The 282,804-nt window shown below is 50.7% G+C and overlaps 8 protein-coding genes and 1 long non-coding RNA gene across 20 annotated transcripts; 6 read left to right on the top strand and 3 right to left on the bottom strand.

The window, feature by feature from the left end:
• Positions 1–68,261: 68,261 nt before the first annotated feature.
• Positions 68,262–110,303, bottom strand: CCDC12 (coiled-coil domain containing 12). 4 transcript variants are annotated; one of them, XM_055708058.1, is made up of 8 exons: positions 85,370–85,693; positions 84,563–84,709; positions 82,784–82,854; positions 71,884–71,963; positions 70,077–70,138; positions 69,942–69,976; positions 69,467–69,543; positions 68,262–69,170 (listed from the first exon to the last, which is right to left on the bottom strand). In XM_055708058.1, exons 2-8 carry the CDS (start codon positions 84,569–84,571, stop codon positions 69,091–69,093), a joined length of 414 nt encoding a protein of 137 aa, XP_055564033.1. In that variant the 5' UTR covers positions 84,572–84,709; positions 85,370–85,693; the 3' UTR covers positions 68,262–69,090. The 4 variants fall into 4 exon arrangements, with proteins under 4 accessions (XP_055564033.1, XP_055564032.1, XP_005442463.1 ...); XM_055708057.1 differs by lacking the exons at positions 84,563–84,709; positions 85,370–85,693 and adding an exon at positions 110,056–110,228; XM_005442406.4 differs by lacking the exon at positions 85,370–85,693 and having other exon boundaries at positions 84,563–84,822.
• Positions 105,858–109,293, top strand: LOC114016704 (uncharacterized). The gene is made up of 3 exons (XR_003561329.2): positions 105,858–106,360; positions 107,183–107,304; positions 108,287–109,293. It is a non-coding gene; the product is annotated as an uncharacterized LOC114016704 (long non-coding RNA).
• A 328-nt stretch (positions 110,304–110,631) lies between the features above and the next one.
• On the top strand, positions 110,632–138,054 carry NBEAL2 (neurobeachin like 2). The gene is given in 55 exon segments (XM_055708052.1): positions 110,632–110,753; positions 116,698–116,786; positions 116,974–117,144; positions 117,971–118,052; positions 118,169–118,290; positions 118,367–118,449; positions 119,481–119,566; positions 120,081–120,366; positions 120,439–120,545; positions 120,766–120,849; positions 120,970–121,053; positions 121,191–121,289; positions 121,699–122,270; positions 122,359–122,491; positions 122,570–122,689; positions 122,772–123,105; positions 123,204–123,286; positions 123,391–123,483; positions 123,967–124,138; positions 124,685–124,818; positions 124,915–125,074; positions 125,150–125,252; positions 125,793–125,946; positions 126,077–126,235; positions 126,325–126,484; positions 126,663–126,748; positions 127,044–127,712; positions 127,791–127,969; positions 128,044–128,203; positions 129,753–129,890; positions 129,978–130,283; positions 130,500–130,649; positions 131,561–131,718; positions 131,800–131,924; positions 132,130–132,250; positions 132,337–132,494; positions 132,718–132,859; positions 132,861–133,053; positions 133,493–133,588; positions 133,667–133,791; positions 133,876–134,016; positions 134,098–134,228; positions 134,322–134,431; positions 134,538–134,655; positions 134,725–134,822; positions 134,898–135,014; positions 135,109–135,198; positions 135,309–135,418; positions 135,511–135,683; positions 135,939–136,033; positions 136,128–136,244; positions 136,323–136,484; positions 136,563–136,711; positions 136,807–136,942; positions 137,553–138,054. Coding segments are annotated over 55 exon segments (8,379 nt in total). The 5' UTR covers positions 110,632–110,702; the 3' UTR covers positions 137,658–138,054.
• A 595-nt stretch (positions 138,055–138,649) lies between these two features.
• Positions 138,650–144,868, top strand: LOC102053074 (D-threo-3-hydroxyaspartate dehydratase-like). 2 transcript variants are annotated; one of them, XM_055708053.1, is made up of 8 exons: positions 138,650–139,226; positions 140,405–140,560; positions 140,951–141,231; positions 141,978–142,164; positions 143,404–143,525; positions 143,625–143,814; positions 143,883–143,988; positions 144,092–144,868. In XM_055708053.1, exons 1-8 carry the CDS (start codon positions 139,207–139,209, stop codon positions 144,179–144,181), a joined length of 1,152 nt encoding a protein of 383 aa, XP_055564028.1. In that variant the 5' UTR covers positions 138,650–139,206; the 3' UTR covers positions 144,182–144,868. The 2 variants fall into 2 exon arrangements, with proteins under 2 accessions (XP_055564028.1, XP_055564029.1); XM_055708054.1 differs by having other exon boundaries at positions 138,655–139,226; positions 141,140–141,231.
• Positions 144,869–146,252: 1,384 nt separating this feature from the next.
• LOC129735908 (death domain-containing membrane protein NRADD-like) lies at positions 146,253–148,357 on the top strand. The gene is made up of 4 exons (XM_055708055.1): positions 146,253–146,369; positions 147,051–147,219; positions 147,292–147,431; positions 147,954–148,357. The coding sequence occupies exons 1-4, from the start codon at positions 146,273–146,275 to the stop codon at positions 148,253–148,255; spliced, it is 708 nt and encodes a 235-aa protein (XP_055564030.1). The 5' UTR covers positions 146,253–146,272; the 3' UTR covers positions 148,256–148,357.
• A 1,859-nt stretch (positions 148,358–150,216) lies between these two features.
• SETD2 (SET domain containing 2, histone lysine methyltransferase) lies at positions 150,217–216,529 on the bottom strand. The gene is made up of 21 exons (XM_055710171.1): positions 216,397–216,529; positions 200,873–200,888; positions 193,068–197,506; positions 190,769–190,900; positions 189,817–189,945; positions 186,169–186,292; positions 184,828–184,905; positions 184,426–184,523; positions 182,595–182,721; positions 180,888–181,022; positions 180,210–180,338; positions 176,587–177,225; positions 166,693–166,741; positions 166,200–166,380; positions 162,299–162,974; positions 161,290–161,424; positions 160,560–160,699; positions 157,798–157,909; positions 151,636–151,716; positions 151,321–151,422; positions 150,217–150,523 (listed from the first exon to the last, which is right to left on the bottom strand). Exons 1-21 carry the CDS (start codon positions 216,432–216,434, stop codon positions 150,362–150,364), a joined length of 7,722 nt encoding a protein of 2,573 aa, XP_055566146.1. The 5' UTR covers positions 216,435–216,529; the 3' UTR covers positions 150,217–150,361.
• KIF9 (kinesin family member 9) lies at positions 216,392–249,226 on the bottom strand. 7 transcript variants are annotated; one of them, XM_055710172.1, is made up of 22 exons: positions 249,144–249,226; positions 246,214–246,358; positions 245,008–245,108; positions 244,238–244,403; positions 243,996–244,102; positions 242,979–243,200; positions 240,478–240,561; positions 240,265–240,357; positions 239,392–239,539; positions 238,489–238,553; positions 237,339–237,416; positions 235,903–235,971; positions 235,358–235,462; positions 233,766–233,821; positions 232,252–232,342; positions 231,064–231,194; positions 229,547–229,729; positions 227,516–227,724; positions 225,753–225,932; positions 223,169–223,284; positions 220,733–220,837; positions 216,392–220,113 (listed from the first exon to the last, which is right to left on the bottom strand). In XM_055710172.1, exons 2-22 carry the CDS (start codon positions 246,227–246,229, stop codon positions 220,006–220,008), a joined length of 2,433 nt encoding a protein of 810 aa, XP_055566147.1. In that variant the 5' UTR covers positions 246,230–246,358; positions 249,144–249,226; the 3' UTR covers positions 216,392–220,005. The 7 variants fall into 7 exon arrangements, 5 of the variants coding, with proteins under 5 accessions (XP_055566147.1, XP_055566148.1, XP_055566149.1 ...); XM_055710173.1 differs by lacking the exon at positions 235,903–235,971; XR_008732238.1 differs by lacking the exon at positions 223,169–223,284 and having other exon boundaries at positions 220,071–220,113.
• Positions 249,227–249,294: 68 nt separating this feature from the next.
• On the top strand, positions 249,295–278,529 carry KLHL18 (kelch like family member 18). Of its 2 annotated transcripts, none has more exons than XM_055710179.1 (10): positions 249,295–249,488; positions 263,961–264,091; positions 264,283–264,423; positions 266,686–266,884; positions 268,954–269,114; positions 269,408–269,544; positions 270,679–270,901; positions 273,148–273,252; positions 273,584–273,695; positions 275,373–278,529. In XM_055710179.1, exons 1-10 carry the CDS (start codon positions 249,348–249,350, stop codon positions 275,757–275,759), a joined length of 1,737 nt encoding a protein of 578 aa, XP_055566154.1. In that variant the 5' UTR covers positions 249,295–249,347; the 3' UTR covers positions 275,760–278,529. The 2 variants fall into 2 exon arrangements, with proteins under 2 accessions (XP_055566154.1, XP_055566153.1); XM_055710178.1 differs by having other exon boundaries at positions 270,664–270,901.
• A 1,846-nt stretch (positions 278,530–280,375) lies between these two features.
• On the top strand, positions 280,376–282,494 carry LOC102053768 (cathelicidin-2). The gene is made up of 4 exons (XM_005442412.3): positions 280,376–280,571; positions 281,405–281,512; positions 281,607–281,690; positions 282,351–282,494. The coding sequence occupies exons 1-4, from the start codon at positions 280,398–280,400 to the stop codon at positions 282,459–282,461; spliced, it is 477 nt and encodes a 158-aa protein (XP_005442469.1). The 5' UTR covers positions 280,376–280,397; the 3' UTR covers positions 282,462–282,494.
• The last annotated feature ends 310 nt before the right edge of the window (positions 282,495–282,804 follow it).

Genomic DNA, 282,804 nt, shown 5'->3' with positions numbered 1-282,804 from the left:
GTAAGGGTGCACCTCAGAGGGATATGGGTTTCGCTGTTTTTTAAGGAAAAGAACCTTATTTCATCACTGGCCATGTGTATTCCTGTCTGGGTCACCCACTTCCAGCTGCTTTCAAGAATAGGGCTGAAGCTCTCAAAGATATTGGGCTCCTGCAACTCTTCTGAAAACAGGAGGCCAGGTCAAGGAGAAAGAAAACTGCTGCCCTCCCAGGAGGGGAATCTGCAGAGGGGCTGGGCCTACAGAAACACCAGTGAACTGGGATTTTACACATGTACAGCAAGTCTAAAACAAACCAGGTAGTTTGGGGTTTGCTGTTGGTGGAGCTATTTTCTTTAAAAAGAAAAGCAAAATGACAGTAGTAAATGGCCATGCAGGAGATGTTGTTAAGAAACATCTGCTAAGATAAAATGAGATTTCCAGCTCAAAAATGGAGAACTTTTTGACTGGCATCATAGAATCATAAAATAGAATGGTTTGGGCTGGAAGGGACCTTAAAGACCATCTAGTTCCAACCCCCTGCCATGGGCAGGGACACTTTCCACTAGATTAGGAATGCCAACACAGAGTCGGGAAAGTGAAGAGGAAAGGCTGGGACAGCCTGTGCAGGATTGCACTGGAATGCCTTCACCATCCTGCTCTAGCAGATACCTGTATTTCTGGTCCTACCCTCTTTTCAGAGGAGCACATAAGCCACCCGGTGCAGCCCTTTTGCAGAAGCCACAGCACTTAACAGGGGTGGCAGTGCCAAATCCACAGCCGTGGGAGGGATGGGGAGACAGGGGAATGCCTGCATCCAGCAGGATTCCCAGCCCACCCACAAAATTCACCTCCAGTAGGTACCCAGGTATAGAGCAAACTGCCACAGGAGGAGGTCTAGAGACCAACAGCTTCACTACAGGGAACCCCACACCACAGGACCTGTCAGCATTGCCACCCCTTGCCTAGGACAACCACAGCCCCATATCTGCCATGCCTGGGATGCCCAGCCAGCGCAGCCCGCAGCCCTCGTCCCCTCCCAGCCTGCCTGCTCCCCACCTGATGCTTGGCTGCTCCCTTGCTACAGTGGGTTAATCCCTCCTCTTGCTGCCCAGAGCTTGTGAACTTGGCCATTGGACCCAGCATCCTTAATCTGGGATAAAACAGGTTTATGCATGCAACAATACATAAACCACCGACTCTGAAAAAAAACACGCAGAGGCATAAGCAAACAGCAAAGGGAGGAAATTGCTATGTAGATAACCTAATTACTTAAGAGTGTCATTGCTGCACAGAAATAACGTGGAGAGGAAAGTTAAGTCTGTGGAAGACAGAAAGGTGCCCCAGAGATTAGACTATTAAGGACAAACCACATGAAGGGCTGTAAGCAGAGTAGCAGGCTTACCAGGAAAAAGTGTATAAGAAAGCAAAACCCACTTTCATTAAAATGCCAGTGCTGGGCAGGTTGCTCACAGCAAAGCCAGCTTGTGCAGGATGGCTGTCCCCAGGACTGGCCTCACTCTTCTTAAATCTGATTGCTTCTTGCAGGTGTTCGTAGGAGAGGAAAGATGCTGGCGGGGTGGAGATGGGGGTGACACTTCACAGTCACTCACCTTCAGCAGAGCTGGGGTTGTGCACAGCGAGTGCTTCGAGAAACCAAGCAAACCCTCACACGAGGCTCTGACTCTGTCCAGCTCCCCTGGGTAAAGAGGCAGCGGTATAAACACACCGATGTTTGTGACTGATGAAAACAGAAGCTGAAATCTCCTACTAGGACGAAGCTGTCTTAGAGTGCCTGCCACATCTCAACCATCATCTGTTGTCAAAGCAGTCTAATCCAAAATATACCCAAATCACTATGAAACAGGGGGATACTGAAATCTTGCTGGCTTTTTTTTTTATTTTTCCTTTTTTTTGACATGGAAGTCAGCATCAATCACAGAGACAAGGCTGCAGTAAACAACCCTTCTCCCAGTGCAGTCATTTACAAGACATGCACTCTAAATATCAGGCAGGAGGTCTGTCAAAGCCATCTCTGCATTTTTCAGATTTCTGGGGGCACACAGCATCCTCAAACTGGTTTCTTTATACGCAAAGCATCAAAGACCATGTCTCCTGGGGGGGGGGGGGGGGGGGGGGAATCAGAGAGGTGGTGGGGGTGTTGCTTGAGAGGGAATAAGAAGGACACGTGCATTTTGTGCTTAGCAGAGGGCTAAGTGCTATATTCAGTGCTGAGCACAGTGCTGGGCTCACTGCTGGGGTATCTGCAATAACATCCACATGCTATTTTTCTGGCTCATGTTACAGATACATTCATGCCATGCCAGAAAAATTGATCTCCCTTTCCCAGTCCAGCGGGCTTAACCCTTGGAGCATCTTGGTGTGATGGTGCAGGAAAAAAAGCACACATGACCTGGCCAGAAGGGTCCAACCCTGAACCTAGCAAGGTGGAGAGGAAACTTTCCCTGAGTTTTGTTGGAGTATGGTTGAGTAGGGGGAACCCCCCACCAGCTGGGAGACTGATAGTGCATGGGAAGATCATTTTGGCAATGAGGAAGACAAGGCAAAATGTGCTGGCTGTTCCCAGACAGCAGAACTGCAGATGATGGTCAGAGCAAGCCCACAGAAAGAGGTCTCTGAAGTTGGAAGCCCTGGTATGAAAAAAGCCACAGCTTGCAATGCTCTTGTCCTTTACAGTTGTTTGCATTTCTGCAAACAGGAACTGGATTTTGCCACCCTCTCAGCTCACGGTGGCCCTAGAGTCTGTGACCACATTGGTACCCCATCATACACCAAGCAGTCTGACCTCATGGTCCCCCAGACCAGGCGCACTCCTGGCACATAACTGTGCTGTCCAAGCACACCAGGGGCAGGGACTGCAGGGCGTAGTACAAGGCTTGAAAAAAAACAACCACTCAGCAAGCAGTTTAAAGAGGTAGGTATTTAGAACAGCCTTCCTCAAACCCTTTGCCACCTCAGGCATGCGTGTAAGCCAGGCAATGGTCTGTCATGTGCACAGCCATGGTGGGGGAACAGGTAAGAGTCTCAAAAGGGATTTTCTGGGAAAAGAGCAAGCATCAGGGTGCATCCCCAAGAAGATGTCTTAGCATTATGACACAAAGTCAATTTATTACACGGCACCAAGGGGAAAGTGGATGGGAGTTGGATTCACTAAGTAATTAGTCACAAACCTCAATGAAGTCTTGAGGACGTTGCCTCCTGTCACGGCACTAACAGAGGTACCAGGCTGCAACAGGGCTTTTACTGCCCCATACCGGCCCTCTCAGTCTCACACAAGGTTTCAAAGGTTCATCTACTGTCTGGGCTGTTTCTTCAGCCTCTTCAGGCCAGTCCACCCTGCTCCTTGCCTCTGCTGCATCTGAGTTCTTCCTTCTCTGGGCTCCTCTTCCAACAAGCCTCCCCATCTCACCTACAGCCAGGGCTCTCTGCTGCCTTCACCCCTTCCATCCCCCTTAGAGCTATTTAACTACTTAGCAGGAACCAGCCACAGCTGCACCTTATCCACATCAGCCAGCCCACCACCCCTGAAGCCAGCCCACCGCCCCTGAAGCCAGCCCACCGCCCCTGAAGCCAGCCCACAGCTGTGTATTACCAATGTTAATTAACCTGCCTTCATTCCTCTATAATTCCTCTAACAGCCTCCCACTGATGTCAAGCAAGTCTGAGGTAGAATTCATCATCTTCAAGCACTACATGTCTAGAAGTTTGGAGCTGACAAGTGAGCAAGAAATGAGCTCTATAACCACTGATGTTTCTGAAGAGAAGCTGGCCTGACCAGTCTCAGATACGTACCCTGATACCACCCTCTGGAAGTCCCCATTCCTGCCCACAGCCTGTAAGGGAGTAACGAGCTCTGGCTCTCTTGTAGCTGTCCCAAAGCTATCAGTGCCTAAAGGGACCTGGGAATTCTGCTGATTCCCACTCTCAAGGTCATGGGATGCAAAGGGACCTACAGACCTAGGGCATGACTTTACCCAGCTACATGAAGATCTAAGTTTGGAGCATTTTTCCTCTCGCTGTGCACTGAGTAGAGAAAGAAAGTAATCTCCAGGTAGTAACTCAAGGTTCCCATCTCTCTTGGTCTCTCCATTGACCAGAGGCATTGGCAGTGGTGGAAATCATTCATCAGGTGCTGTAGTTTCAGCCTGTTCTATCTGAGAGAGGAGAGATTCTTGCAGGGGACCACAAGCAAATATATGTTCATTAAATTTTTTCCATCCTTTGATTCCCCAGCAATATAACATGGTAATTCATCTCTACCCACAATACCATGAGGTTTTCTGTGAGTTATGTGCCCTCTGACTAAGAGAGAAGCTCACTTTGGTCTTCTGTCAGCTGCTTTTACTCTGAAATCATAACTGGAAGCTGCAATCACATTGTATTCTCTTTCCCTTTTTCTGAAGGTGAGCCTATAAATCCAGCGAGGAACATTAAGTACTGAGTGCTGCTCGCTTGAATCATTTGTGAATCATCATGGACCACTTTGAACTACTGGGGCTTTGCAACAAGGGACAACCTTCCTTGTCCTGATGGATTCTGGACACCTGCCGAGACCCAAGCTGAGCACATTGAGGAGTTCAAATGTGGTAGAGAAGGTTAAAAGATGATCACATCCTAGCTGAGAAAGATAAACACTGGCAGAAGGTACCTGATACTTCAGAGACTCTTTCACCTGTGAGGCAGTGACAGAAGAGATCCCTAACAGTGGTGAAAACCAGAGAAGTCCAAAGCAGTAATTATGCACAGAATCATTCTTTTAATGGCAAACATAATTCAATCAATGGAACAACTTCATTAAGGAAATACAGATTCCCCACTGAGAAGATTTATCCTGGAGATGAAAGAGGATATAATAACCCCCCTCACTCCCATTCAGTTACCACCACATGGAATGACATAAGGCCTTTGTCATATGATGGAGATCAGTTATGGGCGGGTTCAGCAGCTATCTAAAGCACAGCCTTGCTTACATTCTCTAAATCAGGACCAGATGCTTTTTTTCTGCAGATATTCTGTGGCCTAGCTCCAGGTTGTGGAGTTGGATATCATAGCATTGCAGAATAATTCAGGTTGGAAGGGACTTCAGGAGGTCTCTAGTCCATCTCCTGCTCAAAGCAGGGTCAGCTCTGAGATCAGACTTGGTTATTCACAGCTTTGTACTGTTGGGTCTTGAAAACCTTCAGGGACGGAGTCTGCAGAACTTCTTTCAGCAACCTGTTCCACTGCTGGACAGATATATACAAAAATGCAAGGTGAAAACCAAGAGGGGTTTGGGGTTTTTTCTTCCACTTCCCTGAATCCCAGTTTTGCTGAAACAAGTCTTCTAAGTTTGGTAGACACCCAGCAGTCGCAGCCCCCTACACGGGAGGCCAGGCTGTGGCTCTCATCAGCCCTACCGTGTCTGCCAGCACTGCTGTCTTTATGGGTTAACAGTTGGACTTGAAGATCTCGAAGGTCTTTTCCAACCTAAATGATTCTGTGATTCTATGGTGCCTCCCTAGTGTTAAAACTAAATCCACATATGCCTCCAGCGAATGCTCGAAGATGCCAATAGATCCCACCATAGTTGACAAGACCATATGCATTTAGAGATTCAGAGATTCCAACTTTTTGGGAGAGGTAATTTCTTTATTGGACTTGATGACATAACCTCCAAGCACACAATGCCTTTATCAGGTCTGACAAAGAAGGCAGAGCCTAAATGAAAGGCAGGCGATAAAAAATAGCTCCATGTTGGACCCAATTATTTTAATCACTTGGAAAACAAGAGGGAAAATGGCAGCAAGCAGTGTGGAGTGGAAATGAACGCCAACAGGCAGGCAATTCACAGTTCCTTCACCGGGGGGTGTTGCTATTCCATCACATTCGGGACTTATTACAAAACATACCCTTCCCAGCCTGGCTCCAAAATCTTATTTGCTCCCACTTCTGCAGCAAGAGGCCAAGGAGACTGAATCATTTCAGTCAGGGCTGGTTTTGAAACCATTTGTGGCTCTGGACGACATTATTACTGCCTATATTTGTCTCTTCTCCCTGAATATGGGACATAGTACAGAGAAAAACCTTTTAAATGTTATTGCTCCTATAAAAATGCTCCACGGATTGCACTTGGGTTACTACCACGTGTTCAATGAAAAGTAATGCACTGCCACCATGCAGCTGGACGATGTGATTTCTCCAACACTCATCAAGGGAGAAGTAAGGCACCAGAAAAGATGATGGAAGTCTAGTTGTCAGACATGGACAACAGGCTTCAGAGAGATACAACTTTCGCAAGTGAGAAAATACTATTTATTGTTGCCTCTGGCTGCAGAGATGAGGTCTGACTCCTTTCTCTTTACACCTGACATCTCACCTAGAAAAGTCATCAATCTGAGACGGTCATCCCAGACCCGCTTACAGCTGAGAAGCTAGCAGGGGCATGATTCGGCTGGCTGCTCTTGGACATGCCCTGCAGGGTGACATGGGTTGTCACCCATGTGTAGCCTAACTTCCACTGCTGATGTCAACCTGGGCAGCAAAGCCCAGGGTAACTGGCTGAGGAGCTGGTGTGTATCATGTAGACACCTCTGTTTATCAATTAAATCCAGCTTGAGATCAACCAGAGATCAAAAAATCTCTTGAGGCAGGTATTCATTCTCTAACTCTAAAGCTTTAGGATACACTCCAGCGAACTGGAGGTTTCGAACACTTTTTCTGCATTAAACTTCTCAAAATCATACAGATGCTCATCTTGTCCTTTGCAGACCAGCAGCATATCTGGGAGTTTCAACATCCATTTGCCTCGTTTGGCAAGGTGCAGAAAGACTAGGACACCTCAAAGAGCTTCACTGGCAAAGCTCCTGTTGGGAATGCAAAAACACTGGCAGAAAATAACTTTTGTTGTCTATGCCTTCTCAGGAAGGTGATGTTGCATTGCTGCCAGCTGGTTTTTTATCATTATTCATGGCCCTTTGTCTCCACTGGGGCAGGAGCTGTGCAGAAATGCAGTTCATCCTACCAAACTGGGGATGCACTCCCCAAGCGCATCTCATGTCTCTCATGTGCCAATGTTTATAGGCGCCTTCTCACTTTCAAGAAGCCCTTATCTATCATACTTTCGTTTGGAAGGTGGCCAGTGCAGGAAAATACAAATACAGAAAGCGCTAAATATTCTCCCTTTCCAGGAGGACACCACCGATACCAACCAAAATTATTTTTCCCATTAATGTTGAAGCCACAGTAGGAAGATTTGCTGGTACGCAAAGCTCAATAATGAAGATTTTACTGTACTTACTAATACTAGTATCATAGCAATCTGAAGCACTAGCCATGGCCCACTGCTCCATATCTTTAACTATTATCTTTGTCCTAGCTTGACAGAAGCTGACAGACAAATGATGGCTGGCTAGGCTGCCTAGCCAGCAAATTGTGAGCCCTTTGTAGACCTGGCAGGTGGAGGAGACACTTAAACGCTTCAAAAGTGAACAATGAAGATCTGAAAATGTCAGCATGGAGGATGAATACAAGGAAGGCTAATGCAATAACATTTCTGCTCTCCTCAAAAGCAAAGAAAATGAGAGGATGGCACAAAGAGGTCCAAACTCCTGGCCAGTCTCCTCTGAATCCGTTGTCCCAAGGATAGCTCTGTCACTAGCCTTGCCTTTCTGTGTTGACTAATCCCAGCAGCACTATGCTTAAAATGCATGAAGATTTCTTTAACCGGCATCAGACCCTCTTTAAGACCCCAGGGGCTGAGGCTGAAGGATGGCACATACTCACTTGTTCCCTGCTGTCACCATGACAGATTTTAAATTACAAACTGTTGCTCATTTTTAGCAAGAAAAGGGAAAACATGCCGCATACCAATTTTGAAACAATCGGAAGCTTATTGAGATAATGAGGGACAGTAGGTTTTGTTTTGCCACTGAGAATCAGTGATGAAATGCAGAGGGGAAAAACACAACAGCTACTTCTGTTTGGGGTTGACAGATTGCAGCCTGATCCACCTGGGACTGATTTTCTTCAGTGGCAAAGGCACAGTATCCTGCATGGGAAGGATAAATTATTGTCGTCTCTGCTATAAAGGTGTTTCTGAAGCATGGGGAAGGCTTAAGCAGCTGGTTAGCTAAATAAAAGAGAGGAATGTTAAGAAACTGTGCTTGAAAGTCTATATGCCCAGCTGTCTCCATCACAGCACTTTACAACATAAACACAAAGCCTGATAGTGTCAGGATTGGGGCTCCTCACTGATGGAGAAAAAAAGAGGAAATGGGAGAAACACAGAAAAAAAAGGCTTGAAAATCAGCTTAAATAACAGTGATTTTGAGAGCAAAGCCAGCATTGCCTAGCCTTGCTCTCAACTGGTTAACCAACCCAAAGTCATAGAAAAGATGCAACCATTCGCTTGGCTTCCTGAGCAGTCAGGAGGTCCAGGTAAATCCTCCTTTCCCCCAGTCTTCACCCAGCCCCACTGGCTCCTCCAAATCCCACAAACTGCTACAAGGAAGGAGCAGCATGGAAGAAGACTCCAAAGGAAGAGCAAGAGAAAGGGCCAATGGCCAAAAGCTCGGAGTACAGCTTTCTCATCGAGGGCATACGTGGTGCTTAACCCATCTTGCTGACCGTGCTCACAAATATCCCTTTTCATCCAGGTCTGGAGAGCCATGGTAGACCCAGTCCATCTCCAGGGGGCCAGGGCGGGCAGCAAGTGTTGGTATGGAGCACGAAGTTTTGCCAAGGAGTGTGGGATTTGTGGGGAGCAGGCAGTGGAAAAGAAGATGAGATAGCCTTGCGCAAGAGGAAGAAGAATATCATTAAGAAATAAAGGGCCACCAATAGAAGTAGAGGGGAATGTTTTAAAAAAAAAAAAAGGAGGGGAAAAATAATCAAAAGGCCTAAACATCCCCGGTTTGGTTGAGAAATTCAGCATAAAGACAGCCTTTTTGGGAAAGAAAGACAAAGCGCTACCTTTTCTGGAATTCAGGGATACAGACGTCTCTTTTTGGGAATTGTTTACACCTGGACACCAGGGAGTGGACTGAACAGCCAAAAAAGACTGAGGTAACTTTGAAAAAATCTGTGTTGGGACTGTGGGTTTTGTTTTATATTATTTGTTTATTTAAATACTTTTTTTTCAAATGAAACAGCTAGTGTTTGAAGAGATTGAGCTTGGTGGGATCAAGGTACATTTTTAGGTTAGTGGTAGCACTATTTATCATTTTTAAGACAAATTTGATTACCCTGATGGGAATTCACGTCTTCAGGGAAAGCTGCCCAGTTGTCATATTAATCATTGCTTTTAGTGTTTTCATTAGAGTTTTGGGTTTTGGTTTAGTATGGGATATTCATTTTTTCCCCCCTTTTAATTTAGCTTTCAGTTGCCCCAGGGCTTTGGCCTGGTAACCTTTGCAGAGTGTTTTTCCTTCAGTCCCTTTCCAACCTACAAATTTTATGAAGGCCGCTAATTCGGAGCACTGCTGTTGCTGAAGATCGGTCACTCCTTCCACCGATGGGGAACCAGTGTTCAAGGAAATTTTTCTCACAAGAAGAAGAAATAAAGAAAAAATCAGAGTAAAAACGAGCATTTACAGTTTCAACTATGTAGCATATGATTTTGATGTTCTTCCAAAGGCTTTACGGGGCACTGTTGCTATCTTCTTCTGTTATGGTAGCATCTCAATACCTATGTCACATCACAAGACTGCTCTGTGCTTGGTGAAGAAACCCTGAGTATTTCTTACTCCAACCAGCTTGCTCAGGTTCCTCTGAGGTGCATGGAAGCAGTTATCTCTGTGAAGTTCACGGATTACTGGAAGGGGTGAAGATAGTCCAGTGTGAGCTCATGGACCACCCAGTGACTCCAGCACCAAACCCAACAGGTGAAAGCACTCTAATCCATAGGACAGTGCACGGTAGGACACTGCGTGTAAACCATCCCAAGGAGACTCTTGGTGGCTTCAGACATGCGTTTCCTACCTGTGCTGTAGTTCAGGTGGGAGGTGTTGGTCCTGCTTCAGCCTTGCTGTGTCCTGCTTCTGTTCAAAGGTTAGATTAGATAATAGTGCTGGTCTGCTCCATAAAACATGGTCATCTCCAGGTCACCTAATCCACTAACATCAGTAAGACAAGGTCACCCAGGTAAACCGAGGCACCAGTAGAAATGAAGGACCCTGTATCAGGTGATCCATCTCAGGTATCCAAACCCCATCCTGAGGTGAATCGGTTGAGGATCCTGCCTTTTTTCCATGATGACTGAAAGTGGCCAGACCATTCTTTGGGGAAATAAACCTACATTTTAGACAACAAAAGCAAGGTGAAATCCCAACTTAAATGAACCATGGGACATTCCTACAGTGTGCCACTCTCCCCCAGAAGAACGTTTGAGCTGAGCAGTAAGGAAGTTGTAGATAACCATTCTACAGCTGGAGAAGCAGTTTTACTGTTATCATAACATATTGCAGGAATGCTGGAAAATATCACTGAGAAATGCTGAAACAGATTGCTTCTATTTTTCCATTTTATTTCAACCATGTTTAAATACTCCCCTCGATAAAGAAAATGCATCTATCCCATTTATCATTGTGATTCACTCAGCTTTGACTTAAATTTTACGAGCTGCTGCTTGCTAAATCACACTACATTCCCTATATTTCACTTTATCACAAATCATATTGCTGCGACATTTTCAAAACAAAACCATTCTATATTGCCAGAGTGAAGTAATTCAACATTATCACAGCACACCAGGTCGGCATTATCAAAATGAAATACTTAGATACTCTTGGAGATGAACATTTTGTAATTTCTTTCCTGTAAGGAATGTTCCTCTTTGGAATACAAACCAGTGGTACAAATGTTTAAATACCCAATAAACACAAAATTGTCTTTCTCACTTAGGTCTATTAAATAACTAATGGCAATTTGGGGGAATATAGGGCAATTTGCAGTAGCATAGCCAAGGGAAAACAAGGAATAAGACATCTGCCATAATGGTCTCAATCTCATTAATATCTGAAATACAAGAAATAGTTGAGAATTGCTGCTGTCAATGAGAGCTGAGCCCATCCCACCCACAAGGTTTTTAAGGACCCCAGGAAGACCTATTATCACCCACCCACCCTAAAATGCCAGTTTGGAGCGTGAAGGCTGGGACATGGCTGGCTTCAGGTCTGTGCAGGGGCAGGAAAGGAGCCCCCATACCAGGCGGGATTCCTCCCCCCTTCCCTGCTTGACCCACCGTGGGTTCAGCCCCATGGGGAGGGCAGACCCAGGCCCAACACCAGGCAAAGGGCTGGAAGAAGTGGCAGTTCTCCAACTGGGCCCATCGTGGCCTCTTCCCCCCACATCCCCGACCCTGGAGCACGATACTGAAGAGTTGCAGAGAAAAACATGGTCCTGAAGTGGGAAGGCACAAACCCCAGTGCTGGGCAGGGACTGGCTCCAGGGGGGAGGAAAGCAGAAGACACCAGAGCCCCAGCCCCCTCCAGTACATCCCTCTGGTCTGTGCAGAGACACACACCCGGGGTGAGTCATATCTTACGATAAGGGGAATCACCCTGTCTAGAGGAGCTGCATCCTCTGTCACGACAAGGAGCCTGGTTTAAGGAGGTTTCTGACTTGGACATCTCCATTAAGTGGCTGCTACCGAGAGGAAACCCGGAGGTTAGCATCCAGCAGCAACAGGAGGGACCAACGGTGCCACAGCATCAGCTGGCCCCTTCCCCTGTGCTTCACCCCCGCTCCCTGAAATGAGAACAGGAAAGCAGTCAGTAAAAGTTAACTAGTGGACATATTTGAAAGAAATTAGAGGAAATGGACCCACATCCTGTGGAATTCACCCCTGCCAAACTCCGCAAAGTCGAGTCCTGTGGCCAGATTTAGAAAGGGAGTGGAGACTTTAACGGCCAATAACATAGCCAAGCGAAAATGCCAGCGCGCGCCCCACAGTCCACAATATCGAGGCTTATGTTTCTGTTTGAATAACTGAAAGCGTCTCTGTGACACAGGGCAGGAATGCACGAGGAATCCCCCTAAATGCCTCCGTTACATTTTCAGACATGCAAATATTATTAGCACCACAAGTATAGTGACAAGGGCACCCAGAAGACCCAGCGCTGGGCAATGCATCCAAGGCTTTCAAGAAGTAAAATCTGTCACCCCCCTAACTAAAGCTACCTAAAGCTTTAGGTCTAAAAAGTCTAAACTTTATCCTTAGTGAAGCCCACTTTGCAAGAAGTCACAGAGAAGCAAATTAGGAAATGTTTCTACCCCTGTGTGCTAAAACGGTGCTTTTATGCAACAGAGAGCCCGAGGGAGCACAGACTGTGAGCATAAACCCCCCCGGGTTACTGCACTTGACTAAGAAGAGTTTTGGGTGCTAGTCTCTATTTCCAAACCATTTGAGGGCCACTTAAGTGGTAATAATCTTGTCTGAGAAGAGTTTTGGGTGCTGGTTTCTATTTCTAAAATATCTGAGGGCCACTTAAGTGGTAATAACCACTCTGCAACTCTGCTCCCTTCATGGTCCAAGCGCTGGGACGTCTGATAGTTTCCATCATGAGCAAAGGTTCAAATTCAGCTCACAGCAGAGAACTGATCCTGAAAAAGTTGGTGGTTTCAGTCCAGTAGTTACAGGAATCATAGGAGCCAACAAAACCTTAAGTTGAGAAAAACAGCCTGTCCCAGCAAGTCTCTGCCTGGGACCTCAGAGACCTGGCTCCTCTTCCCAGTGCCTCTCCCAGTTTGTGGACCTGCCCATCGCCACCTCATCCCTGCATTTCCTCGCTCAAGCTGGAAAGCCTGTGCCACACATTTGCAGATATGAGTTATCTGTCAGTGAGATGCTCAAGCCATTTTTCATGACTTGCTTGAAGTCTGAAAGCAGCCTTCCCTTCTCAAGAGGTTCTTCTCAATATAGACAGAATATTTGCACCTCCGAGTGCAGCAGCAGCATCTGCCAGCCACAGCAAAATCCCTGTCAAATGGCATAACAAGGTGTGTTGGGACATAGCTGAAAAAATTCAGGGGAATTTGGATTGCTAAACCCAGAGGCATGAAAACATCCTGCACCCAGTCCTTTTCAGGGTGGCTTCAAAGACTCTAGCAAAGTTTGAACAAAAATGGTGATGCAAACAGAATTTTTTTTCTCTCCTCTGACCCCTTGGTTTGAAATCCAGGCATGGATTTAGAGGGATAACAGCAAAAAGAAAGCAAGAAGGAAGTTTTCAGCAAATCCTTCCATACAACTCCAGGCAGAAGATGCATACCCCACTGTCAGCAGTGTGGTTTTCCCTTCCCTCTCTTCTCACTGAAGCTGCGCACAGGTCGGAGACATGCTCCCTCAGCTGCAAGCATCTATTATCACCTTGCTGCTAGCTAAATCAAATTATATTCTCCAGGTTTTGCTGTGAGAACAACCAAATTTGTCCTGCTTCCACCTATTCAGCCAGTACCAAACCCCGAGTACAGAAGAGCCAGGCTCTGAAGTTCAGAGGATGGGCAGTGTGTGAAGCAGATCCCAGATGGGGAGCGACTGCATGGGCTGGCACTCTTCATCCAGTGAAAGTGACGATTTATGGGAGACATAAAGATGTCTACAAACCCAGTGGTGCAGAAAGTGTCTGCTCTTTGTTTCTTCCAGGACAATCCATCTACCCCATCAGTGCTTTGCTGATTTTAGGACAGGAAAACCCCTTTAGGATGGAGTTCTCAGGGTAGACTTGAAGTCCCTTGTTGCAAGGAAGACTGTGGCTTCCTCTTGTCATGAATGGTGACAATTTTTTTCAGATTGCTTCAAGTGGGAACAAACTAGAAAGAAACTGGTTCTCCATCTATACAGTGGGGTTTGGAAAAAGTCCAGAAATAACCAGAAATAAAACCAAAGCGGGAGCTCAGTAAAAGCACTGGGCCATAATGCCATGTGCTGCAATGTTTAGCTCCAGCAGAGTTACTGGAGTCTCATCAGTTGGCACCAGCTGGGAATTTGACCCAGCACAGAGCCAGATGTTGTTGCTCTTGCCCAAAGACCAACGTAAGATCAGGAGGTAAAAGCTGGATCACTTAGGCTATTTCAGACAGATTTCCAACCAAACCTTAGTGACTCTGCTTTCAGGATCCAGCCCACTCTGGAGCAGGGAAAGAGATTATCTAATCATGGAAAATCTTCCCATTTCCAGAATATAAGATTATATATAAGCATATAAAATTATGACATTCAGAATGAGGTCTGGCTGTTTAAAGTCTGTTCTTTCAGTGCTGGTCCAGAGGTTTCTCATAACATGTAGATACCACCTTGCTTAAGTTTTATGTGCAACTTAAATGATCTACGTGTTTCAGACAAGCAGACACGTTTCCAATATCACTTGAGAACTCATTTGCATGTGCTGGTATGTTCCGTGTCAGATATCTGGGCTATTTTTATTAGTTGCATGCTCATGAAAGTGAGATTAGAAATTGAAATGTCATCTGCTATTTGATACTGATTACCGACTTTCTTGACATATATATTCCTTTTAATATATTTCATATGGCTATGAAAAACTACAAGAAAGCATCCACAGTGTCGTTTAAGAAACTGAACAGGCTTTGTTATTTTCATTTTTCCTAAGGGCCAAGGGAGTCCTTTCAGCAATTTCTCCAGTGCTTTTTCCATGATTCCCTTCCAAATTGCCGACACTGCTGGTATCAAGATGCACAGATGCCTTTTTTCCTACCATGGATCTTCCTGGTGAGACTCCTTGCTCCGCAGTGTTGATGTGTATATGAACTCCAAGATTTCCCTGAATTTTACAGCTTACATGGTATTGTACTGTTGATCTAATAAATCATGCATCACCTCAACTGGTATTTCTGCTTTCTGAAGTGCTTCACAACTCTGGGGACCAAGAATGATGGCTCAGCAAGATCTGAAAAGATGGTAATGACACCACTCAGAGCCTGAGCCCCACAGAGGTGATTTCCAAATTGTCCAAACAAGCTCATGGAGGGCAAGGTGTCTGGGGAATCTCCTGTCCTGATAGAGATGAGATACAGCAGGAACGTGCACCTGGACTGTCCTTCCCACAGCACAGATGTAGGCTGAGAATAAGCAATTATTGCATTAATAAGGATCTAAACAGCTCAAAACCAAAAGGTGAGAGACATAGCTCCCACCTGGTGTTCAGAGGCAAGGTCTGAATACTGGGCACGGCCCATAAGCGTTACCATAGCCATCATCAGAGCTCTCCTGTCCACAGACCACGTTCTGGTGCAGAGTATTTGTGTGCAGTAGCATTCAACATGTTGCTCCAAAGCTGATTCCTGCCTCAGTGTCCTGCCCAAAGCCAGAGGTGATCACACAGTGATGCCATGCAGACCTTCCAGCCTTCACAGTACTCCCACAGGGCTGCAAGCACATCAGCTTCATGGCTGGTCCTCCACTCCTGTAGCACCCAAAGCCATTGATTGAAAGGAGTAAAGTCTGAGAAAGAGAAGCAAAGGAATCCAAGGTGATCCTGCTCCTCAGAGAATCCCAAAGGAAAAAAGAAAGTTGGAAAGAAGATGACAATAAAAAATAATAGTTATAAAAAGCATTCCTTTAGTCCCCATGTGGATGTTGTTAAAGTATAGCCAAACCTACTGTCATCGAAGATTTGTAGAGCCCTAAACGAAAAGAAAGCTAAAAGGCAAATAAATACATAAGCAGAATATTTAAAAGGTACATCCAGAGTATGCATTCAAGCCAGAAGACTATCCTAGAGCATCTATGTTTGCCAAACAACATCAACAGAAAGCTGATAAGGTATCACATGGAAACAGACTGCAGGGGGAATTTAAAGAACAGTCAAGGCATGAAGGCAACTAGCAAAAAAGAAAAGTTCATATCACAAAAGGGAAACCAACAGACTGGGAGAGGAAAAGAAGAGAAACTTCACAAAACCACCAGAACTGTAATATCCCAGTGAGTGTTTTCATTAGCAGACCAGGGTGTGCTCTGCCTGAGGGCCCATGGAAAGATGCCCAAGCGGACTGGTCCTCCAGTGGTGGTGCCGGCTGAAGCTGTCTATGATGAGGAAGAGGTTCTGAGAGGTGAGGCAGGCAATACCGTCGCTCATGGCTGAGCACAAGCCACACCATGCAAGCCAGGCTGCAAAGGCAGCTCATACTGCCTTAGTATCAGTAGGTCTCTCTCAACAGTGAAGTACTGTGGAAGGGCTCAGAGCCTGTACGGTGAGCAGCCACCTCCTCAGCCCCACACCAAAATCCTCGTATGGACAAGAGCCACCTGCAGAGCTGGGCTGCTTTGGTGGTGATCCTGTAGACAAGCAGTGATGGCAACCCAAGCCCCCATACATTGACCATCCTCCTGTCAGTCATGTAAATGCAAAGCATCCAGCTGAAGACCATCGGTTAAACACTTCTGCTTTATTGCATTTGAGGCTCCACCAATGAAATACAAGAAAAGTGACCCAAAACCTGGATCAGAATCAGAAAAAGCATTTGAAGTTCATTAAAGTCCTTGTCATCCTGAATGTATACAAGAAACAGAGATCATCTTATTTTTATTCATCTGACAGCAAGTAATTTTTTCCAAATGATTTTTAAGTAGCTGTCACAATCCCAAATTAACTCGCAACTCATGATCTATAAAATTGGCCAGATAAATCATTCAAGAATGCCAGCCATAGTCTCAATGGGAAGAGAAACGAATCCACAATATTTTTTCATCAATGAGTTCTGAGATCTGGTGAGATGAGGGGGTAGCCAAAAAAACCACTGTCCTGACAGCTAAATAAATATATCCTTCCTTTTGCTGTTACCAAAATTCAGACAGGGTTTTGTTTTCCTTTGTAACCTTTTTAATTTACCATCAAAAATCACTACCAATCACAAAAACATCACACAAATCCTGAACGCCAACGGAATTTGAAAGGATCTCAAAATCAGAGGCATTGACAATGCACTGGAATGAAGCCCACTTTGCAAAGTGAAAAAAGCCCTCACCAATGAGATTTTACTATTTTTATGAGTGTATAGCTGATGGGAGGTGTGGGAGGTGGTAATGCTGTGGATCATCACCTACTCCTTAGTTCCTTAATACAAAGGATGAGGGTGACGTGATGAAGAGCTGCTGAGAGGTTCCAGTGTGGGCTGTCCCAGCACAGACCCTGAAGGATGCAGATCCAAAGCTGCCTCCCCAGGACCACCTCCAAGTCCTCTCCCAGCCAGCAAACTGGGGCTAGGGGCAGTTGCATGGTCCCTCCCAGACTGGTCTCCCTGAGCTCTTGAGTGATGGCCATGGAAATCAGAATGGCCAAATTCAGTTTTTTATGCTGTTTTTTCCTGTCCCAGCAGGAGGAAGAGTTTGAAATATTAGAGTTTTCCATTCCTGAAGAAGTCAAAAACCTCTGCTGAGACAGCTGAGCAGTGTTGTTTCAAGGGGAAAATCGTCATTATCTGGATCAGCCTGAACTGCCAGTGTAAAGGACAGGTCTCGTACTTCACAAATCCTGGGGGCTGTCTTCTCCCCCAAGGACAAGGAAGTTCAGGTTGAGTTGGCTTCGCTTTCAGTCATTGTCACTCCAGTCATGAATTATGGTGTCTCACCCAGAGAAGAGACCACAGTACATCGCAGATGATGTAGTCTCGTCACTGCCCATCCAAGAGAACAGGGGATGAGCCATGGAAGTGACAGCTCCAAGAAGTATCGACACAGATTGACCCAAAAACGTATCACTTTGCTTCCCAGAGGCGATTTGGAAAGGGCAAGGGGTTTTGGTGAAAACAGCATTTCATCAAAATATGTTTTGATAGAAAATACCCAGTGTTTGTGTACAGTCGGCCATGTCTACGCAGACACTTGTCCCAGTGTTGGGATGAAATGCTTGTCGCTGCCTGCTGAAGGCCAATTCAAACGGACATCCAGAGCTTCAGTTCTGATGTTCCAAAAATATGGGCCAACAGTCAAAACCAGCCCTGGTCACCCTCGTTATGCTGCGGTCATGTAAAAAGGAGCCAGAAATTTAGTGGCAAGCAGGAACAACTCTTTCTCATGTATTTGGTTTTTTGGGCAAGAAAATCAACCCAGGAAACCAGACTCATGCAAAGAAAAGCCCCATGCTTTCCCCAGACACCCACCTCCTTCTTCTGTCCAACCTTTAGAGTGATCTGAATCTCCAGGTTGGTGTCTAGAAGTTTTCCAGAGCTCCACCTGGCCTGGAGCATCAGGTCAAGGAGGTGGTGGGTTCCCAGCTGCAGCCCTGCAGGAGAGCAGAGCCCCAGGCAGCGGTGAAGGCAGGTAACATGCAGGAGCAGTGACGCTGCTTCCATCCAGCCCTGGACTTCACAGAAGGAGAACACTGGGCATAAAAGCCTGGATGAGTCTGGGAATAGGATGGGGTTCCTCAGGTAAAAGGTAGATGTCTTACCTGAGCAGGCTGGTCCCTGATTTTGAAGTCCCTGGTGCAACTCATCTTACCTAAACTAAGCCCCAAGTCAGGTCAAGTGAACAGCTCTTTAAAGACACTGTTCCTCTTTCTTGAATAAAAAAGAAATGGAGCGTAAGTCATACACAGCAGAAGCTCAGGTGATGGTCACACACCGAAACCACTGAGCATAGCTAAGCAGCGGCTGCCGAGTGACTTGTCCAGTGCAGATGCATATTGATGGCACCTGAGAAGCAAAGGACTGACCTGTCTGCAGCGCGTGTCATCTGTGCATCCCTGAGCAGGCGAGAAATGGCACTGTTAATGCCATAGCACAGACCCAGGGCCAAGTTTCTTGTCTTAAGAACTACAGACTGGGGTAATCAGGTGATTTAATGGTTTAACTGGGTAGCGGCTTCTAACCATTGATCTAAAAGTGCTTTTGATAACCTTTGGATCTACGTAAAAATTTTTCAGAGTATTAAAATGGCATAGCTCCAAAAGCCTGTCGAGCTGAGCATCCTATCTTCAGTAGTTACCAGTAGCAGACAGAGACCAAAATTAAATTGGACCTAATTATATGCAACTTCACGCAGGGATCCCATCAACCAGCCAACCCGGAGCAAACCCAGGGGTCTTTCTGCAAGGGACAGGTCACAGCAATGTGACTTAAATGAACATGACGCAAGCCCAAGATCTGGGATGCTGCAGACAGTCCCTCCAGCCATGAAACCATCCTGGAATCTCCCCTGCCCCATTTGGCAAAAAATGCTTTGGACACTGAGAAACAGGCAGGAGCTTTGCTCATCTTCCACCTACTTAGGGCAGGAAGGGAGGGACCCCGTGCAGCTCCGCCTGTGAGTCCTTCGTGCAGTGAATGCGAAGGGAATCACTCCTGGCAAGGACAATTCTTGCAAAGGGACCAGCTCACCAGGGCTGCTCTTTCCTGCCCACCTGCCTACTTGAATTGCAGGGGAATAGGAGACAGGGCAAATTCCAGAGCATTAGCAGTCCAAGCATTTGGTGCCTGGCTCCGCCAGGACCTCACTGCTCGTCTGAGGCCATCAGCACTGCAGGTAGCAAGGCGGCTGGAGCCCCTGAGCCTTGCAAACAGAGCTTCTCAATCCCGACTCGGAATGAAGGGGAGGAGGGAAGCTGAATGAAAATAAATAATTTCTGGCTCCTCTGAATCAAAGCCTGTTACAACCAAAACAGCCCTCCGCTGCAGCCAGTGCTCTGGGGCCTCATTTGTCAAAAATTATATGCGTGCTAGAAGCCACAGGAAAAGTCTCTTTGACAAAGATGACCCTCCTGGTGTCAAAGGGAGCTGGGGAATGCTTTTAATCCTCTATCTCTGTCCCAGTCTGCTGGAGCTTGTGCGGAATTTGTCTGGTGTCCAACCCAGAGTGGGTTAATCCTCCAGCTCTGGCTGCAGAGCTGGTAGCAGACCCTGCCCATGGGAACGATGGGCTGCCCAAAGGGAGAGGAGCATTAGGAAATGAGGATTTGGGGGATAAATTGAAAAGGGAAGTGGACAAGAGAGCATTGAAGGAGGCTGGCTGGAGAAACCCTCCACACAAATGCAGGCAAGGAACCCTGGTATGGGGTTTTCTTAGAGTGGCGCAGCACTACTGATTTCAGGGGAATTACTCCTGATTTACAGCAATATAAATGGGATTCGAAGCAGGTCCTCTGCTTTCGGGTAGCTTACGCACTTAGTGTCGTCCGTCGGCCTCTGTCTGTGCTTGTGCATGCATGTATATACACACGAGAACACAGCAGTTAAAACGTGAAATCAGAAGTCCCAGTATGAGGCGGGGAAGATGCCTGGGATGACACCCTCAGGGGGCACTGATTTATGCTGAATAGCTGGACTAGATATTTTCTTCTTTTCAAGAGGCTTGCAGGCTCCAGCTTTCCTTGAAGTCACCCAGCAGCTGTCTGCTCAGGGTTGCTTTTATCACACAGGTATTTGTGAGTGCCTGTGTAACGCTGCCTCTTGTAACGGGGATGTCATTCTGAGTAAAAGAGCCATGTACTGGTGTTACAGGGGATCTCAAGAGCAGGTAGGTCCCTTCCCACCGTGTGCCAGGCTGTATGGCCAAGGCTGGTGGGAAATCTGTGTGGAAAGTCAGGTCACAAGCAGGTTGGAGCAGCAATTTTGCTAATGCCAGAGACACCCAGATGCAGCCTGCTCTCCAGAAACGTCAGGCAAACCTCCATGACAGGCTGGCTCTGCTGAGAGGTTGGAGAGGAGGGAATTCGTAGACCAAACTGGGCTACTTGGCGTTGCAATTCCCTTTTTCTTTCATACATTATGTTGCTCATATAAAGGCATCATTTCTTTCAGCCTGAATATAGCCAAGGTCATATCATGGTGTGTGTAGAGAGATTGTTTTGCTTCAATGGGCAAGACATATTCTGCGGTCTCTCTCCTTCTTAGCCCTCACATCACCCTGCAAAGAAACACAAATTCAGTCAGACCCCCAATTACAGTGAATACTGTAAGCAAAGAAGTGTGAGACAACGAGTAGAGAGATGGATCTACCGGTGTCCAGAGGTGCCTTCCAACCCCAGTTAGTCTGTGATTTTACATCAGTATAAAACAAAGCCACGAGTGATACCACAGCGCCCAAGAGACAGGTCGTCTGTGCAGAACCTCCTGGGAAAGAAGTGAACAAAACCCATTTTCTGTTGGATCCTCCAGCAATAAGGACATTTAAATAGACTCAATTGGATATTAATACTGTGATCTGGAAGCAAAAACGCAATAAAAAGAGAAGCTGAGAACAAGCAAGGTGGGAACTGGAGACTGAATAACCTTTAAGCCAGTTACAATAGTCCCCCTTGTCTCACAGCTGGAGTCTGGCCAGCGAGGTCATGAACAAGAAACTGCTCATTCCCTGTGTGACATATATTATTTCATTACTTGGTTTTATTTAATGTGGCAATAAATTCATGTGTTCTACATGAATGGAATGGTCTGGGGTCTTGCTTATTATTACTGCCTGACCACTGAAAAATGCTGGTGCAAACTGAAGATCCAGCTATAGCCAGATGTCTCACCATCTAGTCAATAGACAGATTCAAAAGATCACCCACCCCAATGAAGGTACGAAATTGTTACAAGGTGAACCTCCTCATGGATTAGAGAGAGACCCCAAGACTGTTCTTGGTTAAAATTATGAGTGGGACTCAAAAGAGGACAACTAGTCCTCCAGTCTGCTGCATCACCAGATTTGCCTCCAGCTTGCCCTGTGGAGTGCAGGTTGTTATGCCTTGCCCAGTCCTGGGTGCAGATAAAGTCTCATCTGAAGACAAGGAAGGAAACTTGGCTTTGCAGTTGCTAAAATTCAAAACATTTTACGTCATGCTAATAAGATTTGGGGTAGGTATGGTGGAGGATTCATGTTCATTGATACAACTGTTCAATACCCTGATTTTTCTGTGGTATCTCAATAGGTACAGGGCTCTCAAAGCCCGACATAAATTGTGTTAGGAGAGAGGCATGAAATACATACTCTTATGAGCTTCCCAATATTTAGTGTATCTCTATTCACCTATTACTCACAGTATGCATTTTATTCTGTAGTGATCCACGATGAGAGAGTTGCTCCTCCACACATATCGAACAGCATATTCCTGTCCAAATTTATACTTCTATAGGGCAGACTTCTGCATCTGCACTGTTTTGTGACTCCCTTTATAGTCACTGGAAAAAAAAAAAACAACCACACACAGATTCTGCTGTGCTATTTTTCACATGATTTATTTTAAATGCCTGCCTTAATGTGAAACAACGCTCCTTCCACAAAGCCTGTAAAGATGTCTCAGATGATGTCAAGGAGAATAGATCTGTAGGCTATCTCCACAGCCCCTAAATCAGTTTGGACCTGAAACAGACTTATCTGGAGGCATCAAAACAAAATTTCATAAGAACCAAGCAGAGAAGTTAACTCACCAATAATTCGATGGACTGACTCCAGCAACTGAAACCCTCCTGATAATACTCACAAGTGATCTCATGTGTTATAAACAACGACAAATGTCACAGAACCAAAAAAAATGCTCTCTCTATGCTGAAGCCAGTGTGTCCTACTGGTCCTGGGTTTCGGAAGGAATTGATGGGGCATAAAACCCCAGAGCATACAGACAACCCGGCCACTTGAGAATTTAATAATGTAAACCAAGAAAGAAATCTGGTCCAGAAATCAGGGTAGTGCTCTGTGAGTCCCAAGGGCTTCTAACACTTGCCTGTTGCATCCTCACCGAAGCTCAGGACAGCTCTGCACTTCGGTTCTGTTCCCTGCCTTTACTCCCTTTTTCCTGCTCAGGTCGGTTGGCGCTTTAAGCCATTGTGTTATAGCAACAACAGCCCCCGTCTCATTGGGAGACCTGTGCTGCCAGATGTAATTCTAATGAGATATATATCCTTATAATAATATCATATAACGTAATACACCATTATATATTATAACAGTATACTAAAAATAATAATATACTGCACAAGGCATGCAGCACCACGCCAAAACTCCGGCTTTTTGGGTTTCCCACAGTATTTTAATGACACATTGAGTCACACCAGTGTTGGAGCTAAAGCAAATTGCACTATCAGTGCACATTGTCTTCTTCTCACTTGCTGAGTAGAGCTGCCACAATGTTCTGAGCTCAGCACCCCTTTGTCCTGAAGCATAACTGGGTTTTAGTACAGGGAGTCATTCCTGGCACAGGCTTGTGCTCAAGCTTTGCTTTGCCTTTTCTGCTTTTCCAAGTGAAACTTAACCTATGATCTTCTTTGCTACTTGAAGGATATTATTTGGTGGATGTGGTTTCCGATGTATAGTTCGGTGCATGATTTAGGACCTGACCCAAAAGGCAGCAAAAGCCACAGAGAAACTCCTATGAAGAACTTCAACAAGCTCGGAGGGAGCCCATGGCTTGGAATGGAAAAACTCTCTGGGTGTTGCTGCCACTTCCCAGCCACCACCAGCAGCCACAGGCTTTCACTCCCCCTGACTAGATTAGAGAGAGAAAAATACCTTACGGGAGCTATTTCAGACCTCCACGTGACAGGACACAGTATTTTCTTGCATTTTCCAGCTCCAGACTCATCTGTCACAAAGACCCACTCCAAATAGAAAGAGGAGCCGCCAGCTTAATCTTGGAGTCCCCAGTCCACTGCAGGCACCAGGGAAGGTCGGGTTATTTCAGTCCCATCTCTGTCTCTGCAGTCACATACCAGCATGGGCATCCCTCGATCTGCAGATCTCTCGGTCATGTATGCAGAGACATGCTGGCAGTAGGGATGCCTGGGGCGGATTTTCAGCACCATTGTAGCACAAAGGAGATCCACCTGGCAGCTTCAGTGTGGATGAAAGTGAAGTTCTGACTTTGGAAACGAGTGCTTAAACATCTGTATTTCGCCCTTGCTTACTCCAACATAAAATACAGAATAGTTCTACCTGGACTTATGCTGACACAGGCAGAAATGGGATTCAGTAATTTAAACACACAGCAGGTTTGCACGGACTCATCATTGACAGATGAGCGGGGAAAAAGAAGTGACCTAAGCTTCATGCCCCTTGCAAAAGGGCCACTGAAATTAAATTGGTGTCAAACCATCGCTGAGGTGCCTCAAGGGTCCAGTTGCATCTGCTAACACATTTGTTAGTGCTCTAAAAACCTGAGAGGATTTCTACAGGAGCAGGATGCACATGATGGGTGAAAAAATGGACTAAACTAGTATTTGTCCCACTCTCTGGCTAAATAAAGTGTGCAGGCAAGTACCTTTGGGAGCTGCAACATTACATGGAGCATGCTCATACTGCAGACTGCAGCATTAGCAGACTTAAACCTGTCCCTTCACTCATGGCCAAGGAGGCATCTCTTGGCTCAGGGTCTCCAGAAATGTTTCACGGTGAAATCCTCCACAGTCCAGACAAAGGACAGATCCATCCACGGCTGTTGAATGCGGTGGCCTGTTGCACCTCACAGCCCCGGGACCCCTATCCCATCTCGCTGCTGTGGGGTAGTCAGAGAACCTTGTTCTCCTCCAGCATCTTATTTTTGTTCCCATTGCCAGTGGTGGGTTACTAGTTAGTGGGACACCGCAGCCTGATCTGCTAAGGCCAGCAAAGTGTTGTGCTGTGTCCTTCAGTGATGTTCTGCTCTCTTCTCATCCATCACAGGGTTGCACTCCTGTCCCCCAGAGCATGACCAGGGCATTCACACCTCTGAACTTCAAGAAGGATTTTTCTGGTGTCTAAAGAGCTCTTCAGTTAATTGTCAATAAAGGTGCCAACTGGTTGCTGTAACAGATTTCTTGTGCCACCTGAGACCCCTAGTACCCAAGCATCCTGATGAAGCTAGCTGATAGGACACAGGACACCTGCTACTTTCTGAACAGGGGGCTGGAGGTTGAGGAGACATCCAGAGGCATTTGAGACATGCTGGGGTATGAACACCAAGGCAATTGCGCTCTGTCTGAAGTCTAGCTTGAATTGCCTTACTGCAATCCAATCCATATTTGTCTAATATTTCCCATAGCCCCATATCAAGCAATATTGGTACAGAAGTTCAGGGCAGGTAGATCAGAGTCTTTGCACAAAGCAGACCAACTGAGTGGCTTTCTCATAAAAGAAAATCTTTATTTAGAACTCTATTTGGTAAATAGGTCATGCCAATGCCTTCATCCTTTGTTTTTCCAGCAATTTTGCCAAGACTCACTTGCTGTCAGGGTCCTGTTATGGCAGGATGATTGCAACACACCAGCAAAAATGAGATCTTCCTCCTGTTTCCTGCAGCAAACTTCTCACTGTGACACAGCTACACAGGGCTGCAATACCCACCAGAGGGACAGAAAACTGATAAAGACTTTGAACTCTGCACAAGCTGTCTGTACTCAGCTGCCAGCATCAGACTGCAGCAATGTTCAAGCTACACCAGGATTAGCTACATGTAGGCACAAACAAGCCAAATTCACTCTGGCATCAGTTTTGCCTTGTGAGTGGAGGGATGCCCTTAAGGCTGTCATGGGGTTCTGTCACAGCACTCTCAAAACTAGCTGGCTGCAACAAGGCTTTCACCATCCCATCCCACGTTAACTTCAATAGGTAGTTCTCACGCCTTGTCCCAGCACAGCCACCGATCCCCCACAAGGTTTCAAAGGTTCATCTACTGTCTGTGCTGTTTCTTCAGCCTCTTCAGGCCAGTCCACCCTGCTCCTTGCCTCTGCTGCATCCAGAGTCTCTCTTCATCCAGGGCTCCTCTTCCAACCAACCTCTTCTTATCTGGGCACCCTTCTTCTCCCAGGGCTCACTCACTCACTCCCCTCACTCCCTCCACTCTGCTTCTTCCAGGCCTCCCTTCACCCAGTGCTCCTCTTCCACCCCCCCTTAGAGCTATTTAACTACTTAGCAGGAACCAGCCACACCTGCACCTTATCCACATCAGCCAACCCACAACCCCTGAAGCCAGCCCACAGCTGTATATTATCAATATTAATTAACCTGCCTTCATTCCTCTGTAATTCCTCTACAGGTTCCATGTCAGTGTCCTCCTTTACAGTCCTCTGCTTCTGAGAGAGAAGGAGACCATCCACACAGGTCACCTGCCCTCACTTTGCTTCACACTAGCTGCTGTGCTGGCCCAGCCTAGGCTTATGGTGATGAACCAGGTGGGATTTAGCATGGGTAAGGCATCTCCAACATCTGTCAGTACCCTGGGCCTTCTCTACAGCCAACAGAGACATCGAGAGCAGAGCCAGCAGGATTTCTGAAATAACTCATTCCTCTCTAAACTGTTGTCTAAAATAGGTCAGATGAATCACACTTTCAAATTGCTTGTTTTTCTTTGTGGAGTATAAACAGAGCCCAGGGTGACAGCCCAGCTGGACAGATCTGGCTGTGGACATCTCCAGAGAGGTGACGTGGGTTGCGCACAAGCTGTCACACAAGATTTACACAAGCAGTTTCCTTCAGAAGAACCATTTTTTTTTTCCATACTAGACTGAGAAGCACACCAATTAATGGTGAGCATGCTGGAAGAGATATAATACTTTGCACTTCAGAGCTTGCGTCAGCCTTTGACTTTTGGAAACCAGGATGAGATTTAATCCAAGATGCAAATTAATTTGCTTTTTCTTCCAGTGCCTTGTGTCCTGTCAGAGACACAAAACTGCAAGTCAGATCCACAGTGTTTGTTCCTCTCGTATTCCAGGTAAACCAAGCTCTTCATGTTGAAAGCCCTGAGCTGATCTGGAGAATGGAAAAGCCCTGACGATGCCCAGTGCTGTAGCTGGTTTGTGTGTGCCATGAATCTGGATCCTTCTGGTTTTCCCCCTCTGCAGGACCACTTGCCATGGATGACAATATCTGAAACTTTGCAGGTCTCCAGACGCAAGACCACACACTTTTTAAGTGGCAGCACCAGAGTCAGACTCTGCATGAGGGGGTTCTCAGGTTTCCATTTTAATCAAGCTCTTCTGGCATTCCTGGAAAATACATTTCTGCTCTGGAAGGAAGACAGGATTCACTTGCCCAGTGCCCAGAGGCACAGTTCAGCACTGAGCTATTGCCCACAACATTTCAGCTCAACAAGATGCCGCAGCATTTTGAGCAGCAGAGCAAAGAGAAAGAAGAAATCCAGCCTCCAGTAATACCCCAGTTGGCTGTGGTAATCTTGTGATGCGGGATGATAAAAAGCGAGGCATCTGGGAGGCCAGAGCTTTACTGGTGGAATGATTAGAGTCAGAAGGATACACCTTTAAAAACTGTTTTCCAGCTCTGATGCAGGGTCAGCCTGAGCAGTAATGATGCTTCTCTTCTGTCCTGCACACGGTGATGTCCTCACATGTGAGCTACTCCTTTCTAGCACGTTAGGATGGACTTTTGCTGATGCTGCTTTCCACCCACACCTTGGAGATGGCAGATCCATACAGTGAGGCACAGTGTGGCAGGAGGCCATCCCACTGATGTCTGCAAAGTTATTATTAGGCTGTCTCTCCCCATGCTGCTCCTGATGTCTGCTTGATGCATCCAGCTGCAGAGCCACCTGTGGGAGTGGGACATCCAACTATCAGCCACTTCTGGAAACCTGATGGCCCCCAGCCTGGATGAGCTGTCTACATGTAACCAAGAGATGGCTGCAAAAACAGCAAAGGCTTTAACCGCTTTTCCTCGGGGTTTTCTGCACCACCACCACCCCCCGCCACCTGCCTCACTCTGCAGGGCTCACACCACCAGAGAGCAGGCTGGGTTCTGGCTGCTGTCACCCCACACACCATCCTAGCCCTGAAACTGGGAGTAACAAAAGAAACCAGCTCCTCCAGCAGCTTTGTTTGCCAGGACCCTTCTCTCCATCAGCTCCTCTCCAATGTGACGAGGGAGGCAGGGGAAAAAAACCCAGCCAGAAACACAACAGCATTATCTCCTGGGTGCCAGCCCCTGGCTGTACAAATGAACGTGATGCACCTCTCTGTCTCCTTCTCTAGGAAACATCACGCTCTCCAAACATGAAACCACTCACTGCACCCTAATCCTTCTCCCAAAGGAGGATACCTGGTTGCAAGGAGCACAGAGCCATCCTGATAAGAACCAGGAGGCTTCTCTCCTTCCCTGGCTGGGCTTGGGCAAAGAGAGGTTGCCTGCTGCCTTCTCTTGACTTCAAGTGGCTTCTATTTATCCCACAGAAAATCTCAGCTTTCTGCCTATGTGAACCTTTTCAGAAAAGGTGTAAGGAGGCAGTAGGACCATAAGGACTCAGGAAAGCATCCTGTCTCTCTCCCACACCTCCTGCAGATCCCAGGACCAGCACAGATTTCTGATGTAGGATATGAGTACAGCATGCCTGAAGAGGAGCTGGCCATGCTGGATGCAGGAGGTTTGTCCTCTAAACCAGACACAGGGAACAGATGCTTGACCTCCAAAAGAGCCAGTTCACTGCATTGGGCTACCTAGATTCTTCTGCTGGGCTACAACAGAAATCATGGGTGGAAGTCTCCCTTGGCATGGCTGCGGGGGCATTACCCCATGGATGGCAAGACCAACCTACACCAAAGTAATTGCTTCTGCAGCCTTCCACAGCTCCTTTCTCCCGTGAATTTTCAGCAGCTTTCCCAAGCATACCTGCACAGACAGGCTCTGCATCAGACCACAAGTCACAGAGCAGAGGAGGAGAACAGAGTGAAGATCTAGTGGCAAGGGGACAGGGGCATCTGGTAGACAGCAGGTGAGGAGGCACCTATTCAAGCGAAAGCAAGAACTGACCCAGGTCTGGAAGAAGAGGAGAACTGAGGGAACCACAGGGCATGTAAGGAGATGAGAGAGCTAGATGGCACAAGGAGGAGGCCATCAAAACCTTGTGAGAGTCTCAGGAGAGAGGCTACGGGTGCCCCAGCCCTGGCAGTGCCCAAGGCCAGGCTGGACAGGGCTGGGAGCCAACAGGGCTGGGGGAAGGGGGCCCTGTCCATGGCAGGGGTGGGACTGGGTGGTCTTTAAGGTCCCTTCCAACCCAAACCAGTCTATGATTCTAAGAAGGCATAGCGTTTAGAAAAAAATGCATCTTCCAAGGCCTCTCACTTAGGAGCCATCTATCGCAGCCCTTTGTCAGCTCCTTTCGACACCTGTAAGGAAATAGCAGTCAGATATTTCACAAGGACAGGAGGCTTTATTCCCATTTCCACTACATGTATTTCAAACACTTCCTTTCAGTCAGAGTCAGAGCACAGTCAGGAGCCAAAGGCATTTGGATTATTATTGAAGGCACTGTATTTATATATGTGTGTGTGTATGTATGTATATATGTTACCAAGACATGAGGAAGAAGAGAAATCCCAGAGGAGCTGGTGTGTTTCAGAGACTACAGCAAGTGAGTGAACCAGAGGCCAAAAGAAGGCACCAGATATATCTGTTGCTTGCCTGGCCTCTGCTTGTAAGAATGGAGATGTCTGCTGCGCCCCAAAGTTTGCCCGACCCCAGGACACCAAAGAGCTTCATAACTCACCACTGAGATCAAATGTCATAAAAATACACCCAAACGTTGCCTTTCCCTTGGGATGGAGACATGAGGTGGGACACGTTTCCTGAACCTCATGGGCATGGCAGACTCCCTGCAGAGGGATTCAAGCAGCAAAGTGCTCACAGCGGGCTCTGAGCATAGAAAAAAACAACATTCAGCCTTTTCATTCCTTGGTGGTTTATCAGGGTCCATTATCCCTGCAGGTCCAGTCGCACCCTCACGCAGCAGATGCTCAAGTGATCCTGTGGCAGAGCCTGCTTGGGTCATCAGTGCACCAAAAAGTGACTGCAAGCAAGGTTATTTTATTGGATTTTTTTTCCTAGGGTGTCTTCATGTGGGATGAAGGGCCAAGCTGATCCTACTGCATGGTTTGATTCTCCCTTTCCTGTGCCTGGACAGGCTGTGTGACCCCAGCGGGGTGTCCCACCACCAGCAGGCACCGTGTCTGGTGGAACAGCCCTTCCCTCTCCCTCTGGGATTCTGAATGTTACAGAAATATAATTACAGGCACTTGACAGCTCCTCTCCTGACTCCTCAAGGGTCTTTTTATCAGACCAGCGCAGGGTGATGGGTTGCAACGGTACTGCCCAGCTGAGCCAGCCCCAGCCGCAGCACAGCCCAGCACAGCCCCAGCACAGCTCCAGCCCCAGCCCCAGCACAGCCCCAGCACAGCTCCAGCCCCAGCACAGCCCCAGCACAGCCCCAGCACAGCCCAGCACAGCCCCAGCACATCCCAGCACATCCCAGCCCAGCCCACTGTTTCTTGGGACAGCAGCATCGCCACACTCGCAGCAGATTGACAGGGATTTATATTTCTGCCATAAATCTTTTGTGGGTATTTTCCCCCTCCCCTCCGAACCTCCACCAACCACAGATTGAAAAGTGCAGCATTTAATATTCTCTCTGATGCTAATTCCACGGTGAAGATGGAAAATTCAATAACTTCTGCATGCTGTAAATTCAACTAAACATATTCCACATTCCAGCCGCCGGGAGGAAAACTCCCTGCCTCCCCCCTCCCCTTTCCCTTCTTGCTCTCCCTCTCACCCTCCCCTCAGCTTAGCTCCAGTCCATCCCATTCCCCCTTTGCAACCAACACCGCTTCGTCTGCAGGGATCCGACAGCCAGAACTGATCTAACATAACCTAATCAGAGGTGATTTTTATTTATTAAAAAATGAGCTGAGGGGATGAAAGAATCGCCATATCCCAGTGTGCCCCTGCATTAAATCTAAGGGCAGATCCATCCCTGCCACCAAAGGCAGTGCAGTTGGCACACCCAAGGGCTGCCCATTTCATCCTCTCTTTATAGCTGCAATAAACGTTGGAAACTGGCATTGTTTCAGGTTTCTGAACTTTTTTTCCTCCTTTTTTGCATGTTTTCAGCAGGCTTTGCCATGCACAGGGCAGACCTTCTGGGCATGGATGGCTCTGCCACCAAGCAGGATCTGCAAAATCCTTTCAAAGGCCAGAAAACATGAAAGAGAATCCCCTTTTTCTCCCCTTCTTCCTGAAAAAAAAAATCTAGATAAAAAAAAGAAATATCAAAAGCTTCATCAGATAAAAAAAAAATTAAAAATCCTGGAGTTCTAAACTCTTCCTTTTAGCTGGGCATTTGTTGCTTGCTCAGCTTTCTGTTGCTAACCTGTTCAGAGTGAAGTTCAAACATTCACCAAAAGCAGCTGGCTTCATCTTAGACAGCCGATCTTCATTCTCCTCATTGGTACCAAGGTTGCCCAGAGCTAACGGCTCACACGAAGGCTGTTGGAACCTCTGCAAGACTCGGACCAGCCTGAGCGTGCCTGCCCCTGGGTCACTGGAGAAGGGGCTGCACAGATTTCCTAATGACGTCTTTGCCACAGCAGATGCAAATGACTGATACCATATTTTCCACTAATTCCCTCAGCACTGCAAACAGGGGGACCCAATGTTTGTCCTTTTTATTGCATTTGTCCCAGGCTTTGCCTCTGTCCTCACTCTCCTCCACCTGAAGGTTTTCTGGAGCTTTATTAGAATGATTGTCATGGAAGAAATTGGTTCCCCATCACTTTTGTTGCTTCAAAAGGCAGGGGCATGTGCTCGCCCAGTACTTTAGGACTGAAGTCTGAACACATAAACAGCAAGGATGGGATCATGCTGGCAGCATCAGGGACTTTATCCCTGGTGTGGAAACCTCACACATGGATCTACAGCAAACACTATCAGCTGTCATGGTCTCTAAATGAGTGAGATGTGTCCAAAAAACACTAATGTTAAATGGCAAATTTTAAAAATTCTTACAGCAATTATTTACTAAATACATTAATATTTGTAGTTCCAGGCTCAAAACTTCTGTCTCCTGAGCTTGGCAACACCACAGCTGAAATACATGCCAAAATACAATTTGCTTTTCTTCACTTATGCCACTTATTTCCTCTTTACACTTCACATGGGTGCAAACCAGCAACACTCGCCTTGTGTTGGGATTATTTGCTCCAGGAGAGAACCATAGGAGAGAAAAAACCTCCTTCCATAGAGAAGAGGAACCAAACCAGAGCTGTTTCTCTCCACCTTAGCCTACCGCGATTACACGTGGGGCAATGACTGATGGCTGGTTTCACCAGTGGACTTGATGCGTATGGAATCACCTAACAAGACCACATAGGATTTGTGTTAAGTAGTCTTTCTCACTATAAAGGAATTAATTTTCCTCCTAGACAAATCAATTCTTCTAATAAATTTCACTGTTCTGTAGCCCTGGATATTTTTTTCCCCCAAGGCCAACTCCAAGTACTTCAATCATCTCACCCTGGGCTATCACGAGCCACAGGAACTGACCTTGCCTTCTCCCAGGCAGCTCATCATTAATGTCTGGGCCCCAGCACACCTTCCTTGACAGCTTTTAAAGCATGTTCCAATATTTAGTGCTAGTGTTTCACTTGCATATTAATGCCTTAAATTTTATTACCCCGTGATCATAAAACCCCAGCTGCTGATCGCAGCCCCAGCCTTCGTTATTTTACCCTGCTGAATTCCTGGGACTAAGTCCAGCATTGCTTAGTATAGCGAGTCAGTTGGCGTGTAGAGACAGCCCTCTACAGATTGTTGGCTAAATTCATTTATTCACATGAAATGTTTCACTCAGCTGCCAGCATGCCGTTTTTCTCCTACAGCCAGAAAGTCCAGGGCAGCCGGCAAGGAAGCATGGTCAGACACCAGGATGCAGGGATCAGATGTGCCCATAGCCAGGTCAGCCTTCAAGTACAAGTGTGCAAGCCTTGTTTTATTTGGGGCACAGGATTTCTTCTTTTTCTGGCCCTTTTACAGTTCTTGCTGAGCAGGAGAGACCTTACAAGACATGCCTTAGGAACGACACCAAGAGAAGGGACCGAGTCCAACCCTAGGGTTTCCTGAGGTTTCTCCTAATTTTGGCTTAGGATGCACGAGCGCTTGGTGGAGTTCCCTGTGCCTTCCTGCCCTTCTGTGCTCCCTGCCATGTTAATTAGCCATATCATGCCCCTGAGCTACTCCCACACCTCCAGGGTGGCCTGTCCCCATGCTCTGCCACAGGCAACCCTGCTGCACCCCAAGGACGGCCACGGTGCTGCAGCCAAGGGAGGGATCAGGCACCCAAATGGGGAAAAGCCCCTTGTGTTCGCTACATTTGCTGGTTCCATGCGCAACAGCAATCAGACCGGCGCAAGACTGGCATTTCACGGCAGCTGCAACCATGGAAGGAAAGAAACGCAGCCTTTTGCCCTCCATTGAAGTGCTAATTCTTAATAAACCCTTTATCCAGATCTACTTAAATTACTGCACCTGCTAATCAGTTAATTGCACAATTCAATTGACTGTAAATCAAGTTGTCCTGCAGCTAACGAGCAATGACAAACATGGTGTTTGTCACTGAGCTGGAGCTGGATCACTTAGCATGGGGCGGCGCAGGCTGGTGGCAAGAGGGGCTTGTGGTGGGGACCACCTGGGGACAATCAGTGCAGCAGCCAAGGGGGAAACCCAGGAAAAGGAAAGGCCTTCAGAGCCTGAAGGGAGATGTGGTGGGAACATGCTGCACCCCATCCCCAAACTGGGCTGCTGGATGACCCCACGCAGCCTGCCCCATCTCCCAGTGCTCACAGAGCTGTGGACCAAAGCCTCTAAGGGTGACCCAAGGGGTATGTGGCCTTGACAGCTCAGCCCTTCCCATAACATCAGCTAGCATTAGACGGATGGTGACAGACAAAAGTGTGGGATGGTCCCTCTCCTTGCCTGCTTGCTGGGTCACCTCCCCTGCCAAGTTACTGGAGACGTCCTCCTGCTTCTCACTCCCAGCCCTTGCCTTGTGGCTGTGTAGCTCCATGCAAACCATAACCCAAACCTTGCCCTGGAGCCCCTCTTTTTCACAGAAAGCATGGAGGAAAGGGTCTGGATTTGTCCCTGCTACCATGGAGCAGGGAGGTGATCACAAGGTGGTGATGTGAATCCATCCCTCGTCACCCAAAGAGCACTCTGGTACTGGTGATGCTCAGGGGAATCCCAGATGCAGAGCCATTCTGCTGCATGCAGCAAGCTCAGATGTCCCCACACTGATGCTTTGGTCCTCTTCCTGGGACCTGAGGGGTGTAGCACTTACCATATCAACAGAGAGTGGTTGAGCTGCATTGTACTGACTCCATGAAAGGTCTTGATGTGGTGGGAGATGCTTATGTAGCTGCCTGTGGTCCAGCAGTGTGGCTTCTTGTTCATCAGACTGAGGTCAAGCCGTTGACTTCAAACAAGCCACAGGAATGAGTGGGAGAAGATACAGCTGCAGCCAACCCAGGCAGTGGGAGGAGGTATGGCCCAGGGGAAGGATGCGCTGGTGGTCAGGATGTTAAGATGGGATTCTGGAGACTCCCTTCAGATTCACCACTCTGCCACTAACCCTCCCATGTGACAAGACAGATCCCTGGAGATAAGGGGGTGTCAGCCTCCCACTAAAGCCCACAGAAACTGAGCCGCAGGATGCCTGAGCTGGCCTAGCTCCCTCTGCCAGCTCCCCATCTCCAAAACAGTGCTCGGGCAACACCTTGACTTGTAAGAGGCACCTGGAGGTCAAAGCATTGAGGTTTGGGAGGTAATGTGGTACACAAGCTGGTGGAGAAACAACCACAGGGGTCAGCAAGCTACCCCGAGAGCAGTTTATTCTGCAGGTCAGAGCTCCCTCCTCCTGGGCAGGGGCAAATGTTGGCTGTGATTACGGGAGCTGCTGTTCCTGATCCATGTCTCTGATAGCTTGGCACGCATCTAATTAAAACACAGGGCTGATACTCAGCTTTTTCACACTGCCAGCTTCAGCGAAGGAGGGCAATTCAGGCAGACCGAAGCATGAGCCGGCCAAGAAATCCAAGCTGCACCCTGGGAAGAAAGTGTCCAGAGAACTGAAGGAGCTGTTGTCTTCAGGTTGAACCCCGAGGGGGACAGATGGAGTCATGTGAGAGCAAGAAATGGACCAGAACGTGCTGGCAGGGGCATCTCGCCCATCTGCAGGAAGTGCAGCTGAACGAGGCGTGCGCGCTTCTTCCAGCCTGGATTTCCAGGAAGGCGCCGCTTTCCCAGCACCTGCTCTTTCTGCAGGGATCTGAGCTCCCAAGGCATCCCCTGAGCCCCTCCACTGGGTGAAAGGCACGGCAGGTCCCCTCGGGACACCTGTGGGGAATGGGAATGGGAATGGGAAGAGGGGAGAGGAGAGGAGAGGAGAGGAGAGGAGAGGAGAGGAGAGGAGAGGAGAGGAGAGGAGAGGAGAGGAGAGGAGAGGAGAGGAGAGGAGAGGAGAGGAGAGGAGAGGAGAGGAGAGGAGAGGAGAGGAGAGGAGAGGAGAGGAGAGGAGAGGAGAGGAGAGGAGAGGAGAGGAGAGGAGAGGAGAGGAGAGGAGAGGAGAGGAGGAGAAGGAGGGCATTAAGGTCCCCATCACACTCTGCCTCTCAGCCTTTCCAATCCTTGGTGCTGGTGGCCTGTTGTAGTTGCTCTGAAAGCTTGGAGGACTTTTACATATTGGAGACGAGACCCCAACCAGCAGCCCCCATTCAGCAGGGAGACAATACAGATAGTGGAGCAGCTGGATGATTTCTGTATGGGGATATGGGTAATTTTGCGCTTTTTATTTGTTGCTGGGGCATGGTGAATGTATTTCTAGATGCTCCCAGTCTTCAGTAGCTTGTAGACTGGTGTTCATTGCTCATACCTGGAGTGAAGTGTGACAGAGTGGGTCTAATTTCCAAGATAGAAGCAGATCAGCAGGTGAATTCTTCCATCTCCTGACTGTTGCATTATCACTGTTTAGAAGCTTAATTGCACCGAGGGTTCAAATGAAACCCCAAACCCAGGAACGATTGAACACAGAACCGCTGTAGTAACATATTAAGGGGAGAAAGCTCTTCGAACCCCATTTCTTCTCTATACCAGCATCACTCCTGACAGCCGAGCATGGCCTGTGGGTCTCACCGCTACTAATGAGCACAGGAAAGCCAAAAGATTGTTATTTATATCAGACTGTGAAAAAGATTGCTTTCCTTCCCCCCGCCCCCCCACCCCCCACCCCGCCTTCTCAGCTGTCCCTACAGCTCTATAATAAGAGAGGAGGCTCTGAGTCTGGAAGATTTGCTAATCAGAAAGTCCAGCTGCCTGTCTTTTCTTCCCATGAAAATCTGAAAGGAAAGCAGTGAAAGTGTTTTAATTTTCATTTAATTTCTTGCTTCTGAATTTTATCAGATAAATTGATTCTAAAAACCATGTGTGAGTCGATGGATCAGACTGACTGTTCTCTGGGTTTTTCTTTTTCTTCGGATGGCTGAAAAGATTAAAAATACAAGATTCAGCTAATTTCTTTTGATTTCAGCCAGCTGAGAAAAGCACACAAACAAAAAATTTAGCCACTTGGAAAAAATGTCCCTTGTAAAGAACAAGCATGCCATGGAAATTCCCATTTTGAGGTACCAGCTTTTGTATGAATTATAGGGACTTTTAAGGTATTGGAGCCTCAAACACCTTGTATCTTGTCTCGGCTTCTTCACAAGGTTCTTCCCTGGCCCCTCTGGCACATCCCTGCCATCTGTGAGAACCTCCCCAAGCTGGGTGCCCACCTGGGCCTCTGGGACTTCATAAGGATGCTGGGAGGGAATATGGGAAGGTTGTCCCAAAAGGTTAACCCAAAAGGTTGTCCCAAGGAAGGGGAAGAAGTGGACACCAATCAGCAAGGGAAACCTTTAGACTGGAGAGGGAGAGAAGGGTTTGAGCTTTCAGAGAAGGGAAGGTCTGCAACACTTTCCCAACGGGGATGGGTTTGCAGGTGGGATGAGAGATGTTTGCTCAGGGGTTCACAGGACTTGTCACCAATGACCTCTGTTCCTGTGGGAAAGGGGAACAAGTTATCTTAGTCTGACACACTGGGAACAGTAACTAACAATTAACATGGAGCTCATTAATAGAGAAGAGTCTAGGGCCAGGTAGAAAGATTAATAGCAGAGTTCATTAAGATTATTTCCACTGATGTTAATTAAAATGACAGAAGCGGAACAAGAACTTGAGTTACTTCATTAGGTCAAACTCTCTTCGGCAGACAAGATCTTGAGTACAGGGCATGACTCTTAATTATTTAATAAATTTATGGGTGCCTGATGGGCTCTGCAGGGATTTACAAGGAATTCATTTTAAAGAAGGGACTCCATGGTTTGACCCTTGCTGGTAAAATTCTGCCCTTACTTTGTATTAATAATAAATAGAGATGAAGCTTATCTCCTGCCAAAACATTCAGCAGAGTGAAGAATGGCTGAAACTTCTGAATCCAGATAAAGCCCAGAAGAAAGAATGGGCAGAACACTCACCCTAAAATATTGCTTTCCCCCCGCAACATCCACCATTCCATAAGCTTCTGTAGCCAGCTCACTGTGCTCTCAATTCCATTAGCAACATGAAAATATAATTCTCAGCTGACTACAAGAAAAATTCAAGGATGCTTGAAAGTTTCTTTCTGTAATGCTTTATACCACCATAAAAGATGACATCACACTGCTACAGAGCAATTCACACCCAGCTAATGTGTTCCCACTGAAGGTCATTTTTAATGCACTCGTATTGATCTGATAGGAATCCCAGTGCGGCCACCCCAATTAAGAAGGGTTATCCAAAAGGCCGATGGGGAGAGCACAGGGGTTGCTTGGAACTAGAACCATTAAAGTCGGGTAGAAAAAAATAGGAAATGGATAAAATAAGCTTAGAAGCCTACATGCCTTCTACCAGGGAAGTGTCATGCCACATGGAGACTTGATGTTGCACAAAAGAACATTCACAGGGCACATCTTGCAATGGAAGAGGAAAGAAGAAAAGGGCTTGTTGGGACACAGCTCAGAGCTGCTGGCAGGAGGAGTGGGTTTCATTTCACCTGAGAAAACTGGAGATGTTCCAGCTTCTTTCCCTCCTCATGCTGCTCACAGACTTCCTTCACCTCTCCTGCACCTCAGGACCTCTTCCATGACCTTCTCCTGCCCTGGGACAGGAGAGAGCAAGGGGAGAGGAAGAGGATCCCCACCTTGTTCCTCTTTTTAGCCATCTGGCAACAAAATCAGGACACTGCCAGGTTAATTTTATCACCTTGGTAAGTGTGGGTCACCTACCAGTGGTGGGACCAGACACGCTCAGAGAGGAGCTGGGGAGCAGAGACATCCCTTCCATTGGGCAGTGGAAAATTTACCTTTCCCTAAGCAATATGCCAACATTTCTTCTCATATAACAGGGAAGAACATGTGCGAAGGGGGTAAGAAAGGCTGAATGGTGGTCACATCACAGCCCCACACCTATTTTTGTGGTGGGATGCTTTCCACCCAGTCATTGACAGGTCACATCCTGTGACAGGACAGGATACGGAAGCAAACTGTGGCCCCCAAATACATTTGGATGGTATTAAGAGGCTCCTGCTCACACTCAGTGTTGAGGTGCAGCATGCACACGCTGGTGCAAAATGTACAATAAAGTGCTTCACCCCCTGCATGGTGTATTCTGCGTCACCCATTACACCCAGCTCAGCACATGACATGTAGCACAGCACATTGCACGTAGCTCAGGGCATCACACACAGCCTGGGGCATCAAAACCAGCCCAGCACATCGAGCACAGCCCGTGGCATTGTGCATATCCCAGGGCATCACACACAGCCTGCTGCACCATGCAGAGCTCAGCACATCACACACAGCCCAGTGCACCACACATAGCTCAGCACATCACATAGAGCACGACACGCTGCAAGCACCTCAGGGCATCACGCACAGCCCGCTGGTTTCAGCTGGGATAGAGTTAATTTTCTTCTCAGTAGCCAGTATAATGCTGTGTTTTGGATTTAGTATGGGAATAACGTTGATAACACATCAATGTTTTAGCTGTTGCTAAATAGCGCTTGCTTTAAATCAAGGACTTTTTGGTTCCCTGGGCTCTGCCAGTGAGGAGGTGCACAAGGGGCCGGGAGGGAGCACAGCTAGGGCAGCTGACCCCAACTGGCCAGAGGGATGTTCCATACCATAGAGCATCATGCCCAGTATATAAACTGGGGGGAGCTGGCTGGGGGTCTCCAATTGCTGCTCGGGGGACTGCCTGGGCATCGGCCAGCAGGTGGTGAGCAACTGTGCTGTGCATCACTTGAGTTTTGTATTTTTTTATTTATTTTTTTTTTGGGGGGGGGGTTAGTCCCTCTCTCCCTCTCTCTCCTTTTCCTTAAAATTTTTGTTATTATTCTTTTCATCATCATCATCATTACTATTATTAGATTTTATTGATATTATTAGGGTTTTTTTATTGCAACCTACAAGTTTTACCTTTTTCCCAGTTCTCCTCCCCATCCTGCTGTGGGATGGAGGGGAGTGAGTGAGGGGCTGCGTGATACTTCATTGCTGCCTGGGCTTAAGCCACGACAATTGGGCACAGCCTGGCGTGGCGTGCTCAGCCTGGCACGTGGCGCCCAGCCCGGTGCATCCCGCACAGCCCGCTGCATCATCCCCGGCCCTGCACCACGTGCCCATCCTGCTGCATCGCCCCCTGCCCTGCACCACGTGCCCATCCTCGGGCATCGCACCCAGCCCAGCACCTCGTGGTGGGTCACGCCCCTCCCATTCCCCACCCATGGCCCCGCCCACAGCCCCGCCCCGCGATGCGGTCCAGGGTGCTGAAATGAGAGAGAAGGGATGGAGAGCAACCAAGTGGAGGGACCGGGGGTGCTGGTGGGCGAGAAGCTGGACATGACCCAGCCACGTGCGCTCGCAGCCCAGAAAGCCCCCTGTGCCCTGGGCTGCATCCCCAGCAGCGTGGCCGCCGGGGCGAGGGAGGGGGCTCTGCCCCTCTGCCCCGCTCTGCTGAGACCCCCCTGCAGCGCCGCCTCCAGCTCCGAGGCCCCCAGCATAAGGAGGGCACGGACCTGTTGGAGTGGGGCCAGAGGAGGCCACGGAGATGGCCAGAGGGCTGGAGCCCCTCTGCTGCGCAGCCGGGCTGGGAGCGCTGGGGCTGTTCAGCCCGGAGAAGGGAAGGCTCCTGGAGACCCTGGAGCACCTTCCAGCAGCCAAAGGGGCCGGCGAGGAAGCTGGGGAGGGGCTTTTCCCAAGGGCCTGCAGCGCCAGGACAAGGGGGAACGGCTTTGCGCTGAGAGAGGGCAGATGGAGATCAGAGCTGAGGGAGAAATCCTTCCCTGTGAGGGCGGCGAGGCGCCGGCACGGGCTGCCCAGAGCAGCTGTGGGTGCCCCAGCCCTGGCAGTGCCCAAAGCCAGGCTGGACGGGGCTGGGAGCCACCGGGGCTGGGGGAAGGGGGCCCTGCGCGTGGCAGGGGTGGGACTGGGCAGTCTTTAAGGTCTCCTCTAATGCAAACCAGTCTACAATCTTATGAAATTCCAGGGGCTCTGTAGCTCTCTGGGCAGCTCCAAGCAAACCCTCCCTGGGACAAGCTTGGCTAGGTGCTGAGGAACTCGGGGGCAGCAAGCTGCCCCACCTGGCACCCCTGTGCATGCACACACACGCACATGGCTCCTGTTTTAGGCAAATCATACAGGTTGTTAAAACAAGACACCACCTGCACCAGACTCAGGCTGTAATGTGGCTGAGAGTTTCCCAATGGAGAGAAAATGTCTCAAAGGGAAATGCAGACCTCCAATAAGCCTTTCCCCCTCCTCTTCCCATACTGTCTCTCATATTTGAAGATGCATAATGGGGACCCAGGCCCTGTTCTGTCAAATATTCCTGGTTTCCATCAGTGGAAACTCAACCAAAATAGGAGGAAGGGATTATGTACACTTCAATTTGACTAAAACCTCTTTGTGTTTTCTTTTTTTTTTTTTTTTTTGGGGGGGGGGGGCGGAGGGGCGGGGAGCCAGGCAACTTGTAGGTGTTTAAATTACTACCACTTATCTCAGCGGGTGAGATGATGTCTCTGGAGAACCTCACAGACAAATTAGTTCAAGCCTTGCTGCTGAAAAGTCAGCCTTTAAAGCCTTCAAAGAGCTGGCTCCTGGCTGGGTCGCTCCACGGGGACGCTTGGAAAGCCAGGACAGGCAGGGAACAGCCCGTTCCACGGCAGCTCCCCCCAGCCGCCCCGACCAGCCCCGTGAGGGCTCTGCTGCTGGCTCAGTGGGCGCAGGGCAGAGCCAGCAGGAACCGTGCTTCCTCGCCGCACAGCCAAGCACAGTCAAAGGGAGCTGGAGCAAGATAAATTGCCCCACTGAAATGGCTTCAGCTGGCATCCCAGAGGCCCAGCCTGAGCCCCAAGTCAAGCTGATGGCTCCAGCTGCAGACCAGGAGCTGCTGTAGACAAAGCAGAGAGAGGAGGAGCCACCACCGTGGGCAGTGGGGGGATGCTGGGGCTCCCACCTGGCAGAGAATGGCCCAACCTTGTCCCAGGTAAAAACCAGTAGGCACAAGGGCTGGATCAGGCCCTCCGGGCATCCTCTGCAGGAGGCTGCTGAGCTCTCCGCTGACAATGAAGGCGCGCTGCGGGTGAGGAGCTCGCAGTGGTCATGGCTCTGAGCTGAACAACAGGCAGATTAACAAGCATCAGGGGACACCACTCGGGAGGCAGGGAGAGAAGCCTCTGAAAGCACCTAGCACCATCGGAGATGTCTGAGGATAGCTGGGCTTGGATTAGGTGATCTAAAGAGGTTCCTTTCAATCTAAATTATTCACCAACTCAATCCCACCTGGCTTCCAAGCACCATCCAGAGGTGAGGGGGTCTTCAGAGCCTCTGGGTCCTGCGTCACCAGTGGTCTGGAAGTCTCAGATACTCTCAAGCATCTCAAAAGGTACTGAGGGTCTCTGTGTGGGCACTGTATCATGCCCCACATCTCTAGCTCAAATGTGTGTCATATAATTAGGCCACAGTGATCTGAAGACATTTCTGCAGGGGTGGTTGGCAGACCTACAACTTTCTGGAGCCACAGCTGCTGTCCCTCACGCCAACAATCTCAAGCCTTGGGGCACTCTCCAGGGACTTGCTCTGTCACTGAAATGTGCCACTGGGAGCAGGAATCCAGGACACCCCAGGGTTTGGTAAGCATGGAGTGGAAAGAAAAACCTGACAGAGGTAAGAAGGGGATCATGGAGAAGACTGGAGCAGTGAGGAGCATTTGGTGGCTGGGAGGAAAAGATACTCTAGCCACATGTTTATTGGGGTGACAGTGGCAGGAAGGAAGACACAAGGGGCAAAAAGAAGAGGCTTCCATGAGGAAAGAGCTATGTAGACATCCAGAATATTGGAAAGGGTGTTGCTAAAGTCTGGATACACCTGAGCACACTCCACCCTGTGGGATGCTGGTTTGGCTGAAAAAGCAAATCACAGAGAGTCACTGCTTCTAAAAACCTTGTCACAAATGGGAGACAGGCACCAGGCAAGGACCTAGGTAGTTCAGCTTGATTTCTACCAGTAGCACTGAACATATCCGTGACCTTGTTATTGACCAAGACCTCCCACCCACATCAGCCTTTAGGGCTCTCTGGAGTGAAGAGTCCCCAGCTCTCGTGGTGAAGCTGTTCTTAGAAAGCTTTGGGCCTGATTGTGCAGAAAAGCATCTGGGGTTGATTGGGCTGGAGTAACAGAGGACAACTCTGCAGGTGAGCGGCTACAACATTCAGCTGGCCACAGGAAGACCTGAAAACTCATCCTGTGTTTAAATTAGTGTGAGAGAAAAGCTGCAGTGATTTGGGGGCATAGAGGCCTTCCAAAGGTAGCATCTGGCTGACCAAGAGGGGATGACGAAACACTGAGGCTGACCTTGGTCTTCTACAGAGCCAGATGAGTGCCTGCAGCCAAGCGTCACCAGAAGAAGGCAGGGCAGAGGGACAGCATCTCCTGGTGGAGTGACTTCACCTGGGCGACACAGAGGAGGTTACACCAGTGACGAGACACATCACTAAATGCAAGCACACTTCCAGTTCCCCCCATAGCTCACAAACTGGCGATTTAGGTCCACAAGGGAGAAGTTCCAGCAGGGAGGTGAACTGAATCCCCATCCCCGGCACCCCTCGACAAACCACCCCTGCTCTGGACTGTGCCTCCCTGCTGTGGTTTTGCATGAAAATGTTTTGGCAGGGCAGGGCAGCTGTGCAGAACGAGGAGAGGTGTTAGGAATGTCAGTCATGCCAAGGGAATGGGGCCGCTCAGGCTGAGCAAATGCCACCACAAGGATCCTGTTCTTCATTAGAACTCACTCATGAAGGGCCAGGGTCTGGCAGGACCCAGGCAGTGCTTCAGGCTACCAAAGAGCCAGAGCTTTTCTTGCAAAACTGGAGATCAAGCGTATTCCGCCCATGTCCTCACTTCAGACACCTCAGTGTGTTGGTAGCTCTGTAGCCCAATGACTGGGGACACTGGCTGGTACGTGGCCAAGACCTTATCCACTGAATCATGGAATCCTAGAATGGTTTGGGTTGGAAGGGACCTTGAAAGACCACCTAGTCCAACCCTCCTTCAATAAGCAGGGACATCTTCAACTGGATCAGGTTGCTCAGCAGCCTTTCATTCTGCACCACCCCTGAGACTTAAAAAAGGTGACAATGAGGACGTCTCTTTCCCACCTCACCCTCAGTGATCCTCCAAGCTAAGCCTCCAAGCCTGGCAGGTTCCTTCACCTCTTCTCACCACACACTTGTCCTCCAAACCATGCCCTTCCCAGTGTTACCTCCTGACCCTGAAGGCGAGCGATGGGTTCAGAAGCACCAAGGGAGATTATTTTGGCACAGAAGAGGACTCTGTGCCTTGTGCTTGCATTGTATCCAGGACCAAGGTGCAACAGGACGTGCTCCAGGACTTCCCCAACTCTCACCCTCTTGTTGTGCAAAGGTTAAGCTACAGCAAAGAGCCGAGCACGTCTCTCCAGAGCTGCATCCCACACTGCCTTGCCACCCTTTGGGGAATCCAAGCATGAAGTCTCTGTCCATTACAGTGCAGCTAGCTCTGGAATCTTCTGCCTTTCCAGTATACACAAAGTGACTGTGGGGAGGCGGGAAATTAGGCTGAAATAAATAAATTAAAGCCAGCAGGAGGGATCGGCATGCTGCTTGAATTAGTGTGGAGGGTAATTGTAAACAACTGGGGAAATGTGCCTTAAATTAATTTTTAGGACCTAATGGGATTTTGCTTGGACTATAGTCAAGAATGAAAAGCTTTCAATGGCAAAACAAGGCACTTTGCATAAATTAGCAGTTATGACATTAGTGGAGCTGGCTCTTTTTGTCTGGCGACTGGGAGTATGTGTGCGTATGTGCACGCCTGCATGGAGGACTTGGGATTTGTTTTATTTATTATCTAGAGCTTGTTTAAAGAAGTTATAACAGGAAGGGGTGAATCTTGACGCAGACACTTAAAAGCCAGGACTCCTGGGCTCTGTTTGGCATGCCATGGAGGGGGAGCGTGGGGGAGAGAGAAGGACAAGTCACCAACCTCTTTGTATTGCCATCCCCTGAACTGGAATGAAATTTCTCTTCTGTAGAGAGTGTGTCGGGAAATGGGACTCCCCAGGACAGAATGGCTGCTCTGGAGGAAGGGATGAGGTGTTTTGGGAAGCGAAGTGATCTGAAATGATAGCCATGGAGCCTAGGAACAATGGATGTCATCTTTAGAATTAGTCTTCAGTCAAAGACCATAAAAAACTCACTCTGGAAAACACAGAGACTGTCCATAGCACTTACTGCAAGCCGCAGCCTGGAGCCAAAACCATCATAGAATCATGGATCGGTTTGGGTTGGAAGGGACATTTAAAGGCCATCTAGTCCCACCCCCTGCCATAAGAAGAGACATCTTCAACCACACCAGGTTGCTCCAAGCCCCATCCAACCTGGTCTCGAATGTTTGCAGGGCTGGGGCATCCACCACCTCTCTGGGCAGCCTGTGCCAGTGTCTCACCACCCTCAGTATAAACACTTTTTTCCTTATATCTAGTCTGCATCTCCCCTCTCGTAGTTTAAAAGCATTCCCCCTTGTCCTGTTGCTACAGACCCTACAAAAAAGGCTGTCCCCATGGTGGACACATCAGTGGCACTGCTGGGTACACACCCTGTAGCTGGGGGTCCATCCCCGTGCTGCAGGCGGTTATGCCATATGGCGGGGGGGGGTGGTGGTGTCTTTCTTAGTTCAGTATTTTAATTGCAGCACTGCAAAGGCATCAACGTTTACCAAACGCTGGCTGCAGAAGAAGACTGGCTTTTGCTTGGGAAACAAAATTTTCACTATGTTCTGTTATTTTCGTAACACTTTTCTTTTCTGCTCTGTAGTTTTTTGTTTTCCTCCTCTGCAGTCCATGATGAGGTTCAAAACACTGTTACACTTCTGCAGGATTAGACCCAAGGAAATCGCACCTGCTTTACCCAGGCCCAGCACAAATGCCATCAGCCACCAAGAAGGATTTCCCATGATCCATTAGCTGTGGTACTGATTTATTTTAAAATGGTATAAAATAAAATAAAAGGTTTTGGTTCCGCTTTCACTTTATACACTCACATAAATTGGAAATATGTCTACTGACCTCAGCATCCACCATTTCTGGAGTGTTGGAGGCCTCATCTTTCTAAAAGCAGTTCTGTTCTGTGAAGTTGGGTGGATCTCTATCTCCTGAGCAATTGTACGATCAGGTCCCCCAGAACCTTGGCTTTCATTAACGTTTATCTGGGCTGATTTTGAGGAAAAGCCCAGAAACTAAACCCCCGTGTAACAAATGTCAAAGTAACTCTCTTAAGATGGAGACTAGAACATGAACTTGGATATTGACAAGGGATGGACTTCTGCTTTCTTGTCAAGCAGAGGTTAAAGTTAGATGTGCCAGACTTAAGGTAGCTGGTTCCTTAACATCTGTGAAAGTGCCTTTAAGAGGCCATTTTCATAGAGCCATGGGCTTCATCATACTCAAAGATTACACTCAGAGTCATAAAGTAAATACCTGCACAGTCTAAAAGCATCAGACTTGTGTAACCAGAGTTTATGAAGGTTCCAGCAACTCCATTTCTCCCATTCCTGGCTGCTCAGTCATCTAAGAAAGTGATAATGCAAATTTATTAAAAATTACACTTTCCCTTTACTCATTCCATATTGATTAGGCTGTATTTTAAAGTCAGTTTGCTATTAGGTTAATTTACCTTCCACCCCAGTTCTCACTCCGCTTGGAAATGGGATCCAGATGGGCAACATTTCAGAGTTTAATTCAAACTCATTAAAGTCGGTGGAAGTTTTTTTCCACAAATTTCAAAAAGCTTTGGCTCTGGCCCCTTTATCACTTTGCAGCAAGATGCCTGGCCACCATCTGCATCTCCAAAACGCCAATAGCAATTACAAAAGCTGCAAGAAGGTTAATATTCCTTCTGCTTTTATTATTCCCACAGAATGAAAACAGAATTCTATCCTCACTGGAGGCAATAAAGCCATTCACATTTGATCATTGGGACATTTGAATGTCCAAACGCCACTTCCTGCCAAACCTGAAGGTCCTTATTCAGCCAAACTCCTACCGACTTTAGCAAGACTAAGGCAGCGTACGAACAGAGGAGAGCAGCATCTTCATGGCGTTTAAGTATGGAACTACCTTCCAGGGTGACCTCCACAGCATTCAGAGGAACCATCCAGATTACTCTGACATAAGCCTGATGCCCAAACATCTGCCCCGCTTCTGCCTGTTGTGAGCTGATGCACCCCCAGACACCCTGGGTTAGCGCAGAAAGACAAGCATTTAGTACTATTTCAGGCCTCTGAGACTTTCATGCATTTCCATTAATATACTTTCGGGACTGTCTTTTTATTTGGCACTATTCGATCACAACTCCAATGGAGACCAACTGAAAAGCTTTTCTCTTTCTTAAGGCGAAGTGTTGACAGGCATGGGAAGACCCTTATCCCTCCATCTCCAAACATTTGCCAGAAGTTTTTTGGCACTCCAGAGAGTTATGCTTCATGCAGAGAGACGGACAGGTCCTTAAGAAATTCCGCACATTAGCTGTTTTTCAGTTTTCTGAAGGACAAAGTCCCAGTAGCACCAATGCCTCAAGCAACCATTTTGCAAAACATCAAGCCATGATAACTTCTGCCAAGCACTCCCAGGACACGAACCACCCTCAGCTTTACAAACATGCCATAATTCTCCATTAAATGCAGATGAAGAGCAACTCCTTCTCTCTTCTTCTTTGTCATTATTTTAGTGAACAATAGGTCAAAAGCTGGCAGCCAGGCAGTTGCAAATGAAACACTCTCAGGAAAAACCATGTCAGACCTTTCCTGGTGGCACCTAGGTGCAATGATCTCATCTGACCTTCAGTTTTCCTCAGTCCTTCAGATACCCCAGAGGAAAAAGTCATTAATAACAGCATGGCTATGCTATTATTAGCTATGTTTACAATTTCCAAATGCCTGCAAGATGTTGTTTTATTTAATACAGCTCCATCTACCGCAGATAGAGTCTATGAAGAGCTGTGGTAGGTTAGCCTGCTGTTGAAAACTGCTTTTTACTGGACATTTTCTGCTCTCTAACAATCACGTAATAAATTCAGCAGGAGTTTTATTAGAACTCTTGGGTATTTTTCTTTCAAATAACATAATATGAAGGGGGTGGGGGTGGGGGCGGAAATCACACAAAGCTTCGAGCAGCTCTTGGCTGTCTTGTTTTAAAACAGTTTTTGGAAGGGAGAGTCAGAAATGACAGGATGAGAAGCACTGTTTGGGAGCAGTCTCACTGGCCAAGGGAAGAGAGTTGGGTTTTCTGTAGTACAGCTGCAGTCTTCTGCTGGAGAGGGGGCTCGAGGGAGGGGGCTCTGCCCCTCTGCCCCGCTCTGCTGAGACCCCCCTGCAGCGCCGCCTCCAGCTCCGGGGCCCCCAGCATAAGGAGGGCACAGACCTGTTGGAGCGGGGCCAGAGGAGGCCACGGAGATGGCCAGAGGGCTGGAGCCCCTCTGCTGCGCAGCCGGGCTGGGAGCGCTGGGGCTGTTCAGCCCGGAGAAGGGAAGGCTCCTGGAGACCCTGGAGCACCTTCCAGCAGCCAAAGGGGCCGGCGAGGAAGCTGGGGAGGGGCTTTTCCCAAGGGCCTGCAGCGCCAGGACAAGGGGGAACGGCTTTGCGCTGAGAGAGGGCAGATGGAGATCAGAGCTGAGGGAGAAATCCTTCCCTGTGAGGGCGGCGAGGCGCCGGCACGGGCTGCCCAGAGCAGCTGTGGGTGCCCCAGCCCTGGCAGTGCCCAAGGCCAGGCTGGACGGGGCTGGGAGCCACCGGGGCTGGGGGAAGGGGGCCCTGCGCGTGGCAGGGGTGGGACTGGGCAGTCTTTAAGGTCTCCTCTAATGCAAACCAGTCTGGGATTCTGTGACTTCCTTCACATGTCTGCTCCCAGGATTTTACTCTGTGCTGCCTAGGTTTGTGGGACACATTTCTAGGTAAGGATCTGAGTAACTGAAAACAGGCTTGGCAAAATACATGAGGTCTTGGAGATCTAAAGAAACTGAATGAGGAGGCAGTGTTTACTCTGTATGGCACTGAAGGATTAGTTACAGGAGGCTGATACCCATACTGTCCATACCCTGACAATATTGTCCTTGTGGACCTGGAAAGCTCACAGAAGACATGGGGCTTCCTTCTCCCTCCTTGCTGCAGCACTTGGTGGGGTGGGGGTTATTGTTAATTTTTGTACCAAGTCTTTAAAACAAAGCAGCACTGTTGTCCATCTGGTCCATAACTAGCCAAGTGACAGAAGACTGAAGAAATGGGGTCACAGGAGTATGCTGGTGAGATATGTTCATGGAGGAGACATGAACAATATCGCTAAGCACAGTAGAGGATTGCCTTGTATTTGCCCGTACTGTACTTATCCTTGATCAGCAACTTGCCATTGGTTAAAATAAGATGCTTGGCTGGAAGATCTAATTTTCTTTACTGAATGGGGACATTTTCATGTTCTTAAGTCCTCCGGATGCTTGGGAAGCTGTGAGGAACTGCTCTCAGATGTATCAGCCAGTGCTGGGAAACGTGGAAGTCACAAAAACATCACTGTCCAGTAAGCATTGCAGTCTATTATTCCTCTTTAAAAATGCCAACTCATCTGAATGGTTCACAGTGCAGCAGGAGAGTGTACAAGGGCCCCACCAAAGAGTAGCGGGATGTGGTCATATTTTGCAGTTATATTGGTGTGCAACACCCCAAGGGAGAGGGAAATCATCTCTTGGATCATTTCACCTCTGACTTCCATGGAAGCAGACACAGACAACACCCAGCTCCTGTCTCACCCTTCACCGTTTGCCCACCAGCAGTTGATCATGAGTTACCACAGGTATGAGAGAGTGGCGAAGAGCATGGAGTAACCCAGTCTCCTCCAGTCATTTGGATTTTTCCTTGCTTACCTTAAACGTCAAAGACTGAAGCAGCTGGAGACAGAGGCACAGCTGGCACGAATCGGTGCAGCATCCTTTCAGTAGACCAAGGCTGCCTGTGTGGATCTAGGTACCACGTGTGGATCTAGGGCAGAGAGCACACCAAGTAAGTCTTCTGAACTGAAGCCCCTCCAGTTGGCCCTCACTTTTCCCTAGAAAATGAGCTCAGAACTTCTATGACTGTTTGACAACCCACGTCTGTGCTTTTTGCCAAAGCCAGTGACATTTGCTGTTGGAGAACTAGAGAAAAATTTCTCTCCAGGACACACATTTACCAACACAAACATCTGCCCAGTTGATGCTTCCTGGGGCTGTTCCTGAACCCCATCTTACCTCCGAATTAGTGGGAGGGAATGTAAACAGATGCACAGATTGGCACACATAGCCATAACAAAGTGTCCTGGTTTCCTGGGATGGAATTAATTGTCTACCGGTGCAATGCTGTGTTTTGGATTTGGTAGGAAAACAATGTCAGCAACACACTGATGTTGTTAGTTGTTGCTGGGTGATGTTTATACTCAGTCGAGGACTTCTCAGTTCCTCAGGCCCTGCCAGCGAAAGGGCTGGGGGGCACAAGAAATTGGGGGGCACACAGCCAGGGCAGCTGAACCTGAACCTGCCAGAGAGGTATTCCATACCACGGGATGTCATGCTTGGTATACAAATCCTGGAGGGTCGGCTGGGGGGATTGCTGCTCAGGGACTGGCTGGGCATCAGTCAGTGGGGGGTGAGACCTTGTGCTGTGCATCACTGGGTTTCCTTTCTCCCCTTCTCTTGGGATTTTATCCTTTCCTCACTTTTCCATTATAACTGTTATTATTATTATTATTGTTCTTTCCTTTTTTTTCTGTTTAAATTATTACACTGCCTTTATCTCAACCCTCGAGTTTTACAATCTTTTCCAATTCTCCTCCCCACCCCTCCTGGTGGGGGGATTGAGCAAGCAGCTGCGTGGTGCTGGCTGGCTGGCTGGGGTTAAACCACCACACAAAGAAATAGATGTATGTACCTGGCATCCACAGAACACATGCACAATCTTCCATGCCACAGTACATTTGACTTCACAGCAAAATGGGGAAAAATCAAGATTTAAGGAGTCCTTTGGCTCTTGAAGTCTTTGCTGCTGGAAAGGCTCCATATCTGCTCCCAGCCCAAGGGATGGAAATGCAGTACGTGGAAAGGCCAAAGAGGGAAGAAAGGGAAAGACCAGGTCATTCTCACCTTCCTGCAACTCTGTGTCCTTTGGTCCAGAGCCTGGGAATGATGGACAGCCCATGGACGGCTGCATGAACGGGTGGTGGAGAAGCTTTTCATTATTTCTTGAACAAACAGGCAAGTTAAAAACCGGTGGGTCAGCCACCCTCTGGGGAGCCTGAGCCCCACCTGAAGGGGCAATGCCTTACGTTATGCTGGTCCAAGTTTCAATGTTTCACTTTTTTCTAAAAGGTCCACCCTCACAATCATGTGGTTACATAAAAAAACCTTCTGTTTTTCTTTAGGCACAGCTCCAGCTCTCAAGGTTTGGAGGGGAAGCTGAAAAAAACAGGAAGAAAATAAGAGCACGTGCATACTTATTGTTCAAAACGTGATGTGCTCACCCCATGACATTTGTATCACAAAAGGAACACAACTCAGCCCCTGCCCACTGTCACCTGGCTCACACCTTAACCTCCTTCCCAAGCATCACTTGGGGAAGCTGAGGAAATGGGAACCAAAATAAACCAGTGGATCGGGTGAGCTCCTTTTCAGCAATTTTGCTCCATGTGCTCTCTCTAGCCCTTGGGACCAGGTCAGCAGCTCCAGAGGCAGCTGGGGAAATCATGGGCAGCCCCAGGAGGAGCCTCCTGTCTCCCGGACCCCAGCACAGCTGCCAGCCACCTCCTCAAGGGGCTGAGCAGTCACCCTGCACTGGGTCTGTCGGTAACTTGGGCCACTGAGTTACCCTGCAACATAGATCTGGTCTTTTGTGGATTGCTAGGGCTGGAAAACAGCCCAAGCTGGTGGTGCTCTCTGAAGTCCTGCTGGAGTAGCGTCCCGGCCACCTTCCCCAGCCACCATTAGGAGGGCCTGAGCCACCCCCAAACACACCACAGGGCTCCTTTTCAGACTCACCATTCTGAAACCAATATGCTCTGGTTGGTTTGGCCTTTTTTTTCCCCAAGCTTTTCATCCACTTTCAGAGTTTTGGAGGTCTTCCGGATTTGCATTTGTGAGTCTCTGAACTCTCCACGTGGCATGGGTTTTTTTCCTCGCTTTTTCTGAGTGATAGCCAAGCTTGCTGCGTGACTGCAGAAAAGCTGGCTTGGAGCAAACTCCCACTTATCCCTAAGACCCCTGACAAAAAGTCATGAAGGTTGACAAGAGCAAGAACCAACGCTCGGAAATCTCCTCTGTCCTCCTTTCTCCAGGCTGCACCACCCATGGAGAGGGGTGGGACAGAGAAGGGGGGAGAAAAATTAATGCCAGCTGTAGAAAGTTAAGCTCAGTCTCAGCTAATGCACCTTGTTCCTGAGCTGTGACCTGCCCCAGCCCTGCCCTCGCAGTGACTTCCAGCACATCCCAGCCAGAGCTCTCCTGCAAAGCCCTCTGCTCCCATCACGGTCCCACTGTGCATGAAACACCTTGAATATATGGCTGGCACCTCCGCGGGGTGTGATGGAAATAAATCCAGCAGCTGCAGCAGGCTAGCAGATGCTAATGAACTTCCAGACAGGAAAATTCTCTTGGGACTTTGTAGTTCTCTTTTCTTCTCCTGCCCCATTCTTTTATTGTTCACCACTTCCAGCCAACAGTGCGGGAATTGCCTTGGGAAGTTTTCACATGCCTCTGCCAGTAGGAAATGGAAAATTGTGGTGGTGGAGCATCACGTTGCAGTCTTTGCTGTGCACAGCCAATGGGATTTGCCCCGGCACCTGCTCCAAATTCCCAGGCACAGCAACAAGCCCCAGGCAGGGGAGGACATAGTCCTGCTGAGATCAGAGGCTGGAGCATCAAAAGACGAGTCCTGGATGCAGAGCTGTTTCCCGCTGCCCATCTCGCCCTCCAGCTGCTTTTCTGCCTCTGGTCACCCCCTTAAAGTCCCAGTGAATGCAGCTGGGGCAGGTGCCCCCTTCTCTGCTTATGCCACATCTGTAATTAATGGTCAGTGAGTGTGGGGCTCGTGTCCCTTTAGCCACTGCAAGATCACAGAGTCACAGAATAGAATAAAAGCAGGGTTTGGTTTGCCAGTGTCTCACAACCCTCATCGTAAAAAAATTCCTTCCTTATGTCCAGTCTCAGTCTGCCCTCTCTCAGCGCAAAGCCATTCCCCCTTGTCCTGGCGCTGCAGGCCCTTGGGAAAAGCCCCTCCCCAGCTTCCTCGCCGGCCCCTTTGGGTGCTGGAAGGTGCTCCAGGGTCTCCAGGAGCCTTCCCTTCTCCGGGCTGAACAGCCCCAGCGCTCCCAGCCCGGCTGCGCAGCAGAGGGGCTCCAGCCCTCTGGCCATCTCCGTGGCCTCCTCTGGCCCCGCTCCAACAGGTCCGTGCCCTCCTTATGCTGGGGGCCCCGGAGCTGGAGGCGGCGCTGCAGGGGGGTCTCAGCAGAGCGGGGCAGAGGGGCAGAGCCCCCTCCCTCGCCCTGCCAGCCACAAGAGGATGGGAACCAGCTGCCAGCATCCCCTAGGACAGAGCCTTCACGCCACAGAGAAGCCATGATTCTAGCAGCAGTCATGGGAGTCTTCTTCCCATTCTTGAACGTGTTTGTGCCAAGTCCTGCCAGAAAAAAAAAAAGAACTCAAACCAAAAGGTGCATGACCCTTGATCACTTTGGTCCTGTTCCTCAAAGGCACCTGAGCCCATTTCAGCATAAGAGCATTAATGTGGGCTGAAACCTGTAGGACTGGCCATGTCCATGTTAATGCAGGCCAGCACCCATCCTTCATGTGGGGACAGAGCTGGTGGTTTTGCAAAGGTCTATAGCTTCCCTGGCTGCTGCTTATACCCACAGAAATGCAGCCAAAGGCCAGAAGTAGGTGCTGAAACTCTTCTAAAAGCATAGTCTTTAGGCATTCTTGAAAAGATCACCCCCAGCTTTGCCAGCTCATCCCTTTTGAAGGTACCAAAGAGTCAAAAGACCCCCGCTGTCATCTCAAACGTAGGTGCCATGTGTAGACACCCAATTTGGTTGCCCACACCTAAGCATCCTGTGCCATATGAAATACCTTGAGGGATCCTTCCACACCTCCACCTGCCATTGCAGAGTGTCACCTGCCATTGCCACAGGTCTCCCAGAGGTCCCAAGCCCCATCCACAAGCCATATCCTGAGCACCTCAGACAGCCCTAGGAAACAATCAAGCATTTCCTAAGCATCTCAGATGTTTAAGAAACAAAATTCTGTCCTACAGTATCTTGTCAGTTTTGTAAGGTGATATTGCAGAAGAAAATTTTTCAGAAACCTGCTTTGGAGGCTTGGAGACCTGTCAAGTCCTGATGGCAGCCCAGAAGAGGGTTTGTTTCCTTTCTTTACCAGAAGCAACAATGGTCCTAATTCTCCAGTGAGTTCAGCTCGTGGGACAAGCAGCAGAAGCTCTCAACTTGGGAAAAGTCTGGCCAGGGACATCACAAAAGCATTTTTCAGCAGCTGTCAAAAAATGGGCATTTTCTTTCATGTTTCTGCAGCTGCCGGACACTTGAAAGCCTGACCTTGTCCGTGGGTGTGGACCACTGCAAAAACGTGGCCCAAAGGGCTGAGGACTTGGGATGAAGCCTCCCCTCCATCATCCCAGCAGGTAGGACCCTGGGATCAGCTGGCTCAAGAATCCCACACTAGCACAATTGCTCCAGCACACCAGGGTCGCTCCTGCTTTGTGTCACGCAGCCGTCAGAGGCTCCTTCAAAATCTAGTCCACCCTGCTGTCTTTTATTCTGACCCAGTGCATGTTCTGCCTGGTTTCTCATAAGACAAACAGAGGGGTGTCAAGACAACTGTCTGCTAAGGCACTCTGCAGTGCCCGAGTGCAAAGAGCACAGAAGGGAACCCAATTAAAAGATGCAGGAGGTGGCATTTCTAATGAGAGGAGAAAGAAGCATCGTCATTTTTAAAAGGCCATTATATTGGCTGAGGATAAACCAGATCAAGTGACCAGGAGAGTCCTAGGGGGATGTATTTGACATTGTTGTCAATTTTCTAGCATATCAATGCTTTCTACGCTTGCCGATAAAAGGCAGTGAAGCGATCGGGCTCCAAATCAACCAAAGAAAACCAGACTGTCCTACAGATGCAAGTTATTAACGAGAAAGGTTGGAAGAGCAGCAGCAACAGCAGATGGTATTTGCAAAGAAGGAGTCAGACTTGCCCAACACAAGGCAGAGCAGGGATGAAGGACACGAAGACAGCAGGAATAGGATGAGGCATGGGCTGGTTGGGTTTTGTTTCATTTTTTAACCAGTAAATATGCAGAAACCCACCACGTGTCTGCAAAAAGCCCAGCAGCAACTCAGAGCACAAAATGGTTCATACCAAATAAACAGGCATCTACCTGCTCCTCATCTCCCCTCTGAGCAAGGAAGGATGTGGATGACCCAGCATCTGCTCAGCCCCTTACCCCACCTGCCCAGTTCTCCCAGGATTGTGCTCGCACCCCAGGAGTCTTCCCACTGTGACCTCCAGGTTGCCACCATCTCCTGCATGCAGGACAGTGTGGCCTCCAGGCATTCAACCACTTCCCACTTGATGGCCGACCTAGGAAGAACCTAGACCTGAGGTGTGGAGGAGCTCAGAACAGGACTCCCATTGGGAAGTTGTTATTCAGTGCTACACTGATGTTCCCTGTGTCTGACCTCTGTCTCTGGTCCCTCAGCACCGGGCAGCTGATATTTGAGGCTGAGGCTGGCCAACCAGTGCTGCTGCCAAGACCCATTACCACCCATGGACAGCCACAGTCTCAAGAAACTGCAAAAGCAAGACAGAGTCCAGGGTGCTGGTGGGCCATGGGGGAGGTGGTTGCCCCCAGCCTCACCTCTCCTTCCTGCACAGCACATCTCCCGTGATCCCTCCCCAGCCCAGCTTCCCCCCCTTCATGTCTGAGCTGAATCCCCTGAAACAGGGCCCGTGGTGTGGGCGACCCTTCAGGAGTCCCTTCTGTACTGGTATTTATGGTGTCACTGGACCTCAACCTCCCCCATCGTGGCTGTGATCCAGCTCCCAGCTGCCTGGGAGGTGCAGTCCTTGGGATCAACTAGGGATGAGGACTCTGAGCTTTGAGCTCACCGGAGCGGGAAAGCTCCTTAGGTACCCCTGGGTGCAAGACCCAGCCCTGCCTCAGCGCTGAGCACCCAAGGCTGGCTGTGCAGCACTGATGTGCAAAGGGCGCACGGCCATGGCCCACAGCTGAGCAGAAGCAGGTCCCAGCACATGTCTAAGTGCTGCGTTCCACAAGGAATTCCCTGTATTGGGACAGCACCATTTACTCTGCTCATTTGCACACATCACCTGGCAGTTACCCCTTCAGAGAGTTCATGTGCTGGACCCAAGGCCACGGCTGTTGTTTTTCCCTCTATTTCCAGGACAAACAGATGCGTCCCAGTCTCTGAGTAGAAAAGGATATTATACATATTAAACATATATTATATGTTATAAAGGATTTCTCTGCCTTTTCCATGGAAGATGCTTGCTGTACAAGCTAAGAAAATCATAGAATCACTAAAAAGTTTGGGTTGGAAGGGCCCTTAAAGACTGCCCAGTCCCACCCCTGCCACGCGCAGGGCCCCCTTCCCCCAGCCCCGGTGGCTCCCAGCCCCGTCCAGCCTGGCCTTGGGCACTGCCAGGGATGGGGCACCCACAGCTGCTCTGGGCAGCCCGTGCCGGCGCCTCGCCGCCCTCACAGGGAAGGATTTCTCCCTCAGCTCTGATCTCCATCTGCCCTCTCTCAGCGCAAAGCCGTTCCCCCTTGTCCTGGCGCTGCAGGCCCTTGGGAAAAGCCCCTCCCCAGCTTCCTCGCCGGCCCCTTTGGCTGCTGGAAGGTGCTCCAGGGTCTCCAGGAGCCTTCCCTTCTCTGGGCTGAACAGCCCCAGCACTCCCAGCCCGGCTGCGCAGCAGAGGGGCTCCAGCCCTCTGGCCATCTCCGTGGCCTCCTCTGGCCCTGCTCCAACAGGTCCGTGCCCTCCTTATGCTGGGGGCCCTGGAGCTGGAGGCGGCACTGCAGGGGGGTCAGAGGGGCAGAATCCAACACAAAGCCCAACACAAGGTGAGAGCCACTCCATGCTACCCAACCCAACAGCGGTACGCATCAAAGCTCACACAGCTTTTCTGAGGCACTTGACAAGACCCATGGTTTCCACAGGCTCACCCTACGAAGGGCGAGCATTCCATCATCCATGTGCTTGTTCCCTGACCCAAAGCCAGGTTGCACCTCATAGCTGGTGTCCACAGGCTTAAACCCATTCCCCCACAAAATAAATGGGTAAATTAGCCCTTGGCCTGTGCCAGCCCTTTGCCAAGAAATTGTTTGGGACTGTTCCTTCTCACAGCCCAAACTTGTGGTGGGCGCAGGCTAACCATGAAGCTCTCTGGGGCACCATCTGACTGAGCTGGTGGCCATCCCTGGTTAATTTAGTATTGGCTGTGCAGGTTCCTAAACTGGGGCCAGCAGTGATGAGAAGGGGAAGAGCCAAGGCTTTACAGCCAGGCTCTGGGTGAGACCAGAGGATGGCCCTAGAGGAGCCACTCAATCTCAGAGGACCATAACCCAAAAATACAGTGCTATTTTTATGGTTATTGGTGTTAAGAAACATCACATCAGCAAGGGCAGAGCCCCTAGGTGCCATTCTGAAACTTCCTGTCCAGCCTTGGTCTTGCTCAAGACCGAGTCTTTTTAGGATGCTTCCTTCCCCTGAGCCTGCCCAGCCCATCCTTGCTCCTCCTCTGCTCGTCACCTCTGTAGCTGCTCTCCAGGTGGTACCACTCCAGCAAAGCCCCTTCCCAGACATTCACAAGCCACCACAGCCATTTTTCTTGCCTGTCCCATAATCTCAGCCCTGATCCCTCCTTTTTCCACCTTCAAAACACCCCAATGCTCCCCTGCCATTCCCATCCCTGCCGCTCACCTCGCGAACCCAGCGCTCGTTCCTACGCAGGGCACCTCCTGCAAAGCCCTTGGCTTCCATTTTTCAAGGCAGTGCCTCCAGAAATCCATCCGACCACACCAGCAGCCAGAAGAGCTTTCCCCACTTCTCCTGGGCCCCATCCCACCTTGCATGGAGACCTTCTCAGCACAGCAAGGGTGGGTAGAAACTTGGCCTTGGGCATCCCTGCGCTCATGAGAGACAGGTGGACATCAGCTCAAGGTGTGCATCCAGGTGGTCCAGTCCAAATCACGTTAATCCCCTACTCCTGCCTATAAATCCAAAGGGCTGTAATTTGATTTACAAAATTCATGTCTAAAATGAATTAACCTAAACGAATTCAGGCCTCTCTGATTCTGAGGACTCATCTACCCAGAGACACTGGGAGAAATCAATCTGAGTTAAGGTCCGCAGTAGATTAGACAAACTGCATTAAAACCCTGCGAGGACATTCTTATTTAGAATTAAAGTGGCTTAATTTGATTTAGGTAAATTAACTTCCAAAGTCTGTAACAATTGCCCAGGTGGTAAATTAAAATGCACTTAGTTATGCATAGAGGGCTGGAGCGGCTCACTAGCAGCGCTGCGGCAGCGTGCGGGGAGGTAAGCTGGTGCGGCTCGTCGTCCAAGAAAAGGTCATTTCCCAGGTCCTCCAGGCAGCCAAGGTGTGAGATAAAATTCTGGATAATTCGGGAGCCTTGCCAGCCGGCAGTTTGAGCCCTGGCAAGCCGCAGTGCCCTCGGAGGGCTCCGCAGTTGTCTCTGCACGGCCCACAGCTCAAGGGCCTTCACCAAAACAAGATGTCCCCAAACGACCCACAGAGAGGAGGCAGAGCAAATGCATCAAACACCCCGGGAAATCAAAGAGTGGTGCCCCACCGAGCACGCAGCTGTGCTCCCCACTGCTGGACAGGAGCATCCTCCCCCCACCAGGAACAGCAGCCCATCTCCACAGGTCTTTTCTGTCCTCCTCCTCCTCCTCTCCTCTGCTCAGGGAAGTTCCTGCAGCAGCCCCTCCTTCCCCAGAGGAGACCTCACGGCTGGGGTGCCATCCTCAGGGTGGGCAGGGTGCAGCTGCCCCCCCAGAAGGCCACAGGTTGAACTCTGGCTCCTTCATGCCATAGGGAAGACAGTGCCAGCAGCCCTCCTGATGGTTCAGCCATGCTTTCCTGAGGCTTAGGGCATCCATCTCTTGGCACCCTGCATGTGATCCTGAGCTGGTCAAGGTGGCTAATGCCAACCTTGGAAAAACTCCATGGCTTCTCAAACACAGCCCCTGGCCAAGACTGCAAAGTGAGGAAGCCCTCAATACATGGTAAAGATGTTCTCCAGTGTCCTTCATCCCACAAGGTACAAACATGCAAGATTATCATCAGTTGAGCATAAGCCATGTGATCCCTCTCCTTTCCTTCATGTCCCAATTTCTAATTTCTGGACTAATTTCTCCCAGCCCCTGGGCACCACAAACACCACTCAAGTTCAAATATGGCTTTCAAAGATGGACAAGTCCCCAAATGAAACCACAGAGCAAAGCGGGGTATGGGGTATGGGGTGAGAAAATGAAATGGGAAAACTCACACACAGACAGATGCACAAAGAAACCCCTTAATAACTAACATGACTGCCTGCCGCAAACAGAGGAGCAGGCAGAGGGACACTGGTGACCACCAGACTTCATCCAAATGGCAGATCTTCCCCGATCCATAGCCCCAGTCTCATTTTAACTCCAACACAGCCCAAGAGTGGGACCTGGACATACCTCTGCATACGAGCCATGGAGAATGGGACAGCAGAGTCCATCGCCTGTTTCTTAGGACGTAGAGGAGTAAGAACTGAGTTTTCCCGGTCACAGGAAGGACCTGCAGCTATTTCGAGATGCTATTTCAGGTAGTGACTGTAAACTGGTGGGGAAAAAAAATACATGGTACCTAGCAAGTCATGACAGTGAATCAGTCAAGAGCTGCTTAATTATTTAAGAAAAAATGCCTCATTTGGGAAAGTAACACTCGATGGATCAGGTACCCTTAATCAGAGGGTTATGCAGCTCCCCAGTGATGGAGAAAACAGAAATATTACTTCCAAGATAGATAAGCAGGCTTTGAAAAACTTTACTATATTCTGTTCTGTCACTTCATGAACTGTAAAGGTGAAAAGCCTTCTGCAAGTGAAACAGAAACCAACGAGGGCAATGGGCCAGGCAACACCAGGGGAGCATCGATGCTCTTCTGCTTCTGCTGTTGTTAAAATGACCCCCCAGAAAACAAGTACCAGGCTGTCAGGTGACCTCCCCATCAACATGGACTAGGCATTTCACAACTCAGCACTCAGGACCTCCTGAACCCTCCCTGGACATCAGGGAGACAACACTGGACATCACCCTGGGCCCTCAGCCAGCTGGCCCCTCTGGCGTGGTAACCATCAGGGCTGGAGGACAGGCAGCCACGTGCCTATCGGAAGCAGCATTGGGCCCCGAAATTGCAAGTCCCCACATGCACAACCTGAAATAAAGTCTCCCTCAGCTCACCACAGAACCTGGTGGTCATCCAGGCTGAGCAGTTGGCTGATGTCCCGTGAACATCCTCCTCCAAAATGAGTTTGCCACCTTGGCTCGGGCCAGACACTGCTTAAATATAATTCATACTTGATCCTGCTGTTTGTATATTGGCTGTGCAAAGAGTGATGATTGGACTGCAACTTAAAAAAATGTCATTATCTCAAGCTTCTAATGCATAATCCTCCCTCCTCTTTGATGTCAGTGTTGGCCTCCTTGTTAGAGCACTGCTAGAGGTGTGGGGTGATGGTCACTGAGCGTTTTCCAAAGAAAAAGCAAACGAGGCACTTAAAATATTCATGAACACTGTGCTGGGTACAGACTGCTGTAAGAAACAGCCTTCATCTTCTCACGGCAAGGAGGAGGATGCCTTATGTCAACTGCTTTTAAATGACACTCTGCTTTCCTGAACCCACATCCATCCAACACTCTCGTGTTCTAACACAGGCACCAAGATGCCCAGTCCCAGTGCAACTGGGACACAGGGATTCATGCCAGTTCCTCAGGGTTTTGTCTAACCGAGCCAAAGCCAAGTTCACTTGAACCATCTGCAGAGGATGTGGGGTCTTGGACTTGCCCTCCAGTACAAGGGTGTGAAGATTGGACACTGGAGGGGACACTGGTCCAGGCTGCCCAGAGCAGCTGTGGGTGCCCCAGCCCTGGCAGTGCCCAAGGCCAGGCTGGATGGGGCTGGGAGCCACCAGGGCTGGGGGAAGGGGGCCCTGCGCGTGGCAGGGGTGGGGCTGGGGGGGCTTTAAGGGTCCTTCCAACCCAAACCGTTCTGGGATTCTGTGACTGAAGGGAGCTGAGAGCATGAGGCAGGGCTGGGTGGGCTCATTCTCCCAGGTGCATCTGCAGTACCACCCAGAGTCTTTCCAGCAGAAGCTGGTGGTGGTGACTCCACCACAGACCAGTCTTCTCTCAGAACTGAGAAAAAGGTATCACAAAAGACCCTGAGTGGCTTCTGGAAAAAAAAGCAAAAATTGAAAGAAGCATTTTAATAGAGATTACTTATGGCATTAGTGAACTGTAGAGTGTGCATCTTGGCTACAAAATGGCAGTTTGATTGGCACAACATGATTTTTTAATTTTATTTCATCCTGCAGAGAGCTTTGAATTTAGTTTGGTTTGGAAAAAAGAATCTGAAATCATGAAATCTTCCACAAAACAGAAAAAAATAAATCTGTTTCCTACCCACTTCTATTATGTAGCCATGAAAGACTGCTTTTGAAGGATCCCAGGCTCACTTGAAAATTTGCCCATAAAATATTCACAGCTAATTTGAAAACAGGCTCTTGCTGAAAGAATAGGGCAGAAATGTGACATCCAAAATGGCCTGCAAGCCACAAGCACTTTGCCGGTAAATATTGAGACCGACCCCATGGTCCTGCGCCGCGGGCACACGGTGTGCAGGCACCGTCCTCCGGAAAGGTCACCCCCTGGAAAAGGGCAGTTCCCACAGCAGGGTACATCGCCAGGGCTGCTCAAGCCACAGCGTGGCCATACTATGAAAATACTATGTTGGTATGAAAGAGTTCTGCACAGTTTGGTGTGTGCTGCTAAAGGAGGGCACAGGGTTTGGTCCCAGAGTTCGAGCCAGTCTCCAAACACAGACCACCAGCCTGCTCTCCATCGGCAACGCTCTGGAACCCAGAACACTTTAGGTTTGAAGGGCCCTTAAAGAGCCCCCAGTCCCACCCCTGCCACGTGCAGGGCCCCCTTCCCCCAGCCCCGGTGGCTCCCAGCCCCGTCCAGCCTGGCCTTGGGCACTGCCAGGGCTGGGGCACCCACAGCTGCTCTGGGCAGCCCGTGCCGGCGCCTCGCCGCCCTCACAGGGAAGGATTTCTCCCTCAGCTCTGATCTCCATCTGCCCTCTCTCAGCGCAAAGCCGTTCCCCCTTGTCCTGGCGCTGCAGGCCCTTGGGAAAAGCCCCTCCCCAGCTTCCTCGCTGGCCCCTTTGGCTGCTGGAAGGTGCTCCAGGGTCTCCAGGAGCCTTCCCTTCTCCGGGCTGAACAGCCCCAGCGCTCCCAGCCCGGCTGCGCAGCAGAGGGGCTCCATAACCCAGAACCACAGCAGGTACAAGGAGTGGAACTGGAGAGAGAAGGGCTGGATTTCCAGGGGGAAATTCATCATGTTGTTAAGAAGAGATGAGCACAAGTAAGACAAATACGAGCCTCTCCAGACCCAAGAGCTAGGTCTTGCTCTAAGACCCATGCCTGCTGCTGTAGCTAAAAAAATATCTGCAAATAATAAGATAACTTATATATACCGTATCTGTGTGCATGTATATGCATAAAAACACACACAAATACATCTATAACACAGAACACCAACAACTAGAAAACAAACACTGAGGAACATGCCAGCGTAGTGAACTTGGGTGGCCAAAAATCCATGCCAGGGAACAAACCCCAGCTCCCTGCAAGGAGTGGTAAAATGTGGGGAGGATTAGGATGCCACCAAGGTGGACACTCATGAGAGGTCTTTGCTTTGGCCTTGGGCCGGTGGAGTACAGGACCAATTCATGCTGCTGAGGCTCAGCTCAGCATCAGACTGCGAGGAATGGCCTCTGGAGAGCCCCATGCTCCAGAGCTGCCAGCGTGGAGCTCAGGATGCTTCTCCCCAACTACATCTGTATTCAGGGCTTGTTCATTTGGTTTTCATTAATATATACATAGATATATGTGGCCTATAAAACATTAAGTCATAATCAAGATAGCCTGCAAGCAGAAAGAGCCGGGGCATCTGAATTTCATTGCATCAACAGATGCGTTCAGTTCCAGATCTGGGATGCTAGGAATTTATTTTCTTTCTCTTGCAGCATCCCCAGCTCAGAAATTCAATTTTCCTCCAGGCTATTCACAGCCAGATGCCGAGACTGATGTTTGTGTGCCCGAGATACTCCAGCTGCTATTGCAAGCTTCAGGCTGACACTCTCCAGCCAACAGCAGTGGGGAAGAGGAGCACAAGATGTTCAGGCCCCACCTCTGGGAGGAGGCAGGCAGCAAGGGGTGGATGCCCAGCCCTACGGCCTGTGGAAAGGAGAGGTGAGAGCTCTTTGGAAAGCCAAGATAGCTGGGCATTCTTTGGAGACCATGTCAAGACTTTCCTCCACCAGCTAGCCCTGGTGCTCTCAGCCTCGGGGCTCTGCCCCAGTTCTGTGGCTTCAGTTGAAGCTTCCTCAAGCTCCACTTAGACCCTTTGGTCTGCGAAACACCCCCAACCTACAGGTGGGTCTTTCTGATGCCTCAGCACCCCTAAAAAAAGACATTTTTAGCAGAGGTCAGCTTCAAGGAAGCATCGCACAACTCCTGGTGTTGCCCTAACGAGCTCCATCCTCACCCCTGTCTCCTTGATCACCTCCACAGCCCTGGGATCCCGGCGAAGGATGAAGCTATGTGCCAGCTGCAGATCCCACCTGGGCTGTCCTTGGTCCCTAATGACATTTTCAGGGTGTTTTGGGGCAAACGCACAGTTCCAGCTTATTCTGCCAAAACATGGAGGTCTCCCTCTGGGTTAACTGACAGTTGAGCTTTCCTGGGTCTGGCCCCAGGAGCAGCAGCTCATTCCCCAACACTCTGCTTCCTCATCAGACACTTGTATTTATTGAAAATCCAGCTGGACACAGCCCTGGACAACCTGCACCAGCTGACCATGCCTGAGCAGGGGTTGGACTAGAGCATCTCCAGAGGTGCCTCCAACCGGACAACACATGGGACAACAGGCCATGCCACCAGACCCAACTAAGGCACTGCAGACTTCATTTTTTGCTGCATTTCCCCACACAGCCACCACATCAGCATGAGTTACGAGTCATGAACTATTACCAGCTCTGCTAGGTGTGGGTGTCCACCAGAAACTGGTCTTGGCTTGGGGGAAGCGCTGCAGGCTGCAGCACTCACAACCAAAGGAGACAACAGGTGCATCAAGGTGTCTTGCCAGGACAGCAGATCCCCAGCCCTCTGGGAGGGACAGATGTCACGTCATTGTCCCTGTACGAGGGAGAGGCAGGGCTGTGTGCTTGGACTGGTCTGCAAAGAGCAGGGACCTGCTCTGACTGCTGCTGGGGAAGCAGAAGGAGAAGATGCAACAGAGAAAATTCCCCACGTCCGCCCCATGAGCACCCTGAGGCTGCCAGAAGGACCAGCTCATGCTTGCAGACCCCCACGGGCCACCACTGTCCCTGTTTCAAAAGGCAGGGCATGAGACGCATCTCTGTCCGAAGGAGCTCAGCAATGAGGTGGCTCCTCTGGAACCTGGTGTGTGGCTGGAGCATCAGCTCAGTGATCTGAAGAAATCCCCCAAGAGGCACAGGGTAAATGTTAATCCTTTGATTTTCCTGGAGCTGAAGGGATTAGCTCTCCAAGTTATTTATTTACCGCTCTCCCATGGCCTTTCTGATACGCTTCGCTTGAGAAACTGTTAATTCTGGTCTCACTGTCCACTTTGCAGATGACCTCGAGCTGAATTACCTCCCCATCCTTAGGGTTCTCCTGCGTCTCATCCTCCTCTTCCAGCCCGGCCCTCGGCGGAGCTCCCCTTGTCCAGGGAAACTGGGGCAAAGCAAACCAGGGCTCCTTCTCTGAGTGTTTCTGCCACAGCAGCATCCCAAAGACACAGGCACAGGATGAGCACAGAGCACTGTGCTGTCCAAGGGGGCTTCAGGTGGCTCCCTGGGACACCTACAATGCCAAAAAAAACCCCACCCATGGTTAAAAACCTGTTCTGGGCCATGAGAAGCACCATTTGGGACTTTTTAAAAATCTAAAAGCAGACTTGGGGCACAACCTTTGAAAGAGAGAAAAGCCCTCACCATCTGGCCATGCAGCCAGGGATTACGTGGAACCCATGGATGCAGTGTTTGGTGTCAGACCCCAACGGCCCCGGCTCTCCCCGTCCTTACCCACACGATCCTCTTTCCCCCAGGCTGGGGAAGAGGGATCAGTCCCCCGGCACCCGCACACCAGCCCATGCCAGGATCCCGGCCCCACGTAGGGACTCCAGTCCTATGCTGGGATCCCTGTCCCATGGATGGACCCCAGTCCCATACCAGGATCCTTGTACCATGCTGGAATTCCTGTCCTGTTGCAGGATCTTTGTACCCTGCCAGGATCCCTGTCCCATGCCAGAATCCTTGTACCACGTCAGGATGCCTGTCCCATGCCAGGATCCCTGTCCCATGCCACAATCCTTGTATCATGCTGGAATCCCTGTACCACGGATGGATCCCAGTCCCATGCTGGGATCCCTGTCCTATGCAGGGTCTCCAGTCCCATTCCAGGACGCTGATCCTACGCCAGGATCCCTGCCCCATGCTGGGACCCACATCTCATGATGGGGTCCCTGCCCTGTGCCAGGACAAGCGATGTTGTGCTGCGAGGCCCCACAGCAGGGGGAAATGAGCCTGATCTTGCTAGGTACAAGCCCAGCCCATGGTGCCCTGCAAGGACGGCTCTGCTCCGGGTGACACAGCCACTGCCCGCAGGGAAGGGGATGTCCACACCGTTTTGGAGACAGGTCACTATTTACAGGCATGCTCCCCATGGGGACCAACGCAGCAGGGTGTCCTGCGGAGCTGGGAAATAGAAAAAGTTTACAGCAAATGATATATATATATATATATATATCAGAAAAAGGGAGATAAATCTGTCTCCTCAGCAGGAAATACAGCCTCAGGGCAGGTATTTTCCAGGCAGAAGAGACAGTGGCTGGTCAGTGCCTCCAAGTGCAGCACAGCTGCAGGGATGCTCCCAAAAATCACGAGGATGGAAGGGTCCAGCAGCTGGTCCCAGCTCCCACGCACTGGTTTGTGGTCTGCAGACCCCATCACCTGGCTGGGAATGGACCTCTCCCCCTTCCCAGCTGCGCCCCCAAGCCCAGGAGTCTGGGGCTGATCCCAGTTTAATTTCATGCTGGAATAAAGCAGAATTAAAAGGGGAAAGTCAGGACGTTTCATTTTGGCTTGTCCTCAAAGAAAACGTTTTGATTTTTCATTTCCAAATGACATTTTCACAGAGAGCTGAAGGAGTGAAAATTATACTTTTGAGCACTTTTCCTTGCATGAGACAAGCAAGTTTTCTTTAAGTTTTTTTAGGGGGGTGGGGGGGTGGGAACACTACTGCAAACCGGCTCAAAAGCTGCCAGCCAGTGCAGGGCAGACAGCTCTGCCTGGGGACTGGCAAGAAGGGTGCTTTACAAGATGGAATGACTTTAAACTAGAAGAGGGCAGATGGAGATCAGAGCTGAGGGAGAAATCCTTCCCTGTGAGGGCGGCGAGGCGCCGGCACGGGCTGCCCAGAGCAGCTGTGGGTGCCCCAGCCCTGGCAGTGCCCAAGGCCAGGCTGGACGGGGCTGGGAGCCACCGGGGCTGGGGGAAGGGGGCCCTGCGCGTGGCAGGGGTGGGACTGGGCGGTCTTTAAGGGCCCTTCCAACCCAAACCGTTCTGGGATTCTACAGCTCCATGACTCTGCAGCCAGCTGGAGCACGGGATTGCTCTGGGAAGAGCTGTGCTTGCAACCAGAGACAGTTTAAAGGGAATTTATGTGCCTTTAAAGTCAACAAGGGGAAACTCATGCTTCCCACCCCCACGTGTTGCAAAGCAGAGGCCACGGCAGGGAAAGGCATCCCAAGGAGTGCACAGCATCCTGCGCATCCCGGCCAGAGCAGCTGCTGGGATGCAGAGCCAGGCGCTGTGCAGGGTCCAGCTGCTGGGATCTGTGCACGGAGGTTTGCTGACATCTACAGGGCGTTTCACGGAGACAAGGCCATGGCGTCAGGAGGGCTCCACAGTTTCTTTTCCAATGAAGAAATGCACACGAAGGTATGCAACAGCTGAGGTCATTAATAACTCATCACAAATACACCTGCATGGTGGAGCCACCTCTTAACACTCACCTCGATCACTGGCAGCTCTGCTTTGGTCACTGTCACGAGTCAGGGGGTCCTTTTCATTTTTAAGCATCCTTGAGGCATCACCACATGCTCTGCCTGGTGCCAGGGATGTCCCCGTACAGCAGATCCACCCGCATTTTCCACGATGGACCCTCGGGGCAGCGTTACCCAATGGCCAAGAGCGCTCAGCTGTCCCTGTGGCACAGGGTGCTGGGTGGCACTGGTGGCACCTTCACACTGGTGCCTGATCTTGGTTTCCTGGCCCAGAAACAGCCTGACCTAGGATCAAGGGTGAGGGGCACTAAGCTGCCTCCAGCGCAGGGCAGAACAATAAAACCAGCCCCAAAACGACCCCCAGGGAGATGGCCGGGCTTTCACCCCAGGGGCTTTTCCACTAGAAATCCCAGAGGGAGTCCACAACCACACACCAACACTGGAGCCTGGTGCTGGATACTGACTGCCCCAGTGGGTTTGGGCCTCCCCTCGCTCCATGGGGTGCCCCTCCTTGGTGGCCCCTCCGAGGCTGACAAGCACCAGCCCAAGTGGAGGATGGAACCGGGATGGCTGCAAACACCAGGAACAGGCAAGCCAAGGGAGAGGGGAGGCAGCTGGGGATGGAGGGCTTTAAGCAGCCATTTGCACATGAAAGCTGGAGGAATGAGAGGGCATTTCACCAGATGTTTGCCCTTAGTCCATCATCTGGAAGCAGGAAAGGGGCTCTTGCAGGTGGAAAGCCCATCAGATGTCCTCACCACATGCAACCAGTAGCAGCAGATCCTGCCACAGGGACAAGCGTTGATTAGTCTGTATTTAGGATGGCTGGGACTGATCTTGTCCTGCATGGGGAGCCAGTCTAACTGGTGACAATCTGAGATGGCAGCTCCAGCCACCAAGGCTCCAGCAGGCATGAGGGCAGAAATGCCACCTGCCTCGAAGGCAGGCTGCTGGCTCTCCTCGCCCCAGCAGCTCTTTTCAACAAGCTTTTAAAAGCAGCAGGATGTGTGCATTAACAGGAATAGCTCTTTTTATCACAGGCAAACTCTTCCGTAAATATCGTTGTCAAAGCTGTATACACCATATGTTTTACCTCAGGACAAAACCACTTCTGAATCAAACACAGAGGATTCAGGAGCCCACATGAGGAGGCCTGGCTAAGGCACCCATCCTGCAAGATCTCCAGGAGCCACAGCAAAGCTTTCCAGGGAAGACGCAAGGTCAGCTCTACAGCATCCCACCTGCTCACTCCTTGCAGCAGCACGGCGCAGGCATCACCCCAGGTTGCCCCATCCACGGCACAGCTCCCGCCCAGGAGTTGTGCTGGACCTGCTGTAGCTACAGCTTGGCCACCTCAAACTTACATGCACTGAAACACCCGCTGCTCCCCGTCCCGGGGAAGTGAAGGGGACAGGGACCAGCAAACTGGTCTGAAGTCCTCACAGACACGAGAGAGATGAAGTGAGCTGCCTCCTCCCAGTCCTCTGCAGAACAAGTGACAACTCTTCTGCTGCAGGACTCTTTTATTATGAAAAGATCTGTTAACAACAAACTTCGTCGATTATAAAACATGAGTGTTACATGCTGCACAGCCTGGAGGGTTGGGAAACTTCAGGGAACAAAACAAACCCCACATGAACCTCCACTGGAAGTGGAGCAGCTCGGACAGGTCCTGAGCCACACAGCCCCTTGCCGCAGTTATTCTGCACGTGCTGGATCTGACCATGGGTGCTCACAAATACTCACAGCCAGCTCTCCGGAGTGAGAGACCTCACTGCTCCCCACACAGCAGTTACACCAGCTGTTCTGCAGAAAGAAGCAGCTTCACAAAGGCATCTCCGTGCCAGAACAAGAGCATCGGTGGCCTGTTGAATGGCTATACCTCCCTAAGGGATGCTGTTGGCTCCGTGGGCATCTTCTTGCAAGTGGAGAGTGAGCCTGAATTTACCTTCTCTGGCACCAGCCCTTTTGCGCACATCTTCCTTGCTCTGAGTCCTGGCAGCCTAGGTTGAAGCTAACGTGGGCGTCTGTCCTGTTTCCATCGTCCCCCGTGGTCCCAAAAAGCTGTCTGCGAAGTGTTCCTCAACGGCCAGTCATAGTCCAAGAAAGGACAGCCAGGCTCCTTGGATGTGCCCCTCTCCTTCAGGCATGGTAGTATTTGTGGGCTTCTGGCAAAACACTGGTGAGCAGCACATCCCAACAAGGTGCCTCGACCCCAGAGCAATGGGATCGGCGCTGCTGGCAGAGGCAGATCTGCAGAGCCCGCGCCCGAGGCTGCCAGATGGACCTCCTCAGTCGGAGTCGCTTCCCTCCTGCTTTGCTGACCCGACAGCGGACGCCAGATCCTCCTCCTGCCCTTTCAACCGCTCTCCTGCAAGCAAGACGCAGCAGTGGCTTAGTGGTAAACCAGCAGTACTGGGGAGCCTACCCGGCGAAGAACCTGAACTGCAGCCCCCAAGCCCCCAGATCATCATTCCCCACTGCACAAGCCAAGCGTGCGTGTGGCCTCGGGGAAGCTACTTGGGACCAACAGGTTCACAGATCCTTCTGGGGTCTGCCAGTCCCTCCCTGGCCCAACAGCAAGGCATGGAGCTCCCAGCCAGGATGTGTAATCCATCTGGAACAAGTGGTGGCCCCATAAGCCATCCCTGCGGCACCAGAACTCACGTATCAATTCAGCAATGGCTCTCTGCGTCCTCTTCTCCAGCTTCTCCAGTTTCTTGGCTACATCTCGTTTCAAATCCCTGGAGGAGAGCAACAGTGTCAGAACAAATCCTCACCCCAGGCAGGTGGGAACACAGGGGCCTCGTTACGCCTTTCCCAGTGGAAGGGAAAGTCCTTCTCTCTCCTGTGAGCACCACAGAGCACTGTCTGTGTCTGTTACCAGGGCAGCTTATGGGCAAACCAACCTAATCCCCAGACCATCCCTCATCACTGAGGCCACCACAGTGACAAGCACCCCAAAAGGATCAGTGGGCTCAGTGTAAGCAGGAAAAGAGAAGACAGACCCTTGGCTTCCTTAACAGCAGGGCTGGGTTTCCCATTTCTAGCATTTTTAACTCAACCTGGACAACCTCGAGATGATGGTAACCCACCACTGATGCCACCACCCCTTTCCCAGGAGCTTGCTGCAGGCACTCACCAGTCTGGCTTCCTTGGGGCCAGGTTTGCCAGATCCTAGGGAGGAAGAGGAGACACCCAGTGAGAGCTGCAGGCAAGGTTCCAGCCTGGGCACCAACAGATGCAGCCGGCACAGCGTGGCTCTGAATATACCTACCACCTCGTCGATGATGGGCTCCGGCTTGGCAGCCTCCAGCTGGTCCTTCACCTTGTCTTCCACTAGATGGGGGAATAGGATTAGCATCAGCGCAGGGCGCAGCGGCAGGACACCCAGGGGACAAGGCACAGGGAAACCCACCAGAGCTCTGGGCTCGGTTCACAAAAGCTTTTATAAAAGCACATTTGAACGTCTTTGCCTTAAGAGCACAGTACATACAAGCAGGTACACAAGTCCCACCACCACTCAAACCCTTTCAGTTTCACCACTCAAACCCTAAAAATCATCTGAAAACGATGCAAACCAAACATCCTTTAAACGCCACAAACAGCAGCAAGAAGTCTGCTGGGTTCCAGTCTTCTTTTCAGGGTATCAGCTGCTCCGCAGGTGTTTAAACTGGAATTTGACTCACTGTGACTCATTTACAAGGCCACCACCTGAGACACCTCGGAGGAATCAAGCTCCAGCTCAGACTTTACGTAAAAGTCTGCAGATACTGGGGATAACGGCAAAGCGAGTGTGGAAAACAGCCCTCCATCCTTCAACCTGGGCATCTGTGCAAGGAGGGAGTGCAAACACCCAGGAGCACATCCCTGAGGGGTGAATCCTGCTCCAGCAAACAATTGTGCCCATTAACATGAATCCACACCAAGTCCCAGCTCCTCTGTCCCCCTCCCTCCCCAGTCCTGGCACAAAATGCCCGAGGACAGACAAGTTGGTTACTCCAGACATGGGAACCCCAGCTGACGGGCACTGCAGCCCCAAAGAAGGGCTTGAGTTTTACTGAAAACAGTCAAAATTGCTGTTCCCAATTCCAAACCACACACCAGGCAAGAGTCAGGGGAAGTTTTAAACTTTTACAAAAGGATAAAGAAGGCGCAATGTCAGCATTCCTACCTACCAGATCTCTGCCGTGCTCCCAAAGGCAGTCCTTTTATTCAGGGCATTTTTAGAGAGACCTATTCCAGGAGGACTCAATATTTCAAGATCAAGGGAACTTCTACCCTTTGTCTCCCTCTCAAGAGATGCACGGAGGTTCAGTGCTAGGAAATAGCAGACTGAACGCCCTGGACTCATGACTAATATTTGTTTAAAGGCAATTCAAACAAAAAACAATCTGAATCCTCCAGCAAGAGCTCAGATCCTCTGAGCATCAGCCCTCTGGTTTGGGGCTGGACTCCGTGTGCTCAGACACACACCCCACTTGTGCAACACAGGGCGTGCAATCCCCGCAGGCAAGAGGATGATGAAGCAACGGGGGCCACAAGCATCACCCAGCAGCAGCGGGAGCTCCCACCACAGCTGCTCAGACAGGCCAGCACCCTCCAGGGCTGCAGACACTCATCTCCCAGGTCCTAAACACCTCACACCAGCAAGCTGCTACCAGAAGGCATCCCAGTGGATTTCCACCCTGGGCTGGAGCAAGCAGGGCCACAGAAGTCTCCAAGCCACCAGATTTTCAGAAAGGAAAGGTATAACCCACCCACTTCGCAGCACGCTGGCTGGATGCAATGTCCCGCACCATTTTATTTGTCTTCACAACCACAAGTGCTGCCTCATTCTCTCTGGGAACATCACTCGGGAGGGAAGCTTGCCAGCAGAAGGGGATAGGATGTCCTGTTAGAGTGAGGCTCATTACAGCAGCCAGTGAATCCCTGCAAAGGGCTTGGCATGATCTCCTTGTCTGCAAGCCTCCAGAACAGAGCAAAGCAGCAGGGGCTGCACCACAGGCACCAGCACCACCATTGGCAATGCTTCTGCTCTCATGCTCCCTCGTTTCACCTCCCACACTCCTGCTTGCACGCACCTGAGGCTGGTTTGGCCTGGGGCACCTTCCTCTTCTTCAGCTCCTCATCTTCAGGCTCATAGTTTCGCAGTTTGAGCTCCCTGGGGAAGAAAGGGAAGAACACAGAGCAGTGAGAGACGTCCGTCCTGCCCTGGACCATGTGCTCTCACTAGCAAGGGGCAAGTCTGCGTCAGCAGCCGCTGGCAGCGGCCAGGGGCCAGCAGCAACCCACACAAAGCCGCAAAGGCAGGGTCAGCCGGGAGCTCAGCAGATAAAGGCAATGCCTGGGCAAGGCAAGCAGAGGCAGCTGGTAATGGACCAAGCTGTCCTGCAAAACTCTGACCTTCAGCCCAGCTCCCTTATAGGTCTCAACCCAGGGATAGACTCAGGACGGAAACACCAGAGAAGATCCACAACCAGGGAAAAAAAACGATCCCATGGAAAGGACAGGGACTATTTAGAGTACAAGGTGGTTACCCAGTTACTAGAAATGCTTCTGGAAGTGCTACAAACAGGGGTGCAGGTCAGCCAAGCAGTGCAAATAAGGGGAGCAAATTCAGGTTCCTGAGCAAGCAGGCAATGCAACTGGCAGTGACAGGGACGATGATATCCCAACGGCATCCAGAAGTCCACCCATCCTTCCACCTCCCTCCAGGAGAGCTCAAGAGTCAGCAGACAGCCCTCTCCCCCATGCACACACCTCCCTGATATTTGGATGCTAATTCTCTCCTTCTTCAAGGCTGTTCTTTTTGCACCTCTCCCAAACAATTTGGGCCTCAAACTTAGGGCCATTACACAACCTCAGTCACGTGCACCCCCAAGCTGACTGCTCACTGAGGGCAAACCCTGCCCACTTCAAGCAGAGGCATTTCCAAAACCAGAGCCCTGAAAATCAAGCTGGCAGGACCCCATCCCACCTCCAGCTGCTTACGCACACCTACAATGCGCTCTGCAGGCTGCTGGATCTATATAACAGTACACTAGCCCACAGGGCAAATTAAGTAGATTAAACTCATTTAACACTGTCGATGGGTTTAATTAGCTTAAATAGAAACTGAGACACTTTGCTGCCCAGCAATGCTGCTGCTCCAGCTGTCAGCAAAGCCCTCGGCAGTGGTAAGGACGCAAAGGAGGACACAGAGAGCCCTGACACGAATGCAGGGGAGGACACTTGTATCAGGCAGGAAAATCATCAGTTCGATATTACCAGTTTTCCTCCCAGCAGACAGCTGATACCGGGGGCCAATTCCCTGCCAGACTTTACTGATGGAGAACTACGTGAGATACAACCCAACCCAAGGGCTTACAGTCAAAGCAAAGAGAGGCAAAATAAAGGGTGTAGAAGCTACAGTCCAAAGAGAGGTGAGAAGAGAAAGGTCAGCAGTCAGATGGCCACATTTATCTGGAAAGCACAAAAAAACCAACCCTGGAGGTCCCTGGAGCACAGCAGGAAGGTCCTACCCTTCCCACACCATCCCATCCCCTCTCTGGCAGCTGAATCCTCTTGCAAAGAGTCCGACCCACACCACAGCTGGTGCCATGGAGGTGGTGGGAGCACTTGGTTGGAGCTCAGCAAGATCAACAGAGAGAAATGCTACCAGCAGACGGGAAACCAGGACCCAGGCAGACTAGGAGACTCGCAAACGTTTCTCATGTAATCAAGCCCAGGTCCCCCAGCCCTTACATCAGTGCAACACCATGAAACAGGAACAACTTTCCCCAGCGCTGGGAGAAAGGATGCTTCACAGAAACACTGGAGAGATTAGCATGTAGCTGCAATACCTCCCCAAGATAAGAGCACCTTCACCCCAAAAAGACAAGCTGCTGTGAGCAGTTTTATGTGTATTTTTACACACGCATGCCCTGAGAGAAGGGATTTATTAAATTAACCTGTACTGATCACCATCAATCCCCAGCCAGAAAGGCAGATCTTTTCAGGAAGGCCGAACTTGGAAGATCAACTTTTTTTTTTTTTTTTTGCAATGGAGATACCATCTTAAGGTACACAGAAATCACCGTTATTCCATGGTTTTATGGACATCTCCACTTAGCAGGATTTTCTTGCTAACCTGGGAGGCCAGGGGAGGATGAGGAGCAGCTAATTCATTCAGGAGGTAACAGGACATCAGGCTGTGATGTCTAACATCTGGCCACAGGCTGGCTCACGCTTGCTGGAGAGAATTTATCTGACAAAGTGGCAGACCCTGCAGAATGCAAACTTTCAATATCTCCCAGGCTTTCTGGTCTCCTTAGCTCACATTTACGATTTACTTGCAGCTGAAAGGGAACCAAACACAGACTCCCTAGGGTCAGATCACCTAAAACAAGAGAGCTATGAGCTAAGCAAGCTGTTTCTTTTGGTCCAGCAAGATGTTAACATTTCAACTCGACAAACAATATTTTAAAGTCATAGTTTTGCACATGCAACAGAAGCACAGCTGCTCAGCCACAGCCAAACCAGCACAGAGCCGAGAGATCATCTTTTTGCAGCAGAAGCTCCCAGATCCCACATTTCAAAGGGAACACACCCCAGAGGTCTGGTTCCTGCTACAACGGTGTCCAGCCCTTCAGTAAATTGCTGCAGGACTTCAGCACCACTTGGGGAACACACAAGGAAGAGGAACTGGAGTTTAAACCTGCTCCCTGACGCTCTTCCCACCCAGAAAGCCCATCTCAGCTTGCAAAGAAAAGCCTTGCAGCCCAGCACTGCTTGCTGGAGGTTTCTCCACAAGATTAAAAAAATAAAACCACAAGGCACAACTTGGCAGGTTCTGCCACAGATGGGACAAGCAGCGGCGCGGGTCTGGCAGAAGGGGAAGCAGCCAGTGTGCTGGGGTGAAGAGAAAGGCTGTGGGGCTGCGCCTGGTGCCAGTGCTTTCAGATCCTTATTAAACCCATGCACAATCGAAAGCACCAGGAGAAAACAAACAAGAATTGATCCCTTTAATTAACTGTGCAAGGTGAGAGCAGCTCTCACACCTGCCTCCGTGCTCAGTGTTCCCTGCAGCCACATCCTCGGGGGGCTTGGGGATTTCAGCATGTACCAGCCCCAGCAATGCCAGCCTCACCAGGAGCCAAAGACTTGTCTCCTCCTACTTCTATGCATGAGTACATCTGTGAAGGCAGAGGGATGAGGAACAGGGCGGTGCTACCTCAAGTAACTTAAAAGCAGGCACAGGTGAAAAATTATATCTATATTTAGAAGAAGTCGCTGGTCTTCCACAGAAACGGGTTAAATAAAGTTCAGATGCAAGCGGTTCCTCTAAGTGCTGCATTCCAGAAAGACAGCCCAGTGCACAAGTGACAAATTATCCAAGTCGCCACGAAAACAAAAAAAAGAAAAAAAAAATAAACCCAGAGCTAACGACAGGCTCTCCGGCAGAATCGGATGTAGAAGTCAGGTTAGGGAGTGCAGGTCCCGGGGGCAGAGGGCACGTTACAGGGATGCACCGGCACTAACGTGAGTGCTCGTTGGAAAGGACTGAGCACCCAGACAAGAGCATGGTTTGAACCACTTGGCTTCAAGATGGGATCAAGCTTGTAGGTTTTATCAGCACCTCCTAAGTGATGGATGTGCCCAGCCCAGAAGACCCTTGAGCACCTTGTGCAGTGTTTCCCAGTCTGTATCAGCCTGACCAAGCCAGGCCTTATAGGGACGGAGGTGGTTACAGCCTTACAGCTGGCAGTGGGTGCGGGAAGCTCCTAGGATCGCACGAGGATTTGGGTAGCTGCTGCAGTTACCAAGGAAGGTGATGGATACAGCCTCCCAGCATGTCCTAAAAGCCCATCAGAGGTGGCACATTCCCTGTTTTGGGTCCGGGATGCCTCAAAATCCACTTCCCACTCAGGCCCAGAGCTCCTCACTGAGGAAGGAGGAGAGACATCAGCTTTTCTTTGAAGCAGGTGGGTTGGAAATGGCATGGCATGCAGGGTATGTGCAGAATGCAAAGAGCTGTCTCGATGCAAAACACAGGACACTCAAAGCTGCCTGGAGGCTGTTTTTTGCCTTACTCCTCCAGCCCCAAGGGCTTTATGAGGTAAACATTTCACTCAATTGATCAACGGGTCTTTCCAAGCCTTCTGGCGAACCACCCGAATGCTGATGTCCTTACATCACAGCAGCACAGGGAATGGGTTTGCCAAGAAACTCTGTAACAGCCATTTCTTCAGATGTCACAGCATCCTCGCTCCCGTAGTTACTGTCACAGAATGGTCACTTGGAGATGCAGCAACCACACTGCTTCAAAAGCACTTTCCTATTCTTACCTCTATGAGGACAAAGCTAGGGGGCAAGGAAAGTTGACAAGGACATCTCAGATCAGAGGTGGGTGTCCTCCATGGTTCTTCACCTCTTGGTCTTCACATTGCTCTGCTTAAATGTCTCTTGTGCTCCTCAGCATCAACTCTAGGTATCTGATGAAGCTAGGGAGAGGGGGGAAAGATGCTTCTTCTGCTGCATCATCAAAACAAGGTGGTTTCAAACACCCAGATCTCAGCTGACTATTTTTGAAATGCCACAGTAGAGCCTTTCCATTCTTCAGACACAGTTCAGGAAGTCCAGGGCATTTTCAAGCCTATCTCTGCCATTCCAGGCAATTAATTTTCCGAAGCCCTGAAGAAATACCATCTGTTTTGAAATTTGCTGCCCTTTGACCCTCTCAAGCTGCTCCAGAGCCCCCATTTTCAGACCTTTTCATTTTTATGACAGCTATTCCAACTTGCTCGAAGCCAAAAGTCCTGGGCAACCATTTCCATATTGCCCTTTAAAGAGGAACCAGCACAAGAATGTCAATTTCTCTGGACCTCCAAAATTCACTTACTCCTGGGTGGTCCAGGAAGCCACATTCAAATGTGTAAAGAAATTACTGCTACAGAAGATACGAGGGAGGTCTCAGATCCTTAAAGGAGTGGTGGTTTGGTGGACCCTCCTCTGCTCCATCATGTGCTCCATGAGGGCAAGAAGGTTTGAAGGAGCAGGGACAAGGCAGCCAGACAACCAAGAACAGCAAAGCAGGAGACTTCTGCAGCAAACCAGGAGGTCTGGGGACCAAGCTGGAGGGAGCCCATTCTGGCTCCGGCTGAGCTACCGAAGAACCTGACAGGAGTGGGGATGCTGGGGAACCTGCAGGGCCATGCGGTGAAGGTGTCCCCTGGGGCAGCCCTCAGCTGCTCTTCAGTGGCAGCAAAAACTTCTCCTCGAACTGCCTCTTCCCTTTTCTGTTTCCAGTTGCAAACCGCATAGTAGAAGTACTTTTCAAGCTTTTTCTACAGGTTCCCTAATGTTTTTGCCAGGAAAAATTCACTGTATAGTGAGTGTAACTGACAAGCTTACTCTCTTTCCTGCCATCTGCAGACCCCACAGAAAGAACCAGATTTAGAGCATCTGGGCAGAGATTTCAGGCTCGGACTCTTACAACATCTTTGCTCCCCTCAGTCCCCCTCCCACCGACCCTCTGCACTTCTCTGCAAAGTCATCCAGCACATACAGGGTGCTGCCTGATCACCCATGGGTGCCAAGGGAACTCTACAGCACCTCACCCTTCAGGAGCACTGCAAGACTATACAGCAGCCATCAATCCTAACACAGACTGAATTTCACAACCTCCTTTTTTCTGTGCACTTCACTTTCCTGACCAGCTCATCCCCTTGCAGACAGCTTTGACATCTGAGGGCACCACCTCCTGCTGCAGCCTTCCTGGAGGCTTCCCTACAGCTGGGCTGGCTCAAAAGCAAGGTCTGTGTATCTCCAGGCTGCCTCACTGCCCACACTGAACTTTCCAGCAACGAGGATACACACAGAGACAACCTGTGTCTGCTCTGACTCAGAAACTAACATAACTTTCACATCCCACACGCACACCGCGTTAGTCAAGGCTCTCCTCGCACGCTCTCTTGCAGGAGGACAGGGACATCCCGAACACAGAGGTCCAGAGCTGTTGTTTGGTCAAGAGGACAAAGCTGTTGCCTTCATTCCTGGATTCCTCATCCAAGGCAGAAAAGGAGCAAGCAACAAGCAGAGGCAGAGACCCATCAGCACCCACCCTCCAAGGAAAAGAGCAATCTCTTTTCGCTGGGAGAGGGCTGCTCCTGCTCAAATAACTGAGCGTGTCAGAGCACATCCTCCTGCCTAAGCGCCTGCGAAAGGCACTCAAGGAATGCCAAAAAACCAAACGCCTCTATTAGCACTACGATCCCCCAAAACCTGCCGAGGCAGCTGGTTTCTCAGGACATGCTTCTCGGGGGAGGCACGGGTGGGGAGACACGTACCCCCGGGTGTTGCAGGAGGAGGGCTGCAAGAGAAGCTCTTCAAATGCAGGCAGGTTCCACGAGGTTGTCTGGCCTCCCACACTACTTCACCGGGCAGCTGAGTGCTTTCCAGGCAGACAGGAGCAACTTCAGCATCAGTAAATACAACCGGGACAAAACCCACACTCGCTCTGTGGCGTGGGACCCAGGCTGGTGACACAGCACCAGGAGCTGGCCGATGTGCAACCCTGACTCTGCCTGCATTGCGCAGCCATGCTCCGCACGCTGGCACAAGATCATACTTTGCTCTTACAGGGTTTCTCCGGCTTCTTCAGCTGGTGATGGGGCCAAAACAATCTGCCATCCTTGAGGCTCAAGCCAAAAAAGAAGCCCTGAAGGTACATTGGTAGCACATGGACATCCGCAGGACCTCAACATCTCCCTAGCCAGCCTCAAAACAGTGCCAAGCATGGCTTTGCTGCAGCTCTGCAATTCGATAACCACATGCAGATTCGCTGTCTCAGCTCAGAGCCAGCAGGTCTGTGAGCAAAATGATGCTCTGGGTAAGCTCGGGGTTACGTACAGCCTTGCCCCCACACCACACCAAGAGCTCTCCCACAGGCAGGTCAGATGGAGGTCTAAGCACCCAAAAATCAATACCCAAGGTGCTGTGGTTTGGTTACAGCATGGAGGCCAGCAACAATTGCCAAAAGAGTGGATGGCTGGGAAGATGCTGGGAACTCCTAGCCAAGGGTTGGGTAGGAGGGACCAGGGTTTCACCTTTGGCTGCTCAGCCTTGCACCCTGCTGCTGGGAACAGGCAGAGGGACATCAGCCTGTCCAAGGCAAAGCCAGGATCACCAGGCACCTGCTGAACACATCCAACAGCCTCTGTTAGGAGGGTGCAGCCAGGTTTCGGACCAGCTGAAGCTCCATGGGGCTCTCCCTACGAAAATAGATCCCAGGTACCTCCTCCAGAGACAGGCACAGCTCTAACCAGAGGGAAGGTCCACAACATCCTCACAGCTCTGGAGGGGAGAAGGCAGAGCATCAGAATGGAGACAAGCATCTTCAAGATGGAGCCCAGATCCTGCCAGCTCCTAAATCTCCCCAGCCAGTACCCCACTGGCTATCAGCCAGGTGGATTCAGCCATCAAGACTCCTGTTCTCCCTTCTCCAGCACCAAGCAAAAGGTGCGCCACTGCACAGCCTTGCCCATGCCCAGTTCCTCCCGCCATGGACCAAGCACTTCCCAATGGAGGAGGGGACACGCTCTCAGTGCCGGGAGAGGCGAGCTGGTGATGGAGTCTGACTGCTGGCCCAGTGTCCATCAGGACAAGCCACCAGTGATAACAGGTTCAGCTGTCCCCACAGATGTCGATCAAATAAATACACCATGTGTACCAAGCTCAGCCTACATGCAAACACTGCTGCCTCTCATATTTCATTACAGTTTTTTAATTCTTTTTATATTCTTTTTAAACTCTTCATTAAGCCCTCCATGCTTCAGGATGTACAGAAGCACATCCACATAGCAGTTATCCTTGCTACTGCCCTGGCTGTCCTGCCAAGCTAAAGCCAACACTGAACAGACACGCTGCTGTACTTTTTTGTGCAGAGATTAAAAGAAAAGTGGGTTTGACCTGCCCCATGACATTCTTCCCACAGTGAGGGGAGAGATCGGTTTCCCAACCCCTGCCTCCCCCAGCTCCTCCCAGAAATTCATCTCTGCAACCGGCACAGCACGGAGCTGTAATTTTAAAGGATGACTAAGTGTCGAAACACCAGCAGCTGATTAACAGCAGCCCACTGAAGCTTAATTTCTAGTTAAGTTGAAGATTTTTTTTTCCCTCCCTATCCAAGCCCTACCTTGTATTTTTATTTATACTTTCAAGAGCCCTGAGGAACTCCGCTTGCAGAACTGCAGCCCAGCTTTACATTTCAACTCCTCTCTGCTCCCTGAGAGGCAGCAATGCCAGCCCAAGTCAGCCACGGCTTTACACAGCACTCGATCTGCAGATTCCTGAGCCCCAAACCAAATGCTCTTCCCTGCAGGAATGGGGTGGAAGGGCCAAAGTCCACCCACACCCTGTTCCTTGCGAAGGTGGATTGCAGGCCGAAGGCGGATTGCAGGCTGCACCACAGTAGAAGGTGTTTCCTGGTCAGTGGGCTAAGCAGAACTGCTTAAATAATAACAGCAACGCAAGCTCTTCACAATTACAAATAAAAACTCCCCTGAGAGCTCAAATCAGGGATAGCCTGAGCTGAAATTGCTGCGAGTGTATCAGGGTTTCACGGAGGGCTTGGTCAGCACTTGTTCATGCAGTGTTAGCTTGCAATGTAACAGATAAAAACAAGGAAACAAAAAAAAAAAAAGAAAGAAAAAAGAGGGGGCGGGGAGATTTGAGTCTATCAGAAAAATAAACAGGAAGCTGCCAAAAGGCGTGTCATCACAGAGGCAGCAAGAAAATATTAGTAAAGGCAATGCCTGGCAGTTCTGTCCCTCCTAGAGTATGAAGAACGGTCTTGGGTGCAGGCTGGCACAGCAGGTGCAGCTGCTGGGATGGAGGATGAACCAGCCTGCAACGAAAGCCCTGGGCTGCTGGTCACGTTTCAGGGCAGTCAGTACACCTAAACCCTGCATATAGGCCACAGGATTATTTATTTAACCACTAGATTTCCCCTGCCCACATCATGCTCTTGGTGGTTTTCAGCTTGAGAAGGCAGCACAGCTATTGAGGTGCTTGTTTAGGTGTGACTGGTTTGCAGGGAAAGCAGGTTTCAGTTACCAGGGCCCATCATTTCTGAAATTCAGACTAAACACAAGCAGATTATCTCATCTTACCTTTTGCCACCAGCCAACAGGGCATTAGTGCCCACCAGTTCCCTTTTTCAAAGGGCTGAGAAAGTTCAGCTACACTATTGGGAAATAAAAATCTAAGACGAAATCAAGTTAGTGGCTCACCAGTCCTCCAGATCCTGTTAAAAATGCACATCCAATTCCGGCAACAGAAAAAGGACATTCAAGAAGTAAAACAAGATCTAAGAATCATCTCAGCCAGATTTGTGATTCAAACATTTCCTGCAGACTGGATCTTGCTCTCATTTGCCTTGCAAAGTTACGCCTGGATCCCGACAAAACATGCTGTAGTTAGACAGGCAAAGAGCTACAGAATCCTGTGAGAAAATCCATCTGGAAAGCAAGTTTTTCACCCCAAAACCTGCCACCTCAAAGGCATCACCCCCACAAATTTCAAGAGAAGCTCTGTGCCCACATCTACAGAGAGTTTCATGCACCGGCACAAAGCTGGCTGGAGACAGGGGTTCCTACTCAGCACCTTTGCTCTTTGCATATAACCTCGGTGAATTTTCAAGGGCATCACCCACAGGCAGGGGAAGGCTTTTTGCTGAACCTACCACAAGACGAGAGCTCACAAACAAGCACTCATGGAAAAAGTGATTTAGCAACTTGACAGCAGTGATGCTGAAGACCTGGTAAGAAACCACATCACCTCTGATATGATCCAGGCTGCTCAGTAGTGGTTAAAAAGCAGCAATCCCCAGCCTGAAAGTCAGTCAGAGTAGAAAAAAGATGGGTTTTTTTCAGAGATTTAGTGGACCAATTCATAATTCCCGTCTGGGAGCAGCACTGCACCACTGCTAGCCCAACGATGCCAGGTCATCACATGGTAAAGAAAGCCCAGGCATGACACTCATCAGCAGGCCACCGCATGCTGCATCAGCTCGCCACACAGCGTATCGAGTGGCAAGGCTGGAAAGCAAGAGGTGTTTATTCATTATTCATCATCATTTCCAAGATCTCTAGCTCCTGTTTCAGCTTCAGCCCAAACCTCGTGCCTCTTCCGGCACGAAATCCAGCCAAGGCACCTACAAACAAAGTTCAGCCTTGGTGGTGGTTCTCAAGAAGTGCTCCCAGCCCCAAACCCAGGCAGGCTGTTCTCAAGAAGGGATGCATTTTCTGCTGGGAGTTATTCCCAAGCAGCAGTAAGGATTTTGCTCTACTTTCTCGAACAGAGCACATGTGCTCATCTGCAGTACCTCCGATGCACACCTCCCACAGAGGAGGTTTCTAGCAGAAATGCAAAGAGAAAAGGTCACGTCCCACATCTTCAAATCAAATTTTACCCCCTGTCGTCTCCAAAAGAGACCTGATGGTGTTTTTAGCGGCAGGAAACCAACTGCACAGTCAGCTGGTCCTGCCAGGAGCGACACCCTGCCTCAGTTAGTTGTGTGCTCACATTTTCTGGTGACAAGAGAGAACAGCGGTAGGCCACAGTTAAACAGCCACGTGTACCCTGCAGGCCTCAGTTCATGGGGAAAAAAAACCCAAGAAAATCCACACTTCAAATGACATGCGTGCGGGGGACAGAGATGCAGCAATTCAAGGGAGCCTAAAGCAAGGCAGCCTAAACGCTCCCAGCGCCTCTGACGACACCACCTTCCCCTCGCCACCTCTAGGAACACTGCAAGTCAGCCCCAGGCTTTTCTTCTTTATTCCCCCATCTCAGATCACTTACACCATGAGATCAAATTCACACTAAAAAAAGGAATAAATTGCATGTTAGAAGCCAAGGAAAGATCCTAATTAGCAAACATGTGAGCGGCACCTGAACAATATGTACAAGAGAGACAAGTGGGAATAAATAAATAATTACTTGTGCTTGACAGTCTCTTCTTCATCATCTTCTCTGAGCTGCTTGTTCTCACGTTCACTGCTGTCCTTATTCTGAAAGAAAGAGAAGTTGTTTCTGTCAAGCCTCGGCCTCTCTGGAAATGACAGGGAGCAAACAGCAGCCCAGAAACCCTCCCCGCGGGCACTGGGCAACCAGCAAGGCGCGCTTTGAAATTATTCTTAAATTACGACACCTTTAAATTAAGCCCGTTTTCCTTTTTCTCCCTTTAGTATTCTGCTTGTACAGATAGCATGATAAACAAATGTAAGACCAGGCAAGGAAAATTTAATTTTCCTCTCGGAGGCAATCACGCCACTCAGCGCTGATATCCCCCTTATTACCGGTAACTGCATCAATTCAGAGAGCGAACAGCAAGCTGCAATCAATAACAGAGCTCAGAAACCTCATCCCATGTTCAAATTACCACCTCGCATTGAACAGCAGAGCAAAAGATCGGGGCACTGAGCAAAACAGAGGACAACCAGCAGCCAAGTACACCTTCACTGTGCCACTGTGGCAGGGACCTGAAGCTAAATCCCACGCTCCTGCATCCAGAAGAAAGGATGGATGTTACTGTGTTGGTTGAAGGGAACTACAGGCAGACAGAAGAGATGATAAAAGTTTAGGAAGTGAGCGAGCCCACGCTGGGCTGGCTCACGGCGCAGCAGATCACCTGCAGAAGTCCAGGGAGCACACATCGGAGCAGGCTTCGCACAGGTCCCTTTTATTTCTCCTAAGTAATCATTCTGGATGCTTTAACAGGTTGCAAAACAATATGGCAGGAATCAAACGGCAATCAGCACGACAAAGAGTCTAACTTCAGCTCCAGAATCACCATGCAGTAATAGAAATCAAATTTCTCTTTAACAGGGTGTTACGGTATTGTAGAGGCTCATTTTGCATCATCCAGACACTGGTACTAATAGCTTATTAGTCAAGTTACCACAATTATATTTATTACCCGAACAGGCACAGATATCAAACATTAACAATAACGAGCTGGAAAGGGTTTTGTTTGGTTCTCACACCAATTAACTAACTTAATTCAACCACTGAACAAAGTAGCTCTGCGGCAAACAGATCTGCCCATATTCTGCATATTTTGCAGAATATATTGTTATAGCAAGCACAGCGAATGAACAACTTCCTTGGAAGCTGTTGCTTTTCTGATTGAACACCCTCATCATCCTCCAACTAAAAAGCAAAACATGGCAGCCCTAGCAGATAGCAGATGAAATCTTTATTTCCTTGAGCATGGCCAGTTCCAGGAGGAGTGCTATCCAAGTTAACGGGTAATAAATACACAGCATTTGTAATATATGGCTACAACTCACATTGCCACAAACACAGGGCCCGCTGTCCAACACTCATCTACCTTTCAGCAGGAACAGCTCAAAGACCAGAGAAACAATTTTCAAGAAAAGTCCTTTCATTGCACCACAAAGGTTACCGGTCCTTTTCATGCAGTTCAAAGAGACGAAGCCCTTTAGGTCAGTCTGTTCAAATTCTTTTTTTCAACCTGGAAGAGGTTCCCATCTTGCTTTGGAAAACTGCTTTGAAAAATTGATTATAACCAGAACATGACCAATACCACTTGCAGGTCAGAAATTACACTGATTAGTTACGTGCTGTATTAAAAACTTCGCTGGAGAGTTCAGACATCTAACAGCCAACGTCAGGATATTAAAATTATTTACCAGCTAAGCTTGTTCTTAACCTCTGAAAGGACAGAAAGGTCTTCCTAGTGAACAGCTTACTTACCACGTGCATCTTGACTATACGAACTTTAAAACTCTGTTCTGCGACCTGGGTTAAAAATTAGATTACGTGCAAACAGGGAAGAAAGCCAGGAAATGGCTCAGTTCTGGTTCAGGCTCATCAGTCACTGGAGTTGCTCAGGTTCAGCTCCTGATCAAAGGGCAAGAAAAAATGGTCCTGTCTTTTTAGAAAGAAAGCGAAAATAATAAAAATCATCCCTAAATCCTATATTTAGTTCAGTTTTAAATCTCTGTTTGCAATTGTATTTTTATAAGTCCACAGTAACCTTGTGATACTTGCACAGCTATTTCTTGTTCAGTGAAGACCCTGAGCTTGGCTGGGTAGAGCACACGCAGCCCGCTGTCACTTTCTGGTGTGAACTTTGGGCTAGGTAATATTTAGACACCCTTCAATCCACATTATTTAAAGTTGTGGGAAGAACCTTCTTGGACTCTTAAGTCCTTTCTCATTCTTTTCATCTTTTCGTACTTTTAGCACACACGCACAGAGTCTGCATTCCCCTCATTCTTGCTAGAATTTTATCCAGGAGGGTTACAAGCAGGTTCAGAAATCCTGAGGAGATATTTGGCAAAAATATTCGCATCAAGGTGTGGCTGTTTGTCCCAGTGCAAGCCTACACTCTTCGCAGCGCTGCAAATATTTCGTTTCCCCGTGCACTGAAATAATTTAATATTGAAATCCTACCGCTCTTCTAGAGCTTGCCCAAAATTCCCAATTTCAATTTATTCCCCATTACCACCCAAATAATTTCTGAAGTCTTGGTGATATTTCTAGAAAAACTGAGCACACCACCAGCAAATGCAGCTGCGTACAAGTCCTGTAGTGCCTTCAACCTCAGGATTTCTTCTCCGCTACAGCTCTCCTCGTAGCATCCCGGCCAGCGTGGAGCAGGCGCGCTGCCCTTCGGCAACAAGAGAACGGGTGCAAGAGTCTCCCTGGGGATGTCCTGAGCTGGGAAGAATGAGATATGGTGCCTCTTGCAGTTCAGCAGAAGGGAACAGAGGCTAATAAGGATTGCAGCACAGTTCAAGGAGACTGCATAACTGCATGTAACCATTTCCAGCCTGTTTATCACTGACACGAAAGCCCTCTAAATTACGCTCCCTGCCATTATCTGCTGCTAATCAGGATCCACCAGCTACATCAGCATGCAAATGGAACCCAAACAAGTTCTGAAATGGATGTCTGAAGTCAGGCTTCCCCCCCTCCCAGCCCTCAGCAAGAGAAATTAATGCTGGTTCCCTGTTTGCAAAACGGTCTGTAAACAAGATTTCGGTTTCATGAGCAGAGTGACAAAAACCCCCAGCTATGGTGCAGAGACGACGCATGGTGAAGAAGCCAGAAACCTCCAGCAGCTCTGCAAAGAGACAGCTGGTCACCCATTTAAAAAAAAAAAAAAAAAGGGGGGGGGGGGTTTCTAAAGCAATTATTTGATGGATGAAGCAAAGAAGGATCGCTGCTCCGCTTCTGACTGCTGAGCTCTTTACTTGCATTTCCAGCCACACTGCACCTTCCCCCTGCACACGCTCCCTACCCACAGCTTACCACGAGGGCTTCCTGTGCTGCCTTCACGCGAGCTGAAAAAAGGCCAAGTTTTAAGATGACAGCAGCTTACTCTAGATGCTGCGTGGAGGGAGCCGTCACGGGTTTCTAAATATACATATAAATTGCAGCTGATTCAAAGCACTTCTCAATGGGTTTATGCTGGAGCAGGCAGCAAGCGGGGCGGGCAGCTGGCAGTGCCCAGCCAGCCAGGCTTTGGAGAAGATCCCTCCTCTGCCTTCTGCACTTCTTCACCCAAAATGCTGGGGTTTCCTGCTGTATAAGAAAGCTGAATTTTCAATTACTCCAGCAGAAAGAGACAATTGAAGTGTCTGCAGCCCTAGAGACTGACTGCACAACAGCAGCGGGAGATGGAAAGCCAAGGACTGATTCAGTGGTTGCAGCAGCTTTATCTGTATTTCCCCTCAGACAGGGACCGTTTCTCCTCCGTCAGCACCAGGGATGTACCCTGTTGCTTGGCACTGCCCGTAGCTTTGGCTAGCAATAGAAAAGTTTTAGCAAGCTTTCCCTACACCCCCTGCACTCTCCAGATAGTCACCCAGAGCATACCCTGAAATTATATTCAAAACTAACACCTTAGTCTGAGCAAACACAGCCAAGTTCTTAAGGGAATGCCTATCAGAAGTCCCTGGGGTACGAACAAAGAGCTGGGGCAGAGCTGAAACATCCTCACACGCAGGCACAGCATCATCTGCGGAAAGACTGTATGTGCACTCATCGACTTCAGTGCAAAGGCTGTCGGAGCAGCTTGCACTGCATCCATCCGCGCTATAAATTAACCAGCCTAAGATATGAAGCCTCCTTTTTTACAGTAACTTGATGAGCATAGCTGAGAGACAGTGGTACTCAAAGCCGTTAATAACTAGACGGAAAAGTAAAATAATAAAAAGGGAAAAAATAATGTCCCCTTGATACTCAGCTTACTGCAGAACCAGATGACTAACCGCCCTCACAGAGCAACAAGGGTTTGCAACCAACGTCCCCTTCCTCCTGCGCACAGCCAGCAGTGCAGGCAACGGCTGCAGCAATGTGGGGCAGCTTCCCTCTCCAGCTACTCCTGCACGCGCAGGACCTGAAACCACACGCAAGATACAGAGCCTGAGGCGAGGATGCTGTGCCTCCTTGGGACAGAGGGCTGGAAAAGGCAGATCCCGTTACCGGAACCATTTATTGATACAGAGAGAGCCTCTCAAAGCAAGCGGCTTATCTTATAGCTCTGTGTTTTACTGCTGCCCCATCTCTCTCCTCTTCCTCCTCTGCCCATACTGGATTTATCTGGTCCCTCAGGACTTTGACACAGCAGCAATGTCTTGGGGTTCTACACTTTGCTCCAAATTTTTGTCTTAAGATCTGCCCCTTCATCGTCCCCTTCAAGTGTTTCTGTTCAACAGCTGTGTCACAACTTTCGTTTCTTAACTCAGGAGAGGAAGTATTCCGCCCCAAAGCAGTGTTTGCCCCGATTACTGGTTTGTCCTTCACGTGGTTTAATGCTTTTCCCTTTGCTTGCTGGTGCTCACTTCCCACAGGTGTGCAGCAGCAATTCAACTCTCACTACTTTTCAGTTCAAATTCGTTTTCTCGCATTTCAAACCTTAACGCCACAAAGGGAGCCAAAAATAAGCCTCTGCTGTTCCACTCTCGTTCTAGCGATTCCTCTTTTCAAGGCACCCTGTGGCGAGGTGTTTATTATTAGCTGTAAGTCATAAGATTGGAGACACACACACAAGTCTACATGGCTGTTCACCAACTGCCTGCAAACAAAGTCATTCCCATCCTTCAGTCTCTAGAAGGAGATGCTCCAAAGATAAACTCCCAACATTAAAAAGCTTACTGGCTTGTAGTCTCTTACCTATTCTAATTTGCAGACATCGCAACTGGCAAGCCTTGGCTTACAGCTACTGACATGAAGACTTCTGCTCTGCAGACTCCCACTCTTCACAAAGAGGTCTGAGCCAAAGAATCTAATCCACAGCATGCTCAAGGTGTAAATCCAAGAAGATTTGCATCAGGTTGTTCAAAGAAGGGTGTCAGCTGCCTCCCTGCAACACCCGCAAGGCCCATAATGAGCTTTACATGGGATCAGTTAATAGTTTGTGCTCCTAGCTGAACACACATGGGAACTCGGATGATGTCTGCAAGGTTCAGAACCTGCGTCCTGCAAAACTGGGATGTAAACCACATTATTCGGTCAGCGTTAACTGCATTGGTTTGTTTTCCTCCCAGCCAGCATCAGGCAGAGAGAATATATCCGACAGTTCAATATTCAGAGATAGACAGGGACAACTTGGTAAAAATATTTCCTAAGCATGGTCGAGCACTTGGGCGTAGCAGGAGGGCAGCGAGGAGGAAGGCTTCTGGGTTATTACTAGGGAGATGAGTCCATCTCCTCTCACCACCCACAACCCACAGTCCTGTCAGGCAGAAGTTTGATTTCCCTGCTGAAGAACAACTGGATTTTATTGAGCTCCCATTGCAAAATAGGAGGCTGCTCCAGCACTTTGGGGAAAGCACCAGGTTTCACGTTCTACCACTTCCCAGACTTCAGGCAGACTTATCACAAAGCAGGAGGTAAACCTTGATAATGAGCAGAGAGGAATGCGGTCGTGGAAGGCATTTCTATCAACTCTCCCAGTGTACAGCCAAACTTTGCATATGAAATTACAAAACATGAGACTCACTTTACCTGCAGGAAAGCAAACTCTCCTACCCGTCATATGCTTCCCTGCATGTGGAGCAGGTCTTGACTACCTGCGAGAAGCATCTGCTCCAGGGAATACAACGTTTTGAAGAACATGAAACTTTCCCCTGGGCTTCATCACATTTTAATGATTTTTTTTTTTTTTCTTGCTGGTAGGTGCCTACCCAGCTATTTGGTGCCTTCCACTATAATAACAAGGGAAGCAGCTCACTTTGCATCACATTCAAAGATTTAAGGCCAAAAGGGATGTTTAAATCACCTTGTCTGACTTTTAAAATGCCTCTGATCTGGAAAGTCTCAGCCAGTTATCCCTACGCTGTGGCAATCTGCATCTCAGTAAAGCATCTTTTCCAAGAAAAGGGAAAGGACACAACCTCATCCTGAAGACAAGAGGTGGAGGAGCTGCTCCTCTCTTTAGCAGCTTCGCCTAAAGCCCATATGACACAATAACTTATTTCCAGTTATCGGTTCCTGCCACTCATTTCCAAAGAGCATTTTGCAGCCAGCACATTTAAAGGGTGCAAACACTTGCGTGCTACAATCAAGGACATTTCTCAAATCTTTTTGATAAAACACCAGAATAAATATGGCTCTCTCTTCCTACCCCCACCCCAGCCCACCCCCCCATCAGTGACTTCATTAAGATGTCTCCAAATGGCCACACTGAACAACCACATGAACCATGGCAAGATGGATGGGACACCGTCCCTCACCCGATACAGGAGCCCAAGAAACAGCTTCCTTCTGAACGCAGCTGGTTTCCCAGAGATGAGCCCATTTTATGGATGAGCCCAGTATTTTCCCCATGCAGGTGGTATGGAGCACACATCCGCATGCCCCGCAACCCTTTTTTGCTCAAAAGGGCTCATACTTATCACAAACAGATGACAGTTGCGACTCAGACCTCACCAGCCTTCAGACTTTGAGTCAGCCATCATTTAGGCAGCAGAAAATTTACACATATTTCCAAACAATTAATGGAAATACTGGGTGCACAGGCCCCTAAACGCAAGGCTTCTGCCAGATGATGATTCCACGTTGACGGCTATTAAGCTATCGGTTACCCCTTTCAGAGCTGTAATTTTTAACGAGCATGTTGTGCAATACTAACCCTTCACTAAATCAAATTTACATGACAAAAATGACACTCCCTTTTTCTCACTCTTAGTTAAAAGACTTGCAAATCAGGCTCTTCATCATTCTGCTCAACACCAACAACAGTCAAACTGGCTTCACCCAAGTTACCCCTCTTGCCTTTATTTTTAAATAGTGGTGTTTTCTTAGCACTTTTCCAGTCCTTTGGAATTTATCCAATATTCAGAAAAGATTTAAATCAAAACACAGCAGGCCAACAATCTCTATGACTGATTATTTCAGGATTCCTATGTGCAAATTACCTACAACTGCTGATTTTAAGTGGTTTTGCTAGATGTCTAATATCCCCTCATCACCGTTGATCTGGAAAGCAGCTCATCATTCCCATATGACACAAGTGTGTCACTTAACTCCTTCACAAATACACTTTATAAACGGAAGCTTCTATTTGTTTCCTTCTCTCCTCTCCACCGACTTTCAAAAATTTCTGTCTGGGAAATTGCTTCCCCCTCTAATCAGGGTTGGCCTTCACCCAAAACTACAATAACCAAATTGCCATGTTTTGATATCTGCCTAAATCCTCCAACTCGCATTTCCATGCCTCCCCAGCTTTAGCAGAGCTGCTCTGTCAAATGTCGCAGGCTACTTAGCTGGCCCTGAGTGCCCATATCAAATGCAACCCAGCCACAGCTAGCCATCCCCTGGCAACCCCTAAAAGTCAACAAAATGACCCAACAGTTTCTCTTCCTAGGAATTAATACAGACTTACTTTCCTTGGGGATTGACCAGAATACTAAATATCTCCTTATCTTTCATTTAAGGCTTAAGGGATGGTCACGTTACCAGTCAAGTGCTTCTTCGGCACAAATAACTGTCTCTTTTTGAGGAGTTAAAAAGAGGTCAGTGCCGGAACAAAGCAAGTTTGATCTTTCAAGCTATTCTCTGCCAGCTCAGCTGTGGCTGTTCCTATTCCCACTTACTGGCTGCCGAGAGCCAGCCCCAGGGAGCCCATGCAAGGCAAAGTGCTAGCGTTCGTATCAGCAAAAGGAGCAGCCCATACAACCGCCCCTCCTCCTGTCTCTTGACAGCTGGGAAGCTCCTAGGTCATATAGTCTGATTTTCTGCACAAGCAGACGACTTCATCCAGGTAACGAGCATTCATCTTGTTCGGTGGTTATATTCACCGTTTTCCTTGGTATTTCTTTGTCCTAAGCATAAGTGGCGGTCAGGTCAGCTCTGATGTGAGGACGGAGCTCCCGTGCCTTGGTCCAAGCATGGCACATACTAGTACTTTGGCTTCCCACTCAGCCAGGATTTAAGCTTAGATGTCCTTGAAGTCTGGCAAGGCACTGTTGTGCAGCCCTGCTCTCACCTCACTGCTCTTTCAAGACGTTTAATGCCAGAATGCAAAAAGCTAAGTCATGTCACCAAGTAGCTAAAGGCTTCTATTAGCAATACAGCATGTTTTTAAACCAGTAGACTTTCAGTTCTTTAGTGTAGCCAAAATAGGATCTCACAATAATATGTTACAGCAAAAAATTCTTAACATAAAAACATTAAAAGTATACTCAGTACCCGAAATCCACTGATATTTTTCAAAAGCTGTTTCGAAGCCATTTGCTCATAGCAACCCTTGTGGTAATTCTATAAAAACATGATGTTTAAGAGCCGAACTTGTGTCCCTGCTGCTTATTCCTTATTGAAGTCCTAATCCTAGTTCAGTCATAGCTGGTTACTATGGAAATGGTTAAATCAGTGCCCGAACAGCGCAACCTCCCGTAAGAAACAAACACAAGGAACAAAACTGCCTCTGAAAATTAAACACCTTGGTTTATGTCCCTGCCTCCAAAAAAACCTTCAGCATTTCCAAAAGGAAAGGTATTTCTAACACCATATTTTTTTAATAATTGTGCTGTTTATATAGTAAATAAGGACAAATATTTCTTTCCTTCAAAAAACCCAAAATGACTCCAAAGTGGCTGTGTTGGTTTTTTTTAAATACACCTACTATCACGATTTCAGAATCCACGTGTTTGCACCGCAAACACTGCTGTTGAACAGCAAAGACTGGGGAATGTTTCTGGCAGCAAGTTGCTGTCCCCTGGTGAAATGAGTGACAGATATTCCCCTGAGATCAGAACTACAAATTTTCTGTTGAAGAAAAGGTGTATGTGAAAATACATGAGTTTCAATTCAATGTGGAAAGTTTGAGGGGGAAGAAGTAAACACTTCTGAGCAGGAAGAACTAGACACTTTAAAGCGAAAATGCTTTTTCAGGCAACGCAGAGCTGGAAACACCATGAATAAGCTTCTCCATCCCAATACAGCAGGAATGTCACTAAGTCCTTTCCACATAGGGCACAGTGAAAGCAAAATCTAAGCTACACAGAACAAGAGCACTGGGGCTTGCTGGCTAAACCCCTGTGCACTCCTAAGTCTACTGGTTCCCTCTAATAGCTTTGCCCAACAGGCTACAGAAGAACACCATTTCACACTAAATTTCCTTGGTGTCACCTATTTTGGACAAATTCTTACCATTCTTCCCCAGGCCCTGAATAAGTTTAAGATTACATTTCATTCTACATCCCCACCCCAGTATTAATCATGACACTGATCCAATCAGGTCATGACAGTTCGCACCAGCACCAGATGCTGCTCCAACACATCACCAATTCTGTTAGCGATGGACATGTCCATGCGTTGGTGTTGCCCGCGTTAGTCAGCTATTCGAGGTGCTCTGCCACTGCCCTCAGATCTGCTGCGAATGACAAGTTCTCTCCCAGTCCCAGTCCCAAGCATCTCCCATATCACCAAATCATAAAGTGATTTGGGTTGGGACCTTAAAGACCTCCTAGTCCCACCCCTGCCACGGGCCCCCTTCCCCCAGCCCCGGTGGCTCCCAGCCCCGTCCAGCCTGGCCTTGGGCACTGCCAGGGCTGGGGCACCCACAGCTGCTCTGGGCAGCCCGTGCCGGCGCCTCGCCGCCCTCACAGGGAAGGATTTCTCCCTCAGCTCTGATCTCCATCTGCCCTCTCTCAGCGCAAAGCCGTTCCCCCTTGTCCTGGCGCTGCAGGCCCTTGGGAAAAGCCCCTCCCCAGCTTCCTCGCCGGCCCCTTTGGGTGCTGGAAGGTGCTCCAGGGTCTCCAGGAGCCTTCCCTTCTCCGGGCTGAACAGCCCCAGCGCTCCCAGCCCGGCTGCACAGCAGAGGGGCTCCAGCCCTCTGGCCATCTCCGTGGTCCCGCTCCTCGTTAACACTAAATTGACACTAAATGTTAATGCAAGGCTCTGCTCCACCCGAACTGCCCCTCTGCAGTGAAGCCACAGCCCTGGCTAGCGAGACACCGCACGCTGCTAAGAAATACCTCCTCAGCCCTTCGGTGGGAAGCAGCAGGGAGCCCCACTGTGCTGGCACAGAAAGGCTCACATGTTGAGAGAGAATGGATGCAGCTGCTGATTGGCAAAAGCATCAGGTAATTAACATTTGAGAGGTAAAGTGGTGCTTTTCCGAGGTCTGAGTCGAAAATTGAAAATCACTTCTCCAAAGGAAATATGCACAGCCAGAGCCACTGCCTTAAACACAGAGCAAATGCCCATTAGGGATCGCTTAACTCCTAGTCTGCAAAGATGCAGGAGGACCATCCACCCGTGCAAGGGCAGGGCAAACGCGTTTGAAGGTGGGCAGTAAAAGCATCGGTCCCTACCACCCACTAATACGAGTACTGGTATCACAAATGTAAAGTTTTATGGGTTTTGTAGGCTGTGTTCATAGCATTGACACGTTTGAGGAGACACAGCCAGCCCTTCTGAAAATGCAGCACTGGCAGCAGGCAGAGCAGACCATTACAGCTTGTTCTACTAACGACAAAACTCCTTTATATGAATTTGACAGGTTAATGTGCTCACAAGAGTCATCCCACCCTCCAGTAAAAGCTGTTGATTTACAGGATGTAACACTCAGGAATCAGCTGAATCTCTACCAAAAAAGGGGGTTTAACTCGAGAAATAATTCTGTTTGTGCCAGAGCAATAGTGTGCTTGTTTTAACCCCCATCACATCTTCACTAAGTCATATAATTTTTGTCTATTATCGAGGAAGAACCAAATGGCTTTAAAAAAAAAACCACCTGTTAGTCATATCCAAGCCAAGAAGCCACCACTGCAGGCGGGGACAATGTTCCAGTTTTGTTGTTCTCTGGGGTGGGAGGGAAGAGAGGGCCAGGCTGGCTTGCTAGGATTTTAGAGGCATTTCAGTGAGTTAATACATCACTTCTGTTGCTCTCGGATAAAAGCAGAGACAAACCCAAATGCTACACATGGCCAGTTTCATTTCTCCAAGGAAGGGGAGGGGGGAGAAGGGAGGGGGGGGGAAATGAGAGAAAAAGACTATAACCAAGTTTGTGTTTACACACTAAGGCCTTGTTGAAAAGTTAAAGGTTTGCTGCAGCCAAGAAGCTCCACACATGAAACCCCCCAATCCCATATTTATATTTAAAAAAAAATTGTTAAACTACTGAGAGTTTCACAAATGTAAATCACAGCTTTGCATGCGCTAATTAAGTGGTGCCACTTGGGCGCAAGACAAACCTAACTGCATTTTTGGAGCTGATGATTAACCTATTTTCTGGAGGTCTCTTTTTCCTCTTCATAAATTAAACAAAAAAGCCCGTTGAAAAGCAACGTCAGCTGACCATACAGCAACACGGCCGCCGCTGCCCAGCTACCCATCCCTGCCGTGGATTTTCCTTTGCTTTTTTGCATTTAACTGTTCTCCCAGGCAGAAAGATGCTGGGGAAGCTTGCGTACTGATGGAGATCACCCAGACCATCCCAGCTTCGTTAGTATTATAAATCATTTGCTTGGAGGCTACAAGGGAACTAAACTTTAAAAGAAAATTCCTCTACAACTAACAGCAACCTTATGTTCGTGTAGCGAAAGGATGGCCCAGCAACACACAGCCATTCATTCAGGCTTTTTACAACACATTATTTCAGCAATGCGATTTTAATTTCCTCAACCGTGAAATTGGGATGGTTTAAACCCACCCGAGAGGGATGCTGTGAGGCTAAACGAACACATAGGCTTGGCAAATAACTCAACAATATCATATATGGTGCAACACTGGTATTTACAGTCCAGCACCGAAGTAATTGGGCATCACAGTGAACCACGGCATGCATAACTGCAGGTTCTTTTCTCTGATTCGCACAAGGTCACAGGGGACTCTCAAGACATGTACCAAACTGGCCGAGAACAAAATGCTTAACTGAAAAACAAAATAGCTCCTTGCAGAAATACAGACACAAAGCTGCCTTTGAACATTCCTTCTCCATATGCTGCAATCCTCTACTGGGCTGCAGTGGATCATAGGATTATTAGGGTTGGAAAGGACCTTTATCATCACATCCAACTGCTAACCCAGCACTGCCAAGCCCACCACTAAACCATGTCCCTCAGTGCCACATCTACATGTCCTTTAAATCCCTCCAGGGACAGTGACCCCACCACCTCCCCGGGCAGCCTGTCCCAGTGCCTGACCAGCCTTTCAGGGAAGATGTTCCCCAACCCCCAATCTAAACCTGCCCTGGGGCAAGGTGAGGCCATTTCCCCTTGTCCTGTCACTTGTTCCTGGGAGCAGAGACCGACCCCCCCTCGCTGCACCCCCCTGTCAGGCAGCTGCAGGGAGCGAGAAGGTCCCCCCTGAGCCCCCTTCTCTCCAGGCTGAACCCCCAGCTCCCCCCTGAGCCCCCCCCAGGCTGGTGCCCCAGCCCCTTCCCCAGCCCCCTGCCCGGCTCTGGACACGCTCCAGCCCCTCAGGGTCTGGCTGGTGCTGAGGGGCCCAAACTGAGCCCAGCATCCGAGGGGCGGCCCCCCCAGTGCCCAGCGCAGGGGGACGGGCACTGCTGACCGCCTGGACAGGCTGAAACCCCTGCAGTACGGCAGCAGCAACTCAGGCAATGGACCCAGCAGCGAACACGGCATCAAGCAAATGGCATGGAAATTTAGCATAAGGTTCTGACATGGAAAACAAAGTAGATGGCTGACGAGAGCATCAAGGGCTCTTCAACAAGAGGTCAGCAAGAACCTCAGATACTTGTCTTGTTGGGAAACTGCCCAGAGAAAGGGTGAATTCCCCAGTGCTGCGGGGGAAACTGCTGCAGCTAGCTGCAGCAAAAAGCATCACAGTCTCAATGCTCACAGGGCGGTGTACCCATTGGGAGGAGAAGCAGTGGTGCCTCACCGTATGGAGCGGGATGAGCTCTGACATACCCAGAGGGTGAACGCCACAGCTCCAACAAGCATGTTTTTCCTCTAGACTGGTCTAATTTCCACCTTTCTGCAAGAGCTCTAAGCCAGGAAGGAGAATAGTGTTGTGTCAGTGGGGGGTGGAAAACAAGCCCTCACATTCCGCCAAAAAAAAAAAAAAAAAAAAAAAAAAGGCAAAAAGCTCTTTGGTCAGCCTTGCCTCCAAATTCCTCACAGGGCCACAACCAACCAGTAATGAGATGGGAAGGGAAAAAGGATCCTCTTCCACCTGCACTGAAGTGTGAGGCTGCAGGAAGGAACGAGCACACAGGGATTCCCAAAACCAAGCACAGCCTGATTAACGCTCAAATCATGCAGAACAAAATGTTTTACCCATCCATCTGCTCTACGACTGTGCCGAGTAATCCCAACCACACGACATTTTGCCGACAAGGTCGATAATGCTGTTCTCGCACCACCGTCTCTTGGAGAGGCAAGAACTAGAGACTGAGAAGCTTTTGTGCCACCGTTACTAATTGCTGCTGTTTCGGGATGGGAGGGATTCCCCCAGCTTCCCCGGGTCCCGGCAGCTCTGCAGATCCCTGCCAGACTCGTAGCAGGTCATCAGCCTCCGTGCTGCACTTTATTCATCTGCAGCCGACGGCAAGACCAGCCACCCCTTAAGAGCTGGGGGTGCAGAGCCGTGTCAGAGCAATGCAGGTGGGTGCACTGAAGAAAAACATGTTTGGGGGAGTCCAGCATCTGCCAAGGATGAACAGGAGCTCTGTACTGCAGAGGACACTGGCTGGAAAACCTGTCTCAAGTGCCTTTCAGATTCATTAAATCAATTATACCAGATGCCTCCGTGCCGGCTCCATGTGTTTTTACTCAAAATAATCCCATCACACTCCATTATTTATACCTGGGTGCTGGCTGTCACGGTCTTAAAAATAAATGTATCTTGTCTCACTTCCCAGGCTGTCAGCCTCAGCCCTGGCTCGGTGAGAAGGCTCCTTTCGGGCTAGCCTTGCTGGCACTGCCACCCTGCAGCCTGTCCCTTGTCCCATCCGATGTGGCCGTGCCAGACCTCCTGCATCTCCATCCATTCCCACCAGCCGCACCTTCCCATCACCAGGGTGAGCACCCCATGGGAAACCACTTCAAGGACTTAGCCTCCCACAAAAATTAAACCAAACCAAACAAACAAAAGGGAAAGAAAGAAAGAAAGAAAGAAAAAAAAAAAAAGAAAAAAAAAAAAGAAAAAAAAAAAAGCCAGTTGGCTTCCTGAACCAGTTCACAGCAGGGTCAAACACATGCCAGCACAGGCAGCTACAGGCAAGGTGCGGCCACAGTAGAATCCACTCAGACGGGTGTAAAAGGTTGTTAAACTCCAGCCTACAGCCACAGTTTCACAGATGCGCAAAAGGCAGCGCTTCAACAACAGTCCAGCTGCCCTCCTCTCTACCTCTCCTCTTCACAAGGTCTCTCCATGAATCAGATCCAGGAATCAAAGCAGAGAGAAACCAAGAGTTTCCTTTTTCCTGCTGGGTTACTTTTAACCTGGCTTGGTTTATTTTAACCTCAGCTCACCAGAGGGAAGGCAGAAAGAGCAGCAAAAGCATACGAGTATCTTCCCGGCAGCATTGGCTCAACATCTGCATGGCATCACCTTGGGAAACTACAGCTGAAGCAAAATACTTCTATTTATTTGGCTCCCTTGCATAAAACCTGTCAAACGGTGCATGGAGGAGGCAGCTGTTGACTGTCACTGCTTCCAGGGATTAGGGGAAGGAGCTGTGAATAAGCAGACATGAATTTGAGTCCTGACTATGACCACCAAACCTGCATATCCTAAAGGAAACCGAGACCCACCGTACTACAAAAGCAAGCAGAGCTCCTAATTCACAGGACTGTCAGCAGCAACACGCAGACAAAACACTATTCACCTGCAAGCTCGACTTCTAGTTCCCACCTTTTATTTGTCCTGAGTACAGTGTTGTTTTAAGTATTGATATTTTGGCACCCCTCTACTCCCAGACCTTATTTCCCAGCCTTTCCTAACCACTTGGTTACAAAAGGTTTCCAGAGCTTAGAAGCAAAAAAGCAAAACCCCGTATTTCACTCAATCAGCTTCCAAGCCAGAGCTGCCCACAAGACAAACAAAATGAGTGTTTAAGAATAAACTGCTTTTCAGGGTTTATTATCAACAGCTTTCCCTGTAGGTACCAATCAGCCAACACAATGCCAGAGCCTGCCTGGCTAAGGACCTCGCTGCAGGCATCAAGAAGCAGTCGAAACCTCCAGCAAACTCCAGATCCACATCAATGCTCAAGCCCCCTTGACCCTCACCTTCCCCATCACCCCAGGGATGCCCAAGAGCTGCCATCCCAGACCCTGCAGCAACACCAGCACAGCTCTGAAGGACCCTCCTGTCTCAAAGTCAACCCCGTTCATGGGGTGGCATTGTAGAGAAGAGCCTTGAGGAACTTTTCCCATGGTTGGATGACTGACCGCCCCTGGCCGCCCACCGTGTATTTGCATGTCGCTGGTGGAAGCACAATCCTTTTGTCTGCAGGCTTCCATCTCCAGCCATTTGAGCACCGCTGCGATAGTTTATTACTTTCCTAATAAAGCCTGAATAGAAATGAAGCCTTTGTAGCCCTAAGTGTGTGTTTTATTCTCACTGTAATAACTTTACTACGCTCTGTTTCCACAGCAACTGTTTTCTCAGCCGCTTGGTACTTTGCTTTCAGGAACGCAAGGCTGCTTTGCTCCACCAAAATAAAAACTGAGCAGAAAAAAAACCAAAACTGAGGACAGCAGCAAGCCAAGCTGCCAGACCACACACTGCTCTTCAGCCAGAGAGATGCTTCGGCTGCTTCGGTCAGAGCCCACCAGCATTTGCAGATTGACCGACTCTTCGGGACAGCCAAGAAAACAGGCGGAAGGGCTCCTCATCCGCAGCAATAGCAGGAAAACACGACGCAGAGCTACGCTGGGAAGGAAACGAGCAGTGCCGTGCCCTTCCTCCCCTCCTACCTCTCTTGCCAGCACGGGCAGGCATAGAGGAGCAGGGAAGCAATCTGGCTGCAAAGCGAAAGCAACATTAAACAAAAGGCTGGGCTGCAGCCAAAGCAGCTTTTTCCGACGTGATACACGACACAGCCATGAAAGCTTTAGTGCCGGGGCAGGGATGCTGAGCGAAGGAGCAGGTGGGAGAGCCTTCCTCCCTGCACTAACACAGCCGAAAGGTTGTACAGCCTCAGAGGGAAGGCTCCTGCTTTTTTACCTTGTCTGAGGCTTTTTGGCCAACAGAGCGGCAGAAGCAGCGATGGAGCTATTGCACTCGCTAGGTTATTGCATTACGAAGGTTCAGTGCGGAGAAAGGCACCTGCCCTGTTCAGGTGAGCCTGCACATCGGCACGGCAGCCGAGCAGGAGCGGAGCCGTGTTGCTCCAGTGTCCCCACCACCACCTCCCACACAACAATTTCCACCTTGGTTTTGCCGATGGATGCTTTTGGAAAATGAGCAGCATCCCCCTGAGCTACCACATATTCTGTTTTAAAAGGAGAGGAATACCAGGTCTCTTACTGGGAAATTACCTACTAGGGGATCCTGTTATTTAGCTACAGCAATCAAACGCTGTCCCAGAATTTAACAGCAGCAAAGCCAAGTGCAAAAGGAAAAAGAAAGCCAGTACATCCAGAACATGCCTGCACAATAAGGTCTCTCTATGATTGTAAATGCTAAATACTACTTTCACAGCAAGGACTTTTTTCCATACAACAGTTCCTCCCAAAGTTACAGAAGAAGTACTACACCACCCACTTTACAAGTTAAGAAAGCGAGGGAAGACTGCAAGGAAGGAGAAGGTGGAATCTGAATGCAGGAACTCATATATAGAGGTATATATGCATGCACTTATATGGACAATACTGAAATACATGCCTACAACAAGCATTTCCACAGAAGCCAAGAGCACAACCATCTGTTCTACTCCCTTGCAAATTCAAACACTACAGACAAAGAATGCTTATTAAGCCACTTTATACTTTTTTGTGCCGGTTTCATGGTATTTCAAAGCAGAGATCTCATCAGTTGTTTTATTTATTATTCTCTCATATTATTTTTTACACCTATATACAACTAAACATTTTTGGAGAGCTTTCCTTAAGCTAATCTGACAGAGAACCTGAGCAAGTAGAGACAAAGCATCCACTTTTTCCCTCTTTTCGGTGCTACCAACACTTACCTTGGCACAAAACCCCCAACAGTCCCAAGCAAACTGGATTTTTACAGCACAGGCAAAGATGTAACCCAGGGCCAAACACCAGTTTCTCCACCGACCCACAGGCACTCCTGTTGTTTACCTCTGTACCTGGTTTCACATGAAGCCTTGGGAATAACCTGAAGCTGCCACATTTCAGGCCCAAAACCATATGTGTCCCAAGAGACACAGACAAGATTACAAAATTAAAGGAAGAAAGAAGGAGTATACTTTGTCATGAGGGCTGCACAAGTTCAAGCAATCTGTGCTGGCTGCAAGATACAGGTGAAACCTCAATGTGCACAGAACAGATTTTCTTATTTCAGCTTGTCCCTAACTTTTGGCAAACACCTTCTGGCCTTAGATGCTTCACGTTGTCTTCCCCGCCAGCCCGGATTACACGTTCGAGGTGCTTTGGTGCCCTTCACTGCCTCCCATCACACTCCTAAAGGTCACTTGATTTTTGCTTATTAAAAACGTCCTTTGTAGCAGTCCTAAATCCACTGAGGAATGCATTTACTGCTTAGATCAGCTTTGGATCCCCACTACTGCACCACATTTGCACCTTAAGGAGTGTGCCTGAAAGTTCATATAGATGCTGCTTTTCCCTGTTGGCATTTGTATTTCAAATTACTTTCTTCCAGATGAAAATACATTACCCTTGAAACGTTCATGCTTTACACTAGATGATCTGAAGAGCGGGATGATTTGCATTTGCTGTATCTACAGAACTAAGGGCATCAGGAAAACAAATGTCGAGCCCTAGTTAAAGAAAAAAAAAAACAACCAAAAAGATGCTGTGAGTCGTCAAAGGAAACAGAACCAAACCTGAATAAAGGAAAAGCTTTTAAAAGCTTCAAAAATAGAATCTGAAAGGGAATCATGCACTTACATGGGTGGAAAAGCTTCAGACTGACCTTTAACTACATTGCTTTTGTTCAACAAAAGCCTCCTTGAATTTTACTACAATTTACAAAGCTGAAATGCTCAGGACCATGCTGATGTTGCCTTCCTAGTAATAACCATCAAGTATTTCCTTCAGTAAGACGATGCCAAGTGAAATTCCTGCACGAATTGTTGTAGGTTCAGGCCTGCTTTCCTATGGATTTGACTCCTGGGTATGTTCTCAGAGGTTTAATAAAGCAGAAGCTCCAATCAAAACATTCTCCACAGTTGAACCACACAACAAATCTCCCAAATCTGTTTCCTGATAGCTGGTAACAGCTGAGCTCACACTGAAACTTTCAGGAGGGTGGTTAAAAAAAAAAGGCTTCTTTCTATATCCAACCTCTTTTCCTGAAGCTTGTAGGGGCCTTGTAGCTACCGAGTGCCCACCCTCCATCGCTCCACTATGAAACTGGTCAATGGGGCCAGCAGCTGGGGAGGAAAGACACAACCCCATCAGCCTTGCATCCTTGGAAAGACAAGGTTTCTCTGTTGAAAATCACAAAAGCTACCTACAGCAGGTAATTTCAGTAACCTAAAGATAAAGTTGTTATATAGCAGTTTATCCATTTGAAGGCTAAAAACAAGATTTCCCCAAGGCAGAGTTTGCTTGCTGTCCGTATCTCCTCTGGCTACCACAAGGCATCCCTCTGGCTATGCGTTACCCTTTGGAGCTCCCACTCATTCAGCATGAGTGCGCTATCAGCAATGGATGAAAAGAGACTTCACGTCCATTACTATTTCCATGGAGCCCATTCTAAAGCTCCAGCAAAAAGGCAACCCAGACAGCACAGCTGGGACTACTGAGCGGTAGATTAAAAGAGCCAAGGTCTTAGCACTGTCTACTTTGGGTTGAAAAGGACAGCTTAATCTTTTTTTATGGGTACAGATGAAAAGAGAGAAATTATGTAAAAACTCTCTGTCCATTACCATGGCGATGCAAAAGTAAGTCAAGATTAATGAGCATCAGGAAAATCAGAACTCATAAACTTTCTGCTGGTTGCTCCTAGGAAAGTTAACCCTCTATTTACAAGATACGCTCCTGATAGGGTTTTTTATATCACCACAGTTCCATACTAAAAAAGAAGGAAAACATCTGGCATGGTCTTTTCAAAGATTTTTGCCTCCAAGTGCCAACTTCTGCTGGGCCGCTACGCTGGTGGTCTGACAAGGTGGCAACGGTGCCAGCAAAAAGCAATGTGAAAAAAAGCTAGTCTGAGTCAAGCAGATTCTGGCTAAAGCATCTCCTTGTGCTAACCTTGGCCTAAGGAACAGCACCCCAAACATGCCAGGAGCTGCCCCAACAGTTCAGAAGCATGTGTGGTGGGTGAGGGACAGGGAAGTGCCAGCCATGCTGGAGAAGAAAGGATGTCAGGGCTCAAATGGGACTAGCCTTGAGGACTTCTTGTCCCTATCGTGCCCATATTGCACCAAAACCTTCTCTGCCTTTCATGTAGTGAGTCCAATTTGCTTTACATCTCCCCATGGGTCATCCTTTCCCATTCTGCCAGGTCTCCTTGCCACTTTGAGCATGCTGGCCCATCCTCGCTGAGCCTCAGCCAGGACACAGCAGCCCATCAAAGCCCCAAACGAAACAGAAAAGGGTTGCTACATGCATCTTCCCAGCAGAGAGCTGCTCCATCAGATGCGTCCAACACTGCCAGCTGCCCTTCCATTTCCAACCTACTGCCACCCAAATCCTCCCTGTGCATGGTGAACTTTGGCTCTTCGTCTTTACAGGGGCCACAAGCTGTATTTTAGAAATGGGAGGGGTGGGGGAGAATCCCCCTTAAACCCTAGAAACTGGCAGGGAAAGGGCAGAGGTGGGCACAAAACTCCTCTCAACACTTCAAGTGCATTCAGCATATGACAGCCTGACCCAGCACTCCCTTAAACCACTCTGCTCACAGTCTCAGGAAGCCAAACTTGGGAAGTTTCCTCTGAAGCCCTCCTCTCCTTTGTTATCCAAATTAACCCAGCAGAAACGTGCCACAGCCCTGTCACACCACCGGCAGCCATGAACTATTTCCTCTCATTTCAATAGCAGCCACACACAAGATTATTTCAACAGCTGGATCAAAGGAGCAGACCCAGGTTACAAGCAGCATCCGAAACGACAGCTCCTCTACTCGTATATCTGTTGCTAAAAATAAGTAGCTGTGGGAAAAGTACTTAGCCCCTTGCAAGAAAGATAACGTACGTACTTCTTTATTTCACTACTACTTTGTTTCTCTGGTGCTATCCAGAGGAAAAGCCTATCAAATCCTTTACTAAACACACATACACATATTTTTAACTGAAATAAGATTCCTCGCCCTAAGCCAAAAGCATTTGTGGATGACATGCATGCTATACTGCGATACCTAAATGAACCAAAGGGCCCATGACCTCCCCCTCTCCCACCCTTTTTTACCAGCACAGTTTTCCTTGACATGGATGGATCCCCAAAATCAGCTTAGCTTTTGCAGAGACCTCAGTATTTTTAAGATGCAAGCTCCAATTTACAAGGTGCTTACAAACCCATCACAGGACACGCCTGCTGGAAGAACTGACATTACATGGTGGTTCTAACAGGGTTCAAAGCAAGGTAAACTCCAGTGCACGCTGCACCCAAGCAAAGACTTTGTCTAACTCCAAACTGGGCAGATGTGAATGCATCCAAGAGCTAGTTTCAAGGGCAACCTGCAGACAAGCATTTCATAAATACAAATAACTACAGTTAATTATCAACTTGCTCAGCAGAAAGCTGTGGTTATGGAAACACAGTTTCTTGTGTATTAAGGAGAGGACTTGCAAAAAAAGTTAAGTGTTCATATAGGCAGGGACAACAACTCCCCTTAGACAGGCCAGTGGTGATCAACAGAGCTATCTTGTGACATCTTATCTAGGACAGGGACTTGCTTTCTGCTCCAAACACCATTTTGGACTGAACCCTCCATTAAGCAGATGAATCTCCCCAAAAGCTTCAGTCTGATCTGTAGCACAAGGATTTTATAGTTGAGGTGGTGCAAGTGCTTTCAGCTTTTCACAGGAAGCGCCACGCTGCTGCACTCCTTTTAATCACAAAAATTGCAAAGTACTATCAAAACTCAGCCTCTAAGGTCGCCATCCTGAAAATGCCCATGGTTTTCTGTATCTCACTGCCGGTCAAACTGCTCCAGCTTGCTTGAGCAAGCGCTTGCAGGACCTCAGTGTGTGGAAACAGTCACCTCCAGCCAGGTAAACAGATTCAGAAGACCTTGCTCTCCCATTCTGCTTCAAAACACAGTTAGGCGATAGTTGGGAAGAGCTAAACTAAAGGCAATAAATACAATCGTACTAAGCTAAATCTTGAACTGGGCAAAAGTTGTTCTTCAGCTAAAACAAAAACAGTCTTCCTGAGAAACATGAACAGAATGTTTTAATCTGATTTTCAGACGTTAGGCAAGAAAAAAAAAAAAGACACAGCAGATAATCAGGGCTTTACCACACGATACTGCAAGGATAAAACCTCAACACCATCATTAGCACGAGCCTTGGGCAAAGAGAGCACAACAGACCAGTTCAACACTCATGCAGCTTTTACTGCCCTTACTCAGCCATTTGAAAAATAAAAGCCACACGAAAAATCCCACTCTTTAGCCCGCAAACGCCTTCCTTTAGGCGAGGTCAGCAGGGCACAGCACAGTGTGGTTAGGAAAAGGCTGTCCCCACTTTCCCCCGCAGATGGAACCGTTTGCTACTTAAAACAAACAAACAAACAAAAAACCAACTTAAACTTGAAAAGACCTACGTCACTGAGTGACCTTTCACAAGGCTCCCTGCAAAAACTTGGTGGGGTTTTCCTGTTAATTGAAGGTGGCAGTGAAAACATGAGCTAAGTGCCAGTTATATAAGCCACCAGCTTCAGAAACTTTTTTTGAGTGCTGTAAGCTGGCAGAAAAATATGTACAGCCCCGTCACAGGCTACGGTACTTCCCCGCGCACTTGCCCTCCTGCACAGCAGAAAGCTTACTTTCAACGTTGCTCCCATCACCTTTCCACCTGATTCTCCAATAGCTTCTAGATAACACCATACCATGGGGTTTTTTTGCTTGGTTTGAGATTTTGGGGGGTATAAATCAGGGAGAGATGATCTTTCAATTTGCAGGACTCACAGAAACAGTAAAAACACTTGTACAAAGCAACAACAACAAAAAAAAAATCCTGGCTCAGTCTGCACTCATCAGACTTAACCCAAGGAAGTAAAAACAGTCTTATACAATAAATAACCTGGTTGCTGAGAAGCATCAAGAGAAGCCTTAGCGGGTCAGACTAAAAGATGGGGTTCAGGCATTTCAGCTACATGCTGGCAAACCACAGAGCAGCCCTTTAGCTCTCCAGCCACCACACAGCAGGCTGTGCAGACACCCTCAGGGCTTGTACACTTAGTGAGCAACTGCTGCAAGGTATTTTGATTTTACTTTTTTTTTTTTTTGGGGGGTGGGGGTGGGGGCAGGACCAAGAGGAAAGCTTACAAACGAAGATTACAGTTACACAATTGAAAAACTGCATTTTTTGCCAGAACAGGAAGCAATATTCAATATGCCAACAAGTCAGAGTCCACAATTTGATTGCTCACTACTGAAAGACTATTTTAGTTAAATTCAGGAAGGAAATGGCCTCTCTGATACCATACCTGATCCCTGACATTGCACACTCTGCTGATGCCAAGGCCGTACACTGTTGAGAATCCAGCATCAGCTTGCATACTATTTTAGGCATATTTGCATAAGCAAGTGGTGACTGACATTTCTCAAATGTAAATTATGCCCTGAACTCAAACACACACACACGTGCACTTTTTATTGAGTAAAAACCCCAATTGCTACCAGTCAATAAAAGGCAACAGGTTGGGTGAGCACAGCAGAAAGCACAAGATCATCCACTGACTGAATGGACACGCTGGAGGGAAGAGGTGCCACCCAGAGGGACCTGGGCGGGCTGGAGAGGTGGGTCCATGCCAACCTCGTGGGGTTCAACAAGGCCAAGTGCAAGGTCCTGCACCCGGGTCAGGGCAGCCCCCAGTATCAGGCTGGGCAGAGAACGGGTTGGGAGCAGCCCTGAGGAAAGGGACTGGGGGTGCTGGTGGGCGAGAAGCTGGACGTGACCCGGCCACGTGCGCTCGCAGCCCAGAAAGCCCCCCGTGCCCTGGGCTGCATCCCCAGCAGCGTGGCCGCCGGGGCGAGGGAGGGGGCTCTGCCCCTCTGCCCCGCTCTGCTGAGACCCCCCTGCAGCGCCGCCTCCAGCTCCGGGGCCCCCAGCATAAGGAGGGCACGGACCTGTTGGAGTGGGGCCAGAGGAGGCCACGGAGATGGCCAGAGGGCTGGAGCCCCTCTGCTGCGCAGCCGGGCTGGGAGCGCTGGGGCTGTTCAGCCCGGAGAAGGGAAGGCTCCTGGAGACCCTGGAGCACCTTCCAGCAGCCAAAGGGGCCGGCGAGGAAGCTGGGGAGGGGCTTTTCCCAAGGGCCTGCAGCGCCAGGACAAGGGGGAACGGCTTTGCGCTGAGAGAGGGCAGATGGAGATCAGAGCTGAGGGAGAAATCCTTCCCTGTGAGGGTGGTGAGGCGCCGGCACGGGCTGCCCAGAGCAGCTGTGGGTGCCCCAGCCCTGGCAGTGCCCAAGGCCAGGCTGGACGGGGCTGGGAGCCACCGGGGCCGGGGGAAGGGGGCCCTGCGCGTGTCAGGGGTGGGACTGGGGGGGCTTTAAGGGCCCTTCAACCCAAACCGTTCTGGGATTCTACGATTCTACCTCACTTGTTTTTTCAACAATCCAGGCAAGGATCTGCAGGTCCCCTCTTCTTCTCTATCCCCCACACTCTCTGCCAGAGTTTGGGCTGTTGCAAGCACCGCAAAGGACTTGGGAAAGACCAGACTCATGAGATGACAGCGTTTGCAGGTGAGATCACCCACAAGGAAACCCAACAACAGCTGGCAGAAGGGTTGTAAAATCACACCCAACTGAGCAATGAGACAGCAGGTGAAATCCAGAGCCTGATGTAAAGCAACACACATGGGGGGAAAAAATAATTGTGGCTACACATGCACAGGGAACAGGCTCCCAGTGAGCTCTGCTGCTGGGGAAAGGTCCCTGTTGAGACTGACAGGACTGGAAAAAGTTTTGATGGCTGAAGACAGGCTCACATGGCCGAAGTGAGAATACAAGGGGGGAAAAAAAACCCAGGACATCATGTGCCAGAGTTGTAAACCCACCAGTGCCCCACATCCCGAGCCAAGCACAGAGTCCCAGATCTCCCCTCGGAAAAAGGTATGCCAGTGCTCAGGGAAGGACCAGGGAAAGGCACTGAGATGATTCAGAGAGATCTGTATACAAACACCACAGCCTGAACCTGGAAAGAGACCGAGCGCACTACAAAGTCATAAACAGGGACACAGAATGACTTGTGTTTCTCACAAGGGCTGCGTGAGAGAGCACTCAAGGCAACTTTCACTTAATGGGTTTAAAACCAAAGGAAGTAGTTTTGTCATTAAATGGTGGGACTCTGTCTCACGGGGCTACAAAAGCCAAGAGTAAAAATGGATTTAGAGAGGCTTGGACAAACTTACCAGGACAAGTCCACCAGAAGCCATCACAAGCTACCAGGCATTATGCTGGTAATACAAGATACTACTTGTGAGAAGAATGGCTTTAGCCTTCACAGGGGCCAAGTCAGAAAATTGCACCCAAAATTTAAACAGTGCAGCAATAGAACGATAACGACACCCTGTGTGCTCCACAACCACTCCGTCTCAGTGCCTCTAGAATTGCCAGACAGGAGCGAATAGAAAGAGCTTTTCTTTTAGAAGGAGCTTTTCTTTTCACCAGCTTTTCTTCTCAGTAAGGCTAGGCATGGAGCTGTATCCCACTTTTGTCCTTTCAGAAAGCTCAGCTCTCTGCTAATCAGGAACGCCTCAAGGCAAGAGACCAGCAGAATTCGCTTGGCCTGCCCACCAAAGTCATGGCTTTTGTAAATAACCCCAAGAGAAGGTCCCTTGCTGGAGCGACAGGACATCTTCCCACGTTACTGGATCGTGCTAACCTGGATCAACAGATTCAGGATGATGTGGCAGAAGAGGAGCAGAGCTAGCACCGCCTTACTGGCCCAAAAGAGGAGAATTAAGCAATGCCAGGTTGTGCAGACACCCTGAAGCACCGCTGCCTTCCTCAGCAGGCGCTGCCGAGATACTCAGTTGCCAAGTTTCTCAAGTTTACTCCATACTTCTTACACCCTCAATAAAAAAAAAAATAATTTCTACTTTAATATTCTGAGCTCAGCATTTGCAGAAGCAACAATGACAGCCGGGTAAAATAACTGGAGGTTTTTGGGTGAGGATTCAATCCATCACAAAACATTTCAGATAAAGTCCTTAAGAACCAATCCCGGACATTTTGCTGCCAGCAGGAATACAAGATGGACAATATCCACAGCGTACTCCTCTGAGGCTGAGCAAGGAGCCTGCCGCACCATCCACAGTGCACACATCTAAGAAAAATATCCCAATTTACAGACCCGCTTGGCCCTGGCTTTGATAAGGCAACACAACTGGTCCCTCAGCATCCTCACGCCTGCGCTAAAGGTAGCTGGGTCTCAGTGTCTCCCTGGAAGGCAAGTTTAAAGGCCCAGAAAGCACCAGAGAAATGTAACATGTTATTAATTAACCCCGGGGGTGAATCTCGGGTTTCATCCTCACTACCAAACCCAGATCGCAGCTTGGATTTCAGCTGTGACACACACACAGTAAACTGGGGGGATAAGATAGAAAAATCAAGACACATAATCACGCGAGGCGGGTGTTTAGCAACAGCCGGGGACAGCAGACAAGGCAGAGCAGCACCAGGAGGGGTCTTACAGAGCCAGCACAGACCCCACGGATGGGACCAAAGAGACCCAGCACCGTCACTGGGGCATCACCCAGATCCCAAGCCCCCTCCTCCAGTGCCTTCACCCCTCTTACCCACATCCCCTTCCCCACAGTCCGGGACCCCCTCTGCCCTACTCTTTTCCTCTCCCCGACCCCACAGCCCCCTCCCCACTGCCTCCCCACACACACACCCCAGACACCAGCCATCCTTCCCCTTAACCCTCAGTGCCCCAGGACCTGAACCCCTCGCAATGACCAGCCCCACCAGCCTGGTGGCCCCCAACCCCCCAGCCCTCTCCAAGCACCCCTGGACCCCCACTTCACCCACAGCACCATCCCCCCACCCTCAGGCCCCCCTGTCCCCCCTAAACTCCTTCTTCACCCCCTACTCTCTGCCTCAGGCCCCTCCCTAACCCAAGGACCCCCTCCAAACTCTCTGGCTCCAGACCTCACTACCTGCTGTCCCTCAAGCCCTCCCAACACCCCTAGGCCCACCTTAGACCCTCTGTGCCCCCCCCCCCAACACGCCCAGGCCCACCTCTGAGCCTCTGTGCCCCCCGCCAACAACGCCAGGCCCACCTCAGACCCTCTGTGGCCCCCTCAGAGCCTCTGTGCCCCCTCCCCCATCCCCAGGCCCACCTCAGCCCCTTGGTGCCCACCTCAGTCCCCCTGTGCTCCCCTCAACACCCCAGGCCCACCTCAGACCCCCTGCCCCCACCACTAGGCCTACTCCAGACCCTCATACCCCTCTATCCGCCACCCCAAACACCTCCCACCCCCACCGCACCTGAAGCGTGCGCTGCCGCAGGGCCCGCAACCTCTCCCGCCGCCGCCGCGCTTCCTCCTCCAGCCTCCCCAAAGCCGGGCCCGCCGCCGCCTCCTCCGCCTCCACGCCACCACCGGGCGCCGCCATCTTCCTCCCTCTCCCCCGCGCTCCGTACGACCCCCGGCGCGCACGCGCGGCAGGCGCGGCTCATCGACCGCCGAGCGCATCGCTCAGCAAGCCGCGGCTATCGGGCGCAACTGCGGCGGGGGGGGGGGGGGCGGCGCGGAAAAAAAAAATAAAAATTTTAAAATGTGTAATTTTATTTTTTTTTTCATAGGCAAAATAGCCCCAAATCCTACTTCTTTGCCAGGCTAGGCTTATTCCCAGCCCTCCTAAGGTGCGCAAAGCTCAGCTGGTTTAATTGGGGGGGTAATCATGGGGTGGGGGGCATTTTACCACCCCCACCCCCACTTATACCTTCCCCTCAAAGGGCTGCCGGGGCGGAAGGTGAAAGCGGGGGTGGGGAAGGGATGTGTGTGTCCCCAGCAGCAGGTACCCGGTACGGGGGGGACCCTGTCGCCGCCCCCCCGTACCTGGGGGAGGGCCCGGCGGTGGGGGGGGCGGAGCTGCCCGCCGTGCCGTGCCGTACCGAGCCGTGCCGGCCCGGCATGGCTTCCCGGGAGCGGCTCTACGAGCTGTGGATGCTCTACTTCGCCAAGGTGAGGTGGGCACGGAGACACCCCTCCCCTCCCCAGGAAGACCCCCCCCGGAGAGGGGCGGGGGGCAGCATCCCTTTACCCCCATCACCCCGCTGCCTACATCCCCCCTCCTTGGGGGGAGCTCTGAGCCCTGCCCGACCCCCCCCTGCCTGGGGAGAGGGGGCTGCTTAACTGGGGGGCACCGCGCTCCCCCCCCCCCGTGCTCCCCACTTGGGGTCACCGCATCCCTCCCGCACCCCACTGCGGAACCCTGGGGTCCGCGCCCCCCCCCCCCACGCGCCCCCCCTCTATATCCCGCGGTCCACGACACCCCTCCCTTGGGGGGGCACCGCACCCCAAGCTCCGTGACCCCCCCCGCGGGTAGCGTATCCTTCTGGCCCCCCCGCCGCATCCCACACCCCCTTTTCCCGGAGGACGGGGGGGTCCGCACCCCCCTGACACCCAGCTGGGTCCGTGTCCCCCCCACCCCCGGGTCCCTGTGCAGGTGTGGCCGCGGTGACATTGGAGCAGCATTGAGGAGAGGAGACAAGGGGGGTCCCCGTGCTGCAGCTGAACAGCCAGCCCCCCCCTTGGCACAGCTGCCCGCCCCCTCCCCCCCCCGTATCTCCTATGCTGGGGGTCCTTGGGGAGGGGGTGTCCCTCGCCGGCAGCGCGGAGACCCCCCTGTCCCACCCCCGAGAGTCCCTCACGCTTCGTTTTCTCCTTAATTATCCCCGCTCCCAGGTTGGGGGGGGGGGCTGATCCTGGAGGAAAGGAGACACCCCCCATGTCACCCCCCTGCTCCTGTGCCCGCGGGTTGGGGTGACAGGTGACCCCCCCCACGTGGCCAGGGACACCAGCAGGGACAGGGACACCGTTGTGTCTGGCATCCCCTCCACGACACGATTCCCCCGCCCCCCCCCCCAGCTCTTCCACCGCCCCAAAACAAACCCACCCCACACCCTGCTTTTGCCCAGCGCTGGGAAAAGGGGTCAAAGCATACTGGGGGTCCCCTCGGTGACAGATGCTGCCACCCCCGAATGACGCCGGGCTTGCCGTGCCCCCTCCCTCCCCCACCACCACCACCACCACCCCCCGTGAGATAAACCCAAACCCATTAAATGGTGGCAGCAGGTGCTGGGAGCTGGCAGGGGCAGTGCGCTGGGGCTGGGGGTGACTGGCCACCGGGGTTGGGGACAGCGGGGTGACACCCTGAATCCTTGCCGGAGGGTGCTGGGAAGGAGTGGTCCTGGTGAGACAGGTCCTGGGGGGCTTCGCTGAGGGACATGTGGCAGGGTGTTGGAGGGGTGCGGTGACACGGGGACATGTGGCAGGGCATCGGGAACATGGTGGTAAGGGGACATGTGGCAGGGCATCGGGGGGTGTGGTGGCACAGGGGTGCATGGCAGGGCATGGGGGTGTGTGGTGGCATAGGGATGTGTGGCAGGGCATCAGGGGTGTGTGGTGGCATGGGGACATGCGGTGGTGTGGGGACATGTGGCAGGCCATCGGGGACATGTGATGGCACAGGGGTGCATGGCAGGGCATGGGGATGTGTGGTGGCATGGGGATGTGGCAGGGCGTTGGGAGCACGTGGTGGCATGGGGACTTGTGGTGGCACGGTGACATATAGCAGGGCATCAGAGGCGCGTGGTGGCACCAGGAGATGTGGTGGTATGGGGATGTGTGGCAGTGCGGCAGGGGCACACAGTGGCACAGGGACACATGGCAGGGCACTGGAAGCACATGGTGGCATGGGGACATGTGGTGGCATGGGGACATGTGGTGGCATGGGGATGCGTGGCAGGGCATTGGGGGCATGTGGTGGCACGGGGACGTGTGGCACGCCAGGGGGACAGGTGCTGCACCATCAGGGGTCTGGTTGTGTGGGGACATGTGCCATGCCATTGGGGTGTCCGTGGTTGTACAGGGACATGTGCCGCGTGGTGGGGGTGTCTGTGGCTGTACGGGGACATGTCATGCTGTGGAGGTGGCTGTGGCTGTATGGGGACATGTGCCACGCCATCAAGGTATCCATAGTTGTATGGGGACATGTGCCATGCTGTCAAGGTGTCCGTGGTGGCGTGGGGACATGTGCCACGCTGTTGGGTTGTGCACAGTTGTACAGGGACAAGTGCCACGCCGTTGCATATATGGGCTCATACAGGGGACATGTGCCATGCATGGGGTGCACGTGGTCGTGCAGGGATGCGTGCCATGTCACCAGGGTGTCCGAGCTCATGTGAAGGACACATGCCACACCACTGGCGTGTTCACACCTGCACACAACAGGCGCTGCACCCTCAGCGGGTACATGGCAATAGGGGGACACATGCCACGCTGTCAGGTGTGCATGGTGGCACAGGGACACGTGCTGTGCCATCAGGTGCCGTGGTGGTACAGGGACCAGGGACATGTGCCACGCCATCAGGGTGTGCGTGGTCATACGTGGACAGATGCCACACCACTGCGGTGTGCGTGGCCGTACAGGGACGTGTGCCATGCATCAGGTGTGCGTGCTGGTAGCGGGACAGGTGACAGATCGTTGCGTGCCCATGGTGGTACAGGGTCACGTGCCACACTGTTGGGGTGTTCACGCTCACACAGGGCGCTGCACCGTTGGGGTTGTACAGGGGATGCATGCCATGCTGTCAGGTGTGCGAGGTTGTGCAGGGGATGCGCGTCATGCCATCAGGTGTGCATGGTCATATGGGAACAAGTGCCACACCTTTGTGGTGTCCACACTTGCTTGGGGACACATGCCGCACCGTTGGAGTGCGCAAGCCCACACAAGGGACAAGTGCTATGCCGTCGGGTGTGCGTGCTCACACGGGGACACATGCCACACCGCTGGGGTGTTCACACTTGGACGGGGACAGGGACCACACCATCGGAGGTGCGTGGTCATACAGGGACACGTGCCACACCATTGGGGGGGGGTGTGGTCATATGGGGACATGTGCCACACTGTCGGGGTGTAGGAGCTCATCCAGGGGATGTGCCACACCGTGTGTGTGGTCCCATGCGGACACACCATGCTGGCAGGGGTGCACACCGCCATGGGGGTGTATGCATTGCCATAGAGGTGCGCACACTCATGCGGGGACATGTCCCATGCCATCAATGCATGCGTGCTGCCTTGGGGACATGCGCCACACCACCAGGCCATGTGCTCCTGCTTGGGGACATATGCCACGCTGTCGGGGAGCGCATCCCCTGTGTGGCGAGCGTGCAGTGCTGTCGGGGTCTGTGGCCCTGCCACCCCTGGCAGGCACGGGGGGCAAGGTCTTGACTGGGTGTCACCTCCCCAGCTGGGCTGTGCTGCAAAACCACCACAGTGATGTCCCCAAGCAGCCAGTGAGGACAAGGCTGCTGGTGAGGTCGGACGAGGGCTGTGCGCCAGGAATGGATGCGTTATCTCTCGTGCCTTTAAAATAGTGCAGAGCTCACGTCACCGCGCCACCAGTGCTGGCAGGGGATGGGGATGTCCCCAAGGGCATCCCACGAGGTGGCCTGGCCGTGCCGTGGCGGGGGTGGTGCCGGCTGTGCCATCCCACGCCATCCAGGGGGGCTGGCAGGCACCACAGTGCGGTCCCGCCACCAGGACCCCCGCTGTCAACCTATGGGATTCTGTGGCAGGGAGGTGACAACCTGGTGGCTTCGGTGGGTTCCGAAGCTCTCGGCAGCACCAGGGGGGGATGCAGGTGCCGGCACATCATTCCCAGGCGGCACTGCGCCAGCCAAGCCCAGAAGCCACCCAACAGGCTCTGCCAGCCGGCAACCGGCTGGGACAGGCACCGGCGGGGGCGGCCGCTGGCACCGGCACGGTGAGCGGCACAGCAGGATGGGACACCGGCACCGGGTGGGTGCAGGGGGGGCGCTGGCTGAGACCTGGCAGGCTCAGCACGCCCCGGCTCTAGTTACACCAGTGCAGGGGGTGACAGCAGGATTTGGCTCGTGTTTTCGGCACGATCTGGTTATCTGCGGTGGTGGTGAAACCAGGCGGGCCGGGGCTTCACACCGTGCCGTGTGCCAGCTCCGACGGCGATGCCCGTCACCCCACGTGCCCCATCGTCGCAGCCGTCACCTTGGCTGCCCCCCTGCTGCATCCCAGAGCTGCTGGGTGGGTGCAGGGGGCTGGAGTAACCGGTAGCACCCCAGCACCCCAAAACGGTGCGTGGCAGCCGGGCGCGGTGGGAGGAAGCACCGTTGGGGCGGCGGGTGACTTGGCATTTCCTGATGCTTGGTTGATTTTGTTGGGGTTTTTTGTTGTTGTTGGGTTTTTTTGGTTGCTTTGCACAAGAGCAAAGTGCAGCGGCGGTGGCGAGAAAAGAGGGGGGCACCTATCACAATAACCCTCCCAGGCTGTCCCGGCTGCGCTGGCGCAGCTCGCCGTGCACTAGGGTCATGGATGGCCGTGGTCACCCCGCCAGCCAGGTAACGGGGGGTTCGGGGGGGGGGGGGGGGGGGGCATGGAGGGGCTACACCACCACCACCCAGCTTGCCCTGCCGGATGCTGGTGCTTGTGCTTGGGCAGTACCCCGGGGGGGGGGGGGGGGGGGGGGGGGCAGGTTTGGGAGGGAAATGGGTGATGTGGGGGCCAGTGGCTTGGCCGGGGGTGGGGTGTCCTGGGGAGGTGGGTTTTGGGAGGGGGATGATGCTGGGAGGGGTGCAAAGTCCCCTCGGGGTGCCCTCCATTGCGGCAGTGCCATGGGTGCCTGGGGGAGCGATCAGGGCCCCCGTGTGTCGGGGGGGGGTTGGGAGCGGCCCTGTGGGGAGCGGGATGGTCCCTGCCTGGGGCACCCCGGGGTGCTGCACTGGGGTACACGGGGCTGTGGTTCACCCCAAAGCACTGTACTGGGGCGCTTGGGTATGTGGGGCACCCCAAGGTGCTGAGCTGGGGTGCATGGGGACATGGGGCACCCCAAGGTGCTACAGTGGGGTCCTCAGGGATGTGGGTGCCCTCAAGGTGCTGTACTGGGGTGCATGGGGACATGGGTCACCCCAAGGTGCTACACTGGGGTGCTCAAGGATGTGGGAAACCCCAAGGTGCTGCATTGGGGTGCTCAGCGCCATGGGACACCCCAAAGTGCTGCATTGGGGTGCTTGGGGCTGTGGATGACCCCAAGGTGCCGTATAGGGTGCATGGGGATGTGGGTCACCCCAAGGTGCTGCATTGGGGTACATGGGGCTATGAGTGACCCCAGGGTACCACACTGGGGTGCTGGGGGCTGTGGGTGCCCCCGAGGCGCGGTGGGGGGTGCTCGGGGCTGTGGGTGACCCAAAGGTGCTGCATTGGGGTACCTGGGGCCACGGGTGACCCCAAGGTACCGCACTGGGTGCTCGGGGACGTGGGTGACCCCAAGGTGCTGCATTGGGGTGCTTGGGGCTATGGGTGACCCCGAGGTGCCGCACTGGGTGCTGGGGGCCGTGGGTGCCCCTCAGGCACGGTGGGGTGCTAGCTGGGCGCGGTGGCACACGGGTGAATCACCCCATTGCACAACCCCGGGGCTGGGGGTTGTGTCAGGTGGTGCCGGCTGCCCGTGCCCAGCTCGGCCCTGATTGGCTGCCTGCTGCCTGTAGGGGCAGGTGCTCTGCGTGCTGATTGGTCAGCAGCTCTACAGGTTGTGCTGCTGTGCATGCTGGTTGGTCAGCGTGTCCACAGGTTGTGCTGCTCTGGGTGCTGATTGGTCAGTGTGTCCACAGGTTGCATCGCTCTGGGTGTTGATTGGTCAGCAGTTCCACAGGTTGTGTTTCTCTAAGTGCTGATAGGTCATCAGTTCCGCAGGCTGTGCTGCCCATTGGCTCCCAGGGGTGAGCTCGCACCCCCAGTGCCAATTGACCAGTGGGTCCGGGGAGGCGGGGGCTTGTCCACTCTGGCTGCTGATTGGCTGATACCTCCAAGGCAGTGGTCACTGGGGGATCTGATTGGCCAGTGGCTCCAGCCCCCTCCTCACCCTTGCAGAAGGACCTCTCCTACCTGCAGCAGTGGCTGGAAGCCTTCGTCATGAACTTTGAGAAGATCATTACGCTGCCCTCGCTGGAGCCCAGGAGGTGAGGGGCACCCAGCACCCTTGGGTGCTGCATGGCTGACACCCTGCGGGGGGGGAGGGGGTGACACCCACGGGTTTGCCGTGACGGCAGCTCGGTGGTTTTAAGCCATCCGGTCTGAAAGTTGACTGGGGGGGGTTGGGGGGGACGGGGGTTGGGGGGTCACATCCTGCCAGCCTTGTTTTGCCAGTGGCAGGCCGGAGGAGTCGGTGTCGGAGATCCCGGTGCTGCCGCGGGAGGTGCTGCAGGTGCTGAGCCAGCGGCTGGGTCAGTGTGTGGCCCAGGTCCCGCGGGAGGAGGGCAGCGGGGCCAGCCTGGGGCAGGCCCTCCTCCTCCTCAAGTTCTTCATCATCATCTGCAGGTGGGTGGTACCCCCTGCTGACACCCCCAGGGTGGGGGGCCCAGCTTCCCTCTGCCCCCCACACACACCCATGGGTGCTGCTGGTTCCCGTCCTCCCAGCGCTGCAGGATCAGCCCCAGGTGCAGCCCAGCTTTGCCTCCAGGTGCTGGGGGACAACGGCGGGGACCCTCACACACCTCTGGGTCCTGTGCCCTCCCCACCCCAAGTCTGTGTATCTGGTATCGCCACAGTCCCCAACCACCGTGGTGCCTTCCTGGATGTGCATCCTTATCCGTTCCCCCCCTCAAAGCACATCACCCCTCTATGAAGTGCATCAGCCACCAAAGCACACACACACACAAAGCACAGCACCCCCCCAAAGTGCAGCATCCCCCCCCCAACTGCAGCACTCCCCCATGAAGTGCATCACCATGCCAAAACGCAGCATCCCTCCTGCAAAGTATGTTCCCCTCCCGCGAAGTATAGCAACCCCCCCAAAAAAATTGCATCATTACCCCCAGAAGTGCATCACATCACCCCAAAACACAGTATTTACCCCCCTGAAGTGCAGCATCCCCCTGAAATGCATCACCCCCCTTGAAGAGCAGCATCCCCCTCCAAAGTGCACCCCCCCCAAAGTGTAGCATCCCCCCAAAAAAGCACATCATCACCCCCAAAGTGCATCACATCACCCCAAAACACAGTATTTACCCCCTGCCAAAGCACAGCATCCCCCTGTGCTCCCTGGCTTGTGCCGGCTGCCGTGTTATTGCCCCTCCCCGTGAAGCATCACCCCCCCCCCACCCCCGATGCATTACCCCACCGCTGCGTTACCCCCACCTCGCAGGAACCTGGAAAACATCCAAGCAGACAAAACTCCCGGCTTCATCCCAGAGGTGCTGAAGCTGCTGCGGGTCTGCGGGAGCAAGGTGAGTGCACGGCGGGAACCCTGGCCCCGACCTGGGGGTGCTCAGCCAGAGCAGGATTATTTTGTATTTATTTACGGGGCAGGGGGGCTGTTAATCCTGCTCTGTTTTTCTGGCAGCTGAAGAGTATCCAGGAGGGTGAGCAGAGCAGGATGCAGCTGGAGGGTGGGATGCTTTACGCCCTGCATCTCTGCGAGTGCTTCTTCGACCCCTACCAGACCTGGCGGCGGCAGCTGAGCGGGTGAGCGGGGACCCCCCCGCGCCCCAAAATCCCCCCCCAACCTCGTGTCCCCCCTGCTTCACCCCTCTCTTTCCAGGGAAGTCATCAGTGCGAAGGAGAAGAGTAAATACAAGTTCACCCCTGCCCCTTTGCCCCCTGAGTTTGGCGCCCTCTTCCAAGGTAAAGCCGGCTGCAGCCCGGCTTGGGCTCCGGCAGCGGGATCCGGGGGCACATGGGGGGTCCGTATGGGATCCATGGGTGCCTAGAGCATCCAGGGACACAGGTGGAGGATGCTGAGGTGGGGAATGGGATCCAGGAGTTATAGGATCCATGGGGGCACGTATTGTTCAGGGGCAGGTGTGTGATTTGAGGGCAAATATAGGTTTCTATACCTGCCCCTGGGTGTCCTATACCTGTTGCTGAAAACATAGGTACCTATAGCTGCCCCTAGTTATCCTATACCTTTCCCTGCAAATGCAGGAGCCTATACCTGCCCAGGATCACTGTATGATTCAAAGGCAAATATAGGAGACTATACCTGCCCCAAGACATCCTCTGTACCTGCCCCTGCAAATATAGGAGCCTGTAGTTGCCTGTATCAGTATATGATTCAATGGCAAATATAGGATCCTGTACTTGCCCCAGGATCAGTATATGATTCAGGAGCAAAATATAAGAGCCTGTACCTGCCCCAGGATTGCTGTATGATTCAAGGGCAAATATAGGAGCCTATACCTGCTTCTGGTTATCCTATACCTGCTCCAGGATCACTATATGATTCAAGGCCAGGTATAGGATCCTGATGGAGGGATGAAGTCCTGCACGACCTGGGGAGTCCGCAAAAATCAACATGAAGGGGATTTTTTTTTTTCCGGGGAAGCCCCCAAAAACCCTATTCGGAGGCAAAGGCGTTGCAAAAAAATCACCTAAAACTCCCAACACAGCCAACTGCCCGTAAATCCCCGAACTGAACCCTATTTTTTGAACAAAACCCCATTTTTTTTTTAGGATAAAAACCCCAAAACAACGGTGCAACCAGAGCTGCAAAAAAATTGAGCATTCTCATCCTCTCCATCACCAACAGGGTCCAGCACCCACGTGGACTAGCTTTTGGGATGGGTTTTGGGAGAAAAGGGATTATTATTTTTTTTCCTCCTATTTTTTTTCCTACTGCTTATCCCCCAAAGTAAATCCTCTCCTCATCCTCACAGAGAGTTTCCAAGCCGGAGTGCAGCTCCCCGAAACACTCCAGCTCCGCCTTATCCATCTCTTCGGAGCCATCCTCTCTGGGTCCAAGGTAGTGTTGGGAAGTGGATGGGGAGGACTTGGGATCATCACCTAAGTAATAAACCCATGTATTTATTCATTCATTCATTCATTCCAAGCAAGATAAATGCTGGAATTAAACCGCTTAATTTTCAAAAGCCTTTAAAAACGGTATTTAAAATTCCAGCCCTAAATTCAGTGGGTTTACCTTCAAAAAAAAAAAAATAATAAAAAAAATTAAATTAAAGAGGGATTTGAGTTGAAGGTGCTGGTTCACCACTGGTGGGTGGCAGATGAGAACTTCTTGACTGAGTAGATTTGAGCAGAAGTAGGTTTTAGTTAACCCAGTGGTTAAAAATCAGGATTTAATCAACAGCCCCGAAATTTGCTTTAAATTAATTTGCACGCCCCCAGGAGCGGGGTGCAGTGAGAGGGGTCAAACCTGCAGCATATCAGACATCAGGCTCAGCATTAATAGCTTAAATAAAGGATTTTATAGCGCAATAGGTGACATAAAAGCCTGTCTCCCCCCATCATCCTGACAGCCCAACGCGCTGCGGGCCATCACACCGGCGGCGGTGGAGGTGCTGCTGGGGCTCCTGCAGCGGGGAGGCGGGGAGACCCCCCCAGTACCCAGGTTGCTGGAGCTGGTGCTACACGACGTGGTGGCCGTGGTCCACGTGCTGCACAGCAGCAGTCCCAGCGCCGGCCCCATGCCCTTGCGTGTCCTCCTTGATGGTTACTTCAGGGTGCTCAATTCGGACCTGCCCGTCGCTTCCTTGGCACCAGAGGCGGCCGGTGGCCTCATCGCTCTCCGCGTGCTCATGCTGGGTAGGTGGGCTGGGGACAGGGCTGGGAACAGGAACGTGGGGTGGATGCTGAGCTATCGCCACCTTGCTGTAGATGCCATCCCGGCCATGCTGAGCTGTGAGGACCGGCCGGTCCTCCAAGCCATCTTTCTCAGCAACAACTGCTTTGAGCACATCATCCGGCTCCTCCAAAACAGCAAGGTACTGGGGTGGCCACATTGGTGTGTCCCCTTGGTGACACTGGGGTTGGGCACCCTCATCTCCATCTTCATCCTTCCTGGCTCTAATCAATGCTGGGAGAGGGTGGCTGTGCTCCAGCAGCATCCATGGGGTGGGGACCCTCCATAACCCCCTTCCCTTTTCCCCCCACCCCATACCGGCTGCCACTCCCCAGAGCTGACACCCACCCTGTGTCCCACAGCTCTACCTCGGCAGCTCACGGGAGGCAGGTGAAGCCCGGGATGAGGTCCCCACACGGCATACGGGCAGGGATGGGCTCCAGCAGGTATCGTGTGGGGCCCCCCCATAACCAAGTGGGGCCACCTCATGACCAAACCACCAGACATGGTGGGCTGTCCCCTCAACCCCATGGCTCAGCAGACGCACCACCCCTGTGTCCTTGCAGGTCTTCAACGGCAGCTCTGATGCCATCGCGGTCCACGCCATCAGGGTGCTTACCGCCATCATGAGCAACTCACCCTCAGCCAAGGTGAGCAGAGGACCAGAGGTGGGGAGGACACCCCAAAAGCAGATGAGTTTGGCATTTTCACCTTGCAAGGTGGGCTGGGGTGAAAGCAGCACATGGTGGGGCTCGGCACAGGGTCCCACGTGCCTGGGTGCTTGCAGGAGGTGTTCAAGGAGCGCATCGGCTATGCTCACCTCTACGAGGTGTTGAGGAGCCAAGGCCAGCCCACCCAGCGCCTGCTCCAGGAGCTCCTCAGCATGGTGAGTGTGCCCACTCTCCTCCATGCCAAGCAAAGCCCTCAGCACCGGTGGTTTGCGGTAGATCTTGGCCCCTGTTAGCCCCATTCTTTAACCCCCAGCCCTCTCCACCCTGCTAGTTTCCCATCAGCTTCCTCCTGAGGGGTCCTAGGGCTATCTTTAGTTTGGAGTCATGCTCAAGTTTGGGGAGTTTTGAGCCCTTTCTGATGTGGTATGACTTGCTCTGATACAGCTGGATGCAGCAGGGGGTCTCCAAGGCACTTAATGCATGAGGGTCTCCAAGGCACCTGATGCACGGGGGCCTCCAAGGGTCTTGACGAGGTCTCTGCTGCCAGCCCAGGGTGGCCAGGGGGAGGATCTGTTCCTCTCCACGGGGTCAGGGCTGCACCAACCACCTCTTGTGTTTCGGCAGGCAGTGGAGGGTGACCACAGCTCCTTCCCAGTGCGCCCCATCCGCAACGAGCAACCCCTGCTCATCCTGCTGGCCTGGCTGCCGGCACTGGCGTGCCAAGAGCTGCAGGTCTTCCTCTCGGGCTGGCTGCGGCGGCTCTGCGAAGCCTCCCTGCCCAGTCGTCTCACCTGCGTCAAGGCAGGCATGGTGGGCTGCCTGCTGGGTGCCCTGGCCACCGAGCCGGCACTGCCTGCTGCCTGCTTCGAAAATTTACTGGAGCTGCTGCAGGCACTGGGCAGCCTCTCCATCTGCCCCGGGGAGCTGCGGCAGCTGCTGCGGCTGCTGCGGCATGAGCGAGGTCGGGGACCGCATCCCTACGCAGCGCCTGTCATCCGGGCGCTCTCGGGGATGGCACGGGTTGAGGGACCCCCCCGCGCGCTGCAGTGCTTTGACCTGACACCGGGGATGGCGGGGATCATGGTACCCACCGTCCAGAAGTGGCCTGGCAGCGCCTTCGCTTTCCACGCCTGGTTGTGCCTGAGTGAGGAGGAGCCCGAGCCACCGGTGAGGCCAAAGAGGAGGCAGCTCTACAGGTGATGCTCAATGGAGGGACCAGTGCGGGGCTGAGGTGAGGAGGGGGAGGGGCAGCACCACCATCCCACTCTGCTTCTCCTCCGCCAGCTTCTTCACGGCCAGTGGGACGGGCTTTGAGGCGTTCTTCACCGCCGGCGGCGTGTTGGTGGTGGCTGTCTGCACCAAGAAGGATTACATGACCGTGGCGTTGCCGGAGTTTGCCTTCAATGACTCGGCTTGGGTGAGCATCATCACTGTCCCCATCAGTGGGGGCAACAAAGACGCCAGGGTGCCTGACACCTCCTCCCTGTCCCCCCAGCACTGCGTTGACATTGTCCATGTTGCCGGCCGCCGGCCCTTCGGCCAGAACATCGTCAGCATCTACACTGATGGGCACCTGCGAAAGACAGCGCAACTCCGCTTCCCATCGCTCCATGAGGTGGGGGACCGCCATGGTGCCCAGCTGGACACCTCCCCATGATATGGGCTAGGGACTGAGCATGACTCCTTCTCCCTTCCAGTCCTTCACCTCCTGCTGCATCGGCTCCGCGGGTCACCGGACCACCACTACCACCACCACTGCCACCACCAGCCACCAACCAGCATCCCACGGGCCAGAGCTGGTCTTCCCCACACACCCTGTGCTCGGCCGCTCCCAGTCCGTCCCCGCCGCCCTGGGCCCCCACGCTTGGACCCCCACTCAGCCCCCAACGGAGGGGGTGGTGGCCACCACAGCGGCCGGCAGCCAGGACACCGAGTGGGGCAGCCCCACCTCCCTGGAGGGTCACCTCGGCTCTGTGGCCATCTTCTGTGAGGCTCTGCAGCAAGCCCAGGTCAAGGCACTCTTCTGCACAGGTACATCAGGGTGGGACATGGGGGACATCCACAGGGGTGCTGGTGGCAACTGTGGTCTCCTCCATCATGCCCCATCTCACCCCAGTCCTCTTCCCTAGGACCAAATGTCACATCACCATTTACACTGGAAGGTGACTTGGTGGAGCTCAGCAGCAAGCTCTTACTGTACTACACCCCACAGGTGAGGAGAGCCACCCCCCAGGGATGGGGACAGCACTGGTAGACCCTCTGACGTAAGTGATATCTCCAGGAGCATGAGGATGCTCCCATGGTGCTCTCTTCTAGGCCTGCAGGAACAACATCTGCCTGGACCTCTCCCCCAGCCACGGCTTGGACGGGAGGCTGACGGGGCACAAGGTGGTCAACTGGGACATCAAGGTACTCTGGGCGCAGGGTGGCCTGTCCTGGCCCACCCACTGCATGGTGAGGAGGCAGTTGCATGCCTCCTTGGACACAAGACCAGGGCAGGACCCCCACAAGATGGTGGATGGTTATGGTGGTTCCTCTGGGCCATACTGGGATTCTGCCGCATGGTATTGGGTCCACCTGCATAACCCATGGGTCCCCTAAGGACTCATCTGCCCCATAGGTCCTCAGCGTCCAGGGTGGGCATCGTGGGTGGCACAGGGCAACAGGTGCTTTTGGGGGAGCTGTTTTAGGTTTGTGCTGTAGGATGGGTCAGGGCACACCCCAGTCTTTGGTAGCCACACCCCAATCTTTGGTAGCCACAGGGCCTGGCTCTCCCTGGCTTGAGCTGAGTCCTTGAGCAGGCAGGATGGACCTTAGGTGCATGGTGACCTCCTCCTCTCCGCTGCCATCACCATGCAGCACCCAGCAAAGCCTCTCGCCTCCCTTCGGCAGGACGTGGTCAACTGCGTGGGTGGGATGGGTGTGCTGCTGCCTCTGCTGGAGCAAGTGGTGTCCAAGAAGGAGGAGCCTGAGGATGAGCAGGAGACCAATGACTTGGTGGGGCCGGAGCTGACTTCCTCCAGGAATGCCCAGGGCATGCTCATCCCTCTGGGCAGGTCCTCAGGTGAGAACCTCAGGGGACATGGAGCAGGAGCCATCCTGCTCAGGTGGCTGGAGGCAGCCCCGCTGCCATGGAGGTGCTACCTGGACCAGGCTGGTGTCTGCCACAGGCAGGAGAGGGTCTTGCCTGAGGCACCAGGAGTTACAGGGTAATGGAGAAACTGTTGACATCTTTTGATGTTGTTATGACCCAGTTAGTCATAAGCAAGCAGCTATGGGAAGATGAGGGTGGCTTCAGCCTGCTTACCTCCAGTTTGCCTTTGCGTGGAGTCTCTGATGTCTTATAGTAGGTTCACGCAGGAGTCTTCTCCTGCCTAGGTGAAATGGGCTTTCTCCCGATACCCAGCTGCTTGTTTCCAAGTTCAGAGCAACAGTTTCCACTCATGCAAATCTGGGCGAAATAGGAGAACAGGCTCCGAAGTCTGCAGAGAAAAGTTGACAGTGGCGTCTCCAGGATGCCCTTCACAGGCAGGTGCAGGCAGCGTAGGAAGGTGTTTGGGTGGGCACAGGGCTCACAGCTACCGGTGGGCCTCTGCCCTGTGCCTTGCAGAGAGCAGGCTGGAGAGGAACAGCGTGGCCGCCTTCCTGCTGCTAGTGAAGAACTTCATCCAGAACCACCCGGTGAACCAGGAGAGCCTGGTGCAGTGCCATGGGCCGGCCATCATCGGGGCGCTGCTGCAGAAGGTGTGGGGGGCTACCAAAGGTTTCATCCCGCAGCCCCTGGGGCCGTTCCCCAAGGGGGATGCCGGGGCTGCAAACCTCCCCTCTCACCCATGGCAGGTCTCCAGCCCGCTGCTGGACATGAGTACGTTGATGGCCTCGCAGATCCTCATGGAGCAGGTGGCCTCTGAAGGCAGCGGGCTCCTGCTGCACCTCCTCTACCAGCATCTCCTCTTCGACTTCCGCATCTGGAGCAACAGCGACTTCGCCGTCCGCTTAGGTGGGAACTGGGGGGGCTTGGGGGCATTCTCCATCCCAGCTGGCCTCCGTGGCTACTCACACCTTCTCCCTGCAGGTCATATCCAGTATCTGGCCAACGTTGTCAAGGACCACAAGCAGCGCATCCGTAAGAAGTACGGGGTGCAGTACATCCTCGACTCCATCCGGACGTACTACAGGTGAGCTGCCATGTGTAGGTGGGACCCCCAAACACTGGCATGGTGGTGGGCTTCTCCCCTCTGTGGTAGACACCATTTGCTTGGGGTAATATCACCCTTGCAAGCACCTCAGGGGGTAATCTGGTGTGAGCATATGGTGGTGGGTGCAGGACCTTCCACCCCCGGTGGCCATGCCTCTTCCGCAAGCCTCCACCCAGAGTGGTGCCTGGTCGGCCCCAAAATCCACCCCTGGCATCTCTCCAGCAGCAACCAAGAGCACGGTGGTTTCTACAACAAGCTGATGCCCTTTGCTTGTCTAACCCCATGTGTTTCTGCACACCCGTGGCACTGGGGCGCTTGCACCCTGCAGAGACCCAAATGCATGGGGTGGACATTTCCTGGTGGACAGGGTTGGCCAGAGGGGATGTCCACACCTGCCTGTCCTGGAGCTCCTCAGGCTTCATGGTGGGATTTGGGATCATGCTGGCAATGGGTGACAAGGGGCAGGAGGGTGGCTGTGCCCATCCCCAGAGGGAATGCCCATGTGCGTCTGTCCATCAGCACCTCCAGGGAGAAGACCACAGCCACCGATGATATCAAGACCGTGCAGACATCCCTCTTCAGCTTGGTGAAGGATTTCTTCTGCAGGAGCTTCTCCGGGGAGGAGATGCAGAGCTTGCTGAGCTATGTGGCCGGGGCTCAGGATGAGCAGCAGGTACAGCACCAAGCCAAACACCTCAGTGTGCCATGGGCTGGCCTGGAACTTGGCAGTAGGTGGGGAGAAGCCGCTGAGGTCCTGGTGGGGCACGTGGAGGGCAGTGGACAATCAGCCCCATGTTCTGCAGGTCTGCGGAGCACTGGAGGTGATCCACAGCCTGCTGAAGGGATCACCTGCCCAGGAGCAGCTCTTTGCCTTCCTCTTTGAGCCCGGCCATGTGGAGGTCCTCTTCTCGCTGCTGGTGCAGAAAAAGTTCTCAGATGAAGTGCGGGAGAGGGTCTTCAAGGTAAGGCAGATCCCCAGCACCAACCTCTTGCCATCCCCAGCAGCCAGAGGCTTTGCCTCAGCAAGATGGCCATCTCTCTGTCTCACCAGGTCCTCTACAAGATGCTGAAGTATGAGAAGGTTCCTGAGCGCAGCAAGAACCGCTTGAAGCTGAAGGACATCGGGTACCAGGGGTTCATTGCCTGCCTCAGTGACATCCCCAGCTCCATGTTGCTCTTCCGCTGCCTCTCGGAGCAGGTCCTCGGGGCAGGTACCATGTGCCCTCCCAATATCAGGCTGGCCCTGGCCACCCATCCCAAACACTTGCCATGAGGTCATCACTGGTGGCTTCCTACAAGGCTCAGCTGGTCTTGGGGCTGGGGATCTTTGATTGCTTTTGGGAACAGAAGGAGGTGTCCCATCAGTGTGCTGTCTCTCCTTGTCCATAGACCCTCCCAACTACAAGGACCTGGTGGCTGTGGTTTACCTGTCCCACCGGGCTGAGCTGACCGTCCGGCTTGATATCTGCCGCAAGGTGAGCAGGGCCGTGGGCACAAGGGACTGTGACCAAGTTTCCCCCCTGGGGCTGAGCTCCCAGCCATGCCTGAACATGGGGCCCATGGGGATGGTGGTAACACCCTATGCATGGGGCTGTCAGCATGTGGATGTGCCAGCATGGAGGTGGTGCAGCCCCAGCATCCCATGATGGTTTTGGAGGATCTGGGGTCCTCAGGACCAAGCATCCTACCCCTTGGAGGGGCCAACCCCCCAGGAGGCTACCAGAAGCTGAGGCAACATAATTCGATCTCCTCCCTCGCCTTCTCTTGCAGCTCTTCCACTTGATCTATGCACAGCAGGACATGGTGAAGCAGCTGGCGAGGTTGGCTGGCTGGCAGGACACGCTCACCAAGCTCTACGTCAAGGAGTCCTATGAGTCCCGCCAGCACAGCCTGAGCAACGTGGGCAGCGGGGGCTGCCTGGAGCTCCTCCGCCTCTCGGACTCCTCCGGCAAGGAGGGGCCGAGCCCACCGCCAGCTGAGCTGCAGGAGCTGGACGTCTTCCTGCCACTGGGCTACGAGGCCTCAGACCAGGAGCTCTCCGAGGGCTTCTCCGACCACTCCATCTCCCCGAGTGGCCGCACCAAGTCCTTCCACTCCTACAACTTCAAGTCTTTTGACTCCTCTGACCAGGCCAGCCGCTCATCCTCCAATCCTGGTGATGGTCCTCCCTTTGACGGTGTCTACCACCCGCTCTCGCCCTTCTCCACCTCACCCTTCGATCTGGGGCTTGACCTGGCGAGCACCAGCTCCATCGCCACAGCAGAGAGCGGCACGCAGACCCCTGCCAGCGGCCCTGGCACCCCGTCACCCCTGGAGAGCTTCAAGCCCTTCCCAGGGATTCGAGCGCGCAAGAGCTCCAGCCTCTCAAACGTCCTGGATGAGAGCAGCTACCAGGACACGCTGCCCAGTGACAACGTTTCCAACACCAGCAACCCCCAGGTGAGCCCCAAAGCATTGTGCCCACCACCTTGGGCTACCCTGGACGTTGGACCTCTCACCCTTCCTCTCCATTGGCAGCAAACTCCTGAGGAGGAGCTGTGCAACCTCTTGACCAACATCGTCTTCTCGGTGACCTGGCGTGGGGTGGAGGGCTGGGACGACACAGCATGGAGGGAGCGCGGGCAGGTCTTCTCCGTCCTCACCAAGCTGGGGACGGCATGCGAGCTGGTGCGGCCCCCCGATGAGATCAAGCGCAGGTGAGTCTTGCCCAGGTCCGGGTGGGTGCATCCCAAGGGAGGACCACCCCACGGAGCTGCCTGCTTTCCTGCAGCCTGCTGGAGATGATGCTGGAGTCGGCACTGACGGACCTGAAGGAGTCAGGGCCGGCCGCCCTGCCCGGTCTCACCCACAATGCCCTCAAGCTGCTGCGACTGCTTCAGGACTTCTTGTTCTCCGAGGGACACAGCAACCAGGCCCTGTGGAGTGAGAAGGTGTGGATGGGCACGAGCAGGGGTTCCTGATCCCAAAGCTGAGCTCTGAACCCTGATGCTAACCCCTGGTGCCAGCCCAAACCCTAAACCCTGCCCTTACCTGCAGCCCTGGAACTTGACCTTGAAAAATAACCTGTGCCTTAGCCCCAAACTATAACCCTAACCCGTAACCGGTACAGCCCTAACCCTAAACCTTCGCCCTAGCCCCATGACACAAACCCCAACCCTGACCCTCACCCTGCACCCCTGCTGTGAAGCCCAATCTTATACCCCAGCCCTAACCCCTAATTCTAGCCCTTAACCCCAATCCTACAACCCTACCATAAACCCAAATCCGATACCGCAACCCTGTACACTAAGATCTAACCCTAACCCTGACCCTAAACCCTAATCCCTAATCCTAAACTTTAACCTTAACGCTACATCCTTACCGTAACTCCAACCCCCTAGCCCTGTCCCCTAAGCCCTAACCCTAAACCATAACCCTAACTCACCACCTGGAAATCTAACCGTGCCTCCTAAATCCTGATCTTAAACCTTAACCCTAAAGCCTTGCTGTAAACCCAGGCCCTTAACCCTACTAGCAGCGCTAACCCTACGCCCTTACTGTAAAGCAGAACCCCAAGCCCTGACCTTAACTCGTAACCTGTCACCTAACCGTGCCCCCAACCCTACAGCTGTGCTGCAAACCTCGCCCTGACCCCAAGCCTAGACCCCGAGCCTAGACCCCAGCCCTGACCCCTGCCCTAGACCCCGAGCCTAGACCCCAGCCCTGACCCCTGATCCTAGACCCCGATCCTAGACCCCAGTCCCAACCCCTAACCCTACAACCTCACTCTAAACCTAACCCTGTACTCTAACCTTTGCATATAGCAAAGATCTAACCCCGAGCCTATCCCTGACTCATAGCCGGGAGTTAACCCTCACCCTCGCTGTAAACCCCAGCCCTGATCCTAAACCCTGACCCCCAAGCGCAGCCTTAGCCTGCGCCCTTCCCATAAACCCGACCGTGGCGCTGTGCTCTGGGCTCTAACCCTGACTCCTACCCCACCGCCTAAATCCAGATCCTAAACCTTAACCCTGTACCCTTGCCGTAAGCCTCAGCCCTACCCCGGTTCTGTACCTTCGCTCTGGCCTCAGCCCGGTCCTGACCCCTGCCCCTGTGGCCTGGCTGCGAACGGGCACCCCCGCCCCGTACCCCGAGCCCTAACCTGAACTCGCAATTTATACATTTAACTGCACCTCCCAAATCCTAAACCTTAACCCTACAGCCTTCCCGTAAACCTCCGCCCTGACCCCCAGCCCCAACCCCTGCCCCTTACCATAAGCCCAACCCCCCCCATACCCAACTGGTTTGCCACCAGGGCCATGAGTGGGGGCTCTACCACCCCCAAACCCGAACCCTACCCCTGCCCCTAACCCAGACCCACGCTGCGCAGCACCGGGGGTGGCTGGGTGATGGGGACAGACCTGGTGGCTTTGTGTCTGCCCAGCTGGAGGGCTGGGGGGTGGGGTGGCCAGGCAGGGTCTCACTGTGCCCCCACCCCAGATCTATGAGGGGGTGAGCAGTCTGCTGGACAAGCTGGGCGTCTGGTACCACCTGTCCAATGGCACCTCCGACCTCAAGGAGATGGCCCAGACGGGTCTGCGCGTTCTCGTGGGCTACATCATGCTGCAGGACCCCCAGGTGGGTTACCCTTTCCTGGGGCTCGGGGTGAGACCCCAGCCTTTGGGGCAGGGCAGGTGACCCCATCTGATGTCCCCTGTCCCCCAGCTGCACTCGCTGGCGTATGTGAAGCTGCACAGCCTGCTGCAGACTGCCTCGGCCCCCAGAAAGGACGAGGCTTGCTACTTGCTGGGCAAGCTGGAGACCCCACTGCGACGCTCGCTGGACGCCAAGTCGGAGACCTTCTCCTGGTTGGTGCCCATCGTCCGTACGCTCATGGACCAGTGCTATGAGACCCTGCAGCTGCAGCTCTTCCTGCCCTCGCTGCCCCCCACCAACGGCAGCCCTACTTTCTACGAGGACTTCCAGCTCTTCTGCTCCACCCCGGAGTGGAGGGGCTTCATCGAGAAGCACGTGGGTGCCCTGAGGCAGGGGGTGGCATTACTTTGGGGGGAACATCTTCCCAGGCTTCGAGATGGGTCTGTGCTGCGGTGGGGTCCCCATGTCACCCCTAGGTTGGGACAGCCTGCAGGGGTGACCTCCAGGGAAGGGATGTTCATAATCTGGATGATGCTTAGTGGGTGCCAAGCCCTGCAAACACCTGGTCTCCCGTCCTGGCTCTCTGCTTAGGTGCAGCCCACCATGGCCCAGTTTGAGATGGACACCTTCGCCAAGAGCCACGACCACATGTCCAATTTCTGGAATGCCTGCTATGATGCCATGATGAGCAGCTCCCAGCGGCGGGAGCAGGAGAAGGCAGCCAGCCGCAAGATGTTCCAGGTACTGCCTGCTCCTCAACCCTGGGACATCACCCTGGGGATGTGCTCCTCATCCTGGGCATATGCGCCTCATCCCAAGGATGTCTCCCAGGGGATGTGCTCCTTGTTCTGGGGATCTCATCCTAGGGACATGCTCCTCTCCCTGGGGATAATCATGGGTATGTGCTCCTCATCCTGGGGACAGCCTCCTCACCCTGGGGAGACGGTCATCGGGATGTGCTGCTTATCCTGGGAACATCAACCCAGGGACATTGTTTCAGGGATGTGCTCTTCACCCTGGGTACATGCTCCTCACCCCAGGGACATCATCCAGAGATCATGGGGATATGCTCCTCACACCAAGGATATCATCCTGGAGACGTGCTCCTCACTCTGGGGATGTCACCCCAGGGACATGCTCCTCTCCCTGGGGACATCAGTCCTGAGGGTGTGCTCTTTATCCTGGGGAGATCCTCCTCACTCTGGGGACATTGTCCTCAGGATGCACTCATCATCCTGGGGATGTCATTCCAGGAATGTTATCATCCCAGGAACATCATTCCAGGGGATGTGCTCCTCACCCTGAGTACATGCTCCTCACACCGCAGGGACATAATCCTGGGGATGTGCTCCTTGCCCCAAGGATGTCACAGAAGGAATGTGCTCCTTGGTCTGGGGTTGTTCCCCTGGGAACATGCTCGGGGACATTGCCCTCAATAATAAGTGCTCCTTATTCTGGGGATGTGCTCCTCATCCCAGGAACATCATCCAGGGGATGTGCTCCTCACCCGGGGATGTGCTTCTCACCCCAAGTACATCCTGGGGATGTTCTTCTTGTCCTGGGGATGTCACTTCATGGACATGCTCCTCACCTCAGGGATGTCCCCAGGCCCCAGCCCTGCTGTCACTTCACTCTCCCTCGACCCTCTGCAGGAGCTGGTGCTGGAGCCAGTGGCGAAGCGCTCCAAGGCGGAAAACACCCGGCATGCCAATGTGCTCAAGCAGGCCAACAACCACCACAGCACCGTGCTGAAGCAGTGGCGGTCCCTGTGCCACCTCCTCACCTCACCCCGCTCTGCTTGGGCTGACCGGTGAGCTCTCGCCTTGGTCCCCAGGGAAGAGGTAGCATGGCTGGGGGTCCCCAGGGTGCCTCACCCCCGCCTGCCCCCCAGGAACCCACCGGAGGTTCGCTGGAAGCTGTCGAGTGCTGAGACCTACTCCCGGATGAGGCTGAAGCTGGTGCCCAACCTGAATTTTGACCAACACTTGGAAGCCAGTGCCCTACGGGACAACTTGGGTGAGGCTGTTGGGAGTGGGGCACCCAGGGGTCCCTCCGTGCCATGGGCAAGGAGGTGCCACCAGTTGGATGCATGTGGTGGTGTTGAGCTGGGAGCTGTTGTGGAGCCTGCTGGGGTTGAGGGGTGGGATGGGGGCCCTCTGCAGGACTTGTCCTCCAACTGAGGGTGGCTGGGGGGGGCCTGCTGACCACCTCCTCATTTCAGGAGCCGACCACCTCCACAACCCTGCTGAATCCCTCCCGCTCGCCATGGCCAAGGAGGCCAAAGTAAGCGAGCTGGAGGATGACCAATTGGCCGAGGAGGACCTCCCTGTCCTGGACAACCAGTGAGCGTCCCCATCCCCTGCCATGGCACTGGCTCACCCAGGCTGGCAGTGTCACCAGGGTCTCCTCACCCCTCTGTGTCACCCAGGGCTGAGCCTAAGGAGCAGAACCAGCGGGAGAAGCTGGTGGTCTCAGAGGACTGCGAGCTCATCACGACAGTGGCTGTCATCCCTGGCCGCCTGGAGGTGACAACCCAGCACGTCTACTTCTACGACGGCAGCAGCGAGAAAGAGGAGACAGAGGGAGGTAATGGCAAGCACTGCTCAGGGGGTTGCTGAAGCCAAGGGAGGTGAGGAGCCCCCCACCCATCCCATCTCCCCCAGAATCCCATCATGCCAGGTGCTGGTTGTTTCGAGGGTGGGCTCCTCCCAGCCCCAGGGCAATGCTGGCCCCCAACCCTGCCAGGGGAGTGGGGGTCCAGGTGGATGGTGACACCCATGGGGCTCTGTGCCCCCCCCCATCTCTGCAGGGATCGGCTACGACTTCAAACGCCCCTTGTCCCACCTGCGTGAGGTCCACCTGCGCCGCTACAACCTGCGCCGCTCCGCACTTGAGCTCTTCTTCATCGACCAGGCCAACTATTTCCTCAACTTCAAAAAAAAGGTGGTGGCACCCTTCCCCCAGCCCCAAACCCCTCCTGGGACAATGCACTGCCCAGGCTCCGGCCACTCCATGCCCTCCCCACCCATCCCCCCAGGTGAGGAACAAGGTCTACTCCTCCATCCTTGGCCTGCGTCCCCCCAACCAGATCTACTTCGGCAGCCGGTCACCCCAGGAGCTGCTGAAAGCCTCGGGGCTCACCCAGGTACCAGCCCACCCTTGCCCATCCCCACCCCATATTTTCCCTTCCTGGTTGACAAAGGGGAGGGTGACAGCATGGGATGGAGATGTCCATGGGACCAGGGATGGCCATGGGTTGGAGATGGCCATGGGTTGGAGGTGGCCATGGGATGGGGATGGCCATGGGACCAGGGATGGCCATGGGTTGGAGATTACCATGGCACCAGGGATAGCCATGGGACCAGGGGTGGGCATAGGATGAGAATGGCTGTAGGACCCAAGATGGCCATGGGCTGGAAATGACTCCGAGACCACGGATGGCCATGGGGTGGGGATGGCCATGGGACCAAGGACAGTATGGGACCAGGGATGGCCATGGGATGGGCACAGCCATGGGGTGTGGGTGTCTACCCCATGTCCTGCTTCCCCCACTGCCCATCTCGGCCACCCTCCTTTTGCTCCAGAAATGGGTCCTGCGGGAGATCTCCAACTTCGAGTACCTCATGCAGCTGAACACGATCGCGGGGCGCACCTACAACGACCTCTCCCAGTACCCCGTGGTGAGCTCCATGTCCCCCCAACATCCCCCAAGTAAGCCCATGCCCCCCCAGCCTCACCCATCTCCTGCCCCCACCCAGTTCCCCTGGATCCTGCGGGATTACGTCTCAGAGACCCTCGACCTCACCGACCCAGCCGTGTTTCGAGACCTGTCCAAGCCCATCGGGGTTGCCAACGAGCGACACGCCCGGGATGTGAAGGAGAAGTGAGTACCCCAAAAACGAGGGATGGGGGATGCGGAGAGCACCTGGCTGGCCCCTGGTGGACCCCCTGCCCACCTCATCCCCAGGTACGAGAGCTTTGAGGACCCCACGGGCACTGTGGACAAGTTCCACTATGGCACACACTACTCCAACGCGGCAGGCGTCATGCACTACCTGATCCGCACCGAGCCCTTCACCACCCTCCACATCCAGCTGCAGAGCGGCAGGTGGGCACCTAGCACATGGACCCCGGGGAGGGGACATCAAGGGGGACAAGCAGGTTCCAACCAGGTGTCCTGTGCCACCAGGTTTGACTGTTCAGACCGGCAGTTCCACTCGGTGCCAGCGGCATGGCAAGCCCGCATGGAGAACCCCGTGGACGTCAAGGAGCTCATCCCCGAGTTCTTCTACTTTCCTGAGTTCCTAGAGAACCAGAATGGTAAGGGGCACCCATCATCCCCACCATGGGGACAGCACCCATGGGAGCACAGTGGGGTCCATGTCCCTCACCCCCTGCCTGCTCTGCCTGCAGGCTTTGACCTGGGCTGCCTACAGCTCTCCAACGAGAAGGTGGACGACGTGGTGCTGCCCCGGTGGGCACGCTCCCACGAGGACTTCATCTACCAGCACCGCAAAGCCCTGGTGAGATGGCTCACCCCAACACCTCCTTCTCTCCCATCCCTGGGGGGGGCATTATGGGGGGGGTGTGGGCATTTCCATCCCACCCTGACGCCCCATCCTTGGACAGGAATCTGAGTATGTCTCAGCCCACCTCCATGAGTGGATCGACCTCATTTTTGGGTACAAGCAACGAGGCCCAGCTGCCGTGGAGGCCCTCAATGTCTTCTACTACTGCACCTATGAGGGTGAGCCGTGGGGCAAAGAGGTGGGGGGGCATCTGCCAGGTGGCCCCCCATGACCATCCCTATCCCCAGGGGCTGTGGACCTGGATGCCATTGCTGACGAGACACAGAGGAAAGCTCTGGAGGGCATCATCAGCAACTTCGGACAGACGCCCTGCCAACTGCTCAAGGTAGCTCATACCCCCACCCCAAAAAAATAGCCCCTTTCAGGGGACCACCCCCCTTCTCATGGGTTCTCTCCCCAGGAACCCCATCCCGCCCGGCTGTCAGCAGAGAGCGCTGCCCGGAGGCTGGCCCGCCTCGACACCCGCTCACCCAACATCTTTGAGAACCTGGACCAACTCAAGTCCTTCTTTGTGGAGGTGTGGACAGCCCCGGGGGGGGCGGAGTCCCTGGCCATGATCAGGAGGGTGCTGGTGGCCAGGAGGGTGCCCACCAGTTGCTGTCTCCCTGCAGGGCATCAGCGATGGGGTGGCCCTGGTGCAAGCCGTGGTCCCCAAGAACCAGGCGCACTCCTTCATCACTCAGGGATCACCCGACGTCCTGGTGAGTGTAGGGAAACTGAGGCATGGGTGCAGGTTGCTAGCGCGGGGGGACCGGGACCAAAGCCCAGGAGGGCTCCAGTGGCGGGACCTGTCACCTCCATCTCCGCCTAGGTCACCGTGAGTGCCAACGGCTTGTTGGGGACCCATAACTGGTTACCCTACGACAAGAACATCTCCAACTACTTCAGCTTCACCAAAGACCCTACTGTCTCCAACGCAAAGTGAGTTGGGCACATAGTTCCCAGGGCCAGTCCCTGGAGGTGCCAGCAGCCCACCCATAGTTCTGTCACCATCCCATGTCCCTCCCCACCAGGACGCAGCGCTTCCTGCAGGGCCCTTTTGCCCCCGGCGCGGATCTCTGCTCCCGCACACTGGCCGTGTCCCCCGATGGAAAGTTGCTCTTCAGCGGGGGACACTGGGACAACAGCCTCCGCGTCACCTCGCTGGCCAAAGGGAAGGTCATTGGGCATATCACCCGGCACATAGGTACATCCTCCTCCAATGATGAAGGTCTGATGATGCCCCGATGGGTTTGTAGGGCCATGGAGGAAGGCAGGGGACATTTCCCAGTGTCTCCCATCCTCTGGGGACAGTCCAGGCTCCATCTCAGAGCTGGGGTGGGGTTAGGATTAGCAGCATCTCGACACCCCAGAACACATCTTACTGCCATCGTGTGGGGTCAGGATTCCAAGCACGGTCGTACAGGACCAGCGCCTCATGGTGTCCCTCTGGGTGTCATAGATGTTGTCACCTGCCTGGCACTTGACCTCTGCGGCATCTACCTCATTTCTGGGTCCCGGGACACCACCTGCATGGTGTGGCAGGTCCTACAGCAGGTAGGGTTTCACTCTTACCCCATGCTCCAGCCAGGAGGTGCTCGTGGTGGGCACTGCCACCAGGTCACTGAGGTCCCTGTGTCCCCAACAGCAGGGTGGGTTTTCCAGCAGCTTGGCTCCCAAACCTGTCCAGGTCCTGTACGGCCACGATGCCGAGGTGACATGCGTGGCCATCAGCACTGAGCTGGACATGGCAGTGTCGGGCTCCAAGGTGAGCTGGGGTAGTGGGGGTGGGGGTGGTGGGTGGGTAATGCCACTGTCATCACCCTGTGTCCCCGTCCTCCCATAGGATGGCACCATCATCATCCACACCATCCGCCGGGGTCTCTTCATCCGGTCGCTGCAGCCACCCGGCGAGAGCTCACCGCCCGCTGTCCTCTCCCACCTGGCTGTGGGGCCGGAGGGGCAGGTGGTTGCCCAGACCACCGTGGGTCAACGAGCCTCTTTGAAGGTATGGCCAGGTGTCCCGGTGTCCTCCCCCTCGTCACTGTCAGCGTGTGTGTTCCCCCCTCTTTGCTCTGTCTTGCAGGACAGGTTTGCGCTGCACCTCTACTCGGTGAACGGGAAGCACCTCTCCTCCGTCCCGCTGGAGGAGGAGGTGACAGCCATGTGCTTGACAGAAGAGTTTGTGGTGCTGGGGACCATGCAGTGCGGGCTGGAGATCCGTGACCTCCAGAGGTGAGGGCTACCACCCACCTTGTCCCACCCCAGCCACACCCTCGGGGTGCCCAGGTGTCTCGAGGGGTCCCATCCCACCACTCGTCTTGTCCCAGCCTCAGGGCGGCCATGCCCCCCATGCCCATGAGGGTGCCCGTCCACAGTGTGTCCGTCACCAAGGAGAAGAGTCACATCTTGGTGGGCTTGGAGGATGGCAAGCTCATCGTGGTGGGGGCTGGGCAGCCTGCTGAGGTGAGCATGGACCCCCACCCCAGGTGGGGGCAGGGCTGGGAGGGGGGCAGGGCTCAGTGTTCACTGGGTGCTGCTGGGCTGGGGACCTCTGCTTGTCCTCCTCACTCTTCAGAGCAGGGGGGGGACAGAAGTGGGGTGGGATGGGGTGGACGTGAAGAAGGGGATGGTGGGTGGATGGCAGTGAGGAAGGGGTTGGGAAAGGGATGGGGGGGAGGATGGGGAAGGGGATGATGATGGGAGGGGAGGAGGGATAGGGATTTGGAAGGGCATGAGTGTGGGTGGAGCAAAGGGTGGGGTTTGGAGGGGGATGTGTCATGGGGAAGGGGCTGGGGTGATGGATGTTTGGGAGAGGATGGGGATGGACATTTGGGAGGTGATGAAGACGAAGATGGGGATGGAGAATGGGAGGAGAAAGGGGATGGAGAGGGGAATGAGAAGGGGGGTGGAGAAGGGGACGGGGATGGAGAAGGTGATGAGGAGGGGGATGGAGAAGAGGATGAAGGTGGAGAGGATGGGGATGGAGAAGGGGATGAGGATGGAGATGGGCATGAGAATGAGGATGAGGAGGTGGACAGGGGCAGCGGGTGGGTGCTCACCCCCCTTCACCCAGGTGCGGCCGGGCCAGTTCCATCGGCGGCTGTGGCGCTCCACGCGGCGCATCTCCCAGGTCTCTGCCGGCGAGACAGAGTACAACCCCGCCGAGGGCAAGTCCTAGGCTGGCGCCCACCACCCACCCGGGGTGCCCCCCCCGTCACAGAGAGGGGGGGACACCCCTGCGCCCTGCAGAGCCGGGGGGGTCAGAGAGCCCCGTGCTGCCTGCTCAGCCCATTGCCCGTGGCCTTATCCAGCCCCCGGTGGGGTGGGGGGCACAGAACTGCTGCCCCCACCAGTTTTAGGGGGACGCGTCCCCCCTGCCCGCAGAGGGACGGGGAGGGGGGGGGGGAGGAGGTGGGGACCCCTCGCTGGGAAGGGGGGTGCCATGTCCCCCCGCTGTGCCCACTGGCCAGGAGCTGGCCAGTGTGTCACCCTCCCGTTTGTTGGTTGTTTTTTTTCTATCCATTTTTAGATCTTTTACAGAAAAAAAGAATATTAATAATAATATATCTATGGGACGTAAACGTGTGCAAGGCACCTCTCTGTCCCCTGCCAGCTGGGGGGGGCCCTCTCCAGTGTGTCCCCCCCGGTGGGGGTGTCCCTGCCTGCCCGACATAGCAGGACCTGGCCAGCCTGAGACATGAGGACACACGTGTCACGAGCGTGGGGGGTCTCAGCAGCCGTGTACCCATGTGTCATGAGCGGGGGGGGGGTCTCAGCAGCCATGCAGCCATGTGACATGGGAGAGGGGGTGTCTCAGTAGCTGCACACATGTGTCATGAGCATGGGGGGTCTCAGCGACCCTATACCCATGTGTCATGAGTGTGGGGGGTCTCGGCAGCCGTGTACCCATGTCATGAGCGTGAGGGGGTCTCGGTAGTGCACGTGTTAGGACTGGGGGGGGCCTCAAGAGCCAGGAAATCACATGTCACAAGTGGGGGGGGGTGTCTCAGCAACCCTGTGCCTGTGTGACAGGAGCATGGGGGGTCTCAGCAACCCTGTGCCCACATGTCACGAGCGTGGGGGGTCTCAGTAGCTGCATACCCACACGTCACGAGGGTGGGATGTCTCGGGAGCTGTGCACCCATGTCACGAGCGTAGGGTGGTCTCAGCAGCCAGGTGCTGGCATGTCACGAGGCGGGGGGGGTCTCAGCGGCCGTGCACCCCTGTGTCACGAGGCCGGGGCAGCTGGGCTCTCAGCGGCCGTGGGCGCACGTGTCACGAGCACGTGTGGCCTCAGCTCTCGGCCGCCCTGTGCCCACGTATCGTGAACGTGCCAGACCCCAGCAGCCGCCCACCCACGTGTCACGAGCACGGGGGGTCTCTACAGCCCTGTGCACATGTAGCACGAGCGTGCAAGGTCTCAGCCAGCCTTCCTTGTCCCCCCACCCCCTGCGGGCACTGGGCTCTGTAGCCGGCCACTGTCCCCAGGGATCTGGCAGGCTGTCCCCATGCTGTCCCGGGGAGGCTGAGTGTCCCCGGCCGCGGCGCCGTGTCCTCCCCTGCCCCTGCCACCCCCGGGGAGGCCCCAAGGCCGGCGGTGACCTCTGTCCCCGGCCAAGGCTGGCTGCTGGTGCCCATGTCATCACGTGGAGCGGGCACCAGCGGGGCCACCGGAGCCACCCGAGCCGAGCTGGGAGCTGGGAGCAGCCGCAGCGCTGGACGGTGGGATGGATGGACGGACGGACAGGTGGGCAGGGGGAGGGCTGGGGGCTGGGGGGCCCACCGGGACCTCCGCCCCGGACAGCCAGCTGGTGGGTGCCCCGGGTGCTAGTGGGGACTGAGGTCCCACTGCTGGGGGGCCAGGGTGACCCCGTCCCGCCTGGACAGGTGTCCTTGTCCCCATGTCCTGGGCCCAGGTGGCCCAGTCGCAGGCATCCCTGTCCCAGGTGGCCCTGTTCCCAGTCTCCCTATCCCAGGTGTCCCAGTCCCAAGTTTCCCATTCCCACAGGTCCCAGTCCCAAGTGTTCTTGTTTGCAGTGTCCCTGTCCCATCTGTTCCAGTCTCAGGTGACCCTGTTCCCAGTCTCCCTATCCCAGGTGACCCAGCTGTCCCAGTCCCATACTTCCTTATCCCAGGTGCGCCAGTCCCACATGTCCCATTCCTGTGGGGACTCAGGTGTCCCCGTTCCAGGTGTCCCAGTCCCAGATCTCCCAGTCCCAGGTGTCCCTGTCCCACATATCCCAGTCCAACATATTCCAGTCCCAGGTGTCCAAGCCCCACTTGTCCTTGTTCCCAGTGTCCTTGCCCAAGGTGACCCAGGTGTCCCCATCCCAAATGTCCCAGTCCCAGCTGTCCCAGTCCCCATGTCTGGCTGTGACCAAGGGTACCCCAGAGTCGTGCCCAGCAGGGGGGGACACCCCCACCCAAAGCACCCCTTGGTGCTGGGTCCCAGCAGTGCCAGGGGACAGGGATCCCCAGCAGCCACCGCTGTGCCCACAGGGCTGGACTGGGCGCAGGGTGGACGTGGGTGGGAGCAGGCATGGATGCAGGGTGATTCCAGAGTGGGAGCAGGTTTTTTTCGAGGGCTGCATGGGGGTACAGGTTTGGGGGGACAGTGGGTGCAGGTGTGGGTGCAAGTTTGAGTGCAGGATGAGTCTAGGGTGGGTGCAAGGTGGGTGCATGGGGTTTTTTGAGGAAGTGCATGGCAGGTGCAGGTTTGGGGGGGTGGGGGATGCAGATTGGGTGCATGGTGGATGCAGGGCTGGATGTAGGCATGGATGCAAAATGAGTCCAGGGTGGGTGCAGGTTTTTTCTGGGGGGATGCACGGGGGGTACAGGTTTAGGGTGTTTAGTGGCTGCAGGGCAGCCCACCCCCACACTCCCCATCCCACCCCCCCACCCCCACTCCCTGTCTGCTCCCCACAGCAGCAGCATGTGGCTGGGAGCCCCCCTGGAGCAGCTGCCCACCCCAGCGTTGACCCTGGACCAGGCAACAGTGCGACGCAATGCCGAGCGCATGCAGGAGCGCTGCCGGGCCCTTGGCCTCCGCCTGCGCCCCCATGTCAAAACCCACAAGACACTGTGAGTGTGCCCCTCAAAACCCCCCACCGCTATCCCCCATCCTCTCCCTCAGCACTGCTCAACCTGCCCCCCAGCATCCTCCTAGCACCCCTCACCTTCTACAGCAGCAGCCTCCCAGTATCCTCCCAGCATCCTCCCAGCACCCCCTCAGCATCCCCCATCATTCCTCCGGCATCCTCCCAACATCCTTCCGAGCATCCCCCTTCCTTCTCCATGCCTTCCAACTTCACCCCCAGTATCCTTCCAGTACCCCAGTATACCTCCAGCAACTTTCCCAGCACCCCTCATCCTCCCCCCAGCATCCTCCCCGTATCCCTCCCAACATCCCCCCCATCCCCTCCAGCACCACTCAGCACCCCCTATCACCCCCTCACCCCCACCCCCCCCCAGAGAAGGTGCCGAGCTGGCAACAGGTGGCACCCGCCGAGGCATCGTGGTCTCCACCTTGGCCGAAGCCCGGTTTTTCGCGGCGGGGGGCTTCGATGACATCCTCTACGCCTACCCGCTGCCAGGGGGGCGGCTGGAGGAGTGTGCCGCCCTGGCCCAGCGCCTCCAGGCCTTCCAGCTCCTCCTCGACAGCCCCCAGGCCCTGGCCCTCCTGCGCCAGCACCCACTGCCCCCCGGCAAGCGCTGGCTCGTCTGGCTGAAGCTCGACTGCGGGAATGGCAGGGGTAGGTGACCCCCTGCCCCACCAAAAGCAGCCCCCCGTGAAACCCCACTAGCGCCTGGGGTGTGTTGGGGTGGGGGGAGGCATTGATGGGGCATCACGTGTCTTCTCCAAGGGTGTTTTCACCCCAGGATGCTCTGGGAGGTGGGATGTGCCATGGCCCCCCCCAGCCCCACCATCTCAACCAGGACAGGACATTTGAAGCCCCCACCCACCCCCAAAGTCATTCTTTGAGGAGGTTCCATTGGGTAGGGATGCCCCACGTCCCTCAAAGCCCCCAGAACCACCATCTCTAGCAGGATGGGGCACCTAAACCCCTCTCCCCCCCCCCAAAGTCACTTTTCAAAGATGCTCCATAGCAAAGGATGCCCCATGTCAGTCCATGATCTCAACCAGGATGGGGCATTGCAGACCCCCCCAGAAGTCACTGTTCAAGGTTGCTCTGTGGGGAGGGGTGCCCCGTGTCCCCCCAGCAGCTCCATCAGGATGGGGTATTTAACCCCCTGCCCCCCAAAGTCATTATTCAAGGATGTGCCATGGGGTAGAGGTGCCCCAAAGCCCCTGTGGTGGGACACCCACCCCTCCCGAAACCCTATTTTCTCTTCCTTACCCCCCCACTGTGCTCCATGGAGGGTGATGCCCCACATCCCCCCACCCCACAATCCCCCATCCCCACCCCACCCCAGCACAGGCCCCCAGAGCCCCCCCAGCACCCCTGAGCCATGCCTGGACTGTCCCCCTGGCTGGCAGCCGGCGTGCGGCCCACGGACCCCGCTGCCATGGCGCTGGCACGGGCCATCGCCCAGGACGCTCCAGAGGAGGTGACACTGGTGGGGGTCTACGCTCACTGTGGGGACACCTACGGCTGCCGTGATGTCCCAGCCATCCAATCCATCGCCCGGGCCACCACCGCCGCTGTTCTCGACTTCGTCACCGCGTGAGTGTCCCAAACCCAGGCATGGGCAGGGTTAAGGGAATTTTCTTTTTTTTTTTTTTTTTTTTTTTAAATGGGTGTGTCAAGCTGACCACCATGGGGTGTAGGTGCCCCCCTCCCCCCAGCCTATAAAACCCCGGTGGCTGGTTGTAAATGCAAATCACCCCCATAAAAGGGGGCCCTACAAAGCCCCCCGGGGTGCTGGAGGAGGATGCTGGTGGTTCCGGTCAACTTTGATGTGGCTTTGGTGGCAGGTTGTGACCTGTGTCATTGTTCCCCTCCCCAACTTTGTCACCCTTTTGTCCCAGAGAGGTTTTACATCCTGGAGGGAATTGCTGCTGGATGATTCCTGCTGGGGGGGGGGGGGGGGGGGCACTGGGGTCCCTTGGGACCCCCAACACCCCTGCTCAGGGACATGGTCCCTGGGGATCTCCAGCCCCACCCCAGCTGGTTGTGGCCCTGTTTCTCAATGGGGAAACTGAGGCACACAAGGAAACCTGCTGCCCTCCCAGCTCCCACCCCACCCCCAAAGTTGGGGGGGGCAGCTCTGCCACATCTGGGGCTAGTTCCAAACACATCTGGGGGGGTCCCAGGCATATCTGGGAGTGCCCTGGCACACCTGGGGGGCTCCTGTGCACATCTGTGGGTGCACTGACACAGAGGGGGGGTGCCTTGGAACATTTGTGGATGTTTTAACACATCTGGGGAGATTTCCAGCTCATATGGGGGGATCTCAGGCACATCTGGGGATGCCAGGCCACATCTGGGGGTGGTCCCAGGCACATCGGGAGGGGCGCTCTGGCATATCTGGGGGGGTTACCTGCCTTGAGTGTTTGAGGAGGCTCCCTATTGCATCTGGCTGGCATCTGGGCACATCTGGCAGGCTCCACAGTACATTTTTGGGTCTTCCTGGCACATTGCGGGGGGGTGTCTGCCACATCTGGATGGCTTCCATAAACATTTTGGGGGGCTTCCTGGTACATCTGGGACTCCCTGAGGCATCAGCTCTGGTCCTGATCTCCATGGTGCCCAGGGGTGATGGACCCACCTCCTCATGCTCCGGCAGCACCCAGGAGTGATGGATCCACCTCTGCTCCTGCTCCTGTGCAGGAATTGTGCCTGGGGTGAGGGACCCACCTCTGATCTTGTTCCACATGGTGTCTGAGGTTGAGGGACCCACCTCTGGTCCTGCTCCCATGGTACCTGGGGTGCCATGCTCAGAGGGTCCCCATGTGCTGGCAGGCTGCGGCAGGCAGGGGTGTCATGTCCCCAGGCCACCATCGGCTCCACACCGTCCTGCAGCCACCCGGTGCCGGAGATGGCCCAGCTCACCGAGCTCCACCCGGGCAACTACCTCTTCTATGGTGAGTGGATTGGGACCCCCCCATTCCCCAACAATGGTGTGACACACACCCCAGGGTGGGCTGCACCCCAAACCTGAGCTGAGTACCCTTTTCTCCCAGACCTTCAGCAGACCCTGCTGGGTTCCTGTCACCTGGAGGAGGTGGCCATCCGTGTCCTCACCAGGGTCATCGGTCACTACCCGCACCGCAACCAGCTGCTGGTGGACTGTGGGTGGGCGGCCCTCAGCCTCCACGGCCGCGACCAGGTGCCCATGGGCTGCGCCGCCATCGAGGGGCACCCCCAGCTCAGGTGGGCACCAGGGCAGGGGCATGGGGGGACACACACGTGGGTGGGGACGTGATGCCATGTCCCTGCAGGCTGGTGGGACTGACGCAGGAGCACGGCCAGGTGGAAGCCATCAATGGACAGTTGGATTTTGAGCGCTTCCCGCTGGGCAGCGTCTTGGCTCTCATCCCCTTCCATGTGAGTACCCGCCCTGCTGTGCCACGCTGTGCCACGCGGTACCATGTCGTGTTGTGCTGTACCGTGCCGCAGCCCCTCGGCTCAGCACCCCTCCCCGCTGCAGGCCTGTGCCACCGCCGCCATGCACCCCGTCTACTACGTCCACGCCGTGGGGAAGGTGGTGGAGCTCTGGCACCCTGTCCGCGGCTGGTAGGGAGGAGAGCGGGGAGCTGTCGGGGTGCTGCGCCCACACCGAGACCCTGCGCCTGTGCCAAGACCCTGCGTCCATGCTAGGGTGCTGCACCCACTCCGAGGCCATGCAACCACGCTGGGGTGCTGTGCCCACGCCAAGGTCCTGTGCCTGCACCGAGGTCTTGCACCTATGCCAAGACCCTCCACCTGTGCTGGGGTGCCGCACCCACTCAGAGACTCTGCACCCACGCCAAGACTGTGCAGCCATGCTGGGGTCCTGCACCCATGCTGAGGCCATGCACCCACGCTAGGGTCCTGCACCCATGTCAGGGTGCTGCACCCACACCGCGGTCCTGCATCATGCCAGGGTGCTGCACCCATATGGAGACCCTGCACCCATGCCAGGGTGTTGGACCCATGCTAAGACCCTGCAACCACACTGGACCTGCATCCAGGTGGGGTGCTGTACCCCACGAACCCCTGCACCCATACCAGGGTGCTGTGCTCACACCGAGGCATCGCTCCCATGCTGGGGTGCTGCACCCGTGCCAGGGTCCAGCACCCACGCCAGGACTGCGCAGCCACGCTGGGTCCCGCACCCATGTGGAGACCCTGCAACCACACCGGGCCAGCACCCACCTGGAGTGCTGCCCCCGCACCCCTGCAGGGTGCTGCACCCATCCCGGCGCCAATAAAGCTGCTTCTCCCACCTCCAGGCATTTTCGCCGCCGGGGCAGGGAGGGGACAGGCAGGGGGGGAACACCGTCCCCCCGGTCGCAGCGTGACCGGGCGAAAGCGACCCCCTCCGGCCCAGTTTGGCCCAGTCCCGTCCCAGTCGGGCCGGTGTGGGCCGGGGGAGCGGCGGCGGGACGCGAACTTGAGACCCCCGGGAGCGCCCCCCTCCACTACCACCGGCACCGCCGAGCCGGGGGGGCGGAGCTACACGATAAGCCCCGCCCCACCGCCCCGCCCGCAGCCAATAGCGGAGCTCCCCGCCCGTCCCGTCCCGCGGCGGGCCGCGCCCAGCCCAGCCGAGCGGAGCCGAGCGGAGCCGAGCGCGGCCGGACCGGACCGAGCGGAGGCGAACGGCGGCGGAGCGGGGCCGAGCGGTGCCGGGTCGGTTCGGGTCAGATCGGAGCGGCTCGGCCCGGGGCGGGGGGGCCCGGCTGCCCCCGCTCCGCCCCGCCGCGGCGCCTTTGTCCCGCCCGGGCTGCTGCGCTCGGGCTGGGGGCGCGGGTGGTGCTGTGCGCCGTGTGTGTCATTCGGGTTTGGTTTGTTTAATTTTATTTTGTTTTGTTTTAGTTTTATTTTATTTTGTTTTGTTTTATTTTGGGTTTTTTTTGTTGTAGTTTGGTTTAGTTTGGTTTGATTTATTTGATTTTATTTTGGCTTATTTTCGTTTATTTCATTTTTATATATTTTTCTTTCATTTTATTTTATTTGTATTTTATTTTACTTTCTTTAATCCTGTTCGTATCCTATCTCACTTTATTTCATACTTTTCCCGTTATTTCCCTTTTTATCTCTCTTCATTTCCCCTTATTTCCCTTCATTTCCCCTTATTTCCCTTCATTTCATTTTATTTCGGTTTATTTCGTTTCAATGTATTTTATTTCATGTTTCTTTTTTGGTTCTACTCGCTTACCCTGTGTTTATTCGCTTTCTTCGTTTTATTTAGTTTATTATTGCTTTTGCTATTTCTTTTCCCCTTATTCCCTTCCCCCCCCCCCCCCGCCCCCCCGCAGCGGGAGCTCAGGGGGCCCCGGGCCAGGGGGCACTTGGGGGTCTCGGGGGGGCAGTTCGGGGTCCCGGGGGGGCAGAGCAGGGTTTGGGGACAGTTGGGGGGTCCCGGGGGGGCAGTTCGGGGTCCCGAGGGTTACACAGCGGGGTTTGGGGGGCGGGGGGGGGGGCGAGGGGCACAGTGAGGGTTTGGGGTGACCGTTGGGGGGGGGCGGGGGTTTCGCAGCGGGGCTTGGGGGGCAGTTGGGGTGTCCCGGGAGGGGCAGTTGGGGGTCCCGGGGGTAACAGCCGGTTTTGGGGGGCAGTGGGGGCTCCGGGCAGCTGAGGCAGCCCCCGCTGTGCCGCAGGGGCTGGGGGCTGCAGGAGCGGGAGGATGACGGCGGGGGGGTGCTGCACCCCCTGCCCCGCCGGCTTCGGCACCACTGAGCCCTGTGGCCGCGCTGACACCCACTGCCAGCCCTGCACCCACAGTGAGTACCCCCTCCCCCACACCCCCCGCACCCACAGTGAGTACCCCCCCCGCACCCCCCGCACCCACAGTGAGTACCCCCTCCCCCACACCCCCCGCACCCACAGTGAGTACCCCCCCCGCACCCCCCGCACCCACAGTGAGTACCCCCTCCCCCACACCCCCCACACCCACAGTGAGTACCCTCTCCCCCGGCACCCACACAGCACCCACTCTGCACCCACTCTCCCCCCAGCACCCCCTTAGAACCCCTCCCACCCAGTGCCCCCCCAGCACCCACCACCCACACCCAGTATACTGCCCCTCAGAACTGCCCCCACCCAACACCGCCCATCACTCCCCCCAGCACCCCCCTCCCCCACTCAGCCCCCCCCGCGCACCCGGGGGACACGGCTGTTACCCCTCCTGGGCACAGTGGGGGGGGGCTCACTGGGGTGGGGGTGGGGGGTGGGGCAGCTGTGCCTCAGTTTCCCCACGTGTGGCTCTGGGGTGCTGTGCACCATGGAAGGGGGGGCACAGAAAATTGGGGTGCATTGGGGACACCCCCCACCCCACCCCAACATATTTAAGGTCCCCTCCCCCCAAACCACCTGCAAGGGGAAACTGAGGCAAGGGTGGAGAATAGCCAGGGCTCCTCTAACCTTTTTTTTTTGGGGGGGGGGGGCACCCCTTATTCTTACAGGTGAGAACCTGGAGGGCGCAGACATGGAGCCAGTGACAGGGGACCCCCGTGTCACCCCCACCTTGGTGCCACCGCCACCCGAGGCCGGCGGCAAGGACATCATCCCTGTCTACTGCTCCCTCCTGGCTGCCGTGGTGGTGGGACTCCTCGCCTACGTGGCCTTCAAGTGGTAGGTGGGGGGGGTCACGGGGCGGGGGGGCAGCACCCTGCCCCCCCGGGTGACACCCCTGTCCCGGGGCAGCTGGCACACGTGTAGGCAGAAGCAGCAGCTGGCCAAGGCACGGGCAGGGGATGTGGGGACAGTGCCTGAGGGCGAGAAGCTACAGGGTGACAGCGGGGTCTTCCTCGACACCCCCAGCCTGCAGGAGCCCCCCCAGCACGGTGAGCACCCACCCCCGCCACGTGCTTGGGGCGTCCGTGGGGGGGCAGAGGGGGATGTCCCTGATGTCATCAGGATGGGGGGGGGTGGGGTGTCAGGGGTCGTCTGTCCCTGGGGACCTGGTGGGTTGGGGACCTGGTGGGTCAGGGAGCTCTAGGGAGCACCCGGGGGGGGGGTGGTGCCACCATGGCCAGGGAGCACCCAAAAGGGGTTGGGGTCACCTGTGTCCTGGGAAGCGCCCACATGGGGTCAGGGGGCACCCAAACGGGGGTCGGGGGGCACCCAAACGGGGGTTGGGGAGCACCCAAATGGGGGTCGGGGGGCACCCACAGCCCAGAGAGCACCCAAAGGGGGGTCGGGGGGCACCCAAAGGGGGGTCGGGGAGCACCCACAGCCCAAATAACGCCCAAACGAGGGTCGGGGGGCACCGACACCCCGGGGAGCACCCAGCGGGGGTCGGGGAGCACCCACAGCCCGGGGGGCGCCCAGCCCCCCCAGCCGGGTGCCGACCGTGCCCCCCGCAGCGCCCCCGGCCGCCCCCGCGCAGGGCCCGGTGCCGCCGCAGCGGCGGGAGGAGCTGGAGCGGCTGCTGGAGCGGGGCGGGCCCGGGGGCGACTGGCGCGGCCTGGCCGCTCGCCTGGGCTTCGGGCCCGACGCCATCGGCGCCTTCGCCCGCAGCCGGGCGCCCGCCCGCGCCCTGCTCAGCGCCTGGGCCGGGGCCGAGGGCGCCACGCCGGAGGCCTTGTGCCAGGCCCTTGCCGCCATCGGCTGCCACGACGCTGCGCGGCGCTTGGTGGCACCCGGGGACGCCACCTCTGCCCTGTGACCGCCACGGCCCCCCGGGGGGCTCGCTGCCCGCGCCCCACTGCGTCGTGCCTCTGTAAAGCGAGGGTGTGCTGGGGGGCATTAAACGTGTCATCATGTGTCACCAGGGGCGTGTCCTCAGGTGTCTGTGTCACCAGAACCGCGTGTCCCAGGGGTGTCCCCACACGTGTGTCACCAGGGCATGTGTCCCTGGGTGTCCATGTATCCCCACAATCTGTGTCCTCAGGTGTCTGTGTCACCAGAACCACATGTCCCTGGGTGTCCATGTGTCCCCACGCACATGTGTCACCAGAACTACATGTCCCTGGGTGTCCATGTGTCCCCATGATCTGTGTCCTCGGGTGTCTGTGTCACCAGTACTGTGTGTCCCTGGGTGGCCGTGTGTCCCTGGGTGGCCATGTGTCCCCACGATCTGTGTCCTTGGGTGTCCATGTGTCACCAGAACACACGTCCCTGTGATCCGTGTCCTTGGGTGTCCATGTATCACCAAGACGTGTGTCCTTGGGTGTTCGTGTATCTCCACAAGCATGTGTCCCCAGGTTGTGTGCCCACAAGTGTGTGTCACCAGGATGTGTGTCTTTGGGTTTCCATGTGCCACCAGGACACACATCCTCAGGTGTCCCTGTTACCAAGATGAGTGTCCCTGGGTGTCTGTGTGTCCCCAGAAGCACATCTCCCTGGGATGTGTGACCGTGGGTGTCCATGTGTCCCCATAAGTGCGTATCCCTGGGATGTGTCCTCAAGTGTCCATGTGTCATCAGGACATGTGCCCTTGGGTGTTCATGTGTCTCCAAAATGTGTGTCCTTGGGTGTCCCTGAGATGTGTGTCCTCAGGTGTCCATGTGTCCCCACAAGTGTGTGTCCCTGGGATGTGTGACTTTGGGTGTCCATGTTACCAAGATGTGCATGTCTGTGCGTCCCCAGGGTGTCTGTCCCCAGATGTCTGTGTCCCAGAATATGTCCCCTCAGGTGTCTGTGTCACCCCACAAGCACTTTCATGGGGACATGTGTCCACAGGCATCCATGTGCGTCCCCAAGAGCATCACTGGGATGTGTGTCCTCAGGTGTCCATGTGTCCTCCCACAAGCGTGTCCCCAGGCATCCGTGTGTCCCCACGCACGTCCCACACCCATCCCCATAAGGACCTCAGGGGGGTGTGGGTGGCCCTGGGTGGGTGGGGGACTCCCCAAAAGACCCCAAGGCAGGTGGCACGGGGGGACACTGCATGATGGAAAAGAACCAGTTTAACCCCAAAACATGCGTAGGCACCCCAACACCCGCCCCACAGAGGTTCAGGGCTCATGAGGATGCCGAGTGACAGGGGGTCCCCAAGCGAGAGGGGACGGGCCAACGTGCCAGGCCACCGTGTCTCTACCAGTGCCACCACCAGGTCCCCTCGGCCACCCCCCTGGCCCTGCCAAACCTCTTTCGGGGCCGGGTCCAGTGTTGATTTTTTCTCATTTTTCTTTTTATTATTTTTTTTCTTTTTTTTTTTTTACATAAAAAGTTCCGTAAAAATTGGATAAAGTAAAATGATTTAAGCAGTAAAATCAATCTTATCAACATAGCATGAGGCCTGCCAGAAATCCAGGGGCAGCCCCGCTCTGCAATATTTACATGGAAACAGATTAAACCTCGCAGAACCAAAAATAAAACCAAGGAAACAACCGGGGGGGGGGTGGGCGGGAAAGAAAAAACAATAACCCCAAAACTATCCTTACAAATTGTTCCCGTGGTATCGACACAACTTGGGCTAAAAGAAAAAAAAAAAAAAAAAGAACAAAACAAAAAAAACCCAAATTATCAATATATTCACATATATGTTAAAATATAATACAGAGCTTGGTGACACACGGGGGGTGCACACCGCCAGCACCGCGGGGGGGCAGCCGGCGAAGCCTCGCGTCGCACAGCCCGGGTTTTCCTCTGCATTGCCCCGGCAGCACAAACCGCCTCACGCCATAAGGAACAAAGTTTATTTTCTTTTTTTTTTTTTCCTTTTTTTTTTTAAAAAAAATAATAAATTCACAGGTTGGTGGTTTAAAACCGCGAATCCTGGTATTCCAAGGTTTGGCTGCACCCGGCATCGCTGGGGTGGTGGTGGGGGTTACTCCAGGTCCGTGTCCTCTTTGGGTTTGTAGATGGCCCCAAATTTCTGCATGTACTTCTTGATGTACTCCTTCGTCTTGTGCTTCACGTTCTCGTTGCACTCCAGATCCTCCGGGTTCTTGCAGTATTTCAGCTCCTTGTTCATGACGCCATGAGTCAGCTGCAGGGGACAGGTGCGGCCAGGAATACCCACCATTATTCCCAGTATTCTCAGTCTTGGGGATTCTCCAAGCTATTTTGCTATTATTCCCCAAATCCTTGCTATTGTTCCCCTAATACCTGCTATTACTCCCCAAATATTCCCCAAGCTATTTTGCTGTTACTCCCAAATACTCCCAAAGCTATTTTCCTGTTATTGCTTAAATATTCCCCAAATACTTCCTGTTATTCCCCAAACATTCCCCAAATATTGGCTATTATTATTCCCCAACTATTTCCTAAGCTGTTTTGCTATAATTCCCCAAAGATTTGCCATTTTCCCCCAACTATTTCCTATTATTCCCCAAACAATTTTGCTATTATTCCCCAACTATTTGCTACCATTCTCCAAATATTTGCTATTATTCCCCAAATATTTGCTATTATAGCCCAACTATTACCCAAGCTATTTTTGTTCCTATTTCCCAAATATTTACTATTATTCCCCAAATAGCCCCAGTATTTGCCGTCACTTCCCAACTACTTCCCAAGCTGTTTTGCTTTTACTCCCCAAATACTCCCTATTATTCCTCAACTACTTCCCAAGCTATTTTGCTATTTTTTCCCAAATATTCCCCAAACAATTTTGCTCTTATTCCCCAATTACTCCCCCACTATTTGCTGCGATTCCCCACGGACCAGCTCTTGTTCCCCCAAGATTGCCCTTTCTCTGCCCCATCTGAGCCGGCAGCCGGGGCGCTGCAGTCCCCCCTTCCCCGGGTCCAGAGGGGATGTCCCCAGCCGTGCCACCGCTGTCACCTTGCGTGCCAGGTGTTTGAAGTCCTCCGTGGTGGTGATGCGCCCCACCTTGCAGTCGGGTTTGCGGTAGGGGTTCAGGCACTGCACTATGAACTGCGACATCTGCGGGAGAGGAGACCCAGATCCAGCCCTGCCCTCGCTCACCAGCCCCACCGCCCCTTCCCAGGGGCACCCCAGCACCCCGAGCAGCGGGTGCCCCATGACAGTGTCACCTGCGTGGGACAATGAGCCCCAGCACCCCACACCAGTGTCCCCCTCGGACATGTCACTGGGGTGGGACAGTGAAAAACCCCGCAGGGCACTGGGGAAACTCACTTCTTTCCTGAACACTTCCTTGCTCTTCTTGGCCAGCTCGCTGGACGTGTCTGCTTCCGCTGTCTTGGGCTTCTTGGAAGACTGGAGAGAGGGGGAAAAAAAGGATGCTGTATGCCCCCTGGGGCGATCCCTTGCTCAGTCCCTGTCCCCACCTTGGGGACAGCAGTCCCACCACCCAGCCCTGTCCTACAGCCAGGTGGGCAGCACACACTTCCCAGCCCAGTGCCAGCACACTTAGCCCAGTCCCGGTGAGCGGAATTCCCAGCCTGATGCTGGCACGCTCCCCAGCCTGGTCCTGGCAAGCTTCCCAGCCCAGGCCTGGTGCACTCCCCACCCCAATCCCACCAGCCTTCTCAGCCTGCTCCCAGTGCGCTTCCGAGCCCAGTGCTGGAATGCTTCCCAGCCCAACACCGGCACGCTCCCCACCCCAAACCAGGCACACTCCCCAGGCTGGTCCCAGCACTTCCCAGCCCAGTGCCAGTGTGCTTCCCAGCCTGATGCCAGCATGCTCCTCACCCCAATCCCGCCACGCTTCCCAACCTCATCCTGGTGAGCTTCCCAGCCCAGCACTGGCACGTTCCCCACCCTGACCCTGGCACACTTCCTAGCCCAGTCCTGGTGTGCTCCCCCAGCGCTTCCCAGCCTGGTCCTGGGACACTCTCCAGCCCAATTCCAGAGGGCTTCCCAGTCTGATCCCAGCACACTCCTCAGCCCAGTTCCAGAGTGCTTCCCAGTCTGATCCGGGCACACTTGCTGGCACACTCCAGCCACACTGCTGGGCTGGGAAGGCACAGCTCCTGGGGAGGCATGGAACCACTCCTCGCTCATTTTCTTTGGAAAAAAAGCTGGAAAAAGGGCATGAGCTGGTCCTGGGGAAGTCAGGCTGGTTTGGAGGGGAGGGCCAGCCCTGCAGTGGGGTCTTTAGCTGGAGGTGAGGCAGGAAGAAAGCTGAGGTTCCCCCCTCCCCATTTATTTCACCCATGTCCAAGCCTTATCACCAGCACAACGATGACTCACAGGGATGGACCCAGCACGGCTGGACCCCCGGGTCAGGGGGGGCACTGTCCCAGCCTTGCTCTGGTGGCTGTTTGAGCCAAGCTCGTTTACTCAGCCCATTAAACCAGGCGCTCGGTGGCAGCTACCGACTGCGGCAGAACCGTCCCTGCTGGAGCCGCCTGCCCGGTGTGCCGGCACACTGGCACGCCATCAGCCCTCATGCTGAAAGCACTGCGAGGGCTGGGACCCCACTGGTGAGCGTTTACAACAGGTTCTCTTTAGCTACAGGTGATCACTGAAGGATAAAGGGAATTCTATAGGAATTTCTGGCTGTTCCCCTAAGTACTAATCCCACAGAGCACAAGCACCAGCTGATCTAATTTGTTGCTGATATTAACAGAGTAGAAACTGCACCCACTGCATCCCTTCACCACCAGCTCAACACCTACCTCCCCCGCACTCCCACCCATCCCTATGGGCTTTGCCTTCAAGGCCTGTGACCTCCTCAGAGTCTAAGAGAGCAAACAGCCGCATCTCTCCTCCAGTGCTTTATCAGGAGAGGTTTGGGTACCGCGAGTTATCACAACTTGGATTTTAAAGATGGGGAGCGCAAAAAGGCTTGTTAAAGGCTTGCAAAGCTGGAGGGAGATCTGCCCTCTCCTTGTGCTCTTTAGAAGTGCCCTGCTATTTCTTTTAATTGAAAAAACTCAGTTTTTTGAAGTATTGAACACTGGAAAAAGCAGGAGCCATCCCATCCCTTTCAAACCCCACAGACACGCCTGGCCGAGGCTGGAGGGCAGAGCTGCAAAATCCCATAAGCAAAGCGAAGTGGGACTTAGATCAGCCCCCCACAGGGAAGTTTTATGGCTGGGAGCTGTCCCGAGCAAGCGCTGGTGCGTCTCTGGGCTGGCCGCACATCAAAGCTCACCGCTCCCTGCCCACAGCTCAGGGACTGACATCAAAAGGCCAGTGATGGGGAGCAGATGGCTCCCTGCTGGCTCCCGGCGCGGCTCCGGCACCATGGTGTCACCAAGCCCTGCCACCTTCCATCACCAAGCCCTTCTCCACCACCACCACCCCAGCATCTCCAGCACACCCCAATTCCTCTTAATTCCCCGAGCCCGCACAAGAAAGGAGTATTTTCTACATGGGTCAGTTTGGTAACAACAGGATTTTAACGTAGCCCTCAGAGGATGTCATAAACTATCAGCGCTAATTAGCTTGCCCCAGTAGAGCCAAGGACAGGTCTGGAGTTTGCAGGGAAGCGCTGTAAATACCAAATAAAGAGGTGTGTAAATAAATGTGTAAAGGAAGTAAATGCAAAAATAAAGCTTACCTGGTCGGGTTAAGCCTGGGGCTAAATGCTCCTGGGATTTTGAGCTCCATCGCTTCCCCCCCGACCGTGGGAGCCACCTGGGCTGTGGGGGTGACTTGGAAGGGGGAAAACGGCACTTTTTGGGGACCGGAGCAAGGACAGGCCAAACACCAGATGCCCACCAAGCTGCTGCCCCAGCATAGGCAGTGCTGCCAGCACCAGGCAACCAGCACCGCCTGGCAGCTCATGTGAAATCCTGCTCCTCTCGGCCACAGCATGCAGAGTGGGGGGAAAACCAGTGCCAAAATTTGTAGGGGAAAAATGAGTAGACACAGAAACTGTATTTCTAAGCTACTACTTGTGCAAAGATGCTGATTTCTCCTCATGTTAAAATTAATCTTTAACATTAAAACTTCCTTATCAAAGGGCTTTAGCCTGCATTGACATGACCACAGCGCTTCCCCCATAGCTCTTCCAAAATGCTCCTGTAATTCAAAGCCATGCTGCCTGCCAGGAAACCTGTAACACAGGAAAAGACCCCCAAAATGGTGGTATTCACATTTATCAGCCTTGCTGCTTTATGCAAAAACCCTCCAGAGAAGAGGTGAGGATGGAGAAGCCAGCAGATGCTGTTAGGGGAAAATCAGCCTGGGATGGGGTGATGGTGGGAGGGGAGCAAGAAGCCAAATGCGCTGGGAAATTCGGAGGAGCCTGTGCAGGGGGGACAACAAAATCCTCCAGCAGCATGGGATAAGGCTGCTGGAATCTGCTCCACTGATACTGGCTTTTCCATGCTCTCCGCAGGGTACCAATAAGCAGAGACACAAACACATCCGTGCAATAAATCCGGGCTTTTTCCATCTTAAAAGAACACCAAAACTTTGGCATCCAGCCCCATGCCAGTGCCAGCCTCCCTGAGCACTCTGCCAGGCCACTCTCTCATGAAACCCCTCTTCCAAGGGGAAAAGCAGGTTTAAAAATGTGCTTTAAAGGGAAATAGCAAGCGTGGCTTCGAATGCCTTTCCATCAAAATCACTATACTGGTGTGCGAGCCCCAGGCAACCTCACCCACTGCTGACACCAGCCACAGCAACAGCAGCCATGCCGGGGCTTTGAGGGTATCAGGAAGGGAGCAAATGATGCTCCGAAGCATGTTGAACACACTCCGGAGGAAATAAAATACCCCAGTCGCTGCCGATGCAAGTGTTTCGCCAGGACGAGCGGTGCCTCGTGGCTGGGGAACACCAGGAATAGCACAGCAGCTGTCGGATGGCCAGAGCCGTGATGCCAGCGGGTTTAATCCCTCTTGGAAAAGGTGCAGGGTGGGGAGGAGGAGGGTAAAAAAATCCAAGGAATGTGGTTACAATTTCAGGGTGGAAACATCACTATGGAGGCGGTGGTGAGCGAGCTATGACCATGGGGGAATTCAATGTTATTTCCATGACCGGGAAAAACCCAACCTTCAGGCCATCCTGGCCAAGAAGAAAAAGATTTAAAGCTCTAAAGTGAGTAAGAACCACATCACCGTAAGGTCAGCCAAAGCTGCATGGCCGCTATTAATTTAGGAACGAGGTATTGATGGCTTCAGAGAAGTTTTGCACTTGAAAATAGGGCTTTTGGGGTTTGAGTGAGCACTGAAAACCGGCAGAAACAGCCAGCTCATGTCTGCTCTGAGGTGAAGCCTGTCAAGCATCACCCCAGTCCTCGGCATCTCTTTTATCCCAGAGGTTTTGAATCTGGCATGTAAATGCCTGCCCGCATTTACAGAAGCATCTTTCCTAGCTGTTCCCTCTGCAGTCGCAGGCACCACCGAGACCCTCAGTCCATGGGGAAAAAGACTCCCGGGCTGCAAAGCACCAGCACAACTATATCAGAAGAGCCCAACCTTCTTCTCAGCATCTCATTCTCATTACAAGGACGTTTATCTCCAGACTGGTCCACACCACTAAGCCTTACCTCATACAGCTAGAGCAGCAAACCCTCCATGGGGATGCAGTTTATGGCTATTCCAGATGAACAAACCTTGCCTTAAAGGCAAAAATGAAGGTCTGTTTGATAAATAGGTTCTCGCGTCTCGCTCTGCATGCCGGTATCCTTCAACAGCAATCTGCAACCCGAATCCAGAAGCAACATGCAAGCGCAGATGAACTGGGATCAACCCAAGGCAAACACAGGGCAAGCCCTTCCCATCCAAGCCCAACGCGCTGTAGAAAACGGGCAAATTAGAAATATTTTTCTTTCAGCCTGAGTCATCTGGAATGTTCACAAAGCTGCACGAGGTCAGTTTTTATGTTTTTGCTGAGCACAATAAAGGGAGTTCTCAGCCAGAGCAGCACAAGGTCGCTGCATGGTACTGAACCTGTAGCTCACCTAAGGGATCCAGTGAGCCCAGGACACTTGTGTGTTTATGAATCCTCCCAGTGCCATGATTATTTGCTCCTTTGCCCACTGAGGATCCAACCAGAACCACAGGGGATGCCAGCAGGGTACCCATGATGCTGACCCAGGCACAAAATATCATTTAAAAAGCTTTTCTGGATTCCTCTGCAGAAGTAAAGACTCCCTGGCTGAGCAGTTTGTGCCAGGTCTTAGTGAATTTTCTAATTAACTTTTTTCACAGGGAGAGAAACATTTGTAAATAATACAGTTTAACTGAACTCGCCAGGAATCCCGGCTGAAGTACTCAAGGGGTGTGACAGGGATTGGGTTAACACTTGGGATCCTGTGAAACACATGCGAAATGTGATCGCAGCACATTGGGATGTTCCTGGGCACTGCAGGACAGACAACACCTTCAGTACCTACAGCAAAATTAGTACCGGGTATGTGGGCATCACCCAAGCATCGAGAGAATTGCTCCTGAAGAGTTATAACCCAACAAACCTTTCTCCCTGCAGCTCTCCTCTCTTCTTTTTAGAGAATCAGGAAGGTATACAGGGTGATTTATCTACAGGGGCTCAGCAGCTGCTGCTTGGACTCTGCCCTCCCTGCTTTGCAAGAGCTGGCAGAGCTGGAAACACACACCGATGGCAGACATATCCCCAGGGGGGCTCAGCCAAGTCCCCTCCCACAGAACGCTGAGGTGGCTGTGGCCACAGAGGGACCTAACTGAAAATCAAGTCCCATTTGGAGAGCAGCTCCATCCTCACAGGCATCAACCTTTGACAGCAGGAGCGGTGGAGATTCTGCAGCATTCACCAGGAAAGCAGAAAGGCAGCTGGTGGTGGAAGCAACACAGAGCTCCCAGCTCTTCTACTGCCACACTTAGTTTTTCCTATTTCAGTGATATCCCCCTTCCTGCCCCCTTTTTTTGGCCAGTTATAAGGTCATCTCCACACATGAGGCTGCAGTAATGCTTGGCATCCAGGGCAGAACACCAGCCGCCCCCAGAAAGCCTGTGTTCATCCAAGCCGCGGTCAGCACAGCTCGAGAGGTAAACAAAGGTACACTGGGGTCTTTACCAAGCCAGCACCCAGAAGGACGAGGAGGTGAGAGCATCACAAAAATCTCTGCTTGAGTATTTGTCACCAGGGCTAAACCTGGCAGCAACAAGGGGAAGCTGCTCTTCAGCAGCTACCAGGCAGCGCAGCATATTTCATCAGGTGTTCCAGAGTGGCAAGAAAAGAACAACTTAACTCTGTTAATCCCCTACCACTATTAAAAAGCACAAAAACAGTGGTCCTATGGTCAGTACAGCCACTACAGCATATCTTGGGTCACTGTCATTCCCCCAAGTCCATACCGACCTCAGCAACAGCCCTGGCGTTCACTGCTCCTGCCCTGAAGGACAAGATTATCCGTGTGGTCTGCCAGAGATGTTAAGCGGTTTCCCTCGCTGACCCCACACTTACCTTCATGGGGTTTTCATCATATGTTGGGGTCCCGAGGTCCATTTCAGCTTCATGTTCAAGGCTGGCATCGTCCCCTGGGCTGTCCCAGGTAGGAGGGTCCCACTGGGTTTGCCTGGAGGAAGACAGAGAGACAGAGGACCATCACCCTCTTAAAAATAACTAGTACCTGCTTATCGATTGTCCCATCAGCAGGAACACCTGGTCTGCACTGACCACCAAAACCCTTAACACAGGTGTAATGCATGGCCCTATCTTGCTGTTCATGAGTTTGAGTAGGCTTCTAAGTCGGAGAAGGCTACAGCCAAGCAAGAACTCAAAAAAGGGAATTCACACTTCCCATCACTGCTGACACTCAACGTGGGATTAAGGGAAGTTTATCCCAGGCATGAAATAAAGAAGGTCAGTGATTCTGGCGTGGAAAGATGGGAGCAATCACAGCGGAGTGGCTGGGGAAGGTGCTGTTTCATGCAGAGCGAGGGTCAGCCCTAGACACCTCAAAGCCAAGTGCTCAGCCACAGGTATCTCATCGAGGAAAGGACGCAGATCAAAGATCCTGAGAAAGGCCACAGGAAGGAGCAAGAGCTTGAAGGGATGCCACGAGGCTCATCTCATCCATACACTAGAAGAGGCTAAACACAGGGCTAGAGCTCTGCTTGGCTCACTGCACATGGGAAGAAGCCACCAGAGCCTGCATGGGCTTGTCAGGCCAATGCTCAGAGAAGAGGCCCGCTGTGCTCAAACCAGGGAAGGATGGGAAGAACTGGTCTGCATTTCCTCAAGGCTGGAAGAGGGGAGTGGGAAGCCATCAGCATCCAAGGGCAAATACAGGACAGTGCCAGGGAGGAAACACCATTGACCAGGGGAGGAACACAACTAGGAGAAATCAGGGCCAAGAGGACAGACCGCTGCCTTTGCAGGACTAGGGCAAGTATGGGACTCTCCATCAGGTGAGAGGACTCAGTCACAAACAGGCTAAACAAGAGGGATGCAAAGGACAGCTCCCCAGACCTCATTAGATTTGGAGGTGACCTAACATGGCAACTATTTGCCATCTCTTGACTCTTGTGTGAAGCCAGGATGTGTGCTCTTCAGCTCAATACAAAGAAATCCTGAAAGCCTGCATCAAAAGAAGCCGCTGGTTTGAATTTCTGGAGGTTTCTGACCTGTATCAGAAACCCTGTCCCACTTCAGGGCTTTTTACTTTTCAGGACATGCTAGGGGGAAGCATGAAAGTCTTATTTCAACAAGCCCCCACGTGCTTCACCATGCTACTTGATTCTCCAGATACTGCTGAATATCCCTGAGCTTGGACCACTATTAATTTGATTGCCAAGTAGAACAAAATATTTAAATAAGAAGACCTAACAAGTAAGATTTCCTTTCCTGTATTGGCCCCATTCTGTTGGAAGATACACAGTTAAAAGAAGAACTGAAAGAAATCTTCCAGCATGTGTTCCTTGAAAAAGTTCAAGATTAATTATATTCAATTAGCGGCTTCTCATGTAGTTGCAGAAGATGCACAGAAGAGGCATTCCTTGCCAAGGGGGAAGGCTCAGCTGCGTCTCTTCGTCTCATTGCAAGACTTCCAAACCACAGCACAAATCACGAATTCCTGCTCGGCTGTTTTCTTTTCCTTCCTGGGGTTTGAAGCTCTCCTGCTCTGCTGTTGGTGCAACTCTGGATGTGTAAGGCAGCGAAAGAAGTCCAAACAGGGGACTGAAAAGGTCAACTGATGCAAAGAAATGTGTGCAAGTAACAGTAACTGATATCAAGACAGTCAGGACATGTAACAAAATACTCAGGTGTAACCTTTTAGAGAGGTGGATCCCCACAGAGACCTCACATGGAGTTTGAAAGTTAAAAAAAATAATAATTGTTTTCGTAAGTCTAAAATCCATGATATAAATTTTATATGAATTCATAGGTAATGATCAAAAAACTTGGTACCTTCCAAAACTGATCACAAAGGTGTGAGGAAAACACTGGGAAACTATTTCTTGCTTTAGAACAGACCAGAGGTCTGAAGGCAGAAAAAACGAGGGTGAGAAGACAAACCCTTTGATGCCACATGCCGCGGATCCCAGCGGATCCCTGAGGCATCAAAGACCTCCTGTTCATACAGCACACCCGCTGCAACGCTCGCACACGCGTTAAACCTCCACAGAGCGGGGTTATCTGCCTGGCACTGCCGTCAGAGCCCCATGGATGTTTCAGAGCATGAAGGGCAGACGCGGTCTCTCTCTACCTGTTAATTCTGCTGCTATTTCAGCACCGCGTGGGGCACCTCATATTCAGGCAGAGCGATGAACGTGTCAAAGGATTTAAATCCGACTTGACTAAGATGCTGGGGAGAAATACGTTGCTTTGATGAGATTTTTATTTTTTTGCAATCAGATCGTCAGAAGTGGAGCTCCTCACCACCGTGTTATCACAGCGGGTTACAACTCAATGCACGGCTGGAGTCACTGTTCACAAGGAAATCGAGTGCTATCACTGCACTTCTGCTTGCAGAAAACAGGGCTCCATCCCTGGGCCACATTTTCGGGGGTGAAGGAGAGGTTTTGAGCAATCTCAGCCTCCCACCCACCCAGCTTATGAGCAGCACCCTGCTGGGTACAGGCTTTGCAGTGCCTAATGAGACTCTGAGGGCTGAACATGCATTTCTCTTCCACCCAATTCCTTCACTTGAGCCATCAAACTCCAGCCCTGACGCAGCCATCATGCCCACTTTGTTACCACGCTCACCTCGTTATCATGCTTACCTTGTTACCACGTGGTAGTAGTAGATCTTCCCCTCTGGATCTCGGGCTGTTTTCCAGTTAGGTGGGAGGACAATTGTTTTGGGTTTTGGAGGGGATGGTGGAGGCAAGTCCAGGAGGTTATTGGTCACCACAAGCTCTGGCTGAAAATAGCACAGAACAGGTGTAGAAAAAGACGTGAGCGGTCGTGAGAGTGCTCAGGGCAACCCTGACACCTCTTCCCCCCATGACAATGACTTTGGTGAAGGTAAAACTTAAAAATTACATTAGTGTTGGCCCAAGAAGTAGAGGACAGGATCTTCCCCTAGTTCTTCATCAGATACCCCAAGCACCCACTCAACCACACCCTGAGCCTGCAATACAGCCGCTTTACCACCCCTGCTCTTAAATCCTCTGTAGTGGATGCCAAAGCCACCATTTCTGATGGAGAGGCTTCAGCAGCAAAAGCAGTCATGGAGTTCCTACACACCCACCCATATGCAGCCTTCTCAGATGTGCCGGCAGAAAGCCCTGAACACAAGATCTGGGCTCAAATCCCACCAAAACACATCCGATGCACACATCCAGCCTGAAAAGCAGCATCCTGAAGGATACCAGCATGCTGCTGCATGTGAAAGTCCTCTGGCTGGTACCACCAATGCTTTCACACCATCCAGAAGCCACGGGGAATCACGCAAACCCAAAGCAGATGCAGATGAACACTCCCCATCCCGTCTGACCCACCAAGCCTTACCTGCTGGATGGGCTGAGGCTGCCCAGCTGTGACAATTGTAGTTACTGCTGTCGGTGGCTGCACAATGACTCCCTGCGGATGAGCTGTGTAAATCTGTTGGCCTTGGATGTACTGGAGACCTGGCTGGGCATAACTCTGAAATGGAGCACAGAGAATCACAAGTCAGCTTGCTTTAGCAAAAAGCCCTTCACTGGAGGACACAGTACAGTTTCCCTTACTGGGAATCAAATCATGGAGGCCAAAAGAGGATTACAGTCATCGAGGACTAGTAGAAGATAACATCCAAACCAAACAGCAATAACCACTGACTGAGGCGGGGTTCAAGCAAACAATCTTGGCCGATTTGCTGTCCCCGGAGTCGTACAATTGCCTATGTCTCGGTTTTTGGAAGAACTAGGCATCGGCAAGATGCTGAATACCAATATCCTTGTTAATGAAGACAAAGCACAAGGAGAAACCACTTTAGCATAGTCATTTGGAGCTCCAGACTGAGCCTGATGGAAGGGGACATGTAATTCAGAGAAAACCGATAAAGAAAGCTGATCTGTTGGGGTTTTTGTTTGGTTTAAGCTGGTAGCTCCAGACTCTGCTTCTAAAAGCCAATGGAAGGCAAACTCACAGCCCTGCATTTTACTGCTTACTTGGTCAATGACAGTGGAAGCTCTTATGCAGAAATACCCATTCACTGGAATCAACAATCAAAAAACCAACTTAACTTCTATAAACAGGTTACAAATAATCTCTGTAAGCTGTAAACTCCTGCTTGGCTCCAACAACTACAGCATTTGTACATGGAAAATACCCTACTTAAATGTGCTTTTCTCATACCCTTGCATGGGAAGTCATCAGAGAAGTGCTACTGCAGCTTAGTATCAGAGCAAAGCAGGATGCTCTAACATTAAGAGCACTAGCAAAGAGTGAGCAAATAAAGTGGTTTTCCCAGCTGCAGGCTGGTACCCTTCATTTTGTGGGTGTTTTCACGCCATGCCTTGTCTGAAATAGAAATTACCTGTACAATCGGTGGGGTCGTTTGTGAGTAGGGAGATGTCACACCATAAACGGTCTGACAGGTCTGTCCTTGGTAATATATGGCTGGTTGAGACTGGGCTGGCGAGTACTGCTGTTGTACTGCTACAGTCTGCTGGCTGGAATCCCAAACCCCGTAGCTCTGACTCTGCACTGGTCCCGGTGCAGCCACGGGCAGGACGGCCACATTGGGTTCTTGATGGACCACGGTGTCGCTTTGTGCTACATACTGTGGAGTCGTAACCTCCATCGTCGTTGCTACATGTTGGACTACTGGTACCGGCTGAGGAGTAGTTAGGGTTGGTTCTACTGTGTGCCCAACCAAGGTCTGTGGGTGTTCATATGCTGCTGTCGAGCACATCGAATCCATGGTGGGCGTGGGCAGCAGAACTTTTCCAGCGTTGGGGTTGCTGGGATCTACATAGGCTTGCATGGGGTAGCCAGGTGGGTAGCCGATAAAGCTGTGGTGGGGCGTGCCGTAGCCCATGGAGTCGTAGGGCAGGGGGGATGTCATCCCCAGGTTTTGCAGTTGCTGTTGCTGTTTCTGGGCTTCCCGCTGGGCAACCTCCTGTTCAAACAGCTTCCTGCGCTCCTCTGTGGACAGCTTGTTGCGATCCTTAAGCCGGGCTTTCTTCTTCGAAGATGCTGGTGTGTCATACCTGGGAGAGGATGAAAAGAGAAGGTTTCGTGAGACCTCAGAAACCTGAAGGTCCAGGGCTCCAGCAGCGAAACAGCCACCACTGATGGCAGCAGACACTGGGGGCCCAAATGCCCAACAGCAGCAACAATTCCTAAAAACATTTGTTTTCAGGCACTCGACCAACCATGGCAACTCATAGGGAGGAGAAACATCCACTGGTCCCACTTGTCCATGAGGGCAGAGGATGAGCTAAGTGGTCCCACTGGATTTACCAACTTCAGTTCGGTGCTGAAGCTAATGGTGATGCAAAGATGCAGCGGTTGTCGGGAAGATCTGCTGGGTAGCACCAAGACACCCGGAGAGGGGAGGCAATATCTCAAGGGCCAACAGAGAACCCGAGGAGAGGGTGGAATAAGCAGGGTGCCCCCTGAGCAGGCTGAGGACCCATGCTGGAGACCCTCTGCCATGGTTTCCCGAAGCGGGACCAGAACAGATGGGTTTTGGAAGAGGCTCTCCAAGAAGGTGCACCTCACACCACAACATCTTCACTCCCAAAGATCAGAGCAGCTCAGCAATGGGGAAAGTACCCCAAATTTCTTGTCTAAGGTTTCCCCTGGCATTGGAGCTGCAGACACAGGCGCATTTGCAGACATGACAAAGAACAAGGGAATTACAAACAGCACGTTTCTGTTTAGAGTTATGCTATTTACTAGACCGCAGATCCAGCTTAAAAAATAATAAAGTGTGGATGGATTTTTTAATTATTTTTTTACAAATAAGAATTTCCATCCCGACACACAGAGCAGCTGGAGGGATTTTTCCAAGGAGTTAAAGAAGGGGGAAAACCAAAAAAAAAAAGCCTAAAGACTTTGATCAGACCTCAACCAAGGAAAATTTCAGATCAAAGGTGGATATTTTGAGAAGTTATGAGTGTGGTAAAATGGGGATTACAAGCAAAAATGCTTTGCAGCCCTAATATAATGGATTCTACAAAGCATCCAGTATATTCTCTATATACTCACTTTATGTTCATGCATTCCATTTACATATCAAAAGCACATTGCTACCAACAGATACACTTAAGATGTTTCCTCACATTCCCAGAGTAGCTGCAAGGGTCTGTTAATGTGAACCTTATTGACATGAAGAGTTCAATTTCAATAATTCAAGTCTTTCCTGGCCCTGCCTGGAGAGTTTACACGAGAGGCAGCTGGCATGAAGGGACAGGCAGAAGAAAACTGAGGGTTTAGTGCAGAGCAAGCCAGCGATGCTCTCTTACTTTGCTCCTCTCTCCACCTATTTTCTTAGTTTGTTAGTTACATGAAGGATTTAATAAGACAAAAGGGGGACATTCAGAGCAAGAAGAGTATCCCCAGAGAAGGATGCGGGCACCCTAGTCCTGCTCCTGGTGAGCACCACTCACCAACAAGGATGTGGCTGCAGGAAGGAAGAGCCAGAGCAGGCAATTCCTCACCCACAAAAGAGCTTCTTCTGTTTAAAATACACAAAAAATACACTGTTTAGTCCATCCATCTTCATACCTCCTGACACACTGCCGTTACTTAGCTCCACTTCTACCCTCAGACCTCGGTGATGTTTCCATCCTCCAAATGGCTAATTACAGTAGTATAGATTTACATCTTATTTTTTATCCAGATGTTTTAAACTTTCCCAGCCCAGCTCAATACGAGGACAAAAGTTTCCTCATCTGGCTGACTCACCACCAATTGTTCCCTAATTACTAAGTGGCTTTAGATCCTATTTAAGAGGGACAACAGAAAACTGATGACTTTAAAGGAAATTCCTTGGCATTCTTACTGCCTTTAACATGATCTGAAGCCTCCCAGAAACGCAAGACATGTAATATTTTCCTTCTTTTAATTAAGAAGCAACTTTCAAGGGAGGAAAATGGCTATCTGGCAACAAGCAGCTGCTGATTCACGTGCTGCCTGCCACCACCATCTCTATTGCTCCTCTGGCTGCAGGAGGGTTTGGCTGTGCCCGGCTGCATGCCTGTGGGACACTGGCGAACAACCCTGGGAGTCAGCACAGGCTCAGGCGCTCAGACAGTGATAGTCTGAATCTATAGGAAAAGGAAAAGGCAAAGGCAGCTTCGTGTGGCTGCCAGGATCATTGCACTGATCTGATTCTCACTTAAAATCTGGGAGAACAGCTAATAATTAAAAACATTTTCTCTTACTGCTTGTTCCTTGAACTGGCCAACTCACCAAGAACAAAGACGTCTATGTCTCATTTACCTAGCCCCTATTTTTATTCTCACCATCCATCCTACTGGACCTGGTCAGCAGATGTACTTTACATGGAAGGGCACAACTCACGCTAGTGCAACACAAACTGGTTGCTTTTATTTTCTACTTTATCTTCAGCATCTGCACACACTGTACTTTAAAGTAGCATATACTTTCACTGGAGCTTATAGACTCGGTGCCTTGTTTCCCTAGCCAACCTGTGTTTAAAAATCCTTTTTTTTAATATAAGATGTAAGTAAATTTGAAGCCCTCATGCTCCCTTGTATCCATCGCTTGCAAACATATGCAGTGTAAGTGGGCATCCATCAGGCAACAGAGCGCCCACAAAAAAGAAACACTAAGTAAAATCACTGCAAGGTCTTTAAAACCTAAGAGACACCTCCTCAGCCAAGGCAGCAGGATGCCACCGTTCCCAGGGGAAGGCAGGAGACATGGCACCAACTTGGTGGGGTCACACCTACCACGACCGCTTTCCTTGAGCTCAACGGTTTTGGGGGATATTCAGTTGGTCAAGGAAGTTGGTCTGTGTTAGAAGTCCTGCCTGGCATGGGTACTGCCAGCTGGTACGGGCACGGTCTTGCTCCAAGTTTAAGTACACTGGGGAGAGGTGAGCAGAAGGGAATGGGTTTTGAAGAACTCAGACAAACTCTGCACTAGGAGGGCTACAACCCTAATTCCTGTGTGAGAGGTGGGTATCGCTTCCCTCGTCACCTGTCTAATACCCAAAACATGACTGAAGGTGAAGACTTAGGTTATCTGAGAGGAGAGGCCACCTAACACCCAGGAGCCACGCAACTCCGGCCAGGGAATGCATCTCACCATGCAGGATAAAATCTCCTTCCCTGTCCCTGGGTGTTTTCAAAGATCACCAGGACCATTTTCCCCAGTTTTCACCCAGGATTACCACAGTTCCAACACTCCCAGCCCAGCGGTCAGACCCGCAGCCCTGCCACCAGTGCCGCCAGATAACTTGCCTGTCCTCTGGCCTCTTTGTTCCTCGCTCATATGCCGAGGATGGAGGGGACAACGAGTCTCTCCGTCTCTTCTTCTCTTTACTTTGGCTCTGCCTCTCGGAATCCCGCTCTCTGCTCAGGATCGGGTTCTTTGGAGTAGGAGTCTGATCCCTGTGGCCAGCTGACTCTCTGCCACGGTCAGCTGTTAGGAAAAATGGGTAAAAGGGAGAGAATTTTTATAATTCAGAGTATTTCCAGCTCCCCCCTCTTGCAGTTTCAGTAGCTTCTGTTAGTTAACGGAGTCTTCAAACGAGGTATAGGCTGCCCTGCATCAGCCTCAGGGCTACATTTCCCATCACCCACTGCTTAGATTATCTTCCCTATTTACAGGAGCCGTTTTCACGGAGTAGGAATGCTGAGTTATGAAGGCAGAACATCCCTTGACATCCCAGACCAGGAAAATTAAGTGGTTTCATAGGAGATGAGTGATATATAGGAAAACATGAATACATACCACTGTTCTCCTTCTCTGCTTGACTCTTCTTCGGGATCCGGTACACCTCCTGCAAAGCAAGCCACAGGCAGGGTCAGAGTTTCAGCTACTGACAAGAACAACCATCTACAGGGCTGCAAGAATCATAGCACGGCACTAATAATTTAACAATTCAATTTTAAAACAAAACAAAAAAGTCCATGTCTCTTGAAGCAAAGCTGTGGTTTTAGGCAAATTATTGTGGTGCTTTCTATATATTGCCTCTGACCAGCATTTCGTGTTCGTATTCTGAGCTCCCTTGTTTCAGCCTAAGAAAATACATTTTCCTTTGGTGAGATAAATGAAAGCATAAGAAACTCTTGTTGTGGTCTGTTCACAAGACAAAACCACTTCAAAAGAGCTAGTAAAGGTTAAAAAAAAGTGATTTTGGCCAAGATTTTACTTTTTTTAAATACCTATTTTGCTTTTCCACGGAGCCTGAACGCAACACCGCCAACATGTGCAGTTTGAAGCACCTGCAACTACACTCTCATGTATGCTGTGACTTCTTCCAGTGCTCAGAGGCACTAGGAGTCTAAAAATGTGCCCTGTTAAAATTATTTCTATTTATTTACATGCTTGCTATGGACCAAGGGGCAGAAGCAGGAAAACCAGGTCAGGAGAGTCCAGAGCAGAGGTGTGGGATGCAGAAGCATTCCTAGTGCTCCCCTTTCCCTACAAACCCTTATTTTTCTGAAGCCCGGGCATGCTGCCTGTGCCCATCTAGCTCGACCCAAGCCATGCCAAGCTGGGGAACCCCCCTGACCACGGAGCAGCAGATCCACAGGGACCAGGGCAGGGAGGAGGACCTGGTGAGATCACAGCCACCACCTGTGTGCTCTTAACGTCAGGTGGGCACCGGGGGCTCAAAGCAAAGCAGGTTCTGATGCACACCCAAGGCACCTCCAAGACCCCAAAGCCCAGCCCTTGCTGTACCACCAACCCCCTGCCTGGTTTCGGTCCCCCTTCACACTCCATCCCACCCACAGCACTGAGAGAATTCCCCATTAAACACACTCAGACTGTTACTCATCGCTTGTAACATTTTTGACCTCCTAATACCTGAATGCTAGCACGATTCCTGGTACTAAGTCACATATTTTAAACCAACCCATGTTTCTGCCGTCTGTGTTTCAAGGCAGGTCATGGTTCTGAAGCCTAAGCAGCACCCAGCTAAAGGAGATTTTTGCTGTGGGGCTTACAGTATGCAGCTGCTTTTTGATCTAGGTTTTGTGTGCCTTGCAAGGGTCTTTAGGGCATCCTCTGACTACCTCCTTTAATTACCCTGTGTGATCCTGAAGTGTATCACATGAAACCTCTCTCTGTCTTTACTTTCCATCATTATTACCTGCACTAATGACCTCTCAGCTGCACACACACAGCCCCCTGCCTGCACCACTGTCCCCCAAGATTTCTGCCCATGCTGCTCCGTCACCTGCACTGGTCTCCTGGGAAAGACCAGGCCCTTGGCCCAGGATGATGGCAGGCTGCAGCTGCAGCACTGTCAAGAGATTGCTAAAGAGAAGGGGCTGCTTTGCAATGGGAAATTACAAGAGATGTTACAGCACTTTTAATTATTTGTTGCTTTTCTGACCTGCCAGAAGCCCTGCAGTCAGGTGTCTCGCTCCGTGCCTTATTTGCAACTCCAGGCAGAGATGGCACCACAGGGAGAAAGGGGAGAAGAGGAGCCTCAAAGAAAGCAAGGGCAGAAGTGTGCGTTTTGCTAAGGCAACAGGTAATCCCTTGCAACTTCAAGTTATTTGAGCCAGAAACCATTTCTCATATATACACAGATGGCACACTACATGTTGCTGAATCCCAAAATCCACGTGAGCCGGAATAACTCATCAATACCGTTCCATTGACATAAAACGGGAGAGCACTTGGACTCAGACTTGCAAATGCTGGGACTGGGACTGCTGCAGTTCAGCGCAGCATCCGTGTTAAATGCTGCTGGATTATGCAGCAACAATTATTATGATGCCACATTAAACTGTGTATTGCTACAGATTATGTTTTATTAGCCCCACAGCGCTCATGATTGTACTTCTAACTGCAATAATCTGACACTCAAAGTATAAATGACATGTTATCATACTAGTGATCCTACAGCATGTAGAATATATGGAGAGGTTTTACAGCATTACTGACTGTCCAAGTGCTGGTAGCTTGGAAGAAAAACCCTGGGTTTTTTTTAATTCCAGTTTCTATCAAGCCCTTGCTCTGTTCCCTTCATGAAGTAATATAGTAGTTCACAAGAATACCCACTTATTTGAAGCAGCATGTGATGAACCAGCTATTATGTGGCTGAACATGACCAGTATGGTCCTGCAATAGGAAATAAGACCAAATAAACCAAATATGAAAAATCAAAGAGAGAATGTGGGGTGGCCCTGATGGAGGCTGCAGCTGCACCCCAGAAAAAAGACAATTAATTCAGAAAAAATATACTCAGCGCTATACAAAGTTGTTCTGGTGCAGTGTGCTGAGATCTTGGCTTTCCCAGGGCAGGATTTGTGCTTTCCTAGGACCAGATGTGGAGCAAAGCAAAAACCTCAGCAAAGCCACCTCCCCAAGTCCATGACCATCAGAGCCTCCCAACAGCGTTAAATCTTCATATTTGATGCGATGCCACATTCACCTATCGTACTTTGATGCCTCGGGGGAAAACCAGCAGGGACCTTCCCTAGAGCGCTAAAATATCCTGTAATTTAAGGCATGGATGAGGCAGAGGGGAGAAAAAGATTCATTAAACTGTTACAGGGGGAGTGAAGGCTGCTTCTGGTTGGGTATTTAAAGCTTCCCTACTCTCAGACATACGGAGCTTTACCTCGACTTAACTCTCAACCTTACATAGTGTTCATTTTCTAAATAACCCCCCGCTTGATTTTTTAAAGCTGGTTGGAAAGTAGTTGACTGGCATCTCTCCTGGGCTGCCCAGTTGCACCAGACTGCATCGCTCAGTAGCAATGTGTCTACCTCCAGCACTGGATTTAACAAGACAGTCCAGGTTTGCGAGTCCCACTTTTATTGTGTTAGGAAAAAAAACCCCCATGTGCCCTGTGGGCTAAGAAAATATATTTTCCCTTGGTGAAATAAACGGAAGTATAAGAAACCCTGTTGTGGTCTGTTCACAACACAAAACCACTTCAAAAGTGCTGCTGAGGGTTAAAAAAAAAAAAGTTACTCTGGTCAAGACTTTTATTTTTTTAAATACCTATTTTGCTTTTCTGTGGAACCTGAACACAATGCTGCAAACTCATGCAGTTTGAAGCATCCATGAACACATATGCCATGACAAGAGGCATTAAGAGTCTGTAGATATGCTCTTTTAAAATTGTTCTTATTTATTTACACATTTGCTGTGGATCAAAAGACCCCAAATCTAGTGTGTTTTTAACTAAATGCCAAGAAACAAGGCAGCAGCTCACTGTTTGGAGTGGGGAGGGATGCTGAAGCAGCCAGCTGGGACAATAAAGCCTATATAATGCTATTTACACGCCATCCAGCGGTAGATCGTTTTGCCTCTTACTGCCTCGTGTGGGAAGGACCACAAGCACAGGTTCTACAGACACAAAAGCACTCACCAGCAACAGGTTTTCTCTATTTATTTTCTCTCTCCCACATCACTCCCCACAAAAAGTTCATTCTCAGACACACCGCAGAGCGGCACGTTCAAAAATCTGCCCCACGTTTGGCCCGAACAATGTTCCCACCAGCAGAGAAGGTGTGATGAGGAGCCACTAAGCTGTGAGATGATGGATGAACCAGCCAGGACAGCTGGCAAGTGGAGGAAGAGCTAAGCTAGACCAGCCTCCCCTGCTCCTAAAAAGACTTTCCATTAAATAGCAGGATGTGCAATGGGAAACTACCGTACAAAGGGATCAACAGGAACAGGAGAAGGACCTGAGTAGGTGGACTTGGCAAACACAGCACTGCTCACTCCTGCCACATGTTGGTTTAGGTTCACTGTGACATTGAAAGCTCAGCTGCTGAAGCTAAGAAATACAGCGATTTCAACTCAACAGAGATAACTGCGTCTAAGTTTTGAGGTCAAAGACAGTTGAACATGCAAGGGGCAAGAAAGCATCTGCCCTCCCTAGGAAGGAGAAAGCACCTTCCTCTGAAAGACACGGCTGTGACCACAGCAACAGGAGGCACTGGAGGGGGAAAATGGGTGAAGCTGTGGCAGGATCCATCCCATCAAATTAGACTGCCCTAACAAAGGTCCAGGTGGCTCAAAATACAAGATAATTATGAACTGGGGAGTGAGCTACGTCTTGCTGGAGAACAGCTACAGATCTACTCAATAGGCTGCAGTGCCTCCAGCATCAGTCTGGGGAAGATGGAGGCAGCAGAGTCTTTGAACCAGCAACCAACAGAGGAATATGTCAAAATTGCTCCATGAAAACCAGATGGTGGTCAAACCAGACACAAGCCAAGGGGAACTCCGAAGGATAGCCTGTTTTATTTTTGGAAACGGAAGCTGCTGGCTTCAAGCGTGCACAATGCTGAATCAATGCAACCACCACTAACAGAGTCCAAATGGCTCTCTACCTTCCAGAACAATTTTTAATGAGTTGCACAGAAAATTAAATGTAGAAAGAAAAGTGATACAAGTCTGTTACAAAGAAAAGAAAAGTAAAAAAAAATTCCAACCAGGATTTAGGCTGTCCAGCTGCAGACACAAAACCATCCTCGGGTCGGGAGAGGCAAAAGAGCTGCAGAACAGTCTCGAGACTCAAAGGATGTAGGGGTAGGAAAGGAACATTGTACCTAATGAAACCCTCACCAGAAATCTGTTCCTTAGCTGACAATTATTTCTGATTTAATGCAACTAAGCTGGAGAAGACCAACAGACACCAACAACGGGCAAAGGGAAACAACAGTGCAACCAGGTAGAGGCTCATCTTGTGTTAGTGCCAAGGCAAGTACAGCTGGCAGCAGGGTGTTCTACGCCAACCTGTGCCAGCCTGGCCTCACACCCATGCTTCAAAACCTCTGCTTCCCAACCAGGGACCAAGCACATTTCTCCTGAGGCTGAAGGGATGAACCTCACACCTGGATGCAGAGCCTGCCGGAGCTTGCCACATTTGCCAGGACTTATGCACCCAAAGCCAAGATGACCTACAGACTGTGCTGTCTCACCTAACTGCCCTGGAGTCCTCTGAACTTACGTTGTTGATTTGCTGAAGAAACACCACATAACCAGATCAGTCCCCTCCCAGGCTGGATACCCAATGCTCTGCCCGCTAGGGCTGGATTTCCTCATCCTTGCTTTCCTCCCTCCTGTGATGCTCCTTTCCTCTCTTCCCTCTGCAGCTCCCCATTCCCTCTGCATGAGCATAAAGCTCCAGCATCACGCCAAGGGAGGGAGGAGAGCAAGAGAAGGACTAATGCCATGACATCCCTGCTTGAAGGCCAAAAAACCCCACCACAAAAAACAGGCTGGCCACTCACCAGTGCCTATTGTTTTCATGAACTATTTCTTGCTCTGAGTTATAACAAATTATAAGCCTCCTAACTAAAGCATGTGATGTGCGTGCCAGAGCAAGAGGCAGTCACACCAGGACGGCTTGTCTGGGAACAGGACAGGCAAGAGCAGCTTCACAGGGCTCTCCTATCAAGATGTATCAGATGTGATTTGGAAAGAATGTCTCAGGGGAAGACAAAAGCTCAGTTTGCCTGAGTGACCCAAGCTCTGCTATACCTATTCAGGCTGGTAATTAAGCTCACAGAACAGGCATTTTCGTTGCAAAAGAAAAAGTCTACCTTGGCCAAAGTTGGGGTAACACCTCAGCCTTGAACTCCAAGTCACTGCTAAATACTTGTGAGGACAGAAGTGTCCAATCAAAACCTGTTAAACCCAAAACACTTGAACTCTTTCAAATTATTTTTCTTAAAACATCTTCTCCAACTCATAAGGGCAAGATCTGGGGATCCTCACAGCTACAGCTCCTACCTGCCCCCCCCACCGAAGGTAAGGGCATCCTCTGCCCACCCAGGGGTGGAGGAAGATGCCAAAAGCTCCATCCCACCTGCAGCAGAGCAGTGCCCAAACCATGCTAGCATGGTGGGGTGCTCTGCAGCAGCCAGCACTGCCACGCTGGTTGTGTTCATGCAGCATTAGTCAGCCGGCAGAGCACACAGGTTTGCCACGGGACAGATTTTAGACCTGTTGACGGGTCATGACAAGACGCCTACAGCTTTGCTAGTGGAGCTGCTGGACCTCAAGGCCCTGCTTTGGCGTAAACAGCAAGGAAATCCCAACACCCAGACCACCCTGAAATACTAACACTATTAAAGCACATGCTATGCTTGAAGGTAAACGTGCTCTCCTGTCCCTCTGCCTTAACTACTGAAATGTAAGCCATCAAAAGGATGCTGAGAAAAGCTTGCCATGCTTGGCAGTGCTGACCCTACCACTTGTTCCTGTGATGCCAAGAGGGTAGAGCACTGGGTCCGCTGGCTGTCACGCTGTTTGTTGCCTCCATCCTGGGTATGGCTGTATGGATCAGTCCACGGAGCCTTACCTGAGTGCAATCCTCGGGCTGGAGTGGGCTAAGGCGCCTGGAAGAACCACACTGAACCACCACGTGCGCCCTTGCTGGTTGTTCACCAACCAGTCTGTGCCACTCAGAGTGAGTTTTCAGCATGGGATAAGATATGCACCGCTTCCTCAGAGAGCGGGAATGGCATGCACAAGCCCAGGCTGAAAACTTACCCTGCTGGGGAGTGTGAGTGTGTGTTGCAGTGGGTATGACTCCTTGTGGGTTAAGGAGTTGGAGTGTATGAGCCCTGTAAGCCAAGGACTTACAAGTCCTGTGTATAGAGGTATAGAAAAAGATAGCTCACTTAATCCTTTCATGCCAGGAGTTGGGATTTTCCCGGAGCGACGTCCATTGCCGGCAATGGACGCACCAAAATAACGTCGGCATCAATGAGTTAACCACCTCTGTCCTCTTTTCACCTATTATATTGCTCATGCATCATCCAGCTTCCCAACCATCTTCCCGTTTCTTCACCGTATGCACGCTATGTCCTCTCCCTTCTTCAGCACGGAGTTGAAAATGGAGTTGAGAAAAGGAGACCCATGGTCAGCTCCTTGCTGCCCTGAGAAGCTAGATGGAAATGGTTGAAATTACAAGGGGGTCATCAGCAAGACTGGAGAGGACATAGCTTAAGTTACGAGGTTTCAGACCCTCCCGCCCCCCCATCCAATGGCAGTTACTGCAGGATGTTCCACCACTCAAAACAAAACCAGCTTTTAAAAAGCTTGGATGTGCTGGAAAAGGCGACTGGCTCTTGCCACTGGGATGACTGGGTTTTCCAAGGTGACTATCTATCCCCCTTCTATCTAAAGCATCACCTGGCCACCTTAGTCTTGTCTTTTAGACATCAGCCACCTCCGGGCTGGGCTATGGTGGCACCCTGCATCTTAACAGGTGACAGTTGGACAGAAGCAGTTAACTCTTAGTGCTATGATAAAGGCTGGGACGGAATGAATCCTCAGGTCACACTTTGCCCACAAATGCTTTACAGGAGTTTTCACAGACCCGCAGCATGGTTCTGCTTTTTTGGGTTGGATTTGCTGGGATTATTACAAGGCTAGAGTTTGTGAGATAAAACCCCATCCCTATGACCAGGCACGCATACTGCAACAGGCTGTTAGCACCCTTGCAATGACCTGAGATTAATTAACAAGTACACAGAGAGGGTGTGAATCCACATCTTAAATAGCAACTAAGATGGGTCATGACTCCACAGCCTGACCAGGGGCTACAGCAAAGGTCTCTAGATACCCAAGGCTGAGCTCCTCCCAGCTCAAAAGAAAACACCAGTCTTGGTGAGAAAATGACACTGTCAGATCAAATTTGGTCTCAAACCAACATTTTGGAGGAGTCACTAATTTTGTGAGACTTCACACCTTTCATTAAGCCTTTTTCAACATTTTTTCTGTGCTGTTTCAACTTTAAACACTGCAGCATGTGATCCTGGAAGCGAACATGCCTGGTTGCAAACAGAAAACTGAGCCTGGGTAGTCCAAAGCAAGTCTATCTCCAAAGCGGTGTAGGACTCAGACTTGATTTAGCTTTCAGTTAAAACAATCCCAGGTATTAGCAATGGATGGAAAAGGACTCTCAATTTAATCATAAATTCAATTTGACAGTATCACTTCAATAAATAAAACCGTGAGGCTCACAAAAATTTTTAACTCTGCAAATTAAAATCTAGTTAATAATCAGATCCACCTGGTAAGGGGTGGGGGGGGGGAGGGGGGAATAAAGAAACACAACCTCACTTCTCTGTAGAAACTTCTTTTAGTCATTTGTACAGTAAAATCTCACCTCTTCTCCCACTAAGCTTTATGGCACAAATGATTATGCTCAAATTCTGCAAATGTTCAAGAGTATCTGATTCTTCTGAAAAATTCAGAGATTAAGGTAAGATTTCTCTTAAATCTTATGTAAAACTCTAAATACTTTTTATAAATGCTAATTTTTGTAGCTACAGTTGCTGAACGGTACAAGCAAAGGTTCACAGACTCAAAGTTGCGATCTCCCCCACCTGCACGTGGCGCTGTGGTATGCCTAACACCCATTATTTTTATTACCCTCTCCTAAATCATTACTCGATATCAGATTCAATGGGTAGATAACATCTTTAGTTAGATTAATGCATCATAAAAGATAAAATTGCTTAAAGACTACTTCCAATAATTAAAAATGGGCAGACACTTGATTAAGGGAAGGGCAGAAGACCCTCCACAACCTTTCCCACCAAGACCACACCATGCAAGAAGCATGGCACCACCTTCAATTCCTTTGCTGGATCCTCAGCAAATGCTGCTTTTACACCTATTAAAGTGTAAAAGCAACTTAAAAGGCTCCCACCCATCTCACTCTTGAATATGTTATAAGAAATATAACTCTACAGAAGCAGCAGATGGACAAGAAGTTTCCAAAGAGCTAAAGAAACCCCAAAGAATGCCTGAAGCGTCCAGTGGTGAGTTACTGGAATGTCAGCCTATGTCCCACCAAAAAAAGCTGTTGGCTGAAGACCAAGCGGCCAAGGTGGCCACTTAATGGTGCGCAGGGACAGGGGCCTGATTCCAGAGAAGAGAAGGCAGCCTGCAGCCAGCAAGCCCTTCTCTTAAAGATGTTATCTGCTCGAGGAAGACCTTGATGGGAATGAAACTGTAAGCAGCTGCATACTCTAGCAGTCTTTAAAGGCTCAAATAACACCCACAAATCTGAGTATTTACCTGATCTAAACACCAACTGCAAAAATCAGAGGTTAACCCAGCACAGCTATCAAGAGAACGCAATATGGCCAACAGACCGGTTTCTGGAGGCTCTGTATGTTGCAGATGAAAAGCAGATGTTAACAGGCCAGGAAACACTGACAATTTTGTGATAATAGAATTTAGGAGTAGACAGTCCATTAATTTGTTTCAACATTGACCAGTACTGGGCCACTTCAACCAAAAATGCATGTGGCGCTGCTGCTAGCTTCTTTTAATGATCAGCTGAGAACAGAACCTCAATCCCTTAGAGCTGTCCTCCCCCTGAACAGCCTAAACAGTAAATGGAAGACTAAGGTGTCTTTGTGGTGCCCAAACTGAACTGTCTGCTGTTTTCAGAGTGCAATGCACCGACGCCTGGAAATCTACTGTAAGTCATGTACAGGGTGGTTTGTGGTGGAAGGATATATATAGAAAGCACCTGGAAAAGTCCTTTTGCATAGAAAAGGCAATCTTGTCAAGCATTTACTGACAGAACAGTAACTTAGCCCTGTTTGTACTGAACTGCAAACAACTCTGCATCTTCCTTAGCAAGAGCAGAGGTGGTGTAGCTGCAGGCAGGTGCCTCTTACCTTGAGCTCTTTCCAGTTGTCGAGCAGCCTTGTAGCCAAGTCGCTCACATCCACAATTTTGTCTGTTTGTTCTTGGCTTCTCTCACTCTCAACGTCAGAGACACCTTCCTCTTCATCTTGAGATGGTGTTTCCATTGTAATGGGCTCTTCCAGCTTCGCACCGTTGCCTTCTTTGACCTCTGCTTCAGGCTCTGCCTCCAGCTCCACAGTTTGGGGTTTGCTGCTCTCCATCGGCACATCAACAGCAGCTTTGATCTCCTGCTGCTGCTGCTCCTCTGGCACCTCCACTGGGGTACCCTCCAGCTGGTCCAGGTCCTCTTTGCCCTCCTTCCCTTCCAGCTCACTGGTTGTATCTGAGATGGCACTGTCCATGCTGTTTTCACTTATAATTTTCAGCCTTCGAAATACCAGCTTCTTCGGCGTGTCCATGTCACCTTCTGTGCTCTGCTTGGTGGAAAGATCTGGTGTGTTGAGCGGTGTGTGAGCCCGTGAGGTGTTCTCGCTGGAGTAGCCATCCCCTTCGCTGAGCTGTGGGACAGCAGTCTTGGTCTGAGCCCAGCGCTGGATAACAGGAAGCACTTTGCTCTCCTCCAGCATGTTCTTCGTAGGTATAGGCAGGAGCTCTAGTGTCTTCATAATCTAAATGCAAAGACAAAACCCACATTGATAGAGCCATCAGAATTTAAAGGTGTCTCCAACCTGGAACAATTTCCTTTTCTCAGTAAGAGGTAACTCTGAAACATCAATATGATGGTGACAGGTCATGGGTCAGGAACAGCTGCATCCCTTCTCAAAGCTGAGCTGCAGAGATGAACTTCTGCTGAGAGCAAATAAACTATGAGTGGGTGGAAAACAGCGAGCACAAGTATTAAGCAATTAAACTAATTTAGCAATTGGTTGCAATTAAACTGATTTCAAAGAGCTCAGACTCTTCCAGTTGGCCATACCCTTTCCTAGGACAAGCAGTACAACAATACAGCTGTCAGATGTACCACATGAAAGAAAACCTGATCAGAAACATTAAGATGTATCTGCAGTCAAAACAGAAGAGATTTGCCCCAGACAAAGTGCTGTGTGCTGCAGCAGAAGCTGGAGTTGTTACTGGCGTCAGCAGGAAGGAGACAGCCTGCTGCTTGTGGAGTGAAACCTTAAGCACAAAGAGATATGGACAACTGCGGAGCTCCAAACCACAAGACAAGGCAAGCATGCTCTGACCAATGGTACTTCCAGCTGATTTAATCTGGCCCAGAAAATAAGGCTGCTGCTAGCACCTGCACTCCCAGTACCACAACACTTCTACAGTACCCAGTAAGGCAGTCCCTGGAAGACCTATCCTCCTTTAGACACTGGGAAACACCCGGAGGTACCAGGTGATGAAGCCAACACTGTCAGAGACCCCAGCACATATGCTACAGTGCTTTCCCCTGGAGACCAGTCAAAAAGCATAGCCTCAGGTGGGTTCTGTCCAAGGTCTGAGAAGAGAATCAAATTATTGAAAAGATCTCCAAAATCCTTTCACAAAACCTGTCAGTGGGAATGGGGATCGCGGGCACAGACAGAAGCACCAGACATTATATGAGCACAACCTTTTCAGGATCCAGCTAGTGACTTCAGCAATGTGTCTCCTGAGACCTGGCCCCAAACCCCTGTTTTTGAAGCAAGAGATAGCCACCCCTTCTTACAGGGCTTTGTAACTTGTTCATTTTCAAAACCAGCCCTCCAGGAGTGAAGGACAGAAAATGGTTTATGGTATTATGATAATTTCTGCCACTGGCATCTGATGGCCAAAAGACCTTTTTTTTTTTTTTTTTTAATAACAGGGTTTTTTAAAAAAAAAGCTAAGTGTGGTCTGGCCCCTACTACAAGCCTCACTGGCAACTCAGTAAAGAATTACCTGGATTTTAAAAGAATATTTCCAATCCACAAAAGCCCACTAAAGTTGACAGTAGCTTGTGACCAGGCACATCGAGAGTGGAAATGAAGCCACCACCACCACAGCAATTCAGCTTCCCTCCTGAACCTTGCAGGGGAGTCGCTCTGGGTTTGAGATCAATGAGGCTGAGTGCTTGAATCTATTGTAGGGGAAAAACGGAGTCTAACCTTAACTGGACCATCAAATTCTCCAAAGCTAGAGGTCAAAGATGAGTCAGAAGCAAGCTACCCAGCAGCTCTGCAATGCTATGGCACCTGTACATCAGGGAGCAAGGAGGGTAGGCACTATATATACAAAAATCCAGAGCTGAGACTCCCTTGGAGCAACAGTTTAAATATCTATAAAGTGGGATGGATCCTACCTAGCCCAAAGAAGAAAAGACTACAGTCCCAAAGGGGAATAGCTCAGCTCCCTCCAAAGAGCAGTTACTGCAGCAGATTAACTCAGCCCCCCGTAGTTTTGGTCTCAAAAGCTCCTTCTGCAGCCTCACGAGCAGGGCCTCCCCATACAGCAGCACAGGGGTGACGCACCGCAGTGAGAGAAACCTTGACTCGGCACCTGTCAAGCAGTTCTGCTTTGCCTAGAAGTACTGAAAAGCCACAGCACATCAGCAGAAAACTGGAGGCACCCACTGAATCCATGCCTTGCACACAACATGCATGGCCCATCAGCAACACGCTCTGCACAGCGTAAGGCAGATGAAGTATGGGTAGGTCTGCTCAAACCCTGCAAGTCAGCGAGATCTGACTTAACATCAGAGACCCCTTACCCACTACCACCAAAGTATTCCAGGTATTTACAGCCAGGACTTTGTCTAAATGATGGGTGAGGACTAGGCCATGGAACCAGTGGCCTTCCTATAGGACATCTGCTGCCCCCCTCCCCACCAGCAGCACAGGCACTTCGAGAGAGGCACAGACGCCATCTTATTAAGCCTGGTATCAAGCTGAACTCCAAAAACCTTCAGGTATCCTCATCCCACTCTAAGAGCTGAAGGCTCACAAAAGCACGTGAAGACAGCTCTTCATCCTCTTGATACCAACAGCACCCATTTCTCAGAGGGAACACCTGAACCCACAGAGTTAAAAAAGAAAAAGGCATGAGCCAGACATGATTTGTCTAGGAGATAAAAAACATGCTGACCTAAAGAAGCAGGGTTGGGAAGGGTTGTCACCGTTTCTAAAAAACACAGAAGTCAGCAAGAGGAGAGGCTGAGCTCTAGAGATCACACAGCTTCTGCTTTTTGCTCAGGATGCAGGACTGTGTGCACCTCTCCAGACTGCATAGCAACTTTCTTGTAGAAGCCTCTTTAATAAAGAAGCTTCCAGATGTCTTTTTTTATGCAATGGCAAAGTACATACAGAAAACAGAAATATTCAAGTTTCACTTCAAACCATCAATACCTCAAATTCCCTGTGCTGTTCAGCACGGAACAAACAGCAACGGTCTTTAAGTCTGGCTCATGTCTCTATCTCAGAAATCTAAGTAAAACCACAAAAATAAATTATTTCCATATATTAAAGATCTCCCTTAAAGCAGAAGTTTTAAGGCTTAGTTCTGAGGATACCCGAGTGTGTTTTCATGAACACTTGGCATATAATAGGTACATTAGAAGAAAAAGAAAACCGTTATGTTTCTGAGCAGTTAGCAAAGCTATTAGAAAAACTTCAAACCCGAGGGAATTACTGACCTCCAGCTGCAACTTCAGGTTGTTAGCAGTGCTTCCTCTCCCATCGCCCAGCTCTGTCATCCAAATCCAGAGGAGAGATAGGCCGTGACACTCCAGGAAGGACTTCAGGCAGGACTGCGAGTGCGTGTTCTGGACAAGCCAAAGTGCAAGACAGCCCGTGGGGACAGTCAGAGACTTAAAGGCAAAAATCCCTTGAATTTCCACAGGCTGATATGGCTAACTGCTCAACTGGGCCTACACTACCTGCCAAACCCACGGCAGAAGCCAGAACCAGGCACCTGCTGCGAGCAGCGCAGGGCCCGGCTGCCGGAGTGGCAGGAGTGGCAGCAGTAACCGACGCCGGGCCGTTAGCGCCGGGCCGTTAGCGCCCGTTAGCGGCCGTTACCGGGGGTGGGGCCCGGCCCGGGGAGCAATGCCCAATGGCAGCGGCCTGCACAGACCAGTGCCTGCAGCTCATCTGCACCCAGCCACAGGTAAAACCGCTGAATAATCTTGGAAATAAGACAGCTGTGGTTCTAAACTGATAAATTACTCTGTGTCTAAACCCTTACGTACAAGGAATTTGCTTCTAGAAACGGGAGACCTTTCTCCCACCTTCCCCCGCCCCCCCCAACAAGAGTTCCAAGACACTGCTTTAACGGGACCTGGATCTCTGCCCTTCAGCCCCGTCCTCCTCACCTGTATGAGCTTGAGACAGGTGAGCTTCTGCTCCAGTGTTTCGATCCGAACCATCAGCCGGGATAAGCTGAGAACTTGGTTCTTATCGGAGAGACCCTCTCCGTTCTCCAGCAGTGCTTCCAGCTCCCCGTCCACCTACCACGGCCAAAGAAAAACAACTCTCAGGTCGTGCCAGGCTCGTGCCACCCTACCTGATGGCAGAGGCAATCCGTTCCCTGGGTTTGCGAGCCCAGAGAAGCCTCTCCCAAGCCATTTGCCCATATGGAAAAGAAGCCTGGCTTTAATTGGACTCAGCGTGGTTGGGCTTCTTTTATCTGGCCTATTACAGGGGTTTTTTTAGACCTCAAACCCTGTAACAGGAGCACACTGTTCCCACCAGTTGTGTTTATACTGGGGACAGAGGACAACCAGTTGCACTCCCAGCTGGCACACATGCAGGAATCCCTCAACTCCAGCACCCACCTCCCCTGACGGTTGCAGATGTATACATCTAATGCTGCACGGAGGAAATTCCAGGTGCATGCACCAAAATACTCCCAGTCGCAAGTTTATTTTTTCACGTAGGAAAACAGATGTGCACCAAGAGATTATCTTTAATTGCAGACAGATTTACTTCTTTAAATACCTAATGGGTATTTATAATATTTAGAACCAGAGGCGCATTCACGGACACCAAAACATCAACTTTCAGAATTCAGCCTACTGCGCAGTGCCACCAATTAGCATTTTAAAGCACCTTATAACTGACTTATAATTTCTTGGCTTCCCGACTCTCTGATACAGCAAATAAAAATGAAGCTGGCATTTTTAGAAGGTAGCTTCTCCCAAAAGAGCAGGTAACAAACCTCATCTGTAGGAACAGAGGTTTGTACCTTCTTTATATCTTTACATTTTAGAGGAAGCAAAAAGAGCCCGTGCAGTTTCTTACAGCAGTCTGCACCCAAGAAGAACTCCTTCGGACTGCTTTGCTCTGACTTCTTTCCACAGTTTCCTACATCTACCATGTGAACCCATGCCTGCTATTCCATGTGGGGACTAGGTTCACAGAACCACTTGAGGATCACAGGCATAATAAGCTATAAAAAGACTAAAAAATAAAAAGACAAAAAGAACCACCTGGATTTGAGTTACATATTTCATTCATGTGCATCTGCAAACACAACTGTAACTGAAACCAGCAAAAATACGACACATGTTCACACAAGTTCCTCCTGGAAGCAGCCTTGCCTCTAGGCCAAAGCAATTACGAGATTCAAGTTTCACATCCCAGCCTGGAGACAGCAAACATCTGCACCCTTTCAGCTGTCAAATTTCAGATTTAATGTCCTAAATGGTGAAGCTGGTATTGCCAGTCTTTCACCAATGTTTATAAATTTAGTGTGTTTTTTAGCAGCGTGCAGTATTGATGATCAGATATTGTAGCTGTGAAAGTCCCTCTCTGGTGGGACTTTGTGCTAAGTAATCCTTAGAAAGGAAATACAGATTTAACTAAAGCTCCAAAAAACCACAAGTATTCAGGGCCGCTGTGAAATACAGTGATACAAAAACATCCATGGAGAAGACTGAACCCTGAGGTCATCGTGATTCATTGATCACAGAAGATTACAGAGGTGACCTGAAGAGAGGATCAAGCCCAGGGTCAGCCCTTAGTTGCTGCTACTCTCAGAAATATATAAAAATGTGCACACAAAGGAGAATCAGACTCACCGAGTCCTTCTTACGCGAGCGCTCCTTTTTCATTTTCCCTCCAGCAGCTCGGATGCTGACCCTGTTCTCTCCTCCCAGGTAACCCCGGCAGTTGGCTGAGCCGCAGAAGCATTTCTGAGCCTCTTTGCTGGTGGTGGGCATAAGCAACACAGCAGGTTAGTAACAGCGCTACCATGACGCCATTGTCTCACCTGGAAACCAAAGCCTGCTTCACTTCCAGGCCCTTTGTAGGTCCACAACCAAGAACCAGAAAGGAAAAGGTGAGGCCGTTGTGTCTGCTAACTTCTTACCACACATTGCAATGAATATATCCATTTTCCTAATGAATATATAATCAGGATTATAATCCATTAGGAAAAAGGCTTGCATTTTATAGCTTAAAACAGGGTAAAGAACAGGCTGAGGATCTGTGGAAGTACTAAGATTCAGGTGGAAGATTTTTTTTGCACGGATATACAGCTACAGAGAGGAGAGAGATAAATTATATTATCCTCAGGCAATATTTCTACAATTTTCTACCTGACATACTGTAGATTTTAAACTATATATGCCACAATTGCTTGGGAGAATGGTTTGGGCTTTTTTCGTATGTGCATAATCCAGTGGTGGAACATGGCTCCGCAGTATGAGTGGCACGAACCAGGGAAGATCAACTACAGGATCTTCTGTGAAGCAGAACCTGAGCTCAGGAAGCACAACCAAGACATCAGGGCTGGAAACCTCCAGTGAGATGAGTCTAGACTCACTGAACTCAAATACGCAACAATACAGCAAAATGATTGCCCATCAGGGAGACCCTAACAGGGCCACAATACAAAACCCTCAGGATTCTCACCAAGCCATATACCAACAAAAATAAAATTATGGGTGTGTAGACTGCTTATTACGTGACCTTCCCCAGCTTTAGAGATCCACACAGGCCTAGAAATACCACAGGCCTTGCTGCAAGAGCAACCAGAAAGGCTGAGGCTAAGTTTGTTTGCCTGCCTTGCTGCAAGTTTGCACCAGGAGCAGAAAACTGCATGTCAGCATCTGGCACTTTAGCACAAATACTTTAAAAATGCAACTAAAAATTAATTTCTGATTCTCCTGCTTACAGAAAGAGCCATAGAAGACAGGATCCAGAAGGAAAAGGAGGAGACATTCCTTAAACAACTGTATTCAGTTAGAAGGGAATTATAAAATGGACCTACAATTAATCTTATAATTAGTCTGCTTCAAGTCTGTCAGATGCTATTTTGTGCTCATCACAATAAAGAGTGAAATATTGCACCATACACCTGGACAAGCAGTAATACAAAAATACTAGGCTCAGGTTTAGAGAAGGGAGCCAAAGCAGATACTGGAGCTTGCACACCTGCACTTCTGGAGTCAGACAGGAAGAGGGAATGTGCTATCTGTTCGTTTTACAGCTCCGCAAGTATTCACAAAGTCATAAAACAGGAGTGGGTGGGGGAGAAGGGGCATTATTTAAGAGTATTGCAAAGTCTGGAGCTTGGGTAATTAATGATTAGACAGGGGGAAAGAAACAGTCAGAATAATTATCTGGGAAATTTCCACTGGGGAGAGGTGGTATGAAGTGGAACAAAAAGGCAATAAAGTGACACTGGAAAAGACATATTAAATCAATGGGAAATTCCTCTCCCAATCTCTTGAGTTAGAAATGGAAGAAACTTTATTCAGGTAGCTTTTTATATAGTTGAATTCCAGCTCATTTAGAACCACTCTGTTAGACGAGGCTTTGCAATGGTTTGCTTTGGAGCAGGATTTTTTCATTGCACCAACACTCACAAAACCCAACTTCCAGCAGCTTATGAGAGCTGAAACATACCCGTATCTCTGGAACTGGTAATCAAACGTCAGCTCTGAGCCCGATGGGACTAATTTGGTAGTGAAAAATCCAACTCTGAGCTGCCCATTCACAGTCCACTAAGGCAAGGAAAAAACAAGATGACAAGAGTTATTAGAAAAGCCAGGCCTGGCTCTGGTTTTGTTTTAGATTAACAAGGCTAATCCTTCAAACAGCATCACTGATAAATTTAAAATTTACTAACTGGATCAGCAGCACTTGCCCATTTCAAAGGTAGCTGTTTCCATTTCATTAAGTTACAACAATAACACAAAAAAACCAACTACCAAAACAAAGAGACGTAAAGATAAAGGAGAAATGCTTTTCACCCTGAGCTTGCTAAGTTGGAAGTGAAAAGCCAGCAGCTTTGATCCAGCAGTTTACCTTTTGTGTTTCGCAGTTTGGTTCACAGCTGTGGTTCATAAAACGAGAGCAGTTTCCTTTCTGGGTAGCATCGATTATCTGAAAAGAAAAGAAACAAGAAATACAGCGAAACAGTCTCCCTTCCTCTGCACCAGGCAGAGATATGAAGTGGTACAGCTACCAACGCCACATGTTTGAACACAACCTATGTAGAAGTCAAACACCCTTTGCTGCTCCAGCTATCAACTTTATTTGGTTTGGAGAGCAGGCGACATTAAGAGCCTCCAAAAAAGAAGAGCACTAAACAACTCGTACGTGTTTCTTAGTTTTCACTGCAGGTTAATACAGGGTTCTTCAGTTGGGCATTGATCCTGGATTTCTAGTATCTGTTTCCAGCCCTCTGTTAGGTGGCACAATGACCATGAGGGCTGGGGAAGCCAAACATCTCTGCCACATGCCTCATACTTGAATAGAAAGGTCGTGTCCTGGATCACTGCATCCTCCCTCTTGTAACTGGAAATACTCCTCTGTGCCCCCTTGTGATCGCATAACAATCCTATGGCAGCTACAAAAATTGCTTACTTTGGGGGCGGGGGGGGAAGAGGGAAAAAAGCATTCAGAGTATTTTTAGCTCATTTACTGTAAAGCTACCCAGACTGAAAAAGTCTTGACAGAAGTGACAAGCAGAAAATAAAATTAAATTTCTATTTATACACTTTGTTCTCACCAAGAGGGGGCCCATCACCCAAGGTAAGCAAGGCTGCACACTGTGTGTCGCAGCTCTACAATCCCATAGAGTTGAAGCAAAGATAAATAATTAAGAACATCTGGTATATAAATATTTCAGTGACAGCAATCCTGCACATAGGGACTCTACCAGCTAAAAGTGTCCCAATTTAACACAGCTCTGTGAGCAAGGGAAGAAAGGAAACACGGTTTCTTGGCATGTCTCCTAGATTAGTTTACTTGGGCATCCAAGAAGGCTGAGTTTGGCTCGAAGCACCTCCCCAAGCTGGGTCACAGACACGTTTTTTCTCCCACAGAAGTTTGCTCACATGGAAGATATGGGCCATTCTCCATCCTTTCTCTTGGGAGGACAGTTTCTCCTCTCCAAGGACACTGGGATACAGTTAAGCTACCAGACTTCTGTTAGACCAGGTTGAAACTGAGCAATGGGTTAAAACAAAAAAAAAGTAAAGCACAACAACACAAAGCCAGTCAAAGTTTCCTTTCCTTACGAAAACATCTTTAATAGATTCAGGACATTGCTTAGTGGGTTCACAGGGAGTCGGTGCGGTACGTAACCAAGGGCTAAGCCCAGTCAGGCTCCCCAAAGCCAAGCACAGCAATCACACTGCTCACCTCATCATTCTTCAGGGCCATGAAATAATAGTGAATGTTCTTGTTCCGGGCATATTCCTTCACACGAGCCTTGAACTCTTTGTGATCCAGCACTTCTCCACAGTACTCCAAGACAAAAGTGTTGCTGCAAAGCCCAAGAGGAAAACAGCATCACTCTGCTTAGCTGCAAGCAAGCAACACTAAGGAACAGAAAATGACTGCTGCTGAGAAGGGCTCTCTGAGTACAGTTTGCAGTCTGGTCATCCTGGTGGTGTAGCTATGACTATTATATGCCTTAATCTCAGGCAATTGTGATTAATTTCTTTTTTTATGCTATCATATGGGTAGGTATAGTACAGCAAAAAGCCCAGACACAAGAATAAAGCTCCCCTTTGAGCAAGGTTTATTCCATAAAACAAGACCTTCTGGGCAATGTAAAGAGGAAAATAAGGAGTATTAAGAGAAGGTGCTGGCAGATGGTTTTCCTCAACTGAAATGGAAAGCCTGTCTGCCCCTTGCTGGTCTGGTGGGTGAAGTGAGGGGTCAGTAAACTATGCTTTTTAACTGTAGGAAAGGTGAATTTAAAAGCAGAGATGGAAGCGAACAACTAGTTACCCGTACGCTCAGACACAAACCTCACAGACTGCATTCTGCAGTGCAGCTGGGCTTTAAACTCTCCAGTCTACTAAGATGCCTTGTGATACCGCTTTCTTGATACCTGTCCTACATTTTCTGTTGCTTAGTATCACCCTGAACCCTTCAACCCTTCCCTTGTGCTTAACCAGGAGAGCACCAGGAAGGCAAAAGCTCCTGCCCAGCTCGACCTGGACTAAGCATTCAGAGTCCTGGGCAGGTATCACTCATGCCATTTCCTTGCCATCATTAATCCCAACCCCTCCCACAGTATTGTGGTGGCCTTCCAGCCCACACGTATAAATTATGTCCATCTTCCCCCATCTCCACGTCCACCCAGAAAAGGTTCTGGTAGACTAATCTGCTCCTTCAGCTAATAACTCAGCCGTACCTTTCTCCTACATGCCTCCCCAGCCTGTGTTTAGCAGATACCCACATGAAGGTGTCAGCAACGGTCTTCTGATGACCTGCTGCTGAGTTGGGTTAGCTCCCCTCAAGTTCCCAACTGCAAAACTCCAAGCCTGAGAACAGGGGTGCAGTGGCAGGATATCTCTGAACAAACCCACATCAGGTGGGACAGATCTCCTTCTGGGTGTACCACCTCTCCAGCCTTCACTGGATTTGTGACCATCCACAGACTGTCTTCTGATGGGATGGGTACCAAGGTGAGGTTGTCTTCTCCCAAGACAAGCTTTAGCAGTGCAGTAAAGTTCTGCCAGTCTGCAAATCTCTCTCCAAACAACTGTTTCTCGGAACTGCACATGCAGAAATAAAAGCAATGTTCCAGCCAGCCTGACTTAAGTCACTGTATCACATGTTGAGGAACCATATCCAAATCCCTTGACACACACACAGGCCAACTGCAGTAGATACTTTTGCTGCTCTTGTTGATTTATTTACCCTCTTAACCAAGATGGTCTTCACACAGTTATCTCCTTCCCATCTTTCTCAACGTTCCTGACCCTAGCCCACCTAGCAGACACAATGCTGGCTATGGTGAGCTATTCGCTATCAGCCACATCTTTACCACAACCTCCAGACCTTCTCTTCAAAAGAAATTCCTAAAACTTCAAATAAAAGTGGACGTGATACTTCCATACAGGACAGCACCACTGCTTCAGTCCCTATCACTACCATTCCCCGGTGCATGTGTTATTCCAAAAACAACAGGACTCTGCTTTTGTAAAGGTTATTAGGTCCAGCAGCACCAGGGACTCGCCAGGTTATCTGGCAAATCTGGAATATCAGGAGCCAGAAAATGCTACAACGCTCACTCTCTTCTTTGATACAGCTGCTGTGCAACAGAACAGTGATGGAGAGTGCTCGTCACTCATTTTAACAATTGCTTAACGCTGTTATCTTTTACATAAGCACAGTGTGAAGTTGCTCTCAATTAAACATACTGGGTTGAAGCCACAGAATTGTTTTCACTGCATTTTAGATAACTTGGCATAACCCTCTAAAGCAATCAAAACTCTTCCCTGTACCTTCCTGTGAATTAGTCTCATATAGTCGATATAGCAGTAAAAAACCCTGCCATAAGAGCTACAGCTTTCTTAAGTGTCACAAACATGGCTGGATTCCTCAGAACTCCACCTTCAACAGAAGCAATAAAAAAATATTAAAAATCAAGTTTCCACGGAAACTCACTAAAATATCGAGTTACAGAAAATCTTTGCACAGTTAAGTTCTAGGTAGGTTGTCTTGAAGTTTGGTCTCTGGTGTACTTGAGGCCAAACTGACTCACCATGCCCATCCCACAGCCTTTTGAGACGGAAATCAGAGCCTGGTGAAACTGCTTCCCCACAGCAGGACACTCCAGCCATTTCTTCTACAAAGTCTGCTGTTCATCTGCAGAGCAGCACAACCAACTCCTGCGCACCCTGCATGGAGCTGACAGACACCCACACCCACATAACCTGCATACAAATGGTGAGGACTCAACCTGGGGGAGAGAAATCCACCCCAAGTCTTACTAGCCATAGCAGCATAGCAGCTCGCCGCAGCCCTCTCACTTGGAGACACCTCCCGCCTTCCTCCCTTCTCCCAGCAAACCCCATTTTTGTCTCCTGTTTCTTGTTCTTCCTGCTGCACCTTGTGCATCAGGCCCCAGCAGCTCTTTGAATGTCCTCACTCCTCTCTCTTCTCTTGTGGCCTCACTTAAAGCTCTTTTTTACTACTGGGAGTATAAGAAAGCACCGGCTCGGCAAGGCAGAAGGCAACTCACCCTGCCTAGTGAGAGGGCATTCCCATCTCAGACCTACTCCTTGCACACACACCTGTAGAGCAAAATGTACCCAGCACTATTCTTCCCAGTCACACTCACTTTTTGAGTGCAACTGTTTCCAAACCAGACCATAATTCCAAAATTATCAGCATCCATCCTGCTGCCAACCTAGGAGGGGACTGAAGCACCATGCAGCCCTTGCATTCAAGTCCCATCAGCTTCTTTGTGCCCAACACCAGGTAAAGGCACTGATACAGGCACAACAGGCAAATATAATCTGGCTTGGGCGAAACAGACGAGTAAAATGCAGACTTGTATATGTAAGCATGGCTGGTGTTAAACCAGCACTTACTAGCTAATGGCTCCACTTCTAACAGACTAACATGGAAGGATCCCCACGGGATCTTCATGTAGTCCTAAGCAGAGGAGAGTTCAAGAAGAGGGTCAGTCTTGCAGAGGTGGGAAGAGAAGAAGAGACACAACCAGAGTGTGTGCTCCTCTGACACCACTTAACAGGGACAAGAAAGAAGGGAAGACAGATTAAACACAAGATGAAGCCATGGCAAGTCTGTTGGAAACCCTAACAACAAGGGAGCAAAACCAGAGTGGGAGATCTAACACACAGTTAGTGGATACACAGGTGCCAGTAACCAAGAGGGACACCTGACAGAGGACAAGGACAGTATCTAAAGCTGGTAGAACCTCGGCAAATCTACTGCCAGGGAAACTAAGCAAACGCAAGCATCATATTTTCCCTTCACAAGGGAGTAAAATAGCATGAGGATGTCATTCGAAGAGCAAAGGCTTACGATGGCAGATCTTTGGCAGCTCTCAGCCCCCAGCCTTTCTTCTCGGTGAGGATCACTTCAACATCTGCATGCTGTTTCTTCTGGAAGCGCCTGTTGGAGCAGTAGTCACCGTTTGGGCACCTGGAAGAACTAAAGGAAGGAAATGGAACAAATCAATTCCCAGCAGGACAACAGCAATAACAAAAACGGCTCAGATGGGAAATAGATACCAAGTAACCATAATAAATTCAGTGTAAAACCTTCAAATGTGTTTTGCTATAAAAAACACAACCATCTGACTGTCAACATGCAAATGCAGACAGTTTATTTATGGAAGGAAGATAAAAACATGTGGAATGTAATGCTGCTGCACGTCTATGTCAGATCATCAAAATGCGATGAACTGGCCTGTTCTCCCCACATTTGAGGGGTTCTTCCCCCAAGATACCCCCTTCCCCTATGTCTACTGCCTAGGCTATGAAATAAAAACCAAAGGGCAAGGCTTCTGCCAGATGATTCCTCTCCTCCCACCCCATGTGGTGACAATCCTTGTGCCAGGGCGTGAATCCCACTAAGCACCCTGTCCCCTCCCTTCCACTCACACACACTGGGAGGAAATAATGATCTGAAGTAAAGCTGTATTTGCATTTCTGACACCCTCCAACAATGCTTATGATGGACTAGAGTTAAGGCTGAGAAGCAGAAGACTCCAGGCATTTGTAGCACCTTTTAATGGGAGGTCAAACACCCATTTCTAGTGGGGTTTAAGGTCTAGCCTTCTGCAGATCACCGAAGGTCAGATTTCAGTGCTGGTGTGTAGGCTCTGAAGATCACTCCACACCAGCCAATGAAAATGAGAGCACACAGACAGCTCATTGCCACCGCACAGGAAAGTCTAGATTATTTTAGGGACTCCCAAGTTACCTCACAGAGAACACTGCCCAATTCTGGCAATACATGAAACACTACTTACCACTCTATCATGAGCAGGCGATTGAGACAGTCTTCTCCACAAGCAACCTCCCCCTGAGCTCGCTCTTCTTTGGAGAGAGGAGGGCATTCGCACAACATTCGCTTAATATCCCGGTGAGATTTATTCTTCTTCCTATTGAGGATAAGTCATTGAAATACAGATTAGACAGCATCTGGGTAGAGAAGTTACTCCTCAATCTTTATCAGCTGTTATTGGAGGAAATTTCTTCTCTAGAAACTGGACATATGGATGATTACCTTTGCACAACCACAAGAAGGTACAGGGGTCACCAAGGATACTTGCTGTGTTTTGAGCAGGAGGTGATGACTTTCTGATCACAGAAGACAATTTCTCAGAAAGACATCCCAGGATATTTAACTTTTCCCTTCTCCTTGATGTCTACAATCCAATTTTACTTTCAATGTAGATGCGTGCATGTACTCACACCTACACCCAGAGAAAGGCTTAAAAACCCTTCATTTCATCATACAAGAAAACAATTTCCAAAAAAATCAGTCCTAATTTTTCTAGACAAAGGATTTCTCACCACACAGCACAAGCTCTCAGGTTTAAACTAGAAGAATAAACTTTGATTAGCCTCTCATGAAATACTATATTCTGTAATCACATATAATGGAGACAGTCTCCAGAGATCCCTTTCAACTTCAGCTACTTTGTAATAGTCCACTTGGTTTTGCTGATCCAAAGGCCAGGAGAAAACCTGTATTAATATATAAACCATTAGTTGAATGCACGTACCCTTTGAAAATAGCATTATTTTAATAAAGCAAATTGGAGGGTTTAGCTACTTAAGCTTCTGCTTTGCTGTAAATAAGATAATGAAAAGAAAACAAAACCATAGTTACAGAAAAGGTAGGGCATTTTTTAGTTGCTATGAGATGATTAGGGAAATGCTATGGAGCGTGGATCCCAGCAAGACAAAAAAAAAAGGCGTAAGAAAAAAACCCTTGGATTGAAATAAATAGCAGGGTTTATCTGCATATAAGTGGTTGATTCAGACTCTGAATCAAGAATATCTTTTAAAACATATTTACATACATGAAAAAAATCCCAAACATTTTAGTGAAGAAAAGACGTGGCAAAGCCTTGAGTGTTAAGACCCCAACACACCAAACCCAACACAGTTGCCCCAAGCTGGTGCTGTACCGGGTGCTCTGGGTGCCAGCGGCACTGGCACTTGGTACCCAGTGGTCTGGCAGGAGCACTGTTACTCAACCACCCTGGAGGAACCACGAGATGAAAAAGGATCACAAAGTTAAAGGAAATGGCAAGATTTAAAATAGGCATAAGTCATCAGAAGGCCGTACCGCAGTCTGCGCCAGGAGTAAGAATTGGTTACAGGCTTGCAAGGTGCTCTCACCTACGTGTTAAAGCCAGAGCAAGCATTTTTTTGGCAAGGACGAAGGTAGTTGAGCCCTGAAGCAATACACTTACTAATCATCCCTAAAGCTCAGAAAGAGATGTTTTTATTTTCCAGAGATCATATCCTGTTCAATGTTACCATGCAAAAGGGACAAGGATAATCTGCAGCCAACAGCTACCCTCTGATATTTCAAATTACAGTCTGTTATTTCTAAAATAACTCATCTGAGATGACAAAGAATTACATGCAAGTAACCAAAGCCTTTGGAAACACACATTGTTTGTCCAAAACCTTTCCCACACCCAGACGGATTCCCTGTGTCTTCAGAGAAGGGGCAAGCTGGCATTTGGGGATGCTAAACAGACAAGATCTGGCAAGCCCAGAGGTGATGCTGCTATACAGCTCTGGGCTCTAAAGTAGCTGCACCAAGTTCAGAGGAACGGTGGACAACAGAAAACAAAGTAAAAAGCTTGGAAAAAAATTAACTATCCTACAAACTACCACGGGTACAAGAATAACATGTTTCCTTGGTGCTGATGTAGTAATCCCACGCGTACAAGTCTTGCCTGATACCTGAATCAACACTGGACAAAGGGGATGCTGCAGAATGACTGAAAAGAGGGTATAAATAAATTGTCCTCCCCCCCATCCTCCCATCTTTCACCTCTTCTCATCACCAGGGCCTGTCTGGGCCCAACGGGGGGGTTCTGTTTAGGAGCAGAGACCCAGGGGGTATTAAAACACTTGCCCAGTGTCGTCTCCTCTAGGAGCAGTTTTGCCAGATATAGGGAAGGAGACATCCCTCCTCCTCCCTCCAAATTATGCCAATTTGGCCAGGAAAAAAATTATCACAGAATCAAATGTATGTTAAAAGCTAAAATTGCTATAGGCAAGAAAAAAAAAAATATCGGTTACCTTTCTGTCAAGTACACATTCTCCTCAATAAGGTCAAAGTAACAGGGCATCTTTCCTTGCTTGGCAAACTCCTTCCAGCGCTGGGGGTCTCTGAAGTCGTCCATGATACACAACCGACCGACCATGGAGGAGTCCTGCGGCACAGACTCCACTTGCTCCCCCTCCAGTTTCACCTTCTTCTTTTCCCTCGAGTCCACGTCGCTCTCGGAGTCGCTCTCCAACTCTGGGCGTCTTTTTTTTGGAGGACCTCGGTCTTTTGCATCATTTTTTTCCAAAATCTTCACCTCCTCCTTCTTCTCCCCACCAGGCACCGACTCCTTGGTTGAATTGCTGCTGATCTCGTGCGCCTGCACTGAGCCTTTTTCCTTCTGCCCGGGCATCTGGCATTTACTTGAGGGGCTGGGAAAACGAGGTTTGCAGTCATCGTCCCAACGGTCATCTTCAAATTCCTCATGATCCTCCGTTAGAGAATCTGGTACTTGCCCTTGAATTCGTTCGTAATTAACTGCAGAAGGCCTGCTAGCAGACCTCGCATCCCAATAACCGTTGCCTTGCCAGTAACTCTGAGAGCCGCTGTAGGCTCCCGTGCCGGGCTGGTAAACGTAGCCAGAGTAGACCCCAAAGCTGCTGTCTGGCTGCTGGTAGGTGCTACTGGGCTTCTCTGGCTGGGAAAAGTCCCAGCCCAAACCACCCAGATCCTCTGCTGCATGAAACCCATCCAGCCTGGAGAACTCTCCAAGGCCAGACTGGTTAAGGCCACCCTTTCCCTGCCTACTGTCTGGCTTGGAAGAGCTCATCTGGTGTCGGGATTTATCAGCGCTTTCAAAACTCTCTGGCAAACAGAATGGCTGCTCATCTTGTCGGCCCATCGGTCTACCAACAGCCATCAGCTCCTTCAACATTATTCTCTCCTCCGCGCTGGGTTTGCCCTGGGAGTCTGCCGTTAGGTCTGCTTGACTAGTGCTGTCAACGCCATCGCTCTGAGCCTGGCATGGATCTGGTCGCAGCTCCTCCATCTCCTTCCTGCTAAGCTCAGTAGAAGTTGCCGTACTCTTCTCCATCCCTCTAGGAGAACATCGACTCTCCACTTGTGGACCACTTTTACTCGCCATGTTCTCTGATCTCTCTTCGTAGTACGGTCTACTGGGCTCGGGTCGCTCCTCATCCCAGTGGTCAGAGAAGCGCCTGTTGCCCTGGCTGCTCCATGAGGAGCCGGGGCTGCTCTCCTCCATGGCAATGGTCGAGTTCTTTGGTACTACCACAATGGACTGCAGCCGTTTCCGGGGCGTGCCATCATCATCATCAGAGTCTTCCGTGTCGCTGTCTTCGCTGCCCCCCTCGCTGTCACTCTCCCCCATGTCAGAGTAATCGTCATGGCCAAGGGGAACAAATTCAGCAGCGTTGCCACTGCTGTCACACATTGGGGCTTGAGTCACCGTCTCCATTTCTTCTGCAGTGACGATGACATCACAAGAGGGAAACAAGGCATCTGGAAAAGCTGAAGCCACCAAGGGCTCGTTTCCCTCGTCCTTCTCGGCCAATAGGCCAGGACACCGAACTCTCAAATCATCCAGCCCAGCTCCCTCGGTGGACACGGCACCTTCTTCCGCAACCTCCCTGCTGCGGTGCTCAAGCGGCACTTCTGAATAGTACGAATGTTCATCTTTGAATGACAGCTTGCCTTTTGCCAAACCAAGATCAACGTGCTGAGTATCCAACTCGAGCACCTCTTCAGCTTCCGAATGCTGGAGCAGCTCACAATGTCCATCCGGTGGTGGCACGTCCCATTTGGAAGAGACGCTTTCCTCCAGCACGGGATGGTCCGACCTGAGCCTTGAGGAACAGTCATCTTGGGAGGAATCCCTGCTCGAGCTCTCCACTGCCAGGCTAATTTTATGGGAAAAATGACTGTGCTCATCGTCACAGGCAGACTTTGAGTGGTGATCCTCTGTGCTCTCATAATCGCACGTAACAGTCTGCGGCTCTACCTGCATGTCCAGAAAAGTCTCAGACGTAACTTTTACATCTGCCGGTTCCACTCCGATTTCAACTTCTGAATGATACAAAGCAGGGGTGGCATCATCTGAAATGTAGCAAAAAACTGGTTCTTTGGTTTTGTTGCATGGAGCTGCCTGATCATCCAGCTTCTGAAGTGTTTTAGTATGATCTACATTCATGACAGGTAAAGGGGTGGCTTCCTCTTGCTGCTGCGGGGCCGGAGCCTCCACTTCCCTAGACAGACTGTTGCACTCGCTGGACTGGACCTGAGAATCATCCGGCTCCTGCTCTTGAGACACATACACGGTCTCAAACCCATTGGATGGCAACAGATACGATGGACTTGTCTTCACGACAGGCAACGCTTCTGACCGACACAGGCTATCATCAGAAGACGCAGCAACATCCTCTGTTTTGGAGGCACTGGAAGCTGCCAAAGCACCAGCCCTACCCTCCGGGGACCCATTTACACTCAACTCCATGGGGAAACACGTTCTTAACTGATCTTGCTTTATCTTTAATAAAGTTTCTTGTTCCTTAACACTGTCGTGGCATTCATTTCCTGTAAGTTCCTCGGACATCGAGTTAGGAAAACCCACTTTCGATTCATCTGCCTTTTTAAAAGTGGGCGAATCATTTAACTGATTTAATGGAGAAAGTCTCTTTTCCCTTTCAAATTTTTTCGCAATGGACACCCTAATCTCATTGCTTTTTAGACAAGAGGTCTCTAAATCTAGAGAATTAGACTGCTGTTTTATTTCTTCGATCGATTCTGTACAACAGAAAGAACTCTTATTAAATTTATCAGGCTTTGGTGTGGGGGTCTTTGAAGGGGTGGACTTATAACGGGAGGAATTCACATTACTCTCGGGCTTAGAATGGGATGTCCCCTTTCGATAACCTAGCTCATCAAGGGGAGAGCACCTTTTGGTTACTTCATTTTCTGAAGTCCTTTTTGAATCTCTATCTGCTTTCAAAGATGACCTTCCTCTCCTCTCCACATCGGCATGAGACGACTCTACTTTGCTGTCCCTGTCCGACTTAGAGTAAGAAGTCCTCGAGTCTCTGTAGGAGGAGGAGGAGTGGGACGACGTACGCCTCGAGTCACTGGATCTGGAATGTGTCCTCCGGTACTCGTCTTCTGAGTCCGAGCTCTCTCGCGCCCTGCTGTCTGCATACGAATGGGAATATCTCGACCTCTCCCTGTACGGGGAGCTCCGATGGTATCTGCGGTCAGATTCGTAGTAATGCGAGCGCTCCGACCTCGAGTAGGAAGAGCTGGTTCGGGAGCCCCGATCAGATCGGGAACGGGAATGAGACCGGCTTCGCCTTCTCTCTCTATCAGATCGAGAGCGGGAGGACACATACCGCGAATCTCTTTCTGATTTTGAATAGCTCGAGTACTTCTCATCCCTGTCAGACCTGGAGCGTGAGGAGGACTTCCCCAGGTCATCACCTCTGAGGGATGTGGAGCTTCGTCTAGGATCTCTCTCCTTTTCCGTACTGGATATCTTCAGCTCGTGTGACCGCTGGCTGGAGGAGGTCCTCACCGAATCTTCATCAGACTCAGAACCCAGCAGCGTGCCGTCGGACTGGGAGAACTTTCTCTTTGATCCCTGCCTCCGGGAGCAGAGGGGAGCACCCTTTGAGCTGTCGGAAACCTCATCCTCCTTCCCAATATGGGAATCTTCCTTCTGCGGAGTTATTTCCGTCTGCTCGAGTGTGTTTTGAGTTACACGTTCTTCCGAACCGCGCGATACCGCATCCTGCTTAACGACCGGCTCCAAAGCCTCCTTAGGTGCCACATGGCATGGCTCCTTCAAAGCGGGGACTTCAGCTTCCACAGGCGGCGAGAGCAACAGCGTCGACATCAGTGTTACCGGCAGCTGTGGCAAGGCTGCTGCTGCAGGAACTGGTGTCGCCAGCAGCATCGATGCTGTCGGCAGAGGAGGAGGTGGGGGAGGTGGTGGCGTTGAGGGGAAGTCCACAGCCAGTGCCACCAGTTCTGTTACTGGTGCCACTGCTGGCAGCGGTGGCGGTAGCGTTGCTGCTGTAGCTGGTGGCGGTTTCGCTGTGACATTGAGTAAATGTTTTTTAAAATGGATCTTCCCTAATTCTACCTTCGGTTTTGGAGGTGAAGACTCCTCAGCTGAACCAGCAGCATCCCCCAGGTCCATTTTACTTTTGGGGTTAAAGTCAGTCTGAAGGGGTACTGCTGGGGAGTTCTGAGTTTCATTTTGTTTCTCGTTTCCAAGACCAGTCAGAAATCTATTCGGTAAGGTTTTCTTGGTTAAACTAAAGCTGAAAGACACCTTTTGTCTTCCTTGCTCCTCAAGATTAACCTTTGCTTTGGTGCCTTTGGGCAAAAAGCGACTCGAAGCAACGCCTTTGAACACTGGGCCTTTGATAAAGCCAGCTTTCTGCACGGTTTCAGGCTTGCCCTGCGAAAGAAGAAGATGCAGTTAGAGGAATTGGTTTGGGGGAATTTTGAACTCTGTTCTACAGGCACACAGAACAATTTTCTTTTACCTGGTGAATTTTTCATGATAATAAAATAGAAATTGATACCCTGGGCTGGAGTCTGGGATAGCACAGTCACTCTGCCTTCTGTGCCTGGCTCTCTTGAACAAAATCAATTATCCAGTCATTTTCAGTTTGGAGCAAAACCTCCTTCAGGGTTTGAGCTGAGGCTTTTTAACTGACTTATTAATGACCAAACTGAAACTTCTTTTTTCATTTAATTCTTGGTTTATTACAAAAAGAGATAGAGTGCAACATTTAAAGTTAATTAAAGATATAGTACCGCTTTATTTGTGCTGTTTCTGTGGTCCCAGGCTGCAAAATATCCTGCCTTTTTAATCTTTAAGTGCTCTTTTTTTCACATCCCAGGAGACCGCACCTGGATGCATTTGGTTTCAGCATAACTCAAGACTATCAAGAATTAGTGTGGCAATTTTAAGCCCCGTCCTTTCCCACGCCCCACTGACAGCCTATCTCAGTCATTAGTAATTCCTAGTAACTTTCCAGGCTCAGGTACAGATCAGTATTAATATAACAACCTCCAAGAATTCCCATCAGGGTCCAGTGGTGCGTGATGACTCTGTCACCTCCAGGCCAACTGGCTGTAATACGCTCCGTGTGCATCTCACCCAGAAGCTATGTGCTGTCTCCTGCCCAGGACCTCACTCGCCACCTTGCAGTGCAGACTGTGCTACAGCAAGTCCGTTCATTTCCAACGCTAATGAGCTAAAAATCATATTCTCTAGGACGTTAGGAGCTCAGGATCTCCAAGAAAGCTGCTGTGACAGTGCTTGCAACTGAACCCTGACTTCAGAAGTGGGGCAAGTCTACAGTAACAAAGCTCCTTCAACACAGGAGCCTCTTACCTTATAGGATCTACCTGTCCAAGCCCAAGATTAGGAATTTTCAGAGCATAAAGCACTGTACATTTACCCATCTTAGCATTTCTCCAACTATTTTAAAGCTTAGGGATCATCTGCGCAAAAGCTGTGTCACAGGAGTGCAATCCCTAAAGATAAATATTGTGGCACCGTGGTAAAAGGGTGTTCTTGCCAATAATCTTTATCCCCGTAAATCCAAATTGCATTAGGGTAATTACTTTTTGTGTGAGAAGCACGTCTCCAATGGAAGCAGTTGTAGCAGTATAAAAACTGTAGAGCTGGGTTTTACTCCCATAATTATTGCATGAACGCATCTTTGGCAGCAGCAGTGGTTTCCTGCAACCCACTGTGAATTATTACGTACTTTGTTACCCTTTAACTTTTATAAAACAATGCATAGTTGCTCAGGCTAAAGGCACCATAGTAAATTATTAAATAAGACATTGGTGGAATGGAAACCCCACCCCATTCTATTTGCACCCTTGAACATCATATATGCAAAAATATCCTCATTTTTGATGAAACACATAGGGGCTTATTTTAATTGTGAAAACCATGTCATGGTTTCTACATGACTAGTCTCTGCTACCCAGCCCAGTCCCATGCACACATTTGATCTTCACCAGATGATTAGCTGCATGCTGGAAAAACTGGTACAAAAAATAAAAGCACGCTTCTTAAATGGGTGTTATTTATACGGGTGCCATTTCATGAATGCTTTTAAATGAGTGCCATGGCTAAAAGGCCACCCAAACAGTGACCCTGGGAGAAAGTGCATGTTCACACACTTGCCCAGCTCTGAAACACACTCCTGTCTCCACGACTGTCACACAACCATCTCCAGAAAGCCATGCTGAAAATACTGTCCCTGTTTTCAAAAGAATCCGCACACCAGAAGTTATCCATACACTAAAACACAAGTGTACATAAACTAATTTATGGAAGAATAAAGGACAATATCAAGCATCCAGCCCATATGGTAGGAGTTTCTGAGTGTCTGAATGCTGAGACCACCCTCCCATAGGACGCTAGGCTTGGCCTTCCAAAGAGCAAGGGAACATAATTTTGAGCATTTGCTGGGTCAATTATTATCCCTACATGACCAGAAATTCACACCTTTTTACCCCAACCTGTCTATGTGCCTTGGGAGAACAGAAGAGTAAGAAAGCAGGTCCCAATCTTCAACCATACCCTGATGTCTCACAGAAGGAGTCTCCACAAACATGATTCCAAATTCTTATCAGACACTGGACTCATCTATTATACCAATTATATATATATAAAAAACCAAAACATGTATTTTAAAATATAGTAAATACAGCGCAATCATCGTTTAAGAGTTTTTTTTTCTTGATAGAACTTCTGTGAAATTATTTTATGTGCAAAATTCACAGTTACGGAAATATGCCAATGTTTCTATCAAAACCTTTCTAACTTCAAGCGCAACAAATCTGAAATCCGAGCTCACATGTGAATAATGGTGTTTGGATACATCCACCTTTACACAAAACACAAGACCTGAAGGCAAAAAAGGAGCTGCTAAGCTTCTATTCCTCCCCTCTTCATAGTCTATTCAGCAAAGATGATGCATTTCAGGACAAATGTTTCACCCTCATGTGCTCACGCTTCCAGGGATTTTTTTTTTTTAAATAACACCAAGTTTAACAAAACATGACTTACAGAATTTTAACCATACTCTACAGGTAGCTTTTGAAATTTAATAGGTAGCAATTACCAGCAAAAGCTTTCTAGTAGAAGAGGAGTTCTCCTTCCTTTAATGTTTTACAGAAAGGGAACATTCTCCAAAACGTTGCTGTGGGTATTTTGCAGAAAGAAGGTGGCGATACAAGTTCACTCTGCATATTCAGCAGAGGTACACGATTACTGAAGCAGCAGTGTTCCTGCAGCTCTCAGTTGACTGGGAACAAAGGCAGGACACACAGCGTGCTCACCAGCAGAAAGAGAGCAGGTATGATCCTACAGCATCAAAAATTATTAGCAGCAGTCAGCCCTATGCCAGGATATTACAAACTCTTCCAGTTCCTCCAATTTTTCTCCTTTCCCCTTAAATTCATTGAGTCACACAGAGCAAAACTGATTTATTTTACAGATTAAGTCCTTAAATAATCATCCTCTCATGGTGCAGAAAGCAGCATCTACCTACACCAAGTGACTCAAGGGCACCCTCACACTCTGCTATCGCATCACTGTGTGTAGATGGCAGACGTGAATCTGAAGGTGTTTCCCTTCTGGATTTAATCACTGAACTAGAGGCACCGCAGAAAAACATCACTTTGCTTTGTCCGGGCCCTCAGTCGTTCTCGACTTGAGAAATCTATAGGTCAAATATGTTGGGCTAACGCATGTCTCAGGAGCTACAGCAAGAAAGGAATCAGTTTTACTCACCTCATTTTCTTCTTCTCTATTGCCGAGAAAACATGCAAAAGAAAACATAAAGGCGGCATAAACATCAGGCAGAAACAACACACGTAATGTCCTAAGTCTGGCACCGCAAGGGGGTGGGCCCGGGGACACAGAATGAGGGTCACCACCACCCCACAAATAATCCTGCTGTAAGAGATGACCCTACCAATGGCACCCAACAGTCGAGCAGACACGCCAACCCCCTGAAGGGGAGGACGGCATGATTTTGAAGCTCAAGAATTTCAATACTGAAAATTCTGCGTGGACTTTTAACAGAGCAAACCTTTTCTGAGCAAACTGCTGGCTCGGTGTTGTCTTCCAAGGTCTGCAAACCAGCAAGACCCTTATTCCAACAGGCACTGCAGAGGTAACGCAGATAAAAAAAGGCCTCAAAAATGAGACACAGGAAGCTGAACTTGGGTTTCTATCAATTTTGGTATTTTCCTTAGCAGCCCAGAAACAGTGAAAAGTACCTGCTGCTCTCATCAACAGAAATTAATGATATTTACGAATGCCTTACTGCTGTATGATTTGCTATCGACCTGCAGCTCTGGCTATTTGCCACAATGCTTAGACTTAATTCATCAGTACTTTGGCAGCTAGCTGCCCAACAATGAATTAATTTGAGCGCTACTTTGATCCCAGCCAAACCTGCCAATGCTGAGGAAACGGGAAAGCCCAACTTTGTTTTGCTTCCCTAAGTTCTTCACTTTCATACCCTAAGTAAAGTAGTTTCTCCTACAAGGAAGATGAAAGAACACGACTACCCCCTCCTTGCTTTGCTCAACACATGGGACAGATTCAGTGAGTTTCTCAGGCCCCAAAAGAAAACTACAGCAGCAGATGTAAAAGTTTCAGTGGTTACAGTTCATCTGTCTTTATCTGTTACTTCCTCTACCAGAAGTCCCAAAACGCTCTCCACTCACCTAACCTTTATGTTTGCAGGCAGACAGCCTTTTCTCCATCTACCTTATAGATACAGGGGGAGTTTTCAGCTGGACTTTTGCTATATTTTATCAGGTTTTGAGCCATAATTCGGTGCTGTCGTGGTAACACGGGGAAAGTTTTCTTGCAGAAAAGGCTCACAGATTTCACTTCAAGCATCAGCTAATGAGAAGTATCAGTTTCTGGAAAAGAAAGCCAAAACTCTCGGTTTCTGTGTAACCCAGGCAGGGACCAACACAGAGACGGCATGCCAGTAACCACCTATCTCCCCATTTAAACCATCATCAACAGAGAATCAGGAGCAACCTGCTAGAAAGACCTATCACCAGCAGTAACATAGTCCTGCCTCTACGAAGGCTCACAACCAATTGATAAAGCTTATTAATAGGCTATAAATTATTCTTACAGCAGCAAGAATAGGGTTTGTTTCCATTGAGGAAACATGAGCCATGAGTTTAAGCAAGCTGTGGAGATTACAAGGGAGCATATGTGATTTAATGGGGTTACCCAAGCCATGAATTCAAAATACTGCTGATGCAGAGGAGGTCAGAAGCCCTCTGAGAACAGCACTGACACAAATTAGGGCCTAAAAGGAGGTTTCATTTTTAGGATCACAGCGAGTGGAGTTTTAGATTTCTAGGAAACTGTCCCTCTTGACAGTCACATATTTTGAGTGTTAAACCTAAGCATTTACAAGGTGTGAGAACAGCACTGAGCTCTAGTGTAGCCAACACCCAACAAGACCCGACACAAACACTGGATTCCTTAAGGAGTCCTTAAGGGTCTTTTCCAACCTAAATGATTCTATGAAGATTTTCAAGACATCCATAACCAGACGTGTTGTGATGCAGCACAGAACAACCACCAACAGGTCCTAAACTAAAAAGAAGTAACTGTCTCTTCATACATAAGAACACAGGTTTAAGTAGCCAGATATTGGGACACAGGTAACAAAGTTTAGTTTGTACAATCAATAACCTGTTGTAAGAGTAAAGGAAGTAACTAATTCCTCTTAACAATCCGTTTTTGCTCCTGTTGTTAAAACACGGCATAAAACCGGTATTAAACTAAAATGCTGGCAAGTACACAAAGCAGAGGTCTCCAAAAACTGAAAGCTAAGACTAAAACTTTCTTTTCCAAGAGGACAGGCCTACAAAACAGCAGGAATCACGGCACGATCCAGGCCAGCCCTAAGCTCGCATCCTGCCCAAAGCTTGCTGCCACAGCAGCAGATGTCCCAGACAAGATGCCAGGTTGGTAAAGCAGCCTCAGCATTTGCCACCTCAAAACAGCTGCACCACAAATGCACAGCACCAGCTTCTGCATGGGGGGTCAAAGCATGCAAGAAAATTGCAATACACTGATAGGGGGCGGGGAAAAAGATAGTGGAAGCCCTTCAAAACCCAGAGAAAATCTTGTAGGAGAAGGTGAGGAAATGGATGATCTTGCTGCTCTAAAGCCCCTCAGTAGTGAGACTTGTCTGTCATTAGAGGGGGAAATTGCTAAAATTTGAGCAGCTTAAAGGGCATCAAGTAAGAAACGAAAATATTACAAGATAGAACACAGTTAAGAAGGAACAAAATATAAGATGGTGCATAAATTAAAGTGTCTGTTTAAAATAAAACACGTAAGAATGAAGCAGATAAGACAGTAATGTATCTTGTATAGTCCTAGATGCCTATATGAACAATTTTATTTCTGCTGAACAGAGAAGTAATTCTTCTCAGAGAAGGAACAGCAGTATTCCTTCTCTGCAGCGGAATTTCAGCCACTTATGCCCAAGTGCTTTTCCCTCCTGAATTACCCCTCCAGCAGCAGCAGACACTCATCCCACCTTGCTACAGGTGCCCTCACCCAGGTTAATAAAAGAGGTAGTTGGCTTGGGTTATGGATCCCATTTCCATTTACAGCATCTTCCTTTGCCCCAGATAAAAAAAAAATATATAAATAGATTTCCAAAATTAGCAAACGTGTTGCTGTTTGCTCAAAAACTTTTTGCCAAATTCCGCCCACACTGGGTATGAAGTTACACAAAATCCCCACGTTACAAGCCTGAGGAAGGAGTTGGCACGCAGGAGACCCGGCACAACAAGAGCGTACGCGAGCTGGGGATCCATCCAAACCCACAACTCTAGGTTCTCCAGCAGGTTTCCAGCCCCAGAGGTTTAGAGTAATCCCACTTGTTTCCCCTCCCGCTGCACCTTGCTATCTGCAGGTACATAAAAGGAAGACTGTTATTAAAATTAGCACTGAATTCATGCACTTAGTGGCTCATTTCTGTAAGCATCAAGAGAAAAGTTTTGTTAAAACCCAGAATAAAAACTCAGAGTAAAACTGAAGACCTCTACAAACAAGTGGTTAATAAATTAAAAATAAACAAAAGAACTGGGAACTGTACCATCTTTTATTTGTCTACAGCAGCCCTATGTATTAGTATTTTAAAAAAAGATAAATCGGTCTGCCCCAAAAATAAAATTTAAAGAACAATTTTGCTCGTCTGCCCGTTAGATCTGATCAACTAATGACAAATATCAGTCAGGTGAGTTCAAGCTGTGCTTGCACATGCCTCACAAATGCATGACGGCACCCAGGAGCACCCACGAGCAATTATGGCAGCAAGTAAATCCCAAATCCCAACATAGTATGGAGTTTGTATTTGCAGGAAAGACTTTTTTTAAGGCTACAGACCCATGTTTCTCCCAAAATTCTTTATATTTAAAATTTATCAGTGTTCCTACTCATGGAAACATCCCAGGTTTGTCATGGGCATGTCAATAAAAAATAAGGTTGTATTTTAATACTGAGGTTCAGCAGTTCCAGCATTTCTTAGCTGCTTCAACAGCTTGACATGAATGAGACCTCTCTCATTTTTAAAATGTAATCCACTCCATAATCTGAACTATATGCAGGCTTTGTTTATGCTAAAAATGCAAACAACAAAAACATGCCTTCAGGCTTCTAAAGTCTAAATGACAAATGCTGGTCTATATTAAAACAAAACTTGAAAAGTCTCCCATATGTCCCCTTTTTCTTCTTCTTTTTTTTCATTTTCTTCTTCTTAAAGAGAGAAAAATCTGGAAGCCTAAAGCTCTTCTTATCTAAACACCTGCAAGACTAACAATGCTGCAAGCCTAAAAAGCCCCACTAAAAAGGCTCCCCTCGGCTCACCTTGGTTTAAGCTGATGATGAACTTTTGTGCAGGCATTAGCATAGGTCCATCTGAAAGTCTACCTGCCTCAGTAATTACCTTTTTTTCTGAACAAAGGAAACAAAATGCAAAACCTCAGCACTCAACCAGAGGAAATCCCAACCTCCAGCCTGTTTTGCTTAGGCCAGGTTAGCCAGAAACACCCTGCCAGCATGGGGATGCAGATGGATTTCCATAGCTGCCCATGAATCCCCCAGCACCTAACGCAGCCACCACCTTCATCTAGAACACTGGTGCTGAGCAAACCAGCGGACATTCCACAAATTAACACCTTGGGTGGAAATGTGCAATTCTGGCACGGGCCTAAAGCCAAAAATGCAGCATCTAGGCAGATTTCACCACTGCCCAGCCAGCAATGGAGAGCGGCTTCTGCTGCCGCAGTGCACCACGACGCTGTAGGCAATGTCCTGCTCTCATTCAGTTCCTGCCATCCTCAAAACCAAACAATTTGATAAAATACTTACAGGTCTGAAGTGCTATTGCACACTTGGGTTTATTAGACTCTAATGTGGCCAGCTAGAGATAAAAAACAAGGACAAATGTGCAGCAGTTCCTATGATTAACTGAAACACGGTGCTAAATTAGCTGTGAAATCTTGTGTACAGAGCATTGTGGTTTTAATACCCAAGTGTCCCAGCTCCCAAAAATACTGCACCACAACCAGATAATGTACAACCAGAAAAAAAAACACCAGGGAAGTTAATAGACAATCCTGCTCCTTCTCCCAAAAAGCCACAGACAGGGGAAAGGCTAAAGCACACCCGGGGGCAGGGGTGTGTGGGGAATCACTAACAATATCAAACATCTTATTTAAACAGAAGCTTGAAACCAAGCCAAGCTCTCCAGCAAATGAGGTCAAGGTAGCTGTAAGCATACACCTGGCCCTGCAGCACATCCCCCAAATCCAGCCCTCCCAGCCCCTGCTTTCCGAAACCAGCATTTGCTGGTTTATACGGTGTTTTCTCTGGGCTTGGAGTTCCAAGTATGGAGCTGGAGATGAGACACCACTTCTCCTGTGCTGAAACATGAAAGAACAGAGAGGACTGAACACTCCAGGAAAAAAAAGTAGCAGAATATACTGAAAAGAACTATTTCTTCTTTCATTTACAAAAATTATGAGGGTTGAGTGACATCCTGCATAGTCACAAGTATGCCAGAAAGGGATTTTTCTTTTAACATAGATTTTGGGTTAGTGGTGTATGGAGTCACCTGTAATCATCAGTGAACACCCCCTCCTAATACAGCCCTCTGAAATTAACTTTATAAATCAAGAAAAACCCTGGACATGAGCCATTTCAACAGCAGGCATGAAGAAGATTAAGAAACTAAACTGTTGTAGCTTCCACTTCAGGCCAGCCCAGGGTCCCACTTCTCATCTAGCTGGAGGAGAGCCATGGAGAACAGATTCAGGAGGCATTACAACACAATATGGAAAACTTATAGCACTATAAATTTTTACTACAAGCATTTACACTCCATTCTCCGCAGCTGGGGAAAATATAGGCTAAAAAAAAAAAAAATAAAAATAGCACAAGCTAAACCACCTGTTCTTTGCCAGCTGGCAGCACTGGCAAAGGGACTTCTGCCCAAGTCCTGGGTCTGGCAGAGCCCATGCAGACCCTTCCTGAGGCAGTTTGACCCAACAGTGACCAAACCCTAAAGAGAAGGGGAAGATATGAAGGGGGAAAAGGGGGATTTCTGAAAACAATTTGCTTTTGCGGCTGCTCGTCTTGCAGAGGAAGGTGCATCAGAAAAAAGAGACCTTGGCAGGAGCATACAAAAAGCCACAGGCTGAGGTTTGGAGGGGATTTTCTGGGAGCCAAAGCTTCTGATTATTTAGTTATCTCTGTGTTAATACTACCAGCATTTTAGAGAAGCTAGGATCTTCTGCTTCAGGAAGAAGACTTGATTAAGAAGAAAAACACTGTCCAGTGGTCTCCGATCTTCTGCTCCAACAAAGGTTGTGCAGCACCCTGCTGCTTCCCCAAAACTGCCCGGGAATTCCCAAATTCACCACGCACATGGCTCCCGCTCTCCCCTTTCTGCTCAGTGCCAGGGCACATCTGAAGAAGAAACCAAGTTTGACATCGCGACAGCGATCACCATAAGCAATGCTGTTCCCATGGCAGCCGGGCAAGGGATTTACCAACAGAGCACCAACACTACAAGGGAAAGGACAGGCCCGGGGGAGGGCGGAAGAGTGACAGTGACAAAAAGAGGGCAGAAATTCACAGCTTAGCTCAAAACCACAGCTTCTGGCTCAGTCCTTGGAAAGCTTCCTCCTCCTCCTCCTCTCACAGCAGGGAAGGAGAGATTTCAGCAGCAGCTTTCAAAGCCAGAGTCCTCCCATCAACAAAATTTAAATGGGATCACTTTTGAGGTAATCCCTGCCACAAAATCACCCCCCTTCCACCAGATCAGCAACAAAAGGAAACGATTCAGGCATGCAAGGTACTCTGAAACCGCATTTTCCCCGTCTGATGCAATTAACTCCTAAAATGTGTGCATACCTCCAAGCCGTGGGTCCACCCTGGGCTGCAGTTGCCCCTGGGCAAATGCAGTTTATCACCTCTGGCTTATCACCTGCAGCACACAAGCAGGAGCAGCAGCAGGATGGTTGGACACGGCTCCCTCCCCGTGGTACCAGCAGGATGGATGGACAGGAGTCGCACAAAGAAACCCAAAAAGCACATTAAAACCAACAGTCCATGCATCTTTACAAACCAGAGCGCTCCCAGCATAAGAGCACACTACTGCTTGCAGCATAAGAGGCAAGGTCATTATTTCACTAATCATTTTACTTCATTGAACAATTTCCAACAATCCAAAAGGCTGAAATTAAAACCTTCCTGCAGCCAGGGTTAGGCCAGGCTTAAAAGCTCAGGGTCGATCCCTAGCTCTGCAACAGCCTGTGTGTGACCCTCAACAAATTACTAAGGTGGTTATCCCCATTCCCAATTTTTTTTATCTGCCCCCACTATCCCACCTTTATTTTCCAGGTTCTTCAGGCCACAGACCTTTTCATACATTTACATACAGTGTTTGCAACAGCAAGGCTGTGACGCTGATTTAAGCAGGGCACCACCATGGTACAACCACAAGACAAAGCATTTCTCCCACCAGCACAAAACTGCTTTTAGGACTATGCCTGCATAACATCACGGCTACCCCACTGCGTGTCCTGGTGGTACCGGCCCTACAAGCCAAAACTGCTTGCCACCAGAAGGAACTTCTAATATTCTGCTGCAGATTTATAGTAAATATCCCCCAAGTTCATTAATAAAAGGAGAGCAAGCAAGTGCCAGCCTTCTGCAAAACTCCCTCTCCCTTACGGTGGTTGCTGTCCTAACCCAGGGGGACGGTCACGTTTGTGGCCTGCGACGGCACAGCACCCACCTGCGAGCACTGCCAGGTTATAGGCTGGAAACGCTTCTGCACTCGGAAGTAAAAGCAATTAGTGGAATTCATAGAAAAAAACCCGCAGTTTGTTTTTCAGTTTTGCTTAAAACCCATCCCATGCAATCATGGAAATGCACAGAATGCACAGAAAAAGTTCACCTGCCCTAATTAAGTTTAAAGATGTTCGATACCAGGAAAATAATCTCAGTATTTAAATCCTGCTGAAAAGCAAAAGGCTACACCCAGCTTCCGAGAAATACCAGCACACTCTACAGCATCACTCTGCAGCAACAGGAGAACTAGAGGAAGGCAAGGAACCTGACAGCACACTGAATTTAAAAAAATAAATAAATACCTAAGCAGACTCAAAATCATTACGACCGGTGACCAGCACAGGGCTCCACTCCTGGAGAGAACTCCGCAGCTCAGGCCGCCACATATCCACGCAGAGGCTGTGGCTTCACCTCACCTGAGCAATGGCTCTGGGTAAATAGTTCTTTGTGCTAAAAGGGAAAAAAAGCCACACCAATCCACAGAGAGAGGCAATGCCCCTCCCTCAGAGGGCAGGCACAAGGCGGGGAAGAACGTGACCAGACCCTTGGGCAGCCCACCGGCTCCAAGGCAGCTCCCAGGCTCCACCACACCTTCTGCCAGCAGCTTCTGGCCCACTGGGCTAGGTAAAACCAGAGGGGGCTCTACCCCTCCATCACCCCCGGCCTGCCAGCAGGAACAGACCTTCAGCCGCTATCACCATTCCACTTCACCTGTGGGGGTTGCCTTGCACAGGCGAGGAAAACTGCTAACATGGCATCACCAAGCCTCCATGGCAAAAACCCTCCCTGGCACTGCAGGCCATCTTTGCCTCCTAAAACGCCTTGCAAATAAAGATTTCTCTCTGTTTCCCACTGCAGGCTGGGTTTGCAGAAGCCTACCTGCTTCAGGAGAAGGCTAGCCACACCGGTGGCCATGCTGACAGATGGGGAGGTCTCCCATGACCCAAAGCACCTGGTGTCACCGGGTGAGGTGGGAACATCTACACTGCCTACGCCAGGACAGTGGGATGTGTGCCACCCGCAATGCCCAACACGCAGACATGGTACCTTAGTGGTCCCCAGCATCCCTTCTCCCCAAAACAGAAAGCAGGCAGCAGCAGTGCTGTCCCTTACATCCCAAGCAGGAGAGGTTCTCGAAAGATGTATCCTACAACCTTCACACGGAGGTAAACCCATGACATTTTAGTGTACTTTTTCACCTGGACTCACCATAGCAAGGTTACCTTCTAATTCACAGCCATGCATGCAACACCCAACACTTCCGTAACTCACCATACTTATGTCTGCATCCACAAAACATCCCGTCCTTACCCCAAACTCATCCCATGATTAACAAGAAGATGCTTTTGAATAATCAGGTGTCCCTAAATTCAGACTTCAAAGCGTACAAACTGCAACCCACACCATGCACTACAAAAAGCTTTGCTGTCTCAGTGCTGTAAATATAATGCTGCAACGCCCCAGCCAAGCTTAATGTTGCTGCTTTAGTATAAAATTCTTAACGTGTTTATTTCTTACGTAATTATAGATGAAGTTTAATCGTCTATTACAAAACCTGCCTGGCAGGTTAAGTCAACAGTAGGAGACATCTTGGGATCCGCTCTCAATTCAATAAAAGGAAATAAACCGAAGTCCCCTGCAACATCAGCTCCTGGAGAGTCGAGTGCTTTAAAATCAAACTATTTCAGTGAGATTAAACCCAGCCTAACACAGCAAGAAGAAATGAGAGCTAATGAGTGAAAACCTGCACCCCTGCTATCACTCTGCAACATCACAGCTGGTTGCTGTGGCAATGCTAAACACAAGGTGATACCAGGCGGGGAAATTACTGTAGGAGCAGATAAATTCAACCTCCTTCTTCCTCCTTTGTACCAGAAATTTGCAATAGAAGTGCAAGCTGGGAATGGGCTGCGCAAGCAAACTCCAGGCACTAGGCTCCGGAGTTTTTTTCTGTTGGACATTGGTGCTAGAGAAGGCTGTAAATGTTAAAATTAATTGTTTTCTGCTTAGAATGACACGCTTTTTATTTCTAGCTGCAAAACCTCCGCTGATGCATTTCAAATAGGAAGGCAATAATGCAATTACAGTGTGATGCTGTGGAAACAGCAAAAATCTTTGAGTGATGGTGGGTAAGGCCAGCAGGAATCCACGACCGGTCCTGAAAATGCTGCTTCACATCAAGTACTGCCCAGGCTCCAGCTCTGTCCCCAGCCCCAGCCCCAATGCTCCTTCCTCCCACATCAATATTCCAGGTCAAACATTGACTCCTGGCCCACGTTTCTCTTGAATTTCAGGTCCTGCTTCACATCAGCCCCTGGGCTTGTAGGGAGACGCCCTGGGGGATAGCAGCCTCTGGGATGGATCTCCAAAGGCTGGAGCTCGCTGGAGAGGGGCAGCTGCATGGATGGAGCCTTTTTATGGATGTTTACAGAAGAAAAATAATGGGAAAAGCCAGGAAAAAAGTCAAGGAAAAAAAAATATCTATTTCAGCAAGTGTCCTACCAAACATACAAAACCCAGAGCCACACTTTGACTTTCTCAAGACTTTTTCTCAATGACTCCTACCTTTTGTGGTAAGGAAAAATAAAAATGAAGCATAGCCCAGGATGCTGTAAAATGGAAAAACCAGCGCTGCTCCTGCCGGCCCCACCTGCGGCGTTAGGTGGCTGCGCAGACGTGGGTGTCAAACCACACATGACAATCTGAGCCTTTGGACCACAGCATTTCACCTCCTTATCGTTTCCTCCAGCACCAAGGGAGATGCACCAAAACAGCTTGTGTGGCTCCACTGCTACACCACGGCTCAGCTTGTTAACAAATCTAAATAATCATCTAAATAATAAAATGCAGCCAGTCTATTAATTGGGATAAAAGTCAAATACATACATCAAACATTAATTTTTCTTTGTTTCTGTGTCTATTAAAAATAGGTACTTATAAATCTTCTCTCCCTGTCTAAATATACACACAAACAAATTATATTTAGAATTACGTCAACAGATCTCTAGGACCTCAAAGGAAGGCTGTCACCTATCCGCTTCAGGCCCACTTTGAGCCACTGCAAGGAAAATATTAAACTGGAGAGGGAGAATTAGAAAAAATCAAGACAAGAGAACCATCTGAAAGCCTTCTCCTTTCAAAAACCAGGGATTTCTCTGTCCCTTTTCCGAGCAATCACCAAACCATAGTATGTAGGAGAGCTGAGTTTACATATTAGCTACTCTTACATATTAAGTGTGAGGCATATAATTATTTGTGCATGTGTCTGGGTGACTAAAGGTACATGGAACGACTTGGAACTCAAAATATACTGCCTGGGTAGCCTACAGCTGCTAAATTTCCTCATTTTTGAGAAACCCAACTGCTCAAGCACATCTTCCCAGGGAGGCATCCTGAGGCCATGACTTTCCCTGTCCCGTTCGCACACGTCATTCCATTTTTAATTACTCCACTGTAGAGGTGCACCACCAAGCCATAGACCTAAAATGCTAAAAACCAAAGGAAAAAAGTATTCCCAGCACACTTACACATGGCCGGCTCCTGAAAAAATGCACCATTTTCCTATTTACAGGCATCTCAGTTGGCAGGAACCACAGGGACTTCAACTGCTCAAAGCCAAAACGTGGACCTATTTTTCCCACCCCTCCTTTTTTAAATTTCCCCTGAAGTTAAACACTGCAGTTCTACTTTGCCTCTGCTGCATGCCACGTTTCTGGACCACAGGCAGATGGAAAAGTAGGAACAACAGAATGGTGGGTGGGAGCTGCACAAGAATCCAGGGAAGAAGGACAAGCCAAGAGGTTCTCCTCCCTCAAAACCCAACAATGATAAGAAGACCCAAAGGTGGGTACCAAAAACCAGGACGAAAATGACTTCTCCAAGAGCAAAGCAACAAACCTCAGGCTTTGTTTTTAAGGGAACTGGGCAACAGTACCAAAACCATGCTGTGGATGGAGCAGGAAAAAGGCAAGAGTAGAATGGGCAGTGCTGCATGGCATCCACATCTCCTTCCTGGAGATACCCAACCTGGAGATAAACGACCTCATTTAAATTGGCTCCGCTGCAAGCAACCAGCCTCAGAAAGCTCAGGTCCAGCTGGGAATTTTCCTAAGATGACAAAAGAAATAATAAAACCCAAGTGAGAAATTTGTCTGGTAACTTACTAACTGGCCAGGCAAACAGGTGAAGGTCTCCTCCTACGACTGAGACAAATTCAGATGTATAAAGCAAATTTTCTTTAAATAAACTGACTTTTCAGAGACAGTAAGGCTTAAGCACGGAGCTGAAAAACCCTCAGGTACACACAGTCAGCGAAAGCCATGTTTCTCCCTTACTACTCTTGATTTTGCACCCCACAGGACCCTCATTAGTCTCCTTGATAAAGAGGAGAAGCATTCAAAGGGAAACACAGGTGTAAAACTGAGCATTTCCTTTTCATTAGCATCTCCCAATGGATAAAAACAACCTACTTGACTGGAATTTGGGTATTTAACCACAGCACCTTTGCCAGGCAGGAGCTTCTGCCTTGTGCCAAGAGCACTGATGTTACCAATTGTCTTCCCTAGAGAAAAGCAGCAAATAGAATCCAGATGCCTATGGGAAACAAAAACCAAGTCCCACAGTGACATGAACGCTGAACGCTGCAACACCCATTAAAAAAAACAGGAGTAACAGCCACAACCAAAAACCTGAAGTTTTAGGCTGTTTGAATGCATATCAAATCACGCTAACCAAATCAGCAGGGTGTTCAAATGCACTGGCCCTAAACCCCAACCTCACCAAACCACCACCAAGCCCCACCAGCATCACCAGCCTGCAGAGATGCAGGACAGCAGGAAAATCACCTTCCCCAAAATGGAGCTAAATTCAAGCTGGGGAGCGCAGCAGCACGGGATAAATCCATTTCAACCATGAGATGTGCAAGGGAACCTGCTGCAGCACCTTCAGTCTTCATCATAATGCACAAACGTGAGCTAAATAAATCCTTGGGACTTTCAAACCAATCCATCTCGCCCCAAGCAACAACCCCACTGATGTATGATTCGTTTAAGAGGGTACTCCACCCTTGGTATGCAGTGGCCAGGGCTGATCTCAGCGTCTTCTTGAAGGAAGTGCTTGCTTGTCTCAGGTTGGGCTGTACTGGCTCCACCACTACAGCTCTAGTAACAGCGGGAAGAGATGAAGTTTCTTCTGCTCACAGCCTAAGATATAAACATCCATCAAGTAGGTCTTGGTCAGCGTCAGGCAGCTCCATGGAGAAGCTGCAGACCTCATGTAGAGCTTGGTGGTGGCTCCGAGCTCACAGACTCAGGCCAGCCCAAATCTGAGCACCCAAAGAGGCGAGGCAGGCTGGTTTTGCTGGACACTGAAGTTCTCAAGAACCTGAGCTCTGGCTGCTGAGTGGGACGCAAACAGCAACCGACCAGGCAAAAGCTGGCCTGAGTTTCTTTGCCAATAGGAAGACTCCAGTAAGCACCATCCGCCTGTAGTTCAGCTCCCTGACTCAATATCCCACCTCCCACAGCCAGCATGGAGCACTAGCGATGCCCCATCGTAAGCCATGTTCAAGGTTGGGTTGGACAGGGCTTTGAGAACCTCATCTAGTGGAAGACATCCCTGCCCATGGGTTGGACTGGATGATCTTTAAAGATCTTCCAACCCAAACCACTGTGTGAATAATTCCCATGCAAAATAAGACCGAGCCTGCCGATTTACCGGGCTCTGCTTGCATCACTGAGCTCTGATCAACGCTCTCCAGGCCCCCAGGTCTCGCAGCAGCACAACTCCACAACTCTATGAGCAACAAAAGCAACTCCTCCAAAAAACACACTGTGCACAACCGTTTTCAGCCACCTCCCAGCAGGTACAGGACTGGGGGAAGTCCCCATCTCCAGCAGCAGCCAATATCCCACAGCCACCATAGTTTGTTTTTAATTCCACTCTCCACCGCAGCGGCCAACCATGCTTTGGAAATACCCAACTGGATCCTTGGAGACACCATATGGCACATTTATAATATCGTGACATTGGAGAGCAAGGAATGAGACAATGAATACTGAGGTACCCCCACTTCTGAAGAAATCCATTGCTGAACTACTGCACATAATCTTTTTCTCAAGCTAAAAGCAGACACACTGCGTCCTAAATAAGACATGCCATTAACGCAGTGGCCAACACGACTCAGACACACAGCGGAACACCAGGCTTCGAGGCAGGCAGGGGGAAACAAGGCTCCTAAAAAATCCAAACATCTCCCAACAGCTTTCAGAGTCCCAACCCAGAACATACACCCTGAGAAAGCCCCAAAGTCAGATCATTAAATTAGTATTTCCTTTTTAAAAATCATTATGAGAAACCGCTCTGGCTTCTTTCAAGAGTCCAGATTCACGACACTTGAGACTGTTTTAGACAACAAGTGGCAGTGTGATATAACCTGTACACTTTTAACTGTCGAGCTCGGTGTGACACTTGTTTAACACCACGCACCACAATGCCTGGGGACAGGATTCCTCATGCTCCAAACAAAAAAGGCAAAATACCTAAATCAGGCTAACACTTTCTGGATGAAGTTGTTTCAACCCAGAGGGTTGCTCAGGATGTGACCGTCGCTCCCTGCCGAGGTTCAGCTCAGGTATATCAGGTGCAGGGCTTGCTCCAGGCTCTCCTGCATGGGCAGAGAGGCAGGAGCCCCACCTAGCAAAACACACAACCTGGACTCAAAATGAAATCCTCCGTCTCTCACTAATTTTAGCAGGCTCGGCCGCAGGCATCATTTCAGCTAAAACAGATCCTCAGCTGTTCCAGGTGGGCACAGACAGAACTCACAGCGCTCGCTCAGAAAGGTTTGCTCTGTTGTCCTTGCTCAAAACACGCCATTTTTAGCTTTGCCTCCAATCCAAGCACTGCACAGAGGTGTGCTACATGCCAGGTGTCTGCCTCCTTCCACCCCAGAGCCAACTGCGCATCGGGGATGCCACACATGCAAAGTTTACGAAGCACCCGAATCCTTCACGAAGGAAGTCTAAAAATGTAAAAATAGCATTCAGAACCAACAAGAAAGAGGAGGGGGAAGAAACCCCACCGCTACCAGCGGGAACCCAACGGCTTGCTCCCAAGGAGAGATAAAGCCAGCGGCCCTGGCGTGGTGTGGGGGGGTTGGTGAGGATCCCCAGCACAGAGGAACACCAGAGCTCTCCAGCCATTAGGCTGCTCTCCCCCCTTCAGCCTGGCTCCTTCCTCCTGTCAGAAAATGGGGTCAGGGCAGGGGCCGCCCGGGGGGTGCTGCAGGGGGGATTCCAGGGGCAAAATGAAGACGGAACTCGGGAACTCCTCACACCTGGGGGCGGACAACAAAAATAAAATAAGGAGAGAAACAAAAATAGTAAAAAAGGTGCGGAAAAATGGCCCCCCGGGGAGGCCGGGACACGTCCGCACGCACCGCCCGGCCTCCCTCCGCGGGGCAGGCGGCACCGCGCAGCCCCGCCGGGCCGGCCCGGGCCCGGGCCCACCACACCCGGGCAGGGTACCGCCGGCCCCCACCGCCCCCGGGCCCGGCCGCCAGTAGCGCCCGCCGCCCCGCTCCGCTCCCCCCCCCGCCCCCCCCCCCCGCCAGCGCTGCCCGGCCTCCGCCAGCCGGCGCCCGGCCGCGGCGCTCACGCGAGGCCGGGGATGCGCGGCCTACCCCGCCCGCCCGCCCGCCCGCCGCGTCCCGGGCCGGCAGGCAGGGAAGGGGCAGCGGCGGCGGGGCCGCGGCCCGGCCCCGGCCCGTCTACGCTACCCCCTCCCCGGCCCCGGCGGCTCCCCGCGGGGCCGCCGACGCGGCGCGGCTCGGCCGGGCCCCGCAGGCCCTAGGCCGCGGCGGGGGGAGCGCTCGGGGCGGCCCCTGCGCGGCCCGCGCTTACTCCGGGGTGGGGTGCTCCGGGTCGTAGAAGTCCCCCATGGTCGGGCGGGCGCTGTCGGGGGCCGGCGCGGCCCCTCGGGCGGGCCGGGCCGCGGGGGAGGCCCCTCTCCGCCCTCCGAGCCCGGCGGGGGCTCGGCTCCGCCGCCGCCGCCTCACATCCTCCGGCGGGCCCCGCGCTGCAGCGGCCGCCGGCGGGGCCCCGCCATCCGCGCCGTGCCCTGCCCTGCCCTGCCCGCCGCCCGCCGCCCGCCGCCGAGTCCGCCCCGGCCGCACGGCTCCTCCCCGCCGCGCCGCCGCGCCGCCGCTCCCAGCCCGCCGCCGCTCCGCTCCGCTCCGCTCCCCCCGACCGGCGCCGGCCGCGGGAGCCCCCCGCGATCGGGCCGGGGGGGATCGGCCGCGGGATCGCCGGCGGGGCCCACACCGCGCACCGGGATTAGCCCGCGGGGTCGCCGGGATCACCCCCGGGATCGGCCCACAGGGCCGCCGGAGTCTGTCTCCTCGGGATCACCCCCAGGGTCAGCTCATGAGACTGCTGGGATCTCCTCGGGATCACCCCTGGGATCAGCCTACAAGGCCACTGGGATCTCCTCGGGATCAGCTCCTGGATCAACCACAGGGTGCCAAGATCTCCTTGGAATCCCCCCCAGGATCAGCTCATGAGACTTCTGCGATCTCTTCAGGATCACCCCCGGGATCAGCCCACAGGGCCACTGGGATCTCCTCGGAATCACCCCTGGGATCACTGGGACCACACCAAGATCTCACCAGGTTCACCAGGATCAAGCAAGGGATCACCAGGTTCCCGCTCAGGACACCAGCACCCTGGGATTCTGGTATCACCAACAACCCGAGGATTTCCCATACCCTGGGGCACCAGCACCTCAGGATCACCTGAAACCCAGAACATAAGCACCCTGGGATCACCCAACATCACCCCCGGGATGATCCCCAGGATCACCCAAACCTCTGGGATCACCCGTGGGATCACCCACAGCCCTAGACACTGGCACCACAGGACACCAACACCTGTGGGATTCCTGGTACCCCAGGATCACTAGCACCCCAGGATCACTCCCAGGTCAGTGGCACCTCAGGACAGCCCTGGGATCTGCCCCCGGATCCCACCTGGCACAGCCCTGCTGTCCCGTGCCCACCCTGCTCCCCTGCTCCAAGGGTCTCTGCACCCCAGGGCGGTGCCTGTCCCCAGGCCGTGCCAGCGCCCAGCCGCGTTTGGGAGAGAAACACCAAAAAATCACTCAAAACTGCCCTGGTCCCTTCACCGACTGTTTTATTTCACCGGCTTCCCAGCCGAGGGTGAGCCCCACCGGTGAGGCACGGATGGAGCACCCCGGACACACACCCGCTCCCACAGGAGCCTCAAAACCACACTTGCAGCATCCAAGGTTGAGTTTTCTTGCCTATTTTTGCCAGGTCTGGGACCACGGCGCAGGCAGCAGGGCCACAGGGACCACCGCGACCCACTGCTGAGCAGCACCCATGTGGAAGTACAGGGGAAGGCTTAGCTCAGTTCCTGTGGAAGTGTTTCCTTGGGAAATTCAGCCTGGGTTGAACTTCAGCAGCTTTTTAAGCCTTTGGGAATTGATAATCACAAAGAAAAGGTGGTTTCTAGGCTGTTGCCCACAGCACTTCTGGGCAGCAGGTGCCGTTACAGTAACAGAAGTGAGCTGCAACAAATTAAATCAAACTGAACAGCTTGGACTAATTAATTTTCCCAGCATTCCACGTAAATGGGGATGGCGTGTGGAAAACCTCCAACCTGGGATGCTTGAATTCAGGGATGCTACTGCCATGGCTAGTGCCAGTTTTGGCAGTGGGGGCTGTTTGTCCCCCATCCCCTCCCTCAGCGGGGCCCAGCCAGCATTACCCCGTAAAGCTCCAACTAAGTGCCCGCAGGTTTTCCAGTAACTCCAGTGACATGCCAGCAGGTTTTCCAGCAATCCTAGTGATTTGCCAGGCATCGGCCAGGGTGTTCCTGGCAGCCGCAGAGCACAGGTGCTACATTTTGGGGCTTTCAGTATTATTCTTACAGCTCCCCAAATAATTTCGAAGCTCTCGGGGCTCCACAACCTCCCAGAGGGATAAAGAAGCGATTCCTGCCTGCAGCAGCTCCAAACACAGACTGGACCCTGCGCGTTCGCTGCTCCAGCGAGTGGCACCCGCTGGCTGCAGTGGCAGAGGGCAAGCACCGAGAGCTGCCCCAAACGTGTAGTAGATATAAAAATTGTGGCTGACACTTTTATTCCTTGCAGAGAGAAAAAACAGGAACTCCGAGGAGGACCTGGACCCCAGAGCCCCTTTAAGCCAAGCCTGCAGCTTGACCAGCACATATATACATACATATATACGGGCCCACATCCACACATCGCTCCTCAGAGCCACAGCTGTAGTACAGGCACTGAGAGGAGCGGCAGGCGAGCCAACGCTGATGGTGCGTGAGGCCTGAGGAAGTGCTGCCTGCCATCACCAGAGCTGCCCGAGAGGGTGCGTGCTGCTGTCATTATCCAGGTGGGTATTAAATTAATTTTTGTTGTTTCATTACCTTCTCCAGGTGGATCCAGACATCGTGGCACCCAGGCATCACAGCACCCAGTGACACAGCCAGCTCATGCGTGCGACTCGCCCTGCGCCCTGGGCAAGCTGGGTGTTGAGGGAGCCCTGTGAGATCTCACATCTCTCGACATTTCAGGTAAATCACGGGAAAAGCCCCAGTGCTGCCCTGGCAGGACTGGTGTGGCCGTGAACCATCTGCAGCAGGAGGAGATGGGACCCTCTTGGCCCGATGGTTGCTATGCAGCCTTCCGTGGCATGTGCCAAGCTGGAGTCTGCCCCACACCTCCCTGGTACTAGAGGAAGAGGAGGAGGACTTCCAGCAGGCCTTCAGCATGCTCTGCTCGGGGGGTGAAGGTAACAACAGCCTGGTGAAGCAGCACGGTATCCTCGGGAGCTTTCCAGGTGCTGGGCCCACAGTCTCACCCTGGATTTGAATCACCTTCCTGGAAAGCAGTGGGCAAACGCTGCCCTATTCCTGCTGCGCTGGGGTGGGGAGGCTGCCATAAATCAACGCTGCCTCATCTAACGCCAGACAGGTGGTAAACACTTCTCTGTTGTGTGCACCCCTGCAGCCCCTTCCTCTGTCCAGGAGGGCAAACGCCCCAGGGCTGCTTCCATCCAAGGGAGGACTTGCTCTCACCCAGACTTGGCTTCTCAGGATCCACCCTGAGAGCATCAAACTAGCAAAGACATGACTTGACACTCTGTCAGTAGCAAGCCCAGGAGGCTCTTGCCTCTGGCACTGGGGAGGAGGGACGAAGAAGCAGCCTGGGTTGTCCACAGCACACCTCTCTGTCGTGACACTGCATTTTCCAGAGACACTCAGAAAAACAAGCATTGCCATTTGAACTCCCTGGCTTGCTTCCTGTCTAAACAGAGGGTCTGATTACCAATAACTGTCAGTGTAGCTGCACAAAAGTTGGGTGCGTTTTGGTTTTTTTCCTACTGTTTATTTTGAGAAATCTGTTGTGGACATGAATGCGAGGCACTTTCCAAGGTTGGTTATTGAATGCTGGGTTCCAGGCTGAGCCCAAATCTGCTATGTGACGTGCAGAAATGACAGGGGTTTATTCTTCCCAGCAGCTGTGATGAGCCCGGGTTTCTTGCGCATTTGCTCGAGGGATGACATGGCTCTGGTGTATGTGTGCTGGCAATGGAAAAACGAAAAGGATAGTTAATGAGAGCTCAGTTTTCAGAGCAGAATTCTTACCTGTAAAGCTTTTTTCCCCAAAAAAAACTCCAACACATTCCCAAGTGGTGCTGGAAAAAGCTGCCCAAATAACCCCCGTCATGCCAGCATTGTTCCACCAGTGGCAGATCCCAGCAGGCTCAAAGAAAGCCACAAGAAACCCTGGGAATTTCTCCTCCTGAGCACCAAAGAGCTGTTTTTGAGGCATTTTCCTTGAAAATCCTTACTGATAGAGCTGTGCAGCCCTGTTACTCTCATAAACACCCAATCTTGTTGAAGTCCTGCTAAGCTCAGGGCCTTGGTGGTATCTTAGGGATATTAGTGATAGTGATAAGTGGTGAGATTGTTTTTTAGCAAAAGTTCAGCACAGGATGGGACCTTTACACCATCCAAAGACAAAGAACATTTTGTAGAGCTTAACTGCGCTATGGAACCAAACCAGCATCTTTCAAAAGGGTACAGCCAGAACGGCATCTGTTCCAGAACAGTCCTACACCCCACCTGGCAGCGAGGCGCAGGATGGCTCTCCCAACGCCCATCGGCAGGGGCGTGTGGAACTGGGCCCAGCTGACATTACCTTTTGATCCATCCTCATTTTTGCCTTGTAGAATGAGACTGAAGCTGGGCAGTCTGGTAGCGTTCTCTCCTGCATGCGCTCGAACCTCTCCTGCTCATCTTCCTCCTGCCGGCAGAAAGACAGACCCCACTCCATGTGAAAAACACACACCTGGAGATACAGAGGACAACCAATCCCATTTGCCACACTGAACACTGATTCAACAATCTCTCCGAAGCCTTGGAAGTGAAAGGTACCTCCTTCCCACACCTTAGGTGAGCAGATGTGGGCAGGACCTCGGGCAAAACCCATCTGCAAGTGTACAGCCCCAAAGGAACTTCCCTCAGCTGTCTCCTCACAGCCCTGCTTCTGCCTGTAACTACCCACAGGACAGCCTCCCTTCCGCTGCAAGACAATCTCACAGTGCAAAGGAAGTCTGAGCTTCAGCACAGCCCCCTCTGAGCCCAGCTAGCTGATGCTCATGCCCACGTTTCTCCAGGGAACCGTCTGGAAGGTGTTGAGCACACTGAAGAGGAACGTGGGTTGAACAAAGTACAATTTTTTAAGATACCAGCTTGTATATAATGCTTTCATGCCAGATGTGAGGATAGCTCTAGCAGATTTTTAGGTCACCTTCTGTGGTGGTTCGTGAGTAGCCTGGTGAAGGTGACAGTGAAAATCTGGTGTGATAAAAGGCATGCGGCCAAATCGATCAAGCCAAGAATAAAAGATGTACACCCTGGAGATACGGGTTAGAACGGGAAATGAACAGCCAGTCTGGAAAAGGTAAAATGGTTGTAAGTCAGAAACAAACCTCCAGAGGAAAATGAGACGGTTTCCTCCCAGACCGGTATGGGCCTCAGCACAGCCAGTGACACTGACTGGGAAGCTGCAGTGAACTGCCCAGTGAAAGGAACAGGAGGAGAAACCAGCATTGAGCCACATTACCAGGACACTTTATCCTCTGCCAGAAGATTTCTGCCTGTAACATCAACAACTTGACACAGCTGCAAAGCATTGCTAAAAGGCATGCGTCATCCATCCTTGGGGTTATAATTGATATGATGACAAGAAATCCAGGGCTGAAAACCATTAAGGGAGTTTCTATGAATACATTGAGTAACTTAGGTTAGTAAAAGTGAATAGTGATGGATTTCCTCTTTTCCCCAAAGAGGGACATCCTGCACCTGTGCAGCCAGTCAGGGTTTTCCTGTTGACCTCATTACTCTTTATCCAAAGGGGTTTGGGTTGGGTTTGAGGGTTGGTTTGGGGTTTTTTTTAACTCTTTCCTATGCAGGTCTACATATTTTCCTATGCAGTATCCAAAATCTCCCACAGTCTGGTAGATCACAACATTTTGTTTAAAAGTAAACTCACTACATTTTTTTTTCTCACATCATGTTTGTTACTCATACCCTCAAGGGAACTAACTCAGTAGGGTGGGAATAGGCTGTCTCTGATCAGCTTTAAAGCTCTTTGCATGCCTTTCTAGAAGGAAGCAAAGAAAATGCTTCACTGAGATTACCACCAGTCAAAATAATCAGACACCTGAAGACAAGAGTTCTTTTCCTTCCAACAAGCCAAACCCATCATGTCCCCCACTACACGTTGGTTAGAAATGTGGCTGTGCATTTAGGAAAGGGGTCACACAGCTCACACCTTGCTTATTCTCTTTCCCAAACACCTGTGGGTGCTCCCCACTCCTGAGGGGGATGGGCTCCTGGGGGAGATGGACCTAGGGCCTGACCCCAGCAGCTGTTCGCCGTGATCTGCAGAGGCTACACAGCAATAAAGGAGATGCATTATACCTACAAAGAACCGATCCCCCTGGCAGCCTCCTTGCTGTGCATCACTTTGTCATGTCAGACTGAGTGGAAGCACTGCCACCACGTTCCTGTCAAAGAGCATGAAGGTTTCAAGTCTGACATTTAACAATGAAGGACAAAACCTGGAATGACTTCAGAGGAATAATGCCAACAAGTCTGGTAAATGAGAAGCTTAAGAGAAATGTGCTTTGTCAAGAATGACAAAAGACCCTGGGTACCCTAAAGCGGTGGGTTTTAAACAGAGGGCTGGCTAAGTACCAGTTGCCACAACACGAAACACAATAGTTTAGCTGTAAACATCACAGATCATACAGACTGGAAACAAGGCTCCCAACTACCCCTTGCACCTCTGGGCAGTTTGCCCGATTACTGATAGTCAGCAGATGACTGGGTACTTCAATCACTCTGTCCTATTTTAGCCTCTTAAGGGTAAAGCTAATGTGAAGCCACGATATATCTCCAGATAGCTGCCCTCTTCATCATCACAGATAGCACTCCAATGCCAGCCACTCTGCTCAGAGAAAGGGGCAGAGCTGCCATGCCCTCCTCTCCCACGCACTTAGTTGTGCCCTCATTACCATGCCACACGTGGCTCTCAAGGAGAATAAGCAGAGCTGCCAGGACAACTCACCAGGCACATGACTCTGTTTATGGGAATCATTCCAGGTCTGATGTTGCCACCTGGCTTCAGAGCTTCCTGCACATCCTTGGGAATAAGGAAGGACTCGTTGTACCAGATCTCGAACTCTGCAAAGCAAAGCAGAGGGCAATAAACAGAGCTGTAACGACCAAAGAGACGAGGATGGCTTGGTTCTGCCTCCCTGCCCGTGGATCAGACGGGACCTCAGAGCTCTTAAACTCTCAGATGGGACCTCAGAACTCCAAGCTCTTGAATTTGAAACTATTAGAAAAGGTGGTTAAAAAGGACAGGGCACTGTTAGCTGGCACTTAGGGCTACAAAGATGATGAGGGGACGGGAGCCTCCCCCGCAGGAGGGAAGGCCGAGAGGGCTGGAGAGGAGCAGACTGTTCAGCCTGGAGAGGAGCAGGCTCGGGGGCCCTTATCGATGCCCACAGGCGCCTCCAGGGCGGTGGCAGGAGGACAGGGCCAGGCTCCTGCCAGGGGTGCCCAGCGGCAGGACAAGGGGCAGCGGGCACAGGCTGCACCACAGGCAGCTCCTGCGGAACCTGGGGACAAACTTCTTTCCCCGGAGGGTGCCGGGCGCTGGCACAGGCTGCCCGGAGAGGCTGTGGGGTCTCCTTCTCTGGAGCCATCCCAACCCGCCGGGACGTGGCTCTGTGCAGCCTGCCCTGGGAGAGCTGCTTCAGCAGGGGGGTGGGCTGGGGGGGCTCCAGGGGGCCCTTCCAGCCCCGGCCAGGCGGTGATCGGCTGTGCTGAGGCAAGTTTGCTGCCTCCGTCGTGGCAGGGAGGTAGTGGCTGGCCCTGGGGGACAGAGTCCTGGGCTTGTGCAGTCCGAGGGGCAGTGGCCACGAGATGGCACTGCTCCTGCGCCCCGGAGACAGCGAGCCGTCCCTCGTGCAGCTAGCCATTCTGAGGGGTCAGCATATTCGGGGGTAAGATTTCAAATGCTAAAGAAGCACAGCCGCTTTCCGTCCCATAATAGCCAGTGATAACACACAGCAGGTGCTGCGACGCAGCAGGAATTATGTCCTTATTAATACTAGGCAATTCCCAGACACCCACTGCAAAGTGGCTGTGCTCTGGCACGTTTCAGCACGGAGTGGGAGCACCAGCAGCCGCCGAGGAAGGCTGTGCTGCCCAGCACGGAGCACAGGAGCGGAGCTGCTTTCTGTCGTGGGAGTCATGAAGGATAAACAAGGTTAAAGGCAGAGCCATCATGTGGACATGATGCAACACCCCTGACTTTTTACCCCAGTTTTGGCTCCAGGATAGCCTCTTCACTCCGGTGTGACCCAGATACTGAATGAGTCCATGCCTGTATGTTTAAACCAACAGCAAGCACCTGGAGCACCCAAAAAATGCCAAATCCGGACCCAATGGGAATCAGTGGCAAAGTTTCTGCATAATTATGATTTGGTCCTGACTATCTCCTGGAACACGCCATGCATTTCTTTCAGCGTGGGATGCACTGATGGATACAAGCTGTGCTCTGGCAAGTTTGTAGAAAATAAAGTGTTGCCATGTGCACAGCATCCAAATGTTTGGGGCTCTGGCATTTGTACACCTACTCTCTTCCATCAGACGAGACAAATCTGGGGACACAGCAGGACCACACTCCCATTACTACAGATTCAAACTGAGCAGGCTGCAGCGGAGCACACCACAGATTTGCTGGGTTCACCCTCAGCAGAGGGGTGTGACTCATCACCATGAGGGTGGTGCTCACCAAGAACATGCTAAAATGATTGAGCTTCCTGTCAAGGCACTTGTGCTGCAATGCTGCAACCTGCATCTCACAGGGGTACAGAGGAGACATTTGTAGAGCCAAAGCCCTGGCCCAGTGCAATTCCTTAGTCACCATCTCTATTATATGAGAACAAGGGTGAGAACGAGGGCCGTCAGCAAGAGCACTGTCAACCCACAACATTGCATCTAGTGGTGTGACCAAGGAGCAGTATGTCATCATCTGTGAGAGAGGGTCTGCAGCAATGCAGTGTTATGTCAAAAAGGAAAAAAAACAACCCACAAACATAATCTTCAATAAAAAACAAGTCTGGAAGGCAGCAAGAAAAATGACAACAGAGGATGACGGACTTGGCTTCTATGCAACATGTCTGAAATGCTTCAGTACTGATGAGAGTTGGGGCTGTTCAGTCTGGAGAAGGGAAGGTTCCAGGGAGACCTTATTGTGGCCTTTCAGTACTTAAAGAGGCTTATAAAAAAAGATGAGGACAGACATTTTGCAAGGGCCTGCAGCGCCAGGACAAGGGGGAACGGCTTTGTGCTGAGAGGGCAGATGGAGATCAGAGCTGAGGGAGAAATCCTTCCCTGTGAGGGCGGCGAGGCGCCGGCACGGGCTGCCCAGAGCAGCTGTGGGTGCCCCAGCCCTGGCAGTGCCCAAGGCCAGGCTGGACGGGGCTGGGAGCCACCAGGGCTGGGGGAAGGGGGCCCTGCGCGTGGCAGGGGTGGGACTGGGGGCTCTTTAAGGGCCCTTCAACCCAAACTATTCTGGGATTCTGATTTATCTCAGCTAGACTGGAGACTGTTCAGAAACTGCCCTGGTGAGCCAATACCTGAGACAAGTTTGTTCCGGCACTGGTCCACCAGATGCTGGCAGTACTGGATTTCTGCCTTCAGGTCCTGCAGTTCAGCATAACCAGACCTATACTCTTCCTTCAGGTCTTTCAGTTTCATGATGAGTGAAAACTCCTTCTCATCAATTATGATCTGTCCTTTCTCGTCAACGTACTCTCCTGGAGGGTAAGAAAAGGGAATGAAGGTTTCTCATGAGGGTGGAGAGGGATGAAGAACAGTCATTATACTTCAAACCACACGGTAGTTACCCAGTTATACTGAGGTTAACCACACAATTGACATTTCCTTAGACATGCTTTCTTCAAATACAGCATTGGAGTGGTGTGGGGCAGAAATCACTGCTGAACTCCTGAACCCGCTCAGACATCAGTCATCTCCAAACTGGGACATGTGCAGATGAAAAGGAAGGACTGGGCTCCACAGAAGGACACCCACATGACAGCCTGCTAGAGGATATCACATAGGGCTTTTATGGCTCCTACTGAAAAACTCCCTGGCCAGCCACAGTAAAGGTCTTCGAGACAAAGGGCTGCTCAGCCCTTTGGGGACAGTTAGCCCGGTGCTACGTCCCTCTGGTAGACATCTCTTGTTCTTGGTTTCCCTCAAATCAATTTATTCCTGTTATTTTCAGCACCCACAATAAACCACCAGTTGGCAGATGTCATCATAAAGAGCAAAGGCCCAAAAGAAGCAATTAGCCCATGAAAAGACAGACCCTCACTTCAATATAGATTCGAGCTGATTTGCTCATTGTTTAGCCAAAAGAGCTTTGCATCTTGCAGGAGTATGGGCAAAGGCCCCTTGCAAAGTATGGTTGTAAAAGTCTTTCTGTAGGAAGAGAAATGGAAACCAGTAGAGTAGTGTTCACTCTGGCTCTGCCTCTCTGACCCTCGTTCACTACTCAGGGCCTGCTTGCTGGTGACCAGTCTCTTTCTCTCTCATTCCCTCTTATTTTCCACTAATTAATTGCCTGATGACAGTTAAGACTGTCATTTCACAGGACTGAGTTGTTTTGCTATCCTCTCTGCATGCAAGGAACACCACTGCTACTTCCTCACCAGCACATGCAGAGCACTCTAGACTGCTCTGCTATTAAAGCCATTTGTTTCAGATTTCTCTCCTTACCCAGAGTCATTTCTTCTCTGCTCCTCTGCAGAACGCAACAGCACTGACTCCTGGGAGCTCTGCTGCAGGGAGCACAAAACCTGACACACTTCCTAGTCTCATCCAGGTATATTGCACCTAACAAATATTTTGCTGCAGCAAAGGAAGAAGGCACTTACCCCAATTTTTCCTCTAGTATATTGCAGTTTGGGATTTTTACTTTCATAAACTAGACTCTAATCTACATGAAATCAAGCTGTAGGAGATGCTGTACATCACCACCACCATAAGGGCAAGCCTGCTACCCATGATTTCTGCACTGTACTGACCTGCATTTGTCAGCAGCACACTGCTTAATCCACCAAAGCGTGGGGTGAGGAATCAGCCTGATCACAGCTCACCTCACTAACTTAGAGCCTGACTCAAGGAGGATGAAGTGTGGAGGACTCAGGTGGAGGAATCAGGTGGCAAACCACAAGGCCAGCTGCAGAGCTAGGGCAGAAAGCCCAGCCTCCCCAGTGCCCAGGGCAGCAGCAAGGGTCTAGTGGTCTTGGTCTTGCCACCAGAACTGCTTTGAAACCAGTGGCTTTGTTCTTCTGTCAGATTCTCACTGGCCAGTCTCCACACAGCAACTTACCCTGCTGCCACCGCTCCTGCTTCTGAGCCTCCAGAGCCTTTTTGATGCCCTCCATCTCATGCTTGATGAAGTTGATCCTCTGCGCTACTGTACTGCTTCTCTTCTTCCTGGCAAGGAGGATGCTTTTGTTCTCTTTAAAGATCCGGTTGATCTCACTTCCGCACTCCTCCTTGAACTGCTCAAATGCCACTGGCTTGGGTGGAGGGGAGCTGCAACAGAATTCAAAGAAAACCCACACAGACATGGGGAGGTCAGTTTGTTCTTCCCTGCAGCATGACACAGTTCACAGGAGCAGCCATAGCTGAGGTTTGTGGATGGCATTTCAATGGGGCCTTTGATGATCTCACTGTTAGCTGCACCCTGGTACCATCTCTGTGCCAACCTTCATACCCACTTTCCCCCAGTACAACTCCCAGAAGAAAGAGTTATTTACACAGAAACCACATTCCTCAGGAAATGCCTCAGAATTGAGTCTTTCCTGGAAAGTGGACTTTAATGGTCTGAATTTTTAGCAAAATAATGAATACTGTTCCTCCCTATTGTCAAACAGAAATGCCCTTGCTCTTTCTTTGCTGGATTTCCAGCACAGACCAGTCTCCTCTGCCAACCAAACCCCACAGCTGCCCATGTTGGCTGGCTCTACAATGCTGCCACCCATGGCTTTTAAGTCTTGCCTATTTAGAAATACTGAATTCAAAGTGGCACGTGTCAATCCTGTCTTTTCTATGAAATGGCTTTGATGCAAACGTGCCCCCATGAACACCAGCTCTTACTCCATCACAAACCACACTGGGCAAAATAAGAGTCCCTCAGGAGAGTGTCACACTCCCATGGATGCTGCTGTGTGCTGTGTAAGGTTGTTCTTGGAGAGCAGGTTGGATCTGGTAGCAGAAGGCAGCTAGAAGCCTCCACATTCCTCACTCCAGACGGTCAAAGCAAAACTGACTTACTGCCTTTTCCTGATTGACCTCTTAAGGGCATTTTCAAACTCCTCAAAGGCTGCATGAGACTGCTTTCCATGCCAAACTGCTGGCAAAGCACTGTAAACAACAGCCACTGGGCAGACTGCCACAGCTGCAGCTTTGACAACCAGCTACCGAGATACTTTAAGCACTCTGGGTTGTGCCTTATGCAGCTGCAGCAGCAGCCTTCCCTGCCAGCCACGGGACTTTTAGAAGAATACTAAAATGCATGCAGAGGGAGTGGAGGAACACGATAACATGTTAAGGTGCTTCAGGAGTAAATTCTCCTGTGACAGCTTCACTGCGGTGCTCTCCCTGGGCGGCACGAACAAGCAAGGACTGGTCACCTACAGCACAGGCAATGGAGGTGCTCACAACACTGTGGAGCTGTGCTGCTTGTAGCTTGAGAGCTCTCAGCAAGAAAAGACAGCTGGTGATGGGAAAAGTGGTGTCCTGGTTGAGCTCCTGTGAGTTGAACAGCCTGATCCTGTTGAGCATATCCTCCTGAAAGAGAGTCCTTCACCTCAGTACCCTTAGCGTTTTTTACCCCCATCAACTCCATCCAGAATGGAATGCAATTCAGTGCTGCCCTCCCATGCTAAATTCTTGTCATGGTACAAGCAGATGACTGGCATGTTGCTGCATTTCTGGCCATTCTCCACTCCTCTGTCTTGATGTGGCACCTCCTGCCATCATCTCTGCAGCTATTGACCTATTTTCATGTCTGTGTGGGGTTTTGTGGCTGGACATGAGGTCTCTCTGCACTTTTACTACTAACCAAAGGGTAAAGAGTGCTGCAATTTTCAGAGACTTCACAATTAATACAGCAACTTCCCAGAGCAGAGCTCAGATCAGATGGAGATGACTGCCACCAACATGCTGCAGTAAACAGGGTGTCCATACAACCACTGCTGTCCTACAACATGTTTCTGCATCCAAGAAATGAAGATTTCTGAATCTCTCCTCTTTGATTTGAAGCAGGTAGTTGTATTAGGGGAACACAGTGCAATCACTCTGGTGTAAACAACCTCTGGCAAAGGGGATATACTCCCTTACAGGGAAAGCTTACCTGGGCTGCTGGGAATCCTCCATGGGAGGTGGCTTTGAGAGCTCTGCATCAACATTTGCTGTATCCTGGTTCCTTGCTCCCTCTTTCACATCCAGGTCCTCGGCAGAAATTACTACCTGGCTTTTTGATGGTAAATAAATATCCTGATCTCTCCCAGAAAGACAGCTCCCGGCTCCTTCCTTCCTGACAGGGGGGAAAACATGAACCAGATCAATTAATTTCTTCATAATAGTAAACTGGAACCAAAACATGTTGCAGGTGCTAGCGTTGCTGATTCAAATACCAGCAGTCTGACATAGCTTCTACCATTTGCAGTGAAATATCTACTGACAAGGAATAAGATCAGCCTCGTTCTCACAAATCCTTGCTTTCTAGAGTAAAGGGGCTGCCTTGTGTAGCAAATACTGTAGAAAACAGCGCAGGCTGAACTAGCTTTCTTGAGAAGGGTCACAAGGACAACAGTCTCACCCTGTCTGGGTTGAGGCACACCTGCAGACAGGATAACCCTCTTTACCTTCAGAAGAACCTACAGACCGAATCCCCTAGGATTTGATCTAACCTCACATCTAAATCAAGCCCAGCTCTCTGTTCTTCTCCCTCAGCTCACCTCCCCAAACAACACCAGCCTCATCTGCAGGGGACAGCGTGACTTCAAAGAGATACAGAAAAGCGCCTGCCAAATCTCCTTCCACCTCCTTAAAAAACAGAACTGCACAGAGGAGTCCACTGTGTCATGTGGATACCAAAGCCCTAGTGGTTCCTCTCCTCTCTGACACAAGGACTTTGGGGGAATGTCAGGGAGGAGCCAAGCAGATGCTTTCAGCCACAGAAGTAGTTGTAGAAACTGCCAATGCAGGGACCTTACTTGTATAAATTGGAAGGATCTTTCTCTGCTCAATACTGATTGCTGGTTCCCCCTTTCCTCTCAAAACCTCTTCTCCATATCTGCTCCTCTGTCCACTCTCCCTTCCTCCCTTTCCACTTAGCAGATCTCCTTCTACCAAACACTTTAAAGAAAAACCGCAGGTCTTCTGACACCACCAGAGGACCGTCCCCCTGCCTGCATGTTTAACTCTCCATCTCTTGTCACAGACTAACCCATTCTGTGCTGGCTACAAGCTCTTCAGCTCAAAGCCCATCCACCCTCTGCGTCCATAGCTCGCACCCTGTGCAGGCTCCATGGTCTTGGTTCATCCATAACAGACATACAGATGAACTGTTCACAGTAAATCTTCCCCATAATAGATGTCTACCCTACCACAGGCTGTGCCTGTTGGCCACTCATATTCCCCTAACATCTTCCGATGGTGTGGCTGGTGGCCATAAAGACACCACAAACCCTTACAGCACTATGCTGGACTGTCATCCTTCAGGAAACACAAAACTTCCACACACCCATTAAGTCAGCTTCTTCTCTCCTTTCCTCCATGGGCTGCCCATCACACCATGACCAGAACCAGTCACTGCAATGACACATTTTCAGAGAAAAGGGAGAGCTGTCTGGCTGCTTAACTCACTTGGGCTGCTCATTGCTTTTCCTGGATTTCTTCTTCCCACCATGTCTGGATGAAAAAGGAGAAATTCTAGTCCCAAAAGTCTGTCCATACTCTTCCTGCACCAAATGGCCATCCACATCAACCACACCTGCCTGAAAATAGGAACAAATAAAACATGGACCAGGAAGCATTAGATCTGTACCTGTCTACAGCACAAAAGCTACACAGCCCTTGCCCAGCAGCTATTCAATCCTGTTGTACAATCTAATCTGGAAGTCCACATGCACTACCAAGTATTTCAGGGGAACACACCTGTAAGAATGAATAAAATAGGGCCAAAATTATCCTCAAATTCATATGCCAAATGTTTCAGCCACACAGGGGGAGAACAACTTGGGTCTAGAGCCACAGGAATAAAATCACCCTCCCAAGTCTTTTATTTAGTGAAGATATGTCAGATAACTACATTTCTTATGCTATTTCTCATACTGCCTCAAATATGAAACAGAGGGGCCATTAAGCACTAAAATTCACCTAAATCAGGTTTCAGTTTGTTTTCCATTTCTTTAAAGAACCAGCCTGTTAGAGACTGTGTGCTTCTCTGTTATACAAATACTCTGCATTTTCCCATGTGCTTTTGTTTCAAAAAATTCAAAGTGTCTTCAGTTAAGCCACAGGACAAGTACACGACTCTGCATAACATAATGGTTATTTTATCCGCCTTACTGGGTAAAACCAAGGCAAGGAAATAACCACTTCAGAGAGAAAATATTTCACAGATGGAAACAAATAATGAAAAATAGATTATAAGTTAGAGTCCACATCTGGATTTATGGTTTACATGCGATACATTTACTTTGCTCCAGAAGTTATAAGGATTAAAAGAGGGATCTCAGCAGAGGCAGGTGATCTGACCTCACCTTCTACAACTGACTGACAGACAGGTCACCTTCTAGTTTCTATTTTTTTCTATTCCCATCTAATAAATTATTCCGTTCAGATAATGGACCTAATCCTCTGCTGATATGAACACCACTTTAACTGGTGCACCTCTGCTCTGGGCAAATCTTTTAACACTCATCCCCTTAACATTTCTGAGCTTCAGATTTCAATGAGGAAAAGTTGAGAACTTGAGGTAATTCATGTTTCAGCAGCAAAGGAGCTGATTCTAAGATGGATTCTGGGCCAGGCTCAAGCACCAGGCATTACCTTATGAGCAGCAGCAACAGCAGCAAAGTCATTTTTGTCTATCAGAACATACTTGCTTCGTAATCTGGCCTCCACATCATGCTCCTGTTGACTAGGGAAGAAAACGGCCCCTTAGCATTGTGCTCAAGGAGGACTATTGCATATGTCAAAACCTGTGATACTGGCAATATCAGATTTGCAAAGAAAACCATCTTTTACCTGTGATCTCATTCCCAAAACACCCCACCTTCCTCCTTATATCCTTCCCCATAACCATTGTAACTTTAATCACTCTGCTCTTCCTTTCTTTTTTTACAACATCCCTTTAGGTCTCTTGGATATGGAAGCTTTTTGATAACCACTTTAATACTTAGCATAACCTTTTAATGGTTTGGATCAAATAATATTACCTCTGTTCAGTTCCATCACCTTACTTTAACCTAGTGATTTTCAAACTGAGTGATTTTTTCACTGAAAGGGAACGAGTAAAGCATTGTCAGTAGGCTTAAATCCACTATGCAAGATCAAAAATTGTTTGAGAATCTGCAAGTTAAAAAAGACTAAAGCCCACTGTTGCAGAAAAATAAAAGGAATCCCAAGCTAAAAAAATAATAATCAGGCAAAATTTTACTGTGAAACCCATTTGGTCTTGGATCCCAGTAAAGCATGACTGCCCAGTCTGATGATGTACCACAGACACTTGTGTTCACTCAAGTTTCTCAAGGGCAGGCAGGTTTTCTAAAACAATACCCCAGCATCACTCCTGTGAGTAGCAACCTCTGCTGCCTAGCCAGACCAGTGGTTGGTGGGGCAGGGAGTGGGTAGGTTGCCCTAATACCCTTATTCTTCTTTGTTCTATTTCATGACATGGAATCTGCTTGTCCTCATTTTTAGGATTTTTTCCAGTCTGTCATTCATCTTCCTTCCTTCAGCCTAAAAAACAACTTTCATCATCCACGGCTGACATTTTTAAATAGCCACTTTCACGCTTTCTCCCATCCCACACCACACATCAGAGAGCACCTCCCTGGAAAGAACCACAGAGCCTTCTCATCATGCTCCTCCAAACTGCTTTATGACCTTCCTTTGCCATGATCTCTAACAAAAAATATCTGATTACTTTTAGATGCTGGTGTGGTGAGACCATATCATCTCATCCTACAGAGCTACAGAGTCTGATTTTTCTTTTGATCTGTCTGCAGACTGTCTTGTACTATGGAGATATGTACCATGACTAGGGATCCAGCACAGCTTATGCTCAGTAATGGTACACTTGCCAAGCAGACTTGTTAGGCAGTGAAGTTTACCATCAAGAGCCCTCACACATGACTTACGAGCACTGGAAGGTTGGAGGCAACAGTCATCTTATGCAAAGGCCAGCAGACTTTGTCCAGAATTGTGTTTTCCATTACAAGTTATTCCCTGTATTTCATAATGATTCTTCACCAATGTCATGGCAAGTGTGATATCACAGACAAAAGCTTGGTGGAATTTCTAAACCTTACTGTGAAATGCATCAGCCTTCGATAGCTTACCTTACAACCAGTTTGAACTGCTTAAATACCTCCTGGACTTGCCTGATGTTCACTATCTGAGGAAGAGATGTATACAGTGAAGGTACAGGTAAGCATTACTATGCTGTGGTCAGCTGTACTGATTCAAGTATTTCAGATTTTGGGGACTCTGCTTTCCACTTGCTGGGTATCCACACTCAACGAGAGTTACCTTTATGCTGCACTTGGCAGTCAGGCTGGAGGTGGATACATTGCTTACTCTGGGGAGATTTTTAACGAGAGAGGAATCTGATAGACTGTGGTAAATTCTGTGGAGCGCACAGCCATCAAGGTAATGAATTATTTGCAATAATTTTACAAGTTACATAGATGGCATCTACTGATCTTCTGGATTATGATGCTGCTTCTCTTTTCACTGTTGCCTGAGTACTGGGAACTGCCAGAGCACTGTCTTTAGTCCTCTTACCATGATAACAAATCAGCGCAGTCAAGCCATACTACTATCTCTGTTTTGGTAATGATGAGCAGAGGTAAGTAATGGGAAGTCTGTAGCTGAGCAGGAATCTGCACTCAGCTCTCCCAAGGTACAAAAGACTGGACCAAGCTACAAAATGCACTGTCTCTGTTCTCACCCCCCTCTCTAAAAGATTTTCCAGTGCCACAGAACACATCCTTCCCTGTGTGAAATGCCTCTACCTTCCTTGCTCCACACCCCCCTGCATCACATTTTGTGGGCCAGGTAAAACACATCTTCATGTAAGCTCTTATTCCACTACACTCCTGCCTGCTGGAGGGAGAAAAAAGGGACTCTGAGAGAAGATAACGATTACATAAAATGAGAGGGAGTGTCTCAAGTGTTTTGTTTAAACTAAAGGGTTATCTAACTGTTTGGAAAACAGTCTTGTGCTGCTTCTGCACTGTTACCACAGTGGCTTCTGTGCACAACCAAGTAACTCTGAGCATGCATTTCTCACTTCCATTTTCCTATATTTTGTTTTTACATTTGCCCCCACAGAAATATTTGTGTACACAGGATTTTTGCTGTTTCTTTTCACAATCATTTTGCAGTCAATCGGTAGTTTCAAGTTGAGAAACCTTGCTCTGATGAACCTGTCTCTAAGAGACTGGACATATTTTGGCAACACAATTTGCAAGTATTTAGTTTGACATTGGCAAGGCAAAATTTTGACATTAATTTCTTAATGGAGGGGGTTTTACATGGAAAACATAGCAAGAGTAGGAAAACCCAGTTGCCTAAAAAGCCCAGGTTCAGGAGAGGAATCCTCTCATGGTCTGCCATGGGGCTTCCTCCGTGCAGCTGCATGGTGGTGGGAAAAACAGGTTCCAGCCTGCCGTTAAATTTAAAGAAGTTCCAAATAAACCAATTTGAAGGGGTTTAGGACTGAGGAAAAGTCTCCTCAAGCTTCCAAAAAAGCAAAAATGGAATGAAAACAAGGAGACAGCCCTTAACATGCAAAAAATTTAAACTACAGTTCTGTAGTGCTTTGGGGATTAAAACCAGCCTCCTCAGAAGACATTTTCATTGCTTCTGTCTTGGAGTAAAATGGGATGGAATCAGTATTTAAGTCCTTCTCCACTAGAAAGCTACTTACATCAATTTCATCAGTGGCTCCTTTTAGGTATTTATGGACTTGAGACTTAATCTCTGCTATCTGGATGTCAGTCAGAGGGTCGTAACTCACCAAAGAATGATTCGCCTAAAAGGTGAACAACTCAGTATCAGTGAATTACAAAAAGCTAAGCAAGTACTAGCACGGTGAACACTTGACATTGCTCTACTGTGGCCAGGAAAACCTTATATTTAATTTCTGATTACAACTTCTCATCATCTGAGTTGACAGGACATGGGACTTGGGAGCATGCTGAAACCAATGCATACTCCATCATGTTTCAGTAAACAACAGGAGGGCATCAAGAGTCTGAACAAAAACATCTGCAGTGGTTGGGGACAGAATCTACAACACAGTCTCACTCATGGGACCTTCAGAGTTTTACCTAAATCCCAAAAGACTGTGCTGGAAGCAGAAGGAAGAATACAAGCTCACTGGACACCAAGTTAACTGATCCTACTGCAAAACAAAGACCATGACAAAGCCATAACTAGGTCCTGTCTAAGACGCTGCAGCCTGTTCCTTACCAAGCTGTCATGCATGGCCAGTTCCTGCTTCAGAAGAATAATCTCCTTCTCCAAAGCCTTCACTGTCCCCTAGCAGGAAAACAAAAGCGTGAGCAAATGACTAAAAACTATTGGAGAAAAAACTGCAGAAAAGCATCATTAAACTGGCTGCTAGGGAACATTACAGCTGTGTACCAGCTCCCCCAGGGTTTGCCATCAGGTTTGCATCAGTGAAGTAGTGTGTCTGGAGATCACTTTGCCTTTGATTAGCTTCCAACAGGACAGCTTCTGTTGTGTCCTGGCTGTACTGCCTGCAGAGTCAGCCTAAGCCATCAGAAGGGTCACCTATTTTTAATTTGATGCTTTCCTGATCTGGTACCATAGGGGCCATCAAGTTCTGGACTATGAGATATTATCTTGAAAGCAAAGAAGTGTGCGGGTTTCCACTCTGACCCTTACTGAACTCAGTAGGAGTTCTGGCATTAACTTTAATGGAGGAGGGAGTCTCCTGTGGTGTGTTTGAATGAGTTTCTCCATAACATGGAATATATTCAAGCATTCACTACTCAGAATGCATTTCCAGAAAGGTAGGGGTACACAAATCTCCTTGGGATTCCGTGAGAACTGCATACCAAGCTGTTTTTTAAGTGACCAAAGCACAACAGCTTCCATAAGCTCTACTCTTTCAGCTACTCTCTTCCACTCCACACATATCAATAAAAATGAAAGGAACTGAAAAGGAAAAGACAGTTTGTTGCACAGCTTCTTCTGGAAGCTGTTGGAGGAAACTCCCCAGCTGTTTCTCTGCTTGCCAGCAAGATCAGACAATGAAATACAGCAGGGTGCTCACACACCACATGTGTTACGGATCAGATAATTCTAAACTTGTTCTTTGGGCTATCAGCAATTCATAGAGCATTTACTGCTGCCAGCTCTGTTTCAGCTGTGAAAGTGCACTCAGGACACCTAAAATACTATGATCATTTTCTTTAAATTATTTTCTTGTTTAAACAAGTTTTGTAATTGGGACAAAAACGTTGTGTTACCAGCAGCGATGGGGGTAACGCTGTGTAAAGCTGCAGGTAGGACTGGAGATGATTTCCCCACACAGCAGGGGAGTAGTCCACATCATAATACCTCTGTTAAGAGGTGAATCTTATCAGAAAAATTAAGGACTTGTATGCATGAAGGTGAAAGAACTACAACATGTCAAGGAAGATGTGACCATCTGCATGAGAGTACCCTCTAGCATATTTAAGGTAACTGTCATTAAATACGAATGAAAAAAGTGAAATACTAATAGTTTTATCATATACCTAAATGCAGTAAGTGCCATCTTGGTTGATGAGTGGTAATTCATTAAACTACCTAATTTCCCTCTGGTTTTTAAGGTCATTATCCTAAACATTAATGAACCTGAGAAAACATTCCTTCTTCCCTTCCCTTTCTCTACATACCTCTCGGTCACAGGTCTCATTGAGGACTGGCTCTGTTGTGATCCATTTCATTCTGGTAGCAAAACGAAGAGAAGACAACTGAAAAACATGGGGTTTAAGTTACTGAAAGAGATATTGGCAAGGATATAATTTCCATAATCTGTTACTACTTTATCTTATCAGATCCCAGAACACAGAAATACAAGAGCTATTTAACTGCAGGAAGCAGTATAGGGGATTTCTCACTCCAGGAGCATACCTTTCTAGTGCTCCCTGGCTTCTGTGTGATGTCTTTGTCTCTTCTATTCTGCATGTGGACAGCTCTTGGTGTACCAGGGCTGTGATCTCAGAAATACTCCCATTACTAATCAAAATAACACATCCTAAAAACTCCAAATCACACCTCAATGGCCTTCAAGCTTAATTCCTGCAATGGTGGTATCTTGAGACTAAGCCCCTGCAGCCTGAAAATCCTCCTCTTGATGAAAAGTATAGCAGCTGTCTCCTCAGCAATATTACAAGTTTCTAGATGCTATCAGAACACAAGGAGGAGGATAAAAACAGTTCTGCCTTGAAGACAACTGCATAGCCGGTGCCTGCGTTTACATTTTTTTGCTACGTAAAACTTTCTTGGCAAAGAGCAAAGTGATTACCTTCCCTGTGTTACAGTTCAGCCAGTTCACACAGCGAGACTGTCACTGATTTCATTATTTCACAGGTTAAAAAACCTAACCGTTAGGAGGTTACTCCTGATTCCTGAACCAGCAGAAAGCCAGCTCAGCTCTGATGCAAACTGGTGCAATTCCACAGACCTCAGTAAGTGATGCACCACTCAAACACATCCATAGAGTTGTACCAACAATAATCATTAACACTATCCAGTGTGCTTAACTTTTAGCTGCTTGTGCCTGCTCTGTTTCAGGCTCTCATTTTGCCCCTGGGCCAGCTACCAGTCGTCTGTTTGCAGCACAAAGCAGATTGGTGAGAGCAATCTGTTTTCTGAGCCTTTGAGATAAGATGAGCTATCCAATGTTTCTGATGAATTAGGCAGGATGTTTCTCTGGGACTCCTGCCATGGCCCTCCAGAGACTGTTCCTTAAACCATGCTAAGGCCAATTGCAACAGTAGCAGGAACAAGACTTTTAATTCTTCAGAAACCAGTTCAACTTACAGTCTCCTCCACATGCACAGCTTCCCCACAGATATTTGCCACTAGGACAGTATTGCAGTTTCCCCCTGGGGAAAATAAAAAAAATAAAGTGAAGAATGTAATTTAGGGTTTGTTGTTGTTTCCTTTTCTGGAACGCATTACATTATGTGCTGACTAAAATAGAGAAAAAGAAGTAACAAAGAACACAGCCAGTTTGTAACTGTCCCTCTAAAATTCCCATGGGTACAGAAACAGAGAATGACTTAAGAATAAAGGTAAAAAGTGTTTCTCATGTGGGATGATGCAGTAAGAAGATAGGAATACAAACTCTGAAAGCCCGAAATTGGAAAAAACGGAGCAGAGGATTTTAGAAGCCCTTGGCCTAAACCTAATAGCAGGGAAACTGGCAGGACAGTCACTGCCTTTCCGAAAAGCAATGCAAGACTTGTGCTCGGAATGCCTCAAACATCACTCTCATTTCTGATGACTTCGGTTACTCCACACAAATGTCTACAGCCTTTTTCAGCTGCCCTCCCCTCCCATGTCTCCAGCCTGCATTCCAAGAGCATAAGCCTTTCCTATGAATTCACGACGCACTGCAGCTTTGGGTTTATCATCTCTAGCCTGATGCTAAAGCAGGAGCATCTGAAAAGGCTTGTAACATGCTGGCAGGGGGGAGGGTGTGTGGTGTGTTGGTGGTGGTTTTTTGAAGTATTCTAACCAAGGTTTTGAGAATTTCTACTGGCTGGATCAGTGTGGGCTTTGTACTGTCTCCCACGCCTGCTTTGTATTTGCTGAGGAAAGACAGACATCGATGATGAGTTCCATGTGTTTAGATGTTATGGTCTTAGGACTTCATATGCTCATGGAAACAACACTGTCTTCTAGGAACTATATGGGGCTGTTGCAACGCCCAGCTCTTACCCAGTGAGTCCTTGAGAACGTGTGTGAGCTTGCTCTGCCGGAAGGGAATGTGGTCCCTCTTGGGATCAGCCAGGGCAATGACGATTTGCTCAAGGAATGACAGAGACTTGTTGATATAGGTGGCTTCTTTCAGAACCTGTCCTTCAGACTGTAATGAAGATCAAAAAGCAAAGCTTCCACAACACGTGCTTCTGACCATACCACAGAAGAGAGCTTTTTCCTTACTGCAAGGAAAACTCTGACTGTGGCAGTAAGGAGCCAATTCAGACCCAAAGAATTTGTGACCAAAGAATTTGTGACCTAGAGCTTTCTTCAGTTTAAAAAAGCTTTCAGAGACCTCAAATTTTCATTGCAAGTCTACAAGGACCACTGGCTTTCCCTCCCAAAGGGTAAATTATGTATTTGTCACAAGGCTGATGCGATTTCTATTCTGACCAATATGGAATGTCCCATGGGACATGAGGAGCTTTCAGTTGTTGAGCCCTAATGCTCCAAGAAAGTTTCAACAGTTTGCCTGCTGTGGCCGGAAGTGGGGGATTTGCACTGTCCCTCATGGAATGAAGAGGAAAATCAGAGGTTCTATGAGAAACAATAGACTCAAATTAACTAACTGAGTCTGGGTCAGGTTGGAAGGCACATGCAAGATGGGAGTCACTGCCATGTGGACTTAGAAATGATACACCACAGCTGCAAACAACCAAGCACCCTCTGATGTGTTAACGTGACTTACAATGTGTCACAGTTTCTTCTATTTATCACAGAGTGAACTCTGTTGTGGGGAAAATCTGTAACTTCATGTCCAGTAATCAACACCTTCACACGTTGATTACTGGACTCTTCATCATGGACTGAAATATTTCTTCCATTACTTACTCCAGTCTTGCTCAGTCTCTCTGAGCCTGCCAGATCTATTAAATTGATCTTCGAGTTCACACATTTGACATCTGAGAAAAGTCTGAAACGAGACTGAGAAAGAAAAGAATATAAAGTGTACTTAACAGTAGACAAAACTGAAATACAGTAAAAAACAGACAGGTGAAGATCCTCAGCTATTTGAGTCCCTAAAAAAGCTGCTGCAGCTCTTACCTCAATATAAATAGTAAAGATGCAATGAGATCTGGATGAGTTCTTATTCAGTGTGTGCTCTGCTATCACTCTGTTGGTCTCGCCCTGCAAATGAAGTAAAAATTCAAGACTGCTTTTAAACTTTTGCATTGGTGGAATAAAGGGAAATTAGAAATTCACACAGCTAAACAAACAGTGGGTCGATCTCCACTCTGCAGAGCATGTAACACCGATCAGTTGGCTAGAGCAGTCAGAGCAGGAGCTCACTCTATTTGCCTCGCTTTCTTACTCAAAGGCCTCTCAAAGCATTTCCCAGTGCTGTTGGTAAAGGTCACTTTACGGTAATAATGCCTTTTACTGGAGACCACGTTATCTGCATTTCCATTTTCAAGACTCAGCTCACAGAATTGTGGCTTTTTGAGGAACAGTCAGGCAACCCTTGTTCAGAGGCAATACCTCCCCAGCTGTTTCAGTTTCTGGATGACTAGAAAACCTAAGAGCTCCCCAAGACTCAAACGTCACAGAAAACTCACATGTACATGATAGCCACCAGTTTGTAATGCCTATTTACAGGAAAAGAAAGCAACACTGAAATTGATGCTGCATCTGCTTGTTAGGAGTGCCAGACTATCACAGAGCTGTGCTGCCAGGCTGGCAGGCAGAAAAGGAAACGGAAGGCTCTGCAGCATAGAAATGCACTTGTCAACAGGTTTCACAGCCAACTGGTCTGCCTGGGTCTCAGAGAGCTGGAAGGTCAGTGACTGGCTCCATGCTAGGGAGTGTAGATCTAAGAGCGGGAATGAAGGTGAAGTTTTCTAAGCAAATCCTACCAACCCCACTCAACAAATGAAGAGCCACAGCATAGTTAGTGAGGAGCCTCTTCAAAGCCTGGAGCTTTCTCTGTGAACCTAGAACCACAGGCAGAACTCATCTAAGGACCTGAACAGATCCCCAGGCATCACTTGCGCTTCTTCTGTGAACAGATCTCAAGTTACACTGCATTATCATCTTCCTTCTACTCTTTAAAAAGAAAGTGGGAGTTCCTGCAAAGCACAGAGGCTGGCTTAGGACACCACAGCCCCATTATTAAAAAGTGAAAGATTTTAAGGACACCAGATGGCTCCCGGTAAGAATATGCTTCCCACATAGAGAATCAAGTATTTATTCATCTTTTCCTTATGAACTAAAACACCCACAAGTAAAAGAAAGATGCAGATATAAGTAAGCTAACTCCCTTCACAAATCTAGCCCATTGTGTAAACATCCCTGCTGTAAAATTTGACTAACAGTACCTGTGCCACAGTCATCCCAAGCTATCTGCCAAAGATGTTGCTGGTAAGACTTTATTTGGAGCACTGACATAGCTAGGACAGGCAGGTGAGTTTTTCAGGAAGAAATTCCAGTATAGGTCAGCTGGCGGGTCTGAAAGGATCCCAACTATCACGCACTTTGTACTAAGTCACTCACTGACACCTATGTCATAACCAGGGTAATGAAAACAAGTATTTTGGGAATTGTAGAATCGTTGAGGTTGGAAAAGGCCCTTAAGATCATCGAGCCCAACCATTAAACCAGCACTGCCAAGTCCACCACTAAACCATGTCCCTAAGTGCCAAGTCCACCCGTCTTTTAAATACCCCCAGGGATGGTGACCCCACCACCTCCCTGGGCAGCCTGTTCCAGTGCTTGGTAACCCTTTCAGTAATGAATTTTTTCCTAACATCCAATCTAAACCTCCCCTGGCACAACTTGAGGATGTTTTCTCTTGTTCTGTCACTGGTTACTTATTACACGGTGCACACTACAGCTCTGCAGGATGTCTTCCTGAAGACTCTCTGGAGTATTCCCAGTCTCTTGAGTCAATGTTCTTTATTTCTTGGTGATTCTGACACCATTTATTATCCATCAACCCTAAAAGTCTCTGCATTTCCATTCTGATGAGATTTGTCATATTGGCTTTTATATTAGCATCATAAGACCCGAACTTACTGATTTTAAGACCTGGTCTAGCGGAAGGTGTCCCTTTCCACTAGAATTCTAGGATTCTATTATTTTATGGTTTCAATAAGTCATTCTGTACCATCTCATGAAGTTTTGGCTGTCTGGGATCTCAGTCTCCTGAAGGGGCCAGTGAGGTGGCTGGTGAGATAAGCTTTCTGAAATTAAGGCAGATTCTGTGGCTGCCTTCACTACTTTGGTGCTGCCTAGAATCTCCAACGCTACTACATTCTGAGGTCTCACCCCACCATATTTCCTCCATCACTTGGAGACTTGTTCTGGCATACAGTAAAAACAGGGTTTCTCCAGGGAGATCTTACAGAATCTCTGTGCCAGGGACATTTTCCTTGCAAGAACATGAGCTACCAAGAGTTACCAGCTCTCCTACCCACAATGAAGAGAACAAAGAGGGTTGAACTTCCTCCAGCCGCCCTGGCCACCCACCTCCTACTTTACTGCCTCCTCCCTCAGCTAAGCCAATAAACATAACAATCAGATGAAGTGTAATACTTGTTTTCTCTTGCCTCAAAAAAGAGATTTAGAGCATCTTCCTCATGGCTAACCGAATGTATAGATAAGCCCTTCACATAAACACCCTGTGGGCAATCCACTACAGCCATCTGCATGTCACTGGTCCCACTGCTTGTCATCGTGGACAGAAGGTCAAACAAGGTCTCATTGTAGATTTCCAGGTAGGATATTCGGACCTTGAATGGATCAACAGAATGTGCAGTCGCTTTGAAGACCTATACAAAGACAAAGAGTTTGTTAGTGGCAGTGCTAGTTCACAAAAAGAATTATTAGCTATCTATGGCTTTCCAGAGAAGCTATTTAAAACTTTCTGAATGGCTATAAGTGCATCTGCGTCTGTGTGGCTGATTCGGAACTGTGGTTGCCTGAGGGCTGACAGGGCTAAGGCAATAGTTTTAATATGATTTCGCAAAGATAGTTTTGAAAACAACACTTTAGAAGGCCTGCTTACATCTGGGAAGCAGAAAGTACTTTATGTGAGCTAGTAGAATTAAACAAAAACCTCTGCAAATGACAATAAAGTGTAACTACAGAATTCCTCCCATCTTTGTTTCAGGTGGTATGCGTTATGCCAGCCCCACACTGTGTGTGTCAGTTGTCTTTGTGAGAGTGGAGAGCATTCTGCAGTATTGCTGCATAAAGATAGGCAGATCTGCCTCCTCAAAGCAGTGACAAACTTGTGCTTCTGGACTGGGATGTATCTATGCAGCAATGGGCCTGACAAATCAGCGTGTTTCAATCCAACACCACCCCAATACTCTGAAATGTTGCCATTATCAGCGCACAAGGTCACAGTGTAGTATAACAAAGGTACAAAGTTACTATGTTTTACAGGCTCCTTTATTTCTTTAATGATCGTGACTTAGATAAAGAAGAAAAAAAAGGACTCATGAAGATAAACATAAAACATATTCACCGTGTCACAACACTTTTATGAGTATCAGCAAGAGCTGATATAAGAGATGTCCTTGTTATTTCTTCTAGCCTCTTTTCCCATTCAGATCCAGTACCTGCTGTATAGCTCGGGGTATGATTCCTCGATGCTCATACTCAGCAGTTGCTCCCGTCATTGTGTAAGTTTTACCAGCCCCCGTTTGTCCATAGCACATTATCGTGCCTAGGAAAGATCCAAAAGCAAAAGAATAAACTCAGGAGGGAATCTCTGCATTTCTCACACAGAACATCAAAAGGATCTCTCCCTCAGACCAAATCTCCACTTCCTGTAAAAATAATTAAAATAGCAAAAAATTACCGTTATAGCCAACTAAAGCTTCAGACACCACTTTCTTAGCCACAGTCTCATATGCCAGTTCCTGGGAGGTATTGTGAAGGACACCGTCCAGTCTAAAGGCCCAGTCAGTCTGCCTGTTATTCACAACTCCTTTCTTGGCATCTTTTTTGATGTATATAGCTATGCTCTGAAACCCAAAAAGAGATTAACATAACTTCAAAGGCCATAAAGACTTTCAGCAATTATTGTTGGGAAAGAAATACCCACTGAAGACCTGGAGGTAAGAAAACAGAGTATAAATAATATTATTGTTTTACTGACCATCATGGTATTTTCTGGTAATAGATATTCTAAATATGTCTAATCTCATTGGTTTACCTTTCTGTGAAGTGTCTGATTCTGTGTCCCAGGGGAACTATTAATTGAGCAAGAAAAGGTGAAGGGAGGAGCTTGCATAAGGGGGAGCTAGAAACAAACTGTGCCACAGGGAGACCTCTTAGGTTGGAACTGTGCTTATCATTGGAATTCCTCAAGGATCAGTAGGAGTCCCAGTCCTTTTGAGGATTTTCTCTAGTGACTATCACAAGAAGTATGTTTTCCATAGTCACACTTCCTTATTACAAACCCACAAGCCACTGTCAACGCAGAGAACAACAAACAGAAGCACATGCATCAACACGCACCAAAATGGTACGCATAGCCTTAAGGAATGGAAGAATTCTGCATTTCTGTGGGCAAAACCGAAATCAGATTCCAAACCCTTCACATCTGCTATCTCTTTTTTTCCCTACCTTGTTGTCTGGCCCAAACTTGATCATATCTTGAGCAAATTCGGCTGTTGGCTTGACCCGCACAAATGCATGGACTCTCTTTTCTACTGCATCCATTCTAACTAGACAGGAAAAAATGGAAAAATCAACAATGTTGCATTCCCTGAAATGAAGCGTAAAGTTATTTTTCACGAAAAGGCAAGCTACAGAGCAGTCAAGTTTAAAAATGAAGTGTTGACAAATGTTCAGCTGCAGTTTCTATTCTTTATCAAAAGCAACTGTGGGCAAACAGTTGCTGAAAATTCTTTCCAGCATTGTTCTGCTCAAAAAACTGAGTGCATATAGAAAGAAGGGTCTTACTGATCATAATTTCCTCTGGGTATCAGGCCCATTAGTGTTTGATAACCCAAGCTTTTCTTCCTCTTAGCCTTGCAAAGCAAAATAATTGCAAGAATATGAGATAGACTTTCTTTTGTCTTGCATTTTCTGTGCGTCAAGGCACAGGCAGTCTCCTGTTTTGTAAAGTCAGTTCATCCAGAACTGCATTTCAAGCTTCTGAGGCTTGACTAGGATGTGTTATAGGTGAAACCAAGCTTAAAGGAGCTCCACAGCACTGCAAAGGGCTGTGCAGCCCATTGATATGCCAACATTTCCAAGGCTCTGAGCAGCAAGTACCTTGTTTACAGTCTGTATCAAACACACATTGCTCATACCTTTTTAACCCTTTCTTTATGCTGATATGCAAAAATATTTTAAAGTTCCTAATGAAGAGTTGATCTTAAAAGTTTCCAGAAGAAAAAAACTCACAACTCCTGGTAAAATTCTTGTGTTGTTCTTCTGGTCAATGTGGATTCAGTAAGTGGCTGCCAATATCCAGCAAGGCTAGAGGATCTGCTGACTAAAATCCACCAGAGGAGGGCTCAGGGGATACATCCAGCTGCTGAAGCCCCACCTGAGAAGCACGCATTGAGTATTTTTAAACCCCTGGAACATGCAGACCATCTTGACTATTTCCTACACACAAACTGTGCTCAGTAGTTGTGTAATATCTAATGCCAACTTCTCGTTTCAGAGAAAATCTTTTGCCTTTCTTGTATATTAAGTATTTTTATTTGTGATCTCTCCATCGCCTTATCTGCTGTGACTGCTCTAAAAAGAAATGTAGAGATGTGAGCTGAACCAAGACTTCTCTTTATTTAAATTAGAGGTGAGCATTTGAACAACTACCTGATAAAGGTACCATGGGTGCCTTGTCCTTTTCCTAGACTACTACAGCGATGCCAACACAATGCCTGCTGTAGAATCCAAAAGGATGCAAGGTTACTGTGACCATAATCTCTTCAGTATCGGGGACAGTCTTCAAATAAACAAACTGTGAAAAAGCATGGTGATAAAGTAAGTGCACAGACGTCATCATGAGGATTGCCACTAAGTGACACACACAGAAAGGTGCCAAAATATTTGCCAGCGCTGCATAAATAAAGGCAGGAGCAGCACAGGTACAAGAAAAATGGAGATAGACACAGTTTTAAAGCTGGTAGCCAGCATGGAAATGATACTCATCTGGTTATCAGGATTGTTAGAGATCACAAAACTCCACTACACAAATATAACGCAGTGCTGGAGTGGTATGTGCCTTATTTCTTCAAAGCTGCAGCAAGAAGCACAGCAGGAAAAAGGAGCAAGGGAAAATTTTAGGCAAAAACTCTAATATGAATCAGAGACAGAACAAATTCCAAATGAGTGGCATTTTCCACACTGCAACAATGCCCATTGTTCAACATCAGGACAAAAGTAATTACTCCTGGGGTTATTTGCTAGCATTAGAAGATTGGAAGGAAACATGAAAACACCTCTCTGGCAGACTCCTGACCAGCAGTGTATAGACCATAAGCTCTCCAGCTCATTAGTAATACCCCAGGCATCCAACCACTCTGATTATTAATTGTTTATTTTGCCTGCAGTGGAATTTTTATTGAGGTAATATGAAAAAAACTACGTGTTTATTGGTCAGCTAACCAAAAATGTTTCTGGCTCTTTGACCACTAAATCATTCTCCCCCAGTTTGAACAAGGCCAAGAGCAAGACTTGCCGTTACTTTCGCTCATCATTCAGCACCTGAAACACAAACCAAGCAAGCAAAAATGTGCCAAACTCCAAGTTCCTTGATCTGTCCTTATACAGCAGATGAAGCCAGCAGGACTCCCCTATTTGTCTCAAGATTAACAAACTATTTATGCTCAGAATTAATGGAATCACAGTTATCTCTGCAATGGAGGCAGACGCCAACGTGCCCACACAGATTAGAGCCACAGAGAATTTTAGATGGGGGGGTTGGGGCTTTTTGGCACATAAACACATAGCCAGAGCAGAGCAGTGTAGTTTTCAGCTCTGCTGGAGAGACCTGAGCTTATCCATTATGGACAGACAAAAGCTTGGGCCAAACCATAGAACAGAATCACCTAATAGTTTGTGCTTTGCAAACTTTCTTTTTATTCAGACGTTTGTTTACATCATACTGTAAAATACAGCTGTTTATTCAGTTTAGAGTAAGGGTTACAGTTTGCAAAGCACACAACAGCAGATTTATTTTATTCAGTATACCTTCCTAATGCATCTTCAGAAATTACAGGTGTGGTGTAATGCACAAATCTGTGAATTGGTGCACTTCCTAGCACAGCTAATTGACGTGTGATCTGTTCTACACAGAGAGTAGTGACAGATTCCCTGTAAAGAATTGTCTAATTCACTATCATCTTCCCGATTTCATTTCATTAACTAATGGCATAACAAGAAATTATCAGACATTTTGAATTAAATTGCTTGGAGGGAGGGAAAAGAGAAAGGGACACCCAAACCCCTATTCCTACGCTTTTCTTCCCCCCCATGTCAGAATTTGTCTACAAGGGAGTATTCTGGAATAATTACTACAAAATGAACTGTCCATGTCAGACCTGTTACTCTCTGCTCAAAGCACCATTTGTAGTTGACCTTAAACACAGGTGCAAAGGGGATGAAGTTCTCTCTATGACAGTCTCTTTCAACTGTCAGATCAAAATTTTCAGAAATAGGACCTTGTAAGTCAGCTTCTTACCTTTAGGTTTTGGCACCTAAAGACATCTAAATAGCGAAGTATTGGGTTGGAAGGGACTTTTAAAGGTCATCTAGTCCAACTCTCCTGCCACAGGCAGGGACACCTTCCACTAGCCCAGGTGGCTCCCAGCTCCGTCCAGCCTGGCCTTGGGCACTGCCAGGGCTGGGGCACCCACAGCTGCTCTGGGCAGCCCGTGCCGGCACCTCGTCGCCCTCACAGGGAAGGATTTCTTCCTCATATCTGATCTCAGTCTGCCCTCTTCTAGTTTAGTCATTCTGCCTTGTCCTAAACATGAGACGCATACTGGGGAGGCAAAGCTGCTTTGGGGGGGGGTGACCATTAGGCAGCTCCTAGGATTCCAGTGATGCTTCCAGCATTGAATCCATCCAGCTGGACACCTAAAGCCCAGTTCTGCCCCAGCACCCCAGGCCATCTGTATGGACAGGACCACCTCTGCCCCAAGGAGAACAGGGGCGACAACAGTCCCAAATTACCTTCTGCCTTCCCAGCTGAGTGCAAACCAAGCAGAGTGTGGGCTGCGAGGCAGCTGGTGACACAGGTACTCTGATAATGGGGGCTTGGAGAGGTAACAGAAAAGGTGGGAGGAGGGCATGAGGATAGCTGGGATAACAGGGAATAGAGGGAGTGCCATGGACAGCCATACCCACAGCCCGGCTCGCTGCGGACATGAGCAAAGGAAGTTGATCTGAAAGGGGGCTGCGGGGACAGGGAAGGGATCATCCATGTTTCAGCAAACCTGGGGGGTGGTGGGAGTGGAGACTGCAGGGAGACAAGGCCTGAGGAGGGAAACAACATCTTGAGCAGGTGAGGCTGGGGGGCAGCGTGGGGGAGAGCAAAGCCTATGGGGAAACATCACCTGAGGTGTGGGGAACAAAACAAAGGCGTACAAGGCCTTGAGGAGCGGGATGAGGCCTGGAGGAGCGGGACTGCGAGGCCAGGGGGCTGATGCGGCCTGTGGGGACAACACCGCCGGGTGAGACGGGTTACAAGGCCCTGAGGAGGAGGAGGCGACTCCCGGGGGCAGCCCCAGCTCCTCACCTACCTGCGCCCCCGCCTCAGCAGGGCCCGGGCGAGGAGAAGCCCCGGGGCTGTGTACGCCGTTGCCATGGCACCCGCCTCTTCCGGCAGCTCCCGGAAGTGGTGGAGGCGGAAATGGGAGGTGCGGGCGCCGCGCTACGGCGGCCGGGCGGGGACAAGGCGTGGGGGAGACGAAGCGAGGCGGGGAGCGGCGGCAGCAGCCGGGAAGATGCTGGAGGCGGCGGCGGCTGAGCCGGAGCTGGACCCCGAGGACCTGGTGCATTTCTCGGTGGGGGATTTGCCCAGCCGCGGTTACGGTGTGATGGGCGAGATCCGGCGGCAGGGCAAGCTCTGCGATGTGACCCTCAAGGTGCGGCCCGGTCCGGGAGGGCTGAGGGACCCCCGGGCCCTTTGCCGGCGAGGAGGAGGCAGCTGGGGTCCCACGGGTGCCTTTGCGAGGGAGACAAGGCGGGGAGGTGAGGGCCCCTGTGGTGGGAGACGGGGGAGCTGAGACCCCTCCGGCCCCTATAGTGGGGAGATGGGGGAGCTGAGACACACACCCACACTCCGGCCCCTATGTTGGGGGGACGGGGGAGCTGAGAAATCCCCCCCTAGGCCCCTGTGGTGGGGAGAAGGGGGAGCTGAGACACCCCACCCCACCCCGGCTCCTATGGTGGGGAGAAGGGGGAGCTGAGGGCCCCCCCCTTCCCATGGCTTTTGGCAGTGTAGAGTGATGGTGCTAACACCCCCCCCATCCCCTGTGGTGGGGTATCAGGGGGTGTTGGGCCTCCCCAGTCCTGGGGGGGTCTGTGAGGGCTCCTGGGGGTGAGAGGGGTGCTGAGCACATCCAGCCCTGGGTGGGTGCAGGGATGTGTCAGTGACACCCTGTCGCTGATGCTGCCCCCTCACCACAGAGGTGATGGAAATGGAGCCTCCATCTCCCTTGGGACTATCAGGGTTTCTCCAGCAGCCAGGAAGAGCATTTAAATAAAATACCTTGTTTGGGAGGAAAGGGGGCACCCCAGACCCCCCACCATGTTTTGGTGCTGGTCCCGGCTCTGGGGAGCGCTTCGGGGGGGACATGCTGTGGATGGGGTTGGTGCAGGTTTATGGACCAACCTCTGCCCCAACCCATGGGAGAAGAGACTTTTTCCCTAGGAAAGCTTTATTTTTTAAGAACATCCACTTTCCTACATCAAAGAAATAATCTGTAACAGTGGTAAATCCTCAGGATCATGTTCCTGGCTCTGTGGAGTTGGGCTGGAAGGGTTTTGAGAGCAGCCGGCACTGGGCAGGAGATGCTGGAGTCCTGCAGAGCAGGAGCTCACAGGCAGAGCAGCTTGTTGTGGGGTGGATGCAACGTGTCGGCTCCTAGGATTGGTTGAGTCATTCCAGAATTAATGCTGAAGTTTAATTAAACATGAAGGTGTTTCCCAGCCTACTCATGCTGAAACTTTTCAACCTACCTCCTGCTGCTGAAGAAGGAGCCGGTGAGGGTTTTGCCTGTCGTGGAAACCACAGGATGCATGATTGGGGTGCATCCCTGGGCTGTGTGGGTCTGCTGCGTCCCCATAGACCAGCTATAGCCCCCTGGAAAAAGGGGCTACATCACGGGCTGAAATGCTGTGAAGAGCACAGCTGTGCGCTGATCCTCCTTGGTGGAGGTTGTACCCTCTAAGATGTGGTATTTGTGACTGTCTGTGCCATAACCTGGGGGCATTCTGTGACAAAACTGGTTTGTGATGGAGAGTGCCATTTTGTTAGAATTAAACTGTGTATTGGTGCATCTGAGGTGGCTTTTTGTTGCAGAAGGAAATTCTTAGGTCCTGTGGGTCCTGTATCTCTGGAATCACGGTGGGCCAGCTGTGGGTCCTCTCTCTGGGGCTGGGCTGCTCTGTGTCATCCAGAGGGAGACAATAGCGATGAGGTATATGACCCCAGCCTTATATCAAATAAATGCCTGACCTTTGTTCTACAAAACCCTTCTGAATAAGTAGGTTTACCTTAGCAAAATGCTTTTTAAAATCTTACTTATCTCGCTTTGTGTATCTTCCGCTGCAGGGTGGGAAAACTTTTAAAGCCTTGAGGGCTGAAGGAGCTCTCTGGTCCAGCTGTCAGAATGAGCACCCTGACAGTGCTGGGCAGCTTTATGGATGAGAGCATCATGTTGGCCCTGCTTTCTTTTTTCCTTTTATTTTCTCTTTTGTCTTGTTCCAGGGACTGTTGTTATCTGGGGAGAGTGCAGAGCCTTTCATCCATACAAAAGTTTAAAATATACTTGAGAAAGATGTCTCTGCCATTCTTAAAATTAGTCTTAACTTTCTCCAGTGCCTGGTTAATTCTTTATTATGCTGAAGAAAGATCCCAGCAATGACTGATGCATTTGGCAGAGGGCTGACGGTGTGTTTCCGTGTTGGTTCAAACAGTCCTGCTTTCCCTCGTACATACACAGCCTGAGAATCCAAAACACTTCGTTCGTTAGATTCCTCTTGTTGTATTGAGTCACCACGTCAAAATATGCCACCTCTTTGCTGCTTCTGCCTCTTGACATCAGATTTCTCAGTGCCTGTGTGTCCTGTGGTGATTGAATTAGTGCAGCCTGCTGAATCCAAGCCAAATCTTTGATCCCCATTGTTCAGTACAGGGTGTCTTCTGTAGCTGCTGAATGTTTAAGAAGTAATTTTTCTGAGCTGGACTTCGGAGGTGGCTTTGAATCTTGAATTAGCTACCTTGAACACAGCTGACGCAAAACATGCTTTCCCTGACCTTGCTCAGGAGCGCTTTCCACATGCGTCGATGAAGCTGTAAATCCCGTGTGATGCAGAAGGTGCCTGCCAAGTGAGTTGTCTAGCAGGGATGGCGTTTGAATGCTTTTTACCCAAAATGAAGGTAGGAAAAGCACTGAGAAGCATTTAAAGTCCATAACTGAAGGAAACCGTAGTAGGTCCTGATGTGTGTTGCACTGCTGAAGTGAGATTGTTACCCTTTTTATCAGTCTTAGTACTTTTTGGCTGTCATGTCTGTAAAGAAAAAAAAGCAGCCAAACACTGTTTTGGGCCAGAAGTTGGATTCCTCCTGATGGTGATCACGTTCAGGCTTGTGGCTGTAACAGGAGCAAGCTGTGTTGTTGCAGCACAGTTCAGGTTTTTAGTGGCCTCTCTACAGATATCAGCGTTGGGGTCAATGGCTGTAAATGATTTTCCCAGCCCACAAGAAATGTTTGCTGTACAAACAGGCCTAAAATTGTTAGGAAGTTCAGTACTCTCGTTTGTTTGTTTTAATTATTCCCCTTGTAAAACCAGGTGAGCATTCATTCAGTAAATAGGAGGGGCAGAATTTGTTCTCCTTTCTCAGAAACTGTCTTGCTACGGTTCATGCCGCTCTGCGGGAGACGGTGCTGCCTCAGCAGCATACAGCAGCTGGGCTTAGATGCGATTAAAAGCAAGAAGTGCTGATTTGAATGGCTCCCTTGGAGTTCCGATTATTCAAACTCAGCTTAGGGAAATCTGTCACTGCTTCTCATGATCGCCCATGTGAAAATAGGGCAGTAAGTGAGCTGCATGTCTTTCCAGCCGCTTAGGATGTGTTCATCGAGAGCCAAAGCTCCTTTCCTGCTTGGACGGTCAAGCCTACAGATTTGAAAAGTCCTTTTCTATTCCTGTCTCTTAAATAGCCGCAGCTCAGAGCTCCTTTAGAAGATGTTCCATCAGAGACATCTGTCCTTTCAGTCTCCCTTTCGTGAGTCTTTGAAATGTTTAATTAAACAATGATTTGAGTATGATTTGATAGAAATGCATGTGAATAAACTGAAGGGAGGAGGGAAGCAAGGAGGCACACCTTATTCTGTGGTTAGTTCATTTTCCTTTGGTGAAAGTACAATTTTTGCTTACTAAAGTCAAACTTCTGCTACTACTTTCTTCTCTCAGAATCACCAGATTGTGTGTTGATCTAGTCTTGTGGCCTTTAAAAAAAAAAAAAAAATCAACCAAAACTGTTTGTCAGTTTAACCTGACCAGAGTAATATTTTAGAAGAGTGAGACTCCTGTTTCTCTGCTCATCTGATATTGGTGGGTTGGCAAAGCTGATGGTTGCCTCTGCAACAGAGAAACACCAAGCCCAGAGCGATCATCAAGCACGCAGAAAGGAGGCTTCCTTACTTTTTTTAAGTTTGGTGCGTTTTGAGGCTTTTAGCTACAAGTACAAGTGTGTCAAGTGGTTTGAATGGAGTTACTTCAAATTCAGTTTTCAGTTTTGGACTATATGCTTCGAGGTGTGATAGGAGCCTCTGAAACCAGGGCATCCTGCAAAGCCAGCAGAGAAGCAGCCGTTCTCTGCACGCCTCCCCATCCCCTGCATCTGGGGTCAAACTGGGGGTTCCAGCCGTGGGCTGAAGTTTGAATTGTCCACGTTTCTCAGGCTTGAAATGGGCTGTGAGCAGCAAAGTCTATGCATGTGCTGGGAACGGGTTCAACCTGAATGCACCTAGTGTCCTTGGCGTGGAGCAGAACCTGCTGTAGCGAGGTCTCTGGGTGCCCCCAGCTATGGGTCAGATGTTACTGCAGTTACAGATGGCTGGGTTTTTCAGATTAAATCAGTGAGGTTTGACTTCTGCATCCACCTGTTTTCCCCCAGAAGCTGGATATAAAGGACTTTCAAGCTGTCTCCACGTTTGGAGACTTTTGGGTTGTTTCCTGGCTGCCTTTGCAGTGCTGTCATGCTCCTGTCCAGGCAGTACGCTGCTTCTCCCTGGAGCTCTTTCCTCCCAAGAGCGTTTCACCCTTAGCATCATTTTTGGTCTAAACATGAACTAGGAGTCCTCAGTTTTTTCTACTACCAGCACTGCTGTTGATTTTACCTTATTGGTAGAAATTGATTCACATCTTACTAAGCTCACAGGGTGAGAAAAGCTCTGTGTTAAAGGTTTGAGCCCTCATAGCTTTGGTTTCCTATACACAATAGCATGGCAGAACCTTTCCCACTTATTTTACAGTGAATTTATCATCTTTTTTTTTTTTCCTCCTATGTGTGGGTGTTCTCAAAGTGTTTTAGACCTCATAAATAAATGCTGCAAAAGTGTGAAGAATTTCAGTTCACTGACAAGTGTGGGCATTTGGGGGTGTTACTCCCTGATCTGGAGACCCTGATCTGCTTTGTGCTCTTCCTGAGCATTGTTTTTTGAAGACAAATATCCCCTCAAGACAAAAGCTGCTTGGGCAGCTTTGTTTTCTGGAGTTGGCATTGTCTGCTCGAGGCCAAGGTACAAGTGCTCTCTGAGGACACATCAGCAGCTTGCTGGAAGCCTGCGGACTGCACCACCCTGTAAAACAGGGAAGCAGTGCTCATCTCATTCCTTCATTGACAAATTTGAGGGGAGAAAATGTCTTTACAGCTCCTGCTCGCTCCAGTTGGAGCCAGAAGGAGAACTCATTGCCAGGCTGCCACCTCCAGTGATCTTGGCTCTGTCAAAAGAGAGGTTTGTGCTTGTCTAAATCCTCAAAGAGCAAGGTTAATGTGAACTCCTCTTATTATTGCTGCTTCTCGTTTGGTTTTGAATCGCTTGAATGCCGTATTTCCATGACTAACTCCAAGAGTAATTAGAAAAGTCTCTTAAAAAAAATAATGCAAGCTTGGAGAGTTAAAATATTTCTGAGCTGTGGGGAGGTTATATTATTTGTTTCATATACGATCCGAGTTGGACTGACAGGTGATAGTCCTGTTGGCTTTTCTCAGCTTCTAATCACTGCTTTTCCAAAGCAGACTGTTAACTTGAAACCCTCCAAACTCAGCAGACACACCTGAGAGAGCTGCTGCTGCCAAGCAGTCGCGGAGCTGGAGGAGCCTCCCCTTGTCCTGCCGTGGCAGATAAGTGGAATTCCAGACAGCTTAGGCTGCCTGTGTAATTTCAGCAAGGTCCTTGGAAAAACCCTGTGCCTGGCTGCTCCGCAGATGTTTGAGCATGTTTGAGATCCTTAAGGAAAATGAGCTTGGTAGGAGAGAGAGAATATCTTATTATTTGAAGAAGCTGGTAGATTTAAAGAACAGATTATCTGTTATGCACATGAGACCTTGAGCTTAACGATCTTGTGGTACAGCGGTAACAAGCTACTTTGGATTACAATTGGACTTGGTTTTTCACCCAAGGTCTCAGCTAGCGTCAGTGCTGTTCCCCTTATATAAAAGATGAGTATTTTTAGTGCTTTGTGAAGACATTAAACCTGAAGCGTTAGCAGAAACCACACATTTCTGCACTAAGCTTTTTACTCTGGTTTTTTGAGCATGGCAAAAAGGCTTTACTGTCTAACTACTAAAAATTAGTCTAGACCACTGGTTTGTTTGCTTTTCTTAAAGCAAAAGTTGTCCTATGGTTTCAGGTGGGCTTCAGTGATCTGGAGATTTAACCTGGTGTCTGGCAGGGCCACGGGCAGATACTTCTTGCCTGGGTAGGAGCTGGATGCTGCAGGATGAGTTAAGAGCAGAGGCTGGGCGTTCTCAGTGTTGCTGTAGGGGTTGTTGGAGTACAGGAGAGGTTTGGCATTACTGTTCTGAGGAGGTTGGAGGAACCTGGCAGGGAACCAGGGTGCCCACAGCTTGAGGGGCCCTCAACTGTTGAGTTAACTCTCAGCCTGGCTGGGGCTGGAAGGGCCCCCTGGAGCCCCCCCAGCCCACCCCCCTGCTGAAGCAGCTCTTCCAGGGCAGGCTGCACAGAGCCACGTCCCGGCGGGTTGGGATGGCTCCAGAGAAGGAGACCCCACAGCCTCTCCGGGCAGCCTGTGCCAGCGCCCGGCACCCTCCGGGGAAAGAAGTTTGTCCCCAGGTTCCGCAGGAGCTGCCTGTGGTGCAGCCTGTGCCCGCTGCCCCTTGTCCTGCCGCTGGGCACCCCTGGCAGGAGCCTGGCCCCGTCCTCCTGCCACCGCCCTGGAGGCGCCTGTGGGCATCGATAAGGGCCCCCGAGCCTGCTCCTCTCCAGGCTGAACAGTCTGCTCCTCTCCAGCCCTCTCGGCCTTCCCTCCTGCGGGGGAGGCTCCCGTCCCCTCATCAGCCTCGCAGCACCCGCTGGGCCCTCTCCCGTAGCTCCCTGCCTCTGGAACTGGGAGCCCAGCATGAACCCTGCGCTGCAGATGCAGTGTCCCCATGGCAGAGCAGAGGGGCAGGATCCCCTCCCTTGACCTGATGGCCATACTGCTCACGCACCCCAGGGTCCCATCAGCGTTCCTGGCCGCAACACCCTCAAGTTTGGTTTTGCTGGTCCTTCAGGAGCATGAGGCAGGGCTGGACCGATCCCTCGGGATGCTTCCCTTCCCCTGTCCTCGTGGAAAATGGAGGCAATGGGGACCAGCAAAGCAGTTCGGCTCCTCTCAGTTGGACGTGGGTTATCTGGGAACGTGTGTTTGTTGTACATGCAAAAGGGATGGCTTTCCTAGGTCAGAGCAATTCGTTACCATCATACCAGCAGGTCTGTCATTAGTCTAGACCAGAAGGGTGTCTGACTTAATGGCATCAGTCGCTTGGCTTTGCACAGGCCAGGTTTGATGTAAACTCTTTCACATCTCATCCGGCTGCTATTTGGGAGGGAAGGGGTGGGTGGGGAGGAAGGGTATTTATTTCAATACCTGAATTTTTATACAAGATCTCTTAAACTTTAGTATTCCGCTATTTTCTGTCTAGCAAAACTTCACTGTGATGGCTTGGACACTAGCTTAGTTTCTGCTGCATCCTCTCTGTGACTTGCATGACAGCGTCACGTCAGGAAAGATGCTCTTTGGCTTGGGTTTGGGGTTTTTTTGTTTTCTTTTGAGAAGATCTTTGCAGGAGAGAACTTGAGAGACTTCTCAGCTGTGCAGAGTAATGATGTCGTGAAAACAATAGATGCCTGTATTACACCTACACCATTTTTCTATGGAGAAAGCTTCATCGTACCCTGGAACTTGTTAACATTTTGTGGGAGTGTAAGGGAAAGCATGCCTTTTGTTAGCCAGTTAGAGAACGTTTTGAAAGGGAATTTTGTGGTCAGAAAAGACACTTTGCCAGCAGTGGTGCTGTTTGTGTTTCTGGTAAACAGTATATTTTGTTATGAAAGAAAGGCACCTAAAATTATTTATTATGAAATTGCACATCCTTGCATAAAGGGGGAAATATTCTGGAAGATGAGATGTTTTGCTCAGGCTTTGAAAGGGGTGGCAGTCCTGCCTGAAGGAGTTATACGCAAGCATCTTCCCAGTGAGCTTGCTGATGTGGAGTTCCTGGCGTATTTCTCTTTTCAGTGCTTGTATAAATAGCTACTTCTGGCTTAGTGTTGTGAATATGATTGAGTTTGTGATGATTTAATTTGTGCTTGGAGACAGTCCTGAACTCCAGGCTCAAAAAGCAGAAGATAAATGCACTGATTTGTGTTTAACTCAACAGGAGCACCTGATTTCCCTAACATCACAGGTATTGCCACGGAACAGTCTGTTCTTGCAAACAAGAACTTCCACCTCCAGCTGAAAGCTGAAATCCCCAACCGAGGCTCTGGTTTAGACACACATCCCACAGAGCGAGGGAGGCCAAACACTGAGCGACATCCCAGCTTACAGAGATTTCTTAACAGCTTCCCCCAGGACGTTAGGTAGGCAATAAAATCCTGCTGCCAGCAGGGAGCTCTCGGGGTTGGACGCATCCTGCCCTTTGGACACCTCGGTCCTGGGGGGTATGCAACAGTATATAAATATAAAATAAAAAGGAAGATCATTGGAGACAATTCTCGAATACGGATGGAAAGGGCAGCTGGTTCCAAAGGCTGCGTGGCCAAGTGCGAGCTGCTCTGTAAAATTGTAACAGGAATGGAGCAGACCATCTTTGCTGGCTGCACTTAATGAGGACAAAAATGGTTTTTTTCTCAATCAGACGAAGCTTTTTATATATATAATTTTAAAATTTTTTTTGTTCTTCTGGTACTTCTGGAATTAGCAGGCAGGGCTGTGATGGATTTTGGGTGAGGGGGAACCTGTCAGCTGTAGGGTGGAATGATACCAAGAAAAGCCTGAGCTCTTTCACTTTCATATTAGACTTGTGGACTGTAGCATGACTCCATCAGGTGTAGGAAAGCATATTTATTTGGCTATAAGGAAAGGAAATCATTTGGCTCTGGAGATAGGAGGCAGTTTTTGAAACAGAAGATGCAAGGATGAATCAAGGGGACATAATGCTGTGTGCTCATCCTCAGAAGTATTTTTCATCTTCTACAGGAAAAACAGGTATTGTCCTTTGCCTGCAGCAAGAAATTTAGTTGTTCCTTTGGGACTTGCCATTAAGTGCTGATGGTATGAGCATAATGAGAGCTTCTAGACCAGATATCCCAATTTATAAATCTCCCCGAGGGCCCTCTATCATTACAGGAGCAAGTTTTAGAGAGGAGGAATAAAAAAAGGAATTGCAGGTTTTGTCTTGTCCAGTACCTGGAAATAGTTTCCATTCAGCTGTTGGCGATCGCTGCGTCAACCAGCTCTTTGCTGATGCAGCTCTGTGGATCTCGCTGCTGACAGGAGCCAGTCCCAGTCCTCTCCCTTCCCCTGCTATGACAGCAGAAAATTATTCCTTTTTTTCCCCAGCTTATTTCTGTTTTATTGCCCTGAACAGCAAGGCCAGGTAGGTGCTAGCACCGCGCAAGGGAAGCAGTTGTGAACAGCCTGGCTTCTCCTGTGCTGTCCAGCTGCTCCCCACGCATTGACAGGGACCAAGCTGAGGCAGGAGGCTGAGCCCTGCCTGGGGAGCTGAGGCTTCTCCCTGCAGGTAACCAAAACAAACTCTGGTTAGTTCAAACCCTGCCTTGCCGGTGCAGGGTCATCCCCAGCACAGTTAATCTGTTACATGGGGCATTCCCCAAGGTAAAATCCATTCCTTGACAAAGGGCAAGTGCTGAGGGAACGATCCTGTCCCTTTCAGCTGCTCGGAGCTGGAAGGGTGGTGCCACCAGACACAAAGTATTTCATCCCTGTGATGATACAGCTCTCATTAACACGTCGGGGGTCTTGCTGAATGACTATAAATGATTGCTTTTGCAATAACCAGGCGTATTTATATATAATGAGGCTGTTTGGTGGCAGCCCATTGTGGGTTGAGATCATGGCGATGCATCCCTGAAACTGGAGCGCAGTGGGAAACTTCAGCTCTGCACAGACTCTTGGACAGTGCTAAAATCTGTTGTATTGAGGCTTGGAGCATAAAGTATCTCTTCTGGTTTGATCCCTTTGTGCCTTGCCTTGGGAGGAACGTGGGCAGTGGTGATGCATTTTAATATATGTATCCATGAGAGAGGCAAGGTCAAAAAAAGGCTTGTGCTGCAAGCAGGAGGCAGAGGTCTGGAGCTGCAGCACTGAATTCCTTGGAAGAAAAAGGGCAGGTGGGTCAGACAGTATTTGGCCGGCTTGGCGGTGATGTTACTGGTGGCTCTCTACATGCCACCGTCTTTCACTGCTGCCCAGAGAGCAATAGCATGATGGCACGTAGAAAAACAAAGCACTGATGGACCTTGTGCTTGAGGGAGAGGGAAGCGTGAGCAGTACTGGCAAGCTGTTTGAGGGCTGAGAAATCCTGGGGCACAGACTGGGCAGATCTCGGTGACTGAAACTGGTGAATTTAACCATGGTGTAGATGGCTATCTGACCCACAGATCCATTTAAAAACTACATTTACTTTAAAAATAAACTTCAAGCTGGTGTTGTGTTTGTATTTCACAGTTATTTGCCAAAACAGAGGGCTTTTTCTCATTGTTGGCTAACAGTAGAACCTTGGTGTTTTGAATAAACACAGCCTTGCTGTTGAAATTGGTATTGGCTTTAGTTATAAAGTTAACTTTGGTTATAACTAAAGGATCGCTATATGCATTTGAAGCAGGTGTATCATTTTAATGGGTGCCTATTCAATCTTAATATGACTTTCTATTTTTAAAAAGTGAAGGGACATTTGAATAGCTGTGATTTTTGGCAGATTGTGTTTGGGTGGAAATTAAATTCAGCTGAATTGTTTTTCTTGCACATTCAACCACATTGTATACTGCCCAAATAGGAGCACTCATCCAAACTTGTCTTGCAGTTAAGAGATATATTAAGTCAAAGGGTTGCAGCTGGACTGACTTGTTCCAGGCACCACAATGTCTTTCAAAATTTTAGAGATATGAGGCCTTTTTCTTCCACTTTGTTTCAGGCCAGAGAAATAGTGAAAGCTAAAATGGAGCTTTCCTGTGTTTTGGGGCATTTGAGACACCCAGGAAGGGGTTTTCCTGCAGAAGCTGGGTGCTCCTGGTCAGTGACTGCAGTCTTCTGCCTTCTAGTTGAAAACATTTTCAGCAAAAAATAACCCTGCTGTTTTAAAGAAGACTGGCATCGCGCATGACAGAAATAGCCTGGGGTTTTTAATTAGCCCTTTGCCCTTGACCAAGGAACAGACCTCTCTTGTGCTGCAGGCTTCATCTGTGGGCATGTATTTCTTGCTTTAGCAGCAGTATCTGTCCCCCAGCTCTGAAATGATGCTGGGAACACTTAGACCTTCCTCTGCATGTGGCAGTGAGGAGCTGGGGAACTAACAAGGAAAGGCCAGGTCCTGCTGCTGGGCTGCTGGAGCCATCCTGCTGCTTCCACCAGGTCTGTATGAGATGTCCCCAGCTGGCCAGCGCTGTGTGTGATGCGGGAGAGGTACAGCATTAAGGTATGTAGATAATGAGACCCATTTAATTAGCTTCACTGGTGTTTACTCGTCCCATCAGTGGGCTGGGCCAGGAGCAGCTGCAGGCACGGCTGGTGGAGTGGCTTCATCCATGGAGCGGCTTCATCCACGGGGTAGGAATGGGCTGGGAAGCACCAGAGCTTGCCAAGCAGGTCTGGTGCTTCTGAGCCTCGGGGCTGGAACGTGGACAGGCTGAGCAGTGAGTTAGTCATCGTCATCAACCAGGTTGCGGCTGGTCATATATAAACCTTTCCCCCGTGAGAAGTCTCAAACGAAGAGCTTCAGTGCCCAAATCTCCTTATTTACCTATCTTAATCCTGTATCTCTTGTGCTTCCCTCATAAGCAGCACCTTGGTCAGTCGTTTACACGGAGAGATGAACAGAAGCAAAGTTTTTCGTGCGCATGTGCGCTCCACTTGGCATTGGCCCCGCAGAGTAAGGAAATGAAAACACTGCAGCCACGGACACAGAGAGGTTTTGTCAGCTTTCAGGGGTGTGCAGGTTCTTGAATCGCTTCCTTCTTCTTACAGGCTTTTCTCATTAAACTCGGTGTATTTATAATAACTTAAATCTCTTGTGTTGGAGAGGTCAGGCCAGAGTTTGCACTGGCTTACAAGAGGCTGTGTAAAGTCAGGGTAAGGAGCCCAGCTATGTATATGTTCGTTACTTAAACGGGACTAGGGCTTGTGGCCTTGAGCTCAGTCCCCTCTTTGACTGTGGGCTCTTTTGCGAGTCCTGACAGTCTCAACTCCTTCTGCCAGAGATTCCCTGGCCTGCTGTGTGCATGCAAGGAAGCTGCTGTTGATTTTACACGTAGAGGCGAGCGCAGGTTGTGCCTGTACTGTGGTCCAGCACTTGCTGTAGCACTGGTAAAGCTGCCATCTTAATTTCCATGCTTGTCCTTACTGGCTTGCCACTATAAAATATCCATCCTCTTGGTTTTGTTACCTTATTCTTTTCTGCTTCTTCCCTCTCTCTCCTGGAACATAATCTTAGCCCTTGTCTGCCAAGCAAGCCCTCTTATTCCTGCCTTTATCTCCATCATGGTCTGGCTCCTGCTCAGCTGTCTTGGGAGCTCGTCTCCTGCTCAGCACCAGCACAGGAGGGCAGGAGGTGGAGGTGAAGCATGAGAGAAATTAATGACTGAGCAGGGAAGGGAACAGAGCAGCAGAATATTTGCTGGTATTTGTGGCACAGCTCTCAAATCTTGGAGCCTCTGGGACATTTTACACATGGGTTTGGGTTAGTAGAAGAGATTGATGCTGACCTTTCCCCAACCTGAGCTCACAAGTGACTGTACAAGTATATACATGAGGGTTGGGTTTTTTTCCCATAAGTTGTAGTAGTCCATACCATTTCACTTGCTGCTTTTGTTCTGGGCATTGGGAACATGGCAAAATCCAGGACAGCAGGGTTTGTGCAGGGTAATCCAGGCACAGGGGACAGCATGGGCAGGGCTTCAGGCACACCTACGCTGACCAGTGCAGAGACAAGGCTCTCCAAAAGTGGTCCTGCCATTGCCGGGCTGGAGCAAGTCTTGGAAGCAGTTTGACTAGATATTTGCAGCAATATTTTAAATTGGGAAGCTTGGGCAGAGCAGACTTGACTCTGCACCTGAGGCATGCAGTGCCAGGAGCTGACCACATGTTAAATGTTTGTGAGTCCCAGTCATCGTGCAGGCGGGCACGCACAGCGAGCAGCTGGGTGGTCAAGCTGGGTTTGAAAAAATCTTTTAACAGCATTTGTGGCAGTTGAGTATGCTTTTGTTTTAAAAGGAAAAAAAATCCTGCTTGCTTATGTATCTTTTTGTAGTGCCCAATTCCTCCTTGTCTTTTCTTTGTTTTCTAGCCCACTCTGCCTTGCCATGTGTCAGGAATTTTGCTTTCTAAACTCCCAGCCATTTGTATTTACTGGGTGTGAGAGCTCTGGGCCTAGACAGAGAGGCAAGGCACTTTTGGGAACTGCAAAAACCCTGAACACAAACATTTTTGTTAATAAGCTGCCTAGACATGAAAGAGTGATGAAGGTTTTTGAAGGGAAGTGTAGAAGAGAAGGGTTTCTTGGATGACCTGGCAAGTAGAGGACCTGCTGTGCCAGCTTGTTTGTCCTAGCAAAACAAAAGTCAAATGAGAAAATCTTGCTGAAGTGGGGAAAAAAAGGCAGTTCCACACAAGTTTGGATGGGCATAGACTGGTGTGAGTCAGGTTAGACTGGAAATTAAGGCGGGGGGAAAGCTTTGAACCAACAGAGAGAGGTCATCAGAGCAAAGACCTGTGTAACTCAGAAGAGGACAAAATATTGTGTAGTGTCTGCAGCTGGGAGATGTGAAATCGGAGATGCAAGAAGCCCCTGCCAAGCCTTGCTCCATATGGATCAGGAATGCTCTTCAGAGGATACAAATGGGAGCAGGTACAGCACAGCTGGTGAAAGTGAGCCTGCAGAGATTTAAAGATGAGCCATATGATCCTTTGGGTTATAGTGAAGGGGACTGGCTGTGAGCGTAAGCTGAAGGTATGTGACGGGTGCCGAGAAGAAGCAGGAAGTTAACCTGTAAGCTGGTCATTGGCTCAGAGGCCAAGCTAGGGAAGAGGGAACGGGCAGCTGTGTCACCCAGATTTTAGCTCTGAAGAAATATCGGAACCTGGGACTGGCGTTGAGCCTTCACGGCTGTGCGCGGGGCATCCTGGGATCAGGCAGGTGATGTGGGATCGGTGATTGCCAGCGGTTAGCTGAAGCAATCTGAAGCAGGGCTGCAGGGAGGATTCCCCGCACCAAACTGCTGGGAGAAGCAGATCTGGGTTTGGAACCTGTGTGTGCAGTTTAATACCGAGTTGATTTGTGTAAACATGTGGTTCTGTGGACCTGGCTGTTCTCTGTGAACAATCTGCCCACTCTTGGGTTGTAACACTGTTTTACCTTTGCCCGGTTGACCATTTGTGGCTGCTTATGAGGCTTGAAAACTGGATTCAAAAGTTTGACTTTGAGACAGGCTGCTGTCCTGTTTGCAAATGGGAATTGTCCAACTTTTAGCCCTCGGTTACCGCTGGGCTGGCAGAGCTGTGCCACAGTGAATTATCTGGACTCTACAGTCAGCAGTGAATGGTGCTGATCTTTCCTCCTTCCCTTGTTCTCTCCTTTTTAGGTAGGAGACCATAAATTCAGCGCTCACCGGATTGTTCTGGCAGCTTCTATCCCATACTTCCATGCCATGTTCACCAATGACATGATGGAGTGCAAGCAGGATGAGATTGTCATGCAGGGGATGGATCCCAGGTAACGTCCCACAGCACGGGAGCAGGGATATCCAGAGGAACCGTGAGCGCTCTGCAGGCCTTGGTGTTGTGCATGCAAGGCTTGAAAGCCTACCCTCTGTGTGAATGGCATTAGAAAAAATTTTTCTGTTAGTAGGGTCCCATGCTAGCTTGAATTCAGTGGATTTTCTGCCCTTTCTCCCCCTTTTTTAGTGCGCTTGAGGCTCTGATCAACTTTGCCTACAACGGTCACCTGGCCATAGATCAGCAGAACGTCCAGTCCCTGCTGATGGGGGCAAGTTTCCTTCAGCTGCAGAACATCAAAGATGCTTGCTGTACTTTCCTCAGAGAGAGGTGAGGCGCTGTCTTTTGGCTGAGCTTACTGCTCCTCAACAGCAGCAAAGTTTTAGTCATCTGTGTCAGGCTTGGGAGGATGTGGGATGTCTCCTGCCAGCATGGTGAGGAGGGCTGCGTCTCCCGAGGCTCACCATTCTCATTGCATATGAAATAACTTCTCTGGCTTGTGAGATGCTACAGCTGGAACACAACAAAAGGCCTTGGCCAGCCGTGGGAATTAATACCTAGAGCAAAACAGCGCGGACATTTCAGTTTTTAAGAGTTAGCTAGCCAGTTACCCATCACAGTGGTTGGTGTGTGACTGTCTCTACCACTAACGAACCCATCCTCGCAGTAATTACCCTTCCTGCTGCTGCATGTGGAAGAGGGGAGAAACAAAGAGGCTCAGCCAAGGAGCTGGACAGGAAGCTGTGGCAGACCCATAAATTGGTCCCAGGTTTTTCAGTTCCCTCACTGGTGTTTGCCTGCAAGACTCTTCCAGCAGCATGATCTGGAAACTGAAAAACTGGGCTATCCTTTGGAAACGTACCACACGCGTTTTCAGATCATGCCAGGGAGTCTTATGTGTTTAGTTTCCCCAGCCTGACTTCTCTGCAGCTGTTCAGTGCATTCCATGGTGTGATATTAAACACATCTACCAAATAAATGGAACATCTCAGCCACTTACTTTTCTTAACTTCTCAATAGAGGTATCTTAAAATCATGGGCTGGGAACTAAAAAATGTTTTTCCTCGGTGTTTAAGATGCCTCAGTTTTCCATCCTCCTTGCATCCTGAGTTTCTGCAGTTTAAAATTATGTAAGATGACAGAGCGTTCATTTTTCTTGCAAAAACATTTTATTTGAGGTACTGGATATGACACCAAGCCAGGAAGAGATGGGTTGCATTGATTTTTGAGTCCCTGCTAGCTTGAGGTGGTTGTACCTGTGTGTAGATTAAGCAAGGTGATTTGGTTTCTCAAATTTAGCAGCCACAGTTCTCCCAGATCTACCAGGAGCAACTAGGTGTCCTTGGTGAAGACCTGGATTTGAGGGCTCAGCTGTCACTTTGGTTAATGACAAGAAAATTAGTGGACTCTGACCGTCCTGAAGAGCTGGAACCTGCACGCTGAGCTCTTTCTTAAATAGAATGAAGATACAGGATATTTTTAGGCACCTGTGCACAGACAGGTCCATAGTACTGTAACTAAGTCCCATGTGAGCCCTGAGAGTCATCTTCTTGAGAAAGTAATCTTCCCCCCGCCCCCGCAGTGCTATGTATTTGCTCGTACCACAGTGTAGGGCAGTAACTGAGGGCATTCCCCCCCAAAGCAGACACAAGCGGTGTCATGTCCTCACGTGCATCTGGATGCCCCTGTCAACAGCTGGGCCTCATTTTTGCAGACCATTAGACACTGAAACCATCATTTTCCCCACACAGGTGGCGTTTAGTTAAGCATCTGATGATTTGTGCCTCAAAATAAGACAGCTATCAGCTGCTGGAATGGTGACATGCCTGTACTGGGCAGGGCTCCTTGTCTGGGCAGGAGTGTCCAGGACATGTAGGCGTTTCTGTAGAGCACACGGCTGTAATGAGTACATCTTCTCCAGCTTCTTTTGTGCCACTGAGCAGCTTTACACAGTAGCTTTGGCTGTGCCAGAGGGGCTGGGATCTGGAGTGGTGCTTCTCACTGTCTAACCTCCAACTGCAAAAGCAGCTTTGGTGATAAAGCCTCCTTAATCGCAGGAAATGGCTTTATGAAGCTGTAACAGATGCTGCTCTGTAATACTTGGAAAAGATGTAAGATGAAAAACAGATGTGTGACTGGTATTTGTGCGATGTGCTTGAATCCAGCTTTGTCCAACATTGGAGTGATTTTTTTTTTTAAAAAAAAAAAAGTGCTAGATGCACAGCCCAGGCACACCAAGATGTGGGAGGGAGGGATTGCTGTGCAGAGCCTCCCGTATCGCCTCAACTGACAGCCTGCAGCCTTCACACAGAGCCAGCTGAGTCTGTCCAGTGGCTCCTTGGCAGATCTGAGGTGACGTTTTTAAGTTGTGGTTTCCATCCTTTGGCTCTGCTGTGGATTCACCTTCAGATCTCTGTGTAGATATGTTCATCAGGGAGCTGGAACCTGCCATCGTTGAAGAAGACACAGTATGGCTTTTGCTGCTTCGTGTATCCTCAGAGGCTTGCATTGCTTCACTGAACCCATTTGTAATTCTTCCTATCCTTCCATTAAACTGTTGTTATGTTGCTCTCCTCTTCCCCCCTTTCCCAGGCTTCACCCGAAGAACTGTCTGGGAGTGCGGCAGTTTGCAGAGACCATGATGTGTGCGGTGCTCTATGACGCTGCCAACAGCTTCATTCATCAGCACTTTGTGGAGGTATCCATGTCCGAAGAGTTCCTGGCACTGCCTTTTGAAGACGTCCTAGAGCTTGTTTCTAGGGACGAGCTCAATGTGAAGTCTGAAGAGCAGGTGTGTATCTGGTGTAGGTGTCAGCCAAGGCAGTTTTTTCCTCAGAGGGTTTCTGGTTGCTTGGGAGTGGAATGGGATATGACCCTATTCCTGGTCTGGATGAAGCCGAGAAGGTGTGCTGGTGCAGTGGGGAGGTGCTAGGCAGAGCTGTGATGACTCCCTGAACCCCACTTGTCTGTGTTGTCAATGTTACCTTGTGCTGAGAAGTGCCCGTTAGAGTTTCTCAGACAATAGGTTGTGCAAAACATTGGTTTAAGGTGTTTTGATTCACCGGTGGAATCTGTTGGGCCCTGGTCCTGGGGAAGAGTGTCTGAGGGTGTTGGCAGGAGCAGGGAGCCCTTCCTCACAGGGCTCATGTTCAAGTCCAGAGGACTGCTTTTGAGGCATAAAGAATTTGCTGCAGCATTTTATAACAGATGTTCCACTGAAATTGTCATCACAATCCTCCTCTAGATTGGCTTGTTTCTAGGAAAAACCGGAAAGCAGGGCTGAACAGCTTTAGGGTGTTCCAGCAGCCTTGAGAATCCATCAGTGGTGGGCCGACAGTCTGCAGGAGAAACAGAGCCTGTCCCTGAGCCAGTAAATCTGTCCTGCTCTTTCTGAGGAAGTTACTAAGGAGGTGACAAACGAGAAGCAGACCTACAGCTATGTCCATGTAGGGAAAGAGAGTGCTTCATTAATCAGGCTGTCTGGAATGCCCCTGAAATGGGGAGTGGAACCTGCTTCACATTCCAGCTGCATTGCTATATCATACCACAAATTTGTCTCTTGATGTTTTTTCCAAGTGGCTTGTTTGTGGAGCAGGTAGGAGTGCAAAGGGTCTGCCCCTGGTGACATTTCCTCATGCACTGGCATCTGCCAGCCCTCCGTCTTCGGAAATGGCAGTATTTCAGCGCAGTGCAGCTTATCTGCTCATCATAAAGCACCTTGTAGAGCAGTTGTGTTTTGGGGTTTCTTTAAGCTCACCCTGCTGCTGTTGCAGAAGTCCTTTTGCACTAAAGCCTCAGGAATGGTGATGTGGGAGACTCCGTATCTCCACAAAAGAACGACTTTGTAATTTTGTTCTAGTCCATGGTACTACTGGACTTTTCTCCACCACCACAGGCTGCAATAAGAGACCACCCAAAGCAGGTGTGTAATAGGGCAGCTGGCCTGTGAGGTGGTGGCCATGACCCCAGTGACCGGTTGGTTCTCCTGTGGCTTCTGGGAGATCGATACAGGTTTAAGATCTCCCCGAGCTGAACCTGTGAACAGAGGTGAGGCTGCAGCGTGTAATGTTGGCCTTAGAGCGTGACCCCTGGTTGGTGCAGCTGCTGGGGACACTGTGCTCAGTGAGAGCTCTGCCTGGGGTGACAGTGACAGGGCTCAGATTTAGTCATCTGGATGTAGGCACAAGGGTGTGGAAGGACAACCTAGCTCGGGCTTTAACTGTGAGAGTCCTCTTAACCGAGAAGTACGTGTCTGCAATTAAACTAGTCGCCAGGCTCAGTCTGTAACCTGGAGTCCTCCAAAACACGGCGGGTGAACGGTGTTTTGAAGAGGTCTGTCTCTCCAGTGTCTGCGAAGGGAGCCTAGAGGGACCAGCTCATCTCTAGACATCTACTGTGTGGGCATCCAAAGTTAACTGATGGATCCCTCTCATCGAAACTGTCCTCTGGTTTTTCGTAGAGCAGCACCCTTCTCTTTTCTTCCCTGGTTTCCTGATTTTTGACACTAAACAAACAAGGTTTTGCATTCTGTCCCACCTTTCCCAGCTCCCTCCTCTCCCTGCAAACACTTGTACTAAACATCCCATCCCACAGGACAACAGATCAGTATTATGGCAGACTAAGCTGGAGGCAGAGGTAGCGATGCCAAAGCCAAGCCACCCAAGCATCACGCAACAGGAGAGCCTTCTGGTGCAACGTGGAGCATCCCTGTTCTGTCCTGAAATAGTGTGGCCTGAGATAGGGGAAGGTCATTGTCAATATGTGGTTTCTTCTCCATCAGACAACTGGCAGTAGTAGGAACTTGCAAAAAAACCCAAAATAATCCCAAAATTGTAACTTCCTATGCCTCTCTTCCGGCAGGTATTTGAAGCTGCGTTAGCTTGGATACGGTACGACCGAGACCAGAGAGAGTCATTCCTACCTGAGCTCCTGTCCAAGATCCGCCTGCCCCTTTGTCGGCCTCAGTTTCTCACTGACCGCGTGCAACAGGATGACCTGGTCCGCTGCTGCCACAAGTGCAGGTGAGGCTTGGACACGGGTTTAGAAACCACTGAGGAGAGGGTGGCCCTCAGTGGGGTTGAGGGAGCAGGGATGTGGTTTAGCAGTCTTGGAGACTGGATTTTTGCTCTGTCTACAGAAAGAGAGAATTTCAAAGCGCCCTCCTCAATTTTAACCTGGCAGCAGGGCCATGTTGCCTTCTAGAAGTGCTGGAAATAGTGGGGGGAAAGTCAGTTGCTTAAATCTGCATCTGACTTAAGACGGTCAGATTTCATCATATCAGCCAAGCTCTCTAATTATTTGGCTTTGGTTTCAGGGATCTAGTTGATGAGGCAAAAGATTATCACCTCATGCCAGAGCGCCGGCCACACCTCCCAGCGTTCAAAACCCGTCCTCGGTGCTGTACATCGATTGCAGGATTGATTTACGCTGTTGGAGGACTTAACTCAGCAGGTACCTTGCATATCCGCTCCCCGCAGAGGAGAGCAGTGTAGTTTTCATGATGGGATAGTGAACTTCCCTCATGGGAAGCATTGAGCAGTGTCTCCTCCTCTGTGCAGCACATGGACCCCTCTGACATGCTCAAGGTGGCTCTTCCCATAGTTTAATGTCTTCCAGCTAGGAATTCCGTCTAGCCAGGTTTATTTAGGTCGGTATTCTTGCATATCTTAAAGATATTTTGGAGATGGTATTCTTGCCCAATCGCAACAAGCAGAACTTGGAGGTATCTAGGTGATCACAGCCTGGCCGGGGCTGGAAGGGCCCCCTGGAGCCCCCCCAGCCCACCCCCCTGCTGAAGCAGCTCTCCCAGGGCAGGCTGCACAGAGCCACGTCCCGGCGGGTTGGGATGGCTCCAGAGAAGGAGACCCCACAGCCTCTCCGGGCAGCCTGTGCCAGCGCCCGGCACCCTCCGGGGAAAGAAGTTTGTCCCCAGGTTCCGCAGGAGCTGCCTGTGGTGCAGCCTGTGCCCGCTGCCCCTTGTAACTGTCTGCTGGAGCCTCAAACAACCCGCTTAACCTGGGACGTGGGCTCTCACTAGCGGGTGCGTGCCGGGCACCTTCGAGTCATCCCGCTGGGATCCATCCCGCTGGGATCCACCCCGCGGTCACGCAGGACAGGGCTGGTTTATCCTGCAGAGAAGCTGCAATCCCGGGAAGCAGCGACACCAACAGCTGTGCCGCTGCAGAGCTCTGCTGCCCCTGTGAGGCTGTGAGGCCCCACTTCCACAGCCTGGGACTTGGGGTTGGGTTCAGAGCAGGGGCGCCCTTTGACATGCTCCATAATCTTTTTGCGTTGTGGAGTGCGGTTTACGTGAATTTTTCAGAGCAGGCTCACTTTGCAGGTGAGTAGAGATGTGGCTGGGAAATGCCTCTGACTCGACTTTGATGTGGGAGCAGGGAGGCTGGGGTAGGATGTGTCAGAGAGATCCCCGATGTCTCCCTGGAGAAGAGCAGGCAAAGTCCTTGTGCAGACCCACCTTTGGCATCAGCACAGAACCCCTTGTGCACCTCCGCTACAGGCGGGCTTGCTAGAACGGTGTTTTATCAGGTCTCCCCCTTTTAATTTGAGTAGCAAATTTTTATGCAGGTGACTCGCTGAATGTGGTGGAAGTCTTTGATCCCATTGCCAACCGCTGGGAGAAGTGCCAGCCGATGACGACAGCCCGCAGCAGAGTCGGGGTAGCGGTGGTGAACGGACTGCTCTATGCCATTGGCGGCTACGACGGCCAGCTGAGGCTGAGCACCGTGGAGGTTTACAACCCAGAGATGGATTCCTGGTCCAAAGTGGAAAGTATGAACAGCAAGCGAAGGTAGGTGTGGCTTGCTCGGTGGGAAGGGGACCTTTGAAGCAGGAGGGGGCAGGGGGTGGGGAAGTGAAGTTGTAGGAAGGCTGGAGGCATTGGGTGGTGGTGGGTGCTGAACGAGAGGTTCATGTGTGGGGAAGGAGGCAAAGGAGAAGGAGGAGTGGAGCAGTATGGAAGCAGGTGGGGTTTGCTTGGCCACCTTTGGGGCACTCATGCTGATTCTGGGTACTGCTTGCCGGTAAGAGGGGAAAACTCAGCAGCCCAACAGTTCTGTCTGTGCATCACGGCACTGACAAGGAAAGCTGTTAATACCTTGGTAAGTGAAGTGCAGCTGAGCAGCGTGGGCTGTAAGCTACAGAGATGTTGATTTTCATAGAATCCTAGACTGGTTTGTGTCGGAAGGGAACGTAGACCCCCCAGTCCCACCCCTGCCACACGCAGGGCCCCCTTCCCCCAGCCCTGTCCAGCCTGGCCTTGGGCACTGCCAGGGCTGGGGCACCCACAGCTGCTCTGGGCAGCCCGTGCCGGCGCCTCACCACCCTCACAGGGAAGGATTTCTCCCTCAGCTCTGATCTCCATCTGCCCTCTCTCAGTGCAAAGCCGTTCCCCCTTGTCCTGGCGCTGCAGGCCCTTGGGAAAAGCCCCTCCCCAGCTTCCTCGCCGGCCCCTTTGGGTGCTGGAAGGTGCTCCAGGGTCTCCAGGAGCCTTCCCTTCTCCGGGCTGAACAGCCCCAGCGCTCCCAGCCCGGCTGCACAGCAGAGGGGCTCCAGCTCCAACAGTTTTGGTGGTGTTGGGGAGTGAAATCAAACTAAAAAGAGTGGTAATTTTCTGCTGGTGAAGCCTGTAAGGGTTTGAACTGGAGTCCCAAAGGAGGTGGTCAGAGCCTTGTTTCTTCATATTGTGGTCCTAGATGGTAGGTTAAGCACTGGAGAGCACTGTGTAAGAAACTGCTGTCCTGCTAGGAATCAAATAAGTCATTTTACCATCACTGACCAGTGCTGGCATCTTCTTTCCCTACCAGAAAGCATAAGAAGCACAGCTGGGAAGGAGAGTAGTATTTTTATCATTTAGGGAGTTAAGTTGACGTCTAAGCAGAAGGTGTCTGTGCTTGATGAACAGAGCTGCGTGGTTCCCGACCAGCCTCGAGACCACTTTGTGGTTGGGTTTGGGAGCTTGACCCTGCGTTACTTTGAAAACCACCTCTTACGTTGTGTGATCGTCCTGTCCTCCCCACCGCAACACAGTAGCTGCCTCCACATTTAAACATCTTCCTGGCATCCAGGGTTTCTGCTGCAGTTCTCTGCACTCGCACCCGGTCACTAAGAGTTGTCGAATTGTTCACTTTGCTGCAAGCTTTGCACAGCACATCTTTACCGCAGTGGTTTGTCTGGCTTGGGTTTTTTGTGGTCTGAGACGTTGATTGCTTGGGAAGAGCACACTGCAAGCGGCTGAGCACATGAAATCCTGGGCCCAAGGCTCCCATTTGTAGCAGAATAACTCAGGTTTTCCATAGCAGTGAGGTTCCTGGGAGCTTTTCCCACAGTGAGAGGCAGCTGCTTTTCCAGGATGGGGTTGTTCTGCCCTGAAGCCAGGCAGAACAGGTGTTGGATGCTCTTGTGCAGGGGAAGATGTCAGTTATTGCACAATCTGGTCAGCTCCAGCTGTGGTGCTGGGGTTTTACCGCTGAGGATCATGTTGCCAAGCTTTTATGAGAAGCTTTGACTACACTTTCAAGGTGGGATTCAAGCCTTTTGTCTGAAGCATCTCACTTGATAGCCTTTTTGAGTCAAATATGTGGCTTACAAGGTGCAATGACAGGGTCAGGCACCTTGGTTTAACAAGCCTCACGTTTGACGGCAGTTAACGCATCTCCTGAGCCTGTGGAGCAATGTCCATCACCAGTGTTATCTCTGACCAGCAGCAGTGGGGAAGCCCTTCATGGGAAGCCAGAATTGCTGGGATTTTCACCCATGATCTGGGTCAGAATCTCTCCCTGTGTTTTTTGTTTAGTTCCTTTGATCAGGAAAACGGGGTGTGCTTGTGCCACAAGCGTCGCTGGTGACCTGTGAGGCTCAGAGCTTGGGTGGGATTGAGCGGTTGAGCAGCCTGGAGGTGAAGCCGGGAAAAAGGAGGGGGCTGGGTGGGGTGGAGGGAGGCGATGGCAGGCAGCAGGCAAGGCAGGGTGTGCAGATGTACCGTGTGACATGTGGCAGCACCTGCGGCTGTCTCAGGGGGTCCTGCTTTTGTTACAGTGCAATGGGAACAGTGGTGCTGGATGGTCAGATCTATGTATGCGGTGGATACGACGGAAACTCGTCCCTCAACTCTGTGGAGTCCTATTCTCCAGAAACAAACAAGTAAGAGCTCTTCATGCCCTATGGATTATCCCTCTGTTTGCTGCTAGAGTAGTGCCTTGCTGTGGCACTGCCAGGTGTCCAGGCTGTAAAAGGAACATGGTGAACGATGCAGAAAAGCGTTTGTATCTTGACAGTGGAGCAGCATCTGTCTCTGCAGGAGTTTGCCTGGATGCAAGCAAATGGAACCATGATTTAAATAAAACAGGCGGTGAAGGGAGGGCTACGGGCACCCAGTGCTAGAAAATGAGATACAGTTGAATAATGGGGGGGGGGGGGGGGGTGTGTGCTGTACCAGCAGAACCCTTGCTAACCTCTCCCCTTTCCTGGCAAGGTGGACAGTGGTGACCCCCATGAGCTCCAACCGCAGCGCTGCTGGCGTCACAGTCTTCGAGGGCCGAATCTACGTGTCGGGAGGGCACGACGGCCTGCAGATCTTCAACAGCGTAAGTCTGCAGGGTGCGGGTTCCTGCAAGCCTGGCACAGAAATAAGTCTACTGCTGGTAGCCAAAGGGTCGGGCTGGGGCTGGGAAGGCTCTGTGCCCTTTCCCTGTGCACCCAAAGTGCCGTAAGTGTTTGCACGACCAAATTCTGTCATTTCCAGGACCCTCCTTCTTGCTCGGGAAGAAATGAGCTAGCCAGGTACCCACTGGGAACTGGGCTGGAAGTGCTGCTCTTGTTCCCCAGTGCCAAAAGGATTGAGCTAGTGCATTTTGTTGTCTCCCAGTTTCCTTCACTTTCTAAATAATTTTATCGTTGCACCCCTGTCCCTTTTTGAGCTCTGAAGTATCCCAGATGTCAGGCTTTTCCCTCTGCTTTCTGTGCCTTTTCCATGGCTTCAGCTTTAGAAGCAGATTATCTTTGAAACAAGCTTCATAGCAGGAGGAGTTGGTACGAGGCCAGCTTGCCTTCTTCCACCTGTGTTTCAGTTTGCCTGTTCTCTAAAGAAAAACCTGATGTGGAACAGAAAAGACTCATTCATCTCCTCAGGAGTGGAAATGTGGGGAGCTGTATCTGAGCTGGGTCTGCTGCTAACACTCAGCTCTCAGAAATTTGTAGTAAAGGGTTTGCTGGGAGCAGTGAGAACTATTTCTGCCTTGCTCAGCAGATTGGGGCAGGCTGTTGTCTGCAGCCTGAAGTACCCCAGAGCCAAGAACTACAAATCTGCTTCTCCAAGCACATTCCTGAGCGTGCCAAGTTTGGAGCAGTGCTGGAGCCCTTGCAGAAGGGGTCCATCTAATGGTCTCTCCAGAAATGCAAGGGATGCAAAATGGTGGCTGGTTGTATTTTTTTTTTACTGCTCCCCGCCACCCCTGCCGAGGTGCCAGATAACCCATCTACAAACCTACCGACAGGAGAATGCCAGCCTTTTCCAAAAGTGGCAGAGGTTACTGTGCAGAGGAAGGGGGGAAAATCCTGCCCTTTGCCACGGGTGCAAGATGTAGGCTTGAACTGCATCAGGAGCAGTGGTTGCCTGACATGAGAAACTAGAAAGTGTGAACTGTTACAGCTTAAATCTGATGCCTGGGCAGAGTGAGGAGCCTCACGTAAGGTTAGGGGACACTTAGGGAATTGCTAAGGACAGCTTAGACGTGCATCTCTTGGGTCTGAGAGAGCTTTGGCTGGTTCTGCCTTGGGGCATCATGTGTGCGTGAGGAAAATTAATACATTAGAATGAAGACAGAATCCTGTGGCAATTGAACTTTTAAGTGAAGGGTGTTCGATCCTTTTGGTGCTGAGGCTCAGATACCCATTTAAAACACCACGCAGAAGGTGATGAAAGGGGCAAGAGGTAGAGGGAGCGTTTTCAAAGCTGCATTTGCCATGGTCTCTGAAGCATATCGGGTGGGGAGAGCAGTCTCTTTCCCCAAATTTGTCCACTCCAGCTTGACGGTGAGTCACTGGGCTGTCAGAGGGAGCAAGGTGAAATGCAGTGGCTGGTGGGATCCAGGATGTTAGAAAAGCTTAATAACAATACAAAATCTGAATGTGTGAAGCTGAGACACAAAGCCCGCATTCCCTGGCCAGCTTGCACTTGCATGTTGAAACATTCTGTGTGATCCGTGCCCCACGGTAGGTCCCGAGCAAGGGTCCCTAACACCGTGTGCTCTCTGTCACTGCAGGTAGAGTACTACAACCATCACACGGCCACCTGGCACCCGGTGGCCAGCATGCTCAACAAGCGCTGCCGCCATGGAGCCGCCTCGCTGGGCAGCAAGATGTTTGTCTGCGGAGGGTACGACGGGTCGGGCTTCCTCAGCATCGCTGAAGTGTACAGTTCCATGGCGGATCAGTGGTACCTGATCGTCCCCATGAACACCCGGAGGAGCCGCGTCTCCCTCGTTGCAAACTGTGGCCGTCTCTATGCAGTGGGGGGTTACGATGGACAGTCCAACCTCAGCTCAGTAGAAATGTACGACCCGGAGACAAACCGCTGGACGTTCATGGCCCCAATGGTGTGCCACGAGGGCGGGGTTGGCGTGGGCTGCATACCTCTCCTGACCATCTGAGAAGGAAGCGGTCGGGGGGGCGGGGAGTGTCTTTTCAAGGACAGTACAGGGAGAGGGTTGAAGAGTGTTCTGTGCTGTGATACCCGCAGAGGTGTGTTTCTGGGTGCTCAAGTGTCATTCACAAACACACATGCACAGACAACTTGACAAAACAATCCCCACCCTTGCCTTCTTGGGCTGAGGCTCCCAAAAGATCAAACGTTTTGAAATATGGTGCATCTACAGACCTGCTCGCCTCCCTCTGCCACCCGTTAGCCACAGCTCCGAGCCAAGGCCAAGCGAATCCCTCCACTGGCTGTTGGTTTTCCAAACAGCCCTGCCGTCTGCTTTCCGCTGCACCTTGGGGAAGTGCTGTTGTAGGCTGGGGGAGGAGGGCAGGCTGAATTGCGACATAAAACCGGCTGCTGTAATGACTTTGGAAATACAGCTGCATCTTCTGTCAGCAGCAAAATTACCCCAATACCCCCAGGGCTCGGTCAGCAGCGATGTTTGGGTGTCGTGGAGGCTTGCTGCTGGCCATGGGTGGCTCTCACCTGGCGTATTGAAACAAAAAACCCACCGACATCAGTTCTCAGACCCCATTCAGGCTCTGCGTTTTAAGGTGCTGCTTACACAAGACATCACTGGCTTCTCAAAGCAGAGCTGTGCTTTCTTCAGCTCGATGGGGAAAACTTCTCCACAAGAGCCGCATGATGGAGAAACTAGGAAGAGGAGATCTGGTCGGTTAAACCATTGAATCGTTTTAGCAAGCTTTGGAGGGGAAGGCTGAACGTTAAATGACACTAAGCAACAGTCTTAGGATTTCAAAATGGGAAATAGGCCAAGATGTTAGTTATGAAGATGTCCCTTAAATTAAATACTGAGATATTTTCAAAGTTGATGTTTAGGAGGCAGCTGGAGCAGAGGGGGCTAGGATCTTTCAGGAGGGGCAAAAAAATAGGTGTTGAATTTGTCAGCTCGGGCAGACCAAGCGCTGTGCTTGCACGAGGAGCTGCGGTCCCTGGGTGGGGGCAGAGGGACAGCTGCCCAAGAGGGGCCGCTTCGGGCAGGGAAATCCCCCATAGGGACGCAGGGTGAGCACCTCTGCAAAGGGCCGGCGGCATATCGCACGTTGGTGGGGCTGGTGCAGCTGTGGCATGGGCCAGATCCACACCCTTGGTCTTTCCTGGTTTGCTTTGCTGCGAAAGGTCTTTGCGGTAGGTTTTGTGCCAGGAAACTTCCTGCAGCAGGGCCGGAGCCGCTGCCTGGCGTGAAGCAGCACGGCAGCTCCCTGCCTGGGCACTCCTTGCCTGCATCAGCGCTTCTCTTGCCCGAGTACGAAACCCAACGGTGGGCAGGTGGGGACAGGCTGCTGCTCCCCCACCTGCTCCAGCAGGACAAACTCAACACTAATCCTGCCAGCAGCAGCAAAGGGATGGGGATCTCACCCCCTGCCCTGCCCAGTCCCAGTGTTTCGGGGGGCTTGGAGCCTGTCTCTCCTGTCCCCTGCCTGGCTCTGAACTGGGAAGAGATGGATGTTCATCCCAGCCCATAAATCCGGACCCCCCCAAACTTGTTTGTAACCTGACTCCCAGTGTCATTTGGGATTTTAACTTTGGCTGTATATGTGGATGTCTATATATTCAGGTACTATGTATATTTTAGGTATATATAATGAGTATATCTGGCTATAAATGTGATTTGTCAGTATATATCTTATTTCCTCCATGTACATCAGCTGCTGAGTTCACTGGAGGGGGAATTTATTTGGGGGTTCCATGCTGCTAAGACTCTATAAAAAGGAAAAAAAATAGCCAACCACCCACAAATACTGGGATTACAATTAAGTCTCTTTTTTGGGCTGTAAATTGCAGGAATAACTGAGCCGGCGCGGCAGTGTGGGCTTTGCAGAAGGGGCAGCCTCTGGCCTCGCGGGGCAGGACCACACGGTGTTCCTGTCTCTCTGCCAGTGTTCCCCAGCATCGAGTGCTGCTGCAGGGAGTCGTGTAGCTCATGCTCTTGTGGACCTGCCTCATCTCCCTCCCCACAGCATCTTCTCTTCCCCAGGACACGTCCTGATGGTCGCCGTGTGCAGAGGAGGCTTTGAGAAGCGTGGGGCTGCTCTCCTGGCATGCTGTTTGTCCCATCTCCCATCCCTTCTCCTTCCCAGCATCTCCCAGCCGGGGCTTTGTGTCTGTTAAGAACACAAATATTGGCTCAAACACACTAGAAAGTCTTTCTTGCAAAAGCCAGGGTGTGTTGATGACCCACAGGCTCCCAAGCTGATGCTCAGCAGCACAGTGGTCCCAGGGCACTCAGCCATGCTGCTTGGGCTCCCAGGGTTTTGTTCCACAGGGCTTTCTTTGCTTTTCTGTTGTGGAGGAACCAAAGATAAAGGGGAGCTCCTGGCCCTTCAGCAAGGCTGCAGCACCTCTGTCCCGGGCCCCAAAATGCTGGTGTTTGTAAGGGAACAGAAAAATCCTGAATTTTGGGGAAAGAAGCCCTGGTCATCCAGGAAATTTAAACTGGGAGAGTGTAAGCCACTCTGTGCAACCCTCAGTAAATCCCTGTGTCCTCAAATTCAAGGAAACCCCCAAAATTTTGCAAAATGCATTAAGGATCCTCATCATGCCAGCATGTTTATGTGTCTGCAAACCACGCTGCACTCCCTGCCACGGCCCTCGAACCTGCTGTGCTGTTTCCCCCTGCAAACACCCCACCATGTCCCCACCCCGAAAGGGCACTTTTACTGCCACTTAACCCTTTTTATATTAAAGCCAAGAGAAATGTCTTCCCTGGCCAGCTGGTGCGGTGTCTTTGGGTGAGGTCGGGGGGGGGGGGTTGTTCTGGGTGAGATGGCATGATCTCTGTCTGGGCACAGGGGTCAGCTCAGTCTGAGCTCTGAGCAGAGAGAGAGGATTTAAAAAACAAAACAAAACAAAACTGTAAAGAAAAGGGAGAGGGCAGGGGGCTCCTGTTTTTTCTCTCCGTGGGAGCTGGGAGAATGTTCTTGCGGGACGTCGAGCGTGGCTGGATGGATCCCAGGGGCATAAGTTGTACCATCTTGCCCTGAAATTGGGAGCAGACGAAGGGAAGGGGCCACTGAGGGGGATCTCAGCCTCACCGAGCCTCCAGCATCACCACCATCTCCGCCAGGTCCAGGCAAGCGCCTGCCACGGCGCCGTGCCAAGGAAAACACGGGCAAACCGATCCCCTCCCCATGGTGGTGGGGCCGCTGTTTATCCTGGAGGCGAAGCTGGCCGAGCTGGGGGCCCCGAGCCGAGCCGGAGCTGGTTCCCGAGCCGGAGCTGGTTCCCAAGCCGGAGCTGGTTCCCGAGCCGTCCCAAGGCTTCCCACGGCCACATGGCGCTGGTGCTGGGAGCCATGCTGCTGGCGGTGGGTGCCGCGGTCCCCCTGGGGCTGCCGGCTCCCCGCGACCTGGCTCGTTCGGTGCTGGAGACCCACGGGCAGGAGCTGAGGCTGCTCAAGCTGCTGGGAGTCACCAGGACGGTAGGACTGGGCGGTGCGGTGGGTGCAACTGGGTGCCCCCAGCTTGGGCACCCACCCTGGTGGGGACCCCTTTCCCCGCCGGCGCTGGGAAGCCACCGACCACTCCATCTTTTTTCTCCCGGCAGACGTTTGACTGGGGCACCCATTTCAGCATCAACTTCACCGCCCGACAGCCTGCCTGCCCCAAAAACCTCCCTGAGCAGCGCGGTGCCGGCTGCCAAGCCCGCCCGGGCAGGGTGAGTGTGGGACCGGGACCCCCCCAAACCACGGAGGGGGCAGAGAGGTGTCCCCAAGGTGCTCAGGGTTCATATGTCCCCCAGGTACAGCGATGCACGGCCCAGGTCTCTGTCTTCGCCTTCCTGCCCGACGTGCCGCTGTCGATGGTGGAGTGCAGCCGGGAGCCGGTGAGACCCCAGCACTGGGGTTGTGTCCCCCCCCTCAACACTTTGGGGATGTTCTTTGGTGGCAGGTGAAGCCCACCCTTATTTCTCCTATTAGCAGCCCGGTGGCAGCACCCAGCCCCACTCCCCTGGCACTCCGCGAGTCTTCAGCACCAACCCGGGTCAGCCATCATCATCATCATCATCCTTGCGGCCACCCCCACGTCCTCGGACCCCCATCGGCAAGTCCCTCCCAGGGACACCCCGCCACCCCTTGTCCCCAGCGGAGCTGGAATAAAGATATTTTGGGGTTGTATGTGTGCATCTGTCGGGGGGGAGTGACAAACTGGGGGGCTGGGGAGCCCCCCCCAGTGTTGGGCAACAGGGATGGGGCAAGCCAGGGGTTGCACAAGCCCAGGGGGCACCAACCCGCCACAGGCAATGCACCCCGATCTCTGTGGGTCCCTGCCGGGGGGGAGTGGGGATGGTCCCCACGGGGGGCCCACAGCCCCTCCATGCCCACCCAAAGGGCTGCAAGGGCTGGGGACACCTGGGGAGCAGGGCCGTGTCCCCGAGGGGGACCAGACGTGTCACCATCTGCAGGTGGAACATGCTCAGGGCCCCCCCAACCTGTGTTCCCCCACCCCAAAGAAAAAATCTCCACTCCATGGGCTGTTTGCAGAGGGGAGGAGCGGAGCCCCGGGGCGGGTTCCCCAACTGCCGGGGGCAGAGGATAAAAAGGGACACAGGGGTAGCCGTGGGGACAAGGATGCTGAGCTCCTGGGTGCTGGTGCTGGTGGTGCTGGGGGGGGCCTGTGCCCTCCCGGCCCCGTCCCCCCTGGCCTACACCCAGGCGCTGGCTCAGGCTGTTGACTCCTACAACCAGCGCCCCGAGGTGCAGAACGTCTTCAGGCTGCTCAGCGCCGACCCCGAGCCCGCCCCGGTGAGTGTCACCCGTTCGTGACCCCCCACTCGTGACCCCCCACACTTGTGACCACCACCCCGCTCATGGACCCCCACTTGTGGTCCCCCACTCACGATACCTGGACTCAGGCTGCTCAGTGCCACCCACCAAGCCCACCCCAGTGAGTGTCACCACAACGCATGACCCCCCCAACCCACTCGTGACCCCCCGACTCAGGCTGCTCAGCGCCAAACCCAAGCCCACCCTGGTGAGTCGTGACCCACCCCCCACGATCCCCTCACTCCTGACCTCCCACCCCAACTGCTCAGTGCTGACCCCAAGCCTGCCCCATTGAGTGTCACCAGTTGTGACCACCCCCCTTCATGACGGCCCACTCATGTTCTCCCCCCACTTGTGACCCCCGCGTTGTGATACCCCACTTTTGATCCCTTACTTCGGCTGCTCAGTGCCAGCCACCAAGCCCCCCCCAGGGAGTGACCCCCCATGCATGATCCCCCTGAATCTTGACCCCCCCACTTGTGATCCACCCCCCACTGGAGACCACCCCCCCCATGATCCCCATACTCCTGATCTCCCACCCAAACTGCACAGCGCCAACCCTGAGCCCGCCCGGGTAAGTACCACCCACCCATGATCTTCCCCACTTGTGCCCCCCACCCACTCGTCCCACCCACCCACTCGTGCCTCCCACTCACTCGTGTTCCCCACCCATGATCCCCACACTCCTGATCCCCCACCCTCACTGCTCAGCACTGACCCCAGGCTCACCCCTCGGAGTGCCACCCCCACGTCATCTCCCCCACTCCCAACTCCCACCCACCCGTGCCCCCCACCCACTCGTGTCCCTGCAGGGGGTCGAGCTGAGTGTGCTGCGGGGGCTCAACTTCACCATAATGGAGACGGAGTGCACCGCCGGCACCCGGGTGAACCCCGACGACTGCGACTTCAAGGAGCATGGGGTCAGGATGGGGATGGGGATGGGAACACCCACCGGGGGGTCCTGGGGGTCCTCACTGGTGTCCCTGGGGTGACTCTGGGTGTCCCCTCTTCCAGGTCATCAAGGAGTGCTCGGGGCCGGTGCAGTTCCTGCAGAGCTCCCCTGAGATCGACCTGCGCTGCAGCGATGCCTCCTCCAACGTGAGTGGGGGGCCAGCACCCACCCCCGCACCCACTGACCCGGATGGGGGCACCCATGGGTGGGGCATTGGGTCTTGGTGTCCTTCCTCCTGCCCCACAGCTCAGGGTCCGCTGTCCCCAAAAGAGACACCACCCCAATGGCTCCAGCCCGCGGGTGGTGGAGGGTGGGATAGGGGGTCCTGGGGCACCCGCAGGGTGCTGGGTGCCGGGTGCTGGGTCCTGGGCAGGGTGCTGGGTGTGGGGACATGGGTGTGGGGTGCTGGGTGTGGATCCTAGGTGGGGTGCGGGGTGTGAATCTTGGGTGCAGGGTCCTGATGGTGGGGTGTGCAGGGTGCCAGGTGCTGGGCACAGGATCTCAGGTGCCAGGTGTGGGGTGATGGGTGCGGGGTCCTGGGCAGGGTCCTGGGTGTGGGGACCTGGGTGCAGGGTGCTGGGTGCAGGGTGCTGAGCAGGGTCCTGAGTGCAGACATGTGAGTAGGGTCCTGGGTACAGGATTTTGGGTACCATGTCCCACGTGTGGGGTGCTGGGTGCTGGGTGAGGCGACCTGAGTGCAGGGTGCTGGGTGCTGGGTGCAGGGTCCCAGGTGCGGGGCCCACAGGTGGGGTGCTGGGTGCCAGGGAGCCCCCCTGACCCCAGTGACCCCGCTGTCCCCTCGGCAGCCGGTGCTCATCCAGCGGGGCCGCTTTGGGCGCTTCCTGAGCAGGATCCGGCACTTTCGGCCCCGGATCAGCTTCGACGTCCGCGCCAGGGGCAGCATCCGCCTGGGCTGACCCAATAAAGGGGCCACTGCGGCCGCTGCATGAGCCGGGCTCCTCACTGCCTCCCGCGCGCGGCACGGGGAAACTGAGGCACACAGGGCTCCTCTCCCCACACCAGCCCCACGCGCGGTCCTCACCTGGGGGTAAATGGCTTGGCCTGGAGCCACACACGTCCCACCCTACATCCCCCCCATGGCACCATCCTCCCCACAGCATCATCCTCCCCATGGCATCATCATCCCCATGGCATCATCCTCCTCACGGCATCTTCATCCCCCCCTTAGTGTCATCATCCCCTCTGTGGTGGCATCATCCCCTCCATGGTGGCATGATACCCCCCATGGTGTCATCCCCC

The sequence above is a fragment of the Falco cherrug genome, chromosome 4 (assembly GCF_023634085.1).
Source record: "Falco cherrug isolate bFalChe1 chromosome 4, bFalChe1.pri, whole genome shotgun sequence".
Classification (NCBI taxonomy): Eukaryota; Metazoa; Chordata; class Aves; order Falconiformes; family Falconidae; genus Falco; species Falco cherrug.
The sequence above is the reverse complement of the archived record's forward strand: the minus strand, read 5'-3'. Positions and strand labels throughout refer to the sequence as shown.

Excerpts from the sequence above, each read along its gene's own strand:
- CCDC12 (XM_055708056.1), bottom strand. The coding sequence starts at position 110,261 with ATGCGCTCGGCGGTCGATGAGCCGCGCCTGCCGCGCGTGCGCGCCGGG. Across the intron at positions 70,139-71,883 it reads CCAGGCCAAACCAGCCTCAG|TGGAAGACAAGGTGAAGGAC; the intron begins GTGCGTGCAAGC and ends TCCCCCATCTAG. Across the intron at positions 69,977-70,076 it reads AGCCCATCATCGACGAGGTG|GATCTGGCAAACCTGGCCCC; the intron begins GTAGGTATATTC and ends CTTCCTCCCTAG.
- LOC102053074 (XM_055708053.1), top strand. The coding sequence starts at position 139,207 with ATGGATGGACGGACGGACAG. Across the intron at positions 142,165-143,403 it reads GTTCTCGACTTCGTCACCGC|GCTGCGGCAGGCAGGGGTGT; the intron begins GTGAGTGTCCCA and ends ATGTGCTGGCAG. Across the intron at positions 143,989-144,091 it reads TGGCTCTCATCCCCTTCCAT|GCCTGTGCCACCGCCGCCAT; the intron begins GTGAGTACCCGC and ends TCCCCGCTGCAG.
- LOC129735908 (XM_055708055.1), top strand. The coding sequence starts at position 146,273 with ATGACGGCGGGGGGGTGCTGCACCCCCTGCCCCGCCGGCTTCGGCACC. Across the intron at positions 146,370-147,050 it reads CTGCCAGCCCTGCACCCACA|GTGAGAACCTGGAGGGCGCA; the intron begins GTGAGTACCCCC and ends TTATTCTTACAG. Across the intron at positions 147,432-147,953 it reads GCAGGAGCCCCCCCAGCACG|CGCCCCCGGCCGCCCCCGCG; the intron begins GTGAGCACCCAC and ends TGCCCCCCGCAG.
- SETD2 (XM_055710171.1), bottom strand. The coding sequence starts at position 216,434 with ATGGGGGACTTCTACGACCCGGAGCACCCCACCCCGGA. Across the intron at positions 162,975-166,199 it reads ACAAAGAGGCCAGAGGACAG|GTATGACACACCAGCATCTT; the intron begins GCAAGTTATCTG and ends ATCCTCTCCCAG. Across the intron at positions 157,910-160,559 it reads TACTACCACGTGGTAACAAG|GCAAACCCAGTGGGACCCTC; the intron begins GTAAGCATGATA and ends GTCTTCCTCCAG.
- KIF9 (XM_055710172.1), bottom strand. Across the intron at positions 239,540-240,264 it reads AGAGACTGAGCAAGACTGGA|TCTGAAGGACAGGTTCTGAA; the intron begins GTAAGTAATGGA and ends TCTTCATTACAG. Across the intron at positions 235,972-237,338 it reads ATGAGACCTGTGACCGAGAG|GGGACAGTGAAGGCTTTGGA; the intron begins GTATGTAGAGAA and ends TTTTCCTGCTAG.
- KLHL18 (XM_055710178.1), top strand. The coding sequence starts at position 249,348 with ATGCTGGAGGCGGCGGCGGCTGAGCCGGAGCTGGACCCCGAGGACCTG. Across the intron at positions 264,092-264,282 it reads ATGCAGGGGATGGATCCCAG|TGCGCTTGAGGCTCTGATCA; the intron begins GTAACGTCCCAC and ends CCCCTTTTTTAG. Across the intron at positions 273,253-273,583 it reads TATTCTCCAGAAACAAACAA|GTGGACAGTGGTGACCCCCA; the intron begins GTAAGAGCTCTT and ends TTTCCTGGCAAG.
- LOC102053768 (XM_005442412.3), top strand. The coding sequence starts at position 280,398 with ATGCTGAGCTCCTGGGTGCTGGTGCTGGTGGTGCTGGGGGGGGCCTGT. Across the intron at positions 281,513-281,606 it reads GCGACTTCAAGGAGCATGGG|GTCATCAAGGAGTGCTCGGG; the intron begins GTCAGGATGGGG and ends CCCCTCTTCCAG. Across the intron at positions 281,691-282,350 it reads GCAGCGATGCCTCCTCCAAC|CCGGTGCTCATCCAGCGGGG; the intron begins GTGAGTGGGGGG and ends TCCCCTCGGCAG.